The 246,958-nt window shown below is 44.8% G+C and overlaps 1 protein-coding gene, 1 long non-coding RNA gene and 1 other non-coding gene across 15 annotated transcripts; 2 read left to right on the forward strand and 1 right to left on the reverse strand.

The window, feature by feature from the left end:
* Positions 1-55,002: 55,002 nt before the first annotated feature.
* Positions 55,003-235,358, reverse strand: DISP1 (dispatched RND transporter family member 1). Of its 12 annotated transcripts, none has more exons than XM_045010597.1 (10): positions 235,285-235,358; positions 210,310-210,431; positions 145,504-145,650; positions 109,789-110,328; positions 76,760-76,789; positions 70,660-70,783; positions 69,103-69,230; positions 68,539-68,636; positions 65,364-65,461; positions 55,004-59,596 (listed from the first exon to the last, which is right to left on the reverse strand). In XM_045010597.1, exons 3-10 carry the CDS (start codon positions 145,566-145,568, stop codon positions 55,988-55,990), a joined length of 4,692 nt encoding a protein of 1,563 aa, XP_044866532.1. In that variant the 5' UTR covers positions 145,569-145,650; positions 210,310-210,431; positions 235,285-235,358; the 3' UTR covers positions 55,004-55,987. The 12 variants fall into 12 exon arrangements, with proteins under 12 accessions (XP_044866538.1, XP_044866532.1, XP_044866537.1 ...); XM_045010602.1 differs by lacking the exon at positions 235,285-235,358 and adding an exon at positions 233,299-233,314; XM_045010598.1 differs by lacking the exon at positions 235,285-235,358 and adding an exon at positions 232,671-232,791 and having other exon boundaries at positions 145,504-145,646.
* On the forward strand, positions 139,611-151,736 carry LOC123366820. Of its 2 annotated transcripts, XR_006578195.1 has the most exons (5): positions 139,611-139,886; positions 140,547-140,708; positions 140,884-140,953; positions 142,735-143,010; positions 151,478-151,736. It is a non-coding gene; the product is annotated as an uncharacterized LOC123366820 (long non-coding RNA). The 2 variants fall into 2 exon arrangements; XR_006578194.1 differs by lacking the exon at positions 140,884-140,953 and having other exon boundaries at positions 139,635-139,886.
* Positions 142,816-142,976, forward strand: LOC123367699. Its single transcript, XR_006578598.1, has one exon. It is a non-coding gene; the product is annotated as a U1 spliceosomal RNA (small nuclear RNA).
* Positions 235,359-246,958: the final 11,600 nt, after the last annotated feature.

Consider the following 246,958-nt stretch of genomic DNA (forward strand, 5'->3'; position numbering starts at 1 on the left):
GTTAAGTCTCCTTCAGCAGAGCCATTTTCAATTGATGGCCTCTACCAGGTCTACTATGGCTGTTCCAGAGGGCTAGACTTGTAAATCTCAATGCCTCAGTCACCTCCTATATTCAAACACACCTCAGAGTGTGCAAAAGAGCCTGTCCATGTGTGCACAAGAGCTGTTTGCATATGCAGTTACTAACGCTTTGCTTACCTGCACAAAAAGATGTTTTGCCCCTTGTAAGGATGCCCTGAACAGCTGGGTTTTCAAAGTTGTGTCTCTGCTGCCCCCTAGTGTGATCCTACAGGACATCTGAAGAAGTGTTTTTTTTACCCACAAAAGCTTATGCCCAAATAAATCTGTTAGTCTTTAAGGTGCCACCGGACTCCTCGGTGTTCTTGTGGATACAGACTAACACGGCTACCCCTGATACTTGACAGCAAGGATAGAACTCTGCTCATTCTAATCCACAAACATGGGCCCACTGAGCTAAAACAGAATGACTTGTAGCTGTTGAGTATTAAGGAATATCAGCGGAGATATTCTGATTCCTCTCAGCTGTGCGGTGATGCACAAAAACACCAGTCCATAAAGTACACTGCGTTAAATTTCGTGGGCACACCTTAGGCACCACAGTTTTAACATATAGCATAAAGTCATACTTTTACCAAAGTTAAGAGCTGGCACCAGGACATGGTCAAGCCTTTCCCTTTGTACAGAAATTGACAAAAGGGGCATTTCCCCATCTTACAATCCCTTTGTTTTTTGTATTGCACATGCCTAGTGTGTTGCATGCTAAAAATAAGTCTTTCCTGTCCCAATATGCAGAAGTCACTGCAGGTATGACATGAGTTATTTTATAGTGCAAAGTTTGACTATCTAGTCATAGCAAAGCCCATTTGTTTTAGAGGTAGTCTTTTCCTTCCTTCCAGCTAGCCTATTGTTTGCCTTTTCCATTTGTATTAAAAATAAAATCTTTGAAAACTGCAAGTAAGAAAAAAATGTATTCCTTCTGAAACTAGCAATTCTCCAAACAGGAAGGTTAGCTCTTTCCTGTTTAGACATTATGTCCAAAGAAAGGAAATTGGGATTTTAAATTGAAATAATAATTACATAAAGCAGTGCTATGTAAACACTAATAAGTATCAAAGAGGGTTGCACTGTTTATTTAGTGCGTGCTGAATGGTATTGCTTTGTTTCGAGCTTTGGTCTGTTGGCCAGTTCATGGGCGTTACACACAGATGTAAATTCGTGAGCAATCATTCCTCTAGTTTGATCACCTGTATGCCTCACCCAGGCTCTCACAGTATGAGGGGGGCAATATGAGGCTGCCTCAGATCTGTATGAATTACAGCATAGAGGGCAAATGTATGTCCTCTGCAATGGAGCCAATAGGGAATATCGTTAGAAAATGACACTGATGCGGCAGTGGCTTTCAGAACACAGAAGAATGCGACTGGGCTTCACAAAATTTGAATGCTGACAAAAGGCTGAGTATTTCAGTCCACATTTGTCATCACTGTTCATAACAATGCGCTGGCAACTGAATTTTAGTACTGAGATATGGTGTGGTATTAGTCAAATATTTAGCACCAATGTGGCACTTCTTATCAATAGAAGTACATCATGGTACATTTTAAAGGTGAGTGCATTTTATTATCCTTCATTTTACAGATGGGGGAACTCAGGCACAGGGAAGGGAGGTGACCTGTCTGAGGTTACACCCAGCGAATTACTGGCAGAGGTGGGACTAGAACTCAGCTTTCATTTCCCAGTCCACTCCCCTATTCAGAGGATCATGCTGCCTCCCTTAGACAGTGAGAGAGAGAGAGAGAGAGAGAGAGAGAGAGAGAGAGTCAACCACCAAGGGGAAGAAACAGAAACTCCCCTGAGATGCTAGTACTATTTATTCTATCTTGTAAGATTTTTTCAAAGTGCATTTCGATCACCAGGGAGACTGCAGTCCTCTACTTATCCACAGAATTAAAGCACTTCAGCAACAGAGTGAATTCTCCACACACTGCCCCACCAATTTGCCTTAGCCTGGCCTGCAAGGACAATTTTCTAGGGATGAGAAGGTAGTTAAGGCTTGGTGCTTACTAAAGCTGGCACCCAGGATGCCAATAGCTTTGACATGATGTGAACACCCGTCCACTAGGCACTTGATTGGGACTACCAGTACCAACTCACTTCATGCAGCCATTAAACACTCAAGAGCTGGTTGGGTCACTACCCGTCTGAATGAGATTTGAACCAGTGACAAATATTCACTGGGTATGGCTTCCAGCTGACACTGCCAGCTTTCCTGAGGCAATCCGGTGTGAGAAAGGGCTTTGAAGAGAGAAACTGAAACGGGTGAAGGCCTTGCTGATGGAAGCATCTCAGAGCACCCATCTTATAAAATGTGACAAGAATCTTCATCATTGCCTACCTCCCAGCTGATTGCAGGGTTTGGAAATGTTTCCCTGTGGATGCCTGGGACTGGGAGGTTAAGCTGCAAGGGAGTAAAAAGAGGAGTAGTGAAAATGAGGAGAAGGACCTAGGACCTAATTCAAAGCAGCAGATCCTAGGCCTGTTTGAGGCTCAATCCTGCTTGAGAGCTCCTTTTGAAGAGTTGAGGGTAGAGGAGTGTCAGTCTTATTCCCCTCCAAACTTCTCACTGGAGAGCTCAAGGATGTTAAGAATGCAACAGCAATCAAAGAGCTACTTTGAAATGAGGCCATTTTTTCCAAAACAATAAAAATACCAATCAGAGAATTAAATGGAGTGAGAGTGACAGCATAATGGGGAAGTCATATCAAACTACAGAAAAGAGAAAATAAGAGAACAGGCAAATATCTGGAACAAAGCTGAGCCTTCTTATAGTATCTTTTGTCTCAAGGTTCATTAATTAGCTCTCACAGTGACCCTTCTGAAAGCCAAACTTTGGGGCCCGCACTGCCACAGCTGCTGTGACATACCAGGGCACAAACCAGACTAGTCAGGGAATGTGTTACCCCTGCCATGTGACCTTGGGTGTCTTACAGTGCCTTGCTGTAGTAGCTCCCACCTGGGGCACTCACAAACAGCCTTCCAGCACGCAAGCCACACCCTGAATGTCTGTGTGTAACCGCAGTCTGCCAACTATCAGGGGCAGCTCCAGGCACCAGCACGCCAAGCGCGTGCCTGAGGTGGCAAGCCACGGGGGGGGGGGGCGCTCTGCTGGTCTCTGCGAGGGCAGCAGGCAGGTTGCCTTTGGTGGCATGCCTGCGGAGGGTCCGCTGGTCCCGCAGCTTCGGCGGACCTCCTGCAGGCGTTCCGCTGAATCCGCGGGACTGGGGACCTCCCACAGGCAAGCCGCCGAAGGCAGCCTGCCTGCCGTGCTTGGGGCGGCAAAATATCTAGAGCTGCCCCTGCCAGCTATACTGTATCTCGCCAGCCTGGGTTATACCGCAGGGTGACCCCAACGGAACTCCAGTCCCAGATCTTCCCCCAGAAATGTATGACCTGTACTGCCCTGCACGCTTCTGGACAGTACAAATATATTAAGTCATTTATTCCTTTAAGGGAATAATATGCCAGTTTATTGCTTTAAACGGAGTTGCCCAGACACTTCAACTTAAACACACTGGATTAGATAAAACAGTAGCACAAGTTTATTAACTACAAAGAGAGAGATTTTAAGTGAGTATAAGTAATGAGGCATAACAGTCAGAAATGGTTACAAGAAAAATAAAGATAAAACACTTACTAGTATCTACTTAAGAAACTATCTTAGTTGCAAAGCAAACTTTCTCACCACATGCTCCAGCAGATTACTGACCAAATTTTCAGGCCAGGAGCCCTCCCCCAGAGTCCAATGGCTCTTTCATTTTGTCTTCTCAAGCGCAGAGAATGAGGTGGTCAGGGAGAGAGAGGGGGTGTGCCTTAGAGTGTTTGTCCCTCATTTTTATAGTTTCAGTCCTCTTCTTGAAAAACATTTTCAGCTGAAACCCAGGAGACAAAGAGTCTATGTGGAAGGATGTTCTCTGTTGGGTTTTTTTTCCCCCACACCTGTTTGAACTTCCTTTGTTTTCCCTCCCTCATCATAGAATATCAGGGTTGGAAGGTCATCTAGTCCAACCCCCTGCTCAAAGCAGGACCAACCCCAGACAGATTTTTGCCCCAAATTGCCCCCTCAAGGGCTGAACTCACAACCCTAGGTTTAGCAAGCCAATGCTCAAACCACTGAGCTATCCCTCCCCCCAGTAATAATGATGTCTCTCTGTACTGCTTAAATGCAAATTAAGAAAAGCATACATTCCTTCCTTTGTTTAGGACAGACCTGACTTCTGCCTGGGTCGGGCTGTGGGGTTTGGAACATGTGTTAATATCATATAGAGGAATCTGATAACATCACATACAATATTGACACTCATATTTTACCAGGTCGATACTGACCGGCAAATTATACCTTACTAGGCATACTATGTACAAAGATTATTTAAAAAGTGTGTGTTGAGTGTAACTATTGAGGGGTATATTCTGTCACAGCTGCAAACTGATCTGGGGTCCTCCCCAAAATCAAGGCATCCTTGGCCATTGTTTTCAATTTGTTTTCTAGTTTGAAGGCTATAGTTGCAAGGAAAGGAGCAAGAAACTTAGGGCCTGATTTTCAGAAGTGCTGAGCACTCACAATGTCATCTGAAGTCACTGCAGGCCACAGGTACTAGCAACTTCGAAAAACAGGCCATTGCTTTTTTAAAATGAAAGAGTAGCCCTGACATTTCTAGTGGATCTGATGGCACTAGGTTACATGCGAGTTCCAGCCAGATACCTGCCCAGAGCATTCAGAGGGCCTGGGGTCTTTGACGGCGGGGGGCCCCCGCTTCAGCAGTAATTCGGCAGCGGGGGGGGTCCTTCTGCTCCAGGACCCACCGCCGAAGTGCCCCGAAGACCCACAGCGGGGGCCCCCCGCCGCCGAATTACCGCTGAAGACCCGGCACTTCGGCGGTGGGTCCCACTTCGGCAGTAATTCGGCGGCAGGGGGTCCTTCCACCCCGGGGCAGAAGGACCCCCTGCCACCGAAGACCCGAAGTGGAAGAAGCTCCAGGGGCCAGGGCCCCATGAGAGTTTTCCAGGGCCTCCGGAGCAAGTGAAGGACCCCACTCCAGGGCCTCCAAAGAACTCTCATGGGGGCCCCTGCGGGGCCCGGGGTGTAGGGCAAATTGCCCCACTTACCCCTCCACGGGCAGCCCTGGATACCTGTAGCTGAGCCAGCTCCTCTGCTGAGCAGAAGCCAACGGGGGAGGAGGGTGCCCAACACTTCCAAGAAGGTGCTTGGCACTTTGTAGGGACACATCTAGAGAGATGAGATGATTAAGATATAGATCAATACAAAGCTAACTAGAGTGACAATATTCACTAGCCTGTATCTTCAAAATTCAATTCAAGAATAATTTGGAATCTGACTTGCTGGAGAACAGCCTCTAGTGAGGCACAGTAGAGCCAGTTTAGTTTAAATAGAATTGGAGTTCCTTCCTCTCAGTTCCTGAACCTTCACCCAGGTGTCACAGTCATGAACCCAAGCTGAACTTTTTCTAACATTAGAAAAAAATCAATTAGCTTTCCTCCCTCTTCCCCCCATTGTTTCTGTGTGTGTGCAGTTCTCCTCTCCCAGATTCTGACTGAGAATGGAAGTAACAAATCACATGAGAAGAATTTGCCTCCATACAATCTCCAGTCCTGTGTTAGACTGAAGAGATTCTGAACATTTGAGATCCACCCCTCAGTTGCCAGAAGAATATCCTCAGTGTTAAAGCCTACAGTAAAAAAAAAAGAACAAAGTGGTAACATTAGTGATAACTGAAGCTTCATCTTCCAGTGCTGGTCCCTATGTGTACTCTACACATGGGTACCATATGTGCTATGTGCCTGAAGCTGGAAGTTTTTCCAAGCAGTGTTCATTGACCCACACATGGGCAGTATCTCCCCCATGCTCCCAACCAAGTTTAGAAGGGGCGGTGTGAGTTGACATCTCTCCAGTTCCCTCTCACTGCCACATAGTCTGAGTGGAAACCTGTCCTCCTTCGCTCTTCTAATCTCTAATAGTATATATTTGCTATTTAGATATCTTTGTTGTATACATAGTCTAGTATAGTGTAAGAATATCCCCCACCTCCAGTTGGGGGGAAACCCTCTTTACCCCAGGGACCATGCCCAGGGTCCCAGGCTTCAAGAGCTGTGTCTCCTGCTCTCACTCCTTTTCCATTAGTGACGAACATCAATGGGGCCTCTTCTGTCTGGGTGAGGTGCACATCTCTGTGAAGTGCATCATCTGCAAGTCCTTCCCATCCAGAACCAGAGAAGCCTGAGAGCTCAGGCTGAGGGAGCACCTGATGAGGCCCTGCTCTGATCCTGGTCAGGAAGACCCCTTGTACATAGGCCTCAGCTGGCCAGCAGTGCCCCTCCAAGCATGAGCCATGGAGCGCAGCCACTGTCCCAAAGCCCAAGGACTAAGAACACAGGGCTCCCCATGAGAGTAAGAAACATTCTCATGAGCATGAGGGCAGATCCCCACAGTGGACTGCCCACAAGAAGCACATTCCCTCCCAAGCTGTGTCAGGTTGGGTGAAATGTCATGTATGGATACCATGGAACTGATGCCAAAGGCTCCCCCAACTGGAAGGGAAGGTGAAGAAGAGGAATCAGACAGTGACCATGCTACCAGGGCACACAAACAGGCCAATCCCATCCACAGTCCAGATCTACCACAGGTACCGCTTTGGCAATATGGAGACCAGCTAGCTATGGCAGTCGAACGGGGTTCCTTCCATGTCTCGATGGGAACCCTGCAGACTCCAGCCCGTATGGAGACTTTTCTGACACTGAAGGAGGTCTTCCTCCCCTATCCACAGTTTCCACTTCTGTCGGACCCAATGGTTCTCAGGGAGGTTCCTACCCCAGAGGAGGAACCACTGCTACAGTTTCAGGAGAGACTCCCCTTATCTATCCATCAGAGGGGGCCTCCGGGAACCAACAGCACCATCCTCAGGCTTAGAGAAGATAGTCCCACCAATGTCTCCAGCCTGGTTCAGGAGCTCAGAGCCTCGGTAACCCTCTCCACCTGGCTATGACCCCATCCCCAGGCTGGGACTCCTGGTATCACTTCCCAAGGGGAGAAATAGATCTCCCCTCTGACCATACCGGGGCCCCAGAGACCCTTATAGCAGACATCCAGCACCATCGCAGGAGTCCTACTGCTCTTCCTCCTTTTGTCTGCTGGTTCTGTTGGTGTATGAGGAGGATGATGATGAGCTGGTACCACCAGTTCTGACTGGAGCCTCCTCATCACCAGATGACACTGTCATCCCATTGCCACCCTCTCCGCCAGATGACCACCAACAATATCAAGATCTGCTCCAATGGGTGATGACTGACTTGCAAATCCCACTGGAGTTGGTCCAGGACCCCCAGCACTGTCTCCTGGACATCTTACAGCCACAGGGACCATCCATGGTGGCCCTTCCTAAAACAGGCCATACTGGAACCAGCCAGAATTGTCTGGCACACACCAGCATCATGTGTCCCCACCCCAGAGTGAGCCAAGAGATGTTATTTTGTGCTGGCCAAAGGAGCTGATTTCCAATTTACACACCCTACCCCTAATTCACTGGTAGTGCACGCAGCTGTGGAAAGGGCTTGGCAGTACCTGCAGAAATCCGGTGCCAGATAAAGGGTCGAAGAGGCTGGGCAGGATTGTCTCCTCCTCCTCAGGCCTTCAGTTTCGTATAGCCAACTACCAGGTTGGCTAAATATGACTAATACTTATACCAGGCTGGCAGAGTTCAAAGACAAACTCTCTGTGGAAGATCAGGCCCAGTTCCGGTCCATGGTGGATGAGGAGAGGCTAGTGGCAAAGACAGCTCTCTGGGCCGCAGTGGCTGTGGTTGATACTGCATCCCAGGCCTTGGCCACAGGGCTGATAATGTGTACAGACTGTTAGCTCCAATCATTGCGCTTCCCAAGGCAGGTCCAAAATACTATACAGGACCTTCCTTTCGACTACATCAATCTTTTCAGTGAAAAGACGGATGAGTCTCTGCATTCCCTGAAGGACTCAGGATCCACTCTGAGGTCCCTGGGGACCTACATTCCAGCCTCAGGAGAAAACATCAAAACCAGCCCTTCAGACCACAGCCACCTTCCTCCTGTCTCTTCGACTACCAACATCCACCTGAATCTTTTTGAAGTGACCGAGATCCCAGCCCCAACCACTACCACATCATCCACTTACTCCCAACCATGGGCCAAAGGCCATTTTTGACATACGGGTCAAGACCCATGCACCACCATCAATGCTGCCCACTTTGCCACCCATCATCTTTGGGGAGACTCACCTTCGCCCACATTTGGAACAAGATCACCATGGATGGTTTAGTTCTGGAGATTATCCATCATGGATACTCCATGGAGTTCCTTTCCCTCCCTCCTCACAAGCCTCCCACGCGGCTCCCCTGGAGAACCCTTCCCACCAATTGATCATTCAACACGAGGCAGACTCCTTACTCCACCACGGAGCAATAGAGAGCAACCTGCTCCAATACCAGAGAAGAGGGTTCTTCTCCCCATATTTCCTTGACCCCAAGGAAGGTGGAGGGCATAGACCCATCCTGGACCTTCGACAGCTCAATATTTTCATCAGGAAGCTGAAATTCAGGATGATTACAGTGGCATCAATAATCCCTGCCCTCCAGAAGGGGCTTGTAGTGAGGTGGCCTGGCCCACGGGGGCCCCAGAGGGCGAAGAGCCCAGCCGGAGGCCGGACTGGGCGGAGCCACGGGGTTCCGGGCCCGCCCCAGAAAGGGTCAAGCCCCGACCTGGAAGTATAAAGGCGGGCCCTCCAGGCTCAGTGAGGGGCCGGCGGTCACGACAGAAGGCAGCAGCCGACCCAGCCTCCCCCTCGCCCGCTACCCAGAGGAGGACTGGCCAAGCCTGCCCCGCTCCCGATACCCCGAGGAGTCGTCGAGCCGGACCGTGGCCACCAACCCCGAGGATCCGCTGCACCCACCTGTGCACCCGTACCCCGAGGAGCCGATGGTGGTCGACCCCCCTGCCGAAGCCATGACGACTCAGGTATCCGAGGAGGGGGGAACTGGAAGTAGCCTGGGGGTAGCCGACCCCAGTCAGGCTGCAGACACACCCGAATCCATGTCAGTGTGTTGCGGCCTGGATCCCCACTGACAGCAGCGAGTCTTTGCGCTGCTAGGGCCACGGGCTGGGATGCAGTGGAGTGGGAGGGCCTGCGTCCCCCCTGCCACCCACTCCTTGGGTGGCAGACTCCCCCCTCCCCTTGGCCTGAGTGGGCTTTATAGACTTGAACTGCTGCTCAGCCCTGCCTGAGGGGCTGAGCCCTGCACCTGTGTTTGTCACCCACCCTGAGCTAGGGCTTGGGCTTTGTGGGCTCCTGGACTGTACTACCCGTGTGTAGTGGGGCGGCCTGGTCCCCAGGCGCCCAGCGGGCGAAGAGCGACCCCTCACCCGACAGGGGGACGCTTACACGTGGCACCTGACCAGGGATCCTTTGCCCAGATATGTGGGCGCGGGCCCTCGACCCCTCTGAGAGGGGATCTGGGCGGGAGCGACCCCCCCCCCGAGACATGGATCTGTCTCAGCTCTTCGCCTTCCTGTCCGAAAGCCAGGAGCACCAGCAGGCGGCCCAGCTCCAGCAAAAGCAAGAGCAGCAAGCCGCCCAGCACCAGCAACAGCAACAACTGGTTGAACAGCTAGGAGCTCAGCAGCACCAGTTGGTGCAAGATCTGGCCACGCAGCATCAGGATTTCCAGAGAGAATGCCTCCAAAAGCTTGCCGTGGCACTGCCCCGGCCCGTGGAGACCCAGCCGGGGGGCTCCGAGGGGGCACCGCGACCGAACCCACCAATCCGGCTGACCAAGATGAGTCCCAGTGACGACCCGGAAGCCTTCCTGGTGACGTTTGAGCGGGTCGCCGTCGTCGTGGGGTGGGCCCCGCACCAGTGGGCTTCCCGCTTGGCCCCGTACTTGACGAGGACCACCCAGACAGTCTATCGGGGCCTGTCTACGGATGCCGCCCAAGATTACCACCAAGTAAAGGCGGCAATTCTGGACGCCCTGGACGTGAGCCCGGAGACCTTCCGCCAGCGGTTTAGGGGCCTGACTTACCCCACCGGGGCCCGGCCCCGGATGGTGGCCCAGGAACTAAGAGAGACGTGTAAGCGGTGGCTGCGGCCCGAGACCCGAAAGCCGGAGGAACTCATGGAGCAAATCGTATTGGAACAATTCCTCCATATACTCCCGCCACGGGGAAGAGCCTGGGTCCTCCGTCATTGGCCCTCGACGCTGGCGGCTGCCGTCACCTTAATGGAGAACTTTCTGGCGGTGGAGGCGTCCGTGGCCCCGACCCCTCGGGCCGTGGCCCCGACCCCTCGAGTCGCCAACCCCGGGGTGGGTCGCCCCAACCCCGAGAGGAGGCCCCCCTGCCCCAGACGGACTCTCGAGGGCCCCCCCGGGAGCCCGAGGCCGACCCACGGAGGCTGCGGGGCGACCAGCACCCACCTCGCCCCCCGTAAGGCAGGGGGCTGCCTGGGGCTCTCCCGAGAGGGCCGCAGGAATACGTCCCCAGCCAGGTCGAGCTGATCTGGGACCCTGCTTCTCCTGCGGGGAGTATGGACACCTATGCCAGGACTGCCTGACGATGGAGTGCCACTTCGGCCAGGTTTACTCCGGGGAAGGCCGCGCCCGACGTCCCCCTGCCGCTAAAATCACGGTGCCCATGGTCCTGGAGGGGTCCCCAATGGTGGCTCTCATCAGACGCTGGTCCGCCAGGGCTTGGGGCCCCAGGCCAACCCCCACCTGGGGACGATCAGGCTGCAGTGCATCCACGGGGATATTCGGCCGTACCCCAGTGCTCAGGCCCAGCTAACGGTAGAAGGAGTCACCCGACTGATGGTAGTGGGCCTTGCACCGCGCCTGGCGTACCCGGTGATCCTGGGCTGTGACTGGCCTGAGTTTTCGGAAGTCCTCCACTGCCGCACTGGGGAACGCCCGAGGATCACTCCGGCCTGGGGGGGAGAACCCCCGGAGGCCGGAGCAGGCCAGGAAGAACTGTCTGACCCCCCCGAGCAGCTGGATGAGTCAGGGGACTCCCCCTCAGAGACATTGGAGGGCCCCCCCGCTTCAGACGGACTTCTGCCGCAACCAGCGGGCTGACCCCAGTCTCAAGCGGGCGTATGAACAGGTGGCCGTCGTCGACGGCGCCGTCATAGATTCTCACCAGGCCACCCAATGGCCCCACTTCGAGTTACGGCAGGAACACCTGTACCGGGTCGAGAAGGACCCCCGGACAGGGGAGCTTCAGACCCAGCTCCTCGTTCCTCAGTGTCATCGACGAGCCGTCATGAAGCTAGCCCATGACGTCCCGACGGCTGGACACCTCGGCCATGAAAAGATGTTGTCCCGGATTCTAACACGCTTCTTTTGGCCCGGTGTACATCAGGAGGTGCGGACTTACTGCCAGTCCTGCCCCGACTGCCAGTTGGCTGCGCCGGCCCAGACCCCTAGGACGCCTTGGGTTCCCATGCCATTAATCAAGACCCCCTTCGAGCGGGTGGCTATGGACCTGGTGGGCCTGCTCCCCAAAAGCACGGCTGGCTTCCAGTATATTCTGGTCCTGCTGGACTACGCTACCCGGTTTCCCGAGGCCATACCCCTCCGGACTATCACGGCCCGTAGCATCGCTGGCGAGCTCGTGAAAATCTTTGCCCGCGTCAGTTTGCCCCGAGAAATTCTTAGGGACCAGGGCACCAACTTCACCGCTCGGCTGTTACGGCAGGTGTGTGAAATCTTGGGGATTAAGCAGCTGCGTACGTCCGTTTACCATCCTCAGACCGATGGGCTGGTCGAACGCTTTAATTGGACCCTTAAGAGCATGCTACGGAAGTTTCCCCCAGACGACCTCCGACGCTGGGACCAGCTACTGCCACCACTGCTCCTGGCAATCTGGTAGGTCCCGCAGTCTTCCACAAAATTCTCCCCCTTTGAGTTACTATATGGCCGACGACCCCGAGGCCTCCTGGACCTGATGCGAGAGACATGGGAGCAAGCCCCGTCCCCTGCCCAGGGCCTCTTGAAATACGTACTGCAGCTTCAGGAGCGCCTGGCACAGGCAGGGGCCCTGGCCCATGAGAATTTGAAAGACGCCCAGGAGTTTCAGGCGCAGGCCTACAATCGCGGGGCGCAGACTCGCGATTTCCAACCCGGGGACCGGGTTCTACTCCTCCTCCCGTCTAGCGAGTCAAAGATCCTGGCCCGGTGGCAAGGACCGTACGAGGTGATCCGGCAGGTCGGGCCTGTCACGTACAAGATCTACCAGCCCGATCGGCGTAAAAAGAAACAGCGCTACCACGTGAACCTTCTGAAACCGTGGCGAGAGCGAGAGGGGCTGTTAATTAACCCCTACCCGCCGGATCCTGAGCTGGGGCCCCAGGTGACAGAGCCAGTGGACCAGCCCAATCGGCGTAAAAAGAAACAGCGCTACCACGTGAACCTTCTGAAACCGTGGCGAGAGCGAGAGGGGCTGTTAATTAACCCCTACCCGCCGGATCCTGAGCTGGGGCCCCAGGTGACAGAGCCAGTGGACCCCAAAGGCCCCCAGCTCGGACCAACTCTGACGGTGGAACAACTCAAACAGATCCAGTCTCTCCTATTGGCATTCCCCCGCACCTTCACAACCCATCCGGGGTGTACCACCCTCGTCCAGCACACTATTCAGACAGAGCTGGGTATGGTGGTCCGAGGGGCCACCCGGCCTTTGCCCTACCACATGCGGCAGGCTGTCAACGAAGAGGTACGGGCCATGCTGGACTTAGGGGTCATCGAAGCAGCACAGAGTGAATGGCGCAGCCCAATAGTCCTAGTACCCAAACCGGATGGCAGCAGACAGTTTTGCATCGTCGTCAGATGCATCAACACTATCTCGAAATTCGACGCATACCCGATGCCCCGAGTAGATGAGTTGCTCGGCCGGTTGGGAGAGGCCTGGTACATCACTACTCTTGATCTGAGCAAGGGGTATTGGCAGATCCCCCTCGAACCGGCCTCCAGGGAGAAGACCGCCTTCGCCACCCCTACGGGCCTGTATCAGTTCACTCGAATGCCCTTCGGCCTCCATGGGGCCCCGGCTACGTTTCAGCAGCTGATGGACCACCTCCTCCAGCCCCATCAGGACTACGCTGCCACATACCTGGACGACGTGGTCGTTTATAGCCGTCACTGGGAGGACCACCTCAACCGGGTAGCCGCGGTCCTCAGGTCCCTGCGGGCTGCCAGGTTGACCGCCAACCCAAAGAAGTGCCGTATTGGGTGGCAAGAAACAACCTATCTGGGGTATACCATCGGGAATGGGCTGGTAAAACCCCTCGTGGGGAAGGTTCAGGCTATTGCAACCTACCCCCCGCCAACTACGAAGCGCCAGGTACGCCAGTTCCTGGGGCTGGCCGGCTATTATCGGCGGCTCATCCCTCAGTTCGCGACCATCACGGCCCCCTTGACGGGATTACTGGCCAAGGACAGCCCACGACAGATACGGTGGACCCAAGAGTGTGACGCAGCATTCCAGACCCTCAAGGCAAGCCTCTGCCGCGAACCCGTCCTCCGCAGCCCTGATTTTGACCGGGCCTTCATCCTCCAGACGGACGCCTCGGAGGCGGGACTCGGCGTGGTCCTCTCTCAAGAAATCGATGGGGCCGAACACCCGGTCATCTATATCAGCAGGAAGCTGTTCCCCAGGGAGAAGAACTACGCGGTGGTGGAGAAAGAGGCCCTCGCTATAAAATGGACGTGTGACGCCTTACGGTATTATCTCCTCGGAGCCCCTTTCACGCTGGTCACAGACCACGCCGCGCACCAGTGGTTGGCCCGAATGAAAGACCACAACATGTGACTGCAGAGGCGGTACCTAGCGCTACAGCCTTACGCCTTTACGGTCCTCCATCGGGCCGGGAAAGAACATGCAAATGCGGACTTTCTTTCCCGGCTGGGAGGCATGGACGGGTCCGGCCCTGCCGCACAGGAGCCAGACTTGCGTGGGGGGGGGCGAGGGTGTAGTGAGGTGGCCTGGCCCACAGGGACCCCAGAGGGCGATGAGCCCAGCCGGAGGCCAGACTGGGCGGAGCCACGGGGTTCTGGGCCCACCCCGGAAAGGGTCAAGCCCCGACCCGGAAGTATAAAGGCGGGCTCTCCGGGCTCAGTGAGGGGCCGACGGTCAGCGAGGCCGGACGTCCACGACCGAGCTCCCGCTGGGGAGGCCGCAGAAGGCAGCAGCCGACCCAGCCTCCCCCTCGCCCGCTACCCAGAGGAGGACTGGCCAAGCCTACCCCGCTCCCGCTACCCAGAGGAGGAGTCGAACCGGACCATGGCCACCAACCCCGAGGATCCGCTGCACCCACCCGTGCACCCGTACCCCGAGGAGCCGATGGTGGTCGACCCCCCTGCTGAAGCCACGACGACTCAGGTATCCGAGGAGGGGGGAACTGGAAGTAGCCTGGGGGTAGCCGACCCCAGTCAGGCTGCAGACACACCCGAACCCATGTCAGTGTGTTGCGGCCTGGATCCCCACTGACAGCAGAGAGTCTTTGCGCTGCTAGGGCCATGGGTTGGGACGCAGTGGAGTGGGAGGGCCTGCGTCCCCCCCTGCCGCCCCACTCCTTGGGTGGCAGACTCCCCCCTCCCCTTGGCCTGAGTGGGCTTTATAGACTTGAACTGCTCCTCAGCCCTGCCTGAGGGTCTAAGCCCTGCACCTGTGTTTGTTGCCCGCCCTGAGCTAGGGCTTGGGCTTTGTGGGCTCCTGGACTGTACTACCCGTGTGTAGTGGGGCAGCCTGGTCCCCAGGTGCCCAGCGGGCGAAGAGCGACCCCTCACCCGACAGGGGGACCCTTACAGGGCTGTGGTTCACAGCTCTCAACATGAAGGACTCATTTCTATGTGGACATTCACCCATCACACAAGAAATTCCTATGATTCAGGATTGGACAGCAATGCCACTAGTTTTGCAACCTCCCATTTGGTCTTGTGACAGCACCAAGGGTCTTCATGAAAGTGTTCTCAGTAGTAGTGGCCCAGATGTGTCACCTGGGATATATGATGTTCCCATACCTAGATGACTGGCTTCTGGTGGGACATTCCCGACAAGAAATTGTCTTTGCAACAGAGACTCTTTGATGCCTCCTTGCCTCTTTAGGGATCTGCATAAACGAAGACAAGTCTGTTTTGTCACCCACACAGATGTTACATTTCATAGGAGCAAGGCTGGACTCGGTCTTGGCACAAACGTTCCTTCCTACAGACAAATTTTATGCAATGAGCAGCCTGATCATTTGCATTACCCACAATCCCTGCACAATGGTGCATCGGGGAGGGATAGCTCAGTGGTTTGAACATTGGCCTGCTAAACCCAGAGTTGTGAGTTCAGTCCTTGCAGGGGGCCACTTAGGGATCTGGGGCAAAATCAGTACTTGGTCCTGCGAGTGAAGGCAGGGGGCTGGACTCAATGACCTTTCAGGTCCCTTCCAGTTGTATGAGATAGGTATATCTCCATATATTAATTATTATTAATGCCTCTCCCTATTGAGCCATATAGCTGCATGCACCTATGTGACACCTTTGCCAGGCTTCACTTGCAGTACCTATAAGCCTGGCTCCACTCAACCTACTGGCTGACTAGGGACCTCATTGACTCCACCATTCCCTCAGGAGCTCTCACCTCTCTTGCTTGGTGGTCCAGACTGACCAAGATCATGGTGGGGACCCCCTTCGGCCCTCCCATAACAAGGGCCACCATCATGATGGATGCCTCCCTGACAGGATGGGGTGCTTATCTGGACTGCCATGCAGCCCAAGGTAGGGGGATATCACAGGAAGCCAAGCTGCATATAAACTTGCTGGAACTCAGAACAGTCCACCTAGCCTGCAAGGCCTTCCTTCCCCTCATATATTCCCTCCATGTTAAAATCCTATCGAAAAATATCACTGCGGTGGTCTATATAAACAAACAGGGAGGAGTGAGATCTTATCTCCTCCTGCCTGGAGGCAGTCAGGCTGTGTAGCTGGTGTGTCACAAATCAGGTTACCATATAGGCCACATACCTCCCGGGTGTTCAGAACTCCCTAGCAGACAGACTAAGCAGACGTCTCTACATACACCACAAATGGGAAATACACTATACAGTTCTGACCAACATCTTTGCACAGTGGGGTACTCCTCTCTTTGCATCCCAGACTAACAGAAAGTTTCCCATGTACTGCTCCAGGGGGGCTATAGGCAGTGACTCACAGGACGATGCTTTCCTGCTTCCCTGGATGGGTGACCTCCAATACGCCTTCCCCGTTATTCCCCTCATACCACAAGTTCTCCAGAAGATTCACAGAGACGCAGCTACCATCATCCTTCTAGCATCCTATTGGCCCAGTTCTGGTTCACTGATCTAAAACTGTCCACACCCCCACCCATCAGGATTTGCCTATTGCCAGATCTCCTGACATAAGACCACGACAGGCTCAGATACCCGAGCCCAAGCTCACTCCACCTCCCAAGCCTGGTGTTTGGATAGGTGTCGGACCTAGCAAACTCATGCTCGGCCAGGAGAGCCTTAACCAAAGCAAGAAAGAGTCAACCAGAACATGCTACTGGTCTAAATGGTGCCGCTTCTCAGTTTGGGTGCGCCGCCACCACCATTCCCTCTCGCCACAGTGGGCATGCCAGTTATCCTCGACTATCTCCTTACCCTGAAAACATCAGGTTTAGCCCTTAGCTCGCAGTATGTACATTAGCAGTGATTAGCACTTTCCTTCCCCCTGTGGAGAGACACTCTATCTTCACGCACCCTACAACAGTATGCTTTATGAAAGACTTGAGCTGAACCTTCCCTGCAGTCATCAAACCATGCCCCAGTGGGACCTTAACCTTGTCCTGTCAACTCTCCCAGGGCCACCCTTTGAGCCTCTGGCAACCTGTGCCATGACCCACCTCTCCATGAAAGTGGAATTCTTGGTAGTCATCACTTTGGCCAGAAGGGTCAGAGAGCTAGTGGCCATGATGACAGACCCTCCTTTTTCCTCCCCAAGATTGTGTCCAAATTCCATATCAACTAATTAATTCCCTTACCTGTATTTTTTCAAAAACCTCATGCCTCTCCTGAGGACAAGAAACTGCACTACCTTGACATCAGATACACCCTGGCATTCTACCTGCAGAGAAGCAAGCCCATTACAAAGTCTCTGAGTCTCTTTGTCACCATAGCAGAAAAATCAAGAGGCCAATCCATATCCTCACAGAGCATTTCTATGCAAATCTCAGGATGCATATTAGAATGCTACAGGATAGCAAACATCCCCCTGCTGGGAGTGTTCCAGCTCACTCCACAGGAGCACAAGCAACCTCCACGGCATCCTTATCGGATGTCCCATTGCAGGACATTTGGCGATCTTTCCACACATTTACTGCACAGTATGCCCTGACTCAAGCAACAGCTGCAGATGCAGGAATAAGAAGGGCTGTATTACAAACAGCTCTGCCACCAGCCTTCTCACACCCACCTCCACACCAATCACACATATGTGGAATTCACATAGGCACCAGCATTCAAAGAAGAAGAGGAGATTACTTACTGTGACTGGAGGTTCTTCGAGATGTGTGGTCCCTATCTGTATTCCACCACGTGCTCTCCTTCCCCTCTGCTTCAGACTTGATTACAGTAAGAGGGAACTGGAGAGGTGTCGACCTGTACCGCCCCTTATGCCCTCAGTTGGGAGCACGAGGGGAGATACCACGCATGTACGAGTCAACGGACACTGCTTGGAGAAACTTTCGGGCTCAGGTACATGGCGTGCATGCGCACTCACGTGTAGAATAAAGATAGGGACGTCACAATCGTGCCAGGGCCCCGCGCCTTTTTAATTTTTTTTTTTAAACTCACCCGGCGGCGGTCCGCTCTGGGGGTCTTCGGCGGTAGTTCGGTGGCGGGGGGTCCTTTGGTGCTATGGAAGACCCGGAGTGGACCCCCTGCCACCGAAGTGTCGCCAAAGCCCCAGACCACCGCGGAGTATTTGAATCGGGCACCGCAGTTAATAAAGCCGGCCCTGATGAGATACAAGTGCTTCACTGACAGCAGATTTTACCATCACTCAAGTTCACATTAAGAAGAACATTCACCCAAGACAAACACTACCTATTTCAGTGTTCTGCTAAAACTGGAAAATCTTTCCTATTTACCAGCAACGTAAAAAGAAAATAATACTGGTCAATAGGAAATGGGACCCAGCTCCCTCTGTGTTTTCCTTTCAGAGTATTTTCTCATATTTCTGTGGTCATTTGTACTAACAGTGTCCTTTTCATCAGTGTTCTTCTCTGAAGAGGCTCATTCATAATATTCTTGTTCGAGTATATACACATGCGCCTTCTTGATACTTAAAAAAAAAATCTACAACTTCATTCATACACCAACACACACACATCAGAGAGCTGTTGAAAAAACAGGAAATTTGCTCACAGCCATGGTCTATTTTCAGACAGACTGGGTTTGGGAATTTTACAATATTGAGAGGACTTGGCAGTATGACTGTATTTCCTCACCAGGACATGTGTGCAGCCAGAACAACATGTACTGTACACCTTGTGGGGAAGGAACAGGCTACCCTTCAGACTAGGGGATAGAGATCAATGTTTATTCCATGTTCAATTGGTGACCGGAAAACAGCTCCAATAAGCCACTAGAATCTCCATGACGAGGTAGGCGATTAGGGGTGGAGTCAGCCATTTCAGTGTACAAACAACAGGCCTGTCTGCTGCCCCCTGACTGCATTGTACTGCATAATGAGTAAGGGCCTGGCTATACAGACATTTTTATTGTGTTAGAGGATGGGTTTGTTACTAGCTGTATGGGTGGCATGGGACCAAACTGCGTTTTGTTGATGGTGCAGCCCTGTAAAGTTCATGGTTAAAGCAGTTTGGTTCCTTCTCTGTATGACCAAATCATGGTAGAATAAATTCAGGAGATTATCCTGATAGACTATGGTCCTAAAAACTGCCGTGTAGATGCCGGGGCTGCAGTTAGATTGTGTAGTAATAAGAGGTTTAAGGAAGAACAACGAACCAGCCAGCAGCCAGGGAATTATAATTTTTCTACCATGCTTTAGTGTAGATCCTATGGCACCTGAGGAATGCACCACAATCCTTTTAACTGACACACCCCAGGGATAGCCTGTTATGCTGATAAAGTGGCTGTACTGGGTAAGGTGAAGCCACTTAAAAGTTTAGCGATTTTAAACAACAAACTACTGGATTGTATAAAAACTCAAGTCTAAAAGGGACACTGGCCACATTTCCATTTTCTTTAGTCCTTATTCTTCTCTAATCAACCAGTAGGCCACAGTTTAGGGTTTCACCCATAACACTGGGTCAAACACCACTAACTACTTTGGGAAGCACTCAAACAACGCAATGAACGCTGGCCTGATTAAGCAGCAGCCATTGCCATTCATGGATAAGCTAAATTAGTCCCCTGTAGCCTAAGTCTACAGTTTAGGTAGGGCCCTGTAACTTACCTTAGCTCTCCATGTGCTCAGGCCCTCAGGGCCGCTAGGGAAGTACCCCTCAGTGCTGCATCACAGGGGCCTCGCTGGAGCATTTGGGGCCCTTCCCTCCACCTGGATCCTTCACAGAAGAGATATTTGGTTACAACAGACAGCTGTGAATAGCATCTAAGGCTGCATTGAAGGTGGATTTATTTTACTCTGATTTTATTTTAATTTTTTCTGCGTGGGGCAGCACCTCCGATGCCCCAAGGTAGGCCCTCCACAGGCCCATACTCAATATGCATTAGAGACAGTGGTGAGGAGGAGCCTTGCTGAAGACCCCTGGGTTTTATTCAGAGCCCAGCTACAGTTCTTGTGTACAAAGATTGCACTTTCTGGCCTCGTACATGGATGCTCTTGCTTTGGTTTGTTTTTCCTAAATGAGCCTCATTGTGGTTTTCAGCCAAGCTCAGAATTCACCAAGTTCTTCATTCAAGAAAATGCAACTCTCCAAACTTTGGCTTCCTCATTTTCCTCCATGATTCTGCAACAAGAAGATGGGGAGGAGCGTGGCTGGAGAGGTGTGAGCTCAACTCCATGTGCTGGAGAAGCAGCTTCTCTTTCTCTGTGACCCTCCTGAGGCCCTTAGACTCCTGTTGGAGTTCTCCCCCCTCCTGCCGACGGTCTGTCACTGGCACGACAACTTAGGGTAGCACATCTTGTTTGAACCCAGGAACCTTTGGCTGGGTCCCTCACCTTCCGAGCTCCAGGATATACAAACTAATGGGGCCTGATGACCATGTTTGATTGGGCTACACACTAAAGTTGGGCTTCCCTTTGGAAAAAAGATGCTAGGGCCTAGAGTCTTGCACCTTAACTCCTAGCTCTGCTGTGCTCTGCCACAGGAATATCAGTCATGGTGAAGACAGCAGAGTGCATGCAGCACGACATGTGAACAGCAACACTTGGTTTTATTCAGGCTGAAAATAAAGGCTGGAGATGTGCCCCAAGTCTCAGTATTTACACTGGGATTTTGAACCACCACAAACCTTGGGAGTTTTTGCACCTATGTGCTTGATTCAGGCTTCTCTGTAACAGAGACTCGATAGCTGTCTAGATCAATTTTGTCAATCTTTGCAGGTTAGTGACCCTTTATTCTAAGTCAAAAACATTTTGTGAGACCCCCCCTTACATTTACTGTAAAAGAGTAAAAAACTACATCAATGATAACAATAAGCCTAGATAATATATTTGTGTGGGTTTTTTGAGATGCTGACAGAGGCTAATTGACCTTGAAGGACAAAGGTGTGTGGGGAGTGGGGGAGCAAGATCATCTTTGCTTTAGATTGTAATAACATTTTCAATGCCTCAGATCCCCCGCCCCCAATTTCCTTTTGTGACCAATTGAGAAACACTGGTCTAGATGGTTGCCAAACAGCCTGCAATGCAGCCAGTGCCTTAGTGTAGAATGGGAAGAATGATCTCCCATTTACAATCATTTCTTTTCCCTGTAATAATACACACGCTAGAAACAAACCCAGTTGACAAGGTAGTGTCTGGTGATTTAAAAACTTTGATTCACAAGTATTTAGGCTTTGCCTCTGCTTAGATGCCAGAGGACAGAAAATGCAATACTCCTTTCCTTATCAGAATATTTCTGATTCGTCTGTTTAGTATCTTTATTTCCCTTCTCATGAAGTCTCCAGAAAGTAAGTCTGTCAGCAATTCATGACTGCTTCCCTTCTCACCGCCTAGCCCCTGATCACCAGAAAGAAATTAGTGCAATTTATGATTCATGCCTTGCCTTGCCAGAACAACATGCAATCTGATTACATCTGGAGACTCTGAAGAAGTGGTGGGCTTTAATGCATTGACTTGTAATTCATGTTCAGTCCAGAGATCCCACCCCAACAAAACCCTATGGTGAAGTGCTACCACAAGTCCCCAGATGGATTTCCAGAATGAGCTCTCCCCTGAAACCATAGCCACCTTCTTCTAGTCACTGCAGAGAAGCAATGGATGTTTCCTATGCACTGGCAAGCTCTATTAGGCTATGATTTGTCAGCTCACCAAGAAAGTTAGAGCCTACATCTAAAAAGAGGCATATGAGTGCTGTGATGTACAAGTGATGAAGGGGACACCTCAAAAGAGGGACCTTCAAGAATAATGTTTCATGGTTGAATAATATTTCACTGTGTTACACCTCTATTTAAAGAAGTCCAGGCTGGTATTACAGGAGGGGAGCTGTTCTTCAGAACAGAAAGGAAAAAACATAGAGGGTGATACTGAAGTTAAGAGAAACAGCCCAGATTCCTCCATTTATAGTGGTAACCATCTGTTGGATAGGAGAAACTGCGTGTTTTGCCTACCATTCTAGTAACCGTCAGTGAAACAGACACTTTTCCGCCAAAGATCTCCATGTTTCACAACAGTAAGCAAATATCCCTATTGTTAGGAAAATTGAGGCATTGACAAATTATGTAGCTGTCCTAAGGTCACAAAAGCAAGACAGTGGTAGCACTGGGAATAATACCTGGATCTCCCCTGCTTGCATCCCCTTGGGCTGCTCTGCCAAAGGGAAGAAGACGCTGCATTCCACACACACACCCATGCTGCAGTTTCACAAAGTACATTCACTCCCGGAAGGCCATGCTCCCAGACAAGATCTAGCCCAGCACACTGTTTGGTAGGGTTGCGCGCTTTCCCCAAGCAACATAGTACGCCGATCCAGGACTTGCTTGTCACCATCATTAAAATGAATTGTGAGGAGACCCATTTTGTGTAAGTGAGACAGGGCGGCAGAAAGGAATGAAGGGTTGAAGGCAAGAGGCCTTCACTGGGAAACTGTCTCATGACTGAAAATGACCACCTTAGTCCCTTCCCCAGCCATCGCTGCTGCATGTTCCACTGAGGAAACTCAGACCTTCATTCTGAACTCTAAGCTAGAAGATTGGGAAGTTTCCTAAGAGGCCTGTGGAAATGGTTCCTTTGTGGCTGTGGGTAGTGCGGATGCTTCAATTAGTACAGTGCTGGGAAAATGAAAACCAATATCGAGGGTCTATTTAGGTTGTTTGTAGAACTCCTGCAAGAGATCAGTGTGACCACAGAACTGACCCCTTGCAGTGCTAAACACAAAACTCATTTCTCTGACTTAGATTCATCTCCATTTCTTCACACAGCCACACACACACACACTCACACATACAGACCCTACAAACTAACTGTGCCTATTTCTCTTACAGGCTGGGAAAGGAGAGAGATGCTTATTGTGATATCTGTTTTCCAATACTTGGGAGGTGCACAGATATTGTAGTGATGAGGGCTATAGAAATACCTAGATGGGTAGGAAGCAGGGAGAGCTGCCAGGAGATTGTTTGGGAGACAGACTGGCACATGTTGTGTTGAGAGAGAAGAGAATCAGGCACAGGGGACTAACAGCTTTTTTAAAACAATAATCTGAATGGGATCTGACCCAACTCCTACTGAAATCAATGGAAAGATTAATCAGGAGTTCAGACAGGCCCTCAGTCAAACAAATCCATTCTCATTTCATTCTGAGCAGTTCCATTTTACAGCAAAAATACAAACTTTGTTTTCCAAACTCTTAACGCTTTTTGAAAAGTTCTGTGTTATGCTAGCTCCTAGTGGGGTGGACCAGGTGGGCCTCAGTCCTTGACAGCTCAGGCTGGTAGACTTTGCCCCACAGCATAAAGGATGACCACAATGGCTTCTTCTGCAGGTGTGGTTTTAGGTGCAAAGTAAGTTAGGCAGCTGCCTAGGACACCACATCCAAGGGAGGATGCTGTTGGAAAAGCACTGGGACCACTCGGGTGACTCACCAGTCTTAAATCTCTCTTCTCTGGCTGCAACATTTCGGCCTGTCTGGTGTCCCCACCCCTTCCCCAGAGAGCATCTGTTTCTGTTGAGTCATGGTTTTCCTAATGTGCTCCAGAATCCTGCCCTTGCAGCACCATGTTTATAGCAGGAGAGTGTCCAACAGCACAGATCATTGGGTGGAGCATGTGGGAAATAGAATGCCTGGTGCACATGGCTGCAGGGGCGGCAGAGCCTTCCCAAAAGTGGGGGGGCTGGGACCCAGGGCAGGTGGAGGGACCCAGGCTCCCCACAGCTGCCCGCACAGTGGCTTTTACCCCAACCGCCCATGGCAAGAACTGCGCAGGCAGCTGTAAGGAGCCACGGCGCGGACCTTCCACTTGCCTGGGCGGAGGACCCAGGCTGGGAGCTGCTCTCAGCGCCCCCTGCACCACGGACAGGTGGAGGGTCCACAACTGTCCGGGATCCCCAGCCAGGCTCCACCAGCTGCTGGCCTGGATGGGGAGTGGGGCCTGGCGGGAGAGCAGGGGGGGAAGAGGGGCAGGGTCCACCCTGGCAAAAAGTGGGAGGGCCTTGGCCTCCCATTCCGGCACCACTGCATGGCTGACTAGTACATGGCATGTAATTCTGGAAAGGGGCCTTTCGTATGGATTTGGTTCGGTAGCTGCGTGGGAGGGATGGAGGAGGGCAGAGAAATCATCACTTTGCCTAGTGTGCTAAAGCAGCCGGGACTGGCACAGATAGGCTGCACTCTCTGGGTTTTCCTTACAACAGCCATGCATGCACTTCCACCGTAGCAGCAGGAAATGAGTTTCCTAAAAGCAGCTCTTCTGCATTTACTTTAAATCACTTCCATCATTCTAATGCCTTCAGAAATCTCACCCTCAGGGACATTAGGAAATGGGTATTTCCCGCTATCAGTGCATCACACGCAGTTCAGGAAAACTAGCTGTCCAGAAAATATTTTCCCCACAAGATGCCTGGCCTGGTAAACCAGCTTCTCTGCTAGGCTTCTGAAATTAGATACAACTCTAGGAGAAGAGGAATGTGCAGATACGTTGTCAGCAGCGTGAGACATAAATGGCACTTTAATAACTCACTTGACAGTAATGAAACAGAAACAGCCATTTATCCTAATTGGAGGGACAGTGATTATATAGGAAAGTGCTGGACCCACGGACAGCACAGTGCAAATAGCATATATTCCAACTTAATGATTAGGTGAACTCTCCTGACAGACTTTGTCCATGTGCATCTTCAGTGCATTCCCCCAAACAGAAAAATCAGCCTGTTGGAAGCTGGTATCAGCGAACGTTTGAAAATGGAGGGTTAATTCTGGTTGCTGAATATATGTGGCTTGAATAAATGAGAGAGGCCTATAGACAAGGGATGGATCCCATATAGAAATCCTCCCTTAGAAAGGACTGAAAGCACCTGAGGTGCATCTGGAATACAAGAAGGGAAACATCCAGTCTGGCAGTTACCTCTGATTGTTACTGGAAAAGTGAAGAACTTGCAGGCTTCCTCCCTGTGAAGATAGGTGAATTGAAGTCATGACTGGCTTGGAATAAAGCCTTTGATGATACTTATCACCTCTGTGTAAGCTTGAAAGCTTGTCCCTTTCACCAACAGAAGTTGGTCTGATAAAAGATATTACCTCACCCACCTTGTCTCTCTAATATCCTGGGACCTATACAGGGCCGCCCGGGGGGGGGGGGGGAAGTGGGGCAATTTGCCCCAGGCCCCGGTCCCCACAGGGGCCCCCATGAGAGTTTTTCAGGGCCCCTGGAGCGGGGTCCTTCACTCGCTTCGGGGGCCCCGGAAAACTCTCGCGGGGCCCGGGCCACCGGAGCTTCTTCGCTCCCAGTCTTTGCTAGCCAGGGGTCCTTCCTCTCCAGGGCAGAAGGATCCCCCGCTTCCGAATTACCGCCGAAGCGGGACCCGCCGCCGGAGTGCAGCCGAGTCTTCGGCAGTGGGGGGTCCTTCCGTTCCGGGACCCGCTGCCGAAGTGCCCCGAAGACCCGCGGTGGGGGCTGCACTTCAGCGGTGGGTCCCGCTTTGGCGGTAATTCGGTGGCGGGGGGTCCCTGCCGTGGGTCTTCGGGGCACTTTGGCGGCGGGTCCCGGAACCAAAGGACCCCCCGCCGCCGACTTACTGCCGAAGTGGGGCCCCCCGCCGCCAAAGACCCCGGGCCCCCAGAATCCTCTGGGCGGCCCTGGACCTATAGGGCTACAACAACTTCATACTTATCACCTTTGATAGTCACCTCTCTCATTCTGGTAAATCTCATGCTGGAATTTCTTTGTCTTATCTCTAAATGGTTCCCACTGATATGCTTGATAGGCTTCTGACAAGGCTCTGTACTGTCTTTTGGCGGACAAGACTCCTTCCTAGTATTCTCCCAAACCACCAGACTGGAGTTTTGCAGAAGGAATGCAGGCAGCTCCTCGCGTGATGTGAGTGCCTCATATCATTCTGCACAGCAGCAGCTCCTGAGGCCAGTGAAGAAGCATCTGTGCCAGACTTTGAATGCAGCCCCATTCAGGAGAGTGGTTGTGACACAAGGTCGTGAGGGTTTGGAAGGGATGTAAAACAGGGAACAAATAAAGGGATCTAGAGGAGCCCATAACAGACTCCAGCAACACACTGGAATAGGAGATTTCCAGTGCTGGAGGGAGGCAAGCATAGACCCTTGGCCTCAGCTATCACATGAATAAATTACCAGTTTGTACAAACATGCAACAGGCTTTTAATTTTCTGTTAATTGACCGGATCCTTGAGCCCTACGGAAAAAGAATAAAAACTTTGCCACCTATTAAAAAAATACAATAGGAAAGACAGTGAATTAACAAAACATCCTCTGCCAGCAAAGGAAGCCATCAAAATTTGCTCCTGAGCAACGTGTGACATTAGAATCAGAAAACATTTACACTAAAGCCACATTAGTCAGAGCATTAAGATATTAGCAGAATTGGCTGCATGGAAGCCGCGGTTTTATGTGCTGAAGATGCTGGATAAATACACAAGTACTGACCAAACAAGTACAGTGCTGGCAGCTTGGCTAAAAAACCCATCAGAGATGCTGTAAAACACCAAGCACAATGTGCTCCCACACAAAAACCGAAACAACCCCCCAACAACCTGGGATAAAAAGACATTCACGGCCTCTGAATACTTAGCAAGATTAGACATAAAAGCCTCTTAGACTTATTCTGAATTGTACTTTCCTAATGTCAAAGGGTTCCCTTGCCTCAGAGAGATGTTTATACCCTCATGTGGGAAGCCAGAGGCTTTCAGATAAGATAGTGTCTTTGGAAGAGCAGATCTTTAAAGGCTCAGGAAGATAGCAATTATCATCAGTCAACTCTCTGTTCAGGATGGAGAGATTCCTGTTTGAGTTGGCTGCAGTCTCATGCCTCAAGTCCCTGCCCAGGCCATTAAAATAGAACATCGCCCTGCAGCTGAAAAAAGGCTAAGAGCGGAACGTGTAAATAGCAATTTTCAAAAAATCTTGTTAATTAAAAGATACTCTGTGCTCTCCTCCCTGTAGGTGAGTTCTGCAGCCTGAATAGTCAAACCTGCCACACGAAATATAGTGAGAATTAAAGGCAACTTTTCCAGAATTACTTTCTGACTGGGGATGACAACATGGTCGCTGCTGCTATCTCTGCTTTTATTTTTGTATTAAAGGCAGTGTTTCCTAATGGAGAGAGCTGGGACTCAGGCATCCAGGGTTCTATTCCCAGATCTGCCACTGACCAACTGGGTGACCTTGGGAAGTTACTGTGCCACTCTTGCCTCAGTTTCCCCACCTGTAAGATGGGGATAATATTACTGACCTCTTTGTAAAGTGCTTCGAGAACTACTGAGGAAAAATACTACACTAAGAGCTAGATATTCTAATGTATTGTCATCTTTGTCAGTAACCGCTCCACCTGGGATGATGGACTAGATATGGGGCAGGCAAACTTTTTGGCCAGAGGGCCAGTAAGGGGAGGCTGTGATGCCCCAAACAGCCAGGCATGGGCCAGCTAATGCCCCCTCTCTGACTTCCCCCCCCTTCTCACCCTCTAACAGCCCCCCCCCCCGGGACTCATGCACCATCCAACCCACCCTGTCCCCTGACGGTCCCCCTGGGACTCCTGCCCCATCCATCCTTCCAATCCCCCCTGCTCCCTGCCCCCTTACCGTGCTGCCCAGAGCACCTGGACAGGCAGCCACGCCACCACGCAGCACAGAGCACTGGGTCAGGCCAGGCTCTGCAGCTGCGCTGCCCCAGGAGCTCGCAGCCCACTGCCCAGAGCATTGTGCTGGCGGAGGGAGCGTGCTGAGGCTGCAGGGGAGGGACTGGGGGTGAGCCTCCCGGGTTAGGAGCCGGGCAGGAGGGTCTCGCGGCCGGATGTGGCCTGCAGGCCGTAGTTTGCTCACCTCTGGACTAGATGGAGAGGGAACATAGCCAAGGGAATTGAACGTGGGTTTGGGAGCCAAGAATCACAGTTTCAGGGTTAACTGCACCTTTGAACTCCCCTCTGCCTTGGTCTTCCTTGAGGGCACCCACATAAGGTTTCAGGCTCCCAGCTGTAACCTCTCTTAGCTGGAGACCTGCATCCCTCTCCCTCCAGACCATGGTTTTAGGCTTGCAGTTCCTTTGTATCTCACTGTGATTGCTCCAGCAGGCTGACCAGTGTCCAACATATGCGGTTAACTCTTTCTCCAGGGTACACCAGTTACCAACCAGCCTTCACAAAGCATGGTACATTTATTCTAAGGGCAAGTGTATTACAAAGAAAACAATAAAGGAACCTAGATACATGCTAAAAGCTTAGCGGAGGTCACCCCCTTGACTCCAAACAGGGCTCTGGGCAGTGTCAGTCTTTCAATCCCCTCAACTGGGTTTGCTCTCCAGGTTACCAATTCATGGCAGGTTTCAGATCAAGAACCAGAACCACTTTGGGACAGTTCAAATGTTTAACACAGTTTGGGCCTTAGATCTTTGGCCTCCTGTGACAGGTAATCACCAGCCAATGGCCCTCTCTTCAGGGCGAAGCTTCAAAAGGCTGGGTTCTTGCCTAACAGGTGTAAAGGAATTTGCATTAATCAGCCCCTAGTGATTCCAGATTCTGCAGGAAACCCCACCATACACACCGCCTACATTGATACAAAGGGCTATGAATATTCCACAGCTCATATTGTTGGCCCAGCCAATATAATGGCTTTTCATGCTTTCAATTAAAATACCACATGGTTCCCAAAGATACTTCATGGGGTTGCAATATCTGTCACTCAAAGAACTGCAGAGCTCCTTTCCTGACTGCCACTGACCCGCTGTATGATCTCAGGAAAGTCACTTAGGGACAGGGGTTTTTTTTTTAAAGGTATTTAGGTGCCTAAAGATGCAAATAGGCACCTAGTGCAATTTTGATTTCAATGGGAATTAGGCACTCAAAGGCTTTTGAAAATCTCACCAGGTGCCTAGCTACATCTTTAGGTATCTCAAAGCCTTTCAAAATCTGGCCCTTGAGGCCCAAGTTTGAAAGGAGCTGAGCGCCCCCAGCTCCTATTTACTTCACTGGGTGTCCCAGGCCCTTAATGTCCCTGGGCCACACTTTTCTACTCTGTTAAATGGTTATAAATCAGCCCCTATTGCTCTCTCTGTGTGCCCTCCCCCCCACCCACGTGTTGCCTTGGGAAGACGCGGCACCAGGTACCAGGAGAGGCGGGTCCATCCTGGGGGCCCAGCCCAGCATGGAGGGCAGAGAGCACCAGACAGGGAGGGAGGGTCAGGTCGGTTGGTCACCTCCCCACATGAGAGAGGTGTATGGAAGCGTGTGCGTCACCTCTCCCCATACGGGGAGGTAGGGGTGTGTGTGACCCCTCCCCATGTGAACCCTAAAGCCTTAAAGATAAGAAGGTAAATAAAAAGAATTCAGCTACGCAGTATTTCTTTGTAACAGGGGCTCAGTCAACTTGATGTTAATTTGAATGTTTGTACTGCATAGTTCTGACTGATTGCCGTTGAATTCACTTGACTACAAGTAATTTTACCAGGTGTCCTGTATTCAGCATAGGGAAATACGGTCACCCTACTCTCACATGGCTTTGATCAACACAAAGCGCTTTGAGATGATCGGGCGATGGGTGCTCTCTGAATGCAAAATAACGTGATTCCATCTTTGAGAGAAAAAGAACAGGAGTACTTGTGGCACCTTAGAGACTAACAAATATATTTGAGCACAAGCTTGCGTTTGAGAGGAATCTAACATCACAGACAGAAAAGCTGTTCTTAGAACATAAGGGATGGGGTATTCAGGGGGGAAGAGTTTAAAGGTGAAATTCTTCTCGTTCCGAGTGCCGGATTCTGCCTTTGATCACATGCTCATGACTTCCACTTACTTCAACAGCAACTGCACCCAACTAACATAGAACAAAACTGTCCTCAACAGCTACTTACACATGCAACTAAGCACAGGTAAAACGGACTCCAATGGGGGTTATGTGCACGTATCTAGAGGCAGAATTAGGCTGTAGGAGGGTTCTCAGCATCTTTCCTCTCTATTCAGATGGCATTAGAATGGTCTGGAAAGGCCCAGACCCCAGCACAAGGCAAACCCTGACTCCCAGGATGCTCTTTGAACTAGGGGAGCTCGTGTCTGCTGATTTTTAAAAATAGAACCATTTTGAATAAGGAGCTCAGAGAGAGTGTGAGCAGCTACCGTCTATGGTAAATGAAAGGGCCTCATACTGCAGCCTAGTAACAAAGAGATTGGGGGATTGATGTAGAGAAATCCCTAATACTCCCAGGCACACACCTCAGCTGTAGTTAAGGCGGCCAACAGGACGTTGGGTTGAGTTTGTGCCCAAACAGAAGATAAATAAAGACTATTTCATATTGTAAAAGATATTAGCTAGACGCCTCCTGAGCCCAGCTTCCTCTGGAACCAGAGCCCTGAAGGATAAAGGCGGGGGGCGCAGTCTGGTTTACATTTGCTGTTCATCTCCCTTCCTTCATGACCCCTGCCCCATCTGCCCTAGGAAGGGAAGAGATTTTGGGGGGTTTGTTTGGTATGCCTTTGGAATGCTGGGTACATCAGCTGAGTAGAGGCAGGTTTAACATGTATGGCTGGAATAATACAGCAATTTATGCCTACGCAGCACTTTACTAATATTCCCTGCAGTTGGGTATTGTCAATCCTATTGCACAGCTGTAGAAGCTGAGGCACACAGTATAAGCGACTGGCCTTAAATCACACAGTAAGTCAGTGCCTGGATTGGAACTTTAAGGGTACGTCTACACAGCGAGTGGCAGTGAATCTCAGAGCCCAGGTCAACAGACACAGACTTGCCAGGTTTAGGCTACTGTGCTAAAAATGGCTCAGGCTCTGACGCCCATGAAGTGGGCCTGAGCTCCAGCCTAAACCACAGCTTCTACATAGCTATTTTTAGCAGATAGCCTGAGCCTCGCAATCCCAAGCCTGGGACTCACTGCAACGGGCTGCCGCATGCTGCGGAGGCGTACCCTTAGTTTCCTGCTCAAACCACTAGACAATGCTCTCTGGACATCCAAATAAAAAGGATCTTATGAGTGAGTAAATGAATATCCTGATTTGCCTGGGACAGTCATAGGGTTTGTTGGCCAAGTTCTGAGCGAACTCACTGAAGGCACAAACATCTCCGCTGGGAAGGCAGGTTCCTTTCCACTGTGAGGTCCTGTTGGCAGGCCTCAATTCAGATCCCACAGGCCTTGCCTCTCTAAGGAGAGGAGCAGTTTGTTTAGCCAAGGAAGGTCAGCGAGTTGTCCTGATATGTTTATAAATCCATCTCGTTTCCAAGTGTTCATTGCCAAAGTAAAATGTCCTTAACTGAAGAGCTCTTTGTGCGAAAGGTGGAAATGAGCAAAACAGCAGAACTAGATGCCGTTTGGGTTAGACTAATTCAGGAGTGGAATAGAAGGATGCTGCAGATCAGGACTGAGGTGTATTACAAAGAAAGCTGGTACATCACCCCATGTACAACTTCCATGAGAGAAAAGTGCACCTCAAGTAACCCCATGGAAACTGCAGATTGATCTTGGCTTCCTACTGAGCATTCATTTGACTGGCAGGCTGTAGAGTGCCAGCAATCTCCAAAAAGAGTGCACCCTTCTTTCATGGAGAGGAAAGAAGGAAATGAGGTTAAGGGACTGTAGAGATGTTGCAGGTATCTCCAAATACAGTGAAGCTCACTGACTGATATTTGGGTAGGGTGGACCTTTTGGGTGAAATCCTGACTCCATTGAAGCCAATGGGTGTTATGCCATTGACTTCAGCGGAGCCAGCAGTTCACCCATGGTTTCTGTTTATGTCCCTGTGATGAAAGGTCATTCATAGAATGACCACTGCCTGCAGAAGGCGGAGCTAACAAATATGGGCCCATTAAGTTAGCTGGATGTGAGTCAATGCATGATTTGATCCCCTTTACTTTGAAGTGATGGAGATAAACCAGATACTTTTCAACACTGTCACACAGACACAACTTAATTTCAGTGCATGCCACACTGCGGTGAAGGCTACGCAGACAATTTGCCAGATGGATGCCTGACATTCTTCCCAAATTGGAGTGAAGAAACAGACTGTAGTTTATGTGAAGAGAAGCCAAAGATGAGCAGAGGCCAGAGATAGGAGAACCTCAAAAGCATCATGGGGCTCTATAAAGCTAATTGAAATTACTTGAGTATTTTTAAATTGAAAAATGGCATTTTTCAAAAGTAGAAATTTTAACTCCCCCCCCCCATTTTTTCCTGAGTTGTCTTCTTTTAATTTTTTTTAATGAATCCCCAAACTACAGCATTTTCAGTGTTCATTTCTTGGGTTTTCCTCCATGTTTTTCCTTTCCTCCTGCTCCCTTTAAAGTGGCAAAATGGAAAAAAAAAAGAAAAAGAAAAGAAAAGAAACGAAACAATGGGAAAGAATGGCGGTTAGGGTGGAGGTGGGGGGAAAGGTGAAAGGAAGAGAAAGGGGAGAAACTTGAAAATCCAACCCCCCAAAAATGAAAAACTGGATGTTTTCCATACAAATTTTGGCAAAATGTTTTGAACAAACAAGATTATCATTCTGTAGAATGAAAAGGTTTTAAAAGTGTTTATGAACATTCTTGACCTTTTTTGTACTATAATTAGTTTGATTTGTCATTTTACGACCACTAAAAAATGCTCCAGAGGGTTTACAAAACCCTTGTGACATTTCAAGAGTTTTCAAGCTAAAACTAAATGCAAAAACCCTTGTTGCTTTGAGTCTACAGATTCAAATATGATTCTTAGTCTCAGCTCTAACGAAAAGTGGGTGACTTTGCACGGTAATGTGCCTGTTCTGTGTTTTCAGTTGATCTTTTTAAGATGAACATTGACAAGCCTTGTAAAATCCTCGCCACAAAATCCAGTACTGAGCAGAACCCCGTACTAGCTTGGCATTTGCAAGTACAACTCTGGGGCTGAGTACTCTGGCAAGGTGCCAACAGGGAATAATTTCTAGAAATGGTCTTTTTTCCAGTGAAAATGTGATCAAATTAAAACATTTTTACTTTACTTGAAAGTTTTTGTCAGATTCTTGGGATTTGGGAGTTTTCAGCAACAACACTGCAGTGCAGGACTTTGATTCTATCAATTGCCCCTAGTTTGGAGGCAAGAGAAGGTGGGATGGGGAGAGCTGGGAAGTAGAACTTAGATTAGTCTTTGTTGCGGCTACTGTCTGAAAAGAACATCACAGTGAGGTCTTAAAGGTTCCATAAGGATTCTGGTTAATTCCATGATTTGCTTTCTTAGACAAGATGTTTCCTGGGTAGTATTTGGAACAAATTCCTAAACCACAATGGTCTGGGGAAGGTTTTGACTTCCTACCTCGCTTGAACTGGAATTGTTTGATATATATTTTGGGTGAACACCACTTTTATTTATTTATTTGGAGGGGGGCAGCAACACACAATTTCCTCACGCTGTGTCAATATTTTGCAGTTTTAAAGCCCTAATTTCTCATAACACTAATTATTGTTACGTGCACATAAAACATTAAGGGATTATTCCAAATCCTCATTAACTTACCAGCCAAAGGAACAGGAAACTGCAGCAGGAAAAGCCGGTAATTACCACTGTGCATTCCCTGTAACATCAGTCACACAGCATCGGGACACTGTCTGGCTTGTTCTCCGTTTCTCTTCAGCTCGGATATCCTTTGTGCAGAGCCAGCTCAGAGAACACAAAGATGGATTAGACATTTGTCTGAATAAGAATAGCATCTGATGTTACGTTAGCTAGGTAAAAATTAAAAGGGAATATCAACTGTCATGCTTCAAGGGGATAAGCTGATCACCGGCTGGGGTCAGGAAAAAACACGTCCCCCTCCACCCCCCCCCCCGGAACAGGACAAAACAATGACAATAGGTGCAGAATGAGGTTTTAAACCTTCCTTTGAAACTAGAGACATTGGGAAGCAGGATCCCTGATCAGACATTTCATTCCTCTGGAAAATTCCTATGATGCTACCAAAAGTCTGGGCAAGATACAACTTGTCATGTTGGGCCAGATAAAGGTAACATACAAGGATTTTGTCCCCTCCCTTCCTAATGTCCCTTTTCTGGCAGGTTTTATAAGACGAAGCATGTGGATCTGTTTTCTGCGATTTGCATGTACAAACGAGAGCTGCACCATTCTGTCAAGATGGTAAAAACACTGCTTAGCATTTTATCTGCCTTGCTTACTTTTTCCTCCAGGACCAAAATGATAGCTGCAGGCGTTTTCTGAACAGGCTGTTTAAATGATTTATGACAATTGTCCATACTTGCAAGAGCCCGCTCCTTTATTACGCCTGGTTTGCTATCTCAGTTCTAAAGCATTGCTGTGTCCATATACAACCCTATTCACAGTGCCAGTAACGACATGCTGAGTTGAATTCTGCTGTCAGAACTCATGCAACTCGACTTCAGGGAGAGGCATGTGTAGGAGAGAGCAAAACCTGACCCCCCCCTGCACTTACATCCCTTCTAGAACTTATTCTGTGTTGTTTCAGCTTCTCTCTTCAGAGTGGCTGAGCTTTGAAATGACACTGCAGGGATCTACACTTGCTCGTTTTACCAGTCAATGTTGCAGGCCCCACTTGGGATCTCAGAATCAAGCCAGAGCCTTTCTGCATTTCACATAATTTCTACTAAGAAAAATCCTTAAACTAACATTGGGAGCCAGCAGCAGGATGGTAGCACAGGGGCCTGATGTGCTCCTAGCAGCCTGAGCCACAGAGAATGCAGGCAGCCATGCTCTGTAGTAGATGGATGTGCATCAGCTTCAGGTATGACATGGTACAGCAATCCAGGCTGGAAGTGACCCATGCCTGGCTCATTGGGGCCAGGGCCTCCCCCAGGGGAAGGGATGAAGTTCCCTGACAAGCAGGAAGTGGAAGAAAAAACAGTTACCTACCTTTTGTAACTGTTGTTCTGTGAGATGTGTTGCTCATGTCCATTCCATTCTTGGTCTGTGCACGTGGGCGTGCACACGCCTAGAATGGAATCGACATGAGCAAGCACTTGAAGAAAAAACCATTTCTGGAAACGGATACAAACGTGAACTTTAGTCAGTAAAATGAGCCAGTGTGACTCAGAGACCCATAGGGAGCAGACTCATTGAATAAGAACAGGATGGTTTTAACAGTGTCACTTTTATGACAATAACAAACCTTTAAAAGCAGATGTTGCTGTCTCAGCTATACTGCTGGAGCTAGCTGTGTTTCAGTGAAAAACAGATCCCCCTGAGAACCACCCTCACTCTCTCCTCCTTGTTACAAGAAAGGTCTGTACAGGGCACACAGAGAAATTATTAAAAACCTGAACCAGATCCTACAGGATGTACATAATTTTCAGTTGCCCAGCTGTGAGCACAGCAAACTTCCTGTCCAGCTCTGCTCTGGAGGAGCGAGGAGCCATCATTCGCACGGCCTTAGCCTCTAGATTTTCATGCTGGCAAACTCTGAACTGAAGCTCCAGCTTTTAACTTGGAGAAAAGATGTAAAAATGAAGGCTCTGACTAATACAATTGCAGGACACAAAGGAAATAAGACCAATGGTACTGGCTGAGTTTTGCACTGATGCCACAATCCTTACTCAGTCCTGAGCAGCTTTTCCTGTTAAGAGCCACACAAACAAACAAACAAACAAACAAACAAACAAACAGCAGATTAGTCAATTGAATTAGGCTTTCCAGGCCTGTGTGTAGCAGCTGGAAGAGCTCTGAGCCCAGAAGATGAGCTGGCTTTAAAGCAGCAGCAGCAACAGCAGGGAAGACAAGAGCCAGGCTCAGAGCCAGGGGCCTGATCAAAATGCTGATGGGTGCATCCTGAAACAGACTACCAGCTCGTCCTGGGAAATGAGGATTGTTATTAAAGAACCTTACAGAAGAAGAATGCTAGTCTGAGGCCAGGTCTACACTACTGACTCACACTCGTATAACTACATTGCTCAGGGATGTGAAAAATTCTCCCCGACCTAGCTACGGCCTCTTGGGGAGCTGGATTAAGTACGCCGACGGGAGAAACACAGTAGCATCTTCACTAATGTACTAACGCACTGAAGCTCTGTATGTGAAGACAAGCCCTGGTAGGATAGAATGAGAGTTTCTGTGACCCTCTGGTGCCAATAAAGTCTGCACAGAGACTGTATCTTAAATAAGTTGAGCTCACCTACTATATTGAATCCCATTGAAAAGCTGTTTTAGAGCTCCCCTTCTCGCACATACACAATGATTGCATAGAGAGGAAGGAGGGTCTTGTGCTTAAGGCACTGGGCTGGGATTCGGGAGATCTGGATTCAGTCACGGCTCTGCTCCAGACTTAACAGGTGATCATGGGCAAGTCACTGAATTTCTCAGTGCCCCATCTGTAAAATGGGGCTAATACAACTTCTGCTCTGCCTCCTCTACTAGGGCAAGGGTTACATCTCTACAAACACAGAGCAAGAGCCTAGCACAATGGGGCCCCAGTCTCAGCTGGAGCCCCAGCTATTGTAATAAAAACCATAGTTTATTATAGGGTATAAATTGATAGTAATCCCAGAACCTGAGAGCAGTTCATTGCAATATGAACTAGATACTGAACTGAGTGCTCAGAGCACCCGAAGCTCATTCCTATCATGACGATTTCCTTATGCTTGCTAGGAGGGGACGCTGCTGGGATGAAGGGAGTGTAGCCCTGCCTTCTTTCCAACCCCAGACCCCTTATGGTAGCTGCACCTGTGGCTCAGAAGAGCAGAATGCTTTCCCATCCTCAGAGGCCATCAGCTTCTCTCTCTGCGCTGGGCGCTACATACACATTGCTCCTGCAGCACTCCCAAGCTTGCTAGTTCAGAGAGAAAGGGAGGCAAGGTGAGCTGTCCATGTGCTAGTCCTGCTCTCCCATCTTAGTACGGGAGATTAGGACTATACTGGCTTCATAGCCACCAAAACACTTCAGCCCCTGAAAAAACACAGAGTGCAAGGCCCACAATTCACAGCTCCTTCTTGTCCTGCCTGTCCCTCAGGTCATTCTCTGCAACGTCAACTGAGGAGCTGCAGGGGACCTAGGACGCATTGCCACCTCCTGCTCCCTGGGTCCAGCCCTGGCAGCACTCTGCTGCATGCCATGGCACCTACTACGCACTGACTCCGTGCCTGCAGATTGAGGCCTGGAACTCAGAGCCACTTCATCCTTCCAGATGTTCAAAAGAGTCCAGCTTGAAGTAGATGCTTTATATACAGATACGGCATCAGGAGGATTTATCTATCTGTTTCCCTTAGTGACCGCTGCTGAGATGCACCACAACAGCTGCTGCCTTGCAGAACTGAGGGGCAAGAGACTGAGAACAAGACTCTCGAGCCAATCCAAACCCATCTTCCCCATGTCCCTCGCTCTCTAGAAAAGGGCACACACCCAAGAGTCTAGTCCACACTAGCCTACTAGTTTCCACTTCAAGGTCCTTTAAAGCAAAACATGCCAATCTGAAGGCTGTGGTAGCTTGGAGGAAATTGCTAAGGCACATCCCAAAGTAGCAAACACGAAGAGGCTGCGGCTTCCTTGCTGTCTGGGTTTCCTAAGGAAGGGCGGACTCCTCTGCAGAGAGAAGGGCAAAGGGAGGGGGTGCAGGGTTGGGGAGGAAAGCGCTAACATCAACAACATCTGATAGAAATCTCTGTTCTCTTAATCCTAAATCACAACAGCGTGAAACCAGAGCAAGTGTGAGAGCTGAGGACTCCAGCTGGTTTTCACATCAGTCCCTCTTCTTTAATGTTACAGAGTATTAAAGAACTGGGGGCCGGGGAGGGAGAGGGGGAGGGGGGGAGGAAGCAAGCGTGAGTTTGGTCATTAGATGCCAGGGCTGTTTCCAACCCCACGCATAATCAGACCAGCAACTCTGCAGACACACAGTCCATCCTGAAGTGCACACTGTCCATTCTCTGCTCCAGCCATGGCAGAGCACGCCACCATTAATACAGACAAGGGCTATGTTCGGGGGGGGACACTATTACAAATGTGAAAGCAACCAGCTCTCCTGTGCGCTAACAAATGGGCCATGTCAATGCTGTGCATGAGCAGTTTGGGACGCAAACCAGGGGGCTGGCTTGATGGACAGGGGCAACTGCTGGTGAACTGGAGGCTTGAGGGTGGTACTGGCGCAGAAAGGGTCATTTTTGTAATGAGTCACTGTGATGATTGATACAGTCTATCAGTGTCTGAAGAGAACAAGCACTCAGGAGGGAGAGGTCTTGCAAAGGGGAAGAACAACTAGCAAAGTAACAATGAGCAAAAGGAAAATTTTAGACCGAATCTCAGGCAGATAAATTGCTTAGAGTTCCATTAGACTGAAGAATAATCCTCCAAGAGATTACTTGGCCCACTGCTCCCCAGTGTGTGGGGTGTCACACCTGCTCAACTACATGAGATCAATCACCGGTCAGTGGCTGGGCGACTGCAGTGGCCATTCTAACACTAGGACTCGATTACCTAATGGGTCTTTTCCAGGATGTGTCTCTGGGGAGAGGGAGGATAAAGGCAGGGCACACAAAGCCCATAACTGCAATACTATGGGTCCCCCAAAACTGATTTTGAATCCATTCAGTGGGATCTCCAGCCATGTCCCCTTAGGCCATTCAGGCAGCAAAGCAAACAGGAGTTGGGGCTGAGCAAGAGAAGGGAGGACGTGGAAGAGGGAGAGATGGAGGCAGATCATGGAGGGAAGGTTGTGTGGAGGACAAGATGGCAATGGGAGATGTGGGAAGAAGGGGCACTGGCAGCTGAGTGTATTTAGGCGTTTGTGTAACTGTTATGCATCAAAAAAAATTTCCCACTTGTTTCCAACCAGTTTTACAGCCAACTGAAAACTGGCCTGAAGGGATAAACACAGTCAGGCAAGTGGCTGAAGCCCAGCATTTAGATTTTGTTTTTAAACAGGCATTTTACAAAACATTGTGGCAAGAGCCAATCACGAAATACTGAAAATGAAGTCACTGTGCCACTCTAGTGCTAGGCCCCTGGTAGAAATACTGGAGTAATGGTTACAAATGTACAAGGAGCTGACAGTAACAGGAGTGCAGTGTTTGGGGCTGTTACTGTAGGATGTATAGAAGGACAAATTAAAAACACAACAAAATTGTATTTCTTCAAGACATCCAGAAAATGAAACTGACCATTCCACTGCTCCTGTTCAGGCTGAGCAAGGTGCAAAATTAAACAGCTAGCTCATATGGCAACAAGTCACTTTTTGGGTGAAATAACCCAAGTATTTAGCCAGAGCAGGTAAATAATTTTAAGCAATGAAGCCAGACATCTATTGTCCATATCAGACTCCCACAGAAAGGTTCCAGTTGCCTTTTGAACTTTCAGATTGCCTGGCTGGGCAAAGTCAGCTGAGTTTTTCTTTAAGGAGCAGGGAGCAGTAACCGACTTGAGACTCTCCCATTGCCCAGCCAGTCACAGTCAGGCAAAAGAGGAACAAGATTCCTTATTTCCTGTCCCAAGGCTGACCTCAACTCTGAGCCATCCATTCTAGAAACAAGAGGCAGTTCAATCTCTAGCTGAAGTCCCAAGCAGTGACAGCCAAATGTGCTGGATTGTGCCTGGTGTGGACTCTGTCCGCTCAGTACCCTGTTGCCAACGTTACAGAACTTAAAGCTTCAAATTGTTTCTATCAACTAAGTTACTGCACCCCAGTGCTTGCACCTCATTCTGACCAAATCCTGATGCTCTCTACAGGTTGATATTGTTCTTTTAAATGTGTCATATTTAAATACTGGTAAATGTTAAACACTTGGAACGCTGACGTCCCTACATAAACTACAGTGCTCTTTTCCATGGCCCTGGGCTTGCTAAGGGTATGTCTACACTACAGGAGTAGTTCGATTTAACTTAGGTCGAATTTGTGGATTCGACCTGAAGAATTCGAATTTGTGTATCCACACCAAGGACACTAATTCGACTTTGTGAGTCCACACTAACGGGGCAAGCGTCGACATTGGAAGCAGTGCATTCTGGGCAGCTATCCCACAGTTCCCACAGTCCCCGCTTCCCATTGGAATGCTGGGTAGAGCCCCCAATGCCTTCTGGGGGAAAAATGTGTAGAGGGTGGTTTTGGGTAACTGTCATCATTCAACCGTCACTCCCGCCCTCTCTCCTTGAAAGCGCCGGCGGGAACTCTGTTCGCGCACTTTTCTGGTCAGTGACAGCGCGGACGCCACAGCACTGCGAGCATGGAGCCCGCTGCGATCATCGCTGCACTTATGGCCGTTGTCAACTCCTCGCACCTTATCGAACACCTCTTCCACAGTCAGCTGCTGAGAAATCAGGCGAGGAGGCTCCGGCAGCGCGGTGAGGACGTGAAGTGTCAGAGTGGCACAGACCTCTCACAAAGCACGGTACGCCGCGCTGTGGAGATTATGGTGGCAATGGGTCACGTTCATGCTATGGGACGGCGATTCTGGGCCCGGGAAACAAGCACGGACTGGTGGGACCGCATAGTGCTGCAGGTCTGGGATGAATCACAGTGGCTGCGAAACTTCAGGATGCGTAAGGGCACTTTCCTTGAACTGTGTGACTTGCTGGCCCCTGCCCTGAAGCGCCAGGACACCCGTATGCGAGCAGCCCTGAGTGTGCAGAAGCGAGTGGCCATAGCCCTCTGGAAACTTGCAAGGCCAGACAGCTACCGGTCAGTAGCGAACCACTTTGGCGTGGGCAAATCTACCGTGGGGGTTGCTGTGATGCAAGTAGCCCACGCAATTGTTGACCTACTGCTCTCAAAGGTGGTGACCCTGGGAAACGTCCAGGTCGTCCTAGATGGCTTCGCCGCGATGGGATTCCCAAACTGCGGTGGGCTATAGATGGCACTCACATCCCTATCCTGGGACCGGCCCACCAGGCCAGCCAGTATATTAACCGAAAGGGCTACTTTTCAATGGTGCTGCAAGCACTGGTGGACCATGAGGGACGTTTTACCAACATCTACGTCGGGTGGCTGGGCAAGGTTCATGACGCGCGTGTGTTCAGGAACTCTGGTCTGTTTAGACGCCTGCAGGAAGGTAGTTTCTTCCCAGACCACAAAGTAAGTGTTGGGGATGTGGAGATGCCTACAGTGATCCTCGGGGACCCATCCTACCCGCTAATGCCCTGGCTCATGAAGCCCTATACAGGCGCCCTGGACAGTGACAAGGAGCTCTTCAACTACCGGCTGAGCAAGTGCAGAATGGTGGTGGAGTGTGCTTTCGGACGTCTCAAGGGGAGATGGAGGAGCTTACTCACTCGCTCGGATCTCAGCGAAACCAATATCCCCATTGTTATTGCAGCTTGCTGTGTGCTCCACAATCTCTGTGAGAGCAAGGGGGAGACCTTTATGGCGGGATGGGAGGTTGAGGCAAATCGCCTGGCTGCTGATTACGCTCAGCCAGACACCCGTGCGATTAGAAGAGCCCAGCGGGAAGCGCTGTGCATCCGGGAGGCTTTGAAAGCTAGGTTCCTCAGAGAGCAGGGTAACCTATGACTGTCCAGTCTCTTTTCAGAGAAGCTGAACCTGCCCTTTTTCAGTTACTATTGACTTTTTTCAGCGGTTACATACCCCGTTCACCAGGTTTCCCCCCTTCCAACAGACGTTTAAAAATAAAGTTATTGGAACATTTTTAATTAACAAAGTTTTCTTTACTAACGAATTCTCGTTCAAGGGTTCCAACAGGGACGCAGACTGTGGTGGGTACGGTGTGCAGTGATGTACAGACCGCTTCTACACTCGAGGACTGACAGGCTCCTGCTCCTACAGCGGTCTCTGGGGGGAGGACGGTTACCGGAGGGTGTGCAGGAAGGGGTGGGTTTGCAGGAAGGGGTGAGGGGTGTGTGGGAAGGGTGAGTAGGTGTGGGTGGATGATGGCTCTGGCTGGGGCTCAGGGCATCGGAGAGGTTCATGGCTAGGGTGGAAGGGCATGGTAAGGGCAGCCTGCCTTGCCATTTGTGGATGGCAGGCGCTCGGACCCTGGGGCAACATACACCTCCCAGACTGACCTGGGGCAGCAGACACCTCGCAGAGTGACCCGGGTGCCTACTGACTGCACTCTGTGTGTGACCTGCTGTTGATCCTGCCCCCATGTCTGTACCCTGTTAATGGTGGCTGTCCTATGCAATTAACAAACCCCTCCCCCCCCCCTTCACACAAAGTCTTCTGCAAAGAAACATGACGGAAACAGTAATGAATAGCAAACTATTTTTAATACTCAACTACACAGTTGGGGGATGAAACTGGGATTTGGGATCGGGTGAGCCAGGAAGGCAAGCAATTCTCATACTTTAGGGAATGAGAGCTGTTTGGTACATGAGCGCTCTGCTGGGGTGGAGTGACAGTTTTCACGGCCCCTAGCGCCCCTCCTTCTTGTGATTTTGGGTGAGGGGGGGACAGGACTTTGTTGCGGGGGAGGGCGGTTGCAGATACAGTTCAGGGGGGCTCTCTGCTCCTGCCTGCGGTCCTGCAGAACATCCACAAGGCGCCGGAGCGTGTCCGTTTGCTCCCTCATTAGTCCAAGCAGCGTTTGAGTCGCCTGCTGGTCTTCCTGCCGCCACCTGTCCTCCCGTTCGCTGTGTGAGCGCTGCTGCTGAGAGAAGGTCTCCCTCCACTGGCTCTGCTGGGCCGCCTCGGCTCTGGAGCTGGCCATCAGTTCAGAGAACATGTCGTCCCTAGTCTTTTTCTTTCGCCGCCTAATCTGCGCCAGCCTCTGTGAGGGGGATGCCGGGGCAGTTCAGGAAAGAGCCGCAACTGTGTGATGGGAAAAAGGAAGTGATTTCCTTCCAAATATACATGTTTGCGAACACTGAACACAGTCTACTCAGTTTCTGTGAACAAGACCATACAGGGCACCTAATCTCATGTGCTCTCAGGACAAGTTCGAATTTTCGGCATTTGCTTTCATTGCCTGGGGTCTTGCACTGGAGATCGGACAAGCGGGGCAGGACAGCAGAATCCGTGTAGCAGCCAGGCCTGGTAAGCCGGAAACTTTAGGCTGCTTAACAGTTAATGGATAGCAGGGCCCTCCTGCTGCAGGCAATCTGGAAAGCATAAAGTCTGACCCTGTTCCAGCCCCTCGCGGCTGTCCCCGGGAAAGATCCCTGTATGCTTTTCCTCTGCAGCCTACAACACGTGGCTGTTAAACGACGGTCATTGTTATGCAAAGGAAAAGTCAAGCATTCACAATAGTAACATTAAAGTAATTCCCCTAATTAGATGCAGCAGTCGCCGAGCGAGATCACCCTGAGGCGGGTCTCCAGGACAAACAGAGAGCGAATGCTGCATGAATCCCTGCACAGACCAGGGCCCTATGCTGCCATGCTGGTCGAGGCAATGCTACCATTATACCTCCTGATGGCCTGGCGCGGAAGAGTGTGCTTCCACGGAGCACCCAACAAGGCACCTCTCCCCAGGAACCTCCTAAGAAGGCTTTTCGAGTACCTCTCAGAGAGCTTCGTTGAACTGTCCCAAGAGGATTTTTGTTCTATACCTATATGCATTGACCTTCTTTTTATATAGTTTTTATTCCTGTTTTGTTAAGAAATAAATGTTTACATGTTTATAGCACTAACCGACTGATCCTTCCCCTGATTCGGAGTCCGGGTTAACGGCCGGGGAGGGTTGGTAGGGGATCTCTGTGAGGGTGATGAAGAGATCCTGGCTGTCGGGGAAAGCAGTATTGTAACCGCTGTCGTCTGCCTCGTCCTCCACAAACCCTTCCTCATCTTCCCCATCGGCGAACATCGCCGAGAAACTGCCCTTCGACACTATCCCATCCTCAGAGTCCACGGTCACTGGTGGGGCAGTGGTGGCAGACCCACTGAGAATGGCATGCAGTGCCTCGTAGAAGCGGCATGTCTGGGGCTGGGCTCCGGAGCGTCCGTTTGCCGCTTTGATTTTTTGGTAGCCTTGTCTCAGGTCCTTGATTTTCACGTGGCACTGCGTTGCATCCCGGCTGTATCCTCTGAGTGCCATGTCTTTGGAGACCTTCTCGTAGGTCTTTGCATTCCGTTTTTTGGAGCGCAGCTCTGAAAGCACAGACTCATCGCCCCACACAGCGATCAGATCCAAGACTTCCCGGTCAGTCCATGCTGGGGCCCTTTTTCTACTCTGAGATTGCATGGACTCCTCTGCTGGAGAGCTCTGCATCGCTGCCAGTGCTGCTGAGCTCGCCACGACGTCCACACAGGAAATGAGATTCAAACTGGCCAGACAGGAAAAGGAATTCAAATTTTCCTGGGGCTTTTCCTGTATGGCTGATCAGAACATCCGAGCTCGGACTGCTGTCCAGAGCGTCAACAGAGTGGTGCACTGTGGGATAGCTCCCGGAGCTAGTAAGTTCGATTTGCATCCACACCTAGCCTAATTCGACATAGCCATGTTGAATTTAGCGCTACTCCCCTCGTCGGGGTGGAGTACCGAATTCGAACTAAAGAGCCCTCTAGGTCAAATTAAATGGCTTCCTGGTGTGGACGGGTGCACGGTTAATTCGAATTAACGCTGCTAAATTCGAATTAAAGTCCTAGTGTGGACCAGGCCTAACACTTGTTACCATTGCGTACAGTTCTTACTGCTCTGAAGAGTTCCATACAAACCAACCCCCAAACCTCATGCAAGTTCTTATTATAGTTGTCCTTTTCCCAACTCAGGGATCTTAAACGCTGTGGTTCACAGACGCTTCCCAAGCCAGTGGAAAAGTTAGCATATTTTAAACATTAAACTCCATCTGTATCCTGTTCAAGTGTTCAATATAAATATAGCTTTGGGGTACTGCTTTTTTTTTTTTTACTGGACTAATTGAGGGCTATACATCTAAATTGTCCAGCGCACCCACTGAGCTGTCTCAAATTCTTGCTTAGGGGCTTAAGTATCTTGCAGTTAAAATATTTCAGTTCAAGTCCCATATTGATTTTCAGCTGCAAATGATGAAAGTGCCAGGATAGAGTAACACTTGAGTGATTGTCTTCATTAAGACACCTTCTTTCGGTAAGGTATCATCTTTCCTTAGTGCTGTTCAAATTATGTAATTTATTCAAACTTCTTTGGAAAGCGATACCATCTAAAGATGCCTGCAGACAACCTACTGAATTCTCATTCTGTAATAGAGGATTGTATGCTTTTCGCCTGGGACGTATTCATTTTTCTAGATAGTTCAAAAGTCTTTTTAGAACCTAGTAAGTACCAAGTGCCCCACCTGGCAAATCATCTTAATCCTAATATTTTTTTCCATTTTCTCGGGCTTACTATTTCCTATTTAAAAAAAACCCCATTCTTTCTTTGCTAGTTATTTAACCATACACTATATACAACGCTACACAAACATAAATACCATTTACATATGATACAAGGAGGAATATTTAGATCATAAACTCTTCAGAATAGGGACTTTGCCTATGTCTTTGTGAAGCTTATTTTATATAATATGCAAAGAATACAATTCTAACTCATGTAACTACAGGCTGGTGCAAATCTTCAATGTAATGTCAGCCTATGCTATACTTTCTGCCCTACGCTGTGGTGTAATCTTGCTGTAAATTATGAACGTTCCATCCCAGAAGTGGTTGAAATCAGTCCTGTGCAAAGTTTTGAGATCCATTTGTTAAATGCTCTGAGATCCGTCAAAAAGAAAACACTCAAGATCCTTCAAGAAGAAAAGAGTTATCTCAACTGCGTGTGACTATCAAGAGACAAGCAAAGAGAAATCAAGAAGCTCCAGATTGTGAACAGTTTTATCTGAAAAGGAAAGTGCCCCCAAATCTCCCAGCTATAAGTTAGATTTTGACAACTACAGTCAGGTGGGAGAAAAGCCACAGGATGCATAATTATTAACTGAACAGACCCATAAAGTCTCCTGCCTGGTATGAAAATAGATGTAGGTAAATGAATCAAGGGGTTTGACCTGCCATCTGACCAGCAATATTGCAGGAGTAAAAATATTTACTATGGAGAAATATTAACATGCAGAGTACTACAGAGCAAGCTGCTTGGGGCAGGGACCATCTTTTTGTTCTTTCTTTGTACAGCACCTAGCACATGGTCCTGGTCCATGGATCGGGCTCTTATTCATTACTGCAATACCCATTGATAACCACCACCAACAGTGACCAATCGAAGCAGCAGAATGAGGAGCTCTAGGACCCTACAGAATGAAGGCAAGAAGAAAAATGCTAGAGATGAATGGAAGTATGAGCTCTAGAAAGGCTATGGTATTCAAGTTTCAGTGGTAGCCGTGTTAGTCTGTATCAGCAAAAAAAAAAGAGAGGTCCTTGTGGCACCTTAGAGACTAACAAATGTATTTGAACATAAGCTTTCGTGGGCTAGAACCCACTTCATCAAATATAAGAAGTGGGAAATACAGGAGCACGTATAAATACATGAAAAGATGGGGGATGCTTTACCAAGTGTGAGGTCAGTCTAACGAGATAAACCAATTAACAGCAGGATACCAAGGGAGGAAAAATAACTTTTGAAGTGGTAAGAGAGTGGCCCATTACAGACAGTTGACAAGAAGGTGTGAGTAACAGTAGGGAGAAATTAGTATTGGGGAAATTAAGTTTAGGTTTTGTAATGACTCAACCACCCCCAGTCTTTAGTCAGGCCTAATCTGATGGTATCCAGCTTGCAAATTAATTCCAGTTCTGCAGCTTCACGTTGGAGTCTGTTTTTGAAGTTTTTTTGTTGAAGAATTGCCACTTTGAGGTCTGTTATTCAGTGACAAGAGAGATTGAAGTGTTCTCCTACTGGTTTTTGAATGTTATGATTCCTGATGTCAGATCTGTGTCCATTTATTCTTTTGTGTAGAGACTGTCCGGTTTGGCCAATGTATATGGCAGAGGGGCATTGCTGGCACATGATGGCATGTATCACATTGGTAGATGTGTAGGTGAACGAGCCCCGGATGGTACTCAAGACATTTTTCAAGACCCCAAGGGGGCAAAGAAAGCAACAGAATGGTCTTTAAGCAATGACAAATGTAACGTATGGATAAATGAAGTACATGGAAGATTAAATAGCCAGCCTCAGTGTTCAGAGTAAGGGAGAATTGTCAAAATGAGATACATTTGCCAAAGCAGACAGACTTAAAGGATTCAGGATCATGTCAGAACAGACAAGTCAAGCAGTTAGGACATCGGAAAACTGACAACATTCCAAGGCCAGATGAGATGCATGCCAGAATTGAGAGGAATGCAGCATGGGAGAATGGATCTTGGCAGTTTCTGCTCTGGAAAGGACTTAAATAGCAGTTTCACATCAGGATCGAGGAGCTGGGCAGACAGAAAAATGTGGTTTGAAGACAAGGATTGGCACTGGTCAGCACCATGATTCTTTCCAACTTGAGAACACTAATGTCTCCATCACTTGGAAAAGGTTCCTGCAATTCTAGAAATTCCTTAAAAAATGAGGAATTTTATTGTAGCCAAAATGAGAGTGGGAATGTACCTAGCTGTGCACATATTGCAATCTGCAGAAAGGCACCCGCCTTTCCTAAATCTACTCTGAAAGTATAATGCAGCCCTTAAGTACTCATGCCACATACCCTAGTTAACTAGGAACACCCTGTTCTGCTCATTGTAGCACTCTGGACTCCTTGGTCATTGATGGGTTGTGGCTTTACACACATAATCTCCCTTTACAAATGGGTTTAAGGCCAAGCATTAAAGTGAAACAGGAATTTTTATGACAACCAAAAAGAAAAGGGCTGCGTTTCTCCTCTTGAAACACCAGGGTAAGTCCGTTCATTTTAACAAAATTACTCCTCACTTACACCATTGTGAGAGGGGAATCAGATCTCTGGAATGACATTTGTATAAGATTATCCTATAACCAAGTGTGTGTGTGTGTGGGGGGGGAGAGATTGTCATCTATTGCTGGACTAATATAGTGTGTATGTGATTAACCTATATTGAAGTCTGTGTGTTTGTACATATATAAGTATATGAAGCGTATGTCTGTGTGATATATATGTATGAGATATTGAAGAGTGTATGTGTGTACACACACATACTTCATTGTAAGTTAATCACATATATCTACTATATGTGTCCAGAAATAAATCTGTGCATCATTCATCTAAAAGTCTTAAACCATAATATGTCACTTCATTGAAAACTCTTTGAAATAGTTATCAGAAGAAGATATTAAGGGTAGATGTCAGATTCCTGAGTGTCATTTTTAGGTTTTAATTCAAATATACCTAAAGGGTTGGGATATCAAAACGTGGCTCTAATGTGATTGTAATTAAGTGTCAGCTAAAAATTTGATCCCTTTTTAAATAGAGAAGTTTCCCAGAAGTGGCACTGAGAGAAGATGGACATATTTTGGTAAATACTTTTTTCTAGTGTTTAAGAAAGTTGGTTTAGACCCCAAAGGAAAAAAACATCCATCTGCTTTAAAGAGTCCTGGTGGGAGGATTGGAGCTCTAACAGTACAATCATTGTGGCTAGCCTGAAGCAAGAGAACAAATGTTAGTCCTGCTGCTTGTAAGACGACAAATCAGCACCAGCTTTAATTAACTTTAATGGTTTGGAAACTAGACCAGACAAACTTGTTTAACTAGCAGAATTTAAATACTAGCAAGAACCAGCTGCTGTCCCTGTTTCTTCCCTGGAACGTGTTTATTCATTCACAGGTAAAGTGACATTTATATCATTTATGCCTTTTTATACTACTTTGCCATTTTAAACATTGTGCAGGATACATTTGTCAAAACCTCTCTGGAATCCACAAAAAATGAGCTGTTTCTACAAAGTACCTGGGTCTATGGATCTTTGTAAACTGGAGAGGATAGCACAGGATGTACCCTGTGCAAAGACAACTCTTCCCCCCAACACAGGAAGTGAGCAAAGCCAGAGCTCTCCATTTAAAGTTGCTTATTAATAACTAGTTGCATTACAATAGCAGCTAAAGACTCCAATTGAGATTGAGGCCCTCTGGTGCTACACACTGTCCATCCCCACACTAGGACACTATCCTCACCCTAAAGAGCTTACACTCTAAGGGCACAGCTCATTGCAGCTGGAGCTATAATTTCCAGCTCAGGCAGACATACATGTGCTAGCTTGGGTCCAGCTAGTGAACTGAAAATAGCAGCATCGCCATGGTAGCACGGGCAGCAGCTCGGGGTAGCCGCCCGAGTCCAGTGCCATCAGAGATCCTAGATGTGTACTCGGGCGGCTAGCCCAAGCTGCCACCAGCAAACATCAAGGCTACCCTGCTATTTTTAGCACGCTAGCGTGATCAGAGCTCGCGCATGTACATCTACCTGAACTGGAAATTACACTCCCAGTGGCAGAGTAGATGTTTGCTGAGTAGACAATGCAGACGAAGTGTGGGAGGGGAAAGAGAGGTACAGAGAGGTGAAGTAATTGGCTCAACGTCACAGAGCATGTCAGTGGCAGAGCCAGCAAGAGAAACGAGGTCTCATGAGGGCAAGCCCGTGGCCCTATCCACTAGACAGGACCATGCTGCCTCCTTCCTATCTGACATAAGGGCTTCTTAGGAGGACAACAGCTCCTCCCATATTTTAAGCAAGAGCCATAGCCCTGGGCCAGCAAGCAGCTTGAAATGAATGTCTCCAGTGAATGAGCAGACTAGGCAGAGTCCTTCCTGGCAGTGCTGGTTTCTCAGTTCATATTGTCTTTTCTTCAGTCTTCAAGGATCTCAAAGAACCACCACCACCATAGTACAGCAACCAAATATATATGCTGCTGAAAGCCTGAGTAGAAAGCATTGCCACTTCCTATATTACTATCCTTGAAAAGAATAATTAGCCCTTTTTGTCTTGGAAGCACTTCTCAACATTAGCTCTCACAATATCCATGTGAGGTAATGTAGGTGTTATCCCCATTTTACAAATGGGAAAACTGAGGCCTGGGTAAAGTAATTAACTTGCCTGAGGTGAAAGACAGAGTCTCTCTGAACTGGGATTGGAATGCAGGAGTTCCTGTTCCTCCGTCCTGTGCCTCTTACCACAAGTGTATTTCCTTACTAAACTATCAGACAAGGTTTATGCTCACTCTTTGCCACTGCCAGAGCGGAGTCTTAGAAGATAAAGGGCCTACTTCTGATCTTATTTACATCAGTGTAAATCAGGGATAACTCCATTGAAGTCAATGGAATTTGTAAGAATGCTGTGGGAGCAGAGTCAGGCCCATATTATATGGAAGCACATGTTTTCAGGGCTCTTTTTGTTTTTATTATTAAATCATGGTTAACTGTCTGTTTAGCTTACTCTGCTGAAGAGCATTTGAACGATACACTATGCCTGCACTAGAAACTTTTGCTAGTACAGCAATGTCAGTTAGGGGGTTGATTTTGGGGGCAAAAAAGCCCCTAGTATAAATACAATTATTGTGGCATATAAGTGCTTTTGATGGTATAGTTTATTTTGCTCACTGAACTGTATATAAGCTATACCAGCAAAAGCCCTTTTTTGCTGGTACAAGTTGCATCTACTCTAGTAGGTTGTTGGCAATAGCAATACTAGGAAACCTTTAAAGGTAGACAAGGCCTTAAACTTGTAAATGTAAAGATAAAAATACATTTTAAAATAAAAAGGAAAAATTATGTACAAATACAGTATCTTAGGAATCAGCAAGTGAAGGGTAATGAAATAAAAAAGCACAGAGAGGAAGGATGGTCTTGTGATTAAGGCACTAGATTGGAATTCAGGAGAGCTAGATTCAATTCTGGTGCTTCCTCAATGACCTTGAGTAAGTCCACTTCCTTTGCTTTGCCTATACCAGTGGTCCCCAAACTTTTCGTCTGGCGCTCACCAGATGAAGGACCGTGGTGGCGGTGGAGCATCCGCCGAAATGCTGCCGAATTTCTGTCGGTGGCAAGTGGTGTCATCGAGAGGCATCGCCGCCGAATTTCTGTGGCATTTCGGCAGCGACGCCTCTCGATGACACCACTTGCTGCCAACAAGAGACGTCATCGAGGGGCGTTGGCGCCGAAACGCCGCAGAAATTCGGTGGCATTTCGGCAGATGCTCCATCGCCGGCCAGGACACGGGCGCATTTAGATGCCCCCGTGGGCGCCATGGCACCCGCAGGCACCGCGTTGGGGACCCCTGGCCTATACAGAGTGTGAACTCCTTAATGCAGTCATGGTCTCCCGATGAGTGTCTTGTCTATACAGTACCTAGCACAATGGTGCCCCGTTCTTGCTACTGTAATTCAAATATTATTACTGATACTTTACATGCTGTTGCTACAAATGAAGTTTAATATCGTTTGCCAGCTTTTGGCAAAAATATAAAGGTCAATTTCAATTAAATCAATGGGAGTGTTATCTGAGTAAGCCTTGAGCAGAAGCATCCCTCAATTTTTTGAAACCATCCGCTACTTACATGAAGTAGTGTAAGATTTTCTATTAAAATAAAATGCATTCGCATTTCATCACTTTGGACATTTCTTACAGAGTTAAAATCTTGTGACAGGTTAACCTATATACGTTTTGATTTCTCTTGGATTGACTGCCCAGCTTCCATTTGGCAAAACCAGAGGTCTTCCAAATCCAAGGCACTTTCAAGGGAGTTTTCCCATTTTGCCAAAATACAGAACCAGTTACAGCTGATGCCAGATGATCACTAAAGGAGTGTGTTTTCATTTGCAGGAATACAAGCTAAGAAAGCCTTAAAAATGTGGCTCGTTTTCTTGTATTTTATGAGACTACTGGCTGCTCCTCCCAACCATGAAGGAGTTGTGCTAAATGTACAATGCTTGCATATTGGGTGTGGCAAGATATTTTAAAGGGTTTAGCATAATCTTCCTAGTATATTGTTTTTGTTAAATACATTATTTTTATTAGAATGATGTTACTTACCATCCAGTACAAACACATGGGAAGACACTGTCTCTAGCTCAAAGATCACACTATCTAAATAGACATGACAGACAACACATGAAAGCAAAATGTCATCTATATGTTAGATCTTGGTTTGTTGTTGTGGTTTTTTCCTTCCTCCCCACCTCTGGATCATCTTTTCCTATTATCCTGCCCTCTTGTACTGGTAGTCCAACCAACCTGCTCTGTTATGGCTGCCCCAATGTACCCTCCCCTTCTACCATACCAAGCCCTTGCCACGTGTAACAAACTCCCATCATGAGGCATCTGCAAGGACAGAGCTCAGCACCTTAAACACCAAAACACAGGACTTGATCACATGAGCTCAAGGAATAACTGTTAGCTGCTAGCAGTAGAGGGATCTTATCCACTATGCAGACTGGCCCTAGGGAACACACCACACTTAGTTGGTGTCTTACATATAGATTCAAGCGTAGGAGAGACAGCCAGAGAGACTCTGCCCATGGTCAAAGTTAGCTGCAGTCTCCTGTGGGCAGGTGCTTCACTTACCTCCATGTAGTCACTGGCAATTCTTGCTTTTTACACCCTATGTATGTTTGGGGCTGGTGCAGTATTGTGGGATGGGGAAAGATCCCACATTCTCTCATTTGCTCCTAGCAGTCACTGGCAACTTCCCCGAGGGGGGTGGATTACTGTTATTCGATTATTCCTTGGGGAGGATCCCTGGGGGAAGAGTCCCGCGTGGCCTCACCTGCCTCCAGCAGTCACTGAGAGCTCCTCTTTTCTTCTCTCCCTCCCACTACGTGGGGTGGGTTGGAGCTGGAATGTCTGCCTTGTGTGGATATGCGCTGTACTGTATACATGTGCGTTTACACAAATGAAACACACACGCACACATCTGTTATAAAGAAACGCCGTCAACGCAAACAATGAACTCATTCTCCTTTAGATATTTCTGATTGCTACTTGTCCAGCTAAGTTTGACTTGGCAGGAATAAAGATGTCAGCAGGGGTGTAATCAGAGTACAAAGTCACAAATGGTAAATGCTATTGTTCATCAGCCAAGTACCTTAGCTAATTTTAATCTTTTGTAAGTACACATTACTTCACAACTCCTTATCTACCCAGATAGTTTTGCTATATCAGCCCTTCTTAAGAACATACACATCGCTATTTTAAAATATTGGGTTGCTCCTTTATCGCTTACCTCCCCTATTATAAAAACATTTACTAATAACCTGTAGGACAGGGTTTCCTTAGGCAAAGAGCCTCCATGAAAATGTTATTTAGTAACTAGCTGCCAAACATACCAATACATCTCTGTAGAGTGCCCCAGCACTACAGCTGTCTGGACCAGGGACTTCCAAACGGTCCATGGATTTCAGTGGCATGATGATGGATGACAACACGTGTGGTGAAAGCAGCACAAGCATTACACTGTACTTTGGGAGACTAGAGTGAAGGCAGCCTAAACTAGCATCAACATCTTTCCCCTTTTATTTCACACCTTATTGTCTCATAGCTCTAATGGGCCTTACATAGCAACTCCACCACCACAGGTGCTCTAGGAAGCATTATGGAGAAACCTTCCACTGTAAGAAAGCACACCTACTGGGCCCCTGCCCTTTAAGAAAGTGCAGTGTAGCCTCCCGTCCATGACTGGTCAGCTGTGTTAGTTGATGCCATTGGGGCTCTCTTACCTCCCCCATTCCCTTTGAGAGTTGCTAGCACTGCTAGCCTCACACAGTTATTTACTGAGCCAGAAAATGTGTCCAATGTCTAGCCCCTGTTTGGTGGGGAGATTCTTTGGGTGGCCCTCCCCTTTATGCTTCTGCATAAGGGGGTGGGCATGATTTGGCCCTGAATTTAGTGAAGATTTGTAAGCCAGAGAAATCTGAGTTTTATTTGTAGATCTAGGGAAGTCAATTATTCTACGCAAAGCTCTTATGCTACTCTAGTCTATTCTATAATCTTCAGGTTCTTACGCTGAGCCCATCTTTGTGGTATCTGAGCATGCTGGGGCTCCCAGCTAAAAGAGAAGTGGTTTGTCACCTGACACTGATTTGTCACGTCCCTTGGACATGAAAAATAGAACAGGAAAAATTTACTCTCCTCTTTCACTGATTCATAGTGTGCTTAATATTGGACAACACCCCATTCCATTAAATGAGTCTTTTACAATTATATTATCTTTAAAAAATTCAGCAAAATAACATTTGCTGTAACAGCTCAATTACTGGGCGCAATATTAAACACTAATATTCAGTTAAGATACTCTATAAAATTTCATTTCTGAAATCTGCTTTGGCAAACCACTGATACCTGCAGCTCTATATAAGACAAATCTATATCTGACATCTGAGAAAACTCTGCAGTTATGTGAATATAAAATACTTGAAATCCAATGTCTTGGTTATGTGACTTGGACCAATATTTGTAATTATGTCAGGGTTTGGAACTCCTTTGGGTAAGCAAACCTCAATGTGAAATTAAACCCTAATTGTTTAAAGCCTTTTTGACTTGATCTCCTCCAGCCTACCATCAACAAGACTATAGCATAGTTATCAACCGTGCGTCATCTGCAGGGGTTTCACTTCCCACTTGTACAGTACTCAGTGAAAAATACTACATTGGAAGACCTCTCACTCCTGATTTTAATATTAAATTACATATACGATTTGTCTGCTATTGTCATTAAAAAGTAGGCATTTTCCAGTTACCATCTGAATTAAGGTTACCACTGTTAACCTATGTCCTTAAGAGGTCTCTATATAGTAACTATTGTAGTAAGAGGAGGCCCTAAGATATAAACCTTGGTATCAGAGGCCTGAGGCCTAAACTAAAGTAATGGTCAAGACTTTGCTAACATAAAGCAAAGTTAAGCTGTGAGCCAGAGGCAGGCCCTGCTCACAGAAGCTGGCAAGGAAAGGGCTGATGCTGCAAGAAAATACGTACCTAAAAGGTACTGAACAGTAGATATCAGAACATTCACATACTTGCACATTCCACACAGATAAAGAACAGGCTGGCCCATCCCAATGACAGGGGCAAAAGGGTAATATGATGGACAGAGTTGTTTTGACCGAACCAACATGTACAAGGTGAGAGGCGGCATCTTACTACGTAAAGGGGTTGTACCTTGCTACGTAGAGGGGTTGTACCTCATACGTCAGGAGTGATGTGTAACTTGTTTGTACCTGTGTATAAGAATGCATCTCTGGGGCGGTGTCTTTGTCCAACCAAGCGGGCAGTGGAAAGTCCCGCCACTGACTGAGACGGGTCCATTGCCAAGAGGCACTTTCTCGTAGTATGCCCTGAATTAGGCTAAGAAACCTACAGGGAACTGCAATTGTGTCCGAGGTTGTGTCCGAGGTTGCAATAAACCTAGCCAACGTGGCTTTGCATCTTACTGGACTTTGTGGTTATTGGGGGTTCTCGTCGGGTCTGCTGTGCCAGCTATCTGCAGAGCTGGGGCAGCACACAGAGGGAACACACGCACGCAGCCAAGTGATATCAACATTGGAGAAAGCAAAGCACCACACCGGTATTAACTCTGACAACACTTCTGACAACAACTATCACTAATGGCCAGTTTTAAATGGGTTCTACTGTACAGCAAATATATCTAGTAATGACATCCAGTGCATCTCTCTCTCTGTTGACCTCCAAAGGGGCTGCTTTTCTTATTTCATTATATCACATTAACAATTAAACATACTCCCAACTGAACACTCTGAGAACATGGGCTACAGGAGATCTTGATTCAAAACAACCATGGCAACTCCTGCTCTTTCAGGTGCCAGCATTGTGTTCAGCAGAAGGGCTGATTAGATTTGAATCATTCATAACTCCTGTAAACCTCCTAAGAGAGCAAAGGAATAGAGTAGGGAGTATACTTGGACAATATGGCAGCATCCCCTTCCCTCAAAATTTTACCAAATCTCCTAAATCGTGGTCTGAGAAAGTGGACAGTCTCTTTGGAATGCTTTATTTTTCAGCATGGTGGGAAAAGGAGAACTCAGACTCAAATATCTGGGACAAAAACTAAATTAAGTGTAAGTCCTCTTACTACTTACAGAAAGTCATTCTCAACAACATCAGGTTTCATTACACAGTAATGGTTTTTTTAACTAATTTTAACAAATGTTCATTGTTCGGTAAAATATATATTCCATTTCAAAATGGTGCTATAATATAAATTTGTTTTATCCATAGTGTTGTTTTTTAATTAAATTAATTTTAAAAGAGAGACATAGGATTGCCAAATGTAAGATTTATTATAGCGTTCTTATTAACAAACTTTCATTGGAAAGTTCTGGATGCATTAACAGAGCAGGCACATTGGCTTCAATGTTTGGCATTTGACCGTCAACAGAATTGCACTTCACTGTTATAGTTCTGTTACAATATTGTGTATTTTCAGGGCAAGACTCATACCCAGCCTCTCTCACTGTACTGTTCAGTATGCGTTTCTGATCATTTTGGTCAGCCTTCAAAAGTTGGCCAGTTTGTGATGGATTCGGATCTATCTTGATTTCAGTTATCTTCTTCTGCTTTGATACTGAAGTTCTCTTATCTTCATTCCCACTTACTTCTGTACCCCTTAAATCACACTTGTCTCTGATTTTACAGAGTCCCTTTTGGTTACTTGATACATTATTCTCAGCTTCAGAACAAGGTTTTATAAGAGAACCAGCACTTCTGCAGATAAATGGTGAGGAGCTTGTCACCTTTGGAAGAGTTCTTATGCTCTCCTCTGTATTCTGAAGACTAGGTGTATCTCTCCTGTTTATTCTTGCATGTGTTTGAAACTGCTGTACTGAATGCAGAAAAAAATTTCTAGGCAGAGAGTTCTGCATCGTGGGTCTTTTCAGTCTCCCCTGAAGACAACTGCAATGGAGCACATGTTGGACTGGGGGAACATAGCTTTCAACAGCTTGCTGTAAAACATTTACAGGCGGCACAGAGTTTTGGATCTGCACAACATTACCAGATGATGGAGCACAATGGTAGCACAAAGTGTCACTTAACTGCCTATATGCATCTGGACAGCTGCACTGCCTGTTCTGAGAGGAGAGTGGGCACACAGGATGCTGGTCGACGCATGGCTGTACCATGGTTGAGCCGGCTTCATTTTTGTTGCTTTTATTCAATTCACTGTTATATGCTGAATGCACAGGCATGCATGCATTTGGGGGTCTGCCATTGAAAAGTTCTGAGCAGATGTGGGTTTCTTCATAACTTACTTTCTCCGATGAATTACAATTACTGGTATGTGATGCCAGAGGCTCTAACTCATAATGCTCCTGCTCCATTTCTGGTTTTTGCCCTCCAGAATCCAACTGAACTGTGTTGACAGGATGTGCTTTGTTTTGTCCCTGGTCTCCTTGGCTTCCTGACAAACCTTGGGAGAAGACATTGCATTGCAATTTTTTTGGCAGAGGAATCTGGCCACAAGTGCCTTGAGGTCCAAGGCAACGGCACATGCATTGGAAAAAGAAGGTTGCAAAAGCCCAACTAATGCACATTATAAGCATCATGAAAGTGCCAAGTTGGGTGTATGCTAAAACCGTGGAAGGCATCATCATTGCTCCAGCCACAAATGTGGTCAACGCAGCCATTGCAATTGCAGAGCCCATGCGGCTTAGAGAGAAGATGACTTTTCCTTCTCGGTCTGGATCAGGAGCTAAGCGGTAAGCAACTCCGTAGTGAACAGCGAAGTCCACAGATAAGCCAACAGCTACAGAAATAGTGACAGACTCTAACACATTTAGCTCCCATCCGAGAAGAACCAGAGAGCCAACAGTGACAAATATAGTTCCAGCTATAGAAACTATTGCATAAAGGCTTATAATTATATTCCAAGTTGTAAGCAACATTACACTAAATGCAACAGCAACTGAAAGACCCATAGCAATCAGAGTACCATCAGAAAGACTGTCCTGCAGGTCATAGAACTCTAAATTACTCACAAACCATCCATTGCCAAGACCCTCAGGAGCAGAACTAAGCTCATTTGAAATCCATGAATCCACCTCTCTGTAAAACTGATGCATTTTCTCATAAGCCAGTGTGAAGAGATAGGTGCTCTGGAACTCCAGTACCACAGCCCTGATGGTATCGTTTATGTCAAAGCGAGGCCCTGGGGTTTTGCTGTACAAATGGTACCCAGTGCTTCTTTCTAACTCCATGATGGCTCTCTTGATGCATAACTCAAAAACTTCTTGTTTGTATGGAAATCTCCAATGGCTACAGCAGGGATAAAGAGCTGGCTCATCACAGTCCTGATTTTCCATCCACTGCTTAAATGTCTCAATAAAGCAGCTAGCAAAGTCTTGTTCTTCAGTTTGGTAATAAAACGTTTGATTTCTTAACTTCTGGCAAAAATGTAAAATCCAGACCTGTGAAGCTGGGCTTGCAATATTAAAACTGCTGTCTAGTTTCAGCTTTCCTTTACTTTTAGGATTTAGAGGATCTCCATTATCTTCAGGAGAGACGCCCCAGATTACTGTAATTGGCATGTGGAGTTCCTCTCCATGGTGGACACGTTCAAACATAAAAAGCTTTTTGTACTCTGCATCATAGCGTTCAAAAGGGTGAGAAGACCTAAACACCTGAAACTCAGAGAGCTCCAGTGATGGTAATTTCATTTTTGGATTAACACATACAATATATGCTCCACCTACAGTTAAAGCAAGGAACCAGAACAGCCAAATATATCGAAACTTGATAACGATGCATGGCAAGACTTTTTCAAAAAATATCCTGGATGCTTCTGAGACTGCAAAAATAATCTTGTGGCACACTTGGCACAACACTGTGCAGCAGCCTTTGTTGCTATATACCCTTTGCTGAGGTTTTTTGAAGCAAGTGAATATATTGAGAAGATACCGTTCATGTAACACAACTACTGCTGGTAACCATGTTACCATTAAAACATAATTCACCAATATGGCAGTGCCAGCGTAAACACCAAAACATCGGATTGCTGTAATATTGCTGACATAATTAGCATAGAAGGCAGCTGCGGTGGTAAAACTGGTTACAAACATGGAAAGAGCAGCATGTTGCAAGGTGATGCTGACCGTCTCAGAAGTATCAGCGTGAGATTTATCAAATTTTGTGTAGTTCCAAACATCACACAGGACAAAAGCATCATCTGCACCGATTCCAACAAGAATAATTAATGCAGTGAGGTTCATAAAAGGGAAAAACTCAAAATTAAATACTACCCGATAAAGAAAGTAAGATACAATCAAGGAACTAATTATTGCAAACATGGTCATCAGCGTGATAAACATGGACTTTGTGTACACACACATGACTAAGAGAACAATGACAATGGCTATGGCAGGATACACAGTATCCATTAATAGGTAATCTTGAAATAAACTATGTTTTATTCCAAACTCAATCCCTGTGATGGTCGTTATACCATCAGAAGAGTTCCAGTTCTCAAAATTATCCAGGTAAATGTTCATCATGCTTTCTCCTTTTTCTGTTGGAGAGAAGAGCATACTGTACTTTAAAGCTGGCAAGACATAGTCAGCAGTCTTTGGGCTTAGAAAATCTTTGTCCACTAGATAGTGCAGAATCTGGTAAACAGCATTGTACTTTGTACATTTACGAGGCACATTTGTACATTTGAGCTGGTCCTTCCTTTTGGCTGCCACATCCCAGCAATCTGGCCCCAGGGTTCCGTTATAGTAGTATTTGGCACATGTACGAAGCAGCTTTAGGGTGTGAGAAACATCTCGTTCTACAATTTTTTGACATGATGATCTGTTGTTTAGAATGGCAATATAGTTGCCCAGCGTCCAGCTGGGACAGCATGAAGCAGCAGTGGTCCTCTGGCAGAGATCACCAAATTGGGAATGAGATCTTATCTGTGAAGAGACAGACACTGAGTTATAACATTAGGGCAAGAGGCATTTAAACAGGGTGCTTTGCATTTAATTTTTAAATTTCAAATAATTCACAGACAGGTTCATCGAGGAGGGATGAAAGTTACTTATGGAATTCTGTGCCAATATTTGTAATTCTTAAGCACACATACACACAGGCCCTGATCCTTCTCCCAAATACATCAAGGTAAATCAGGAGACCCTCCACAGAAGTTCATAGAGTCCTAACAGTGTAAAAACTAGTATAAGTGATAGGACAATCAGACCCATATGCTCAGAAATTTTAAGAATATTGTACGTTAGCAACTACAGTCTAGTATATAAGAACACAGGACTGGAAGGAACCTTCTGGTTATTGAGTCCAGTCTCCTGCTGTCACAGGCAACCCTGTCATATAATCCCATTCATAAATTCATTAAGATCCATCTTAAACCCAATTAGATTGCCCCCACTATTCCTACTGGAAGGCTGTTCCAGAACCTCACTCTTCTCATGATTAGAAGCCTTCTTCTACTTCTGCTTGAAGACGCAGCAACTGAGGTGCACTCTTTCCCTCTAATGCTCCCCAACGTTTATTTTTCTAAACTAATCAGTTGCCCAGAGAGTTGGTTGCGATTTGTTCCTCACCCCTCCTGAGACCACACAAAGATGATCCTAGAAGCTGTAGGTACTTCTTCTGGCAGCTCTAGCACAAGCGGATGGGATAGCTCAGGACAAGGAGCTACGTAACCTAAGCTCCCTTCTACAGCCCCCTTTGTACATGAGACATTTTTGTCTTTCTGCATCTGGCTGACTTTCCTCTGAATGACTCTAAAGCCTTGTCTACGTATGAAAATTATACCCATTTAACTCCTTAGATTGAGAAACTGATTTAGTTAAATCAGTTAAATTAGCTCCATCGGTGTAGGAACTCTTATTTCAGCATAAAAAGTGCCTAATTCTGATTTAACTAAAATGGGTAAGGAACCGACTTAAGCTAAATCAATATGAAGCACTCCAAAGTAAGGGTGTTCAAAAAGAGGGTTGTACTGATTTAACTACATCAGTTTCTTACCTAATATAGTTACATCAGTAAAATTTTCTCAAGTAGACAAAGCCTAAAGGCTAAATAAGGGCTCGAAGAATTTAAGACCCCCAGATTCCATGCACACACTGCGAGTCCAAACTCCTGGCTTGGAAAGAACAATGAATTGGAACCAATCTTGCAAACACTCCAGCATGGGCATAACTTCACTCACTTTAATGTGAAGTTACACATGTGCCTAAGTGTTTACAGGAGTGAGCCCTGAAACCTTTATCCATGCAGATTTCAGATCAGCTAAATAAGTGACATACGACTTCTTATTTATACTGAAATTACACTGGGTTATCATCAGTGATCACTTTTTAACACACACAAAACCCACAATTTGGGGATTGTCATGATGGTTATAAAAAGCTTTAATATGGACTTAATTTTGTCAAACAATTCCTGAACAAGAATGACCTGACATTCCATAAAAACAGGATAATTCACATTTGATTGTTTCCAGATAAATACACTCACATATGCAAACTCAGGAAAAAATGAACAACCTAATAAATAAAAGGAAGCACTGGAATAGCATATCTGTATTTTTCATGGCACATCTCCAGATTTATCCTATGAGGATATAATATGCAAGTTCTGGGTCAGCCAAGCGAACTGGGAGGAAAGGATTGCATTGTTCTCTCTACATAGTCAAGTTCAAGATGGGACAATGAGGCTTATATGTTATTCTTCAATACTCGCTGTAAGCTATAAACATTTGCTGGTAAAGTAACTGTTGCCAAAGATCAAGTAACACAAGCTGGCAGCTGAAACTTGGAAAGAAAAAACAAAATTTAGTCTGGAATAACTTTTTAAAGCATTATGTAAAAACATTATTTACAAAACATTAGCATTGCAGGATTAGGCCCTACTTTGTTGACTGATCAAAAGATATTGCCAAGGTTAGTTGGAGGGCCAGCGCCAGGCACCAGCTCAGCAAGCAGGTGCTTGGGGCGGCCAAGGGGAAGGGACGGCACGTCGGGCTCTTTGGTGGCAGGTCCCTTGGTCCCTCTCGGAGGGAAGGACCTGCTGCCGAAGAAGAAAGCGGCGCGGTGGAGCTGCTGCCGATTGCAATCGCGATCACCTTTTTTTCCCCCCCTCTCTCTTTCTGCTTGGGGTGGAAAAACCCTGGAGCTGGCCCTGGTTAGTTGGTACTTGCCAGGTCAGCTGTGTCACTGGCAACATCTCCATTTGTTACTGGGATATCTAAAGACGTGAAGGTGTGCATTCTGCATGTATGCTACCTACAAGGGCACGTCAGCTTGGCAAATGGATCTGCCTGGTGATGTAGGCTTGTGCTCCTATATTTGGAATCTTTGAAGTTTATGAAAAATAGAAGCATACGGATAGTAAGGGAAGCTTCCTGTAATTGATGTGGGAAGGAAAGGACTTCTCTAATTCTAGTAATTTAAAAATTAGGGGCCGGATCCTGTAGCCAGTCTGCATGTGGAATTTCCATTGAAGATTATGGGAATGCCATGTGCTGAGCAGTTGCAGGACGGCGCCCTAAGTATTAGTAAATCAGATGGTTAAAGTTGTTATAATATACCCAGGATAGTTTCTGTGTTTAAATGTTAAGCAGCTGGAAATAAGATTTTAGAGATCCCTTCTTCTATTGATGTGTAGGAGATTTATACAGATAGCTCATATTATTGCAAATAATAGTTTGGCACAGAAATCCTACATATCAAGAGTAAAATATATGAAACCTTTAAGTTTGCACTCAACTTAACTTGCAAAATTCCAGAAAATGTACTGCCTAGTTTTGCTACCATTGAATTTAATGAAAGTTTTGCCACTGATTTCAATGAAAGCAGAACTGAGGCCCTTAATCAGGCATGAATTTAATAAGTGAACTGTAGCCAACAGAAGAGAGTGTCTAACAAAGACTAAAAGTCAAAAAACACACCAATTTCTTGAGACTAGTTAGAGTGGACACTGACTTGTGCAGTAAGAGGTCAAATACCGGCAAAAGAACATAGCAATTGAAAGCAGGGCACATCTAAGCACCTCATGAGATCCAGGAGGTGCTTGAAAAGGAATTACATTTCTGTATGGCTTAAGCAATGTCACGAGCCATTTAGAAGCAATATTTTTATGAAAACAAGTTTTCGTCCAGATTGTCTAAGCAACTGGCATCTAGTTTAACTAATTTTTAATTAAAAGTACTGTGCATATAGACAGGTAATAATTATAACATCCATTCTTATCAAGTTATAAATCCAACTAACTAGCTAGCCACGCCACCACCTTGCTACATGCAATTGTGCTCTCCAACTCACTGCTTGATGATTAAATGCTTAACTACAAATCGAGGTTACAAGAAAAAGATCTCTTGTCCAAAATGTTTGATCTGCTACAAATATCCTATAGAAAATATCTACAGACACTGCTAAAGCTTCCATAATCCTAGTACTTAAGTGGTAGTTTGTTTGTTTTTTAAGGGAGAGACGTTTTCATGGCTTACTATATGGTGCTTTTTCTTCGAAGTAGCTTCCTCTTATTCTCCCTTGCAAAGGGTTGACTACTTTTTGGCAATCAGGACTTTTAAATAAGTAGTATTGAGATAATAAATTCTAAAAGTTCAAGGTATATTTAGAATAAAAGGGTAAATTTTTCAGTAACAATACAAGCTCCACAAAATTATCCTTCAGATGTAGCAAGCTGTCTTCATTTAGTTATCCAAAAATATGTTTCCTTTTTATTTATGACACAAATATGCTGTGCCCTGGACTGATCAATGATGAGTGGCATTTATTTGAAACAGCTGTCTATGTGGACATTCACAGACTAGCACTTCTTAGATAGCATTTAGAATTAGTCCTTTATATTTAAGTGTCACATACAAATAAAATATAACTTGATATCTTAACTTCAGAGTCACTGCCATGACTCCAGAAATCCTACAAAAATTGGGAGTGACTATAGGAAACCACCGTCGTCTTGATTTTGTTAATCTAAATTTCAGCAAGATTAATTTCTTGGCACCACTGGCTGTAACATATTTCACTGCTTATATTGGGAAACTCAGAATCCTAGGCAAGGAAATATAAGCTAAAAAAAAGGGGGAGGAAATTGGCTCTCTTAAGGTGACTGCCTGACGACACTGATAAATCAACTCTTGATCAAATATCACAATCTAAAAATACATGTCTGGTTAAATGCCTATGTCTTGTTTGTTAGGTTAATTGGTGATGGGAATTTTGTTTGGTGAGGGGGAAAGATAATGGAAATCAACTGATCATTACTAAGGCCATATATTTTTCATTTTATCTAAGTTAATTTCTACACCAGGTCTCTGAGTTTACAAAAAATTACAGTTGCATTGCAATTTAAAGCATTGTGTTTTCAGCGAGTGAGAAGCTTATACTTTTCAGATGTCTTATTCAAATACATTATGCCTTTTAGTTCGGAATGGACTTTGTAACTGTCAGTTAACGTCCATTATTAGTTGAAACCAGACATCAATCTCAACTACGTGCACAGTTAACTTCTAACACATGCAAGACCAACTATTAAATTCCCTAGGGCTGGCTGTTGCTCCCATCCTGTAAAGAGTCAAAATGATAAAGGCAAGGCCCTATTGACACTGACCATGGAAAAAATATCTACTAGTCCGGGTTGACAGGGACAAAGTGTCTTCTTTCATTCTCTCATGTTCTAAGGTAGAAGTAAATGTTTATTTCAGAACTATGCAATCTGGACTGGATTACTTTTGCTGTTTGCCTAGAAACTGTATTTATGTCCCTCTGATGTCTCTGATGCCAAGCTATTCTCTTTTGAGTTCATAGGGCTAAGTGACCAGGGCCGGCTCCAGAGCCCAGCGTGGCAAGCACCCGCCTGGGGCGGCCCTTTCCCGGGGGGGCGGCAGGCTGGGCCGGCGGACCTGCCGCAGTCATGCCTGCGGGAGGTCCGCCGGAGCCCCGGGAGCAGCGGACCTGCCGCAGGCATGACTGCGGAGGGGACGCTCGGCCGGCGGCTCCAGCGGACCTCCCGCAGGCATGACTGCGGACGGTTCGCTGGTCCCGCGGCTCAGCTGGACCTCCCGCAGGCATGCCTGCGGCAGCTCAACCGGAGCCGCCGGACCAGCGAACCGCCCGCAGCTGCGGGAGGTCCAGCCGAGCCGCGCGACCAGCGGACCCTCCGCAGTCATGCCCGCGGGAGGTCCGCTGCTCCCGCGGCTCGGGGGCGCCTCCCGGGCATGACTGCTTGGGGCGGCCAAATTTGTAGAGCCGCCCCTGTAAGTGACCCACTGACAGCAAGAGATGTGTACAGAACAGAACAAAGATGCTGACAGACTGTTTTAAGGGAAATAAAAGTAATGGGCAAAAATGAAATCCTTGCCTTCTTTGGGAAACAAAATGGTTGGTGTATTATTATGAAAGGAAATACACTGCAAAAGAATAAAATGTACCCTTCAGTACAGAAAGTGTTGGAGCACGGAAATAGGCTTTATCTTTAGTGAAGATCACTTGAGGTGCAAAACCAGAAATTCTGATCTGTAATCTGGCAAAATTGTTTTTGAACTAGTGCCTGCCCATGGATTGCTTACTCTGCAGTAAGAAAACAACTTGAAATGCTTTCATCTAGTGGTTAGCTATAACGGACAAGGAGTTTCAAATATACATTTTCATCTGGATTAAGCAGAGTAAAGGTTTTTTGTTTTTTTTTTTTACTTACCCTCAAATTATCTACATTGCACATTGATTTAATTGCATGCAAGTTCCACAAGTTCTCTCCTTCTGTGGAAGTAAATACCACTCGTGAGTATCGATCACCTGGAAATATAGTAAGAGGGTTTATGAATTTATCAGGTATGTCTGATATAAGAGACTAAAACAGATTCCCATCATTCAAAAAGTAGATAATTATTTTAACTGTAAGTCTTCAGAACATTTGTCTGAAGATGGGAAACTACCTTTTTTCAAGAGAGGAGATGGTCTCTTTATCTGAAAGACTTGATTCCTATAAGAGCTTCAATCTCCCTCAACATCTTAAAGCTGAAAGAATTCTCTAAACTTCAGTCTCCTATCTTATTCAATTTTATACAGTTCAGAAATCTTAATAAATTTCTAGCCACGCTTATTGTCTGTCCTCTGAAATCTGACAAGAAAGAAGGAAAGGTCTCAGCAGCAAACTATTATAGGCCTATCTTAATTCACAGCATATTGGTAGTGGATACATGATATAATCAGAGGCTGCCTTAGTGAAACAATACACTTGGGGATATCATTAATAATTACAAGGACATTTATAAAATGATTTCTTTGCTTTAGGGGCTGGTGACTTCAGTTGAAGTTTCTGGGAAGTCCTTGGGGCCTTTTTTAAAAAAATAAATAAATTTGTATTCTGGAAGTTATATAGGTCTAATGCACACAAATTCCACCGTAAGAGAAGCTTAATTTATTAGTTAAAAATATTAAGTTACTTTTATTTGAAACAGCTTTCAGTAACAGAGAATAATGTCTTAGTGGCTACCAGAACTTTATACTTAGCTAACCAGGAATGCATATTACACACACACAAATCTTAAGTACCTTGGAGTACAATATGGTACTTTGGGCTTCGTATTGCCTGATTTTGTGCAATTTGGGGACAGACATAGAAGAGGTCCAATAATTCACAATAATGCACTGTAAGTACAACAGGTAGAACAGATGAAGATACTAAAGCCAGAACAGCGAAAGCCAGACATGCCTTTGTAATTCTAAAGCAGATCTCAAGAAAAAAAATCTTGTCTTCCAAACTAAAATTTGAATATTTAACATCTTTGTAAAGTCAGTCTTACTATATGGCATGGAAACTTGTAGACTTAGTAAGGTCTTAATAACTAACCCCCAAGTTTTTTATAAACAACTGCTTTGGACAAATCCTCAGTATCAAATGGCCATCCCTCCCCACCCCCCCACCCCCCACACATCACAAATGAACTCTGGAGGAAGATGCAACAGAAACCTACAGGACAGGAAACTATAGAACAAAAATGGAGATGACTAGAACATACATGGAGGAAAGACTCAAATAACACAACAAAGCTGGTATTGGACTGGAACTCCCAGGGCAGGAGGCAATGAGGAGGCCAAGGATAACATGGCAATGCACAACAGAAGCAAAACTGAAAGCTATCTAAATGACATGGGAGGAAGTTAAGAGCAAGAGATCATCAAAGATGGGAGGCAGTGGTGAAGGCCCTACGTTCCACATAGTTTTGTAGTTGAACTTTAAAACATGCACTATTATGAAAAATTATTTCAATAGTCATCAGATTAAAAATCTTATTTTAACAAAAGAAAATAGCCAGATCTTCCCCTGTCAATGAGTAGAGGAGACCAAAAAAACCCAGCATGAGGTGCACCATACAGAATTGCCACGGAAGATGGGACAGGCTTTTCTAAGGCCTGGTCTACACGGGGGGCGGGGGGAATCAATCTAAGTTACGTAACTTCAGCTACATGAATAACGTAGCTGAAGTCAACGTACTTAGATCAACTTACTGTGGTGTCTTCACCATGGTGCGTTGACTGCTGCCGCTCCCCCATCGACTCTGCTTGTGCCTCTCGCCAAGCTGGAGTACAGGAGTCGATGGGAGAGTGCTCGGCGGTCGATTTATCGCATCTAGACTAGACACCATAAATTGACCCCGACTGGATCGATCACTGCCCGCGGATCCAGCGGGTAGTGAAGACATAGCCTAAGTGTTTTAGGAGTAGTGAGCCGTAGCCTCCCAAATCCTGGTGATCCTGAGGGCACACAGGGAGAGAAGTCAAGGAACAAAGAAGGCAAAGAGGTCCAAGATGAGAGAGCTACCTTGTTGCCATTGCCTGAGTCCCCTGGGATGGTGTAAATGCTATCATGGATGGGACTGTAGGAGTTAATGCTGCTTCAAGCAGTATTAACTCACAAGTGGATTTCAAGATAGATCGTCCCACATTTGCCCTTGCTCAGGAGAGATCTGCTTGGTCTCAATTATCTCCACTCATGGAAAGAGAAAGGATGATCTGGGCCAAATTTTCTTACTTTTGTTCGAAGACAGACCTTATTATTAAAAAAGAGAATTTTATAAAATCTACTTTGGTATTTACTTTGCCTCTCTCTCATTTTGACAATAGAAACAAATTAGTCACTTTCTAGTCAATTTCACATCCATGTTCTCATGCAGTGTTATTAACATTTATACTGCAGTAGGCTCCAGATCAAGACTGGGACCCATGGGTAAGTACTGTGTACACACATACCAAGACATGGTTCCTGTCCAAAAAGTGCTTACTATCACAAAGCTGAAATATGTGGCTGGTTAAATATGAAGAGGAATGTTTATTTGTTTTAAATGGCCTTCCCCTTGGGTATTTTAAATTTCATGGAAATGTTTCCATTGGTCTTAGGTTTTATAAAGGCTTGATTTTATAAAACCTAAATTTTGGGCCAGATTTGACCTCACAGATATCCTTTAAAAATAGTGTTGCAAGAAGAATATATAAGGAAAAGTGAATTTCTGTTTTTAGATTTAAGCTGAAGTACAGATAATGCATTACTAATGTCTTAATGTATATTAAGTGCTACTTCTGTACTAATGTATTTTAAGGTACTAACATTTAGGATTGTCAACAACTAAAACCAAAACCTTTTCAAGAAATGCTCTATAAGAAAAGATGAGGTGTAGTGCTTGGTGGGAACTGCTGATGGGAGTTTAAAATGTGATTTAGTCTAAATTTCTCAGAGCCTTATGCAAAGAGGAAGAAGGTGCATATCATAAATATAGGGAGCAAGACCTCTTTTTTCTAATAGCGAGACATTTCCTGTGAATATTCAATATTCCCACAGTATTCAGATTTACTATTAACACCATTCCACTCACTTGGAATATCGCAGAAAAAGCTGTCTTTGTGGAAATTCCAATCTGCTTGCCTTTTCTCTCTCTCATAGTGATCATCTGACCATCTGTCATCCTGATGACTAAAATGGAGGAAACATTTTTATCTTATTTGAACACAGAATATAAGATTCTTAAAAGGAGTTTCCTAACAACTTACATATTTTACTAGGTTTGGCCAGAGAAAATAGATACAAGTGCTCATATGACTTCAACATTCAATAACTCAAATATTCATGACACTTTTATCCTACTAGGGACCTTAAAGCATATTATCTTTATCTTAACACTGAAAAATTCTTGTAGTTCAAAGTGAAAGACACAAGACATTTTAAATGGTTACACTATATCATAGGGTAAGTTTTATCAAACCCTCTCTTCAGTCTAGTTCCATACATGAGGCCTAAGGAATATTTGGGGGGAGGAAGAGGGTTTGTCTGATCCAATGTCCCTTCAAGCCCATGGGAGTGTACTCATTGACTTCAGGGGGTGTTGGAGCAGGCTCTATTTCAGCAAGCTGAGACAATAAGATGATTAAAAAATTCTTACCTTTTAGCCTGTTCATCTGCATATTTAAAAGGATAATTTGCCAATGTTGCTTTGTACCCTGTGTTTTTCACCATATTATTCCATGTGACCAATCTCTGGCCTATTGCAGTCCCTCTTGGCTCGAAACCCTAAGGCAGAACATTACAGAATTTTATTAGTACATTTCATTCCGTTGCTTTAAAAGAAGAATGAAAAACATGAACATCAAAGTGACGGACAACTATAATTAGAAAGTTCAGTTACTCCAGACATCTAGTTTAGAGGTGGATTGCTTTATAACAGGATGTTTTGACACAATAATGACCAATTGCATACGTCTTACAGGGTGGTTATAAATTCTGATTTATGTTACACACCGTCAGTCAGAAATAGTGATTGTCTATATTGCCTAACCAATCAGTAAACTGGCTCTTGATATTTTCAGCGGATAACCGGTTTGAGCTAGCTTATCTCAATTACAGAATATTTTGTAGCTTGAGTAATTATCTCTGTTGTTATCTCTGCATGTCTCTTGTCTTTTCTCCATTCCCAGAAGAATAACTCAAAGCCTAAGAACCATTTAAAAGAAAAAAATGTCTTGACTAATGCAATTTAAAGGACTGCTAACTGTTTCAAGAAATACTAGTTTACTGAATTCCATTTTTTTTGTACAGCGGAATGGTATTATAGTATCAATATAACAGGAACTTTAGAATAGTCAAGTAAAACTCTTTCCATGACATTTCTAAATACATGGTTGAGCTGGTTCAGAACAAATAAGAACTGAACCGCAGTCTTTATCAGAATCAGATAAAGATTCCTTTCAGACCTTCAATATGGATAGGACTCCATCACTCAAAGGTTCTTAGGTTCCCTCTTCCTTTAATAGATCCAGGCACCCCACTCCGAAACCTAATTTAGAATGCATGATCTCCAGGATGGAGAACCTGTCTTCTGTTACTATGTTTTAATGCATGGAGTAAATTCACAACAATATTAAATGCATAGAAATTAATTTGTGGAACATGTATAAGTTTTAGATAGCTGTCTGCTGGGTACTGGAATTCAAATCTAGTGCATAACAGACACTGATGTGCAACCACCTCTTTGTATCCCTCTTAACTCTTTTGGTGTCTTGATCTACAAGGACATTTGCATTAGAAGAAATACCAGGAACTCTATGATCTACTACTCTCGTCCATAGGATTCATTAGATAAGTCTCACATCTGTTAGCCTTGCTAATACAAGAACTTCTCTCTTAAAATATACTCAGAACAACCCAAATAGATTTATGTTGACAGAAAACTGTCATTTTTACGAACAAAATCTGAAAAATTCAGCAGCTCTTCAGCTCTTGTGAAAATATAGCTGGGTCTGGACTGCAAAGTTCATAACCAAATGTCCTACAAGCTCAGGTGTGCTCAGATTTGGGGTTTTGGTTTGGGCACATCTGTATTGGAAAGCAATGTAACAAGTTCTCTAAATACTACTTACGTTACCTGTTTACTGTTATTGTTGGGGGAAATAGTAAAGCAGAGAAAATTATCTGACAGTACAGGAAACAGTTGCTAACTTACCAGCAAAGGATCAGAGAAGTCTGGAAGATCTGGAACTAATATGCCAACCAATGCGCACACCACTATTAATACAGTACACATGCCTAGAACCACCACAGGCCAGTCAGCTATCAGGGCTGCATAACTATAAGGAAAGAAAAAAAAAATCTTAGCAAGGAAAGAGGAATTTGAAAACAAAAGAAGGCAAGAACAGAATTATTTCACACCTCTTTCCTTATGGAATAAGACCCATCTAAAGCATGGTACTATTTTTTTATTACACCTAAATGGAGGCTTCAGACCTTTGCCAGGTATTTATGCGAGATCCAGTTTAATCTCATTTTCATCAAAAAAGATGATGTTAATCTCCAGCAAATCCCTCTCCTCTTGAAACTTCATTTGGGTTCTTGTTAGAAAAAGTCTTTTTCACCAGTCCATTGGTATTTCTTTCAAGATTGTTATAAAAATATAGATTTCAGTTTAGCATTTTTTGTGTGCTGCTACTGCCTCTAAGATGATTATTTCTGATTTACTCAAAAATAGATTTCTTTGGTTCACAGCTCAGGTAATAATTGCTACTTTTACTCAATCTATTCTAGCAACCATGGATAAAGCACAATTAACATCATTTTATGTCAAATTGCTTCATAAGACCAAGTATGCATTATTGATTTGTATACTACTTCCTCTACTTTATAGTTCTGGTTTGGTCAGAATGGTTTCCCTGATCCATACTACACAAGAAAATAAGTGATTTGCATAAGCCAAAAGAACCATTTGCTATGTAACTTAAATCTACAATTTAAAAAAGGTTACTCAGAGCCTATTATGGTAGTCCACAGAATTTGCTGCAAGTTCAAGGGTGAAAATAAACTGCAATACCCACACACATACTCAGATTTCAGTATATATCATATCTTGCTAATAAATTCTTGGAGCAAAGAAGCTTTTATATGCATAATTAAATATTTATCTCAATAAGAGGTTCTTGTTAAATTGACAAAAAGTGTGCAATAAAAAAAAGCAAGAAAATGAAACCCAGAAGTACGAAGTTCACTACAATTAGTCTTACATCAGTCACTTGAAATCAAGGTCCTGGAGTTCCAAGGACAACTTTACAGAAAGGTTATGCTGTCTAATCTTCAGAACAGAGGGGACAAAGTCCGGTGAGGTTTGTGATGCATTTTGAAAAAAACATTTGAGTATGAATCATAGCATATTGATAGTAGTTGTACACATGTAAATATTGATCAGGACAATTTATATTCCACTTCCTCCTCAATCTCCATGCAGACTAAAATAAAGGCTAGTTTATATTACAGCTCTCTCTACACCTACTTTCACTACCCTCAGAGACTTTTGTTCTTTTGAAAATCAGACCAGCACTACATCTGTATGTTCTTACCTGGACCCAGTTACCCTCTGTCCAGAGATTTTCTGTCCTATTGCTAAAACAAGATCTAATTCCCCTTTTTATCTAAAGGCAACAGGACAGCCACTCTGGCAGCAGTTTACCATTTCTCTATAATAAAACCAACAATATTCAACAATGCTGTTACTGACTGCCCTGGGAGTCCTCTGCAGTGTGCCTCAGCCTGAAAAATCTTCACTTCAGCAATGAGAAAGGGGTATGTTCTACAGGGTTCAGCACAGATTTGGGAAGATTCAAGTGCTATTGTGGCTTTGCCTCAGTTTCTCCATAGATAAATGTGGGATAATTTTTACCACTCTCACACAGGGATTCTCAAGCTTAATTAGTGAAAGTTTCTAAATCTGTTTGAAGTGCAAATTGTTATTAAATAAACATAAATGTACAATTTGCCCAAGTGTCCAACTGCGCAAAGTTTAAGGGAGAGGGAGTAGATGACTTAACATTTTTCTATTTACAGGATTCAATATTTCTATATACACCGGATTCTACATTGACTAGTTAAATGTTTGTCGAGAGCTCTGAAGACTTGAAAGTTATTTTTCACCATTGTGTTGCTACTGCAAGAATGATCCCTTTACCCTGTTGTGTGTATGATTCCATTTCCTGCTGAGCAGCTTGCTCTCATCTCAGTTGAGCAGAACTCTTCAATCAATAACTAACACTAAAGAAAGTTGTGGCCTATTTGACCTGTTTGAGGACTTTAATAAACCTTATATAGGAAACATTATCAGGTCTTTACTCTTGTAAATTGTCCTATTTTTTTTATGTCACTGTAGTGGGAAGATCTGATGACCGGCAAGCCTAGTGGATAGGTCTTGGCCTTATGGTTTCTGCTGGCCTAAGCATCCCAGAGGGGGCCCCAGTTGTGGTCTCAATCACCCCCTGCTCTGATTGGTCCCCCACTTGAGGAGCAGGAGAAAGGGTGCAAAGTAGGGGACCGAGGCCCACCTACTTCACTGGGTCCCAAACCAGGGCCCTAGAGCTTATCCAAGTGTCCAGCCCAGTTACTGAACTACCCCAAATTATGTGTTCTCTGAGCTCGCTTCCTAACATCTGGAGCTCCTTAGTTTGGGGCATGATCATAGGCTAGGCAGACTTTCCTCAGTCTCTTACTGTCCTGTTCAGTTAGTTAATCTCTCTTAGAGCTTTCAACTCCCAAAGAAAGGGGGTGAATCCAAGTCCCTGCTGCTAGAGCAGCCTTCACAAAGCTGTTGCTACTCTTGACACAACTCTCAGCATCAGCCTGGCTTCCTGGTGTCACATGCAGGGCCGCCCAGAGGATTCAAGGGGCCTGGGGCAAAGCAATTTCGGGGGGCCCTTGCATAAAAAAAGTTGCAATGCTATAGAATACTATATTCTCATGGGGGGCTTGCCCCACTTGCCCCCCTCTCTGGGTGGCCCTGGTCACATGCACTCATTTCCCCCTTCTCCTAGCAGTAGTGTCCTTTAAAAACTGTTCCTGGACTGAAAACATGCTATGCAAGTTGCACTTGTTAAGGGGCCGGGGCCTCCCTAGCCCAGCATTGCTCCATTCCCCACCCTGGTTCAGTGTTGGTCCCATCACAGTCATACACTGGATATTTGTATCAGCAATGATCACTGCAGCCAGAATAGCAAAAGCATCCATTTGAACTATGTGGCAACATTTGTTTCTATATGTAAGCAGAGTCAGGATGAGCTCTACCTTGACATCTGGTGGTGAATTATGGGAGTGTGGAAAGGAATTTCAGGTGTTTGCATTGGCACACCCACCCTGCCTAGCATAGCCCACGGCAGCCTGGGATGGTTATTTTGACAGCTCTGGGATTCCCAATTTCTTTGTTATTGGGGCAGGAGGAATAAAGTGTTGTCACCCTGATTATGTGAATGAGGAACTATGAGACTGCTTTATGACAGAGAGTCTCACCATCAATTAAGTAGCACTCGCTAGACAAGGGACATGGGTGCCAAAACCCAGTGAATTGGGAGAGGTTGGGGACTGGTGTGTGTACCTGATGGTATGGGCCCCTTTTGAGGGCCTGGAACACCAATTGCACCTCTGCCTCTCTCCACTGTTCAAGAGCAGAGCTAATTTTGATTCCATTAGGAGTCCATCTAGAGGCTGCTGAGCTGAATTCACTTTGGGCCAATGATGCACCAGCACTGGGGCTCCCCTACTACAAGCTGAAATCACTAAGAGCTGAAATCACTAAAAGAGCTAAACTTACTGAGCTGAGATCACTGAGTGCTGTGTTAACTAGTGGGGGAGCCTGAAGATCTATCGCTAAGCGGCTGGCAGAGTAGAGCAGTTTGCAGAACGGTTGGAGCAGCCCACGGAACAGCGAGCAGAGCAGAGTGGAGCGGTTTGCGGGGACAGCTGGAGGAGCAGCACAGAGTGAGTGGAGCCGGTCGTGGTGAAGGCTGCAGCAGAACTCCACGGAGAGGCAGAGCAGTCGGCCCCGGCCCACATAAGGTGCCCCTTAACACCCAGTGTGCCCCCCCACATTTCCACCCAGGCTGGGGGGGTAAAACTCTGCAGATAAACTTTTGAACTCTGGGGCGGCACTGACCAGGGACAGAGACTTTTGGGTTGTTGGACTTTGGGGTGATTGGATTTAAGACCCTAAGAGGAAAAGGACATTGCCAAAACTTACTTGGTGGGTCTTTTGCTCATGGTTTACGTTATGAATCCTGTTTGTGGTGTTTCCCCAATATGATGCCACATTGTTTCCCTCCTTTATTAAAAGGATTTTGCTACACTCAGACTCTGTGCTTGCGAGAGGGGAAGTATTGCCTCCTAGAGGCGCCCGGGGGGGTGGTATGTAATTGTCCCAGGTCACTGGGTGGGGCTCAAGCCGGTTTTGCATTGCGTTATTGAAACGGAACCCCTGGATACTGAACCCGGCCCTTGTTGCTGCCAACTCAGAGGGGCAGAAGGGTTACATATATAATTTGTAATCCTTGTTGTTTTCAACACTATGATGCATTTTGTTTATTAGCCTGTTATGTGCTTTTTAGTACCTAGAGCGTGCAAACAATTTCACAGCTCACTGAAAATGCAAAAAAAAGGCATGAGTATGTGTATCAAGTAGATTCACAATAATTTTAAGTAGCCTCTGACAAATCTGGAAATATCATTCCCTTTCCAGCCAGTACACATTTTTGAGATACAGTAACTAATTCTCTTTTCTCAACTTCAAATTTTCAGATTTTGTTTGTCTGAGCTTCATTTGGTACCACTAATGACACTGGTGTAAAGCAAGAAATCTCTCCAAGTGATTTGTCCACAAACAACTGAGATCCTAAGTTGTTATCCAAAAGGAAAAGTTGGTCTCTCCACTTCTACTTATTTTGTAGCCATTGTGTGGGAGGTGGGAGTTTTAAAATTAAATTGTAGTACTTCCCCTAAAAGGCAAGGTGTGGATTTGACCTGAATTTTAAAAATGTGGGTGCATTGACCTGAAGATGAAAGTGACTGGCCTCAGACCTCTGCCCCCAATTCAGAAAAGCAATTAAGCATCTGCTTAAATCCACCCCTATTCAAGAAAGAACTCAAATTTTAAAAAGGCATGCTTAAAGTTAAAGACGTGTTTAAGAGCTTTCCTGGCTCAAGGCCTCAGTTTCCTGCTTTATACTAGCTGATTAAACCCACCAATACATTGGTGCAACTGGCTGAGAAGAGTCAGAGGACTGGGCCAGACTGGTAAGCAAGTCATTTCTTCGGCCATTCAGTAGTCCGAATCAAGTGGAAGTTCCCACTAGCCACAAAATTCATAGCTGCCTGAAATTTATTTTATGCCAAAACATCTGCTGCATTCAGTCTAGTCTGTAGTACGTTAACATTTCCTACACTGCTTTGTGGTATGGTGCCACATTTTCCTAATCTACCCAATCTATATATTTGTGATTCTTTACTTGCCTCACTGCACTTCTAATGAGCTGGGAAATCATGTCTGCGTACTAAGCAATAAAATAATGCTTAGGAGTTCCCCTTTGTGAATCTGTATCTCCGTGTATAATAAGAAAAACCTGGTTCATCACAATCTGGTTGCACACAAAAAGATATATACAACTTTTCAAAACGTCTAGTTGGTGTATATTTAAGAGGTTTTCATTGTTTCATGTACAGTGGAAATGTATTTGATTGGATTTATATGCAGTATATTCACTGAACAGACCTATTATTTACTGAGGGAAATTCCTGCACGTGGATTATTCCTTTAACATGTGTTCATTTGAAATGGTATCTAATATTTCAGGTGCAAGCACAATTTTGGGTAGGCCATTCTACTTTCTTCCATTAAATGTACAGAGCCTGTAACCATGCTGAATTTGTGTTTAAGGATAGGAAAGATTATTGCAATGCCCTCTCCTGAGCTTTTTAAATCAAAGTGTTTTATAATTATTGGTGTTGGACCAGGGAGTTTCTGGGGGTACACTCAGGAGCAGGACTGTGGTCAGCTGTGTGTGTGTGTGTGTGCGTGCACACACACACTATTTGTAAAGAAAATAAAATTAAAAAAGAATCAGAAGACAACACGGGATATTTGTCCAATTAGTATTATTCTTTCCATCTGTTTCTAGAAGGAAACCTAGTCATATGCACAACAGCTAATTTTACAATACACTAACACCTGTGCATGAGACATGGTTTTCTTAACACATGAAAGAACATGCACAAGATTTGTAAGTGCTTATACGGTGCCTTACCTTTTTGGTAATTTGAATGGTCTGGCAGGTCTGGAAAAAAAAAAAAGAATTATCAAACATAGACAAAATGCACTAATACTTGTGCACTAATATTTTTTCCCTGTGCAGTTCCAGGGAAGAAAATATTTTAAATTGGCATATTCTGGCCTGGCATTATCCAAAAAAATGGAACCCCAAAAGGTTCCCAAATAAAACCTATTTCAACTGCTAATGTTGTTGCTTCTTTACTAGAAATCTAGCTCTACCAAAGTTATTCTGAATAGCAAGAGAGAACAGGCACAAATGTATTGTTGCTAATACTTGCTCTTCTTCAAATGGATCTTATTTCATGGAGTAATAATCTTCAGTATACACTTCATATTTTAAAAAATTGTAATTAAGATGACCAAAAAGCGGTCTCTGGGGGGAAAACCATAAATCTACTTAAAGACTCAATATCTATGGATATGATAAACAGATGTTCCGAAGATGTAACTTAAACCACAGTTTCAGGTAAAGCATGAACTTGGTTTACTTTCAATAGTCATCTTTAATATTGTTTCTATATTCCGCAGATAGAAGACACTAACTAAGAGACCATTTTTCACAAAAAATTCTCAGTTCTCTGAAAGAGTACAGATTTGCTAATTCCCACACCACTGCATTAATGGCTCAAAATTTATGAGGGCTTCTGAGATTGTTCCAGAAGCAACTAAAAAAATCAATTTGTCTAAAAATAAGATACATTGTCCCTGCAAAAGATACGGAGTGAAATCCTGGCTCAGGGGAATGAACTGTACCATTTTAAACATCTTTGTACAGGTATAACTGTGTCCACACTAGGGTGTTGTACTGCTTTAACTACATATGTTACTAAACCAAAATAGTTATGGTGACAAAAAACAAAGAAACAAAAACCACCCATGTATAAAACAGCCCCTAAAAAGTTAGGACTCTTTTAGGCAAAGCAGAAAGCACCATCTTATGTAGAATAACAACATACCACTTTACACATATGCTGACCAGCACAGCTGTGATAAGAAAGGAATAATCAAAAATATGTTTTTCAAGCAATACTCTAATTCAAAGCATCAAATAAGCTACACATTAGCATACCTATTACTGAGCATCATCAATGACACACTCCTTACATCAGCTGTGAAGATGAAAGAACAGATAAGGCTAGACAAACTAAACCTAGTTTCTAATCCATCTTTTAAGCATCATGGCTAAGTGCTTGTCGTCTGTGTCAAATGATACAGAGAATAACTACAACTCTTAACTACTTAATTCCTGATAAATAGATAAATATAAAGATAAATTAAAACGACATAGCATTTTTAATGTAACTGTACTTTAGAAATACAAAGGAATCACAAGAAAACAAACATCTTCAGTTTATAACCAAAATAGGATGAAAAGGCATAAGTCCTTAAAAAACAAAACTAAACCTAGTAGACAATTATGTTTTACTGTAGGTTGCCCTCAGCTTTTAGAATATTAAATAAAGCATTTATTTTCCTACTGTTATGCTATAGAAGCTGATATTTTGATTAAACCCAAACTGATGACTTCAAGAAGTTGAACACATATTTGTAAATAATCATGGAACTCATCACTATTGATGGAGCAGGTGCTCGTAATTTCCAGAATTTATAGGGAAAACAGAAAGTCTCATTGCATTTGGTGCTGAACAAATTGGGAAACTTGAGGTAATGGAGGACTTGAAAAATCCATCTGCCACTGGAGAGTAAGCAGCTTTTCCTGATGCATAGAAGAACCTATGCCAAATTCTGCAGAATTTTAGTTTTCCTTTGACTTAATTAAACAAAGAGTTTCTATCCCTTGTTCTTGCGAAGATTAAATGCATTTCACATTTGGAAGGTTAACAATGCAGTGTTGTCTTGCTGGGTCTGGAGAGAGATAGAGGACTGTAATACCCCTCTGCTGCTGCTGGTCCTGCTCCTCAGAGTTCTCCTATGATTTAACAGAGTGAAAACAGACTTGATAGTTGTTAGTTTTTACTGCTGCTATTCTGAAAACTGTGGGCAACCATCAAACTGACATCCCATCAATTGTACTACTGCTTGAGAAAGCTATGAGCAGCAGTGGAAACAGACATCAGAGCTATTAACTGGGATATAAATGGGGGGAATATAGATTAGCCAACATTGCTCTGTGTTAGCCGCCAGGAAGCTGGAGGGAAGTGGTAGAATGGCAGAATGCCCAGCTACAACAGCCAGGAAGCTGAGGAGGCATTGTGGAGCCCCTTACCTATGCAGGAGATAGGAGGCTTTGGGATGGGAAGAAGAGAGAGAATGCGCCTTCCCTCCAACAGCCAAAGGAGGCTGGTAACTGGCATATTTGAAACCTTCCTTTTAGCTGGAGGGTGATATGAAAGATGGAATCTCTTAAGTGGGATCTAGGAATCCTTAAGCAAGATCTAGTAGGAATCTCATCACCCTTCCCCATTTCTAGGAGTAGAGGGACTGGACTTCTCACCATGGTACTACCTCTGGACAGTGGGGCCTTCCCATCTTTCACAATGGACTCTGGAAAGTAGATTAAGTTCTCTGGCAAATAGGTGCCTGCAAAAAAATTTTAAGCCTTGATGTAACAACCTTGATCTAGATTCAAAACTCCCAGCCTATATGGTAAACTCTGTCAGGCAATCATTTGCCCTTTATTGTCTCTGAAAAGCATGACACGCTTATAAATCTCTATATAAATGTTAAAAGAAAAAAACATCTCCATGGAAGAAGTTAAGATAGGGTAATCATTTTTCCACCTACATTAGAGACCTATTTAGAACATCAATTTTATTTATAGGTTTCTTTGTCGTGTTCATCATTGTAGCATGTAAGCATCACACAAACAGTAAACCTGCACTTATTCTCACAACATCCATAGGGAAGGATTATAATTCCCTATTTACAGATCAGAAACTCAAACAGAGATTAAGGTCAAAATTATCACATGGTCCACTAACTTTGAGTGTCCAGTGTGAGAAACTTAAAACAGAGATGCTGAAAAGTCTCAACTTCAGATGAGGTCAATGCAGTTACCTCTGAAAAAACAATCAAATTAGAAAGCCAAAATTTGTAGCATCCAAAACTATTGGACTCTCTCAAAATGTTATGCCTAAGTGACTTGCCCAAGATCACACAGGAATTCTGTTGCAGAGTTAGGAACAGATCCCAGATCTACTCATTCCCAGTATAAGACCATCCTTCCTCTTTCAGCCCAATTGGCAGATAGCTGGTTTTTAGAAGTCAGTGTGGCTGAGTGCTCTGAATGTGGTAAGGACAAAGTTCTGCAGACCACTCTCAAGGTATCACCAATATATGGAGAGGTTTCTACCCAAAATTATTTGAATCAGCGTTGAGTAGCAATAAGACCATGTATGAAAAGAAATGTTCACATAAACCAACAAGCTTTTGGATTACCTCAAAGCCAAAAGGCTTATAAACAAGAATAAACAAAGGACAAATTAGCTAGAAAGCTATAATTAAGTGCTCAAGAATTTTTCAGAATGACAGCCACTCTCAATTTAAGGTATCATTCCATATAACTATACAAATTATGAACCTCAACCTTCATTCATGTAATAAAAAAGGTCAAAGCTCTGGTGGCATGATCAACTCTTTTGAGTAGAGGGCTGAGGGAAGAAAACAAAGGAAAGATTGTACACTCAGGTTGAAGTACAAGGGAGAGGTGGATATCTACACTCTTAGCTTTAGTACATTGACCCAATGACCAACCAATTTCTAGCCTTTAGAAATAAAAGATTTGCATTCCAATGCACGTTCTTTCACCTGTGAAAATGAATTTCATTCTCTAATCTGGACATTACTACAAATAACTCAACTGCCACACTATTTGGCACGTGGCAGCATATAACCCAGAGAGATCGGTCTGGTACTGGAATGGTATGGGCTGTTGCAAGCAGATTTGTGATGTGTTGGCAGGGTTATGTAGAGAAGTTTGCCAAGCACATGCCTGACTCGCATCAATTCCAATAGCCTTCACTTTAATCAGTAGATAATTAAACCATAAAAACGAAAGATTAAGTAAGTGGCTGCTCTATAGAGACAAATACTCTCCTCTCCACAAAACTGGCTTTCCACTGAGGTGCTCCAGAGACCAGAACACTCCCCTTTCCCCAACCCCTCCATTCACCTCAGGCTGCAGAGCCGCTGCAGTAGTTTCCATGGCAGCTATCCCCTCTTCTCAACCCTTAACTGGTTCATCTGGGTATCACAGCCACACACCTCTACCCCTGTCCCCAAAATACCCCCAGAAGGTGGTCTGGTTGGAACAATGTATTTCTGAAGTATGCTGTGACACCTTCCCAGCAAAACCGCAACAGCATCTGCTGCCTGTTCAGTCAGACAAGGCTGGATAGGGAACTGTGTTCATTTTGCATCTGTCTCATAATTAGGGCTCACTGAATATTTCCATTAAAAGTCTATAATGAGGAGTCTTTGTACAAAATATTTTTCCTAGGCAAAAACCTCATTTTCTTTTATACGGAATAAAACAAAACCAAACCTCCCCCCCACAACTTTAATATCTTTGTGAAAACAAAACCCCTCAAACCCACATTTCCCTTCTGTTTCCTCTCTGCACAAAGTATATTCAGTGCTGAACAAATGAGGATGATTAAGTTCTTCAAGTCTGGGAAGGTTAAAGGTCACACCTGCTATCAAACTTTTTTTTTTTCCCAAAAGGCACGCATAAAAAAAATTCTGTGTACACCAGAATGAATTCCAACAGTGTAACCAATACCTTGCAGCTGTTATAATATCTTTATTACACTGGTCAGTAGGAAAAGTTATCCTCCCAAACTTCACTAACAAATTCTTTCGTTATGCCCTAAAATACAGAAATGCATAGCAAAATGGATCTTTCCTTCTTAATTAATTAATCCTACTGTGTGTGGTTTTTAAAACACTGTACAGTGTTTACATAACTCTATTAAACTCTAAAGAAAGTTTTGGTGAAGAAAAAGATTGTTCATCAGTCTTCATGAGAAAGGAACTGTAGGTTTTGCAAGAACTTCACTGAACACACTAACAATGTACGTAAGTTACCCATATAAGAAACCTAGCTGGAGAAGATTCAAATTCAACTCAAAGCTAAAATACCTCTGTGCTTAGCACAACAGGGGTAATGCTGAAAAGTGATATGGAAAGGATTTAAGGTGGGACAATGCAGGATTGAATTGCTGCATCACAGCACTAGTACAATTTCAGTAAATGCTATGGAAAAGACTGAAGAGGGGACCTTGTGGTGGATCTGAACTCATCCGCAATTTACTATGAGCCCTCCACCATGATAGTTGCAGCCCTCATACCCCATTCCATCCTTCCCTAATGGTTCATCCAGAGGCACAGAAGACCATACACAGAGCTGTTTTAGGTTGTGTGCAGACTCAGCAAAAGCACAATGCGTCAGTTCACATTAGAAAGATTCCCTCTGCAACCTCGACTAGCAATTTAGTTTTAAACAGCAAGGAGCACAGTGTTCTGCCATATTCTGTCTCCAATGCTCTACATTGGAGCCCAAGTCTGTTCTTAGTAACACCCAGGTATTCCCATAGACATCAATAGAGTTGCACAGCTGTAACAGAGGGGACAGTTTGGCCCCAAACTCTTATGCTTTGGCTATAACAAAATTATTATTAATTCACATCAGGTCTCTAACTTTCACCTGGACATCTCCTTGCATAAAGCAATGTTACATTAGCATGTGCCTCGCTACAGAATCATAAAAATGTAGGGCTGGCAGTGACCTCAAAAGGTCATCTAGTCCACGCCTTGTGCTGAGGCAGTATCAAGTATATCCAGACTATCCCTCACAGGTGCTGGTCAAAACTATTCTTAAAAACCTCCAATGGTGGAGATTCTCCATCTGGACCCAGGAAGGACCCCACTAGCTATGCCCTCCCGGTTTGGCAGTGAACCATTGATAACTACTCCGAGTACTGTCAGACAGTTATGCACCCACCTCATAGTAATTTCATCTAGACCACATTTGCCTAATTTGTTCATAAGAATGTCATTTGGGACTGTGTCAAAAGCCTTACTAAAAGCAAGATGGATCAATATGGAACTGTGCTAATTGAATTTAATGCTCATCAATAAAAGTTATGCATGGTCTGGTGCTTTTAGCAATCTCTTTGGTTCTTTGACCTAAAGTGCGTTAGAGGAAAACAATTTGCAAGAAACCCAAACATGTTTAAGGACAAGTGGTGCTCTTTAAAATTACATAGAGCTTTTTTCTCAGCCTTCCCATTGCACTTCTAGGTTGGGAGAAAAAAACGGTTACTCACCTTCTTGTAACTGTTCTTCGAGATGTGTTGCTCATATCTATTCCAGTTAGGTGTGTGCGCGCGCCGCGTGCATGGATGTCGGAAACGTTTACCCTAGAAACTACCCGTCGGGCCGGCTGGGGAGCCCCCTGGAGTGGCGTCAAAATGGCGATCTATATAAGCCCCTGCCGGCCCGACCCCCCTTCAGTTCCTTCTTGCCGGCTACTCCGACAGAGGGCAAGGTGTGTGTGTGGGGGGGGGAATGGAATAGATATGAGCAACACATCTTGAAGAACAACAGTTACAAGAAGGTGAGTAACCGTTTTTTCTTCTTCGAGTGATTACTCATATCAATTCCAGTTAGGTGACTTCCAAGCCTTACCTCAGAGGTGGGGTCGGAGTCAGTGAACCGCAGAGTGAAGGACCGCCCTGCCAAAGGCTGTATCATCCCTAGAGTGCTGGACAATGGCATAGTGGGACGTGAAGGTATGAACAGAGGACCACGTGGCAACTCTGCAAATTTCCTGGAGACGAATGTGCACCAGGAAGACGGCTGACGACGCCTGAGCTCTCGTGGAGTGAACCGTGACAACAGGCGGAGGGACATTTGCCAGGTTGTAGCAAGCGCGAATACACCCGATGATCCACGACGATATTCGTTGAGAGGAGACAGGAGTGCCTTTCATCCACTCCGCAATGGCGACAAACAACCTTACAAAAGGGCTTTGTCCGGTTAAGTGCCCTTAAAAGGCAAGTGCCCTTCTGATGTCGAGAGAATGGAGACGCTGTTCGCGTAGGTCAGAGTGCAATTTCGTATAGAAAACAGGCAAAAAGATATCCTGGCTCACGTGGAAGCAGGACACCACTTTTGGAGGGAAGGCAGGGTGGGGTCTTAGTTGCACTTTGTCTTTGTGAAAAATGGTATATGGCAGATCACAGGTGAGAGCCCGTAGTTCGGAGACCCGGTGTGCCACCAGGAAGGAGACCTTCCAGGAGAGGTAGAGAAGAAAGCAGGTGGCCAGCGGTTTGAAGGGGGGACCAAGTTGAAGTCCCACGCAGGCACAGGCGGCTTCACTGGAGGGTGGATTTTCTCTAGACCTTTGAGGAAACGCCGCATGACCAGATGGGAGAACACGGAGCGCCCCATCATGCCTGGGTGAAACGCAGAAATGGCTGCAAGGTGGACCTTAAGGCATCCGAAGGTTAGGCGCTGGTCTTTTAGGGACCTCAGATTGTCCAAAATACAGGAAATGGAAGCTCAGAGCGGGTGCACCTGCCGCTGAGCGTACCAGATGGAAACCTCTTCCATTTCGCCTCGTAGGTACGCCTGGTCGATGGCTTGCGGCTTTCTAGAAGGACCTGCCATACCAAGGCAGAACAGGCTCATTCAGTCTGGTTCAGCCACTGATCCTCCAGGCCGTGAGATGGAGTGACTGGAGGTCCGGGTGGAGGAGTCAACCGTGATTCTGGGATATGAGGTCGGGATCGAGAGGCAGGCATATGGGAGCCTGTATGGACAAGTCCAGGAGAGTCAGGAACCAACATTGTTGTGGTCAGGCTGGGGCTACCAGTATCACATCCCCCTTGTCCCGTCGGATCTTGAGGACCTTGTGAACCAGCGGGAATAGTGGGAAGGCATACAGCAATTGGCCCGACCACATGATCTGGAAGGTGTCCGCTAATGAGCCCGGGCCGTGATTCCAAAAGGAGCAGAAGGCTGGACAGTTTCTGTTGGTCCGCGAAGTGAATGGGTCAATTCAGGGAAAGCCCCAGGTGCGGAAGACAGAATGGATTATATCTGGATGAATGGACCATTCGTGAGTCAGAAAATGCCTGCTCCAAGTGTCCGCCAGGACGTTCTGGGCACCCGGAAGGTATGAGGCCTGAAGGTTGATGGAGTGGGCTAAGCAGAAGTCCCACAGAGAGAGGGCTTCTTGGCATAGCAGTGATGACCGGGCTCCGCCTTGTCTGTTCAGGTCAACATGGCCGTGGTGTTGTCCGTTAGGATCGCTACGCAGTGACCACGTAGGTGAGGAAGAAAAGCTTGGCAGGCAAGACGGATTGCCCTGAGCTCTCTGATGTTGATGTGCAACGACAGCTCGCTCTCGAGCCATAAGCCCTGCATCGTCAGGCCGCCGAGGTGGGCCCCCCATCCCAATTCAGACGCATCTGTAACTAGAGTCAGAGTGGGCTGGGGGGGATGAAAGGGGACCCTGGCCCCACCATCTGAGGGTCCAGCCACCATTGGAGGGATTCAAGTATGCGCTTTGGGATCGTGATGCCCATGTCTAGACTGTCGCGTCCTGGTCAGTAGGTTGACGCCAGCCACACCTGAAGAGGCCTGAGTCTGAGCCTGGCGAGTTGTACAACGTATGTGCAGGATGCCATGTGGCCCAGCAGTCTGAGACACTGCCTTGCCATAGAGCTTGGAAACCTGCCGAGGTTGGTAATTATGTCTGCTGTGGCCAGACGCCGTGCCTCGGGAAGGAAGGCTCTGTCCCGGTCTGCGTCCAGGACCGCTCCTATAAATTCTATTACTTGAGTAGGGGCGAGGATTGACTTGCTGAGGTTTAGCAGGATGCCTAAGCAAGTGAATGTGTCCAGTAGTAGGCGCACATGCGACTGTACTTGGTGGCAAAATCGGCCCCGTATAAGCCAATCGTCCAGGTACAGGAAGACGTGTACGTGATGGCGGCGGAGGAAAGCAGCCACGACTGTCATGCACTTGGTAAAGACGCGGGGGGCTGTGCACAAGCCGAATGGAAGGGCTGTGAATTGATAGTGCGTCTTGCCCACTACAAAGTGGAGGAACTGTCTGTGGGGTGAGACAGGCAATGTGGAAATATGTGTCTTTCATATCGAGGGTGGCATACCAGTCTCAAGTGAGGGGATGATGGTGGCTAGCGAGACCATGCGGAACCCGAGGTTGACGATGTACTTGTTGAGTTCCCTGAGATCTAGACTACGTCTTAGGCCTCCCATTGCCTTGGGCACAAGGAAGTAGTGGGAGTAGAGCCCCTTGCCCCTGAGCTCCTGAGGGACTTCTCCCACTGCCTCTAGGACGAGGAGGGATTGAATCTCCTGCATTAGGAGTTGCTTGTGAGAAGGGTCCCTGAAGAGGGACAGGGGTTGAGGGGGGCGGGGGAATGGAATGGAACTGGATAGAATATCCCATTTTCACCGTGCGGAGGACCCAACAGTCCGAGGTAATATGGAACCAGGCATGGTAGAAACGTGATAGCCGGTCCAGAAAGGGACGACTCTCCTGGGTGAGAACTGGTAGTCCGTCCTCCGGCATACCTTCAAAAAACGGGCGCTTAGGGCCCGGAGGCAGCTTAGACTGTCCTTGACCTTGAACAGAGGGAGTGTGAGACGACCTACGTCGGGAATATCTGTTTCTCTGACAAGAGGGGTCCTGTTGCAGCCTCAGTTGGAAAGGGCGTTGTTGATTGGTCTGCGGTCTAAAGGGCTTCCTTTGGGTGGCCGGGGTATGCATACCTAGGGACTTAATAGTGGTTCTGGTGTTCTTTAAGGTATGTAGACGGGAGTCAGTCTGATCTGCAAACAAGCCCTGGCCATCGAAAAGGAGGTCCTGGATAGTATGCTGGACCTCAAGTGGAAGACTGGAGGATTGAAGCCAGGCGCTCCGCCGCATGGTGACTCCCGAAGCCAGGGTGCGCGCAGCTGCGTCCGCCGCATCAAGAGAGCCCTGGAGGGAGGTCCTAGCAACGAGTTTACCCACCTCAGCAATGGCACCCAGTTCTGTATTAGCCTCTGCTGGTAGAAGATCTTGGAACTTTAGGACTGCAGACCAAGAATTAAAATTGTACCTGCTGAGGATCGCCAACTGGTTAGCGATCTGCAGCGAGAGACCCCTGGTGGAATAAACCTTTCTCCCAAAAAGGTCCATTCGCTTCGCTTCTTTCGACTTGGGAGCGGGCCCCTGCTGGCCTTGCCTCTCCCTGGCATTCACTGCATCTACTACAGGGAACATGGGGCAGGGTGGGTAAACAGGTATTTGTGACCCTTGGTAGGGACGAAGTATTTTCGCTCCACTCCCTTAGCCATAGGGGAAATGGAGGCCAGAGTTTGTCAGAGGGCTTTTGCGTTGTTTTGAATAGTTTTGTTCATGGGAAGGGCCACCCTGGAGGGCCCTTCTGGGCCTAGACTGTCCACCATTGGGTCCTCATCCTCCACGACCTCCTCAACTTGTAGGTTCATATTGAGGGCCATACGCCTCAACAGCTCCTGGAGGACCCTAAAGTCCATGGGGGGGGGGGGTCCAGAGGAGGATGTGCCAGCCACAGCCTCGTCAGGCGAGGATGAAGATGATTCCACCAGCAGGATGGGAGGAGGTGGAACAACATGATCAGAGGTGGCTGGTTCCTCCTGGGGAGCCAAAGTAGCCTGCGGTGCAGGTGCTGGATTAACAGTCTGGTCCATGTCTTGGGGAGGGCGACTAAGTGCAGTCTCAGGAGGTCTGCTGGTAGGAAGAGACAGCGGCCAGACAAGTGGGGGAGTGCCCTGGGCTTGATGGTATGCCCAGGGCATCCAAAATTGCCATTGGGGTTGCCAGTGGGTCGCTGGGGGAACTTGAGCCAGGCTTCCTGGAGCAGAGTGTGGAATGTCCGAGACCCCAGATGCCCTCTCTGACCTGCCCGAAGGAGATCTAGACTGCGACGGCCATGGTGGGGCGGTGCGGGAGTGGGCTAAGGCATGCACCGAGTCACTTGGCCGGTTCGGGTCGCGGTGCCCAGCTGGAGAGCGGTGCTGAGCTGGAGAACGGTGCCGGTGTGGGGAGTGGTGCCAGGATGTGGAGCAGTGCCAAGCTGGGGATCGCTGACCCGGAGATCGGGAATCTGCAGCACGTTGGGCAAGGTCACAGATCGAGATCTGGACCTCGAGTGGGACCAGGAGTGGGCAGTCAAAAACAACCCTGAGCTGTGATTGGCTCTGAGGTTCGAGACCACTGGACCAGCGCCGCGAGTCATACCGGTGCCGTGAGTCAGACCGAGACCTGTGGTGGTGCCAGGACTCAGAAGGATGCTGGGACTCCAAGCGGGGCTGAGGTGCCAGATCTGGGGCTGGCGGCCAAAGCATCGCCAGCTTGCCCTTAGATGGGACCGGGACCGAGTTGAGGCTCCTGCCGGGGTTGGAGGTACGGGGGCTGTCATCTCAATGAGACCCCTTGCCGCCTCGAAGGTATCCGGTGTAGAAAGGAGGATGATCTCTTCCACCTGTGTCATCTCGTGAGGAGCAGTGGACGTATTAGGAATTAGTCCATGGGCCTGTGACCTCTGTCTCGAGTCTACGAGATGGCCCCGCCAGAGGCTGCCTCTTGGCAGCAACCGGGGAATGGGATCGGTGCTGAGGTGGACGTTTTTGCAGCCCGGGAGAGCGTCGATCCTGAGAAGAGCGTGGGATCTTCCGTGGCGCCGGGGCTGGTACCGCCCAGGGAGCGCTCCGCACTGAGTCACTTGGGCCCACATCCTGACAGGGCCGCAAAGCAGACTCCATGAGGAGTTGTCGAAGGCGAAACTCCCTCTCCTTGCACGTTCAGGGTTTGAACACCTTACAAATCCTGCACCTATCAGCTTGATGTCCCTCCCCAAGACACCTGAGACAGGAATCGTGGGGGTCGCCCATGGGCATGGGCTTGCCACAGGACTTGCAAGGTTTGAAGCCCTGGGTCAGCATGCCCCAGGGCTCCACAGGGACGGTCATTGACAAGACCGACCTCTAACAACTAACTACACTTAACATTATAAGAGAACAATTAACACTTACTAACTACTAACTATTTGCAACAAGAGATAACGCTAGGGACAAGTGGAACACTTGAAAAAACAAGAGACCACTGTTCCAACAACCATCACAAGAGGTAAGAAGGAACTGAAGGGGGGTCGGGCCAGCAGGGGCTTATATAGATCGCCATTTCAGCGCCACTCCAGGGGGCTCCCCAGCCGGCCCGACAGGTAGCTGCTAGGGTAAAAGTTTCCAACATCCGTGCACACAGCGTGCACACACACCTAACTGGAATTGATATGAGCAATCACTCGAAGAAGAACTCTATTTACTCCATGGATAGGAACTGTCACACTGGATCATTACTAGATACTCCAGGAGGTGCTAGAAACGCTATCGAAGGCCAGTATGGATTAACCAAGACAAAAGGCCATGGGAAAACTAGCAAAATAAGCTGTGGTTTGAAACATGTTTAACCAACAAATTTTCACTTTAAAAAGGACTTTCCACAGTGTAGACAGTGCAAATTGTGTTTAAAAATGTGTTAGCTGGGTTGACAAATGACCGGTCAGCATTTTTTTTTTTTTACAGCATGACTTGCCTTTTGTACGCTAATGTTTAAAAACCGTTAGCTAAACACATTTCAAAACACAACCTACTATAGGCATAGCCAGTTCCTTCCAAAACTTTAAAAAAAAATTCTATTATAACTATAGATATTCTTGTTTCCCACGTAAGTGTTCAAACCTTCTCCAAATCCTGCTAAGTTCCTGACCTTTTCAAATGTTACCTTGTGATAATTTAATTCAATGTCCCCTCATTAATGTATTATTAGAAAGAGTGAACAGAAGTTCCTGACCCACATTCTCTATACCATTCATTAATTTGTATGCTTTTATTAGATTCTCTCTCAACTGTCTACTCTTCAAGATAAACAGTTCCAGTTTATTCTATTTCTCTTCAAGAGAATTTTTCCATGACTAACTATTCTTGTCACTCATTTCTGAACCTCCTCTATTTCTGCTATGTCCTTTTTGAGATGGGATGACAAGAAATGAACCCAGGATTCCAAAAGGGGAGATATTGATTTATAACACATTTTATTTTAGCACTATTCTTAATCATACTCCTTATACAGCCTAACGTTCTGTCCCCACCGCTTTTTTGTTTGTTTGTTTTTTGTTAACGGCTGCCCCACAACCACCCAAGGAGTTCATTAAGCTCTTAACTGTGATGGTCAGGTCCTTTTGTCCAAGTTGTTACAGCTAACTTGGAACTCAGTACGGTACATGAGTAATTCACATTATTCCTTTATATGTGCATTGCTTTGCATTTGTCAGCATTTACTTTAACTACAGTCATGTTTCTCATTTAGCTAGCATGGTTAGATCTCTCTTAAGGTCCCCCAGTCTTGACTACTCTAAACAGCTGTACGTCATCTGCTAATTTTGACATTTCATTCTTCACTCCTTTCCTCTGATCACTAAACACCAGCCTTAGCATGAAATCTTGTGGCACCCCACCCTTATCATTTCACCAGGAGAACTGACCATTTAAGCTTGTTTTCTCTCTCTTAGCCAGTTTATGATCCAGTCCATTATTTTGCCTCTCACTCTTAGTTTTCCACGCTTCGAAAAGGTGCTAAAACAATACTACTTTATACTTTTGCCATAGAAGTCACACACATATAGAGAACTGGCATCTAGTTATTCCTGGCAGATCTTATAGATGGTAGGACAAGAATATGGGTTCTGTTATATTTGTGTACAGTCCCTTAGTACAATAGGGGTCTGTCCCATGATTAGGACTCTTATGTACTACTGCACAAAATATAAACAAACAACAATTAAAGGAATTTACATACCCAAAAAGGCTTAGTTTACAAAATTAGCCTCAAAGTAATTTTAGCTACTAACAAAGAAATGTCAAGAGCCCCTCTGTTCCCACATCACGTAACTAAGGTAAAACAATTGTTTAAACTTTTGTTCAAGCTGTGCTGAGCACATATCTGTCTATCTAGGATCCCAAATGCCCCCCTATCATTGAAATAGCTTAAGCATCTCCCAAATATTTATGGATTTCTCCTTAAAATATTTGTTAAACCAGAAAGTGTTAGTTCTATTTTACCAATGGGGAACTCAGACAGAGACAAGTAAAGTGATTCACCTAAGTTCAAATAAGACGACTACTGGAGAGTAAGGAATGAAATCCCCTCTCCTTCCTAACATGAAACTCAAATAAATCTTTATCTGTGCAGGCCTAATAGTAACAATTGGATCCTAAGCACCTCATCACTTGAGACACTTAAAATAAATCTAGACAAAACACTAGATATCATATTGAACGGGACAATCCTGTACTGGCAGGATAGTGACTAGACCAATCACTTCCAATCTGTAATTCACAGAGAGTTGGCTGCTCAAAGTGCTGGCTGTTCTCCTTGGATTCAGCTACTAGGTTACGCTAAAAGTTGAAAATACATTAAATATTTTCCACATAAACAACTGCTGCAATTGCAACAAGGATATTAAGTTATCACCAGTGAGATGGTCCACCTGATAACAAATAGCTGAGAAAGTGGTCCATGAGAATCACTCTAATGAGATGTAGTCCACTGTCAGTGACAGTTTAAGAACCCAGAAGTTAGACAATTTAATAGGTCTTCTCCAGCTCCAATTTCTGTGATTAAGGTCAAAGACCATTTATACTTTACTGAGCAAGTCCCTCACTCCATCTTCCTACTGCAACAACTTGCATCACTGCATTTCACTTTGCTCTGAAGTTCACTCTTAAGAGAGTCAAAATATTAAGTTACAAAGAGCTATACTTACTGAAAGACTTATCAATAGAAAGACTCCTCTGTTCAAGGATTATGAAGTAGTTAACACTGGCATTTTATTTTGCCCAAGGGAAGTTCTTCCCTTTGTTGGTAGATCTGGTTACAAGTAATGATAAAACATAGCTTTTTATCATCTACTACACTGAGGGATAAGCTAAAACCCTGCAAGACAGAACTAGATCTGCATCACATTGCTCATCTTCCATCAGAACTTACAACAGAAGCTAAATCCCTACCAGGAAAATAACTCTGCTTTCATCATACTGTTCACCATCAGAACCACTTCAATCATTTTTAAATGTTTTTTTTGTAATTAAACTGGAAACAACATCTGATAATTTAAACTATCAGTTTAAGAGGCTGAGCAACAACTCAACCAACAAATCCAGATGATTAGATCAAGTTACCCTAAAACGTTTAACAAACTCTACTGATTTAATTTTCTGTTATGTTGTATGACACCTTTCCAGTCACAGACTGGCTCCTGAAACAGTTTAACCACGTGGTGTTTGCACCTTGATTTGTGCTTAGCTTTGCTTATTGAGACCTAGAAAACTGGGAGTCTTAGACAACACACAGCAGAACATTGCACCAATGTTCTACAAGTTCTAAAGATGCCGAATTCTTCATTTGATAACTCCTTTTGTTTTCCCCTTAGCGGAAAGCAGTAAGAAAGGTGCAGAGAAGCTTCTGATCAACTTAAATGTACATTTACAAGCAGTAATTCAGAATGCTTTTGTTTCTCTCTCTCTCATGTTGTTAGGATGATATGGGTCTTAAAATAATACTAACTAAAGGTTCATCATATCACAGTCTAAGGCGGTGATCTTGCAAAGACTTACACGTGTGCTAACCCTTATGCATATGAATTACTACTTCAATGAGATAGTTCACATGCATTAATTGATGCATGGATGCAAGTCTTTGCAGTACAGAGGCCAAAAATCAAATTTCATTACAACGGTGACTAAAATATACATAGCATGCATGTCATATTTTTACAACTGAGACAGCCAGACTTCAGAGGTCTCATGTTTTGCTTGTATTCTATCCCGCTCCTCATGTTATTTGGGACATCTTGCCCTACACTCATAGTAAATGTGAGAAACTAAAATTGCCTGTTTCTGCAAGGGAAGGAAGTGGAATTAAGAGAATCAACAAAAAAGCTACACTCTCTAAATGCTGCTTGTTACCACTAATGACTTTGCCAAGGAAACTTCTGCTCTGGTGAGTTAGTGTAGCAAATGTATTGGGAGAAATCCTGGCCCTATTGAAGTCCATGGCAAAACTCCACAAATGTCTTTCTGGTAGTAAACCTACATTAAATCCATTTGGCAGTTAACTGATCCACTTTTGAAAAAGCAAAACCACTTTAGACATCTACTGATCATGAGCTTTCAGTTGATGGCATGACATGCAGATCGGTTCAGCAGGAAAATGGGTTCTGATGGGCAACAGAAGTGTGAACAGTTTTGTACATATGTAATTTGAGTTGGATATTTTTATTTTGATATTTAATGTCAGAGTATAATTATATACTATTTTAAAAATTAAAGCTTATATAATGTTCAGAAATATATACCCCATAGATAACTTTGAAATCTAATTTTCACAAAAATGCTCCAAACTTTCTTTCATGCTGCCCCATATGGAAAGAACATCCTTCCTGAACTTATTTGTAAGGCCTCCGACTCTGTATTTAAGCTCCTCCAGGAGACTCATTTTTGCCATTCTGCCATCTGATTTATACTGTGATCCCTAAACACATTAACCTTTCCACACTTCCCCTCCATGTTCCCTAAGAATAGACCAAGTATCACCTCATCCATTCTGTTTGCTGGTTGTGCCCCTTCCCCTAGTTTATAGTCTGTTTGCCTGCCTTTAGACGGTGAGCGTGTTGGGACAGAAACCATGCCTTTTCTGTCTGGAGGCCACTCAGCACATTATGGGTGCTAATACACAAAACCCTACACACTAAGGATTTTATTTTCCCTCCATCTCCCTTTCACTATAGAACCTAGCTCTCTCAAGTTATGTTCTGAGATAATAATATATCACATTAAATGTACTCCAAACAGCTGCTCTCCAAACAGGGCAACCACTTTTAAGGACAATTCTGATATACACAACAAATAAGAATATTGCCAACAACACGCTTAAAATGTCTCATCACAGTTAACCATATCTGTAATATTCTCAATGACAGAATTTATAAATTTAGCACAAAGTAATTTCTTCTTCCTAAGACCTAAATGAAGTTTATATATTCTTTTCAAATGGCACTAAAAGCAAAGCTACATAATGCTTTGCAAGTTAAACAAAAGTTTTGAACTATTCAGGAAGACAATAAAAAGGCTTTTTATAATACCACCATGAATCACTATTTGAAAACTAGCCAATAACTAATTTGGAGCAGACTAAAATTATTTCAAGATCCTTCATAAGTCAGAAGACATTTGTCTTATTGCCTTTCTTTATAATTACAGTGAAATTAACAGATCTGTTCTGGGACTTAAATGATTACTGGAGTACTTTTCAGCAGCTTTTTTGGCACAAAGCTACTTCCTTACAAAATGTTATTTATGTAAATATACATATTAAAAAACTAAGCTGTTGTTATACTTCCCAGTTTAATGTAGTAATGCAAGGTCATGGTCCCATCTTGTAGGTCTCTGATGGACAGGAAATGAACATGACGTAACAAAACACGATATACGTATGTACACTAAAAACAAACCAACAAACCAAAACCTATCAAATGACACCAAAGAGGACAAAACGGATGTATGTGAGCACATATTTTAATACATGTATTTCTAAACAGAAGGTTTTTCACTATTTTATTACAAGCCAAATTAACTCAAATGAAGCATGTACAAGTTTGACTCTGGAATCAGGAGGCTACAGATTTTCCATGTATTAGCACTTCAGCTGGTACATGCTTCAGTCTTCCTTCCTGTGCAGATGCAAGGACTTGTGAATGTAAGTTGCCAAAGGGTCCACTTCTACTTATTGCACAGTCCTGCAGGTGTGGTAAACTTTGATCTAAATCTTTTTGAAGATAAGCAACAATCTATTAGAGTTACTTCCAAAGTGCTAAATCGTCTAGACACATTATGGGGATGGGAAACATTACCTTTTACCTTTCTGTATCATTAAATCTTCTTTAAAAACACTCAGGCTTTACTTCAACAATTTTGTCCCTAGTTCAATGAAGTGCTCTGCTTAATCAGAATGGACTTAAGCATGTGCTTTAATGTTTTGCCAAATCAGGGCCTTTAAGGTCACATTCTGACATAAATACACGAGCATAGCTCCCACTGAAGTGTATCGTATTTACATGCGAATATTTGAGGGGAAAATTTCACCATATGGACTTTATAACCCTATGTATATGTCTACTCATGAGACTATGCACTGAAGGCAAACTCATACCAGTCTGCCCAGGAAGCCATCTTGCACTCAAAATCACTCACATGAGCAATATTAGCTACAATGCAAATGTAACCCACGCTTTGTGCTGGATCCAGAGGATGATAGTCATTTAGAGCCCAACTACAGAGCCTAGATCTTTATCTCAAGCTGTTGAAACTTGTGCTTTTTAAGCACAGAAGTTCTCTGGTTCAATCCCTACTGTCAGTCAAAATGGTGGTTATGAGCATTTGCATGAACATTTAAATATAAATTCACATCCATTTAATGAAAATAAATCTTTGAAAGCCATTTTGGATTCTCCACAATATAAAACAAGTTTGAGATATAGTCATGTAACCATTAATATGTAAATATGCATACAGACAAATTTGTACAGGAAGTCAATAATTCAGTGGACAGTTTAACCTAACTAAACTGCATTTCTGCTTAGGATTTTCCAGAGTCATACCACAGAGCTATTCTGATATTAGAATTTTTAGAGCCACAATTACATTAATTTTTTTAAATAGCAGCATATAACAATGCATATTCAACAGCAGTACTAAAATATTAAAGTGACTTAATATACACATTATTTTATTTTTAAAAAAAAGAGGCTTCTCTAATCCACTGCTGACTTTGCCTATTAAATTCACTCATCTTGTTCAGACATCATCTACTTTATTTCCTGAGAAGAAATTCATTATTTGAATTTAGTTTACTTAAGAAGCAATTGAGAAAAAATTCAGGACTTGGTGAAAACGTCAGTGGTTCAGTATTTTATTTATGGAAAATAATAAAAACCGTACTAGATTACTGGATAAATTAAAGAAAACAGGATTAATGTAATCGGTGTTTGTCAGCATAAAAAAAGTTATGAGAATAAAAAGTCAGCATAAAACCATCCGTCAATGGAATCAACTAGATATACAATGAACTTTTAAATTATAACATAAGAATTCTGCAGAAGTATTTTCTTAGAGGATATGACAGTGAATACTGGAAATGTGAGGAAAAAATAATTTGCTTATTGTTTCTAATGATCCTTTTCTGAACATTCATGAAATCTTTGCAGTTTGCTTAAAAGGCAAACAGAAGCCTGCAGACTCCAATCACACATAATTCAAATTAGATTCCATGGTCTAGTCACCAAAATTTTGTTTTCCAGTCTGCAAAATTCCATAATGCCGCTAAGAGTTGGCATTCACTAAATCACTATTCTGTGGTCTGCTAGTTAGTATATGGGACTGGGAGTAGGAAAAACCAGGTTCTGTTCATAGCTCTGCTACTGATTTTCCATGTAAAATTGGGGAATTAATTCAGGACAGATCATGATATCCTTACTCACAGTGAATAGTACCTTACACTAGGAGTAGTCTCTCTGGAATCAATAGGAATACTTGAGAAGGTACTGAACATGAGTAGAGGTTTCACAATCTAGCTCTCAGTCTCGGATTTCCAAAGGTATTTAGGCTCCTAGCTTCCACTGAAATCAATGAAGTTTGCAGCCTAAACACCTTTCAGGATCTGGGTCTTAGTGCCTCAAGTTTACTTATCTTAATGTTTACAGGTAGGTAATTACCTAAACAGGTGTGCTGTAAGGTGTAAATGGTTTGTAAAGAACTTTGAGGTGCTACAGTAAAAGACACTACAGATTTTTATTATTGTCCTTCAAACTTTCCAGTTTGCGATCCTTTTATAGTTCTGTTAATAACTACCATTTTCCCAGGGCAAAAATAGGTCTTAAAATTGTTTGCATATTTTTCATCTTTCTTTAATCATAGATGCCTGAGACAGAGAATTGCTTGTATGATAGCTGTGAGGAAGGCAGACAAACTGTGCAATAAAACAGGCACCACAGTGGAAAAAACTACAGATTAAAAGGATTCTATATTTTTAGATTTTCCAAGGTTTTCACACTGAAAGAACCAAAGACTGAAAAACTGCTTCCATGAGGAACAATCAACAGTTTCTTCCTTTAGCCGATACAAGGATGAAAAGAGTGAGCATTCATAGTATAAGCGACCAGATACCTATGTCTCAAATTAATGTCAAATCTTTTGTCATCTCGCTTAATTGTCGTAATGAGCAACTTATTAGAATTCCCATAGAATGCCTACAATTTGTTAACACACATTGCACCTCTGAATTAGAAACAAAATAAAGTTCAGTTTCCAGTGTAATTCATATTTGTAAATACTCAGCTCAGTAAATCATGTCATGCGTGCTCTCAGAAAAATGTTTCAACCACTCAATATATAGTCTTCTCTTCCTCTTATTCACTCCCAGTGGAGCATAAGGCGTCAACCATTCTCCTCCATTCATTTTGTTCTTGAGCGAGGCAGCAAATTTCATCCCACTTCATTCCCATGCCTTTCATTTCCTCTTCAATGGTCCTTCGCCACGTCCCCAATGGTCTACCTCTCCTCCTCCTTCCTTGTGGTGTCCATCGTAGGGCAATATGAGGGTGTCTATCAGCACCCATTCTCAACACATGCCCCAACCATCTCCATCTTCGTTGTTTGGCTTCATCCACTATGTTGTTAATGCCCATTAATCGGCTCACTTCAACATTGGTGATATGCTGCGGCCAGTGTATGTTAAGAATTCGCCTAAGACACCTTCCTTCAAAACCCCGAAGCCGACTTTCTATCTTCTTGTTGGTCCTCCATGTTTCCGCCGCATAAAGCAACACAGAGCCGACGTTCGACCTGTAGATCTCTACCTTGGTTTTCATTTGCAAGATGGCCGACCTCCAAATGTTCTGAAGTCTATAGAATGCAGTTGCTGCAAGACCGATTCTGGTAGATATCTCCTTCTGAATATTACCATCAGCCGATATGTAACTACCAAGATATTTAAAATCGTTCACCTCCTCCAAATCTACGTCACATACTACTGTCGTCGTCGAGCTGGCTGTTTTTACTTTTATTGTTTTGCTCTTACCGGCGTGGATATTAAATCCCACGCACCTTGCTGCTATACCTACTCTATCAGTCGTCTCTTGGAGGTCCATCTGAGAGCTTGAAATCAGGGCGATGTCATCCGCAAAGTCACAATCTTCAATATGACCAGAGGGTCCCCATGCGATCCCTCTTGGCCTATCTTCGGTGGCTTTCCGCATCACCCAGTCTATAACCACAAGAAATAGGATGGGCGAAATAACACATCCTTGTCTAACTCCCGTTCTCACATGGAACCACTCGCTCCGCTGTCCTTCATGGCAAACACAACACTTATTATCGGCATACATATCTTTGAGGATGTTAATAACTTTTGGAGGGAATCCATATGTTTTTAGGATATTCCAGAGAGATGGATGGTGGACGCTATCAAATGCCTTCTCGAAATCAAGGTAGTTAATGAACAGTGGCGAGTTCCATTCAAGGGATTGTTCCATTATCATACGTAATACAAATATCTGATCAACGCATCCTCTCCCACTCCTAAATCCTGTTTGTTCTTCCCTCAGGACCTCTTCTACTGCTTGTCTTATTCTCTGTAACAGGACTCTGCAGAAAACCTTCCCGAGCACTGATAACAGGTTTATACCTCTCCAATTATCACACAAAGACAAATCACCCTTCTTTGGTAATTTCATAATGATACCTTTCTTCCATGCTTCAGGTACTTTCTCTTCTTCCCATGCCTTGTTGAATAGCTCCTCTAGAATCCCGGCACTCATATTCAGGTCGGCTTTTAGCATTTCTGCGGTTATTCTATCTTCGCCTGGTGCCCTATTTTCTTTTGTCTGTCTAATGGCCTCTTCTATCTCTCGCTCTGTGATAGGCCCTTGTTCTACCTCTAATTAATTGATGGGCAGAGCATTTTAGAGAGACTCTAAATAGACCAAATCCTGAAGAGGTAGTTGAAATAGAGGAAACGAGTTTTCAGATGGAGGTAGAACAATATATAGTACATGCTTTTATATAACGGTACAGTCATCTCCTCTCATTTACACAAGAGCAATGGCAATACTATTTCAAAACTAGTTGTATTTCTGTACAGCAGTGGTTCCCAAAGTTGTTCCGCTGCTTGTGTAGGGAAAGCCCCTGGCGGTCCGGTGCCGGTTTGTGTGCCTGCCATGTCCGCAGGTTCGACTGATTGCAGTTCCGACTGGCCGCAGTTCGCTGCTCCAGGCCAATGGGAGCTGATGGCCTGGAGCACTGAACCGCGGCCAGTGGGAGCCGCGATTGGCCGAACCTGCGGACACGGCAGGTACATAAATCGGCCCCGACCGCCAGGGGTTTTCCCTGCACAAACGGCGGAACAAGTTTGGGAACCACTGCTGTAGAGTATGTTTAAATACATTCTATAATGTCAATGAATGATTACTAAGATTCCAGTAAACCCAGGATTTCTACATGTAAAAAACATGTATATTGTTCCACTAGTGCAACTGGACAACTTGTAGAATAAACATCAATGCAATATTGATAAAGATTTATTTATTTAGCAAGGGTGGTGGGGAGAAATCTCATACTGCTGTTATTGTTGTAACAAAATGAATGTCAATTACACTCAGGAGGCTCACAATTTGGTCTGGGTCTACATCTTAAATCTGGGTTGCCATAGCAATGTCGTACAGTGTGTGAAAAATCCACATCCCTGATCAATTTAGTTATGCCAACCTGACATCAGTGTAGCCGCAACTAGGTTAACGGAAGAATGCTTCCCTCAGCCTAGCTACCATTGCTCATGGAGATGGAGTTCCTATATTGATGGAAAAACCTCCACACAGGCTACATTCTGCACTATGGGATTATGGTGGCACAGCTACAGTGCTGTAACTATGCTGGTAAAATCTCTGTAGTGTAGAAATAGTTATGCTGTTTTCTCTCACACATTTATTCTCCCTTCTCTGTTCAAGTACTTTTGCTTCACTGAGAAATGTGTGTGTCAACTATTAAATTACTTGCTGCTAGATGAAGGTGGAATTATGAAATGCTGCCACAGGGGAGGAAGGACAAATTGTAGGAAAGGGCTAGATATAGAGAATTGTGGTTATTTACAAGCTGCTTTTTGAAGCCCATCTTCTTCATCCCCCACATAGAAAAAAGCCTCAGTATACTAGGAATATACCCAGCCCTACATACAGCTTCTCCATGAGAATACTGAAAAGCAGAGAGACAGTCTTGTTGAGTCTAGTTTCTCTCTCCATCCCCAAAATGTCTAGTGTTGTCTTGTTTTGAAACTGAACCTTGTTATTAGCCTACTATAAAATGTCTGGAGAATGAAAACAGACAATATATTTGGCCAAAAATAAAACAAAAAAAACCCCACCACACTTCTTTTTAAACTGCCTGTTTTCTTGCTCTGCATGTACTTTCACAAACAAGCTTTATGTAATTGATGCAAATTTTAAAAGTTGTCCCACCCACAAAACCAGACCATCCTCTTAAAGGGGAGCACAGTTGATGCTATTTTTCCAGCCAATTTAGTAAACAAGGAAGGACTTGTTATGTTGTTTGCCACTTCTCTTATATTATCTGTTAATTTCTCTCTTCTGAAGACTACAGTTCAAAGGCCTAGCAGATCACTAGTTAAGTACTAACTATTCTGTTGTTCACAGAAAGGTGAGGGATCCAGGGCATGGGAAATTCATTTTCAAACACACTTGGTCTCTGCCACTTACAAGCACCAGGTTCTAAAGGTCAAAAGACTGTAAGACTCTGGTACTCTGCAGCACACAGACCAAAGCAAGAATTTTAGAAGTTCTTTTTGCTATTGCATAGACACTTAGCTCAAAGCAATCTGAAGTCTAGACAGACAGCAGTGCTTAATTAGTATGATTAAAAAGCCTGAAAAAGTCATTAGATTGCTTAATGAATAAGTTGTTTAAGACCATTTAGTTTTGACCTGCACAGACTATTTTAATTTTGTCAAGCATTTAATTATGAACTGCCTTTTTTTTTTGCACTATGGTTTCTGCATGTTATCCCATTGCCTGAAGCTTCTGTGCAAGTGTCTAATGAAAAATACAGAATATTGTTTTCATAAGCAACGTATGTACAATAGTCATCGTCATGGGATCTAAGAATACCTATTAATTAAGCCAGAACAAGCCCATTAAATTAAGACTGAGTAGGACTAATTTATAAAAGGGAAGTTGGACTGAAGACTAAAAACTTAGGCTGACAAACTGACACTCGAAGATCAGTCAGTTTGGGGGAAGAAAACAGAGCCAACCTGAAATTTCAGTCAGAGGGACAATTCTTTCCCTTCACTTGCACAAGAGGACAGAACCCAGATTTGGCAAACCTGGCTGGTATCACAAAAGGGATGCATCAGTTTGCTTCACTAACCCTTCCCTTCGCTGGCCCATGGAAGTCCCCATTATAGGTATCCCATGGAGCAACGTGTTTCGTGGGTAGGGAAAGGAGCTGGCTAAATTGGAGCCTCTGCTCTCCCTAGCATTGTACTTCCAGCCGCCATGGGAACTCAGAGTAAAATAATTCCTCAAGAGTGTGTGAAGCAGACCTTCGCGCCCCCCTCTCCCCGCATGAGAATAAAGAGATGGATGGGATTGGGAATGCTTTATTGTCACCATGTAGATTACCACCACGCAGCAACTGCTGGCACATACTGTGAAATTTTAGTGCATTTATGGGTGGACATCAATCCACTACGTACTAGAAGCAAAGTAACTGAACAACAGAAACTGCCATTCAGCTGTTTGAATGTTGATTAAACAGATCAGAACCATCCCCTCAGGGGTGACCTGAATAAGTGATTACTTTTGGAAACGTGTATTATTTTAGTTTTATAACAAGGTTTATTGAGATAAGTCTCTGTCTTACAGATGTTTATTATGGTTTATGCACATACACTGTACACAAAAAGTAATTTATACCTCAACATAAAAATTAAAACAAAGGAGCCTTTAAATTTAACCTTTAAATGTGTGAAATACATTGTAAACTAAATATGTTTATATTGAAAAGTGTTTGAAAGTATGCAAAATCTTTTATTTTTAAATGAGATTCAGTATAGAAGTATTTTTAGAACAGTTTTTAAATATTTCTGAAGTGAGAAATAACCTCCTAAAACGTTAAAGTCAGTAATTTCTTCTTCAATATAATATATAGCAGCTCTGCAAGCACTTGAGGAATGTACTAGATAACAAATATCCTTTTCCTGGAATTGAGGAGGGAGCTGTTTCATAACAAAGTCATGTTATTACGACTTGGTATTTGGCAAACCTTTCCACTCTTTTTAAAAAAGGCTTTTTAAAAACAAGAGCTTTTTATTTCTTTCTGGTTCTCAGCTGTCTGCCAAGTAACTAGCAGCAAACTGTAAAATGGATAGGAGGCAGCTAAAAAAAATTCCATCCCCAGTTCACAACTTTTCAGCCACGCATTTTTATAAAACACTTTTTTTTTTTAAAGGCACTCATTAAAAGGACAACTGTATTAAAGCATTTGGAAAATGCAGTTTAGACAAGTGTGTGACACCAAACTCTGAGATACAGCAGACCCTAGAATCCCAGAACTCAAGACATAAATTAGTGACCTCACAATAGTTTTTTTTAAAAGTGGACTTAAATTGACTGAAAGTTACATTTGCAACAGAAGATGAATGATAGGTCTGAAAACATGAGCGCTTTCTTAGCACTTTATGTCTCTATGTAAAGTAGCGTATTTTTGTCTTATGTAAAATGTGAACAGTTTTGCCACTGATAAAACTGAATTCTGCAGTTTTATCTCCTCTCATAAAATGTGATGTTGTTATTGAAGCTTCAGCTCCTGAAATCATGTGACAAGACGAGAAGCTCAGCTTTCATTTAAAAAGTAAATTTTTAGCACTCATGGTTGCTGAGAAAAAGATGTAAAGCTAAAGGCTAAAAAAACAAGGAAAATAAAGCCAAATTTATTATTTTTAGAAGTATCAATTTTAAGTCAATATAAAGATTTTTTGTGTGGTTTGACTCATTTTTGAATGCTTCAGGTTGACAACACTGTAGTGTGACCTTACAGCAGTGGTGGGCAACCTGCGGCCCATTAGGGTAATCTGCTGGTGGGTCGCGAGACAGTGTTTTACATTAACCATCCAAAGGCATGGCCGCCCGCAGCTTCCAGTGGCCACAGTTTGCCATTCCCGGCCAATGGGAGCAGTGGGAAGTGGCACAGGCCATAGGGACATGCTGGCTGCTGCTTCCCGCAGCTCCCATTTGCCGGGAACAGTGAACCGCAGCCACTGGGAGCTGTGGGGGGCCGTGCCCACGGACAGTCAATGTAAACACTGTCTCGCGGCCCGCCAGCGGATTACCCTGACGGGCCTCAGGTTGCCCACCACTGCCTTAGAGAAACCACCATCTACTTGTGTCAGTTTACCAATCTGTAAAATGGGGATACCATCTTCTTTCTTTGCAGAGAGTTGTAAGGCTCAATTGTTTGTATAGTATTTTGTATATGTGAAACACCATGAATTAGTATTGTACTTTTAATTTTCTTTAATGCAGTGTTTTGTTCCATTTGAAAAATTAATCACATTGACTTTTGTTCTCTCTCTCTCCCCCTATATGCTGGGCTGCATAGTGTCCATCTTCCCTGGCAGCTCCAGTCCCACCAGTACTTCTGGTTGTGAAGATGGGTCATACTACCTCTCCTCCTCCTTTTGGAGGACAGGAGACTCTAATAATGGTTTTGTTGATTCCTCCCCCCTTGTCTCCATCTGCTTCTTTGTGGTGAGTACCCTGGATGGCTATAGAAGTAGCTGAAAACAAAGGTACAGCAGAATAAGACCAATGTGACCTGCCAGCGTTCTAAACACTACAGTTTGAGAATTGCCAATGTGCCCAAGCTCCGCCTCTCTCAGCCTCAGTGGGGGTCATTGGGATGTGGGGGCATTTGAAAAGGGGGAGGAGGTAGAAAGCCCTCCAAAAATTAACTAAACAACCCTCTCTATGAAAAATAAAATTCAGAAAACATTGGTTTGAAAGCAACATTTAATGTCTGGGTAATTTAATTCTATAGTTTGGGCAGACAGTTGGGATTTCACAGATGCTAAACCATTTTACAGTGAGATATTTTGCTCATGGCAAGAGTGTTAATTCAAATGTTTTCTTAACCATGTCCCAAGTGTTAAGTTAATTCAGGACATTTGCCATCTCTTGCCCAAGATTTTCAAATCTCAGAGGTTTGATTTGTTAAAAGGACATCGTCAGTGTTATTAGGCCCAACATTTGATCTATTTTATCTACTTTTATATGCATGGACTTTGCAAACAATTCTTCTATGTACTATACCCACCACCACAAAACTCAGCCCACTCCTAACATGTTGCAACGTTTCCCCCATCCCCATTGTAAAATAAAATAGCAACAGCTCAGGTCCCCCCCCGAGCAACCTTTCATACACAGGTAACTAGTTCTTCCCACATAAACACAAATATTTAGTGAATGAAAGAGATTTAAGTCTTAAAGCTGTAAAAGGTTATAAAAACTGAGTAAAATGAGATTTTAAAAGTTATTCAAAAATATATTAACTTGATGGTATTAATTTGAACAGTTCTTGTTAGATGTAGAATTTTTATTGCAAATGTAGTCAAACTACAAAATTTCAAGTTGAACACATTATAAACCCTGCAATCCCGCTCAATTTAAAAGGCGAGCACAAATGTGCATTACTTCAGTCTCTCTTCTTTATACTCTTTAATCCACAGGGATATACCAGCCCTTAATTCTTTTAAGATTAGGTCACTGACAAATGTTATGCTTTAGGTTTGAAAAATTTGACAAAACCAGCCATGCTGAAATAATTGGTTACTTTCCTATAAGCTTTAAATTTTAGTGAAAAGATTTGTGCAAAGTTTCTTTCCATATAATGTACCTTCTTCTCCAACTCCGCAATTATAACCAATACCTGAATATATATTATACAATTGAAGAATAGCAATGAAAGCTAGCTTGATTATACACTAAATTTAACTAAACTTAGGAAAACTTGCATTTAAAAATACTTTTGTCAAAACACACAAATGATTTCCAAATTAGTGCATGTATGAAGAAACATCTCTGGAAAAGGAAACTAATCAGTCTAATTTTTGAAGTTTAAAGTATGGTTAAGTGAGTATGTAAAAATGGCACTAACTCAACAGATCCATACCTTTTGTGTATTCAGTGTTATCTGATTTATTTAGCAACAAAAATACAGTTTTACTGTTTTATACTCTTTTTTTTTTAACATTGCAAAGCCCACAAACAGTAAATTGGACAACTGTCCTCCCCTTCAAGCGCCTTTACAAGCAAGGTCACAGGGATCAATCCCCACCCTTCAATAGCTCTGAGACCATTTGTAGTGGAGGTAGTGAAACACCAGTTCTGTTGCCAAAAGCATAATTGAGGACACTCTGTTGTACCCTTTTTTCTGTGAATGCAACCATCCCCACCACATCACAATACATACCAGAGATCACACCTAGATCAGGGATCGGCAACCTTTGGCACCTGGCCCATCAGGGTAAGCCCCTGGCGGGCTGGGCCGGTTTGTTTGCTGCAATGTCCGCAGGTTCGGCTGATCACAGCTTCCACTGGCTGCGGTTCGCCGCTCCAGGCCAATGGGGGCTGCGGGAAGCGGTATGGGCCGAGGGATATGCTGGCTGCCCTTCCCACAGCCTCCACTGGCCTGGAACAGCGAACCGCAGCCAATGGAGCTGCGATCGGCCGAACCTGCAGACGCTGCAGGTAAACAAACTGGCCTGACCCACCAGGGGCTTTCCCTGATGGGCCGGGTGCCAAAGGTTGTCGATCCCTGAGTCTGACCTAGATGTACAGCAGCTAGCTCAACCCAAGCAAAACCAAAATGACCCTGATCAGAAAGGGGGGAGGGGGATGTTGCACTTCAAATTATAATGAGAGCATACTCTCCTCACATATAAGGTATCTCCCCTCAGTTCTCAGCATGGCACCCAGCCTCAGATTCCTGGTCACCTCATTAAACCTAAATGACAAGGTGAAGATTATCAAAGACATTTGGCTAGGGGAATGAGCTGTCGGAAGAAGTGAGACAAATTCAGAGTCTGACCACCTATTAGCAGTGCTGCAAAATCTCCTCTGAGAAAACATGCTCACTATAAAAGGAATGAAACGTGGGGGGAAGAATGTCCCGAACGTTTTCGTATAATGATGGATAGAGAACCCCAACACTAATAGTTAATAGTAGCAGATGCTACATAAAGTTCTAATTGCAGGGTCAAATTCTGTCCTAACGTGCAGCAACGCAACCCTATTGCTGACACAGGGATTACATAAGTGTAGTAATTTACTCCGAAATTTACCCCAAATAACTTTTATTACTGGTGATGAGGTGCAGTGAGGAAAAAATGCAGCTTGCCTCAAGATCCCTGATGTAGCTATTAGAAAAAACATCTTTTTATTTTTAAATTGAGCAAATTTGACTTGAAAATCAATGCATCAAATATATATGGAAACTCATGATGCCCATTTCAGACAGTAAGTTGTCTTCAGCAGCATTGAACTGCCTGATTCATGAGACCATCTTTTCTCTTCCTGCAGGATCCCTCCCTTGTTATTCTATAGACAACAGCCTCCTTCACAAACCTGATTCATTCCCTGAACAGTATCCATCCTGTGCACTAAGACTATATCATACAAACACATAAAGAGGACAAATCAAGGTTGAACCAGGCTACCTTAATTTTGGTATTTCTTAGACGTGCAGTGATTGAATTTGAACCTTAACATTAAAATAATGTAGGAGGTTTTTTTGTATGTGATTTTGTAAGCTTAAAACAAACAAACAGAAAACAAATTCATTAGGTGGAATTATACTGGCTGCCACTTGGGTCAACAGCAAATTTGGGCCCCCTGACTTCTACCAGTTGAGCTAACAGAATTAAGTGGTAAAGCAGGTGAAAAACTCGTTATTTTATGCATGAAAATTTGAAAAAAAAATGTTTTTTTCCCTCTTGGAAATTTATCACAAAATTGATGAAAAACCATATCAACTTGGGTTTTGAAAATAATTTTTTATTTTAAAAAGTTTCTGGGACTCAGAAATCCTAGATTCTGTTCTAGAGAGGGAATGTTCTGCCCTGGTCTCCACACCCCTTCTATTCCACCAGAAACTTCCTCCTGGCTTCTACATCTGGGCTCCAACAAGGGCTAGCACTGAGAGCATAAGAAAGATGGTCTCCTTGCTGTCAGTTTTTTTGCCCAGTGACAGTGGACCCCGGCAACCGGAAGGAGCAATTGCAAGGAAAATCCTTTTTAGCCGTGCAACAAGATCACCCACAATCCAGATGGAATCCCCTAAAAATCTAGCTGCCAGACTCTAACAAGCCTCTACTGAGCACAGACACAAGGTAATTCCCTCCCCCTCCCACCGCCAAGTATTAGAGCTGAGCCAAATTGAATGGCTTTTCACAGGGACAAGAAAAGCCACCTCTCTGACCCTAGGGTGAACCCATCTGGTAAATTGCAAGTGCCAGCTCTAAAGCATGGAGATGCTTGTCAAATAGTTGTAAGAATTTAATGTTGGTGAAACATTTTTTCCCCCCAAACCTCACTGGCAGAAATGGCCAAACCATTTTTGTTGAAACTTCTCAAAAACAAAAGCAAACAAACAAAAAAATTCAGGTATCAGAGGGGTAGCCGTGTTAGTCTGGATCTGTAAAAGCAACAAAGAATCCTGTGGCACCTTATAGACTAACAGACTAACAGAAAAAATTCAGCCAGAGGCAGACACCAAACATTGAGAATTTCAAGCTGAATAGTCTGACAATGTTATTTAAAAACTGAAAATAGGGTCTTATAATGGAAACTATTAGGTAACTAACTATGGGAGTCTTTGCCAGGTCTGCCTATAATAAATATAATAAATTTCATTGCTGGAGCTATTTATATTCGCAAAGTTTTCTTCACATCCAGGTAGGCTGGATAGTTTTTCACCACCCCAAGAAAACAGTTTTTAATCAAGGTTGGGAACCACTGATATACAGTGAGATTCAGGAAATTAAAGTGCTAAACTGGGTTCCCTAAATCCTGTAGTCTTCACCCAACGCAGCAATCCTTCATCTGTGTCTGTGGCGCTCTATAGCTATGAAGGAACGAATACAATTTGCTCCATAATGTGTGATTCTACTATGAAAACAGGCTTCTATCCCTCACTCTACAAAGTTCCTCTGTGATGATTTGCTAGTAACTTCACCTGTGAAAAGTTTGGCTTTTCCTCATTTTCAGGGTGTCCAATTTGAGACAGGCGGAGCCTGATTCACAAAACTGCTGATTACTGACAGTTGTAACTGACAGCAGCAGGAGCTGTGCTTTGAAGAAAAAGAGCCCTGAAGAGACTGCTTTAATTTTAATAACCACTATCTAGATAAAGTGTAACAAACCTCTAATTGATTGAATTGGGAGGCTTAGGGCTTGTCTATACTGGCAAGTTTTGTTGCCAAAAAACTGCCTTTTGGCGACAAAACAGTAAGAGTGTACACACCATAATGGGACTTTTGTTGCAAAAAACGCCCAGTTTTGGCGACAAAAAACTTCCACACCTATGAGAGATGTTTGTCTTTTCCCTTCCCTTTATTGTCGACAAGGAGCCAGTGTAGACACTGCTGATTGTTTTGTCGACAGAACTGGCTTCCACCAATATCCCACAATGCCTGCCCTGATTGCTCTGCTCAGTGTTTTGATCTCTGCTGCCCTGCAGGCATGCGCCCCCCCTCCTTTCAAAGCTCCGGGAAAATATTTGTGTGCTGCTCCGTTTGGGGAACAAAGAGCAAATCACTGGAATGCTCCTGTTCTGCCCTGCACTAGGAACACAACAGCAGGCAGACTGCTGCTGCAGGGGGACGGGGACAGACTGCTTTCCTGCTTTGCCATTCCTCAGCACGGAGAGCTCACGGAGCTACTCATGATGCTGCTCTCCGTGGGCTGTGGGAGAACTCGGCGAGAATCCCAAGATACACAGAGATCAGCTCTTCCTTCCCACAACACTGCACTATGAGATACATACCCACGGTGCATTGCTCACCCTGTCGATGATGGTGTCCTCAATGTGGACATGATCTGTCGACAGAGGGAGCAAGTGTGAACACCCTTTGGCGATTTTTGTTTTGTGGACTTTTGTGTGTCGACATAAGTTTTGTCAGCAAAACTTGGTACTGCAGACAAGCCCTAAGCGTCTGGTAGATGAATGAGTCTCACTTTCGGATCCAAAAGATCAGATAACAGAAATACTGAATGAAAGATTGCAGCCCATTTGCTATCTGTGATCTTCTCAACTGGTTGCATAATTCTAACAATTCAGCTAAAACTATCACTATTTGCTCTCCTAGAAGCCCAAGAGCTGACTAGCAATGAGAAGTAGCTTTTATCATGGAGTTTTGAAAGCTGTAAGTGACAACTGATTAACAAGAAGAACTGCATGACTTCCAGATGACCCAAAGAACTCCAAGGAGGGTACGTCTTTGTGGGAAGAAAAAAGGGAAGCTTTCCTACACTACATAACTGTTCCTGACATGAATTAGTTCCCCCTGAACAGTAAACCCTCAAATTCAAATAGTGAAATTATTAAGATAAAGTATATCATCCACACAGTTTGCATGCATTTAAGTGGGGTGTGCCTCAGATTTTATTATTGTCTGCAAAACAGTACGTATAAAAGGTTTAACACAATCATCTTTTTGACCTTTTCTTATTTTTGTAAAAAGGAAAATGGAATACATGCAGAACTAGTTGCATATTGAACACCATTGAAAATTCATTCCACTCACCTTACACTGGCTACATGTTGTTGAACAGACTGATGTTGAAAATGGTCAGGCCATTGATGATGAAGGCAGAATGATGGGGAGTGTTGAAGGCAGCAAGTGGTCTGATACATAGGTGTATGTTTTTGGCAGATAGATGTTGAATATTCAGTATGTGGCTGCAGGCAGCAGGAAGTCATAGGAGATGGTGCTGTGCTCCCAGCCAGTGAATGACATTCTTGCTGCTTATTATGGCTACTTATAGGATGATGGTATGGGCAAGGGTGGCAGCAATGTGTCAACATCTGTTGAGTTCTTTGGTTGTCTAAAGGCAGAAAGGATGGTTTGATTGTACCATTAAGTTGCAGGCATCCATTTGGACTCACTTTTGCTCTTGGTGCTTCCTTGGAGGGGAGATGTTGGGCTGCAATGCCTCCATCAGTAGCTGAAAGGATGCTGGGACTGGTAGCACTGGAGAGGATGCTGCCATTACTCAGGACCACAAAATCATTATTGCCATTGTTCATAGCCATACTCCGATTGCTAGATGGATCTGCAGTATTTCTAGAGAAAATTAAATAAACCAAATTTAGCAGGCGGCATAATTTTTTTCCAGTGTTCAAAAATTTGAAACAGTTTACATTGAAAACGGTAAGACCCTAGTCCTGAAACTAGATCTCCATATAGCCCCCAATCCATACAACTAGATCCAAGGTAGGTGGACCCTTGCCTACATTAAACAGCATGGGCTTTCTGCAGGTATAAGGGCCTGCCAGTGGATCTAACTGTATTGTTGAGGCTTAAAGCCCCGATTTAGCAAAGTACTTCAGTACATGCTTTTGTTTCTCCATGCAGAGTACATCATTGCTGTACATTTCTTCAATGGAAAAATAAGCTTCTCTCCAAGAATCAAGGACAACCTCTCTGAAAAGGAGATCTTATATTTTAAAAAATATGATTATTACATCAGTGGAAATGATTAAGTTGGATACCAGAAGAATCCTGTGGCACCTTATAGACTAACAGACATTTTGGAGCATGAGCTTTCGTGGGTGAATACCCACTTCCGACGAAGTGGGTATTCACTCACGAAAGCTCATGCTCTAAAACGTCTGTTAGTCTATAAGGTGCCACAGAATTCTTTGCTGCTTTTACAGATCCAGACTAACACGGCTACCCCTCTGATACTTGGATACCAGAATAAATGAGACAAAAAGTTAAAGCCTGATAATAAGATAACAATAAATATCACATAAGAGATGGGTGGGTTTTTTTATAGTAATGATTAAAAATTCATCGGATTTTAAAAAGCTAAAGTGCGACATAATCACCTTTTGGGAGCTTAGTCAACAGGATAGTTGGGTTCTAAAGTTGATTTTATCCAACTTCCACTCTTCACTAAATAAGAAAACAACTGTCTTCAAAGTGGTATGTAGAAACCACAGGCACAAAGCCTCAGGCAATTCAGCAGGAAACAGCTCAAACCATCAGCCTCTTAGCTAGGAGCCACTAGGTTAAAGTTTTCTAAAGCAAAAGGTGAAGATTGAATCCTTTTTGCAAGTGAGCTCTTAGGGATGTCGTAGTCTCTACGGCTGGCTTCATGGAAGGCCACGTTCTGTGGATCTGTGCAGTCTTCTTACTGCCAGCCCCAACATGCCTTCCAAATATCCCTGCAGATGAGTGCACAGATAGCCCTTCGAGAGCTGGGCTCCCCAAATCCTGCCTCCCATTCAGGGAGCTACATTGCATATAGAAAAGAGGCAGAGAGCAGGATGAACTCCCTCTTAAAAAAAAAAGGGCATCAGCAGGAATGGAATGAGCCATAGGCAGCTGTCTCTCTGTTTCAAAGGCCCTTTACTTGTTCAACCAAAACCCAAAGTTAAAAGTGACACCAGTCCAAAATACATAATTCAAACGAACACACTCTGTTGGCTGCCTCTGGTTTACAGCCAGCTTGTGGTTGAGAAGCAGTGGTGCACCCTAGAGCTGGCTGGAAAAAGTTCACTTCGGTCAGTATAAAGACTAACTGAAAGTACTATTTATAAAAACAGACTTCAATGTAAACTAAAAGTAACCATCAAAACCGTCCACTGCAGTTTGCCGACACCTTTTTAACAGTTAGTGAGAGAGACAGGGCTGCACGGCAGCCAGCATTTAGCAGTAATCAACGTGGTGGTTACAGTTTTTGCCCTCCCCTCACATCAACCACTAGGCATTGAAAACCAAGCTTATAAATATTTTGAAGAGATTCTTTTTAAAGGCTATTTTAAGAAATCAAAACACTTTAGTTTGCCACCTAGAAGTCTCTGTAGATTTTGAGATAATGCATAATAGCAGCACAAACCATACGGTTAGACTAGGAATACCTAGCACAACCAACATGCTTTCCAAAACTTCAATTTAAAAAAATTAAAGTATGACAAAATCCCAGGCTTAAGTTATTTTCCACTGAGCCAATTGAGGAACTCACCCTTCTTAGTAGCAGCAATCCTGAAGACAATTAGGATGTGCACTGTGGTGGAAGCATTAGCTTAAACAGTGAAGAAAGGTATTAAAGACAAAGTTTTTCTTACAGATGATTTTGTTCTGTGTACACACTGTAAATAGGTCATAGTTACGTACATTGGAGCAGTGATTGAGAGAGGGTGGCTGAAAGCCAATGAGAGGCTAAGGTGCCAGCAACAGCTAATCTGCCTCTCTTTTTAACTATAATTTTGTTTTAAGATTTGAAAGAAGGCATGAGAAGATTATTTGGATAATTTTAAAAAACAAAACAAAAAGGTCTTCAAATACCACACCTAGCCAGGATAGGAATTTGTTTCACAAGTTACCTTTGTAGATTATTGGGGGGCGGGGGGAAGAAGGGTGAGAATAAGATACTGTTAAAAATAATTCCCTCATACTTTTAAAAATAAGTTAAATCAGGTCATTAAAACCACTTTAGCTATCTTAATTGATTAAATGCAACATTAAAATTTAGGATTAGCAGTCTGACAGGTGTTAAGTGCAAGTGGTAACTTACTGGTCTGAGGCCATGTCTACACTACCACTATGTCAGCAAAATTTATGTCACTCAGGGGTTGTGAAAAAAACACCTCCCTGAGTGACGCAAGTTTCACCAGCATAAGTGATAGAGTGAACAGCACCATGTCAGCGGGAGAGCGTCTCCCACTGACACAGCTACCACCGCTTGTTGGAGATGGTTTAATTATGTTGACAGGCATGGGAGGCCGGTGAACTGGCCGTTAGGGGAGACTAGTCCCCAGCCCCTCTCCTTCTGCCTGAGGCCACGTCCCTCTCCTATCTTCCTCCCCTGCAGGAGCCCAGAGCACCCCCACTGCGGCCCCCAGTCCCAGCCCTGGACGGCGTGGCCACAGGACCCCCAGCGGCGGGTAGCGCGGTCCAAGCCACTCTGAGTCCCAGCAGCAGGCAGACCAACCCACCCCAGCCCCAGCCAGCCTGGGCCACGGAAGAGCACTGGGAACTGCAGGAGGGCGTTTGGGGGTGGAGCATTGGCAGGGTCATGCCATGCTGTGTAGGGAGGCACAGCCTCCCTGAGCCTATGATACCCGCTGCCCATGTCGATGGGAGAGCTGTTTCCCGTTGGCACAGAGTGACTACGCGAGAGATGCAGCTGCATGGTATAGCTGTGCTGCTCTAAGGTCTCTAGTGTAGACATAGCCTTAGACGTGGCAGGAAGACACAACACACAGATAAAGAATGAAAGACAAGCAAGAAAGTTTAACTCATTTTCTTCTCCTATACTGCCACTGAGCCTTCAGAGGGCTAAGAATGTTCAGCCAGCTGAGCTATTCAATTGGTTGAACAACTAATATCAAGCAAAAAAAAACAGGAGTACTTGTGGCACCTTAAAGACTAACAAATTTATTGTAGCATGAGCTTTCGTGAGCTAAAGCTCACTTCTTCGGATGCATAGAATGGAACACACAGACAGGAGATATTTATACATACAGAGAACATGAAAAGGTGGAAGTATGCATACCAACAGGCAGAGTCTAATCAATTGAGAGTCTAATCAGAGACTCTCAATTGATTAGACTCTGCCTGTTGGTATGCATACTTCCACCTTTTCATGTTCTCTGTATGTATAAATATCTCCTGTCTGTGTGTTCCATTCTATGCATCCGAAGAAGTGAGCTTTAGCTCACGAAAGCTCATGCTACAATAAATTTGTTAGTCTTTAAGGTGCCACAAGTACTCCTGTTTTTTTTTGCGGATACAGACTAACACGGCTGCTACTCTGAAAATAATATCAAGCAGAAAGTGCTTTTGCACAATGGAATGCTGCCCATGGCAACCCCTGGTCCTGCGTCTCAGATGTTATCCTTCCCAATCCTCAACTTCTAAAACTAAAGGAAAATCTAACCTCTGATAATGCACCCAATGCTATTTGTTATGGATCATATGCAGAGCCAGATTCTTTGTGAAGTTAACTCTAAATAGTAACTAGTCAGAATATCAGAGGGGTCAGAATATGACAACCAACACATTTGCTAAACAGGAGTATTTTCTCAACAGTCCAATTCCTCAAATTCTTTCTGAATATTCCCTCCCCTGCTCTGAACAAGTCAAGCCTTTTAAAAAACTTTTCACCAAGCATAGAAGAGTAAATTCAAGTGGCTGTTAAAGCTTGTCTCAGTGTGAAAAGACATTAGTTATATGAAACACTGTTGTGTTTAAACAGCCTGGTTTTCTCCTGAGCTGCATGGTAGCTTCAAAAAGAGGCTGCTAAAGGGGACATAGCTCAACATCCAGAAAAAGAAAGCTCTTATTGAGTTGTCTGGCTGCATTTTAGGAATTTTTGTCTGCTTATATTTGCTCATTCATGGATAGGATTGATATGCTGCAGGATGACATTGATAATTAGTTCTGAACAGGAAATTACAGTGCATCTGTATCACTGCTTGAGGAAATTGTACCTTTGATTGGCTTACAGGAGTTCTAAAGTATTTACTAGTGCTATCAATAATACAACAAAGTGTGCAAGAATACCAGATGCCTACACACTTCAGCAGGATGAAAGCGGTTGGTTTTTGGTCTTAAAGTGCAACACATTTGTAGCATATATCAATGAATGTAACAACACTTCTTGGAGAACTGTGATCTTGTGTGGTACGTTTTGTAGCAGTTAAGTACCACTACATCTATAATCATACTGGATAACCAGTTCATGTAGAATTTTAGTCAGCATCATGGTCATTTTAAATCAAGTCTGAAAAAATGAAGAAATAAGTCTTTATGTGATGTCACTAATAACTATTCCAGATGAATGGCTATGAAAATACATTCAAAGTGGGTTGGAAGTTGGTCTCTATAGGAAATATTACATAATGGCTGCTCTATATTATTAAGGAAGAATCACATTGTTTAAAAGCATGTAAATCCCATGGATTTAGTACAGAACTGGAATGCAAGAGGCCTAAGCTAATTTCTTCTACTAATTCACTGTGTACCCTTGGGCAAGCCATTTGAGCTTTGTGACTCAGTTTCCCTATTTGTAGAAAAATTGGGATGATGTTTACTTGATTGTAAAGCAATTTGAAATATACAGATAAAAAGCACCATGCAAGTGCTTAAATATTTGCTAAAATTATACTATTTTAATAAATCATATTTCAAAATGTTTTAAGAAGAAACTGTTAAATGTATATACACAATGCGTACTGGTAAATGGAATGACTACTGTATATACAGTAGTCCATACATAGTCTTGGAAATTAGGTCCTCTGTTAAGGGAACGCCAGCTTTGGACATCACATTTATCCACTACTCCTACTACTGGGCAATGCCCAGTGAATCTTCAGCCTCAACTAAAAACATGCAAAGGGGTATCAGTTTAACATCTCCTGTGAAGACCAGATGAAATGGTATTCTAAATAGATGCTGTCTCTGCTTGGCTGTTAGAAATCTCTTCATGGGGAAATTCAGAGACAATCTTCACAAAGAGTTGTTTAGAAGCTGTTTGATTTGGGTCAGGTCACATCACATTACAGACTGCCATCTTCCACAAGGTGGTATATAAGATTTGATGCAGCTCAGTATTTGTTCAAGCACCTCTCTTAGTGACCAGACTACTTGTGAACTATTTCAAGAGATGAGGATTCTGACAGATGAAGCTGATATATTCTTTCCTTTAAGGCACCAGAAACTTTAGTTTTGTCAGTTTTCATGGAGTCTTCCAGCAATGCAGTTAAGCGCCTGCTTATCTTGAAGCATATTAGCCTCATTCAAGTAAATGGGACCAACTACCTCACAAGCCTAAGTGCTTTGCTGGATCAGAACTGGAGAGAGGTCAATGTAATATAAGGGTCATAAAGCAAAATAAGAGTTTGGTTTGTTTCTATTCATTAGGTTTGATGAGATAGCTTTTATATAAACTAAAAAGCACTTGTCAAAAGAGTACCAACAAGAAGTTTGAATTTTGTTTCAATTAGCTCATTACACAGAGTCTAACTGAAAACTTCACTGAACTATTCTGTTCTTTATTCAAATTTCATTAGGTTTTTAAAAGTACAGGAAGTTACATAGCAAGTAGAAGGTAAGAATAATGTATTACAGTATCCAATTCCATCGTGTCAGACTCTAGTGCATACACAGATTGATATTAAAAGGCAACGAGTCAAATTCTTTTCAAGATTTTGGTATCATAAAGGCTTAAAAATTGAAAATTATGATTAAGACTAAAAATAAGATTCAGTAAAATCTTTCAGCATATTCAACAGTTAACGACTCATTTCACTGCTGTATATCACCAGAATTTAGTTTTATTCAGATTTACAAATGAAAGTTTTGAAGTGATGGATGGAAACTCTAGACAGATATTGAGGCTATGGCTACTGCAGGTCACATATACCCAGCTCTAGTTACTCTTAAAGAGTAAATTTAGTCCTATCTGAATATTTAATATAATACACACACAAATCCACCCACTGGTCTGGCTGGCTGAATGGCCAGCATTTTGAAGGTTAATGTCCATCTAGAAATGATGCCAGTTGGATTACCACCAAAAGGAAGATGGAATTGCCTTTAACTATTGTATACTTGAAAATTGCTGAGAGAAGGTACTTCAATGATACAGTCAAGGCCAATAGTTTGGAGCACTGTCATATCTGGAAGCTACTACACCATATGAAGGCAATGTTATATAACAACAGTTTTACGAGTGATCCCTCTATTATTTGGAGAGTTAACACTGAACACTGCTTACCCAGCAGACCTCTCTGCCGTTTAGGTTGCAAAGCCTTCAGAAAGTACCCAATACCTAAAGATGTTAAAAATGTAGGATTTGGTGTTCCTTAACTTCCATGTTCTTTTAAAACTTGGATTAAGTTCACCTGTTACTTTGGCTGCAACTGAAAGAATTTTCATGGCTTTAAAGTTTGTTAAAAAAACCCATAGGCTTAAAAAAAACATTAGTTCAAGAAATACCATCTGGACTAATAATGCTTGCAGCTGAGAATGACAGAAGTGCAAATTCAAATACAAATGACGTAGTGGAAATTTGGTAGAAGCAGCTATATAGCATAGATAATTTATGGATCTTAAAAGAAGTTAGGAACATAAAAACAGCCATATTGGGCCAGATCAATGGTCCGTCTAGCCCAGTATCCTTTCTTCTGACAGTGGCTGGGGCCAGATTCTTCATAGGGGGAATGAATAGAACAGGACAAGTATCAAGTGACCCATCCCCTAGTCCCAGCTTCTGGCAGTCAGGATTTTAGGGACATCCAGAGCATGGGGTCGCATCCCTATCTTGGTTAATAGCCATTGATGGACCTATCCTACATGAATTTATTTAATTCTTTTTTAACTGAACCCAGTCATACTTTTGCCCTTCATTACACTCCCTGACAACAAGTTTCAAGAGTTGACTGTGTGAAGAAGTACTTCCTTATGTTTGTTTTAAACCTGCTGCCTATTAATTTCATTGGGTGACCCCTGGTTCTTCTATTATGGGAAGGTGTAACTTCCTTATTCACTTTCTCCACACCACTCATGATTTTATAGACTTCTATCAGATTCCCCTTTAGTCGCCTCTCTTCTAAAATGAACAATCCCAGTCTTTTTAATCTCTCCTCACAGGGAAACTGTTCCATATCCCTAATCATTTTTGTTGCCCTTCTCTGTACCTGTTCCAATTCCAGTGCATCTTTTTTGAGATGGGGCAATCAGAACTGCACATGATATTCAAGGTTTGGGCATACCATGGATTTATATAGTGGCACTATGATATTTTCCGTCTTCTTATCTATCCCTTTCCTAATGGTTCCTAACATTGTTAGCTTTTTTGACTGCTGCGGCAAATTGAGCAGATGTTTTCAGAGAACTATCCACAATGACTCCAAGATCTCTTTCTTGAGTGGTAACAGCTAATGTAGAACCCCATCATTTTGGATGTATAATTGGGATTATGTTTTCCAACATTCATTACTTTGCACTTATCAACATTGAATTTCATCTACCATTTTGTTGCCCAGTCACCCAGTTTTGAGAGATCCCTTTACAACTCTTCTCAGGCAGCTTTGGATTTAACTATCCTGATGGATTTTGTATCATCTGCAAACTTTGCTACCTCACTGTTTACCTCTTTTCCCAGATGATTTATGAATATATTGAACAGCACTAGTCCCAGGACAGATTCTTGGGGGAATCCTGCTATTTACCTGGTACTGAAGTTAGGCTTACTGGCCTGTAATTGCCAGGATTGTCTCTGGAGCCTTTTTTAAAAATTGGCGTTACATTAGCTATCCTCCAGTCATGTGGTACAGAGACTGATTTACGTGATAGTTAGGAAACAACTAATTAGTTTATTTAACCATTTAAGAAAGTGTATCTCTCAAATCTGTGTCTTGCACCAAAATATAACCCCCCAAAACTGGTTTATAATAGTTCGCTCCTTTTAAATTTAGGGCAGGATACAGCTCAGACTGCATTTTAAAGTATCTAAAACATTCCAGATCAGGAGCTGCAGACATCCTCCAGACAAACAGCCTATTAAAACTGGTTTTTTAATTTGTTTTGTTTTTTTAAGATAACATGATAGTCCTGATAATAAGCATGATACTTGTTGTGATGAAAATATCTCCCCATGCCAAAAGTTTGTCTGAAACAATTTAATCCTAAGTGTTGCAAGAAGAGACACATTCTTAAACTGAGCAATATTTAACAATCTTAGCTATCCATTAGTCTCTTTCCAGAAGACACAGTATAATGGATTCAAATCCCATAACACTACAGATTTTTAGTACACAAGTGTGTACCTTGTTCTCAGTTCTATAAACTCAGATAAATCCTTCCAAGACTCCATTTACTATACCATTAATTCACTGCACAACCATTCTGAAAAGGCCTTTCTCCCCTTTCACTTCACCAAAATTATTTTTGCCATTGCTTTTCCCCACCAAAGTTCACAAAAGTAACAGGTGGCGCCTAGTCTTTCATACTGTCTTTCATAGGAGAGCTTCTCTATCAAGGCAGTATTTGTTCAGAAGAAACTTTTAAATGCTTTATGATTGCTGATCTCTGTTTTTGGCTCTCAGATGGACATTCTTAAAATTCTCTAGCATCTAATTTTTGTGTGTTCACAATATGTGGGAGTTGGTTTCTCTCAATTTCCTGATTCTTGCTTTTTATTTTGGTTGTAAACCGCTAGTTCGTCCTTGAAAAGCTTTCATTATTTAGTTAAGGAAAACTACCACAAGATAACAAAAAGCAAAGGTCTGTCCTTTCCACATGTAGAACACTTTTCATTTACTTAGTTTATGTCTACTTTAAAATTTATCGTCTGTGTAAGAAGAGACATCTTTTCAGTTTTTATTCAGTAGCACTTGTTTATAAGAAATTCTTAGAAACCTTTAAAACACTAACTTTTAAACATGTTACAGTCTTTTTAACATGTTGAGTATACCAGTGTTAAACATTTATGAATGCTACCACTACATTTTGGATCTTTGATGGTACTGAACTTATATATTTCCTATTTGTCTGGGATTTTTGCATTTTTTTCACTGTACAGCAACTAGGTGGACCATAATCATAATACTCTCACTTTTGAATATATTCATGCCTTTCTTTGCTGATAAATAGCTTTTCAGTAATCTAAATATTTGTGACATAAAGTAATGGTTAGGGTACAACCATAATAAAGCATGTAGTTGTTGCTACCTACCCAAGCCATACGAAAGAAGAAGAAAGCATCAAATTTACAGAATAAAAAAATATTCTTCTTCTCTTGCCACATTCAGTATCTATATTAAGCTATTTTTCCTCCATCCCCTTCAACGGCTTGATATGCTAACAAACTGGCCTGTCTTAAACCTGGGACACCATGATTTCATTTCCTGCATTGCAGGCTAGGTCAGGAATTGCAATTCCTGTGACAGGGAGTTTCCAGATGTCACCAAGCCAGGATTGTAGATCATGCTGCAAATGGGCACCTAGTGAATTGATTTCATTCAGCTGGCACACTAAGTAACCCATCAACAGCTAGGAGGTGAAGGAGTGGGGATTGTGGAAAAGAGCCAAGGGTGGGGAAGACAATATTTTTAAGACCTTCATAAATATCTTATTAACCAGAAGTTAACTTGTTTAGCACAAGCTATGAAAAACAGATTATTATTGGAACCGTCTGTGGTGCTTTGACAAGCCCTTTTTTCTGAGAGTGTGTATCTCTCTCTCTCTCTCTCTCTCTCTCTCTCTCTCTATATATATATATATAAATTATCTTTTATATATATAAAAGATAATTTAGTAATTTTGTATGCTCATACAAAAACTACCCGAACAGGATTTACCAGTTTATTGCAGTTTGTTTTTAATACCATCACATTTGCGGTTTAACAAAAAACTAAATGCACAGGGAAGAAAAAAAGGAATTATAATATGTCACTGCAAGAATTACTGTTTTGAAAAAAGGCATATAGCCTAGAGACAAGTGTAATCACTACACAACGTTTTCTTTATATCTATTTATCTCAGTATTAGTAGAAATAGCTCAGCAAAATGTAAGAGCATGGAAAGCAGTAAAAACTCATTGCCTGCAACGGAAGTACTGTCCTTACACTTAATCTTATTCAGAGTTTAGTGACTTTCTATTACCATATAAAGGGTACTTAAGTTTTCATAATCACTAATACTCTTATCCAAAATAACCCTACTCCATGTACACTCAAAAATCAGAATTGCTTTCTTTAAAAGGAGTTACTTTTACTAAAAGATTCAAAGGGATTTAGTAAATTGTATAATGGGGTTCCCATATAAATATACCTGCAGAATGTCACCAAAAAGAAACTCCCTGCTATGGTACAATTACTGCTATAACAAACCACCACAATGCCAATTTGAAGGGTATGTTATATAACAGGTTAAAAACCTGTATATTTTACAGATTCATTACACAAGAGTGTGTTGCACTAACAAACTCTGTACCTAAAAAAATTCTATTTATCTCTTGATTATACCATGCCCACTGATCTATAATTATGATATAAACTGGTAAATTTTATGCTGAAATTCTTTGTACACATCCAAATTTCAAAATAAAATTATATTTGGAGATCCTTATAAAAATCCATTACTAATTTTAATTATTTTCTCTTAAAATGAGAAAAATTATGTGTATTAAATATGCAACCAGTGATAAATATGCATGTCAATACACATCAAGCAGAGATATTATAGCCACTGTATCAGTTTACTTGCTAATAAAAATAAAATGCATTATCCATAAGTAGTTGCAGATACTTTACTAAAGCCATTGTATGTGCAAAAACAGATTAAAAAGAACATTCATCTCACTTCAGCAATATTTTTCTTATCAAGCTAAACATCCTTATAATAATTTTTTGCAATATACTTTTCAATGTACTTCATCCCTGCATTAAATTAAAAAACAGTTATTTAATCTCACATTAGTTAATTTAGACTCTGAAAAACAAGTGAGAAACTACATATAATAATGCTATAACAAAAGATCAAACCTACTATAGTAACAATGGATATTTGTATTAGCACTGTTCTGTTCCAGGCGCTCAAATGTTTCTGAACAGCTGTAACCTTTTACAAGAAAGGAGTCTTCTTGTTACAGTCAGGGTAACATTTTAGTGCAAATAAAGTGAACATACATGAAAGTCTTAAATCTACATTTGTAATAATTTCTAAAATATCAAATAGTTTAATCTCTAGCCTAAAATTTATTACAGAAAAAATGGTTGGATTTTTAATACATTTCCATGTAAAATACTTTCCATGCTTCCTAAACACAAATAAAACAGATTAGCAGTTATAAAAAAGAAATGCTACCTTGAAATTGACTAACAGTATCTCCAAGGTACGACAATCGTCTTTTATGAAATCGTCTGGAAGCAGAGTGTGATTTGTGAACTGCTCAAACAGCAGCAACACAACAGAAACAAACAAGCTGGTTGGAGCTGCCCTACAATACTGCAGAGACAAGCCTGAATGACAAGCATACGCAGATTGCCTTGAATTGGGCATGTTAGGGGCTGGAACTTTCAGTGTTTGCTCTCCTATAGACAGCTGAGTTTCTCTCCTACTTAACCCTTGGGGGCAAGATCTTAATGGTTACAGCTGGTATGGTGAGGGCTTGATCTCAACACAAGGTCAGGAAGCCAGGATATGAAGGTGACATGTAATTTCTAGCTTTTTCCTGCCTCTACAGGAGTATTCCACCAAATGCTGCTGTTAGTTATAACTTTCTTTGATCTTTTTGATTTAGGTTAGTAGATTAAAGCCTGTTGGATGATGTTGTTTGATGCTTAGACTTATTTTAAGTTTTAGAGATTCAGCTTTCTAGCACATCAGTTTTATCACTTAAGTTTATATGATCAGTTATTAAATCTGTGTATATTTCTATGTATTTTGCAGACCAAACTCCCTTACCTTTACATTCTAAGGGGGAAAATATAAATGGATGCAACTTGCTCCAAAAACAAGTTATTTATTTTTGACAGGAGAGGAGAGTAATTTATGGAAAATGGGATACCAAAGATAGAACTGGTTACAATATGCTCCTTTCAAATTCACTCTGGTCCTTTCTTATCTCCTATACCACAACTCTCAAAAAGCCCAACAAATCTGACAAACCATGCAGAACAAGTGTGTTGTTTACAGATGACACAGGAAACTACCGTACCTCACCTTTCCTAAACAAGTAAAATCTAAAAACTCCAACACCTTAAAAAGCAAAAAGTAAAACTCTTCCAGAAAAACTGATCGACTAATAATTGAAAAATGTTGTCTCTAAAACGAAAGCAATTGTGGGTGGGGCAGACAGAGATTCTCATGCATATACGCCATATCAGTGCTTTGCCTTGTGCTGCTTTTTAAATTTGTGAAATGTTTTTTTGTTACATGACTATTAAAAAACAAGGATGCTCAACAAGCTAAGTTATCAGACTTGGTACTACTATAGTTTTCAGAACTCCATAGGTCTTATTCTTAAGTATTTTAGCAAAACAACAGCCAGAAGAACTTTTGTCTTTAGTCTTGGCTCCCCATTAGGCTACAACATAGCCAGCTAACATGACTTCATCATCATTAGACTCTCATCAGACCCAGTCTACACCTAAAACTTAGGTCAACCTAGCTACAATGTTCAGGGCTGTGAAAAATTTCACACCCTGCGTCATGTAGTTTGGTTGACCTAACCCCAACCACTGAAGCATCTAGGTTGATGTAAGAATTCTTTCGTCAACCTAGCTACCCCCTCTGAAAGGTGAGTTACAGAAAAAAACTCTTTGCCATTGTAGCGTAGACATACCCTCATCATGCCTGCTTCCATTCCATCTTTGATGCTTAGGAAAAGACTTCCCCATCCAGCAGGCTGAACTGCCATCAGCTCTTAAAAAATTCCTTAACACATTTCTTCCTCAAAGTCTTTCAACAACAAATAAATAGGCACATTCTAATGATAGGTTATTAGACCACTTTGAGATCAGAACTTCTGATCATCTTTGTCACCTAGTGTACAGTGGCTGAATTATGATCTGTCCGATGCAGACAAATCTCTTTTGGGGCATGAGATGTGTCTTCTGTAATTTGGACCATGCTTTGAATGATGACAATGCTCAATAACTTTGTTTATTTTTAATGTTTTGTTTATTTCTTCAAACTTCTTTAAAGCACCTTTCCCAACAGTTCTAGGCACTTTTATCGATATTTAAAATATAAGAGAAGGCATACTACTTGCTAATGTAAAATAGTAAAGACAAATTGATATCTTCCCTCATCTATTATGAATTAATGAGCTGTTGTCTCAGCACTACCAGCTAAAGCAGCACTGCAGTGCCAATTTTTCATTTTAGGAACACAAACAGAAAATTATTTTATTCAATAGTGTTTCTTTTGGAACTACAAAACACTTAAAATATTGCCAGAGTACAAAGACTGCACATATAGATTGAAACACTTGTTAGAAGCTACAGCATACCTGATAACCATACAAAATTATCTTTTTAGAAGATTACATAAAAACCACACATCCATTCCTGATGTATGACATTTCAAAACATACAACCTTAAAACGTTTAAGCCAAGGTGGATCTGAGTACTACTAACTCTGACTTGGAAGGGTCTTTTTTCAATGAATACACAAATCTCTGCTTGTGTCCTGGAGCTTCCACACCTTCTTAAGAAAAGCATGGAGTGTGCTGGGCTCCTATCTCACAGGGATTTAAGAGTTGTGAAGATAGCATGCTCTTTCAATGCGAGTAATCACCTTCACACACTTGAGATACTGGATATGTTGGTCCAAAAATGAACTGGGCAAAATCCATTTTCTACTAAATGCTAGAAAACGAACATGCCGTTCAAAATCCCAAAACTCACATTAATAACTAAATTAAGAATAAAAATCTAAATTAATTTACTTAACTTTCTAAAAAACAAGAGAGCCCAGTTGCTTAGAGACATTCCCCTCAGCATCAACCTGGTTATAGGAGCGCTGGTTTCCATGCTACACCCTTCAGGCCCAGATTGTGGCAGTAAAGAAGTGAACACTGGTTTAGCAAAGGAATTTTTTAGCCATAAACACAAACTCTTCAAAAACCAAAACACAAACAAAATACCCCACACAGCACAAGAGAGTTACAGATCTTAGGAAAACAATTAACTCCTGAAAGCAACACCTCTCTCTTACTATGACCTCCCCAACTGTATAAATCCTTGGTTTAGTCTAAGTCCTTAGACCAGGCAGCTCTTCTGCTGGTGGAAATGAAATGACCTCTTTTCATAGAGAAGCACTAACAGCACCTTTTAAAAACACAGTTTCACACCTTTCTTGCCCATGCACTTCTGCTGGGGAATTTCAGGCCTCCCACAGCTGCCAGGTAGAGTTGTTCAAAATCAATGGCCCTGCGAGTAGAAAACCCATTGTTCCACCAGACTGGAGCCATGCAGTGTTGATGGCCTTTAGCTGCTCTGTCCTAGCTTCCCGGACATAATCTCTCCACTAGGGCAAGGACTACACTACAGTTTAAGTCGACAAGTTATGTTGCTCAGTGGTGTGAATTAGTCAACCCCCTGGAGCGACAAAACTTATGCTGACTTAAGCGCAGATGTGGACAGTGCTATTTTGACAGAAAAACGTCTCCCACCAACATAGCTACCACCGCTCGCAGGGGCTGAAGTAACTAAGCCAACGAGAGAGCTCTGTAAACCGTCGGCTTAGAGAGGCTCCACTAGAGACCGTGCAGCTGCACTGCAGTAAACTCTCTAATGTAGCCATAGCTTAGATGTCAAGTCCCAACTACAAAGTGGATGCTCTAACTCACACTAATGATTACATTCAAAATGGAGTTAAACACAACATAACATTCACAAAACACAATGGAATGCATAATTTGACACAGATACATTCCCCAAATCGCCACAAACAGAATGTAAGAAAGCTAATCTCAGTCACAGAAAGTTAATTCACCAGATATTTTTGCAAAAGCTACCTAACTTACTTATAAAATACCATCTCTGTTTGTGGTCATTAAGGATCATATACACCGCTACCCCGATACAACGCTGTCCTCGGGAGCCAAAAAATCTTACTGCATTATAGGTGAAACTGCATTATAGAATCATAGACTCATAGACTTTAAGGTCAGAAGGGACCATTATGATCATCTAGTCTGACCTCCTGCACAATGCAGGCCACGGAATCTCACCCACCCACTCCTGTATCAAACCTGTGTCTGAGCCACTGAAGTCCTCAAATCATGGTTTAAAGACTTCAAGGTGCAGAGAATCTTTCAGCAAGTGACCCGTGCCCCACACTACAGAGGAAGGCGAAAAACCCCCAGGGCTTCTGCCAATCTGCTCTGGAGGAAAATTCCTTCCTGACTCCAAATATGGCGATCAGCTAAACCCTGAGCATGTGGGCAAGACTCACCAGCCAGACACTCAGGAAAGAATTCTCTGTAGTAACTCAGATCCCACCCCATCTGACATCCCATCACAAGACATTGGTATATCGAACTTGCTTTGATCCTCCAGAGTGCGCAGCCCTGCCCTGCCTCCCCCCGGAGCACTGCTTTACCATGTTATATTCGAATGTATGTTATATTGGGTCGCATTATATCGGGGTAGAGGTGTACCGCTTTTATAAAGTCAAGATGTTAGCCACAATGTTCTGGCTAACAACATAATGCCAACTGCATAAAACCAGTTCTTCAGATATTTTACAGTTTCATCTGGATACAATGTTATTCTACACTTCCTGTCATAAACTGTTGTAAATGTTGCTGTACACTTCCATACAGATGCTGTATTTCACCTCTGGGGTGGGTCAAGTGATTCACTTCCATACATATTTGTTAACTATCTCCCGGAGTGAAGAGAGGCTTAATATTTGTAAAGCACTTTGATATCTTAGAGGAAAAGCACTACAAAAATCCAGAGCATGACAATCTATTAAAATGCTCCAACACTACATGCACTGTTCAAACCAATGTTACTATATCTTGGCTCATGTACAAACAATAGCCAGATTGTTTCCCAGGATGATATTAAAATGAAAGTATAATACATATTTATGGATTATGATTAATAAGCTTTCTATATACATTAGTTTTAAACACTATATCATAAATTTCCAAGTCAGTAACTGCCTGAGTATTACTCAGCAGCATCAGTGGTTGCCCAAAGGTGCAGGGCAAGGGGCCTCCCCAAGCCCCCTCCCAACAGAAAGAGGACCGCACTTTTGCAGCCCAGGAGGCCCAAGTACATCAGCAGCTCCAGCCAGTACAGCCAACTCCAAGCATTTTTTAAAACATGGGATCATCTTAAAAATGATATATTTTTTTCAAAACCCGGGGGTTCATTTATTTGCTTTCTGATACCTAAGCCTTTAGAATACACTCAAGTCAAGTTTTCAAGTTTTTCTTCTATGAATGAGGGCTAGAAACTTACTTTAAAAAAAAAAGTAAAGCAAACTTTCACCAAATCACATGCTTCCAGCACCTGGAGCTTTAAGAAGAGTACCAACTTTTGCAAGAATTGCAATAATAAAATTGAGAGAGTTGGCAACACTAAGAATCTAAGCTATTATTTGGGATTGGTGGACTGGCTGTTGGGAGGGATAAAGTATGGTAACAGGCCCCTCTCTGCAAGGGTGAAAGTAAAGTGGTATGGGCCAGTACGGCACACCGGTAAAAAGTGTCCGCCAGTACTGGCCTGTACCTAGCTGACTTTAAAGCGCTGCCGTGGCAGTGCTTTAAGGACCCTGCTTAAACTGCTGCTGCAGCAGTGCTTTATGTCATTGCCCCTTTAGGCCCCTCCCCCAGACACCAATGGGGGGAGAGCAAAAGGAGCAGCTGCCCCGGGGCTGACGATTTAAAAGGGCCCGGGGCTCTGGCCGCCACTGGGGCAGTGGCCAGAGCCCTGGGCCCTTTAAATCACCACTGGAGCCCTGGGTGGCGCAGGCCAGGCAGCCTGGAAGGGCTGGCTGGGGGACACTGACCCCTAGCCCTGCCCCTCCCGCCTGAGGCCCTGCCCTGCCTCTTCCGGGGCCAGAGCTGGCCCCCGTACCGGTAAGTCTTTGGCTTTACCCCCGCCTCTCTGGCATCTTCACACCATTGGACTACTGGAAAAATCAGACTATATGCTTTACAAGTGATCAGTTACTCTGTCCTCTTACGCTTGCAGGGACCAATCCCCTGAACCGCGCAGAGAGAATCGCCTAGCAGACTAATATCTAAGTGAGTCAGGCATTGTGGGGGATCTCCCTTCCCCCTAGGAAATAATAAAATGCTAGGTCCAAGGGAAGTTGTGAATAGCCTCAATGGATGGGAGGCAGGGAAAATGTACAATAGGCTGAAAGCCTAATGTCTCTTTTTCTAGTATATTGGAAGATGGGGTAAAAGTTTTAATGGAAACAGGGACTCACGGTTGGACAGGGAACTTTTAAAATGAAAAATTAAAAACTGAAAATATTGTAAATTATCATCAAGTTCAACACATTGTTAGCCTACATAAACCACACTATGTGATTTTTGGTAACCTCATCTTTCTGTCCTATTTGTTACTCACTCTGGTCGCATCTTCTACTAGTTTGACCGAAAAAAATCTATAGAACAGAGATCATGTGTACCTGTGCTTGTAAAGTGCCTACCACAATGAGGTCCCAACCTGACCAGAGCCTTACCAAGAGACTCGAGTAATAAATTACTAATCCACTATAACAACCTATTAAGTACTGTTTTTTGATCACATGAAACTGAAAAATCTCTTGGAAGGTACAAAGAATCTACAAAATTTAACTTATTAGTCTTATTTTGGCAGTGTTTCAACACATGTAAGATAAACATACTGCAGCTGAATAGCTCCATTGCTAAGCATCTCATTATGATCAGTCAAGTGCCAGTGTGCTCAGGGCTGTACAAAACACAAATAAAGATTGTCCCAAAATAACTTAATATTTTCTTATAAATTAAGTGAGGTTAAAAGAATTAGAATGAGAACAATTCAGTTACAGAATTATTTGTTAGTCTAGTTGCTTTGTAGAGCAGAGAAATCTCCAGCAAAATATGAGGCCTACATCAACCAACTGTAGAACTGGGGATTAAAATGTATACCTGTTAAGTATGGTGGAGTGGTCTTAAACTGAGATAAAGAAAATAATGAAATATTCATGGAAACTGCACTTCATATACTCCAAAAATTATGGCACTGAAGTATGGTTCCAGAAACTTGTTTCAAATATTTAAGTAAAACCCCTATATCTCTGTGATGTTCTTGAAAGGCAAAGAATAAGGTTATAATCGGGTTTCAAATCCCGAAAAATTTAGGAGCAAGAGAGCTGGAAATGTGAATTTGAGTTTTAAAAACAAAACAAACAAAAACTAACTATGGAAAACGTTGCACCATAAGGAAGCTTAAAATTGTAATATTTGCTATAAAATGTTTGTTTCTATTTCTTCAGTGTGGACTCTATTTGATAGCAATTTAATACTGCTAATGTAGCATTAACTTGTAACAAATTTGATCTAAAATTTTTAAAATTATTTAAATTTAAAAATTTAAAAATTATTTTCAATTATTTTCCTAAGAGAACTCATCTGTGTATAACACATAAAAAAGCACAAATGTAGTAGCTACAGGAAGGAGGTGGTTGATAAACAGATGCTGTTTGATGTCCCTTTGCTTCACTAACATGTTGAAAAACCCTCAGAAGTTTGGAGAGAAAGCTATCATGATTTTTAATAATTTACGGTGAGATTTTCAAAGCTGTTTGCATTTGCCTAACTGTGCTCCCATTGGCTTGAATGAAAGCAGAGTAAGTTCAAAAGCTAAGCGCTTTTGAAAGTCCCAACCACTGGGCCACCTGAATAACTGCTATAATTTATTAATATCTCTTAGCCCTGGTCTACACTACATGGTTAGGTCAAATTTAGCTGCGTTAGGTCGTTTTTAAAATGAATGCGTCTACACAACCAACCCTGTTCCATCAACCTAAAGGGCTCTTAAAATCGACTTCTGTACTCCTCCCCTTGCTGGGTCGAATTTGGGGTAGTGCAGATGCAATTCGACGACATTGGCCTCCGGGAGCTATCCCAGAGTGCTCCAATGTGACCACTCTGGCCAGCACTTTGAACTCTGATGCACTAGCCAGGTACACAGGAAAAGCCCCGGGAAATTTTGAATTTCATTTCCTGTTTGGTCAGTGTGGCGAGCTCAGCAGCACAGGAGACCATACTGTCCCCCCAGAATCGCAAACCAGCTCCAGCATGGACTGAAAGGGAGACACTGGATCTGACTGCTGTATGGGGAGAAGAAATTGTGCAGGCTGAACTCCGATCAAAGAGAAGAAATGCTAATATATATGCCAAAAATCGCACAGGGCATGGTGGATAGAGGCTACAACAGGGACACACAGCAGAGTCGTGTGAAAGTTAAGGAGCTCAGCCAAGCCTACCAAAAGACAAAGGAGGCAAATGGTCGCTCCGTATCAGAGCCCCATACATGCCACTTCTATGATCAGTTGCATGGCATTCTGGGGGGGGGACCCTACCACTACCCCACCACTGTCCGTGGACACCTGTCGGGGGGAGTCTCACGCAACAGGGAGGAGGATTTTGTGAATGAGGAGGAGGAGGAGAATGCGCAGCAGGCAAGTGGTGAATCCGTTCTCCCTGGCAGCCAGGACCTTTTCATTACCCTGAAGCCAGTACCCTCCCAAGGAGGGATCCCCAACCCAGAAGCCGGAGAAGGCACCTCTGGTGAGTGCACATTTGTAACTACAGTACAGGGTTTAAATGCAATTGTGTTTAATGTCTGATTTGCCCTGAAGAATTGGGATGCATTCGTGGCCAGTATAACTACTGGAAAAGTCTGTTAACGTGTCTGGGGATGGAGCGGGAATCCTCCAGGGACATCTCCATGAAGCTCTCCTGGAGGTACTCTGAAAGCCTTTGCAAAAGGTTTATGGGGAGGGCTGCCTTATTTCATCCTCCATGGTAGGACACTTTACCATGCCAAGCCAGTAGCAAGTAGTCTGGAGTCATTGCAGCACAAAACATGGCAGTGAATGGTCCTGGGTGTTGGTCGCATTCAAGCAACATTCAGTTTATATCTTTCTGTGTTAGCCTCAGGAGTGATATCGTACATGGTCACCTGGTTGAAATAGGGGAATTTTAGTAAGGGAACAGTAAAAAGACCCTGTTCATGCTGGGCTGTTTGGCTTGGCTAAAAGGGATCATCCAGGAGAATAGCCATGTGATTGGAGGAGGGGTGAAGGGCTCATCCCAGAGAATAGCCACACAGTGAGGTGGGGGGAAGGTGTGTGCTGCACATCCACCTGAAAACTGCAGCCCCTCCTTTTAAATGACAAACCCAACCGCATTGCTTGCTATGGGAAATGAGGGCGCTGCAGTTTGAAACCATTCCCACATGTTATGAAGGCGTAAGAAGCAAATCCCGCATACCCTTTGGCTTACCATGGCCACCTGGAAAGTGAATTCTGTTGCCCAGCCGTATGTGATGTGTCACCAATACGGCAGGCGCTCAAAATAAAAGGCAAAATACGACCTTGTACCTGGTCTAGCATGTGCTGTCTGCTGTGAATTGCTTGATTCATTATGGAAGAGTCTCCCTTTTCTTCTCAGAAATGTATCATCTTAAATTTTACTCTCCCCTTTTATTCCCCCGTAGGTGCAAATGTTTCTATGATCCCCCTATCATCTCTGTCCCTGAGGTTATCGCAGATTAGAAGACGAAAAAACCCGCACTCATGATGACATGTTTTCTGAGCTCATGCAGTCCTCCCGCACTGATAGAGCACAGCTTAATAAATGGAGGCATTCAGTGGCAGAGGCCAGGAAAGCATTAAGTGAGCACAACGAGCAGAGGCAGGAGGCGATGCTGAGGGTAAGGGGGGAGCAAACGGACATGATGAGGTGTCTGGTGGAGCTGCAGGAAAGTCAACAAGTGCACAGACCCACCCTGCATCCACTGTATAACCACCTGACCTCCTCCCCAAGTTCCAGATCTTCTTCATCCAGATGCCCAAGAACACGAGGGGAAGGCTCCGGGCACCCAGCCACTCCACTCCAAAGGATGGCCCAAGTAACAGAAGGCTGTTATTCAAACAATTTTGATTTGTACTGTGGCTACAATAAGCAATGTGGCCTTGTCCTTCCTTCCTCCCCCACCCCACCTCACCCGGGCTACCTGGTCAGTTATCTCACTTTTTTTTTTAAATTAATAAAGAAAGAATGCATGGTTTCAAAACAAATAGTTACTTTATTTCCTTTGCCAGCTGTGATCAAAGGGGGGAGGGTGGTTGGCTTACAGGGAATTAAAATCAACAAAGGGGGCGGGTTTGTATCAAGGAGAAACACATACAACTGTCACACCGTAGCCTGGCCAGACATGAAACTGGTTTTCAAAGTCTCTCTGATGTGCAGAGTGCCTCGCTGTGCTCTTCTAATCGCCCCAGTGTCTGGCTGCTCAAAATTGGCCACCAGGCAATTTGCCTCAACCTCCCACCCCACCATAAACGTCTCCTCCTTACTGTCACAGATATTATGGAGCACACAGCAAGCAGCAATAACGATGGGAATGTTGGTTACACTAAGGTCTAACCCCGTCAGCAAACAGCTCCAGCAAGCTTTTAAACGTCCAAAGGCACATTCTACCACCATTCTGCACTTGCTCAGCCTATAGTTGAACTGCTCCTTACTACTGTCCAGGCTGCCTGTGTACGGCTTCATGAGCCATGGGAGCAAGGAGTAGGCTGGGTCCCCAAGGATAACTATTGGCATTTCAACATCCCCAACAGTAATTTTCTGGTCTGGGAAGTAAGTCCCTTCTTGCAGCTGCTCGAACAGCCCGGAGTTCCTAAAACCTTTCCTGGCCATCCCATGTTGATGTCGGGGAAAGGTCCCTTGTGATCCACCAGTGCTTGCAGCACCATTGAGAAGCACCCCTTGCGGTTTACCTACTGGTTGGCAAGGTGGTCAGGTGCCAAGATAGGGATATGAGTTCTGTCTATCACCCCACCACAGTTAGGGAACCTCATTGCACCAAAGCCACCCAGTATGACCTGCACATTTCCCAGAGTCACTACCCTTGATAACAGAACATCATTGATTGCACTGGCTTCTTGGATCACAGCAGTCCCCATAGTCCCACCGGTAGCAGTCAGGCGTTGCAAGCTTCCACAGGGCTATCGCCACTCGCTTCTCAACTGTCAGGGCAGCTCTCATCTTGGTATTCCTGCGCTTCAGGGCGGGGGGGGAAAGCAAGTCTCAAAGTTCAAGGAAAGTGGCCTTACGTATGCAAAAGTTTCACAGCCACTGTGAATCATCCCATACCTGCAACACTATGCAGTCCCACCAGTCTGTGCTTGTTTGCCGGGCCCAGAATTGGCGTTCCACTGTATCAACCAGCCCCACTGCCACCATGATGTCCAACTGCCACAGCCCGTGCTTTCAGGAATGTCTGCGTTCATGTCCTCATCACAATCGTCCTTGTGCTGGGGTCTCTTAGCCAGGTTCTGCACATACTGCAGGATAATGCGTGAGGTGTTTACAATGCTCACAACAGCAGCGGTGAGCTGAGTGGGCTCCATGCTTGCTGTGCTATGGTGTCTGCATGGGTAATCCAGGAAAAAAGGCACGAAACAACTGCTTTCACGGAGGGAGGGGAGACTGACGACATGTACCCAAAACCACCCACGACAATGTTTTTGCCCTATCAGGCATTGGGAGCATAACCCAGGATTCCAATGGGCAGCGGAGTCTGCAGGAACTGTGGGATAGCTACCCACAGTGCACTGCTCCATGAGTCGATGCTAGCCACGGTATTGAGGACACACTCTACTGACTTAATGCGCTTAGTGAGGGCGTACACAATCGACTGTATAAAATCGATTTCTAAAGATTGACTTCTACAAAATCAGCCTAATTTCGTAGTGTACACATACCCGTAGTCACTTACCAAACAACCTATGACCCTATTTTTCACCTTCTTCGTATTACTTCCACATCTACCACCTACACTTCCTCTCTCCACTTTCAACATCAAACTCAGAGCAAGTACAGTAGTTAGAAATGGATGTCTAAGCTTTCAGACCACTGAAGCAGATAGCTAGTATGAATGGTATACACTTTTAGTTGATAGCTATACTTAAATGTGCTACATTTGAAATGGTTACCACTCTTTCACTGGTAACCCAGGGTAGGCCAGAAGGTAGTGAAGACGTTCAGGGACATAGCAACAGGGTTTGGGAGCTGGAGCAGATACTGTTTGTAAGATATGAGGGTCCCTGAGCTGGAACCTGGAGTACAGTGGGAGCCTGGGTTCCCCTACCAGCCACTGGGGAAGGGTCTTTCTTTAGAAAGAAAGACTTCCTGAGACAGATAGTTTTGAGAGACTTTGATACCTCAGAATGGAAAAACTATAATTACCTAGCGAAACCAGACATAGGGGGAGAACCCTGGGTTACGGAGAGGGATAAAGGTAATAATTGGAGGTATACCAATCTCCTAGAACTGGAAGGGACCTCAAAGGGTCATCGAGTCCAGCCCCCTGCCTTCACTAGCAGGACCAATTTTTGCCCCAGATCCCTAAGTAGCCTCCTCAAGGATTGAACTCACAACCCTGGGTTTACCAGGCCAATGCTCAAACCACTGAGCTATCCCTCCTCAATCGAGTCCAAATAGAGAGGAGGAGAGACATAGTGTGAGGAACTAAAGGAAGGGGCATCAGACTGGTCAAAAGCTAATCCCCAGCCACATGGAGGCATCACAGCAGTGAGTAGAAGCAGCAAAGAATCCTGTGGCACCTTATAGACTAACAGACGTTTTGCAGCATGAGCTTTTGTGGGTGAATACCCACTTCTTCGGATGCAAGTAGTGGAAATTTCCAGGGGCAGGTTTATATATGCAAGCAAGAAGCAAGCTAGAGATAACGAGGTTAGTTCAATCAGGGAGGATGAGGCCCTGTTCTAGCAGTTGAGTGAAAACCAAGGGAGGAGAAACTGGTTCTGTAGTTGGCAAGCCATTCACAGTCTTTGTTTAATCCTGAGCTGATGGTGTCAAATTTGCAGATGAACTGGAGCTCAGCAGTTTCTCTTTGAAGTCTGGTCCTGAAGTTTTTTTGCTGCAGGATGGCCACCTTAAGATCTGCTATTGTGTGGCCAGGGAGGTTGAAGTGTTCTCCTACAGGTTTTTGTATATTGCCATACCTAATATCTGATTTGTGTCCATTTATCCTTTTCCTTAGAGACTGTCCAGTTTGGCCAATGTACATAGCAGAGGGGCATTGCTGGCATATGATGGCATATATTACATTGGTGGACGTGCAGGTGAATGAACCGATGATGGTGTGGCTGATCTGGTTAGGTCCTGTGATGGTGTCGCTGGTGTAGATATGTGGGCAGAGTTGGCATCGAGGTTTGTTGCATGGATTGGTTCCTGAGTTAGAGTTACTATGGTGCGGTGTGCAGTTACTGGTGAGAATATGCTTCAGGTTGGCAGGTTGTCTGTGGGCGAGGACTGGCCTGCCACCCAAGGCCTGTGAAAGTGTGGGATCATTGTCCAGGATGGGTTGTAGTTCCCTGATGATGCGCTGGAGGGGTTTTAGCTGGGGACTGTATGTGATGGCCAGTGGAGTCCTGTTGGTTTCTTTCTTGGATTTGTCTTGCAGTAGGAGGCTTCTGGGTACACGTCTGGCTCTGTTGATCTGTTTCCTTATTTCCTCGTGCAGGTACTGTAGTTTTGAGAATGCTTGGTGGAGATTTTGTATAATAAGACAGGAGATCTACATTATTTTCTAAAAGAAGACAGGAGATCTACATTACTCACTTCACCTCTCTACAAAGGAAAAAGGACTGTAAGCTGCCTAAACTCCTACCTGCTACATGGGGCCACAACTGTGGTACCCCTAACCCACCCAGCAATATTGTCAATCTATCCAACCACACGCTCAGCCCAGAAGAAACATCTGTCCTATCTCGGGGACTCTCTTTCTGCCCTGCCACCCCCACCAACATGATACAGTTCTGCGGCGATCTGGAAGCCTACTTTCGCCGTCTCCGACTCAAAGAATACTTTCAGGACAACACTGAACAGCGCACTGATACACAGTTATCCTCCCACCAACAGCACAAAAAGAAGAACTCCACATGGACTCCTCCTGAGGGTCGAAATGACAGTCTGGACCTATACATTGAATGCTTCCGCCGACGTGCACAGGCAGAAATAGTGGAAAAACAACATTGCTTGCCTCATAACCTAAGTCGTGCAGAACGCAATGCCATCCACAGCCTCAGAAACCATCCTGACATTATAATCAAAGAGGCTGATAAAGGAGGTGCTATTGTCATCATGAACAGGTCTGACTACCAAAAGGAGGCCGCCAGACAACTCTCCAACACCAAATTCCACAGGCCACTTCCCTCAGATCCCACTGAGGAATACACTAAGAAACTGCACCATCTACTCAGGACACTCCCTACACCAACACCGGAACAAATCAACATACCCTTAGAGCCCCGACCAGGGCTATTCTATCTACTGCCCAAAATCCACAAACCTGGAAATCCTGGACGTCCCATCATCTCGGGCATTGGCACTCTCACTGAAGGACTGTCTGGATATGTGGACTCTCTACTCAGACCCTATGCCACCAGCACTCCCAGCTATCTCCGTGACACCACTGATTTCCTGAGGAAACTACAATGCATTGGTGACCTTCCACAAAACACCATCCTGGCCACCATGGATGTAGAGGCTCTCTACACAAACATCCCACACACTGATGGAATACAAGCTGTCAGGAACAGTATCCCTGATGATGCCACAGCACAACTGGTTGCTGAGCTCTGTTCCTTTATCCTCACACACAACTATTTCAAATTTGATGACAATATATATCTCCAGATCAGTGGCACCGCTATGGGCACCCGCATGGCCCCACAATATGCCAATATTTTTATGGCTGACCTGGAACAACGCTTCCTCAGCTCCCGTCCACTCACGCCCCTTCTCTACCTACGCTACATTGATGACATCTTCATCATCTGGACCCATGGGAAGGAGACTCTGGAAAAATTCCACCACGATTTCAACAGCTTCCACCCCACCATCAACCTCAGCCTTGACCAATCTACACGGGAGGTCCACTTCCTAGACACTACGGTGCAAATAATTGATGGTCACATTAACACCACCCTATACCGAAAACCTACCGACCGCTATGCCTACCTTCATGCCTCCAGCTTCCATCCCGGGCACACTACAAGATCCATTGTCTACAGCCAAGCACTGAGGTACAACCGCATCTGCTCTAACCCCACAGACAGAGACCAACACCTACAAAATCTCCACCAAGCATTCTCAAAACTACAGTACCCGCACGAGGAAATAAGGAAACAGATCAACAGAGCCAGACGTGTACCCAGAAGCCTCCTACTGCAAGACAAATCCAAGAAAGAAACCAACAGGACTCCACTGGCCATCACATACAGTCCCCAGCTAAAACCCCTCCAGCGCATCATCAGGGAACTACAACCCATCCTGGACAATGATCCCACACTTTCACAGGCCTTGGGTGGCAGGCCAGTACTCGCCCACAGACAACTTGCCAACCTGAAGCATATTCTCACCAGTAACTGCACACCGCACCATAGTAACTCTAACTCAGGAACCAATCCATGCAACAAACCTCGATGCCAACTCTGCCCACATATCTACACCAGCGACACCATCACAGGACCTAACCAGATCAGCCACACCATCACCGGTTCATTCACCTGCACGTCCACCAATGTAATATATGCCATCATATGCCAGCAATGCCCCTCTGCTATGTACATCAGCCAAACTGGACAGTCTCTAAGGAAAAGGATAAATGGACACAAATCAGATATTAGGAATGGCAATATACAAAAACCTGTAGGAGAACACTTCAACCTCCCTGGCCACACAATAGCAGATCTTAAGGTGGCCATCCTGCAGCAAAAAGACTTCAGGACCAGACTTCAAAGAGAAACTGCTGAGCTCCAGTTCATCTGCAAATTTGACACCATCAGCTCAGGATTAAACAAAGACTGTGAATGGCTTGCCAACTACAGAACCAGTTTCTCCTCCCTTGGTTTTCACTCAACTGCTAGAACAGGGCCTCATCCTCCCTGATTGAACTAACCTCGTTATCTCTAGCTTGCTTCTTGCTTGCATATATAAACCTGCCCCTGGAAATTTCCACTACTTGCATCCGAAGAAGTGGGTATTCACCCACGAAAGCTCATGCTGCAAAACGTCTGTTAGTCTATAAAGTGCCACAGGATTCTTTGCTGCTTCTACAGAACCAGACTAACACGGCTACCCCTCTGAGCAGTGAGTAGTAAACCCAATGACAGGGTCACTTCCAGGATACTGGTCACAGGTGGGGCATTGACCAGACCATGTGACTGACACCTTTCCAACATGGCAGCAGCTCCTGCCTACACCTTCTTTGCTGGCTGCCTCCTCGCCCTTCTCTATGCCTAGTACGCCTATGGGAGAAGCATTACAGATACCCTTTGTCACAGCAATGTCTTCTGAAGGAAGAAAACTACCCACAAAAAGGGGGGTGAAGGACTTTGCTGGTACTGGATGCTAAGAGGAAAGCTAAAGGTCTTTGTGGGAGCTCTGCACACTTCTATAGCCCTTCAGGTTTACTCTGCAGCGAGAGAGGAGTTCAGGTGCTTTGGGAATGCTGTGGGAAGGAGACAGGGTGGGTGAGGTAATATTTTTTATTGGACCAACTTCTGTTGGTGAGAGAGACAAGCTTTTAAGCTTACACAGAGCTCTTCTTTGGGGGGAGGAGGGAGCTAATGGGCTTTACAGGACACTGTAGGAATGCTGTCAGGATGTTACAAGAGGCTGAAGGACTGGGGAGAAATAAGAGAGTGGTGGATTAGAGAGGAGAGATTTATAGAGAAAAGAGGAAAAAAGTTAATCAAAGGTTAAAATGGCCAAGATAGACTGTTGTTCCATATGAGACAGACAATACTGTGCAAGTATTTTAAACATCTTTACTTTTTTAAAAAAAAAATAATTCCTATCTCTCTACTAGAGTTTACTCATGGTATTTTTCTTGGGTAGAATATACTTATTGCAACTTTGATGCCAATATAAAATACAGAGTCAGCAATGAAGCTAATCTTATTTACAAAAAAAGGGACAGGGGACAAAAGAAAAAGCAAAATTTGGCTGTGAACAGTGTTCCCTCTAAGTTTTCCCCATGTATGGAGTAAACTTTGTTACATGCACCAATATGGAAGTGATGTGTGACACATCACCTCCATATCATGACTTCCATACTGGTGCATGTAACAAAATTCATGTGGCAGGGGTGGGGCCGAGGGGTTTGGAGTGTGGGAGGGGGCTCAGGGCTGGAGCAGAGGGTTGGGGTACAGGGGGTGAGGGCTCTGGCTGGGGGTGTGGGCTTTGGGATGGGGCCAGGGATGAGGGGCTCAGGGCTGGAGCCAGAGGTAAGGGCTCTGGCTGGGGGTGTGGGTTCCAGGCTGGGGCCAGAAATTAAGGGTTCAGGGTACGGGAGGGGGCTGGGACAGGGGGTTGAGGTTAAGGGGGGGGGCTGAGAGCTCCGGCTAGGGATGCAGACTCTGCAATGGGGCTGGGGATGAGGGCTTTGGGGTACAGTCTTCCCTGGGCCTACGGCGGGGAGAGAGGACTCCCCCCAGCAGCACCTGGGCTGGGGGGAGAGGCGCTCTCACTGCCATGGCAGCTCTGGGACACCTCTCCTGTGGCAGGACTGGGCTGGGGGAGGGGCGCCTCTCCCACGGCAGGTCTGGGGCAGCCGTGCAGTTTAGAGGGAACTTAGGCTGTGAATCCAATCAAGATCCATGCATATTAGTTATCTGTTAAATGGAAAAGGTGCCAGATTCAAAAAGCAAAGGCATTCCATTTCTGTTGGGTGGGGAAATGATGGACTGTTCATTTTCACATATATGTTATATGCCACTAAGTACTCTTGGCTGCTTATCCAATTCCTTTGGGTCAAGGACAGAGTAGAAACTGAGGCTCTCTGAAAAAAATAAAACAGGAGAGGGTAATGGTACTAGGGACGTTAGATATGACAAGAAGCAGGTAAACGATCTTTTGTATCCTTTCATTTCAATTGTTCATGGTATAAAATAGGTAGGTTAATCAGATCCAAGCCCTTTATTTCAAAAGGGGCAGTGCAGTCACAAACATGGTTTCAAAGGAGCCACAAAGGCTGCTGCTAAGTACACTCTACTCCTGTACAATCACCTGAGATGAAATGCTAGCCCCACTGAAATTAATGGGTGGGTTTTGCCATGAACTTCAAAGGGATCAGGATTTCACTCCTGGTCTTAGGCAGGAAAGTCCAAGGTTTTGGTGGATTCAGGCTCCATTTAGGCTTTATCCATTGCATATACTATGTAGTAGACTGAAACTTTTAGCACAGCATGGTGTAAACTGCATAAATAAGAAAACAACATACTAAAACATGAAGTGGAGTGGTTTGGTGCTTTATCCAGGATGTGATTAGTTAAGGCCACAATACATGGACGGGACTGAAAGAAAAGGCTGGAGTGGTGGGAATGGTAGGTCCCTTAGTCACCAATCCTGCAAACACTTATACACATGTAGTTTTACTCAGGTGAATAGTTACACGTTTCCAGTATGTAAGCCTTAGAAGTTAAACTATAGATAAAGTTTTGACTTGCTTCAGCTGCTTAATATTTACTGTGTTTTATGTGAATTTAATTTTCCTCATCTCAGGATGCAACAATCCAGAGGGCAAGGATCCCTTTAGTCCATGTCCCACTAAGGAAGGTGTGCTTACCCAACCATCTCTCATCATTTAAGCTACCACTTATGTGGCAGCTGTAAAAAGGGACTATTCAAAGCCTGACGAAGACTGTATCATCCCATGGCAAGGGGGTAAGAATAATTACAAGTAAAGCATGTACCTTTGTACTATCTAGACTTTTAGAAGCTGGGGGAAAATGTAATTAAATACAAATTGTGAAAACTATTTCCTTGTATATTGGAGGAAACACTGATGGAGCAGTAGCCACTTATGTTTTCCCCTTTTTTATATAAAAAAAAATAAAAGCACAACTGAGCAACTCAAGCTGCCTTATCCTAAGGGACTGGAACGGGAGAAGGAAAACAAAACTACAAAGGTACTGAAGAATGTACATATGTACTTCTGTGTAAATAAATGTGTGTTTTTGTCATATTTGTGGATTAGGGGAAAGAGCTAAGAGGTATGGTGGGAGAGAAGGGAATGGATGGAAAGGATCCAAGAGATTTAAAATGGTTGCTGCTTTATACTGGCATTCATCTAAATATCCTTTCTTTTCAGCAAAGTTTATACAAATACAGGTCTAACAAGACCGCCAGATACATATGCAAATCACTTCCAACATAGGGAATCATCATATCCCTAGGAATTAAGTACTGAGCCTTTCAGCTTTAGGCTGCCAGTTTGAAATCTCCCCAGTTTAGTGATGGCCAAAGATTACTGCTATCTGATAGATCCTCAGTAGATGTGATGTAAATTGGTTGTCCCAATCCAGTTCCCACTCAACTTTATCACAAAATTTTTCACAACAGGCACCCTAAAGAAATTGAGCTTGGGGAGAATGGAGTGTAGAGAATGCCCTAACACTTAAGCCCCAAGAAGCAGTCCTTCTAGCTCCAGGCAGAAATGCATTGTGGAGAGGGGAGTAGGAAGGGAAAACGTTAGGGTTCGATACTGCCCATGCTGTAACTTGGTCAATGCATAAACAGATGCTTTCAAGCTCTTAATCTAGAACATTTTGGAAGCAGGAAATCCACCAAACACTAAGAATCTATTAAACAGAACTAGACACCTTTGATGATTTGTTTGTTTAAACACAGTGAAAAGGAAATATTTGAAGTTGCATCATCTTAAGTGATACTGAAGGCTAAGTAGGGCAGACTGAAGGTGTCTAGTTCAAAGAGTGTTGTAACAAAATAAGAGTTGAACTTCTTAGGGCAAGACAGTGTTACTCGTCTATGCAGTGCCCAGTACAATGTGGTTCCAATGCTGACTGGAGTAGACACTCAAATCACTATGGGCATGGCTACACTTGCACATGTAGAGCGCTTTGAGTTAAACCAGCCTTCATAGAGCACAGTAGGGAAAGTGCTGTAGTCTGTCCACATGGACAGCTGCAAGTGCACTGGCGTGGCCACATTAGCAGCTCTTGCAACGACCACAGAGAGCAGTTCATTGTGGTAGCTATCCCAGCATGCAAGTGGCTGCAATGTGCTTTTCAAATGAGGGGAGTGGAGTGTGACAGGGAGTGTGTTGTGTGTATGCAGGGGGAGAGAGAGAGTGGGTTTTTGGGGGGCTGAGAGCATGTCAGCATGCTGTCTTGTAAATTCAGACAGCAGCAAACGCCCTCTCCCCACTCCCGCCTCTATCTCTCTCACATACAGCATTCCACAGTAACGGTTGCTTTGTCTCGGAGCAGATAACCATGCCAACTGTCAGAAACAGAGCTTTCAAAGGGTGTGCCTGCATGCCTGCAGTGATTCCAAAACAATGACAAGAGTGGCCACTTGACTTAAGGGGATTATGGGAAGTTTCCAGAAGCTGATCAGAGTGCAGTAATGCAACACCTCGTTCGTTACAGCCAATGCGCCCCAAGTGTTAATCTTCTCGCTGAGGTGGAGTACCAGGAGCGCTCTAGCCCTGGAGTCAGAGCGCTCTACATACCTTGCCAGTGTGGACGGGTAGTGAGTTAGAGCACCTGGGGCTACTTTAATGCACTCTAACTCGCAAGTGTAGCCAAGCCCTTAGGTTCTGCCAACAAATACAGTAGGGTAGAAATAGTGGTTACTTATTTATTAAATATTTTAAGCCATTCCAAGTATGACAATCATGTTTTCCTAGTCTTTATATAAAATGGTAACAAGCCATTCTCTCCTGCAGGGATTCTCGGACTTGAGTATTTGAGAAGAACTTGGCTGTACCACATATCCCAGCTGTGCCTATAGCTGTATCTTACCACATAGGCATTAGCAGGGGAGATAGCATGATCATGAAAGTGGTTTTCCCTGGGTGAGGCTCATCCATTCCACTGCGGGTGTGCTGACCCCTGCGATTTCTCCAAATGCGGGAAACTTGACTGCATAATCTGTGGTAGTGGGGGACTGCATTTGCGCTTTCCCCTGGCACTTGGTCAAAGACAGAGAAATAAACACATAGGTATTGTATCCTACTGCTTAATTTGTTTCGCACTGCCTATAGGAGTAGAAAAACTACAGTATCAGTTAACTTCAATGTAGATCAAATGGAGATAAATGTTTTACTGACAAAGTCCTTGCATTAATATTGACATAATTGGAAGTAGCCCTACATTGCGCCACAAAAACCACAGAGTCCTAGCTCCCACAGAATTATTCACCACTAACAAACCAGCACTTTCCCCCTCACCCCCATACATGGGATTGGGAGCCAACAGTTACACTTTTAAGATAAAAAAAATCCAAGTAATTTATTAAGCAGAAAGTATCACAAGCAGCAAATTCAGACTGAATATATTCTTGTGCGAATAATGTGGACTATGCAAAAATGCCTTCATAAATAAGGCAAAGCATGTAGGTTAAGACACAAGGTGTTAATACCTAATTTTCAAGTGATGAAATGAGCGCATCTTGTTCAAAGCAAAGCCTATTTGAAGAGGAAAATTGATTGGTTTCATTAGCTACCTGCTAGTAATGGTACCTAATTTTTCAAAGCAAAGTTTAATAGTTCTGTTATTAACCAAAATGCATTGCATGATTCTGTAAACAGAGAACAAGTTACATTCAAGTGCAGCTGTAAAAATATATTTACACACACTTACATACCACAAATGTACATTTTCTACTGTGAACTAGAACTAATATGAATCTTACTTAAATATGCATTCACAGAATATCAAACTAGGGTGTTTTATAAACTACCATGGAGGGAAAGCTATAAAGCAGTGCTTTATCTATATACCCAAAAAAACAAATGATGCAAATAGCGATATGTAATAAGCCATCCTTTGTACAACATTAATATTCTAACCACTTAATAGCATTATCTGATGCTACAGTAAAACTGTTTGCACTTGGGAGTCTACAGCAAATATCACGTATATTTCTGACTAGCGCAATTAATCATGCAAACAACATGAAAGTGTGCTTTCTCCTAGCATTTGGAAAAATTTAGGCAACAACAGTAGTACAAAAAAAAAAAAAGCAACTGCCACTATACCAAGTTAATGTAATCACATTGTCCAAATTCACATTCCTATTTCAGATAATAAAAATGCCTACCATGTTTGTATTAATTCAAGTATTAAGCATACTGATTTTTAAAAGGTACAGAACACTTGTTGTCTTTAAGCATCAAAAGCACTAAACTTAGAATCAGAATTTACTATGACCACAAAAATATTAATAATACAGATAATACATACACTGTGGAGTTCAGAATTATTCTTTTTTGTTATTCTCCTTCATGGATGAAGGCAGAAAGTTGGAAGTGTTCAATTAAGAGCAAATTAGGCAACCTTTGTAGCTCTCAAAAATTTCTTCTACCGAATGAAGAGTTCAGACTTCAACCTGGGAGGTTACTGCTTAGTCCAAAAAAAAACCAAAACCTGCTATGCCAAGCACTCTAATCACTTGTTTTTTCAAGGGATTTCCAAAAAGCAATGTCCAAATCTTCAAAGAATGCACGAGCTGCTCCCCCCATCCCACATTTTGTTCAGCAGCAACAGTTTATCCACACCTTTCTTGATTAGGGGAATGAAATAAGCACCAGACTACTTTTCTTATTCACAAAAAAGCTCCAAGTGGTTTGAGTAAACGGACACTGCTACAGCTCATACAGAAGGCTTTATTTGATTTTGGCTTTGCTGACACACTAATGAAGGCCCAAGCAGACAAGGCAACAGAAAATGTTATTTGAGCACAAATTTAATGTTTATTCACTAGACTGCTTGCCTTTGAGAGGGTTGCCCAAACATAGCTCTTGCAATGCAGAGTCAATCTTTTCTAGTTGTCTCTTAGCAAACATATGGGAGCCTGGGAATTTCTCATGCATTCAGATAAATCAAGAACCAGACCTTTCAGACCACTAACATTTAGTACCTACAGAAGGAGATGTCAGATTTCTCTGGGACTCTCTAACTTTACATTGTTTAGATTACACCAAAGCCACCACTTGTGAAAATCAAAACAAAATTATTTCATATTCAATGGGGACTTCATTTCAAAGGCAGTTCTCTAAAACAAATCTGAGACAAACATGTTTTTACATTTACTACTGTAGGTCTCAAACCTTATAACAGACAAACCTAAACTATTAAATATATGCATCATATCTGACTCTTAAAATGTACTGCAGCTTCTCTATTTGTCTGCATAATTTTTCAAATGCCACATCTAGCCTTTTTGTATCACGCTTCTTACACATATTCAAAAATCATGCCTTAAAAAACTTGGTCCAGTGTTTTCAGCAAAGCAGCCACGCTCATCAATTACCTGAAGCCAAACCACTTTGGGTTATATCCTTGTTGGAGCTCCTGAACTATGCATGACTAGTCACTACTTTGATAGGAGTCTCAAAACTCCTAGGAAAAAACACCGGTGCTGCAGGAAGTTGTATTGCAATATAGCCAAACACTTAAAACTCCCACCAAATTATTTTAAAAATCATACATACTTTTTTGCTTGGGACCAGTTCAACACACTCCACATATTATCCTGAAAGTTAGGTCTTTCCAGCATGGCCACTTGTCCACATTTTAAGGCTTGCAAAACCTTAAGTATATCTGAGATTTGGGCTTGGTATGTTCAATGGGACATCTGGCTAAGAAAAAAAGTTCAGAGTCAGGCTGAATTCTGACTATTTTGGCTATAATTTTTCAGTTAAAAACAGATCTCTGCTTGTACAATTACTAGGTAGATAAACAAGGCTACCTGTTTTGAGCTATACTTATTTGTATGAGCTATATCTATTTTTAGGTGACAGTTAATTTAATATTACATTTCCATTTACCACTGGAGAAATTTCTTTTTAAATAGATAAGATGTAACAACTCAATTCGCTTAATACTTCCCAAACAGGAATTAAACCATCTGAAAGGGATCTAAACCTCAAACAGTTTAACTACAGAAAAAGAACTGTACTTAAGATAAAACTTTCTTTAAATACCCTCCTCTTCCTGCGCTCCCTCCCTCCCCCTCCACTCCCTGCCAGGCCTTGGGAACCCTGAAAGCACCAAAACAGTTGTAGTTCCCCTGTGTAAGAAGAGAGGATTTAGGAAGGCTGAACAAGGGTTTTATAGCACCCTGCACATCACATAGTACAGCCCTGTGGGGGATCATTGTACTCCAGCACAGAAGGGAGCTTGGGCATGGACCAGTGGATCCACCCAGTACAGACTCAGTGACAAAATACCATTCTCACCCTGGACAAAACATTAGGTGAGAAGTACACAGCAGCTTCAGAGATTATTGTAGCCCTAAGGGCTTGGCTACACTTGCAAGTTAGAGTGCATTAAAGCAGCTCCAGGTGCCCTAACTCACAATCCATCCACACTGGCAAGGCACTTAGAGCACTCTGACTCCATGGCTAGAGCGCTCCTAGTAATTCACCTCGGGGAGAAGCATAACGCTTGTTGTGCCTTGGGTGAAACGCCTGGGTGCCAGTGTGAACGAGGCGTTGCATTACTGCACTCTGATCAGCCTCCGGAAGCGTCCCATAATCCCCTTAAGTCAAGTGGCCACTCTTGTCATTGTTTTGGAATCGCTGCAGGAATGAGGATATGAAAGCAAACCATTACTGTGGAATGCTGTGTGAGAGAGAGAGAGGCGGGTGGGGGAGAGGGGGGGATCTGCTGCTATCTGAACTTACAAGACAGCATGCTGACATGCTCTCAGCCCCCCAAAAACCCACTCTCCCCCCCCACATACACACAACACACTCCGTCACACTCCTCCCCCCACCCCATTTGAAAAACACGTTGCAGCCACTTGCATGCTGGGATAGCTACCACAATGAACTGCTCTCTGTGGCCGCTGCAAGTGCCGCAAATGTGGCCATGCCAGTGTGCTTGCAGCTGTCAGTGTGGACAGACTGCAGCGCTTTCCCTACTGCAGTCTACGAAGGCTGGTTTAACTCAAAGCGCTTTATGTTTGTAAGTGTAGCCATGCCCTAAGACAGCAGCAGATGCAGAGCAGTTCCACAGCCTGAAGAAAAAAACCTGTTCTTCTCTTAACAACTCCCCCTTCAGCCCACTTAGTTGGGCTATGTACTGCATTCAGGATTTGGGCATTAGTAATCTTAGGCCTGGTCTATACCTAAAATGTAGGTCGAACAGGTTGTGTTGCTCAGGGATGTGAAATGTCTCCCCAGGAGAGAGACAGTTAAGTCGATCTAACCCTAGCATACACAGTGCTAGGGGTTGACAAAAGAATTCTTCTGTCAGCCGAGCTACTGCCTCTCAGAAATGTGGATTTACTATAGTGACAGAAGAACCCCTTCTGTCACTGCGGTAAGTGTCCACACTATAGTACTACAGTAGTGCAGTTGCAGCTGTGCTGCTGTAATATTTCTAGTGTAGATATAGCCGTAGTTAAGCTGACTTAAGCCCTCCTGTAGACAGTGCTAGGTCAACAGAAGAATTTACTCCTGGGGGGATTCTGTGTCACTGCGCATGCGCAGAATTTATGTTCCCCGCCAATTTCTTTGCTTCCCCACAGAAAAATGACTTTCTGACAGGGAAGCAAAGGGAAGCCACAAGAGCAGTCATGCAACCCTCTCCAGCAGTATGTTTTGGGTGCCCAGAGCAGCCGGCAGAGAGGTAAATCACTGTGGGGCAGGTGGCGGGACTGGTGAAGACCCAGCTGGTGGCTCCTACCCGACGCTGGGCTCAGCTGGTAGTCACAGCTTGGCTGGGGAGGATGGGACTTCCTCTTCTCCTGCACAGCATCCGGGCCCAGGTCAGTCCCACCCCCAGATTTCTCCCCTGGCTGCAGGAAGCTCTGCAAACTCCCCCCCGTACTCCGCCCCTGCTTCCTGCACCAATTGCTCCTCAGCTGCAGTGGGAGGGATCCCAGTACAGGGAGCTGCTCCCCCATCTACCCAACCCCATGCATCCAGACCCTCCCACCAAGCCTCACTCCCCCATACTCAGAACTCCCCCGATGAGTCCCACTCCCCCTGCACCTGGACCAGCGAGCCACCCGCACCTGGATTCCCACCATACCAAGCCCCAACTAGCTGCACCTGGATCCCTACCCCACTGAGCCCCACTCCCCCAGCATCTGGACCCCCCACTAAACCCCTCACACCCAGATCCCCCTGCCAAGCTCTATCCCCCCCACATCCAGACACCTCCTGCGCTGAGCCCCAACCACCTTCTCCTTGACTTCCCTGCAGAGAGTCCCATTACTGTTGCACTCAGAACCCCCCAACAAGCCCCTGTGCATCCAGATCCCCCCCACACCTGGATCCCGCACTGAGCTGCCCACACCCAGATTGCCCCACACAGAACCCTCTCAACCCACACCTGGTTCCCCCCACATTAAGCCCCTCCACACTTGGATCCTGCCTTGCTGACCCTGCCTGCCCACACAGAGGTGCAGGGCCCTGGGATGTTTCTGGGCCTGGCCAGGTCCTTACGCTGTGTCAGGGTTGGGTGCAGCCTCACCGTTGAGTCCATGTCCCGGAGTGGAGCTGCACAGTGATCTCCCACCTCTGTGCAGCTAGTGGCCTGTGCTCCCCAATGCCATGCTGGAGCCTCCACATTTATTTGATGAATAAAATTTGCAGAATTTTGCAGAATTTTAAAATATTGTATGCAGAATTTTTAATTTTTTGGCACAGAATTTAATTTTTTTTGGTGCAGAATGCCCTCAGGAGTAAGAATTCTTCAGTTGACCTAACTACTTCTTCTGGAGAGGGTATATTTACTACAGCAAGGGAAAAAGTCTTCTGTCGCTATAGCAAGCATCTACAGTACAGTACTGCAGCTGTGTCACTCTAGCATTTGTAATGTGGACATACCCTTAATAAAGCTACGAAGTAGCAAGCTGTTGAACAAAAAGCAGTGTTCTAATATAAAACATGAAGACTTTTTTATATTAAATCTTACTTAATAGAACAGTCATGTGTAGTCTACAGTATTCAACATGCTTCAGCCAGATATTACTACACTGTACCTGTCACCACAGTAATATTGACCCTTTCCAGCAGCAATACAATTCTCAAATATTTATGTGGTACAAAAGTCATTGACTGGTAAAAGGAGCCACAACTTTGGATTTTATACAATTTACTAAAAAGCCCATTCATAGATTTACAGTATCTGGAACTTTTGCATGCTGGAAAATTACATACTCCTTAGTTCTGTTAACTAATGTACACACAGTAAATTTCTATTCAAATTACAGGAGTTGGGTCTGTGTGTGTTATTTCACACACACACACCCCAAAAAACTACAATATTAAAAAAAAATGACTACACGGTGTTCTTCAGATTTTAAGTTCAAAACATTCCAGTCATAAGGAAAGTTTCATGAGCAATTTTCTTGGGTAGACATTTTTCTCAGTCCTGAGTCCTTTACCCGTCTGTATTTTTCTTACAGTAAGCAAAAGGGTTATTGCAGTGGGTATCAAATTTTTTTTACTGGCAACCCCTTTCAGATTGCAACCCTCTAAGTGTGATCCCCCTAATAAATTAAACACACTGTTTAATATATTTAACACCATTATAAATGCTGGAGGCAAGTGGGGTTTGGGGTGGAGGTTGACAGCTCGCGACCCCCCATATAATGACCTCATGACCCCCTGGGAGGTCCCAACCCCCAGTTTGAGAACCCCTGAGTTATTGTGTGTTTCTAGTCACAACACTTCTTTATAAAAACGCAAAAAAGTTTCCAATTGTAAAAAACATACTGTGATGATGAGCTTTATTTAGTTTATGGTTATTTAGAAAGACTGACAGATTTCTTCAAAGTTTTAAACTGGTATGGGGCTGGATGACTCAGAACATCAGTGATTAAATTCAAAGTTTTTCACCTCCACCCCACTAATTCAAAGCTGACCCAAGTTGGCCAAAATTGGTAGATTACCACAAGTTAGTTTGTCTAGTTCCTAGTCTTTGCCTGTAGTACTCACCGGATCCACCACAAGTTGCATTCTGCTGAACTGAGCAACCCTCCTATCACTAGCAGTGGTCTCTGCGGGTCAGAATTAAGACATTGGTGGGACACCTGCACTGCTTCTGTTGAGGCCACACCCACTGTGAATAACTAAAGGACTTCATTTCCAGAACTGAATCTAAATTTCTATTTTTTATTTTTACCCAAATTACTGTACTCCTCTTTCAGCATAGACATTTGTAACTGTTCAGCCAGAGAGCCTAATTATCTTTATCATGTATACAGTAGCCTTCATAACATTGGTAAGTTTTTCGGTTTCTGTAAACAATGGTCAGAAAGTAAACATCCATACTTTCAGAAGAATATACAGATCATAAATAAAATGGTTGGGCTTCTCATTAAAGAGCCTGTTTTAAGAATATAGTGTGTCATGAGTTAGCTTGCAAACCACCAGAATAAGAGGAACAAATGACAGCAAAAAAAGTTGTACTGCTGACTATGTACACTGACACGTTTTGTTAAACATGTCGTCATCTTATTAGAATTCTGATGGAAGAATATTTCAAGAAAAACTGACTTACCCTGTATATTGTTGAGGTTTGTACAGGGCTTAGAGAAAGTCCCTATATCTTCTCAAAATACAAGAACAGCTAACTCCAGTTAAATTTACTACACATACCCCCATATATTTCAACAAAGAAAAATTCTTCCCCAAGGGAATGTCTCAATTTCTGGATTAAACCCAGTATTATTAGCTGCAGAATTAAATTATTAGTGACAGGTTCATTGAACTACTTCTTACAGGCGGTCACTAGAGCTTCCTCTAAACCAAAAACTGCCACTGTAAATTTAACTAATGACAAATGATTTTTAAACTGTCAAAATTAGAGGTAAACATCATAAAAATTGTTTTATCACAGTGATTTAAATTATTGCACTTTCATTAAAGTACAAGTTATGTTTTTGTTTTCTTCACTTCAAAGTTATAAATTGAGAAATAGCCTGACTTATTGCATCCCCAAATATTACACTGTAAATTAAATTCTATATCCACAGTTGTGAATACTTCGTGTTAGCATTTCCAGTTATTTGAGATGTAAAATTTCCCTCCTAAAAATAAAAGAAAAAACCTGAATTTAGAAAATGAGATTAAAAATCATTTTCCCAAGAATTTCACAAGTTGATTCCTGGTCATCACATTAAAAGAATCCCCAAAGAGAAGGCATTTTCCAAGAGGGAAAGTCCCCCTACCATTAATTAGTAAAACATTCATTCATAGGAGAAATGCAACAACACTGCAATCTTAAATTCAAAAAGGTAACCAATCTGCAGATTTCACACATGGGTTATTCTAGGTCTTGTCATTTGAAAGTTTCAGTAATAAAACTATTGTTAATTACTTTTTTCATACATGCCAAATCTTTATCACATAGAAGTTACTTAAAATACCTAGCCTTATTTAAGAGTTTGTTCTTTTCTCCAAGGGAAATTTGTAATCAGGCTAACAAACTTCACATTTTCCTTTACAGGTATGCTCCAAAGTCATCCTTATTACTGAAGTGTCATTGGGCCCAAACTCACTTAATCCAACTACTGTTCTGTGCTAAAAATGAATGGAAGACATAACATGTAAACGGAGGTGCTGCTCCTTTTCAGCATAGTACTTAAATTCTATGATAAGCGTAGCAGAAATACAGATAAGAGAAATACAATAAGAGAAATCCATCTGGTAATATACTTAGCAAAGATGTCTAGTGGACTCACTGAATATGGGTAAATCCAGCTGTTTAGTTAAGGTGTGCAAAGCAAAATGAACTCCAATAAACTTCAGTCACTTTAATGGACCACATTTTCAGCATTCCAGTTATCTCACTCAAAATCACTTTAATACAAGACTGCCCAGTGATGAAAGCACATTTTAATGCAAGATTTAGCATAACCCCAAATAGAGCATGATGAAATGAAAAGATATACAAGACCCAGGGAGCATCAATGAAGTGTTTTGCATTTTTCTAGATAAATTAATTGTAGCCTTTTACTGCGCAGGACAGTCACAGCATACAAAAAAGAAACTGTCACTTTGAGTTTAAATACATGCACATCATTAAAAGCAGAGTCATTTTCCTCTACCAATCCACAAAGGGAAAAAATCCAACTAAAGGAGAGGATTTACAGGCACTGAATTATTGGTCACAGTGGAAACGGAACTTAAAAAAAGGGGCACTGTAAAGTTATCTAAAACATAATTTGAACAATATTTTTCACCCATTTCATTGCCAAGCCTACAATTTCTTTAGATATTCTCCCTCTGTCTTCCTTCATCTGTAAGCAAGTACTTAAATACTTTTAAAAAATATTTTAGTTTATTAGTGATGACAGATGCAGATAGTCCTGCTTGGAAACATGCATTTTCCTTTTGTCAACATAAACAGGTACAGTATGGGTAACAGTAGTACCAACTTTCCTCCCCACTTCAGTGACTTGCCAGCATGCCTTGCCTGACCTGAACAGCGACAGAAAATAAACATAGTTCAGACTTGGCCTCTTCACTTCATACTAACAAGGAGCGCAACCATGCCGCCTTTGATGTAGGTACCTGGTAATGACAGCCCCCCCTCTCCCCCGAGCATAGGTGCTGCTGCAGAGAAAGAGAACTGGGGGGAGTACCCTCTCCCCACTGTAGCCCCAGAACACCCTCCTGCACCCCCAAACCCCACATCCCCAGCCCCACCCCAGAGCCTGCACCCCCAGCCAAAGCCATCCCCCCCAGCCTACAACTATACTCCATCCCTGAGCCCCTCATCCCTGGCCCTCATATCCCTGCACCCCAACCCTCTGCCCCAGCCCTGAGCTCCCTCCCACACTCCAAACCCCTCGGTCCCACCCCCACCATATGAATTTTGTTATGTGCACCAATATGAAGGTGATATGTCAGACATCACCTCCATATTGGTGCACATAACAAAATTCATTCCACACATGGGTGGGAAAAATTAGAGGAAACACTGCTAAGAGACACTTTTCAGCAAATCTATTAGTGAGTTTCCCCTCTCACGGAGGTGACAATTTCCACTGCACTGTATTTCTTTCCTCTCATGCCACAGTCACTATCCAGCTAGAATCTTCTCCATGGTTGCTCCAAACTGTGGTGGGAAAAGTCAGTCAGTCCACTGCCCCCAAATATCCTGTATTTTTATAGACACCTGTTAAGATAAGTACAGTAATTGATAAAGGAATATAAAAAAAATTAAGTGAATATAAAGCCCTCTTCACAAGACAGGCTATAATCCATCAGTAACACACAACAGGGTGTGTTATTGGCTCATGAGTGCATTCCAGTGTGCATTGTGGGGCCTTTAATTTTTACTTGGAAAAAACTAGAGATGGGGAAAGGAAGAAGGCAGTTGCTAAATTATGTTTTTCAGCCAATGATACAAGTGTCACAAGCCATACTTTTAGCAAAACCAGAAGAGAAGTTTTATAGGTGGGGCTCTGTGTACCAAAACCATTTCACACAGCACTGCTTGTCTACCAACAGCCGTCTCTCCCCACCCTCCAAAACATGGCACCATCTTCCTCACTCTTTCCTTCTTCTGCTTTTCTTTCCCCTATCCCTGATCACTTATTTCCATTCCTCCTTACTTTCCCTAGTGCCTTTGGATCATACCACTTTCTGAGTCAGACTGGCAGTTCAAAAGGATTATTTCATGCTGTGGGCAGGTTTTCTAGAAGCAGCAGTTTCTTACATTATCTTTCAAAATAAGGGAGGAGAAATCCCTGTATCCGCCCTCATAGGCAGGCTCAGTATACAGTAAATCTAGCAGGATAAACACTATTTATCATTTCATAATGTTTAGAATCAGGAGACAGTTCTAACAAATCACTAAAATATTTCCGTTTGCATGCTGATTCCACATAACCACCATCCCCTTCACCAGTTTCACCTTTTAATCATTATAGTGAGCTTCACTGCACTTGTATTCGCTACAACACTGAAATGTCAGCCACCATACAGCTCATTTATGAGATATATGTCAAGTTCTCCATGTTTAGGCTATAACAGTCACAAAGCAATCTAAGATCATGGCTACACTACCCCTTATGTCAGCAAAACTTATGTTGCTCACGGGTGTGGAAAAAAACCACACCCCTGGGCAACATACATTTCGCTGGCATAAGCGCTCATGGGCACAGCGCTATGTTGGCGGGAGAGACACTTTCTCACCGACAAAGCTGCCTCTGCTCATTTAGGTGGTTTTATTACGTCAACGGGAGAGCTCTCTCCCGTCAGCACAGAGGGGCTACACAAGCAATCTTACTTGGTACAGCTTTGCCGCTGTAAGCTTGCTAGCGTAGACATGGCCTAAACTGGTAAGAAGAAGGAGAAACAGAAAATAGAAATTTTGCTGTGCTTTAAATTAGTGGTTCTCAAACGTATTTGATTGCACCCCCCTTCTTTGTGTCTGTAGTAGTTTACACCCTCCCTCCTGCCACACAAGTACATATACCAATAAAAAAAAAATCAGCATGCAGCTCTCACTAAATATTAAAAACAGTAAGGCATTGATTCAAAACAGAGCCATTTAAGTATATAGTAAGTGAGATACTGCTTAGTGGCATCACACTGTTGTTACTAGTATGATGGATGCGCCTGTTTTCTGGAGCGGAGCAATTCCACAAATTCCACGAATGAGCCACTGTAATAAGAGTAAAAGAAGAAGAACTGTGATTGTGGTCAAATACTTACAATTAAACATGCATACTGCGTCATAGCAAACGGATTAATGTATAGATGGCAACACCTTTTTGTAATACTATGCAAGCTTAACAGAAACCCATAACGCACAGCGCCAGCTAGAGTCAAATGCATAGTGCCATATGAGGACCTGATATGTCTGGAGGAATCCGCTTTGCTCCAGAAGTCTGTTAGTCTATAAGGTGCCACAGGACTCTGTTGCTTTTTACAGCTTTATTTGTTATTCATTGTGGTGGGTAAAGTGTGTGCATTTTCCTTCCCTAAAGCATCTCACGCCCTTCACCGAATACATTCTGCACCCCTCAGTTTGAGAATCTCTGCTTTAAATGACTATATCAGTGACAAACTAACTTTTAAAGGAGGCATTAAACAAGTGTCTATTGTTTTACAAATGTGACCATCATGAAAATATATTAGTCAGATCTTTCAAAATGTGGGGTGGTAGATTACAGCTAAGAGGGTGTGGTCGGAGGGTTTTCCCTCCAATATTGAAGCTGGTTTTCTTGGGGTATTTGCGTGGCTTGTTCCATAATGTGATCTACTTCCCTGGTGGAGTGTCCTTGCTTGGTAAAGGTGATTTTAAGTGTGGTGAAGTGTGTATCCCAGCCTTTCTCCTTGGACCATATTCTATTGTATCTGAGTGCCTGGCTGTAGATAACAGATTTCTTGGTGTGTTTGAAGTAATTACTCGATCTGTGAGGGTAAGTGTGGTGATATGTGGGCTTCCCGTATCTAGTAGTCCATATGGTCACATTGTTGAAACTGACTGTGGTGTCCAGGAAGTTGATGCTGGTGCGAGTTCTAGAGAGAGTTTGATGGATGGGTAATGGTTGTTGAAGTTGTCGTGGAAATTATGAGGGAGTTTAGGTTGTCTGTCCAGAGGAGGAAAATAATATCCATGCATCTCACGTATATCATTGGTTTTGTAGTGTATTTGTCCAGAAATTCTTCCTTGAGGTGGACCATAAAGAGCTTGGCATATTGGGGAGCCATCTCAGTACCCATATCTGTTCCCATGGTTTGGATAAAACTATTGTTGAATGTAAAACTGTTATGGTTGAGGATGAAATGGATGAGTTTGGTGATATGTTTCTGGTGAATTTATGAGCATTGTCCATTGTCTTGTAGATATTTGAGGCAGGCATTGATGCCATCATTTTGAGGAATGTTAGTGTATAGGGAAGTGACATCCATGGTGGCAAAGATGGTGTTCTGAGGGAGGTGATTAATGTTGGGGTCTTTCTGAAGGAGGTCAGTTGTGCCCTGGAGGACGCTGGTCCTTTGTATAGTGAGTGATTTGAGGATGGTTTCTGAGTCCCAATATTCCTTCAGTAAGGGTTAATGGAAGATGAGGTTGAGACTCTCTCTTGGAGCTGTTTGGGAAAGGATTTGAGGATATTCTTAAATTCCTGGGTGAACTGTGTTGTGGGATCTTTGAGTTCTTTATAGTGGGTAGTGTCAAAGTTGTAATCATCACAGTTGAGAACTACGATGGGACTCCCCTTTATCTGCTGGTTTGACCACTATCTGGTGGTTGGATTTCAGAGACTGTATAGCTGTTCTTGTGGCGGATGTGATTAAGCATTTCACAGTCAATTTTTTCCCCTGAAGCAATTAATGTAATGATCAAGTGTGTGATTTTGCCTAGTGTGGGGTGTCTAGTCAGATGATTCTTTTTTCTTACAATTATTGGTGGGGAGGTGTCATTGTTGTGAAAGAATTCTTCTAGTTCTCCACATTTTAGTATGGTATCAGGTTCCGTGGTGGGGCAGAAGTTTGGTCCTTTGGAAAGAACACATAATTCAGCACCAGTGATGGGTAGTTTTGATAAATTGATGATGTTGGAGTGTCTGGAAGTGGGTCTTGGAGCCATGGTTTCTCCCTGAGGTAGTGTTCTCTGGGTTGTCGAGTTTGTTCCACTTTTTGTTTTTGTGCTGGATAACTGTCATCAGGTTTTTTTGATAGTAGTTTGGGTTTCATGTATGATTTCCAGGTAGGTTTCCTGTTTTTTTTTCTTCTTCCAGTGAGCAAGAGTATGTGATGATTTTTTGTCTGAGGTGATCCCTTCCAATAATATGCCAGATATTCTCATCCTCTGGACAGACAACTTAAACTCCTTCATAGATTTCCACCACAACTTCAACCCGCACCAACCATCTATCAAACTCTCTCCAGAACACCCCCGTATCAGCATCAACTTCATGGACACTACAATTAGCTTCAACAATGGAACCCTACAAACAACTGCATACAAGAAACCCATGAATCACACTTACCTTCACAGATCCAGAAACGACCCCAACAAACCAAGAAATCTGTTATCTTCAGCTAGACACCACAGAACATGCTCCAAGGAGACTATCCGGGGTAGACACCCCACTATAATTAAAATCGCTTTTACCAAACAAACAATAACATTCCACCAGGGAAGAAGATTGCATCATGGAACAGGGCACACTAATACCCTGAGAGAACCAGCTTCAATGTGGGGACTGCATACTCCTAGCTGTCACCTACCATCCCATACTAGAACCCATACGGGGTATCAAACAATTACAACTCATACTCAATGGGGACAGCATCTTGAAAAAAATATTTCCTGAACCCGCTCATTTGGCCTTCAAAAAAAACCCAACAAAACAACCCAACTTTGCCAAGCTCATCATCAGAATCAAGCTCCCCACAGACCACAACCCACCAACTCCAAGCACCACGCAGACTCTGCCAGAACAGATGCAAAACCTGAAGACATATCTCCACTGCTATGATGATCAACAACCCCCACAACACACCTTTCAAGATCCATGGGTTCTACATATGCCTATTACAACATGTGGGTATACCTCATCCAGTGCATTAACTGCACCAACAACTATGCGGGTGAAACCAAATGATCACTACACTCTTGAATGAACTCAAAGAAAAATGATTTTTAAAAAAACAACCACCCTACCATATCACCTATAGTTGAACACTTTCCACAAACAATTGCTTTATATCTGCCCTCTCAGTCCTTATCCTCAAAAGAAACTTGCACAACACCTTCAAACGATGAACGTGGGAGCATAAGTTTGCTAGACACTAAAAATCATGCTCTTATTAAAGACACTTGATTTAAAGCTTATTACAACAATCTGTAACCTGATAACCCCCCTTTTTTGTCCTATGACTGCAAAGGTGTTAACAGGCCACTTCACTTTGAATGGTCTCTTACAATAAGCGTTAACTACTTGTACCAAACAATCTGTTCCATCTTGTATTTGGCTGTGACACTCTTGAGTACCTTTCGCAGACCTGAAGAGTCCTGTGCAGCTCGTTTCTTTCAGAAATTGGTCCAATAAAAGATATTACCTCACTCATCTAGTCTCACTAATATCCTGGGAGCAACATGGCTACAACAATGCCAACAATATGGAATAGAAATGGTTACAGCCCTAAATCAGTTTCAAACCAGACCAGTTAATTACACAAAACTGTTAAAAGAGCTAAGTTGCTGAGTAAACCTCATCTGTTAATTATCCAAGCCCCTGCCTTAGCTTAAATGCCTGAAATAGGTTTCTAATATTTAAGCCCTTTTCACATAGAAGTTTAAAAATATTAAGACAGGTGGTGTGAGGTTTTTTAGTTGCTATGGAACTATTTCAGAAGCTCATTTGTCTTGTTTAAAGCACCTCTCTTTAGTACTAGATAAAGCTTTAAAAAAAAGTTACAGGTTCAATTTGATGTTCCTACTGTTAGTCATTAAAATTCAAACGTGATAAAAAAAGGCTTAGAAGTCTTTTCTATTTTCCATCACAAATGGGCCCTACAGTAACCAACTTGTTTCACTTCAGCTATTTCATCTTCCTTGGTCTCAGATGCATGAAACTTATCAGCTTCTTTAAAAGAATACACAAATTTGAAGACTTGGGCAGTTTGACTGCTTTGCTTTCAATTTTACCTACACTCCTTAAGGACCCCTAAAGGCACATCATTTCCCTTCATTTAAATGCCACCTTCAGTGTCTTTATCCCAGTTACCCTGAGTGTTCAGAGTATTAGCCACAAGGATGGTATGTCTACATTGCAATTAAAAACTCATGTCTGGCCCATGCTAGCTGATTCAGGCTCACGGGGCTATTTAATTGTGGTGTAGACATTCAGGCTGGAGATGGAGCCTGGGTTCTAAGACCCTGGAAGGTGGGAAGGTACAAGATCTCGTTCTGCAACCTGAGCCCAAATGAACTTCTGAACCACAGTTAAACAGCCGGAGCCTTCCAAGCCCAAGTCAGCTGGCATGGGCCAGCCACAGGTTTTTAATTGTACTATAGCTATACCCTCAGAGGGGTTCTTCAATTAACATAAGGTATTCTCTTGCTGCTGCCCCAGAGTTGAGCCCATTGATTCTGCAGGACTCCCAACCTCTGTGCATGCACCCGGATACATTAAAAAAATATTTATAGTTTGTAAATGCTACAGAATTTAGTGATTGACAGCCTAAAAATACTTTAGATAAGAAACAGCAATTACCCAAACTGCAATTTTCCAGGAATTGCTTTGCAAGAAAGCTAAACCAAAATGTGCCATATGCCATTTAACTTCCATTGGCCTTCTGTATAATCTGAAAATACTTCACTTGCGAGTGAAACCAGGTCTCCAATAGTAGTTTGGAAACTAGAAAAGCTAGAGAACCCAAGCTCCACAGGAATTATCACAAGTATGGTCATTAGTTTACACCATATTCCATGACAGAGACAGAAAACAGAATATACAGTACGCCAGATATTTATAAACATCCTTTAGAAAAGGCAACATTGGCAGACATACATGTATGAGAAAATACCAACTCTATGAATAGAGCCTTGCAAATCCGCAGGTATCCACTTTATATCTGTGGACCATATTTGCGGATCACAGCTCGGATGCAGATTCAAATTTTATAACCACACAGGGCTCTACAGCACAGACTCACCAGAATAGAGCAGATGTCATGCAGCCCACAGGCTCCAGCTCGGCTCTCTGAATCACGCAGCAGCAGAGATAGCCTTCTGAGCATTCTGGAGTTGTAGTCCTCAGCTTGCTTGGATAGAGGAGGTAAACTACAACTCCCAGAAGGGAGTGAGCCAAGCACCATTTTGAAAGAGTTGTGGTTATAATTTAAACTAGCGGGCGGCAAGGGCACATGCTATGAAGCGAGTAGTTGTCACTGCTGTCTGTGCAGGCCGGGTCTGCATGCATTACAACCACTGCAGCTACATAGGGGTGTCTGAGCTGCCCGCCCTTCCCCCCAGGAGGGCGGTGCTGCACACGAGGGCCCAGGATTGTAGCCCTTCTACTGGGAGTGGGGAAGGAGGTACGGCAAGGATGGAGCAGGTGGTGGGGCAGGGGGTCTCTGGGGAGAAGTGAGGAGCAGTTGGGTGTCGGGGGCTTGGCACAGCCCTGCGTCAATGCTGCATGGTGACCTGTGGAGCTGTTTAGAACCCTGCAAATCTGCAGACATTTTTTGCGGATTGTGGATCAGATGCGGATACACATTTTTTTAATCAATGCAGGGCTCTATGAACCCTGGTGGAGTACAGCCATGATAGAAACTTGAGCTGTATCTCACTTGTGTTAAGACTAGAACAGACTTATTGCCAGCATTTTAATCACTGCGTTGTCAATCCTGCTCAGAGCAGGTCTAGAACTCCAGAGGTCATAGCCAGATTCTAGTGGTTCTTCTGTGGAGCTGCCTCACCAAGAGTACTACAGAATGCAATTTAAAGAAAAATGCTCACGTATACGAGGCCCTAGAGAACATCTTTTATCCAAGGATCTGAAAGTGCCTTACAAAGATGGGTAAGCAACCTCATTTTACAGACAGCAAAACTGGGGAACCAAAAGTTGAACGCTGCCAAAGGCCACACAGTGTAGCTGAGTAAGTAATAGGCCTCCTGCCTCCCACTCCCTCTAAGCAACACTGTTTGCCTTGCAGAAAAGATCCTTGAAATTTGGAAGGATGATGTTAAGGTTGTCTTTCAGCTCACGAAAAAGTAGAAAGTAGCTGAAGACAAGTTACTAGACAGACAAAGCTTGACCATTAATTTCTTCTAGTTTAAGAACCATATCTGTGCTACCCTCTCTTGTCAAAACTACTTGCGGATAACAATTATGCTTTTTTTATTAAGATGTTTAGAATTTGTGACCTTTCTAAAGTAATAAATAGTGTTTAAAATCTTCAGGTCATTGTGTATTCATTCTATTATAACTTTCCAAGGCTGTGCAGTGCCTCAGGTGCTGGTGAGATTTTACAATGGAGGCTGATCAAAGGGAAAGATTTCCAAAATTAAAATTTTACCGCAATACTATTATCTGCTTGTTTGATGTATTAGCTAACACAGCTGTTGGCTTGGAATGGAACTTCAAAACCAGTGAGTAAAACAAAACAAAGAAGATAAAGAAAATATATCAAAGTTAACTTTCGATTATATTTTAAATGCAGGAACCAAAGGCTCACGTACAACTGAAGTCTGAATCAGTTTTCTTAGAAACCTTTGTTTTACCAAATAAGTTACAAGCTTTCCCATTCATCTTATTGAAGCGCTTCACTGCTGAAAGACGGGCTTTGTCCTAGACAGACTAAAAGTCTGACTGAGACCCTAAAACTGTACAGGGAACATCCTTATTCCTTAGCAGCTAACAGATATGGAAGACTAAAACACATATCCACATTAGGCGATGAAGTGAGCTAAAGAAACATGGTTAAGCAAGTTTGCAATACGGAATAGCAAGTCAGCGTGCCTACGTAAGTTAAAAACAGTAGTTTAAAAAGCCACAGAACAGCCCATCCACATGGACTGGTCAAATTGCATTAGAAATTAGTTTAAACTAAGAATGTGTTTAAACAAATATTAGCCTTGTATATACTATTAAAAAAAATCAAGTCAAGGGACCTGGCCACATGAGAACATATATATGTGCTTCTATAATGCTCTTTATGCTGTGGTGCTTCATGGCACTTCAGGGAATTTTGTCCAGTCCTGCTCAGTTGGTATGATGTTAATTGCAAGATAGGACAGAGGCAACAGGGAGTAAGAGAATGAGGTAAAAGCAGACCCTAATGGGTGTAATGAAAATAAGTAAAATGGTTCCAAAAAGGATGCCACCACATTGAAGGCTGCTATATAAAGACACAGACAAGTTGGATCCACACTTTAATTCTTCCCTCTCTAAGAAATATTATTTTTTTTAATTGTTATTGAGGAAAATTTAAAAAAAACATTTCATACGCTACAGTTCAAGAAAAGAAAAGTTTAAAAACTCTAAAGACAACATGGCTTATCTTTTTGCAGCTTGTCTTTTACATTCGTCAGCACAGACTAGACTGAGGGATTTGAATTTCAGACATTTTGTGAAGATTATGGATGTTTATTGGGTTACTACTGGGGGAGGGATAGCTCAGTGGTTTGAGCATTGGCCTGCTAAATCCAGGGTTGTGAGCTCAATCCTTGAGGGGGCCACTTAGGGATCTAGAGCAAAAATCAGTACTTGGTGCTGCTAGTGAAGGCAGGGGGGCTGGACTTGATGACCTTTCAAGGTCTCTTCCAGTTCTATGAGATAGGTAAATCTCCATAAATTATAATGCCTAGAAAAGCTGACATTAGGGCTATGTCTACACTAGCACTTTTGTCGGTCACAGCTGTGAAAAAACACCCCAACTGACAGAAGTTTCACCAACAAAAGCATGGTGTGGAGAGCGCTATATCGGCGGAAGAACATCTCCCAGTAGGGTGACCAAACAAGTGTGAAAAATCGGGACAGGGGTTGGGGGGTAATAGGAGCCTATATAAGAAAAAGACCCCAAAATCAGGACTGTCTCTCTAAAAATCGGGACATCTGGCCACCCTATCTCCCACTGACATAGCTACCGCCACTCATTGGGAGTGATTTAATTATGCCAGCAGGAGAGCTCCCTCCTACCAGCATAGAGCAGCTATACAGGAGACCTCACAGTGGTACAGCCTAGTTCAGTACTAACTACCTAAGCAAATAGCTAAGAAAATGGCCAAGCAGGAAAGAAACTGACAACACAAGTAAACCATGGTTGTTCACTTGTCAGACAGCTTTGTAAAGCAATTTTATCTGAGTAAAAAAATATATATATATTCCCCCAATCCTGTCTGACTTAACTGATAGCGTGACTGATGAGAAAAAACTGACTTCAGAACAGCATACCAAACAGGCTTCCAGAAACAGGGACATATTGAATTAGGGTCTAAAGAAAGAGTTATTGCCAGCTTTAACTGCATAAAAAGAAAAACAAGAACACATTTCCTGGGAGTTTTTTAATTGAACTTCAAGAGCTATTGTTACTAATGGCTGCTCCAAGTTGTAAAAATTGCAACCTCTGAAGGCAAAGGGCAAAGCAATCTCACTGAGTTTTCCCTGATTACTCACACCATTAAGATCATTTGGGAACCAGCCTTAAGTTTATCAGAAGTTTCTAGTCACTTGCCCATAATATATTTTGCAGCATTTCTGCATCTTAATGATCAGCAGCAGTGAAGCAGAAATCCTTTTACCTAATAGGTGGTATTGGAAGGTAATTTGGATAACTGTGTATATTTCACATCTCCAAGTGCAAAATCAGAGAAATGAAGTGGACAATAATTTAGAAACTTGTTCACTGAACTAAAGTTTTATAATGATCTTAAAATGTTTCTATGGAAATCTGTTAATCACAAAAACAGTTTCTGTGCTAGTACTTGCATGTAATACTACAATGAGAAAAATACACACATACATACAAATAAACATTAAACACTGTCTTAAAATGACATATCTTTTTAGAGAGACAAAGTTAGTAAGTTTCCAAGACCTGAAGAAGAGCTCTGTGTAAGCTCAAAAGCTTGTCTCTCTCTCTCTCTCAAAAGATATTACCTCACCCACCTTGTCTCTCTAGTATCACAGGACCAATCTGGCTACAACAACATTGATATATTTTTGATTATTTGCAGAGAATAAAGTTTCATGTAGGCAGAGATAATAGAAACAGAAAGAACAAACTATGTAAATTAATTACATTAGAAGTTGCTGCTTTGACTAATTCTGGGGGAATTCTGCGCCATTGCACGCAGGCAGAATTCATGTCCTCCACAGATTTCTTAGCTTCCCCACCAAAAAAAAGTGACTTTCTGGTGGAGAAGCAAAGGGAAGCCACAAAGCGATCACATGCCCCTCCCCAAAAATGCAGGCACGTTGTTCCATGATCTCAGAGCTGCGGGCAGAAAGATAAATCACTGCAGGAGGAGGGAGTGGGGCTGGGGACACCCCAGCCAGTGGCTCCTACCCTGGGTTGGGCTGAGCAGGACGGGACTTACTCTTCACCTGCAAGAAATGGCTGGGGCCAGGTCAGATCCACCGGTTGCAGCAAGCTCCTCATTCCCCACCACCCCTGCATCCAGACCACCACCCACTGAGCCTCCCACACTCAAACCCCCACCTCAATGAGCCCCATCCACCCTGCACCTGGACCACTCAGACAAGCCCCCCACACCGGACCCAGTCCCCACTGAGCCCCAACCAGCTGCACCCGGACCTGGCCAGGTCCTTACGCTGTGTGAGGGTCGGGTGCAGCCTCACTGCCAAGTCCCTGTCCCAGGAGGGAAAGGGGGCTGCAGGGCGATCTCCCACTTCCGTGCAGCCAGTGGCCTGTGCTCCCCACTGCCATGCTATTGCCTCCACATTTATTTATTGACAAATAAAATTAGCGGAATTTTAAAATATTGTACACAGAATTTTTATTTTTTTGGCGCTGAATTCCCTTGGGAGTATTTGACAAAGGCTGGAAGTGCTGCAGAAGTCTTCAGGAAGGAGGGGCAGGAGATAACCTTATGTTGTGAAACCCAGGCCCTAAAGTAGCCTCTAACCTGCCTGCTCTGCAGCATGGACACAGGCTAAATCGCAAGTTAGAAAACTCAGGCTCCAATAGTCCTCCAATACCTTCCCACAATTCTAAGGACTCTACTTTGCTGCCCTTCTACCTACTCACTTCCTTTGAACCAGCAGTCACTTGCCAGTTTACATACACTTAGTTGACATTTGAGTGCTCCATATGCGCTCAGCATTCAGATGCTCGGGAGACCGTTGTCCCAGTGGGAGGCTAGCTGGCAGAGGCTCACACCAGTGTTCTGGTGGACTACTGATATGAGGTCTGTAGGATCCACAATTTGGAGTGATGTACCTTACTGGTCTGGGTGATCCACCAAACCTCACAGTGCCTGAAATCACCACCTGTATGACATCACCACCAACAGCCTGTCAAAGGAAGAGATTAAGCTGATGGTGATTCAGTAGAGGGAGAGAAAAAACTTGAAATCCACATACCACAAGACAAAAGACATCAACAGTAAGTCTGGAAACTCACTGTCAACCTGCTCCTGCTACAAGGAGTAGGACCAGGTGCTCAGCACCACCCCAACCACACAACTCACTGTTGTGCCTGACAGGCTTTGGAGACTGAAGATGTTTATTTTTGGACTGCAGCCAGAGACCCTTGGCAGCAGATGGGCATCCTCTGCCTGGAATCCACAGACCTGGTTTGCGGAAGGGGCCAGGGAACAGACCAGCAAAGAAGCAGCAGCATAGCCACAGCTGGGTAAGAGGCCACTACCATCTTTGCTATTGTTTGGGGGGAAATACAACACATGTGGGAAGGTTTTGCTGTGCTACGACCAATGCAATTATTGTTATGGAAGATATTATGTGCCGCAGGACACCCTTTACTTCAATTGAGCACTTGTTTGGACCCAGGCCTCAACCAGTAGAAGAAAAGAAAAAGGATCAGGGACAATCAACTGCAGGACATGCAGAAGGACGCTGACTGCAGGTTGGACCAGCACCTAGAGATTCAGAGTCAAATGATGGAACACAGGAAGAGGGAGGCGATAATGGTGGCAGAGTACTTCAAGCACAACAGGGTGTTGCGGGAGCAGAACTGACAGCAGCAGAGGGAACTACGCAGCTCTGTTAGCCAGAAGGCGACAGACCCCCAGCACCTGAACGTATGGACTCTCCTCTATGCTACCATGTTTTGCAGCCAGCACAGTCAATGGACAATTCTGGAGGAGATGTCTGGAATGAGCCAATTAATGCATTAGTGGAATGGAAGTGTACCTGGGCAGATGTACCCTGTTCACTCTACCTGACATGCAACCGCAGAGGAAAGAGAACAGCTACACTGGGGTTTGCAATTCTATTACCAGTGACACTGCACTGACTGGTGCTACTGTTGGTTTAATTTGCATGCTGTGCTCTTCATTTTTATTAACATTTACACTACATAGTGGCAGCTGAGATGCTTGTGTTTTTAATTATTTATTTGCACAATTAATCAGTGTGCGAGTGCTTGGGAAACAAAAGAAAGAGACAGGAAATATCCTTTCTATGAAGTCTCAAATAACTGATATGTATAGCGAATCACCTTGCTCCACATTTCCCCATGGAAAGCCAGGAGGTGGTCACACAGCGTAACCCTTGCTCTTCTAGACCAGCCCAATTACCAGAAGTGCACTTTCTGGTTGCTTGTACCATACTTGTAAACCAGCACTGTCTTCCACCCAGTCCTGATAAAAGTTCTCCCCCTTATTTAAACATACACTGTGCAGTGCACTGCACACCCCAACATGAATGGCACCGGACACACTGACATCTAAACAGATCTGCAGGCAGTGCCTTCTTGTCCAAACAGGTGATTACCTGATCTTCTGAGCACCCTAGTGTCATACATTCTGTAAGTGCATCCCCTTTTGGGGTTCATGAACCTCCCTCTATGGTCGTCCAATGAGTGAGTGTACTATTGGGTTATCCGGGAGAGGGGGCGGGCGGAGGCCCACCCCATGCTAAAGGATCCCCCCCCCCCAGACTAAGGGGAGGATCCACAGGGCCACGGAAACCCACTAAGTGCGGGGGACAACTAATAAAAGAACAGGGACAGGAGTGAGGTCAAAGGGTCATAAGGAGGGAGCCTGATGGGGACACCGAGCAGAGAACCCCGCACAGCGCCCACTGCTCCTCGAAGGCGTCAAGGGAGCCAGCGGACGCCGCCCAGAGGAACTCCGCCTGGAGACGTGAGCGGATGAGGGACCGGAAACAAGCCCCACAGTCGCAGGAGTCTCCGTCGGCCAACCTCCCCTCCCTGGTCGCGTGGATGGCCTTTTTAGCCAAGGCGAGGAGGAGGTTGACCAGGAGGTCCCGCGACTTTGTGGGGCCACGGATAGGGAGTGCATGGATAAGGAGGTGAGGGGAAAAGTGCAGCCAGAAACGTAACAGGATGTCGGTGAGGAGCCGGTATAGGGGCTGCAACCTGGCGCACTCTAGGTAAACATGCGCCAGGGTCTCCCTCACGCCACAGAAGGGGCAGGTGTCCGGGACAGGGGTGAACCGCGCCAAGTACACGCCCGTGCTCACGGCCCCGTGAAGGAGCCACCAGCTGATATCCCCGGCGGGCCTCGGGACCAGGGTGGAGTATAGGCTGGCCCACCGGGGCTCCTCACCCTCCACAGGTGGCAAGAGGTCCCGTCACTTGGTGTCGGGGCGGGACACGAGGGTGAGGAAGTGAACGGTATGGAGCACGAGCGCGTAGAGTTGTTTCCTTGGCGCGGTTTGGAAACGGACCGGCTGCAGATCGTGCAGCCGGCTGGCGGAGAAGGGGCGGGGGGGCCGGTCGGGTCCACAGGGCAGGGGCCCGATGAAGAGGTCCGGAGGGCTTGGGGTGGGGGGTGGGCGGGGTGTGCCCTCACGCAGGACCCGGTCGAGGTAAGCCCGAGCAGCGGGCGGCAAAGCGGCCTTCACCTCCTGTAGTACGCGCCGGGGAGTACAAGGTCTGGAGAGCCCCATCCGCCGAGCGAGCGTCAGGGGATCCAGCCAGTCTCCCCGGTCGTAGTCCAGGAGGTCTCCGACCCTGGTGGCTTCTGCCAGGACCAACCTCTGGCGCACCGCGGGGGACTCCGCCACCTGCACACGGAGCTGAGGGTTGTGTAGCAGGGGCTCCGCGAGGAGGTCTGCCCCCTCGGTGGCCGCCACGGACCTGGTCGCAGAGAACAGCTTCCAGGTCCGGAGGAGGTCCTGGTAGAAGACCGGCAGCCCGGAGAGGTCTCGCGGAAGGCCCCTCGGGTCGAGATAAAGGAGCTGCCGGTCGTATCGGAGCCCTCGGAAGCGGCGCAGGAAGGCGTGCGCCAGGGCTCTCCATGCCGGACTACCCGCACCATAAAGGAGCCTCTGCAGTGCCTGGAGGCGGAAGACGTGGACCTGAGTGCGGAGGCACTTCAGGCCCTGCCCTCCCTCCTCCAGGGGCAGGTGGAGCACCCCTGCAGGGACCCAGTGCAGTCCTGGCCAAAAGAACTCCAGCACCACCGTCCGGAGGTCAGTCAGGAACACCGGGGCTGGGACCAGGGTGTTGAGCCGGTACCAGAGCATGGACAGGACCAGTTGATTGAGCACCAGTGCCCTCCCTCGGAGGGAAAGGCACCGGAGGAGTCCTGTCCATTTCCGGAGCCGCTCCACCACCCTGCCCTGCAAACCGTGCCAGTTCTCCGGCGGAGAGGGATGCGTGGCAGAAAGGTAAACGCCGAGATAGAGCAGCGGACCCGCGCTCCACCGGATGGCCTGAAGCGCGGGTGGGAGGGAGCTCGCCTGCCACCCGTCCCCTACCACCAGGCCAGAGCTCTTGACCCAGTTGACCCGGGCGGAGGAGGCCGCCGAGTACACGGCCTGGCAGGCCTCCACCCGTGCCAAGTCGCCCGGGTCCTGGACCATGAGGAGCACATCGTCGGCGTATGCCGACAGGACCAGCCGCAGCTCCGGCTCCCGAAGCACCAACCCCGTCAACCTCCTGCGGAGGAGACAGAGGAAGGGCTCGATCGCCAGGGCGTACAGCTGGCCCGAGAGGGGGCACCCCTGCCGCACTCCCCGCCCGAAGCTGACCGGCTCGGTCAGGGTCCAGTTGAGCCTGACCAGACACTCCGCGGAAGCGTACAGCACCCGGAGAAACCCCACAAACTGGGATCCGAAGCCTAACGCCTGCAGAGTGCCCAGGAGATACCCGTGGTCCACCCTGTCGAACGCCTTCTCCTGATCCAGGGACAGGAGGGCGAACGACAGACCATCCCTGCACCCAAGCTCCAAGAGATCCCGGACCAGATACAGGTTATCGAAGATGCTACGGCCCGGGACGGTGTAGGTCTGGTCTGGGTGGATCACGTCCTCCAGCACGAACCCTAGCCGAATCGAAATGGCCTTCGCAACGATTTTATAGTCCGTGCTGAGGAGCGAGATGGGACGCCAATTCCGTAAATCGCGGAGGTCCCCCCTCTTCGGCAATAAAGCGAGCACGGCTCGCCTGCACGAGAGAGGGAGGACCCCGCTCCGCAAGGACTCGGCCCAGACGGTGACTAGGTCTGGGCCGAGGACGTCCCAGAACACGCGGTAGAACTCCACGGTCAGCCCGTCCATGCCCGGGGATTTATTGGTGGGCATGCGACGGAGGGCTTCCGAGAACTCGGCCAGAGTGAGAGGCAGCTCTAGCCGGTCCCGGTCGCCCACGCTGACCGTCGGGAGCCCGTCCCAGAGCACTTTGCAAGCGGCAGGATCGGTCGGATCCGGGGAGAAAAGGCGTGCGTAGAAGGTCCGGGCCCTCTCGCACATCTCTGCCGGATCCGTGAGGGGGGAGCCGTCCTCCGCCAGGAGGCAGGTGACGTGCTTCTTGGCCCCCCTCCGTTTCTCCAGGGCGTAGAAGAAGCGGGAGCCGCGATCCATCTCCCGAAGGAGGCGGATGCGGGATCGAACAAAGGCGCCCCGGGCCCGATGGTCCTCGAGGACCCGGAGCTCCTCCTGCTTCTCCCGGCACGCTCCGCAAAAGGATGGATCCTCGGGGCTGGCGGCCAGACGCCTCTCCAGCTCTAAGACCTCCCGCTCCAACTGCCCTATCGCCGCATCCCTCCGTCGGCTGGCGCCCCGGGTGTAGTCACGGCAGAAGAGCCGGGCGCGCACCTTCCCCACATCCCACCACCGCCGCGCCGAGGGAAAGGCGCGCCGCTGCCCTCGCCAGGCCAGCCAGAACTCCCGGAAGGACGCCACGAAGCCCCCATCCTCCAGCAAGCTGTTGTTGAAGTGCCAATAGGCCGGCCCCGGCCTCTCCGCGCAGAGAGAGGCCGTCACGGTGACGAGGTGGTGGTCCGAAAAAGGGGCCGGCCGGATGCTGGAGGACTGGGCCCGTGAGAGATGGATGCGGTCCAACCGGGAGTGGCACGACCGATGGGCTTCCACCCGGACATAGGTGTACGTGGAGGCGTCGTCCGGGTGGTGGTCGCGCCAGACGTCCACCAGGGAGTGATGGGCGACGATCTCCCTGAGGACGTCCGCGGCGGCCGGGCTCTGCTCGGTCCCCGAGCGGTCCTGCTCCTCGAGGACGGTGTTAAAGTCCCCGCCCAGGACCAGGCACTCGCGAGGATCCAGTGAGCCGAGGAAGGCGGACGCCTGCCGATAGAACCGCAGCCGCTCCAGGGCAAATGCTGGGGCATAGATGTTGATGAGGTTGACCACAAGCCCCGCCATGCGGACCCGGAGGTGCAGCAGGCGGCCCGGCACAGCCTCGGCGACCCCCAGCACCTCTGGCCGTAGGTCGGGGGAGAACAGGGTAGCCACTCCAGCCTGATGGGTGGTGAGATGGCTGAAGTAGACCCCGTCCCCCCACTCCAGCCGCCAGTTAGCTTCGGCGGCCGGATCCGTGTGGGTCTCCTGCAGGAAAACCACGGAGTACCCCCCCTCCCGAAGGAAGGAGAGCACCTGGCTCCTGCGGAAACCCACCCTACAGCTCCGGGTGTTTAGTGTGGCAAAGGTGATGACTGCCATGAGGAGGGCTGGGGGGGATCCACGTCAGCAGGGGCGCTCACGGCCCCCGTTGGGCCGCGCAGCAAACCGTGGCCCACCCCGAAGGCGAGCAGGGAGTCACGGAAGCCGCGCGCCCGGTGGTAAGCCGCGACATTCTGCTTCCCGGTCCCCTTGCCCTCCCCTATGAGGGCCCACGTGGCCAGGAGGATCCGGTGGAAGTCCCCCCAGCGCTGGAGAGCAAGCACGACCTTGTTGCGGGAGCCCCGGACGTCCTCCAAGAACTCCTGCAACTCCTCTTGCAGCGTATGGGGGGGCGGGGTCGCTGGCCTCTGGGGGTTCACCGGTGGGGCCTCTGGCGCAGCCCCGTGGCCCGCTGGGATGGGTAAACAAGGGGCGGACCCGCGACGTGGCGCCCGATGGACCGGCGCCACCTGGTCCGCCCCGGACCTTGGCTCAATGGGGGGGGGCGGAGGGAAGAGCGCAGCCCCTAGTGGGTCGGGACTGTGGAAACCAAAGGCCGCTCCCTGGGAGTCATCCTCCGGGAAAGGGAAGGAGACAGCCCCAGGGGCGGCAATAACAGTACAGGAGGTGGAGGGGGCAGGGCTGGGGTCAGGAGCAGTGTTGGGGGGAGGGACAGAGATGGGACCCTGGGCCGCAGGAGCAGGACCATCGGTAAGTGGCTCCTCGCGGCCAGGCACGGGGGTTTGAGGGGTAGGGAGGGGGTCCCCAGTGACACCGGGCTCGGGCTTAATGGCAGGCAGAGCAGCCTCGGCACGGGGAGATGTGGAACCCTCAGGGGGGCCCCCACCCGGGAAGGGACTTGATTGCTCCGCACCACCGAGGGACACCCCCGGTAGCCCATCTCCCTGCCACGAGGCACCGGCCGTCGCCTCAACAGGCTCGGCGGCCAGCAGCAGGGTGCCATCCGCAGCCGGGCAGGTCGAGGAGGCCAGGGGACCCGCAGAGGCGGGAGCGGACGTAGCAGGAGGGATGGTGGAGCAAGGGGAGGGGGGAGCTGGGGTGAGGTCGGCCAGGTCGAGGCCCGTTGGCAGAGGGTCGTCTTCCCCCGGGGTGACCGGGGTCAGACCCAGGGCCTCGATCTCCGCGAAGATGGAGGGGAGCTCACCTTCCACCACCCCGGGGTCCTCCCCACTCGCACCCGAGGCGACGCTCACCTCGGGTATTGCGGGGGGCGCAGGTGGCAAGGGAACAGGAGGGGCTGCATCGGGGGCCTCCGCAGGGAGGGACTGCGGAGGAGGGATGGTGGTACCCTCCGGCGCTGCCACGTCTTCCCTAGCCGTCATCGGCAGATGGGTTGTCCCCTTGGGCATGGCGGAAGGCCCGGTGCCTGCAGCCCCCCGTCTGGTCTTACGGGGGGCTTCCGCCTCAGGTGGCACGGGCGGAGCCCGAGCCTTCCGCTTACCCCGCTTACCCTCCACCCGGGTCCAGCCCTCCATGGCATCGCCTGCGGGCTGGTCAATAAGGATTGGGTCAGGGGGCAGAGAAGACAGTTCGGGGGCTGGGAGAGGCACTGGTGGAACAACAGGAGGGAGGGATGAATCCCCCTGGGGAGAGCCCTCTCCCACGCCCGGCAGTACCCCTGCCGCACCCTCCTCCACAGGCCCCGCCAGAGTGCAGGCAGTGGAGGCGGGGCTCTCCCGCCCATCTGGGCGCCCCGGAGAACGTACCCCTGAGGCCCGAGCGGGAGCAGCGATGGACCGAGGGGGAGGAGGGGCGGCTCTGGGTACCGGGCGGTCAGGGGCACCGGCGATGGCGGGGCCGGCGCCCTGCCGGGGCTCGGGGGTCCCGAGAGCTCCTCCGAGCCGGGCCATGGGGCAGTCCCTCCGGACGTGCCCCGTCGCCCGGCAGAGGTAGCACCGGGCCTCCCCCGTGGAGTAGTGCACCCGGTACTGGGCCCCCTGATAGGGGACCAGGAAAGACCCCTCGAGCGCCTCTCCGCCACGCGCCGCCGGCGGCAGTTGAAGCTGCACCTGCCGGCGGAACGAGAGGACGTGACGGAGGGCGGGGTCTTTGCAGCCCAAGGGGAGAGGGCTCACCACGGAGATGGGCTTCCCCAAAGTAGAGAGGGCGGGTAACAGGGCGACATTGGGCAGGAAGGGAGGGACGGAGGTCAGGACCACTCGGACACCCAGGTCCTCCAGCGGTTCCAGGGGGACGAACACGCCCCCCACCGCCAGGCCCTTCTCCACCGCCTCCTGGGCGGCGGCCTCCGAGGCAAGGAAGAAGACCGCCTTGCCGTACATTTTGGAGGCCGCCACGATGGCCGTGGGCCCCACCACCCTCGCCAACGCCCGCACATAGGTCTCCACGTGGGGCGAGGCGGGCACCAGGAGGCAACGGACGCCGTGCTTCCGGGTCAAGGTGGGGAAGGGGCCCCGGCCGCTGTAGATGGTAGCGGAGGCGGTGGTCGGGGGAGATGACGTAGCGGCGGGTGGGGGGGCCGCCGCCACCTGGGCATACGCTCTGGGGGCCGAGGGAGGGACACCCGCAGAGCTGGTGGAGGGAACAGCGGGGAGGGACGCCGCGGCCGGTGGCGGGGCCGCGGCAGCAGTGGCAGGCTCCGCCATGGAGGGCTTTGTCTTCCTAGCGGGGCCCTTTCCCTTCTTTTTGCCCTGGCCCTTTCCGCCGGCCGGGGGGGCTCCCCCAGAGGCGGAGGGGGCGAGGGACGTGGCAGCAGCAGAGGGCACCCCGTCGGTCGCCGCTGCCGGCGCCTCAGCGGGAGCGGTGGCAGGTGGTCCGGCAGCGGCGGGTGAGGTCGAGACCGGGGGGCGTTTGGGGGGAGCAGGTGAGGGAGGGGGGACAGACGTCGTCCCGGGAATCCCACCCGCCGCGCCTCCCGCCATGCTGAATGGGGAGGGAGGGCAAACACCGGAGAAAGGGGGTGGGGGTAAGGGACAGGTCACCCACTCCTCCCTGCTAGGCTGTGGGCAGGGAGGGGGGTGCCAACAATAGAGAGGGGGGGCAGATACGGGGACTATCGAGGACTTCGGGGGGGGGGGGGTTAGTCACCGACAGAGGATTGAAATCCGGCTCCTCTAGCTGCACTAGGGGAGGGGAGGGGAAACAAGAGCAATGGGGGGTGCAGTGCAAGAGGGGCAACTTAAACAGGGGAGAGGCACAAGCGCACTGATGGAGCTATGGGTGCACGAGGGGAGGGGCTAATCAGGGCAAGGGGCCGCGGAGGGAGGGGAGCAACCAGGCTGGGAGTGGGGCAGAGGAACCAAGGGGCTGGCTTCAGGGCCGGGGCAGGACCAACAAAGCTGCAAAGGGAGACGGGCGGGGCTGGCAAACAAACTGAAGCTGGGCGGAGGGGGAGGAGGCTACAAGGGGCAAATGGAGCAGGCAACAAGGGGCAAAGCTAGGGGGCCTGTTGCAGAGGGGAAGGGGTCAGTCCAGGGGAAGGGGGGGGTGCGTGCACCCACAAGCACTTGTGCAAAGTCAATGGCTGGCTGGCTGCTGCCGGAGGCCCAAACGGTGGCAATAGGGCGTGGCAGGCCAGGCGAGCAGCTGAGTCCCAGAGGCAGGAACCGAGGCAGATGGTAAGGGGCCTGCAGGGGTGGTGGAGGGGGCAGCGGTGGTGGTGGAGGTTGCGGGGGGGGACACAGATGGACCAGGGGGCAGGCTCCACGCCACACCCCCTGTGCCCCCACAAACACAGTCTAAACCCCCACCACTAGAGCACAGTTAGAGAGTTACTCAGTCTTTGAAGGCCCCCTCCACAGTGGTCTTCAGAGTCCTGTGCACTTCCCAGCAGCCGGTGGTCTTCTCAGTCCTCCTCCAGGCTCCAGCAGCTCCCCAGGACAAACAAAGCTCCAACAGCAGCAGCAGCCTCTCCTCCTCCAGCAGCCCTGGTGGCCAGGCAGGAAGGACCCCCTCAGGTGGTAGCTGTAGTGGTGGGGTCCTGGCTTCTCCCTCCAGAGGTGGGGGAGTGGGGGCTGGCCAGCAAGGCCCCCCCCACCCCTCACTCACCCACTCAGCAGCAGTTGCAGCAGGAGCAGCAGTCCTGGGAAGAAGCACTCCAGCCAGCAGCAGCAGCCCAGGAAAGGAGAGGGGCTCCAGCCAGCAAGGTAGCCAGAGAAGGGGGAACACTCCAGCCAGCAGGGCAGGCAAAGCACTCCCTGGAGCAGGGTAGACCCTGCTCCTGCCCAAAGGGGTTTAAAAAGTGACCTGACAGGGCTCCAGAGCGGTGGCTCTCAAGGCTGGGCTGAGTGGGGAAGTAGCTGCAGCTGGGCCACACCCCAATCAGGCCACATCTGGCCCCTATAAGAAGGCAGGGAAGCCAGGAGCCAGACAGTCTCTCTCTGCCTTCAGAGAGGGATGAGCCTGGCTGCTTAGCTTGAGGCTGAATACCTGAGTGCAGCAGGGCTGGGGAAGGCTGAGGAGCTGGGGAGCTCCAGCCTGGAAAGCCCCAGGCTGCGGCCTAGCAGTGGGCCAAAGGTACTGGGGGTCGCAGAGGGCAGCCCAGGGGTAGGACAAAGCAGCAGGTCCAAACCCTCCTTGCCAGGGATGAGTTGGCTGAGACTGCAGTCTGCCCCAGAGTGTGGGGCTAGACCATGACTGGCAGTAGCCAAATACTGAGGCAAGGTGGGGATAGAGGGTGGAGGTTCCCTGAGAGAGAAAGGGAAACCCAGAGAGAAAGGGGTTGCTGCTAGGGGGCAGCGCCCCATGTAGAAGGGCACCGGGTCCAGGGAGGGACATGGGGGGCCTACGAACAGGTGGATCACCAGCCTGCAGAGGGTGCTCCAGGGCTGGACGGAGCTAAATTTGCAGAGCAACCAGTAGGAGGCGCCGCAGGGGTGAGTCCAACCTGTTACAGTGAGTAGCATCTTTTCTGGATGACATATTCATGTGCACTTGTGGGGTGAAGTGACAGGGACACAGACAATGGCCACGTGTCATTAATGGCCAGCACAGTTCAGGAACCCCATCTCCCAAAGCCAGCTATTATTTTGGGGGCATTAGCAATTGTCATCACACATTGGTAGGGCCCTATCAAATTCATGGCCATGAAAAACGTGCCATGGACCGTGAAATCTGGTCTCCCCCTGTGATATCTTTTGTGTGCTTTTACCCTATACAATACAGATATGACGGGGAAGACCAGTATTTCTCAAATTGGGGGTCCTTACCCAAAAGGGAATTGCGGGGGGGGGGTCACAAGGTTATTTTAGGAGTGTTATTTTGTCATCCTTACTTCTGTGCTGCTGCCTTCAGAGCTGGACAGACAAAGAGCAGTGGCTGTTGGCCAGGCGCCCAGCTCTGAAGGCAGTGCCCCACCAGCAGCACACAGAAGTAAGAGTGGCAATACCATACCGTGCCACCTTTACTTCTGCACTGTTGCTGGCAGAGGCTCTGCCTTCAGAGCTGGGCTCCTAGCCAGCAGCCACCACTCTCCAGCTGCCCAGCTCTGAAGGCAGCACTGTCACCTGCTGCAGTGCATAAGTAAGGGTAGCAGTACCATAACCTGCCCATACAATAACCTTGTGCAGTGGTGAATTTAGAGTTAGTGGGGCCCTGCGCACAGCTTCATTTTCGGGAGACCCCTTCCGCAAGACCCAGCCAAGAAAAAGAACATTCTCTCTTATCTACCCCCCTGTTTTTCATTCTTTTTTTTCTTCATCCTCCTCCTATAAGTAAAAGGAAGTAAATGAAAATAAAATGAGGAACCTTGATTGGGGCAGGGAGTTGGGGTACAGGAGACTGTGCGGGGGTCAGCCTCTGGGAGGAAGTTTGGGTGCGGGCTCTGGGCTGGGGCAGGGGGTTGGGGTGTGATGCTTACCTTGGGCGGTGCAGCTCCCAAAGCAACCGGCACACCCCTCTGGCAGCAGCTCCTAGGCAAGGAGGGGGGCAGGGGGTCTCTGTGCACCGCTGCCCGCAGGTGCCGCCCCCACCGCTCCTATTGGCTGCAGTTCCCAGCCAATGGGAGCTGCGGAGTCAGTGCTTGGGGCGGGGGCAATGCGCAGACACACACACAAACACCCCAGGGGCTGCAGGGACATGTTGGCCACTTCCGGGAGTGGCACGGCTCGGAGGGAGGGAGGCAGCATAGGCAGGGAGCAGCCGCCTTAGCCCTACTGTGCTGCTACTGGCACATCTCTGTGCACCCCTTGGTGGGAGGGGGGCAGCAGATCTCTGTTTACTGCCTGGGGCAGGGGCAACACATGGAGCCACCTCCCGCCACACAGAGACATGCCAGCAGCCAGCTGCTTCCGGGAGCAGCGCAGGGCCCCCGGCCACGGAATGCAGCCAGTCTGCCTGCCTCAGCCCTACTGCGATGCCGCCCGGGACTCAGGGGCAGGTTGTCAGATTAGATTGGCCTTGCATTTTGGGGGCCCCGTGCCACTGCACTGTTTCATGGTAAATCCGCCTCTGACCTTGTGACCACCCCACGACTCCTTTTTGAATCTGGATCCCTACAATTACAACACTGTGAAATTTCAGATTTAAACAGCTTAAATCATTAAATTTACAATTTTACAATTTACAATTTAAAAATCCCATGACTGAAATTGACCAAAATAGACTGTGAAATTGGTAGGGCCCTACATATGGGCAAACCACAACAATAGCTGCCACCCAAACCTCAACCATCACAGCACCTACAGCTGACTTGACAACACTGAACTGGTTAGTCACTGACTGAGAGCAGTCTGGGGTAGCAAGCTTCCAGATGGCAATAGCAGCCCACTTCTGGCCTGGCATGGCCTCCCTCATCAATGTGTCCTGGTGCTGGAAGATCAGGGCAAGCCCCTCACATAAGACCCTGAAGCTCTCCTTCCTCATGCAGTAGTTCTGGAGCCAGTGCTGGTCATCCCAGGGCTGCAGGATGATGCAATCACACTACTCTGTGCTCGTGGCCCTGCTTCAGACCAACTGGTCAGCAAAGAGGAGATTCCACAGCTATTACAACCTGAATCAGCTGTCTCCACTCCATCACATTTTCATGCAGCCCTCCTCATCAAGCACGTCACCCTCAGAAGTAGTGACAATATGCTGCCAAAATGTCATCTATTGTGTCTCAAACACTCTGCTTCTACTTGTAGAAATGGGCATTGCATTAACTACGCCAAAAGTCCTGAGCTGGATCCATGCCTTGGCACCATCTAGAATGGAGGTTGCAGGCAGAAATGAGAAGTGTGCCAAGCCAGAAGTGCAGTAGTTAACAGTGTTGATAAGCTAAGATCATTTCAGTACAAGGGCCCAGGAAGAACAGACAATACTGTGAAACAATTCATAGAGCAGTATAGCTTATTGCAGTGCTCAGAAGCATGGAACATGCCCCCTGAAACCCTAGCACCTAACCCAGGCTACTGCAGTAGCAGTGTGGATGCTGCTCCATGGGTATGACTTGAGTGTGGCTTTGCAGCACACATACTCGCAGCTGGGCTTGGTTAGCCCAGGTTCCCAGGGCAGCGATTTATATGCAGGGCTGGCTCCAGGCACCAGCTTGGGGCGGCAGATTCTACGGGGGCGGCATTCCACCCAATCCTAGGGCAGCACGGACTTTTTTTTTTTTTTTTGGTTTGCCGATCCGGCCGCCCTGTGGGGGCGCCGGCATGAAGGAGGGGAGCACCGTGCTGGGAGTGGGCTGTGTGCTCCGTCTGCCCCAGCCCGGCAGCCCGCGTTCTTCCCTCCCCGCCGACCGGAACGGCGTGGAGTCTGCCCGGCAGGCGGCGTGGCGGTCAGGGCCATGTGGCGAGGGCCCCGCTGAAGCCCTGGCCGCTCCCCTTCTCTCTCTCTCCTCCCCGCTCCCTCCCCCCCATCCGCTAGCCGGGGCACGTCTGCAGTGCAGGAGTCCCCCAGCACCCTGGCTCTGGCCACCCCGCAAGTTTGTTTTTTTCCCCCTGCTTTGCCACTCCGGCCGCGCTGCAGGTTTCCTCCCCCCCTCCCCCCTGCTTTGCCACTCCGGCCATGCCGCAGGTTTTTTTTTTCCCTGCTTTGCTGCTCCGGCTGCACCGCAGGTTTTTTTTCCCCCCTGCTTTGCCGCTCCGGCCACGCCACAGGTTTTTTGTTTTTGTTTTTGCTTGGGGCGGCAAAAAAGCCAGAGCCAGCCCTGGTTATATGGGCCCGTGGTGCCTGTGAGCCAGCAAATTCGGGCCTGGGGGCCCGGCTCCACCGATGTTCGGGGCTGGGTCTCTCCCCCAGCCCTGCTGCTGCCACTGTGTGCCTGCCCCAGAGCGTCCCTGCCTGCCCTGGGCAGCGGGCAGAGAGTCACCACCTGCGGAGGGAGGTGGTACACACGTGATGGCAGCCCCCCGGTATCCACCACAGGGGAGGTGAGGGGGCTTCCTGGACCTGAAAGCAGCCTGGCCCCTAAAAGCACATGCAGTGACTGTGCCAGGTGAGTGTGCTGCCGGGGGGGGAGGGGGAGAGGAGAGGAAGAGTGGGGCCCCTCTCCTGGAGCTCGCTGCAGCCGATGGGGAGAGGGTTGGGGGTGGGGACTGTGGAGTTGTCCTCTCTGGCCCCAGCACTGGGGCAGCCTGTCTGTGCCCCAAACTCATCACAGCCCCATCCCACCCCAAAGCCTGCACCCCCAGCCAGAGCCCTCACCCCCCCACGCCCCAACACTCTGCCTAGCCCTGAGCCCCTCCCACATCCCAAACCCCTCATCCCCAGCCAGCCAGAGCCCTCACCCCCCAGCCCACATTGTGCAATATAGGGAAACTGTGAAACACTTACTGTTTCCAGTCCATTTTTACATTATTTTAAAATATATATATCAACTTACAAGGCAGGGGGGGGGGGGGAGACTTGAACCTGTTCTGGGCACCACCAAAAATTATACAAACCTGCCGCCCCTGCAGGTTCCCACACCCAGGTAAATTCTGCAGTTAAGATATATCCTAAATAAATCAGACCAACCGTCCTTCCAGCTGATAGATGGAGTGTGATGAAGAATCTCAAAGTGTTAGATGTGTGAAGTAGAGAAAAATACAATATGATGGTGACCAGGAATATTTGGGAAACAAAACAAAATGATGAAAAAAAGATAACTACCACAGAATGCCCTTTAGAGGCACAGTAGCTGCACATGCCAAGAAAGCTCATAAAAGGTGCATTAGTGGAGCCACTCTCCTTAAACCTATTGTTAGTAGAGACTGCTACTCATACAAGGACTAAGTTTTCTCCTCAACTACTAGGACAAAACTAATCCATTTAAAAAAGGTCTAATTAGCAATTAACTTCTCTCTCTGCCAGTTAATGTGACCTGACCTGTGTTGGACACGTGACTAGATCTAACAGCATCAGTCTTTTACAGGTGATGTTTTGGCACAAAGAAAGTTTTTGTCTGAGCTGCCTCCATGCCTTGGTGATCCATCCTATTCAATAATTTTTTCCTTCCTCACTGTAGATTAATTGCAAATGAGAACCAAAATATATTTAAGACATTACTGCCCCCAAAATGTAGATTTTGTAAAATAAGGTTTTACAAAGCACAATATTAAAATAAATGTTATTAGGCTTTAAAAAATTCCATTGAATACAGTTGGTTTGGATTTATTCATGCCTCTGCAGCATTTACAACCCAAAAAAGTGCAGGATTTCTAGGGCATAAGAACCAGAAAATGAAGGCGGCCAGTCTGTTTACTTCTTTTTTGCCTACATTATTTTGCTTAGTTCAGGCATTAAAGAGCAAAACTGGCCAGAAGTGAAATAATAAAACGTTTATAATCTCAGGAGCTGTAAATGAGACTGGTGAGGATTTTTTTTTTAATTTTATCCTGACAGTTCTTTTTAACTGAATATAAACATTGAGAACCAGTAAGATACCAGAACACTAATTTCAATTCCTTGCATGCTGAATGGTCCGGAAAATAACTAAGTAGTACAGGGATTAGCAATGGCATATAAAGTTTTTTAGCTCTAAACCACTAGTTTATGTCTAGCACAGGTCAATAAGGATCAAAAATAATCAAACCGTTTTTTAGTTGCTTATGTAAAATGAATCTGATCTCTATTTACAGTACAATTGTTAGTCTTTGCAAAAAGGTTGAATTAATTCTTGGGCAACCATCAAGCTTTTTCCTCACTACTGGTAAAGTTTAGGGTGATGGCTGTTTAAAAATAAATAAATAAATCAAAATAACCTCATCTCTCCAAAGCAAAAAGATTTCTTCTCCTTAGAGGAATGCCTGAGAAAACAGATAAATCTTGCTTTGCAGAGTACCCTGAAGACTGAACTTGAGCTCCACCGGACTCAGGGTGGATGTGGAACATGCAGATTTTAGAGTCAAGGACACTCTGAGCAGCATACCCTGCATTAAGAACCTAGATGTACAATTCTGTAGTCTGTTAACTCCATTGCCCTGCTAATCTCATCTACCATATGAACAGAAAATTTCCCCAGCCATCTTCAAAAATGTAACTAAATTTATTATCTTAAACAATAAAAGAAGATGCAAGTATATTAATGTGTTTTAGTGGCAGACCTCTAGTATTCTTAAAAACTGATTTATGTCAGGAATATAATCTCAAATTTACAGATTCTTTACTGGAAGTGGTGAATATAATTCAGCTGTAAGCACATTTTTGCTTGTTACCCAAGACCACACCTTTTTTGCACAGAACATTTTATGAAGCTCCCTCCAGACAAAAGTTTTTAATTAGAAGTGTGTCAGAAAACTCTGCCTCAAGCTGTCTGAAATTTTGGAGCATCACTCTTTGGCTCTCAAGGTACAAACTTGAAATTTGGAAAAAGAACATTAAAAGAAGTACCTGTACCTGGATTAGTAACGACAGAAACACAGCCTGCAATTATGAGTTTCATCGGGCAGGAAGGAATCTCAGTGCAGAAATTTCTAGCTGGAGCTGTCTTCTGGGAGTTTTCAACAATTAAACATGCCCCACTACAAAGTGTGGGACGTCTGTGCTGATCACTGCAACATAGTATTCAGGAGTGGAAAAGCTGTATCAGTGCTGCAAACAGAGCATTTGAATAAAATATGGATTTTTTTAAAAACGTGTAGGGTATAAACACTCTAGTACTAGATGTGTGAAGTAGAGGAAAATACAATAGGATGGTGATCAGGAATATTTGGGAAACAAAACAAAATGACTGAAAAAAAGATTACTACCACAGAATCCCCTTTAGAGGCACAGTAGCTACACATGCCGAGAGAGCTTATAAAAGGTGCATTAGTCGATCCACTCTCCTTAAATCTATTAGCAGTAGAGACTGCTACTCATACAAGGACTAAAAACTCTAGTACCAAAGACTACGCAAAAGTAGTTGGAGTGTCCTGATTTTAATCCATGAAACTTAATTTTCAAGCTGGAAATCTCAAATCTCTGAAAACAGCATGTCTTTACAAATTAAACAACTTTATTACTATATGGAAATATTTCCCCACTAATTTAAGTCTGTTTTTAAAATTTAGCTCTCATAACCTAGGCAGCTGCCTGCTTTTTTTAAACTGGCAACTGATAAACTAGGACAGGACAGGAATATGAAAAGAAACGCTGATTTGGTGATTAGGTGAGTAGCTAAGCCCTTTTACTGTACATCTGCCATCTCCCTGCCATCTCAAGATATATGCATAACAGAGTATTTCCAGCAAGTATTTTTCCTGTTTTACTTCTGAGCATGAAAGTAAAAAATGCTACTGTGAAATAATCTATCATTTAACTTTACAGAAATTACGAACTACTTCTCTTCAGACCTTGCACTTCAAATATCAAAGCAAGGCAGTTAACTGCAAGGAACAATACAAATTCAAATCAGAGCACTAACAAATCTAAAAATTTCTGCAAACATTGAAAGAAATACATTTACTAACATTGCAATGATCACAGCTCATAAAACTTGTAAACATTACTTCTGATTCAGAATGTTTTGTTTGGAGTTTGTGACCATTTAACTGTAAGGTTGCATTCATATTCAGGTGTCTAAACAGGATGGATAATTAGTTTACCCTGGAGACTCTTCTCCCATTAACAAGCTAAGCATTTATAGGCATAACTCTTGTCAGCATTATATGCAGTTAAAACCCACACACGTTGATGGGACAACAAACCCCTTTGTCTACAAAGGTCTCTATCTGCCACAGAAATACATCAGAGGTGCTGCAAAGGCCTAGATTTTCTACACACATATCCAGTACAATTCCTTGTAAACACGCCATGTGATGCAAATGTAACTAAAAATGTTAACATAAACAATATTGTGCTAAATGCTTACAACAGGGTAATAAGGCCAATGAGCTGATTTTCTGATTAAACAAAAACTACAGTTAAAGTGAAAAATAAATAAATAAAATACAGGTAAAGTGATACAATTGTATATTTGCAAATTAGATACAATTAACTTAGGTTTAAACAGAGACTGGGATGGTTGGGTCATTACACTAATTGAATCTATTTCCCTATGTTAAGTTCTCCTCACACCTTCTATGGGTCATCTCAATTATCACTTCAAAGGTTTTTTTTTTCTCCTGCTGAGGACAGCTCATCTCAATTGATTGGACTCTTCCAGTTGGTATGCATACTTCCACCTTTTCATGTTCTCTGTATGTATAAATATCTCCTGTCTGTGTGTTCCATTCTATGCATCCGAAGAAGTGAGCTGTAGCCCACGAAAGCTTATGCTGAAATAAATTTGTTAATCTCTAAGGTGCAGCAAATACTCCTGTTCTTTTAACTGTATATTTGGGTCCCTCCCCCCAGGTTAAAAGTCTTCTTTAAAATTTGAATTCTAGTTTTATGTAAAATAATATAATTTCTCAAGGCCATGTCTACACTAGCACTTATGTCAGCGAAACTTTTGTCGCTCAGGAGTGTGAAAAGCAAAAAAACCACCCCTGAGCAATGCAAGTTTTGCCGCCATTAGCGCTGTGTGCACAACACTATGTCGGCAGGAGACGCTTGTTGAGCTGGTTTTATGTTGTTGATGGGAAAGCTCTCTCCCATCGGCATAAAAGCTACAAGAGTGCTCTTAAAGCAGCACAGCTAGATCGGCACACCTGTGCTACTCTAAGCTTATAAGTATAGACATGGTCTGACATGTCTTGTAAACACAAGAGAAAGGTGGCTCTAGAAGTTCATCTCTGCCAGTGCTAACTGAACGGTGCCAGCAGTTTTGGTGGTGGAGCCACATGGCTAGTGAAAATCTTTGCCTGAAAAGGTGTTATAAATAGCGCTGGGGTAAAATTGGCCAATGGTGCAACATAATCAGCAAGCTGTCCAGATAAGATGGCAGCTAGCCACTTATTTTAGTGACTGGGGGTTTGTTGGCATTAACTTTGATTATGAAAACTGGATTTTTTTGTGGGGGAAGGGATGGGAAGAGAGAGGTGGAAATCCATATTATAAGGACTAACTCTAAAAACAGAGTCCCTAGTACTCTACATTTATAACAACTATCAGAGGAATGTGGAATTTTATAAACATTAACTCTCAGTGTCCACATCAAATGGACAACAGTACAACATTTTGCAGCCTGGCAATTCACTTTACTTCTCTGCACCTCAGTTTACCCAAGGCCAAATGCAAGTCAGAGGCAGGGCTGGGACTAGAAACCAGGGGTCCTGACAGGTTGGACTGTGCCTATTGCTTACCTGCAGAAGGATAGCACAGCCTGCACAGGCTGGGAGGGGAATGCTTATGTTGCCCATGGCTGGTGGAGTTGAGGAGCATCAAACTAGCGTAAATGTTAAATATTATTTATATTAATACCTAATCCTGATTTGAATCTTAAATTCTCTGCCTCAGTACTACCTTGTGGCAGTCAGTTCTGCAGCTTAGTTGTGTACTGTGTAAAAAAGTATGTCAATTTTTAAAGAAATGCTATCAGTTTGAAATCTAATATCTTTTAGAAAATGAGTTTAAAAGTATCTTCAGTTATAAATGGAGACCCGCTACAGTGGAACTCTGCAAGTACAGAGCCTCAGGGTGTATTCCAATAGAACCCAATGCAGGACTGGAGACTAAGGGCCAGGTTTTTAAAAGGTATTTAGGTGCTAAATGATTATATAGGGGGAAAGCAATGAAAGCATCCCTCTGTATATAGTTAATTAAATATACAAAGTAAAAAAAAACTGAAGAGAAAAAATAAATCGAGTTTTTAGGTATTATAATCTTGGATATTACTTGGATAGAACTGTGATTAAGACGATGTTCCTTAAAATGTGTTTTCTTTTAATTTGTGTGTCTTCTTGATAACACTGACATTTCTGCAGACTCACCATTTTGTTGCAATTTCTACACATTGTATTTGCCAAGACTAAAGACAAGCAGTTATTTCTGATTTTTAAAAAAACCACAGGATTAAGGGCTGTGAAATGCAGCCAGACATCTGATTCCTATATAGTCTGCACCTGTGACATGATCATGATTAAATGGTTGAAATTAAGCACCACCATGACAGGGACACACAGCATTGAAGCAATATATACTTTTCTACACTTCCCTGATTTACCATCATGTGAAAAATGCCAGTTACTGCACACTTGAGAAGGCTGAAGTTACTTGTGAACTTGGGATGCAAAAAAACTCACCAAGCTTCCTCAACCAAACCCACGCTGAGATGCAATGGACTAACATACTAACAGATGTAACAAACTCTTAACAATCAATGTAATTACAAATTGTATTTGAAAAAATGAACACACACATTAAGATTTCAAAGAGAAGCTCTCAAAGCTAGGAAATGAAGAACTGAGGTTGTCCATGCAACCTTAATTTGAGCCTCCTTTGCATGTGCATTATGATCCAGTCTTTAGTTAAATGATCACTAGCATGTTTTCCACAGGACCCTTGCCTCATTCATTTCACAGGATGGACAGTGCTCGATGAATGGGTTGCTATCTAATATTTATTTTTATCTTTATCATTCAATGTGCACCCTCTTGTCAGATTTACTGCACTCTCTTCAGACTCAGCTCTAAACACTGAACTGCTAATTTCCTCATGGGCTTATTTATGGTGTGAAACACTCAGATCCTATGGTGAACAAACACTAATGAATTTAGCTTCACAATTCCCCCATGAGGTATTGTGGTATTAATATCCCCATTTTAAGGATGGGTAACCGAGGCAGAGAGAGACTAAGATAAAAAATGAGCTTTAATTTTGGGTGTCTGACGTGAGTGTCCAGTAGCTGGAATGCATCTACCAATCAGACTTATGCCCTGAGTCTTCACGATATTTAGCAGTTGGCACTTTTTAGGTTCAGAGCACAGATCCCATTGACTTCAGTTACCCTTATGAGTGTTCAGCACTTCTGAAAACCAGCCCCAAGCATCTGAAGGTGAGCACCCAGACAGAAAAAAAACATGTAATTAGTAGCCACTTGTTTAAAAAAAAAAAAAAAAAAAAAGTTTGGTTTCAGTGACTTTCCTAGAATCATACACAACCCTGATTCATTCCCTGAGCACTATCCATCCTGTGTACTGAATAAGGTAGAGTGCCAGGGGTGTGGGGGAGGGAGCATATCTCATACTGCATATGCACAAGGGGGTGAATCTTAATTAATCCCCTTGTGTATATGCATAAGGGGATGCAGTCTTAATTCTAGCACTTCCTGGTTTGAGTTCTTGATTTTGCAACAGTAACGTTCTTTGAACATCCTGATCCCTACGTCAGTCATCAGCCCAGTTGGAACCTTTAGATCTATACCACAGATCTCTGCCTCTTGTGCCAACAGAGCAATTGATGGCAGCAGGTTCCCATCTTGTATGTGGGATGAGGGCCACCCACTAAAGCAAGATCACATTTTGCTGGGGAGTTTCACAGCTATTTCCTGACAGCTAGGGACTGTTGAGAATGTAAAAGGAAAAATATCCTACTAAATAAAAAAAATGGAGCATATTGCAGAGGAAAGATTAAGGATTATCAAGTATACATTTGTTAAAATCTTTTACTATTTGGCAAGTTTTATTCAATTAAACTAGTTGTGAACAGTCAGACAAGTATATGGGCCCAGCCTTCCTCTGTTCAAGGAGAGGTTACCGCAGTACAGTTCTTAAGAAGGCGCTGATGTAAATCAAAGTGCCCTGTTGGCAAACACAAGCACTTTCTTCTATGAAGAAGTGCAATGAGTGCCACAGGATATCAAACTAATTTAGTTTCTACTTCAGAATTTCTCCTCATTTGGCGAAAGTAGGAATCTACAATAGAAGTTTTCTTGGAATGCTTCATGAGGCAAATTTTATCTTTTTTCTGCAGTCCCATTTCTGTAGGTCTCACTACACTTAAAATGCCTTTGAAGAATTAACTGTAGCTACTGCCAGGTAGTGACAGAAGGAAAGCGCTATTCAAGCTAGGTCCAGAGCAAAAATACCCATATTCTTGGCATGCCTATGGATTAAGATCCCTAGCAGACCATATTTATTGAAAGTTTTACTGCTGTGCTCCTGGACTTGAAAGATAATATTTAGGTATGTATCATTTACAACCTACATAATTTATACAATGCACTTATGAGTAAACCTAGCAGAAGGCCAAATCCCAGTCAAACTAAGAGTTGCCCTATTTCACTAAAATGACTATGAGAAGTGTTCAGAAGAAGAGATTAGAGAACAGAGACTATAAAAGTAAAAGTTTATTTTCCATATGATCCCGATAACCAAGGGAAAAGAAAGGACCTTGAAGGAGTGATATAGGTCTTTCTGCACTAAGGAATCCACTGCAACATGTGCTTTTTGCACGTATCCTATATTAAGAATGTGTTTTCTAAAACCGCACATCAGGAGATTTTAAGGATGATGGGTGGGGGCAGGGGGAAAATCAGAGAATTCTCTTGTTTTGCAATTACTACATGTGCTATTTGTCAAAACTGTTTCAATGCAACTCTCATGACTGCATGCTTTGGCTGTTTTTACTATTAATGCCACAAATGCTCATTATCAGATCTTATTCTTAGTTTTCTGATCTGTTTTATTATCTGCTGGGATATTCTATTTTCTGATCAAATAGGTAGACATCTATTTTAGCGTCTAGGCCAACTGGCAAGAGCGCTTTACAACAAAATGTATCTGAGTGACAGCCCACTGTTCTCAGTTCCCCATCCAGAGGGGAAGGGCTTCTCCAAATGCTAGCTCACAAGGGGGCCACAGGACGGGAGAGGAGCTCTGACCACCACTCCCCCTCCCCAGGACAAAGCCCCCTCCTCCCCGCCAGATCTCATGAGAGGGGCATGGAAATCAGAAACCCCCAGAACAGTAACCCTTCCCCAGATCCTGGTTCCCACATAGGGCAGAACAGAGACGGGGGGCAGACCACCCAAGCATAGGGCCTCCCAACCCCACTCACATGAGGGGGACAGGGAGAAGGACTCACACACCTCCAGGGCCTCCCCTCCCCCAGATCCCAGTACACCTATGGGAGGAGAGAACGTGGGGTTGACAGGTGGCCCCCGTTCCAATCCCTCCCACTGACCCTGACACCTCCGCCCCCCATGTCAACCCCCAGTGCCCCTCTGTTCCCACTCCCTTAATCCCCACCACCTCTGCCAGGCTAACCCCCGCCCCTCAGACTTCCCCACTAACACCCTTTTATTCCCCCCCCCGCTGCCCCAAATTCTTTTCTCCCTATTCCCCGATTCCTCTGCTCCCTAATTCCCACTCCCCTCCCAGTAAGAACAAGCATGTTATTTTTTCCCTTTTTCAAAAAGAAGTGGAGCGCCTTCTGAACTTTCTGCTATACTCAGATTATATTTCCCCAAAGTAAAATAAAACACCCTACAACAGAGGCAGATTGTAGCAAGATGCCTCCTTTTTTTACTTCAGATTTCTACCATGGGTTGGATTTGAATTCTCAGTGCCTAGGTGGTGCACAGATTTGATGACTATAGCATTCCCTCAGAGCTACGTAAAGTCCTGTGACTCACAGAATCATAGAATATCAGGGCTGGAAGGGACTTCAGGAGGTCATCTAGTCCAACCCCCTGCTCAAAGCAGGACCAATCCCCAGACAGATTTTTGCCCCAAATCCCTAAATGGCCCCCTTAAGGATTGAACTCACAACCCTGGGTTTAGAAAGCCAATGCTCAAACCAGCACTGAGGGTGTGAGCAGAGCCCAAGGGTGATGAAAGGCACTTATATTGGCTTCCAAGCATTAGGTTATGTATGAAGCTACATTCTCGTTTGAATGCCATTTTCAGTTTTGGTCAAGTCACTCCAAATTCGAATTGCTAACCCTACACTGCATCTCCTTGAGGCACAGCAAATTTCAAAAATCAATCCCAATGACTACGTGGGAACTTGGAGCATTTAGAAGAATCTACCTTTAAACAAAAAGCTGTTCTTAACCTCTGCTATATACTGTGCCAACTATTTAGGCCAATGTATGGAATAAGTGGAACTCTGGCTCCTAGCCCTGTGTGCATTCCTCTAGATCACATGACGTCTAGGCGAGCACTATCTCCCCACTTTATGTATTTTAATTAGGCCATGTCTACACTAACGAGCTTACAATGGCATAGCTGTACCGATGCAGGTGTGCCACTGTAAGATTGCTCATGTAGCCACTATGCGAACAGGAGAGAGCTCTCTCGTTGACATCATAAAACCACTTCCACAAACAGCAGCAGCTATGTCAGTTTGAGAAGCTCTCCCGCCGACAATGTGCTGTCCACACCGGCACATCTGTCAGTGTAATTTATGTCACTCAGGGGGGTGTTTTTTCACACCCCTGAGCGAACTAAGTTATACTGACAAAAGTTGTAATCTAGACATGGCCTTAGTCTGTACCCACGTGAGAGCAGACTGAATCGCCATAATGCACATCTCAGTGCCATGTACAAGTTGGGCACTTTGTATACCACAGCAGTTTCAAGAGCTTTCTAAGGCATGCAAAGCAGCTGCTTTGCATGTGGAGACCCTCAGGTGTGCACAATACCATCGTACATTTCTGGACTCTCACATCCAGCTAGTGCTGATTTCTTAAGATAGCTTGTGACACTAAGAATTTCACAGGGATCATAACATACACAAGTTGGTTTAATATCCAAATTCCAATAGGAAAACATTCAAAAGTAGTCAAGGATACCAATCTTCTCCAAGATAGATTAAAACAAACAGAGGTTTTCAAGGCCAAGCTGCTTGGGAGCTACAATAAATCAAAACACACCAAACAATTAAAATTATCTCCCAAACGCGGTCAGAGTTGCCTCAAAGTCTCCAGAAAAATTCTACCATGGTTTAAAAAAAAGTTTGATATTTTAGGTAGACTGGTTTAGCTTTGGCAAAACTAGAGCATCTAAAAATCAGATTTATACTTATAATGGAAAACAATTTTCTCCGACTAGACACAGAGGATCAGAGATGTTCTACATTTACAAAAGATAAGTTGTAAATACTGTTCTAGAGTGAAGAAAGCTTGTAGTGGGGAAGGAACTCAAGATCAAAATATTTTATGCTTGTGTAACTCAAAGCAAGCTTACAAGTGTGTAGAGAAAAGCATCTAGAAATAAATTGTACATTTTAAATTACTAACCAATTAAGATCATTTGTCTCAGATCATTTGCAATTCCTGACAAATCTGGGTTTGCTGACAACATCAGACTATGAATCATATATCCCACAAGGCTAGGGTGAAGGAAAGCCAGAGACCTATTGTGGTGATGAGATATGTAACCTACAAGGTTAGAACTGCTTGTTAGGAAATTGTTTACAGACCCTTGAATTGTGATCACTGAAGGCATTTCCTCAATTCACAGGATTTCTTAGATGAAAGAATCACTTTGTAGAAAACGTGGCTTCATGTATACTAAAAGGAGAGATTCAGCACCATTGTGGAGGATTTGAAGGGTATCAGAATTACGTATGCTCTGTTAGTCAAAGAAATAGACCTGTTTCAATGGCATAGTATGCTAGTTCAGAGACCACATCTTAGTTAAGACAGAGTTTTTCCTTATTTGGTCCAAGTTGTTCCCTTTTTAATTCCAGATGCAAGTTCCTACTGGGTCAAGCCCCAGGCAACATTCACTCTTTAAGTTTAAATCAAAGAGCAAATCAATTTAAGGAAGAAACCAACCATTACAGTAATAAACAGAAATAATCCATGGCCTGTGTACATTTCCCAAAACACTATCTGGGTCTATCTAAGTATAAATATAGCCTCTAATGGAATGTCTACACTGCCATTAAAACCTTGCGGCAGGCCAGCTGACTTGGGCTCACAGAGCTTGGGTTAAGGGACTATTTAACTGCGGCCTAGACGTTCAAGCTCATGCCCAGAGTTCATGCTGCAGCATAAGCCTGAATGTCTACCCCGCTATTAAACTGTCCGGGCCAGCCACAGGTGTCTAATTACAGTGTAGACATACCAGAGCCACTGCCTTCCCAGTCTGCATATCCTCTCCATCCGTGCTCTTTAAGCAGGGCAAACACCAACTAGCCAGCAGTGGAGAAAGAGCCACACCCATTAAACTTTCACCACTATGGATGGCTTGGTCTACACTATCACTTTTGTTGGTCGGGGGGGCGGGGGGGGAGAGTGTTTTTCCACATACAACTTAAGTTTCACTGACAAAAGTGCTGGTATGGACAATGCTATGTCAGGAGGAGAGGCTCTCCTGCCAGAGGCTCTCCTGCCAACATAGCTAACATCGCTCAGAGGGGGTGGTTTAATTATATATTATAAAGAGCGGCTACACAGGAGAGCTTACAGTGGTACAGCTGTGCCACTGTAAAGTCTGTAGTGTAGATATAGCCTAGGTCATGCCTTCAGTTGTCTGCTCTGTACTTAGATGGTTGTCGGTCATCATTACCTCACTCACCCTCACCCAAGTGGTTTGTACCCTATCAGCTGCCTGACTGATTAAGAGCAGGTTCAAATATCAACAATCAATTGATTCTCTCTGCTAAAATTATTATTTATCATATTTAATCTGGCCCAACTTTTTTTGCTTAGTTGTTTGACCAGCTCTTAACCAACTGATTACCTTGCTAATTAACCAAATTACTTGCCATTTCATTGACTTTGCTACTTGATTTGTTTCCTCTCTGCATTTTTAGCTTTGTACCTGTTCTCCGCACACTATCCCTCTGTGCTTGCATAGGAAGAGGGAAGCCCTTACACCAGGCATCCTCACTTCCCTCCTCAGAACGTATTTCTTTCACCCTGCCTTCCGCTATTAACTTCCATTCCCGTGCTGTCAACTCCTCCACTCTTTCCCTACCTCAAACTCTACCTAAACTATCAGAAGGTTTAATATTCTTTTCCTATAGTAAATAACTCAATCTTGTTTTAGTATTTATTTCCTTTACTAAACCCCTTTAGCTTCAGGCCCTATGGTGATCTAATTTTGACTGTAAGCTTCTTGGGGCAGTAACCATGTCTTTTTAGAATATCTTTGTTAAGTGCCATGCAAAATGATGGTGCTACAAAAAAGTAATACTTACATTTCTTCAGCTGTTCAACTCCACAGCCATACAAAGTTTTACTTTCTTTTACAAAGAGATTGCTATCTAGCAAAAACTGCTGAATGTTCAACTAGGGTTAAATAGGACAAATCAATTAAATCTAACTGAACTTGTTTCAAACAGCATATTAGAAGAACACATTCTACATACCAGAAAAGTTTAAAGATCATGATCCAGAGGTGAATTTTTGCACTGAACTACTTTCTGTTTGACACAGTGCTCTAATGTTCTACTGACTGTGGGAATACCACATACATGGTATTAATATAAAACCTTCAGTAAAGGAAGAGTACCTTCATTTGGACACTGTAGTTAGTTGACTTATGTGAAATTGAGGATAAAAAAAATTAGAATAAAAACCATCCCAACTATATTTAACTTTACAACATAAATGAAGAGTGATTATATTTTCAACTAGAAGGTAAATACTAAAATAACTATGTATTTTAATCTAATTCTTCCAAATTAAGGATGTGGAGGCATTAGTATGCAATGTTTGTCAGTTCATACATTTAATAGGGGATATTGACTTTTTTCACAGATTCATAGATTCCAAGGCCAAAAGGGACCATTCTGATCATCTACTCTGACCTCCTGTACAACACGAGCCATAAAACTTCCCTAAAATAATTCCTAGACCATAGCTTCTAGAAAAACATCCAATCTTGATTTAAAAATTGTCAGTGATGGAAAACCATCACAGCCCTTGGTAAATTATTTCAGTGGTTAATTACTCTCACTGTGAAAAATTTACACCTTATTTCTAGGGTGAATTTGTCACTAGCTTCAACTTCCAGTCACTGGATTATGTTATACCTTTTTCTGCTAGATTGAAAAGCCCATTATTAAACGTTTGTTCCCTGTGTAGATTCTTATATACTGTAATTAAGTCACCCCTTAACCTTCTCTTTGTTAAACTAAATAGAATGAGCTTCTTGAGCTTAATCCATGTTGATTGCAGAATTTTGATGCACTCTCCACAGGCTTTATGAGACGCTATAAAAATCAGTTCACAATAACCAGTGATAACACAGACACAACCATTTTGCCAAGGGAGAGCAAGTTTGGATTCTCCTTAATTAACAAACTCTTGGGACTAGATTAGTTTTGGATTATTTCACATTCTTAGGAACCCTTAATTCAAACATTTAAAGAAATAAAAACACTTTTCTTATATGCAGAAAACCACTTTGAACTATATGAATGAATACCACATTTCTATATTTTTCTGTACATAACTGCATATTCCCCTTAAAAAGAGAGAAAGTTACACAGCCTTTACAAACTGGGTATATGAGAAACAAAGAGTATAATACAATTCAAAGACACCAGGAAAAGAAACAATGGTTCAACCATGTATAAAGGTTGCAAAATGGTCATGCAGTATAACTTAGGGCTTGTCAAACCTAAAATGCTATAGTGGCACAGCTGCGCTGCTGCACCGCTGCACTGTACCTATACCGATGGGAGGGATTCTCCTGTCGGTATAGGTAATTCATCTCCCCAAGAGGCTGTAGCTATGTTGACAGAAGAATTCCTCTGTCAACCTAGTGCGGTCTACTCTACACCAGCGTGTAGCTACACCAGCGAGCAGTGTGTGGATTTTTCATGCTCCTGAGAGATGTAGCTATATAAATGTAGACCAGGCCCAACTGTAGATCAGTTTGGCAGCAGCCATCCTCATATAACAAAGCATGATGAACACTTAAAAAAAATCATATAAATTGTGAACGCGCCATGAAGATTTCCTGAGCTATCCAGACCTTCAACCATACTAATGTTACTATTATTTAGTCATACCATATGGGTTTCTGAAAGAGCTTTTTTGTGTTTAGTCAGAAGCAGGGTTACATCATTTTATCAGTTTCATCACTTTATAGCTCAAAACGTTCACAAGTCCACTTATAATCCAAATAAATGACAATATAGTATTTAGTAATTCCACGTAGATAAGGGAAAACTGCTGTGTTTCATTTTAATACCTTAGGGTTACATTTTCCTTTACAGTGCATATTACTGGCTATTCCGCTCCCCCGGCTTGTGTCAAAATCCCTCAGTGAGTTCATCAAGAGTTGGATGAACACAGGAAGAGTCGAACAGATACCAGGAAAAGCACTGCATGCATTAGAGAAAGAATTTAGCCCTTAGATTGCTAAGGAGGAAGTCTGGATGGTTCACATTAAGAGAATGTGGAGCTTTTTGACTCCAGAACAATCAGTATCCAGTCCCAATCTGTAGTGACTCATAGTTACTACCCTCTTAATGGCCTATAAGAAGCTAGTTCATTCCAGTTTTTAGTGGACCTATATCCATATTAGAACACACACACAAAAGCCATAAACTTCACATCATTACCCTAATAAGTTAAAGGTAATAATTGGAGATATACCAATCTCCTAGAACTGGAAGGGACCTCGAAAGGTCATTGAGTCCAGCCCCCTGCCTTCACTAGCAGGACCAATTTTTGCCCCAGATCCCTAGGTGGCCTCCTCAAGGATTGAACTCACAACCCTGGGTTTAGCAGACCAATGCTCAAACCACTGAGCTATCCCCCCTCAAGTTCCCTTAGTAACAATTTCAGCACAGAAACCAAGGATTGAGAAAGCATAAAACTGAACTAACTTTTGCCACTGGCGCTCTAGGTCAGGGCTGACCAGCTGGAGCAGTCATGCTTCTACTACTGTACCTGCAGAAAACCTATGGCTATCAATCCAAAATCTGTCTGAAATCTGACAATCATGATTTTCAAAATGGTTTCTACAAATACAGAGACACCAGACAGTAACGTGTAACAGTGAACGCTGGTCCTGTCTCAGGGCTTGTCTACACTTAAAACGCTACAGTGGCTCAGCTGTACCACAGTAGACACTACCTATGCCGGTGGGAGGGTTTCTCGCATTGGCATAGGTAATCTACCTCCCTGAAAGGCAATCTAGCACTGTCTACACGGGGACTTAGATTGGCTTAACAATGCCACTAGGGGTATGGATTTTTCACATCTCTGACAGACATAGTTAAACCAACCTAATTTTCTAGTGTAGACCAGGCCACGCACTCCACTACCATTTTACTGCTTTTCCCAGCACCAGACTAGTCTGCAGTGCTAACAGTTTTGGATGAAATGCTTCTCAGCATTTGAGAATGAATAAGAAAGAGCTGAAGCTTCATCTACTTTAAGTTAAGTTCTAGAAAGATTTGCAGAGAAAATAGATACTGTTCATGTTATGCCCTATTAAAATAGAATTTGCCCTACAACAGCTTTGAAAAATCTCCTGCTTCTCCTGTGCATATTCAGCAGCTGAATATTTCCTTAGTCATAGAGCAAATATAACTCCCTGGTTCATTAGCCATTTTTATTTTATTCATTTTTTTCCAAATCCATTTACATTTTTCATAATATAAATAATAAATATTAAAATAAAGTAGCTTATCTTCTTTATAAGCAAGTTCAGCAAATCCTATCTTTTATCAGCTTCATTTGTTAAGTCTTAAAATGCTTTCCAATTTTGGGGCAGCTTAAAGTTTTGGGAGCCTTTATACAACTATCCAAAAAACACCTCATAAGAAGTGTAATGTCCCTTTAAAAGACTTATTTGTATTACAGCATGATTATGTCACTGTCTGTTTTGTGGATAATTTATTCTTTCACTTTATAAATGCAAGTGTTATTGTAATTGTTTTCCTCTGTTCCTCCCCTCCCAAATCTCTACATATCATAACACTACACAACGTAATCTTTTGCACTTTAAACATCCAACATCTTGCTTGGAAACAGCTTTGAAAAGTTGGCATCTAGCCGACTTGCAACTGATACTACAGTTTAAATACCTTCCCAGCAAAGTTGCACATTAACTTCAAAATACTCTGGGATCAGCCATTAAAATGTTTTTGTTTCAGTTACAACGCTAATGAAAACCAAATGTCTGAATATATTTTAAGCTGGTCTAATGCACTAGGGATTTCACTTAAAAGAGAAAGGTCTGAATCAACTTCCATTTACCCAAATGAACACAGATTAGTCAGTACTACACTATGCAGATGTATGGCCAACACTTGGAGTAAGATTAAATAATTATAAAGAACATTTCAACCACAGATTAAATGAAGAAAGTCTGAGTAATTGGCTGAATTTGATTCTTCTCCTAAATCTTTTAGTTACAGTCCGCTAAAGCTACTGAGCTGCAAGCTTACAAAATCCCATTTACAGGTGGATTCAGGACCCTAAACCTCTGCTTTGCTAATGTCTAAGCCAGTGGTTCCCAAACTTGTTCTGCCGCTTGTGCAGGGAAAGCCCCTGGCAGGTCGGGCCAGTTTGTTTACCTGTCGTGTCCGCAGATTCAGCGGCGGCGGTCAGTACGTCCCTCGGCCCGCACCGCTTCCAGCAGCTCCCATTGGCTTGGAGCAGCGAACCATGGCCACTGGGAGCTGCGATCGGCCAAACCTGTGGATATGGCAGGTAAACAAACCAGCCCGGCCCACCAGGGGCTTTCCCTGCACAAGTGGCGGAACAGGTTCAGGAACCACTGATCTAAGCCATTGCAAAATACAGATTTTCACTTATCCATGGTAAGGCACATCAACTGATCTTGCTCTGTAAGTTTAAGCACACCCTAAATATTTGCTTGCACAACAAAGACCTAATAGCTTTGAAGGAACCTATACATCCTACCAGAAAAAAGAGTTTGTCTAAGCTGACCCTTTATGGGAATTTTAAGAGGTCAGACAGCGAGGACAACCAGAAAAACAGGCTATACCCCTAGAAGAGTGATTTTATGTACTGGATTGTGACCCAGTAAAAGGAAAAGAAACAATTTTAACTTTAGGATTCTGGACTTGTGAGTTTCTACCAGAACTTCTTCAAAATAATTATTTTGACAAGTTCCTATTAAGTGTTTAAAGGGTAGAGGGTAGTCTTGTGATTAAGGTATAGGACTGGATTTAGGAGATTCATTTCCTTGCTTTGCCAGTGACTTCCTGATACCTTGGCATATCACTTTATATCCAAAACTCAGTACTCTGTGTGTAAAATAAAGTTAATTCTTCCCTACTTCAGAAGGGTTTTATGAGGATTAATGTTTAAGAATCTCAGATATCATGGTGAAGAGGGCTTCGTAAACAAATTACCCAATTTACTTAAGGCCATACCCATATTTCTGAATATCAGTTCTCTCAGGCTACAGCAGAATTTCTCATTGTTGTCCAAATTACTTCCAATCTAATTCTACCTTTGAATTTTCACTTTAAAATTAATGTATTTGTTGCATTCATTTCTTCAAGGTCATTCCCCGCAGCCAAAAGAGAACTGTTTAATTGTCCAGTGATTGTTGTTATTGCAGTCTTGTGGCTAATTAAAGAGAGCTTTAGACTCAGAATACAGAGGTAGCTTCTAGCATGTTCATCATATTTTGATGTGCCACACCTTTATCGAAGCCTCAGGAGTTACCAGGTTTGAAGAGACATTTTAAATAACAATTAAATTAAACATAAGCTTTAGGAATAAAGAAGAAAAATTCAGTCCTGAGTAACACTACAGTAGGTCACACGCATAAAAGAATTATTTCTTTCTATAGCAAAATGAACTGCTCTGTTGTTGAAACTAATCTAAAAAAACAGAACTTTAAAAAGTCAACTAATTAATGAACTACATTTCCATTAACTTCTTAAAAAAATTAATAGTCAAGTAATTTAAAAAAGAAGAGTACTTCTCACCATTGTATCAATGCATCTCCAAAAGTCAACCTAAAACTTGCATTCCGTAAACAATGAATACTTTGTGTAGGAGATATAGTGCAACCTATGAAATGCAAGTTACAAAATAGCTTTTTTAGCCAAGAATCAAGACAACCTGTTGACAATTTATTTCTTTAACAATTAAATTAGAAATTCTAACCTATTTCAATGAAAGCTATAATGATAATTGGATATGAATCATAAAGCAAATTTTTTCCCCTGAAGAAATACATTGTAGAAAACCCCGCAGGTACCTTTCCATAGCAAATACTTTACACTTCTCTGAAAGAACCAAAAACTCAGCACAAGCTATCCCAGGACTTATACCGATATCTAATTTTTCATGACATGCTCTGACAACTTTGTTGACTATGGTCCATATTTCAAAAGTTTAGAACATAGACCACCTGTTTCCGACTAGCATTCAAACTGTTTCTATTGTACAATCAACAACAGCTGCTGAAGGGTCTAAAATATCAAGGATTAGAAACGGACAATTATTAATGGCTATATTATACTAAGACAGGTCAAAAACTTTCTGCTAAAGATGTATATATTTCATATATGTACATTTCACACTGCTTTCTTCATTTTGTTCTTAAGACCATTTATTGTAATTCAAACTTTAGGGTTGTTTTACCTGCAAGAACAGCGAATAGTTGTGCCACTCTGGTTGTGCTAGGGACGGCAGAGGAGGTGAGCTGTGCAGAACCCTGCATGTAAGCTTCCAGATCACTGCATGGTTAAGAAGTTCTTTACAGGGGATTTTCAAATTCTCGTGTGTGTAAATTAATACTGGTTATTCATCCAAGAGGCTGTACAATATCTGACTGTTAGAACATTTTTGTGGAGAGATTAAAAAGTCTGCAGCGACAACAGGAACTGTCTCACCCAAGCAGAGATGCTAAGCATGCACATTCCAAGCCAAGAAGGAAACCAAAGATGCAGGCAAGTGAAAGTTGACAATTTAATCAAGTAAAATCTGGAAAGTAGCATCTGGCAAGAATTAAAGCAAGAATTTTGATGTCATTTATCAAGTGGTTAATTGTTTAAAAATAAAGTTTAAGACCCAACTAGTGCTTTGCTTAAAACGCAAAGCATATTTATAAACTGATATATTCCCATCAGACTTTCAGAAGTGTGATGAACCATAAGGGCTTGTCTCCAGGTCAAATTTGTTGTGGATCAGCTTGAAATGTTTCTCATTAAAACATCTTACAGCCATATGCAAAATGTTTTGTTACAAATCTTGCTCTTTAATGGATGTTATAAAACCCACTTTGGAGGTGGGTTTACTTAGATGCAGGAGGAGCTTATCCACAGCAAAATATATTTGGATACATCTGCATCCTGTACCACATGATGCACATCTATCAAGTCTTCTCACCAGTATCCCATACTGCTTTGCTGTCTATCTTAGTCTCCTATATACCTCATTTTGCTCTGGGGTCATTCTGACCGGATGTCACCTCACTGTTTAAAAGGTCATCCTCAGCCAGGTGCCGTCCTTTGTGATTCCATCATGAGGAGTTCACACATAGCAGTGTTATACTTGTGATAACTCTCTAGTAATGCTTCATACTGCTGTTTTGTGATCCCTATGATTCTGGCTTTTTAGACCTCTTGGGATAAGAGCTTTATCTAGCCTGGCTGGCTGGCAGTAAACCGATATGCAAGTATCATGGCAATTGTTCAGTAAGGGGCACAACCAGAACACTTTCCAGTGCTGCAGTATAACAGAGGAGCTCCAGCTGAGACTATGGACATTCAGAGTACAATTTGTCTGAATAGAGAAGTAGCACAGTCTGATCTTACTATGCGGACTTTGACTGTTCATTGCTCCACGTGTCACCATTGTACCAGTGTTTGTAGTGAACAGTCTACTGATCCACAATGACCGAGGTGAACCCTGTGCCACTCAGTCATGAGGGTCCCACCACCTCTATTCAGAGCAGAAGGATAAGTCTGAACCACAAACAGAGACCCATACTGTGGATAGCATCAATTCCTGGAAATATTAAAATGATATCTCAAAATACAACACAACAAGAGGGCAGGCTACATACGTTGGATACTATAAGGATGTCTCCATGTTGGCAGAACTTTTCACTGATTCATTTTAAACTCCACCCCCAATGCTTAACGCAAAGGTGGCACTGGAGACTGCACAAACTCATTTATAGTAATAAAATACCCACAGAAACACTGTGTAACCTTCTTATGTCCTGTCCCATACCCCCATCGCAGTACTTATTAGTCTTTCCCCCTCCACACAGTCACCTCCCCTTCCTTCACAAAAACAATGGAATTGCATAGCTTAACAAGAAAGAAGATTCTTACTGAAAATGATTTTTTTTATTCTTTTTTTTCAGCATGTCAGCAGGATCAGGAAGAGAAGAAAAAGACAGAAGCACATTGGACTATGGAAAGGCATACGATGTTCCTAGAGCAGATGGCCTACTAACTTTGCACAGCAGTGTAGCAGCTCAATAAAATTTTAAAATGCTTATAAAGTTCATCTTTATTTATTATTTGTATTGTTTACAAAAATAATTTGAAAATGTGTTTTCATTTATGTTTGAATCTTAGACCTTCCTTTCTATTGCAAAGCATCCAGTTAAAACCACCTTACTGGTACAATAATTCCATCAAAACAAGTACTATATTAAAAGCATTGCTTTACAAACTATACATACAATGCATTAAGAATAAAGAAATATATATAGTAATGTTATTACATGCCTTACACAACATACACATTTCTCATGAGTAGGAGCACAACATATCCATCACAATTATTCTACACATAGGCCTCCTCCCTCGCTGTTCAAAATGTTCACCATGTGTGCACATCCCACTCCCATCATGTGCAATGCTCTCCCTTGCTCTCACAAAGGTTGTACAAAACACAGCAACCAGATATAATCAGAAGATGTCCCTCATCAGCATCCAGACTTGACATCAGGATTCTCCATCTACCTTTCAGTCTTCCAAATGCACATTCCACAGTCTTTCTGTAACTACTCAGGGTATAACTAACCAGTTCCTTTTGCCTCTCCAGTGACAGGCTTCCTAGGCCAGGAGAGCAGAGAGTAAACTATCTCCTAGAATGACTGGAGGAATGGCAATGTCATTAATGTTCATATAGACCATCAGTGCAAAAGTTCCATTTGTCATTACATGAAAGTGTCCAAACCTTCTAAAAATCATGGTGTCATGGTGTTCCAGACCACCCCACATAAATATCAGTGAACGTTCCACACTGATCAACCAAGCCATGCAGCACCACAGAGAAATAATCCTTTCTGTTGATGAACCTTGAAGCCTGATGTGGGAGGCAAAGAATGGGCACATGGGTCCCATCAACATCCCCTATAAATTAAGAAACCCCAATCATGCAAAGACATTAATAGCTCCCTGCACATTGCCTAGAATTATGACCTAGAAGGACAGCACCTTCTTGATTGTGGTGCACACCTCCATTGCAACAGCCTGATGTTTGATCTACCAACACCAAACTGGCTACTAACTGATCAGTAGCAGCCAGGGGTGAAAAGTTTCCAGATGGCAATAGCCACATGCTTCTCCATGCTGAGGGAAGCTCTCATGTACATGGTCTACCACTGCAGCTCCAGGGGCAAGCTCTGCACAAAGTTCTAGGAAAGTGGCTTTTGACATCTTGAAGTTATGCCACCACTGCTGGTCATCTCAGGTCTGCACCACTATCCTGTCCCACCAGTCAGTACTACATTGCAAAGCCAAAAAGCAGTGTTCTGAGTGAGTCCGTTCCAGTAAAAGCCGAGGAAGTATGATTGTTTTCAGACTCCTCCTTCTCAGGGTCCCTTATTATTCTAGTTGTACAACCATTGCACAACTTGATATTATACCAGCAGTCTTTATATGTATGACAACAAGGATTGCAGTGCTCAACAACACTTCCTTCGTGCTGTCTGACAGTGCTTTAATCGTGGCACTGGATCACAGAAACAAGGAGGCTGATGGGGTGAAACAAGATGAAACATAAAAGTTATTCTGTTTGACCACAAACCCCAGAATTCCGTTGCTTTCTGGCACAAAAAACTCAAAATGTAGAGTGCAAAAAAAAAAAAAAAATCCCAGAAGGCATGCAGCAGTATGGCAGAACAATGATGCGATGTCTGACCAAAATGCTGAGTGCTCATTGCAAAACAGTGCTGTAATGGATGGCCACAAAGATATGAAGCAACATTAACTATTTACTCCTGGGGGGATTCTGTGCCAAAAAGTTAAAAATTCTGCCAAATTCTGCATATTTTGTCAAAATAACACTATATAATCATGCCAGTTTCAATTATTTTGGTAATTTTTTTCAAAATACCTGTCAACAAATATGTCTGTAACAAAACAGGCACACAAAACCTCCCCCAGGAGTAGTGCGTTAAAGAAACCCCTATGACAACCCAGTACCTATTTCTCTGCCCCCTGTCCCCCCCCCAGAGCCCAGCTGTGCCCCCCCCAGCCCAGACACCTACACCCCTCCCCCCCCAGAGCCCAGCCATGGGGCACCCTCCCAGCCCAGACACTCTCATCACTCTCCCACAGAGTCCAGGGATCAAGAGGGAGAAACAGCCTGATACTAGGTCCCGGGCTTGCGTGGAGTTTCCTGCATGCTGCTTTTCTTCCTTCAGGGCAAGCCAGGAACTGCAGCTGCCAGGAACCCTCCAGCTCTCTCTACCTTCCCGAGGCAGCGTCTTTGATTTGCAAGCTGGGCTCTGCTGCCCATTTCGGGGGGAGGGAGGAAGGGAATTCGGCATGCACATTAATTTCTGTGCAAATTCTGCATGTGCAGTGGCGCAGAATTCCCCCAAGAGTAATTTAACTTGATTGCAGGATAACAATGCAGGGTGTAGAAATTAATTGTGCAACAGTTGTTGCGCATCACTTAACATGGATAAACAAAACCTGCACCAAGTTAAAAATGTAGACATACTCTCAGTTGCTTTCTCTTTTCTGTAGCCCTCCTGCATTCTAAACATAGTTGGAAACTGCAATAGTCATAACAAAAGGCCATTTTTGTTTTTTTCAGAAGGTTATAGGTCACATTTACTAAAAATCTAGAAGTTATCTTTGCACTTACTGCTAACAGTTGTCACTGTGCTCACAACAATCCAATCAATTTAATTTGTTTGTATAGTTTAGCTTTTCTCCTCCATCAAAGCCAGAAGATAGAATTTCAATATTGAACTTAACGTAAAAACATTTAGCAGCTGTTTTATCTCTCAAAGGGAGCAAAAGGAGAAAGACAGTGAACAGGTGAAACTCTCTAGTGTTGGTATATGTGAACACCTTGTCACATCTTACAAAGAACAATTTGTGCTGCAAGAACATTGAAAACCTTTTACAGTGTCAGACACATTAAGAAGTTGAGCCTGAGTTATTGTGACCTTTTAGCTAGATGCCAACCATCTCTACCCTCACTACAGACACCTGCTAAAGGAACTCTCTACTTCAAACTTCTAGCTAAATTTCTACCAATAGAAGCAGCAAACGTCATTAAGAAGCTAAGTTGGTTGCAGCATGAGACTAGTACTCATCCATCCCAAACATGTCACCTCTAAAACACATTTACTGTCCGCCACTCTAGGGAAAGGAAGACCCAATAAATTTCTTAACTGTGTGATAAGTTTGAACACTAACTACAAGACAATAAAAGCCACCGAGACTCAATGTACTGTAGTATGATTCGACAACTACCCCACCTCCCCCCCTCAAAAAAAAAAGATTTTGTGCACCCAAAACCATTACAAAAGTCACTTCTAAGTTTCAGTTCTCTGAAAACCTGAAGACATACTTACAAAATACTCAGTTTTAACTAGACAAAAGGTCCTTGATTAATGATCCCACTCCACTGCATGAATGTCTTCAATTCCCATTAAGGAAGTTTAACTGCGCTTCATATGCCAACACTTAACATTTAGAATGGGACTGGGAAAATACTTATTTTGTGCATTCCCTGTAGGATGCCAATACAAAGCATTTTGGATTAAATGAATAGTCTTCCCAAAGGTCAGTCTAGTTAAATAGGTCACTGCACTGACTCGGGGGCAGGGGGGAGAAAACAGAACTAAGAACAGCCATACTGGGTCAGACCAATGGTCCATCTAGCCCAGTATCCTGTCTTCCAACAGTTGCCAGTGCCAAATGCTTCAGAGAGAATGAACAAAACAGGGCAACTTTCAAGTGATCCATCCCCTGTTGTCCAGTACCAGCTTCTGGCAGTTAGATATCCCTAAGCCTCTAAGGACAAGAGGTTGCATTCCCAGACCATCCTGACTATTAGCCTCTTATGGACCTATACTCCATTAATGTTTCTAATTCTTTTTTGAAACAAGCCCAGGCATACTTTTAGCATTCACAGAAGCCCTGGCAATGAGTTCCACAGGTTGGCTGTGTGTTGTGTGAAGAAGTATTTCCTTATGTTTGTTTTAAAAGTGCTCCCTATTAATGTCACAGGGTAACCCCTGGTTCTTTTGTTGTGTGAAAGGGTAAATAACACTTCCTTATTAACTTTCTCTACACCAGTCAACATTTTATAGACCTCTGTCATATTCCCCTTAGTGGTCTCTTTTCTAAACTTAAACAGTCACAGTCTCTCTCTCTCCCCTCACAGGGAAGCTGTTCCATACCCTTATTCATTTTTGTTGCCCTTCTCTATACCTGTTTCAATTCTAATATATATTTTTTGAGATACGGCAACCAGAAATGAACACAGTATTTAAGGTGTGGGCGTACCATGGATTTATATAGTGGTACTGTGATATTTTCTGCCTTCTTATCTATCCCTTTCCTAATGGTTCCTAACATTCTGTTGGCTTTTTTGACTGCTGCCGTAGTTTGAACAGATGTTTTCAGAGAACTATCCTTAATGACTCCAAGATCTCTTTCTTGAGTGGTAACAGCTAATTTAGAACCATCATTTTGTATGTATAGCTCGGATGATGTTTTCCAATGTTCATTACTTTGAATTTTCAACAATGAATTTCATCTGCCCTTTTGTTGCCTAAGTCACCCAGTTCTCCGAGATCCCTTTGTAATTCTTCTTAGGCAGCTTTAGACTTAACTGTCTTGAATAATTTTGTATCATCTGCAAACTTTGCCACCTCACTGTTCACCCCCCTTTCCAGATCATTTATGAGAATGTTAAATGGCATTGGTGCCAGGACAGATCCTTGAGAGACCCTGCTATTTACCCCTCTCCACTGTGAGAACTGACCATTTATTCCTACCTTTTGTTTCCTACCTTTTAACCAGTTACTGAGCCACGAAAGAAGCTTCCCTCTTATCCCACGACTGTTTACTTTGCTTAAGAGCCTTTGGTGAAGGACCCTATCAAACGCTTTCTGAAAGCATATTTCTCCAAAGTATGCACAAAACCAGTCAGAATCTACAGGTATACAGTGACTCAAGTTTCATATTTGAATTCATTCACAACTCTTGGCTGAATACCGTCTGGTCCTGGCGACTTATTACAGTTTAATATATCAAGCTGTTTCAAAACCTCCTCTACTGACACCTCAATCTGGGACAGTTCCTCAGATCTGTCACTTTAAAATGGTTCAGGTGTGAGAATCTCCCTCACATCCTCTGCAGTGAAAACTGATATATAGAATTTGTTTAGCTTTTCCACAGTGGTCTTGTCTTCCTTGAGCACTCTTTTAGCACTTCTTCATCCAGTGATCCCCACTAATTGTTTGGCAGGCTTTCTGCTTTTGATAGAATTAAAACATTTTGCTGTTAAGTTTCTGGTTTTTTTGCTAGTTGCTCTTCACATTTTTTTTGGCCTGCCTAATTATATTTTTATACTTGACTTGCCAGAGTTTATGCTCCTTTTTACTTTCTTCAGTAGGATTTGACTACCAGTTTTTAAAGGATGTCTTTTTGCCTTTAACTGCCTCTTTTACTTTGTTGGTGAGCCATGGTGGCTTTTTTAAAAAAAAATTGGGATATACATTTAGCTTGAAGGCAATTCATTCTTGTGACTGTTTCTTTTAATTTATGTTTAACTAGCATCATTTTTGTGTAATTCGCCTTTCTGAAGTTGAATGCTATTGTGGTGAGTTTCATTAGCATTTTCCCCCTACAAGGGGGAATTTAATTATGTGATGGTCACTTTTAATTAGCAGTTCAGCTACAGTCACCTCTTGGACCAGATCCTGTGCTGCACTTAGGACTCTCCCCTTGTGGGTTCCAGGAGTGACTGCTCTAAGAAGCAGTAATTAACGATGTCTAGAAATTTTATTTAGTGTCCTTCTATCTTGCATCTCTTCCTCAGGTGACATATATCCAATTAATATGGGGATAGTTGAAATCCTGCATTACTGTTGGGGTTTCTGTTTCTGTAGCCTGTCTAATCTCCCTGAGCATTTCACAATCACCATACCGGTCAGGTGGTCAGTAGTATATTCCTACCGCTATATTCTAATTATTTAAGTATGGAATTTCTATCCACAGAGATTCAATGATATAGTTTGATTAATTTAAGATTTTTACTATGTTTGACTCTATGATTTCTTTCACAGAGGCCACTCCTCCCCCTCCCCCAGCATGATCTATTCTGTCATTCCCACATATTTTGTATCCTGGAATCATCATGTCCCATTGACTATCATCATTTCACCAAGTTTCTGTGATGCTTATTATATCAATACTCTCATTCACAACCAGGCACTCAAGTTTACCTATCTTAGTATTTAGACTTCTAGCATTTGTGAATAACCACTTATAAAATTTGTCAATATTTACTTGTCTGCCTTCATGTGATGTAATTGAAGGAGATTCTTTCGTTTGACTGTTTCGCTTCATTTCCCATCTGTACTTTATCAGTTTCTATTCTCTCTTCTTTACTAGGATCTAGAGTATTCCCTTTAATAAATCCTCCCTTAAGGGATGTCTTTGTCCAAACAGTGTGCTCCTCCACGCCTGCTTTCCCCCAGCCCTTAGTTTAAAAAGTGCTCTACAAACTTTTTAATTTTACATGCCAGCAACCTGATTCCATTTTGGTTTAGGTGGAGGCAACCCTTCCTGTACAGGCGCCTTCTTTTCCAAAAGGTTCCCCAGTTCCTGATAAACTTAAATCCCTCCTCTGAATACCACTGTCTTATCCACACATTGAGACCCTGCAGTTGTGTCTGTCTGTCTAACTGGCCCTGCAGGTTGAACTGGGAGCATTGCAGAAAACACTACAATGGAGGTCCTGGACTTTAATCTCTTACCTAGAAGACTAAATTTGGCCTCCAGCACCTCTTTCCTATTTTTCCCTATGTCACTGGTACCTACATGTACCACAACCATTGGCTTCTCTCCAGCATTGCCCATAAGCCTATATAGATGTCTCAAGAGGTCTGCACCTGCCAGACAAGTCACCATGTGGCTCTCCTCGTCATCACAAACCCAACTATCTATATTTCTAATAATTTAATCCCCCATGATTATTAACTGTCTCTTCCTAATAACTGGGGTTCCTTCCTCTAGATGGGTATCCTCAGTGCAAGAAGATACCATGACATCTGGAAGGAGGGTCCCAACTATGCGATCATTTCCCTCCACTCCAGATTCATGTTCTCCTTCCCTAACACTGTCATCCTCAACTGTGTCCCTGAAAGTTTCATCTATGTACGTCTGTCTCCCTTAGCTCCTCCAGCTTAGCTACTCTGGTCTCAAGAGCCTGTACTCAGTCTCTGAGGTCCATAAGCTGATTGCACCAAATGTACATATTTACCATCTGCCCACAGGCAGGTAATCGATCATAAATGCTGCATTCAATGCAAGAAACTAGATAGCCCCCAGTCTGCTGCTGGACTTCTGCCTCCGTTTTTACTCTTGCAGGGGGTTTTGTTTGTTTGTGCTATGATTTTTTTGTTTGTTTGTTTGTTTTGGGGGGGCATCACTGGCCTAAGTTTAGAGTATGTTTGTTAGGTTTATCTGGCTCTCACACGCCTTCTCTAAACTCCCGTTTCCTAGCTCCTCTGGTTGCTTAGAAGCTGGTTTTTTCAACTCCTGTTCTCCCTGAGTTAGCCCCGCCCCCTCATCAAGGGATCCTAAAGAGGTTAGGAATCCAAGGATAGCAGGCTAGAGCCTCATTAGGAAGCTTTCAGCCTAGCCTAGCAGGAATCTAGGCTCAGCACACAGCCCCCAAGAGAGACCATACTATAAAATTGAATCAAGCAGGCACATGGCAAGCAGGCACATGACAAAATACTAAGACAACAAACTCACTTCAAGGATCACATAATTGCTCCTCTTTCACCTGGAGTACTCCTTCACAGAACTCCCATTTGCTGCTCCTATTTGCTAGCGAACTGTCATGTATTGCTTCCAGCCTAATCAGGCAGTGCATGGGTGCAGAACCTGGACTTTCGAAAGCCCTATTTTTTCCTCAACTGAGAGTATGAAGACATCTGCAGCCAACTACATTATTCCAAATACTCAAATATGGGCTTATTCCTTTCACTCAAAAGGTGCCCCTGAAAAAAGGGAGGCAGCTACAGAAAAGTCAGATTAATAATACAAATTAAAAATTCCTCCAAAATATTGGATCTGTGCCCTAGCTGGCTACTGAAGCAGTTTATCTGGTTTACTGGCTTAGATAAGGAGTCACTATGGGAACTATAAAATGAAGAGGGACTAAAAGGGGCAAGTGAAATTTATAAAGCAACAATGAAATTCTCTTCAGCGTAACAGACTGATTTGAATTTTTTTTCATTTCTATAAAAGCTCTGTCACTTAAACAATCTGATAGATCCACAGGAATTGTGTTACAGGAACCACAAGAGCCCCCGCACAACCATTTTCCTATTATCAGTTGCTCCAAGCAGGATTTGTTCAATTAACTAACAACACTATGGGGTAGGGGGAAGCAGATTTGAATGCAAGCCACAGTGGAAGTCTATATTTAAAAACATCTGGACAAAGAAAGCTACATAGACAGTAACAGGCATGCTTGAATTTGAAAACGAGGACTTCCTGCCCCTTTCAGGACCCTGCAGACACTGCATTCTACCCATGGAAGTTCAGCACTAAGACCTTGTCTACCTGGAAAAGTTTGACCAGTTATATTGGTAAAACCACCACCCCGTCCACCCCAGACACTCTTATTACAGTATACGAGTGGCTTTTTTTTTTTCAATTTAGCTTAAGTCCCTACCCAAACAACATGAGCTAAACCGAAAAAAGCAACTATTACACAGGGGTTATACCAATACAACTATATCAGCTTAAATACACATCCTAGCTTATACTGGTATGAATCTCCCATGTAGACAAGCCCTAAATGTGACAGAACTGTAGCTCTTCAAATATTCTGTTGCAAGCTTTGCATAGATTTTTTTATATATTGCCACAGTCAGCCAACTGAAAACATGCACTGCATTTGCAGAAGTTTTCAAAGTAACAAGAGTAATACCCTGGAGCAATTTTTTTTATCATCATTTAAAAAAAACAAAAACAGGTAAAGATAATTAGAAAACTTGTGCCATCATGGTAAATGTTACAACTGTAGTGGGTTTTAGCTAGCAAAATCTTAACTACCGGTACTCATTCTCTGCAGCTAAAAAGCCAAAGAAGGAAGTCTCAAATATGCTTAGTCAGTCTCAAGTGAAGGGCTCTGGTCTTCACTATGTTAGATAGTAATTCATTTTTTCTGCATAAAAAGGTTTGTTGGGGGACTTCTAATCTTTAAAGAGCTGGACAAAATTAATTCTCACAGCACCCATCTGAGGCATTAGCCACATTCTATAGGAGGAGAAGAGAAGCAGATTAGATTTCAGGGGGTTCTGTCTCCCAGGCCTAGTCTCCCTCCAGTGATCCATATTGTCTCTTATTTTTGCATCTTTTACTTTTAATTGTTAGTTCAAAAGAAAAAGACCAGCATTTGCAAATTAAGAGATTGAGATATGAAATATAACAACTCCAATTAGAGCAATAAGTAAATCAGACTGAAACCTTGAAATGAGACATATTGTACCCAACATAATTTGATAAGAGATGTGATTTTTCAGCTCTGGGGGTAAACTTGCTCTGAGGGGCTGCAGTGCAGCAGCAATGTGTACCTCACTGATTGACCCCAAGATCTCATTTGTTTGTATAAAGCAGCAGTGTAGCAACAGTTTCAGTAGAAGGTTCTTGTCCTGCCCTCCTAGCTGGAGGAAAGATGCAGTAGTTGTCTTTGAGAAGGAGGGAGTAGGAATACCAGATATATAATAAAGATGTGACACTTACTCAGATACCCAAGGCCCATCATCATCACAAGAGAAGAAAATGCATGATGAAGACCTGAGATTAACAACCACCATTGTATCCTTTTTATTTATATTTGTTGCAATGAGCTGTATTTTGATTCTATGTACAGTGAAATAGAAGAAAAGCCTTGCACTCAAAGAGTGCATAATGTGCCCACTGAAATTCAGATATAGTGAACCTGGATTTAGAAAGAAGTTGGCTGGGGAAAAAAGAAAAGTGATTTCAAGACAAAAGAGTCACTGAACTTGAGATGTCTATTAAATACCTGTTTTATTGCATAATGAATTCCAGTATACAATATTTAAACCAGACCAAGATTGAACCTTGAATTTTCTGAAGAATGGAACTTTCAGAATTCTGCGTGACCTACCTTTAGATCAATGTCACAGCTCCGATCTCAGCTGAAATTGCAATTTCCAATGTCGTAAAACTCACCCTCTAAGACAGTTAAGAGTATAAAGCCAAGATCCTGTGCCAATTGCTTTTAGATACCTAAAAGAGAAAACAGTATACATTTAGTCATACAATTGTACACAAGAAGCCCTTGATTGTTATTACTTATAGTACTAAAAAATTATATCTGAAGTTTTTTTTTCCACTCCAAAGTATGCACAAAACCAGTCAGAATCTACAGGTATACAGTGACTCAAGTTGTGTGGGAAATGATTTTGCCATCCTGGGAAATTTTTTAATATTGCAAAAAGTTTTCCCTTTCCAAACTGGGACAAGATCAAAATCTTGAAAAATTTCAAACTGAAACTAAAAAAAAAACAAAAAAAAAAAACAAAAAAAAACAGTTTGTTCAAACATTATTTCATTTAAATACTTTTGAAATGTTTTGTTTGACTTTTATTATTTAAATTGCACAATAAATTAAATTTCAAAACAAAGGTATTTCAAACCAAAAGATGGAACTTCTGCTTTGAAAGTGCCAAAACAGAACATAACACCGAAAATTAAAAATTTTTTGACATGGAAATGTTTAGTTGAAGAATTCCCAGCCAGGTCTACTTATGACAACGGTTGATCTGGTCATCTGAATCGTAGTAAACTAAGTACTCAACAGCATGCAGTCTTCATATGCGACCAGTCAGTCTACTTTGGTACAAGGAACTTGTTAAATAAAGCTGCTAAAAATATTTGGCCTTGCCTGAATACTGTAATAGTACATTTCTGTTCTACAAACTCATACTAACTAAAGGACTGAGTTTAGGTTACGTCACTAAACTGAACAGCATTGGTGTCAGTTTCTAAATAAGTACCAGCATCCTGGGCAGGAGGAAGCATGTGCAGTCAGACTATAATATGGAAACATTATTATTAATTAATAAATAATAATAGCTAAAATTACTTGATTTAACTGACTGAAGATTTATGAATTAATAACCAATACAGATTCAAATACACAAAGAAGGGCAAGGGGATGAGAAGTGGAAGAGTTAAAACTACAGAAAGGGAAAAAATTGCCGCATAATTTTTCTATTGAGTGAAACAGTGCAAGCAATACTGATACATGTTAGTCTTTTCCCATGTGTGTTAATTAAACATGAAACCAAAGCTCTTTCTCCCACCCCCCAACTGGGACAATCTCAAATAAGGCAACTTCAAAGTAATTAGTGCCCAGTAAGACACAGTTACCTTTAGTTTCACAACTAAGATCACATTGTAACAAAACACAGTTTTCTTTTGCATAATTTTATTATTGATACAACACTTGTCATACGAGCCCACAATAATACAAGAAAAAAAATTTGTCACACAAGTATGAAATATAGGAAGACCTACACACAGTCAGCCTTGGTATTAACTCTAGCTGGAGACCTTAGCAAAGCCACATAACCTTCTTGGTGACATAGTTCAGCCTTAGAAGAACTAGTCAACATTAGCACCATTATCAGTTAATATTGTGAACTACTGAGGCAGCTGTTCACATAACCCTGCTTACAAAAAAGAAAGAACACTGCAAGACAGAGTGGACAGGCAGGAACTTTGTTGGTCAAGCTTATATACTGTTAAACATCACTGGACTCCCAGAGCAGAGAGATGTCTTAGGTCTTTCAACACTTTAAATGCTAGAGCAGCACAGCTGCACCACTACAGTTGCTATGCTTCAGTTGTAGACACCGCTTACACTGACAAGAGGATTCTCCTGTTGGTGTAGGTAATCCACGTCCATGAGAGGCAGTAGCTAGGTCAACGGAAGAATTCTTCCATTTACTCAGCTCTATCTACATGGGGATTTAGGTCAGCTTAACAATGTCCCTGACCAACATAGTTAAACTGACCTAATTTTCTAGTGCAGACCAGGCTTTAGTCTTGTCATCCCATCATCATAGCTTTAGCCTGGGCTTCTTACAGCACAAGAAGTCAAAGTCACAATTGCACCAGGAAGCTCTAGACAAACAATATAGCCAGACCATCTCTCTTTAGGGCTAGTGGGAAAGAAGATCAAGATAATTCCAAAAAGAAACACTGAGATCACAAGCTCACAAATGCTATGTTACTTGTACATACTTGAATGATAGCCCAATACCAGACCCACTGTTGAATTTTTCTGAAACTCAACCTATTATCTTTGTTGGATGTACTGTTGTTAAGTGTGCTGATCGGAAAAGTCAATATAAAAAGCATTATGGAAATTTCTGCATTTCTGGTTTTTAAAAGATAAAATGATACGGCTGAGAAAATACCAACAACTTTCTTTTCATTTTACTGACCACACACACGCCCCACTATAAGCAAAAGAACCCTTTAAAACAGCTGCTTAATTTCTTGGTCAAGATATATGGTTTGTAGAACTTGAAGGTATTCAAGGCAAAGATAAAACACAGTCACATCATCTCCTTCTGGAAAGGCCATGGAAAAGTCTATGTTCGGATGTATGTTGGCTGGACAAATGAACATACTTAATCATTATTCACCACCACCACTCACAAAGCAAGTACCGGTAATTGTTTCCTCAAATTGTTTCCACAGTCTCTATCGCTTTTAACAGAAAACAAAATTACCAAGGTACCAAATTTAACCTTTAACTGGCAATGTCCACTACTAACACTAAATTAATGCAAAAAGCTGTGTTAATGCAACAGTTAAGTATCTACATCAGAAAATGTCTAGCTAAAGTTGTATGTTCAGCCTTAATACAACTTCCTTGTGCACATGCATGATGATAACCTAATTACATGATAACATACTATTTCTCAAGTACAATATGTATTATTTTCTAGACTCAGACACAATAGTAGCATCTTGTAATTTTTTCTTCATTCTTGAATGCTTACATTACTTTTTTTGTCATAATTGACCATTATCTCTTTGTTGACTTAGGCCTACATGGAGCAACTTGTAGGATCAGGGTCTCGGTCTTCTTATATGATCAGGAACATCTCTAAACTAGGTATTTTAATAACTTTATCAGACTACCACAGAAACACAATGAGCTGTACTAAAAATGTTAGTAACTAAAAATAAAAAAAATAATTAATAAAACTAAAATTTATGATTTTTGTTTTACCATGTTACTTGTGTAAAATGGTCATGATGTATACATCATGTACCCTAGTTTCAAAGAGTCTTAATAAAATTAAAATATTGCATTCTCCTAGTGTTTGATCCATTGACTTTATTGCTGCTAGTTTCTATAATAAGTGAGAATGAGTGTACAGGGTTAGAATGAAATCTGTTCTGAATGGCAGAAATTCTCCTGGTACTTTTTCACAATGGTTTAGCATACTGTGCGTAAGAGAGATAGTTATTTTAGTTCACATGCAAAGTTATCTGTAATTTTCCAAGTAAATCATAACAGTAGCAGCCTTAATTGAATTGCCTTACTTCTATTTGTCTCAAAACCTATACCAAAAAAAAAAATTAAAAAAATTGGTCCCTGAGTGCTCCTATTATAAGCACCTACATGCTAAGTAGGTCCAGTGGTTAGGGTTCTAACCTAGGACTTTGGGAAACCTGGGTTCAAGTCGCACAGATTTCCTGTGGGAGTTTAACTAAGGGCTAGCCTACACTAGAAGCGCTGTAGCGCATCTCATGAAGACGTTCTATGCCGACGGCATAATAAATCCATCTGTGTGAGAGGTGGTAGCAGCTCGCCCACAGACATAGCACTGTCCATACCAGTGCTTAGGTCGGTGTAATTTATGTTGCTTGGAAGGGTGGCTTATTCACACCCCTGAGCAACACAAGTTATAATAAAATTAAATGGTAGCGTAGACCTAGCCTTACAATGCTCTCTATGCCATGGTTCCCCATCTGTAAAACAGGGATGATACTTCTGTACCTCACAGGTGTCCTTTAAAGATAAATACACTGAAGATTGTGAGGTGCTCAAATATTATCATAATGAAAGCCATATAAGTATCTTAGATTAAAAAAAAATCTGTATTAGATACATTTTTAAATTTGAGACATAAAATCTATCCAAAAGTTTATTTCAAGTCTAGAAACTTCTTCACTCCCTGAAACCCGAGGTGTCAGAGAACCCACCATACCTATTACAGTTGACAGTAATTTATGGCTGTGAAAGTAATAAAAGACTTGAATGGCGATTTTTAAAATCACATCTTCAATTTCAGCCCTGCCCTTCAGCACAGTTGTAATTTGAGATATACTATACCCCTCACATTCCAGGTGAATTATGTGAACAGTTCCCATACTTAATCTGCTTTGTCTAGTCTCACTGTTGATATTCCATCCCCTAACTAGAAATTTAATCAGGTACAAACATTTAACTATCAAATGATTTAAAGATACAGACAAATGTGGACTTTCCACATTTTCCAGTCCAGAAAAAATATTTTATGGCAAAAATAAATTAAAGTTTTTGATACAGTAAAGAAATGCAAAGTTAAAATGTAACATTACCATGGAAGCCCTAGAGAAGTTTTTAAGGGTGAAAAGGATCTTTTAATTATGTCGGTGTCATGAGATTCTATGTACCTTGGATTTATAGCTTGAGTACACACAATTCTAAATGCAAAGAGGTTCAAATAGCTACATGTCCATCTTTCTGAAAGTACTGTTTTTTAAAGTCCACTTATTGTTGGGAGAAGTATGAGTAATAGGAAGATGATGGTACTGCGGGTACAGTTAGATGCCCTTGATCTTAGACAAGACACTTACCAATATTCCAGTCAAACTCATCTGAGTGGTGAGCTTCCTACTTTGGGAATAGGGAGTGACAAGCATAACACTAGCTGTGGCACCCGGTACTTTAGAAATATGCCCCATACTACAATCAATAACAGTGCATCCGTCTAATCTCGAGGTGCAAATGGCATAGAGGACTATTATGAAGTCCACATTAGAAGTGTGTTTGCAACCCCCTTGCCAATCTTAGATCAAGAATAAAAGCACTGGAGATCTATTGATTCTTGACAATCCAGGAGCAGCAATGACCTTGATTTCATAAATGTTATTTATGGCTAAAGATAAGAAAGCTCCCTTTGCCTTGAATGCATGCTTAGCTAGGAATATAAATATTTTCCGATGCAAGCGAGTAGAACTCAAGTCTCATTCCATTGGGGCCAAAACTTCCTTCCCTACCATTTCACCTGCACATAGTGACCACTGACAAAAGTTATGAGAATAGAGGCAAGATGCATCCAGGTACTAAGAATTACAGCAAAAATTAGCGAGTGTTCTGATTAATTGGTGCTCTACAATATTCAAGTCATACTTGCATATTGTATGTGCTGATTCTGTGTAAGACATAATTATGATCAAACCTGTTTTCACTATTGTGTTGAGTTAGTCTGTTTTTATGGAAAACAATTTCCATCAATATTCTTTAGAGCAGCAGACCATGAGTAAACAGCTCTTATTTGGGCATGAAAGACAGACAAAGACACACAGCTATACCTGGGTATCTTTGTGTGTATTAGAAACATTTCACTTTCTATATGTGCCTATGTTTTCTAACCACACAAGATTATAGGATATCTGACGTGCGGCAAGACCTGTGCCCAGCTTGTAAACTCAGTAGAGCGGAGGGCTAATTTACTTCCATTTTCAGCCTCAGGATGAACATGCCAGTCTACCATTGCATTCAGCATTTTTAAATTTAGATTAGTCACTTTTCCAGCAGACAGTAACCTAGTGGATCAATATTTCTGCTAACCTGGGCACATTGTGCCCATGATGGGCTCCTTCCATCCCTCCATTCCCCTCTTGGGCACAGTGTGCTCAGGCTACCACTGCTCTCCATTCTGCCCCCCACCCCGGAGGACAATCTGTGTGGCTCCTCCATTTCCCCCTTCCCATCTCTCTTACCCCTCCTCCCCCGGCCGCATATCAGGGTCACTGTGTACCACCCATTTTCATCTCATTTCACCCACCTCTGGTTCCATGCTATTCCTGGGACCCTGCTTTTCTCTATCCATCTCCACTTCCCACCCCCTTCATCTGCACCTCCCCCAACTCCAGCTCTCCACTACCATGTCTGCCTACCCATCCACCCCTGAGGTGCCCGCTTTCTTCATCATCACTATTCCTCATGCTCTCACTCTTTTGCAGGTTCCAGCTCTGCCCCCTTTGGGATCCTGCTTCCACTGACAACACTTGCCTCCTCCGGATCCCTGCTCATGTTACTCTCCCCCCACCCCAGTAAGGCTCTCCTATTTCTGTTAAGAGTCTAGGCTACGGACAATATCTCCACACAGGAAGTTAAGCTGCTGCCTCTGGTATGTGTAGGCAGCAGCAGGAGGCAGCAGAAAGATTCCTCTGCTTGCAGCACAAGGCAGCCTGTCAATCAGGCTTTTCTGTGTTCAGATTTGCACGAAAAATCAATAAGGTTATGCCCATTGATGCCTAGAAATTTCCCTGACATTTCTGAATTGGTCGGACGCAGCATGACAGGCAAACCAGGCAAACAGGAGTCAGTGAGTTGAGTGTTAGACCACGCTTCACCTGGCCAATAATTAAATTTCACTTGCCCAGGTCAGATTTCTGTAGCCTAGGGCTGCGTGGAAATTTTTTTTTTCCCTAACTTGACCCTATCTTGTGGCTAATAGAAACTTACTCTTCTCACATGGAATGTTTATCATTACCACCTACATTTCTGATGACAATCACCATAGTTTTGGCTACTTAGTCATTCATTTTACCTACACATAAGATCAAAACAGACATCTCACTGGCCAAGCTTGCAAAAGCCTAATATTCAATTCAATGGCATTTCAGTGTTTGTCTGCCTGTAATGCTGCATCTTTTGAACGCCGCAGCCAATCAGTTCCCAAATTTCAGGCAATGTTACAGGCATCAATGAGCAGAACCCTATTGATTTGGGGGAAAATGGGAGACACATGGAGTCATTGACACCGGATTAGTACAGCCAAGGCCTCAAGCACCTCTGCAGTTGTCTACAGAATAAACAACTGGTTGATGACCCCCATGACTTCCCACATAACAATATTCCTATATCATCTCGCTCTGCCTAGTCTCCCAAAGTGGACACCCTGAATGATTTCTTCCCTGGACAGAAAATATAATAATGGGGTGGAGGAATGCACACAGCCTCTGGTATGGTGGAGAATAGGGGACCCTGCTATAGTCGGGGGGGGAGAGGATAATGGGGAGCACACAAACCATGGGAGGAGGAAAGCATGAAGGGGAAAGGGGAGAATATGGGCGCACAAAGACCCCCTGCCATGTAGGGGGAGAACGGGGAATCCTGGAATGGATGTGGGGGGAATGGAGGACACTCAGAACCCTGATGGAGGGGAGACTGGGGGAACCTGGTAGAGGGGATACGGGACACATCACCTGCCCTGGGAAGAAGGTGGTGACATAGGGGTGCTAGTATGGGGGAGAGTTGTGGACCTCTGTACGGGAGGAAAGGGTAATGAGGGGGACACACAGAGCCACAGACAGAGGTGAGATTGAGGGTAGTTGCGGGGAGTCCCTAGAAAAAGGGCAGAGGGGGAATGAGAAATTGGCTGACATTGTGGGGTAGAACGGAAGAATACAAAGAGCCCATCCTATGTGTAATAAGATCAGTCTACCCAACTCATGAAGCACTCAAACCTGTGACCCTAACAGCACCCATGAAGCATGCAAACCTGTGACCCTAAGAGCACCCCAGTGCCAACTAGTACATTGTTGTCATGATATATACCCAAAAGGTCACATGTAATAAATCACTGCTGGAAAACTAATCATTCACTGATCATTAATATTCTTGCATGATGTATGAACAGGAAACTCACAAAGGGTGTTATAGAGATGTGCTGCAAATAGGTTATTAAAACGTATTTACCAAGCTGTGCCTACCCCTGTTCCAAACAAAAGAATGTGGTTCTGCCTGCTTGAATGCATCTCGGATGTAAATTAAGCAAGATGTGACCAAAGAGAAAGAAAAGCGTATTTACATGCAAACTCAATAAAGTCATCAAGAAAGCAAGTGGGGAAAAATGATTAACTATCTTGACGGGGGAGGGAGACTGCATCTTCCAGAAGCCTTCCTGCCTCTTGAAGTAGGGCCATTGAACTTTGGGAAGATATAAGGAGAGAGAAAAAGCCATTTTGGCATCCATCGCTTGAGGGACTAAAGGGGCCAGAGCTCTTCAAGGGTATGGCTACACTGGCGAGTTGCAGCGCTGGAAAGCCTCCACCAGCGCTGCAATTAGTAAGTGGCCACACCTGCAGGGCACTTCCAGCGCTGCAACTCCCTGGCTGCAGCGCTGGCCGTACACCTCACTCAGCATGGGGAATAAGGATTGCAGCGCTGGTGCTGCAGCGCTGGTCATCAAGTGTGGCCACACACCAGCGCTGTGATTGGCCTCCAGGGTATAAGGATGTATCCCAGAATGCTTTTATAAATTACTCTCTTTGTTTTGTTATGCAGCCTCTCTTTGTTTTGTTGTGAACTCCGATCGGAGCTCCATTGAACTGCTTATCTAAAAAAACAAACACTGATCACAGCAAACAGGAGCTATCTGTACCTGGCTGTGAACGAGCAAATGAGAGGCAGGGAGTGAATGTTTGCTTGACAGAGAAACAGCGTTGGATGCAGGCTGTTTGCAATTAGGACTAAGGGTTCGCGAACATTTTGTGATTTTTCAATCCAGGAAGCTAACACACAGTGTTGGCTGCAAAAATCCACTCTCTCTATCTTCCCCGCTCCCTGTCACAGTACACCACCCTCCACCCCACTCTTTTGAAAAGCACGTTGTTGCCACTTGAATGCTGGGATAGCTGCCCATAATGCAGCACTCCCAACAGCACTGCAAATGTGGCCCCACACCAGCGCTGGTAGCTGTGAGTGTGGCCACACACCAGCGCTGCTCCTACACAGCTGGATGACCAGCGCTGCAAACTACCAGCGCTGCAAACCGTAAGTGTAGCCATACCCCAAGTCACAGAACGATTGATCCTTCAACTAAGGGGACTGAATATAGATGAGAAACCTGTTTAGGCAAGGATTGTAACTTGCTGAAATTCAGTTTTAGTGTTAAATGCATATTTTTGCTTTTGTTTGTAATCTTTTCTATCCTTATTCCTTATACTTGGTGTCACTTAAACCTACAACATTTTGTTGAATAAACTTGTTTTATTGTCAGACAGTTCAGTACTTTGATCGAAATAAGAGCACTTGACAAACCCCAGCTAAATTAATGAGTTGCTGTTTACTGTCTCTTTAAAGGAGCAGCGAATTTAACTTCTAGGAGTGTTCCAGGAGAGGGCTGGACACAACAGGGCAGATGGTTTTGGGGAAACTCCGGACTGGGGGATGGGGTCATGCTGCAAAAAGTAATTGGATGGTGGATGCCAGGATGTGACCTACATGCTTGTAAGGCTGACAGTTGGTGTCCAGGCTGTGAGCCACAGCAGCATAGCATTTAAGGTATCTGGAATTGCAGGGCAGGTGGTGAAAACCCCTTAATGGTCTGGGTTGAACCCCAAAGCATCACAGACCCTCTCTCTAAATTTGAATAGAGGATGTTAATCTTGGGGTTTTTAGCATATCGTTATGAAATTAATACTTTCTCTAGTCTTAAGAAAGATTGAGGGCCTTCCCTGTTGCCCTTCTATAGGACAGATGGGAAGGGTTAAACAGTAAGGTGTGAAGTAGCACTTAATATATTACAAGCTGTTCAGGATGTACATGTACATCTTATCTAAGTAGCCTCTTTCCCTAAGAGTGAAATTTACTATATGTCATCAATGACTGAAGTGTAACTCAGATATTTTTCAGATCTTCATTATTATAAAAGCTATTTCACTTTAATCAGTTTGACTAAAATCTATGAGATATTTTGTAGAAATAATAAAGTTAACTCACTCCTCAGATATTTAACCATTCATTTTGCATAATTCCATGTCATTTCTAAGCTGTGTCAGAGATAGCATACTAAAATAAAAATAGTATTAACTGTCTTCCCAACTAGCATCTACAGTCACATCCTTTTCAGGTTACTATAACCACAAAATTCAGAATGTGCATCCATAAAATTCGGTTCCAATTCTAGCCAAGAGACAATGTTAAAATATAAGCGACAAAGGAATTATTAATTTACAGACTTCACAAGAAAGATCATTTAAGAGGGCAAACTGTTAGACTCGAGAAGCCTCCAAAGCTTAAAAATAAGTTATGAAATATTTTACTTACTGCTGAAGAGGGATTCTGTCACACAACTTTTTGATAATAAGCACTTAACATCTTCAAAGTGTTACATATGCAGTAATATGCTTAGTTCTGAAATGCCTACAAAATTATCATCATCTTGTTGGAAATAGCCTTCTTAATCTACTCTTATGGTGCAAACTGAAAATTATCTGTTTATATAGTACTTAGCCAAAAAAGTAATTTTACTCCCGCTTATAGGTGCGGCAAAAGTTAAATACTATTACCAAAGAACAGTTGACATTATAAAAACTGGTCACAGGCAAGCAAGTCACGCTAAATGTTAGAAATCCCATATGGTCATTGAACTAAAGAATAATAGCAGTTGCTAAACCAAATGAATGCTATTGATCAATTTGAAGAGAGATCTCTGTACTTCGTTATTTTTGCATTTTATTGAAATGACCACTACATTTAATGTTCAACAATATTAACAACTCAGATGTCTGATTAACTCTACAACCTTATCACAGTTTTAAGGGTTTGGCGGAAAAGAAATGCACACTACTAAGACCTACAGTTAACATATGAGAAACATTACTGAGAGTCATTCAGCCGCCTCCTCATGGGAAAGGGTAACATTATGAGAACTGTAAGTGTTTGCATATGTTGTTTTACCTTTGTTCTTTTATTGTCTTATTTCTCACCTCTTACATGTTAAGACTTTTGGGAGTTACTAATTTGACTGCCTTCTCTTTCTTCCTGGGGCCCTCTGGGATCACCTCCTTCATTTCACTCTCTTTTGTTCCTGCTACAGTGACCCTCCCACCAGCCAAGGAGAGTTAGACATGCCATTTTCTGGGGACACTGGTGGCTACCAAAGAGCTGGTCATGGCATGGTCTCAAATCTACAGATAAGAAACCCTGGCATCTTATTCTCCATATAGAAATAATATTTTCATCCCATCTATCAGAAAGTAGAAAAATTTCAATTTCTCTCCATTTCCCTCCCCACACCATTATATGGCTCCCATATTTCACACTCTTATTGTAGCTCAGTGGAGCAGAAGCATAACCTTGATATTGAACTCGCATTTTTTTGTATTACGTAGAGCTGGCCACAATTTAGGGGTTTTTATTTGCAGTAGATTTTGCTACTTACAAATTTGCTTTCCTTCTGATTTAGAAGGAAAGCAAATTTACCTGTCCCAGTATATCATCAAAACCAAAGAGTCCCAACCTAAATGTTACGTAGAGGTGATTATTATCCATTTCATCCTCCATAAGCACAGCAAAGCCAGACCAGGAACATAATTTCCAACTCCATCCCTGCCCCAGCCACACAGCATATGAAGCACAGACAACAAACCCACAGCACACACCATTTACCCAGTCTCGGGGAATCCTCGGGATGGAAGAATCTCAAGGAGGTAAAGGCAGAAATGCATCTAAAAAAAAGTTATCAGAGCCCTCCTAGACTAGGAACAATAGCTGCTTTTTTTTTTTTTTTTAAATACCCGCACATCAATGACACCTGCATGGGACAGACTCAAGGACAGGGCCCTTATCAACAGCAGAATGGCTGGCAAACCTGAGGGGGAGAAAGCTTATGATAAAATGTTTGTGGCATCAATACAGAGGCCCCCCCAAAAAAGCCCAAAATGCAGAGAGTTGGAAGCAGTATCTGAGCACTGAGAGATTGATGCAGTGGCAAAGGACAGTATGGCCATTGCCAGGGAAAGCATTGCCATGTCCAAAAACAGCATACAAAGAGGTTTCAGAGTAGCAAGAAGGAGATGCAGAGGCAACTCCTGGACGCAATACAAAGCCAAAATGCCCTACTGCAGTGCTTCCAGCCATTCCCCTCTCAGACCTAAGCTGAGGGCACTGAAAACAATGGCAATTGGGATCCCAGCTCATTTGAGCCCTCTATTGCCCATTGTAACTTCAAACCTCAGCATGCCACACCAGAAGGCCCACAAACCAGAAGAGGTTGAGCAAAGACATATACTCGCCTGTAAATTTAAACTTGCCCCTTTGTGTTGTGCCGGCATTGCACTGTTGCACTTGACTGTTTTGTTTCACTGGTAATATAATGAAAGGGTTCTTTGTAGTGAGATAATAGATTGCTGTTTAATATAGTGTGTCATAATTTAAAGCTGTTTTTCAGCTTTGTTTCAGTTGAATGTTCACTTCTGCTTGTTACCTTCATATGGAGTTGACGACAGTTCATTTTACACAGAAAATTATGTTGGCATTAATTGATAGGGCTTTATAAACAAATGTAGGCAAAGACAGTAGGTGCAATAGGGGCTGCTGGCTCTGTTGCACTTCCACCACCCATAAACTACACTGAACTGAACAAAAGACTTCAAACCCCCCTCCCCCTCCAGGAATTAGTAGCTGGATGTACCACTGCACAATCCAGGCCCGAGCCTCCAAATAAGAGCAACAGGCATCCCTGATAATACTGTCCCGGCTGTTTGCATTTTGTATTGGATGCTTTGCTGGTTGCTCAAATCATGGAGCAAGTCTCTGCACCTCAGCCTCCCACTCATCACTAAGGCTTTCTCCTTTACTCTCACAAATATTGTACAAAATACAACATGATGCTATAATCACTGATGTGTTTTTCTGTGGCTTCCAATCTATTCAACAAATAGCACCAACTCCCTTTGAAACAATTAGAGCCTACAAGTCCACTCAGTTCTACTTCTTGTTAAGCCACTGAGGCAAACACATTTGTTTACATTTCCAGAATATAGAAGAGACGGTTACTCACCTGTAGTAACTGTTGTTCTTCGAGATGTGTTGCTCCAATCCATTCCAGTTAGGTGTGCGCGCCGCGCGTGCACGGCTTCTCCGGAACTTTTTTACCCTAGCTACTCCGGCAGGCCGGCTGGCGCCCCCTGGAGTGGCGCCGCTATGGCGCCAGTTATATACCCCAGCCGGCCCGTCCGCTCCTCAGTTCCTTCTTGCCGGCTACTCCGACAGTGGGGAAGGAGGGCGGGTCTGGAATGGATTGGAGCAACACATCTCGAAGAACAACAGTTACTACAGGTGAGTAACCGTCTCTTCTTCTTCGAGTGATTGCTCCAATGCATTCCAGTTAGGTGATTCCCAAGCCTTACCTAGGCGGTGGGGTCGGAGTGAGACGTGGCGGAGTGTAATACCGCAGAGCCAAAGGCTGCGTCGTCTCTAGACTGCTGCACCAACGCGTAGTGGGAGGCGAAGGTGTGGACCGAAGACCAGGTGGCCGCTCTGCAGATGTCCTGGATAGGGACATGGGCCAGGAAGGCGGTAGACGAGGCGTGCGCTCTCGTGGAGTGAGCGGTGAGGCGGCACGGTGTCACGTGAGCCAGCTCGTAGCATGTCCGGATGCATTGCGTTACCCAGGAGGAGATGCGCTGGGAAGAGACCGGCTCGCCTTTCATGCGATCGGCGACTGCTACGAAGAGCTGTGTGGAACGCCGGAAGGGCTTCATCCGCTCGATGTAAAAAGCAAGCGCTCGACGGACGTCGAGGGTGTGGAGCTGTTGTTCCCGAGGCGTGGTATGGGGCTTCGGGAAGAAGACCGGAAGAAAGATGTCTTGATTAAGGTGGAAAGCCGAGACCACCTTTGGCAGGAAGGCCGGGTGAGGACGAAGCTGCACCTTATCTGCGTGGAAGACGGTGTAGGGCGGGCCCACCGTCAACGCTCGGAGCTCCGATACTCATCTTGCCGATGTTATGGCAACCAGGAAGGCCGTCTTCCAGGAGAGGTAAAGGAGAGAGCATGTGGCCATAGGCTCGAATGGTGGACACATGAGTCTGGCCAGGACGAGGTTCAAGTCCCAGGTCGGGGCAGGACGTCGAACCGGCGGGTATAAGCGGTCGAGGCCTTTCAGGAAGCGGGAGACCATCGGATTGGAAAAGACGGAGCGACTCTCCACCGACGGACGAAAGGCGGCCACTGCTGCGAGGTGGACCCTCAAGGAGGAAACCGCCAAACCTTGCTCCTTAAGATAGCAGAGGTAGTCCAGGATGGTACGGACCGGTACCACGAATGGGTTGAGCCCCTGTTGGTCACACCAGAGTGCGAACCTCTTCCATTTCGCCAGGTAGGTGGAACGAGTGGAAGGCTTTCTGCTTTCCAACAGGACTTGCTGCACGGCCGCCGAACAATCCCTCTCTGCGTGGGTCAACCACGCAGGTACCAGGCTGTAAGATGGAGGGACTGCAGGTTCGGATGGTGGAGCCTGCCGAAGTCCTGCGTGATGAGGTCCGGCCACAACGGGAGCGGGATGGGATCCCGAACGGAGAGCTCGAGGAGCAGGGTGTACCAATGCTGCCTCGGCCAGGCCGGAGCCACGAGTATGACGGTGGCTCGATCCCTCCGAAGCTTCTGGAGCACTCTGTGTACGAGCGGGAACGGAGGGAAGGCGTAGAGGAGGTGAGTCTCCCAGGGATACAGGAAGGCGTCCGACAGAGAGCCCGGCGAGTGACCCGGAACGAGCAGAACTGGAGACACTTCCTGTTCGCCTTGGAGGCGAATAGGTCGACCCGGGGAAACCCCCACCTCTGGAAGATCGTGTGTGCAACGTCGGGACGAAGGGACCACTCGTGGGAGAGAAACGACCTGCTGAGATGGTCGGCCAGCGTGTTCTGCACTCCCGGAAGAAAAGACGCTTCCAGGTGAATGGAGTGGGTCACGCAGAAGTCCCACAGGAGGATCGCTTCCTTGCAGAGGGGGGACGAGCGGGCTCCGCCCTGCTTGTTCACGTAGAACATTGCTGTTGTATTGTCCGTGAACACTGTCACACAGCGGCCGTGCAGGTTGGACCGAAAGGTGTGACATGCGAAGCGGATCGCTCGGAGCTCGCGGACATTGATGTGGAGTGCGAGCTCGTGCGCTGACCAGAGGCCTTGAGTGTGAAGGTCCCCCAGGTGAGCCCCCCATCCGAGCGCAGAGGCGTCCGTGGTCAACGTTGCAGATGGCCGAGGAGGGTGGAACGGGACTCCGGTGCACACGACCTCCGGGTCGAGCCACCAGCGGAGGGAGTCGAGGGTCGTCCTGTTGACCGTGACCACCATGTCGATGGAGTCGCGACACGGGCGGTACACCGTCGCGAGCCAGGACTGGAACGGATGGAGGTGGAGCCGCACATACGCGGTGACATACGTACATGATGCCATGTGGCCTAGGAGGCGAAGGCATGACCGCACCGTCGTAGTCGGGAAATTGACGAGGTCCCGGATGAGGGAGACCATTGTCTGGTGCCGAGCTCGAGGGAGAGAGGCTCTGGCCACCGTGGAGTCGAGGACCGCGCCGATGAATTCGACGCGCTGTGTCGGAATCAAAGTGGACTTGTCGATGTTGATGAGAAGGCCGAGCCGCCGAAAGAGAGCCAGGATCTCTGTCAGCTGATTCCCCACCAGTTGTCGGGACTGACCTCGAATCAGCCAGTCGTCCAGATACGGGTAAACATGTATCTGACTCCGTCGTAGGGCTGCGGCGACGACCGCCATGCATTTGGTGAACACTCTGGGGGCGGTCGACAGGCCGAACGGCAACACGGCGAACTGGTAGTGGGCGTCGTTGACCACAAACCGAAGGTAGCGCCGATGAGGGGGGTAGATAGCGACATGGAAGTAGGCGTCCTTCATGTCGAGGGCAGCAAACCAGTCTCCCGGATCCAGGGAGGGAATGATGGTCCCCAAGGTGACCATGCGGAACTTGGGCTTGAGCAGGTATCTGTTCAGCCCGCGAAGGTCCAGGATAGGACGTAGCCCGCCTTTCGCCTTGGGGATGAGGAAATACCTGGAGTAAAATCCCCTGCCCCGCCTGGAGGGAGGCACCTCCTCGATGGCACCCACGCTCAACAGAGTCTGGACCTCTTGTATGAGGACTTGCTCGTGAGAGGGGTCCCTGAAGAGGGACAGGGAAGGTGGGTGGGAAGGAGGGGGTGAAACAAACTGGAGACGGTATCCCGAGTGGACCGTGCTGAGTACCCAGCTGTCCGACGTCACACGGGACCACGCCGAGAAGAAGCGGGAGAGGCGGTCGTGAAATAAACGGGAAGGATCCGGAGGGGAGAGTGATGTGCAGCCCTCGTGCATCCCATCAAAAGGGTTGCTTGGCCGCGTGCGGGGCTTTGGAAGCGGCCTGGCCCTGGTTTCGGCGGTTGCCCGATGGGCGACGGCGATTTTGGGCCGGTCGCCGAGCCGGGTAGGGTCGGTACCGCGACTGATACCGGGAAGACTGTGGGCGGAATGGCCTGCGCTGCGTCACCGGCGTATGCATACCGCAGACGTGGAGCGACTCGGTGCCGGCGGTGTGTCCTGCACGGGAGGAGGCCGCGGGACCGGTGCGGGCGGTGCCGCTGGTTGAAGAGACGCCTCCATGAGGATCTGCTTTAGGCGGGTATCTCGATCCTTGCGGGTCCGCGGTTTGAACTTCGAGCAGATCGGGCACTTGTCTGTTCGGTGCCCTTCGCCCAAGCAGCGGAGACAGGCGTCGTGCGGGTCTCCCACGGGCATCGGTCTCTGGCACACCGTGCAGGGTTTAAAGCCCAGTGCTTTGGGCATGAGCCCGCACCGGCTAAGGCAAAAAAGGGGAAAAAAACCCTTTTTACCTTATCTATCTAACACTAACTATACTAACTAAATAACTACAACTAACTATGGTAACTATATACAACGATGAAGAAGAGAGAAAGCTAGGGACTTGGAGAACTGTTTAGCACTCCACAGTTCCAACTGCCGTCACGGGCGGTAAGAAGGAACTGAGGAGCGGACGGGCCGGCTGGGGTATATAACCGGCGCCATAGCGGCGCCACTCCAGGGGGCGCCAGCCGGCCCGCCGGAGTAGCTAGGGTAAAAAAGTTCCGGAGAAGCCGTGCACGCGCGGCGCGCACACCTAACTGGAATGCATTGGAGCAATCACTCGAAGAAGAATAGGGGTTGGCAACCTATGGCACGTGTGCCAAAGACGGCACGCGAGCCAATTTTTAATGGCACGCTGGAGCCTGCCGTGACTCCAGCATGCCATTAAAAATCCTGCCCAGCCCAACCCGCTCTCCTCTGCCCTCTGCTCCCGCCGCAGGGGCAGGGAGCAAAAGCATAGCCGTGCACACGGGGTGGGCAAATGGCCCCACTCTCCCGGCACAGCAAGCCGCGGGGTCCGCGCTTCCGGGCCGGAGCGCCAGGCCAAGCGCAGCAAACTGATGGCCCCTCTCCCGCCTTCTCCCCTCCCCTGGAGCCCTGCTGCCATGCGCAGCACTCTGGGGGTTGGGGCTGTGCGCTCCCGCGGGGCAGCATTTGGCTCCACGGGGAGGCAGACACGCTCCCTGCTCAACTGGAGCTCTTCCGCCGCCGTGCGCAGCGCTCTGAGGGCCAGAGCTGTGCTCTCCCACGGGGCAGCGTGTCTGGCTCTGCATGGAGCCTCAAGGTAAAGGGCCCAGGGCTGGGGGGGTTGGATAAGGGGTGGGGGCAGTCAGGGGACAGGGAGCAGGGTGGGTTGGATGGGGGGGGCTAGGTGCAGGGGTCTCTGGAGGAGGCAGTCAGGGAGCAGGGGGGGTTGGATGGGGCATGGGAGTCCTGGGGTTTGTGAGGGGGTAGGGGGTGGATAGGGGTCAGGGCGGTCAGGGGACCGGGAGAAAGAAGGGTCCTGGGGGGGGGCCGTTAGGATGGGGGGGGTCTCTGGAGGGGTTGGTCAGGGGACAAGGAGCTGGGGGGGGTTGTATGTGTTGGGAGTTCTGGGGGTCCTGTCAGAAGGCAGGGGTGAGGGGGGTTGGATGGGTCGGGAGTTCTGGGGGTCCTGTCAGGGGGCGGGGAGAGGTTGGATGGGGCATGGGAGTCCTGGGGGTCTGTTTGGGGATGGGGGTGTGGATAAGGGTCGGGGTAGTCAGGGGACAGGTAGGGGGTAGGGTCCAGTCCAGGGACAAGGAACAGGGAGGTTTAGATAGGGCATGGGGTCCTGGGGGGCAGTTGGGGGCAGGGGTCCCAGAAGGGGGTAGTCAGGGGACAAGGAGCAGCGGTGTTGGGAGTTCTTAGGGGGGCAGTCACCGAGCCCTGACCCCCCCACCCCCCACACACACACCACACCCTCTGCCCTGAGCCCCGCACACCCCCCAGGCCCCTGCCCTGAGCCCTGTACCTCCCTCATACACACCCAGCCCTCTGCTTGACTCCTTCATCCCCTCCCCCCCACAACCCTAGCCCTGACTCTGGCACCCCCACCCATACCTAGCCCCCCCTCTGCCCTGACTCCAGCCCGCCCCCAGCCCTCTGGGTCCTGGCTGCCGGCCCCACACAGCCCGCTGCTGGTCTGGGGTTCTGGCTGACGGACCCTTGCCAGCCGGGGTCCCGGCCGCAGGCCTCGCTCAGCTCGCTGCCGGCCTAGGTGAACAGAACCCCAGACCAGCAGCAGGTTGAGCGGGCCGGCAGCGTAAGATCAACATTTTAATTTCATTTTAAATGAAGCTTCTTAAACATTTTGAAAACCTTGTTTATCTTACAATACAACCTAGTTTAGTTATATAATATATAGACTTATAGAGAGAGACCTTCTAAAAAACATTAAAATGTATTACCGGCACGCGAAACCTTAAATTAGAGTGAATAAATGGAGACTCGGCACACCGCTTCTGAAAGGTTGCCGACCCCTGATATAGAATCATAGAATATTAGGGTTGGAAGGGACCTCAGGAGGTCATCTAGTCCAACCCCCTGCTCAAAGCAGGATCAATCCCCAGACAGATTTTTACCCCAATTCCCTAAATAGCCCCCTCAAGGATTGAACTCACAACATTGGGTTTAGCAGGCCAATGCTCAAACCACTGAGCTATACCTCCCAACATAATGCTGCCTGCTTCTTGTTTACAATGTCACCCGAACGTGAGAACAGGCATTCGCATGGCACTGTTGTAGCCGGCGTCACAAGATATTTACATGCCAGATATACTACAGATTCATATGTCCCTTGATGCTTCAACCACCATTCCATAGGACATGTCCATGCTGATGACAGGTTCTGCTCGATAACCATCCAAAGCAGTGCGGACCATTGCATGTTCATTTTCATCATCGGAGTCAGATGCCACCAGCAGAAGGTTGATTTTCTTTTTTATTGGTGACTTGGGTTCTGTAGTTTCCACATCAGAGTTTTACTCTTTTAAGACTTCCGAAAGCATGTTCCACACCTCACCCCTCTCAGATTTTGGAAGGCACTTCAAATTCTTAAGTCTTGGGTCAAGTGCTGTAGCGATCTTTAAAAATTTCACATTGGTATCTTCTTTGCATTTTGTCAAATTTGCAGTGAAAATGTTCTTAAAACGAACAACATGCTAGGTCATCACCCGAGACTGCTATATCATGAAATATATGGCAGAATGTGGGTAAAACAGAGCAGGAGACATACAATTCTCCCCCAAGGAGTTCAGTCACAAATTTAATTAACACATTTTTTAACGAGTGTCATCAGCATGGAAGCATATTCTCTGGAATGATGGCCAAAGCATGAAGAGGTATCTGGCACGTAAATATCTTGCAACACCAGCTATAACAGTGCCATGTGAATGTCTGTTCTCACTTTCAGGTGCACTGTAATTAAGAAGTGGGCAGTATTATCTCCCATAAATATAAACAAGCTTGTTTCTCTTAGTGATTGGCTGAACAAGAAGTAGGACTGAGTGGACTTGTAGACTAAAGTTTTACACTGTTTTGTTTTTGAGTGGAGTTACATAATAAAAAAAACCCTACATTTGTAAGTTGCGCTTTCATGATAAAGAGATTGCACTACAGTACTTGTATGAGGTGAACTGAAAAATACTATCTTTTGTTTACAAATATTTGCACTGTAAAAACGATAAAAAAATAACACAAGTGAGCCCTGTACACTTTGTATTCTGTGTTGTAATTGAAATCGATTATATTTGAAAATGTAGAAAAACATCCCAAAATATTTAATAAATTTCAATTGGTATTCTATTGTTTAACAGTGTGATCAATCACAATTATTTTTTTTAATTGTTTTGAGTTAATCAAGTGAGTTAACTGTGATTAATTGACAGCCCTAATTTAAAGTGAAGCATGTGTGAGAGTACTGTAGGTCCATTGACAGCCCAGGTGCTTAGCATGTTGGCATTTGCTGGTCTAGTGCTTGTAGCAGTATTTTTGCCATAACTAAAGATGTTAACCTGCTTTACAACTTGTATCTAGAACAGTAGTGCAGTGTTTCAGAGAAAAATTACTTATATACCTAACGGCTAATATAAGATTCCCCTCCATCCCTGCCAACAGTCCAGGAACAATAGGAATCCCAGCACCCTTTCCCTTCCTCTTCTCAGCAGAAGAAGGGCAGGAGAACAGGTTGTTATTTTCATCAGGACATCATCCTTTAACAGTGCCCCTACTCCATCTTTCATGTTTGCTCCTAACTAGCAGGTGCCTGAAGTTTTTAAGCCCTGCTTTTACACATCAGAAGGATGTCATGAGAAACTATTACACAAGAGAAGAGATATGATGTGTCTCTAAATGAAGCAGCCTGCCAAATTATACACAGTTTCTAATTCCTTCATGCAGCCTCAGAACCACATCATGTCCTAGAATATAAACTGGGGGAAAGGATCAGGAGGTAGCCATGTTAGTCTATATCCACAACTTGTTTTGGGGGGAAAGGAGAATAACTTTTCAAAATATAACCAGCATCCAAGAGCATGTTCAAGTCTCATCAGATTTCAGTACTATCCATGTTAATATGAATGCTAAAGACTAAATTCTTAATGTACACACATATTTAGGAATGAATGCAAAGATCAAGTCACTTCTTATGCATGGCTTTTTAGATAAGGGACAGAAGAACGAACCAAGGCTATTCATTTAGCACCGCTTTAAATATAGTAATATTTGCTGTGTCCTATCTCAGGCCCAGGTGGTTGTCAGGTAAGTCATCCCCCCCATCGCCTGACAAGCACTAAGTATTCAGTACTTTGCAAATACACTAGAGGTCTCCATCGCTCCCATCAGTGACTAACTTCATCCTAGAATCACTGCAAAGATAGAAATACTACTTTTCCTACAATGAGTTTTCCTACAGCAGTGACAGTCCCAGATAAAGTATCAGTAGGGTGACCAGACAGCAAATGTGAAAAATCAGGAGAGGGGGTAGGGGGGTAATAGCAGCCTATATAAGAAAAAGACCAAAAAAATCAGGACTGTTCCTGTAAAATCGGGACATCTGGTCACCCTAAGTATCAGAGGCATTGCTAATCTCTTCCCAAGCTAGAATTTCAACCTATTTGGGAAGAAGGTTACAAAAGGACGAGGAGACTAGGCAAATGATTGGAAAATCTTAACAATGGGATACTATCCACGGAAAATCTCTCTCACAAGTACTTCTAAATCCATGACAAACCCAAGTACCCTAGTATTATTACCGGTACTGAGATGGGGGAGAAAGGGAGAAGAGATCTGATAAGCCCAAGGCCACCCCTATTGCTACCCCAAGTCTGGAGGCACTTGCACCTACACATGAAACAGATGCTCCCGCACACACAGTGAAGGAGCCATGAAGCCAACAAGCCACCACATATGCCGGTTTCAAGACACATCCCCACAGGCTGCTTACACGCCGTTGCTACAAGAAACGCCTGGGGTTGTGTCCGGGTTCCCGGCCCGGGAACAGCGCGGGGGGCCGCTCTCAAGCCCAGCTCGGAGCCGAACTCGCTGTCACGGCACAGCCACCTCCCTCCCCTCGGCCCGGCGGCCCCCACGCAAGGACCGGAGCGGGGCACATCCCACACCGGGCAGCGAGTCACGCGCGGCGGAATAACCCCACCCACCCCCGTGCGCACGAAACAGGAGCCGGGGGAACCGGGCGGCTCGGCCAGGCCTACGCCGGGCAGGGCTCAGGGCCAGCCCGCCCCCGACCCGCCACAGCGGGGCAGCCGGCTCGGGCAGCCCAGGTCCCATCACACCGAGGCGGCTCGGGCAGCCCGGCGAGACCCCCCCCATCCCTCCCGAGAGGAGCCCCCGGGGTGCGAGTGGTGATTCCCTCCCCGCGGGCAATGCAGCCGGGGGGCGTCTCACCCGCAGCCCCCCGGGCGGGGGCGGGGTGCACCTGGCTTCTGCCCGGCGCGGGGCCCTCCGGGGGGGGCGGGGCCCGCCTTTCTCTCTCTTACCCCCGCCCCACGCCGCGGTTGTCTCTGTGCGGCAGGAAGCGGGTGAGCGGCCCCGGTAGCGTCCCCAGCGCAGCGCAGTTACCATGGGACGGGCGCCCTCTCTCTCTCCGGAAGTCACTGCCGGGAACGGGGAGGGAGAGATGCGCGGCGAGCCGCCATCTTGAGTGTGGCGCGGCGGGGCCTCTCGCCCCTGGGCTCCGGCCCGGCCCGCCTCGCCTCGCCTCGGGCGTGAAGGGATTTGATGCCGCAGCCCGCCCGCCGGTCCTGCCCTGTGCTCGGGAAGGGGCCGTGAAGCAGCCCCGAGGGCCCAGCGGACTAGCGGTGTTCGGGCTGTGAGCTACAGCAGCAGCAGCGCGTTCATGGCACCCAGGGATCCAGGCAGTAACACAAGCCCTCACTGGTGTGGCTTGCACCCCGCAGCGTGACCGTACATAGCCCTGCACCAGAGCCCCCGGCAACAAGAGCGTTTTGTCAGAGTATTTTAATTGTTAGTTACTCTCCGGGCGCTTCCTTGTTTGCTTTTCCAGTTTGGGCGCTAGCAGAGAAGGGGATTAGGGTTATCTGAAGGACAGCAGGGTAGTCTGCTGGGTAGAAAAGATGAGGAATCAGGACTCTTGGGTTCATTTACTGTGATCCTAGGGAAGTCAAATAAACTCTTTATGCTTCTGTTTCACAAACAGTCACATAAGGCCTCAAGGAAATCCTGTGAGAATTAATACATTCAACAAGCAGGTTTGCAAGGCTCTTCGAGATCCTTCGACGAAGGGTGCTACATAGAGTATTGGTGATCAGGCCCACTGCCTCCCAACCCTCCCCTGGCCTGGGGTCACCCTACAGCCAGCCTGTCTCATTTCCCTCACCTTCCCCTAAAGGGCTTCTTAACAATTTCCACACCCTTTTGTCCACCCACAACATCCCTTCTGGAGGTCTGGGTTTATTCAGATAAAATATACTCAAAATTCAAAACTACTGAAACACAATCCATTCATTTTAGCTTCTTATCAGATCACTCCCCAGCCTTTTCCCCCTGTAGCCTCAATCAGGGCCGGCTTTAGGAAGTGCGGGGCCCAATTCGAACATTTTCGGCGGGGCCCCGGCAGGGATGACTAAAAAAAAAAAAAAAACGTAAAAAAAAGCCTTTCATTTCTTAGCAACCGGTTCCCTGTAAAAAGTTCTGCTTTAAGGGATGTGCCACAGTATGTATTTTTTGTACCAATAGGGTTACCATACGTCCGTATTTTTAAAAATTCCTCCCGGATGGCGATTTAAGAAGCAAAAAGCTGGACATGTCTGGGAAAATACGGATGTACGTTAACCCTACCTAAAGTTCTTTTTTAAAAAGATGAGCCTGAACTAGAAATGAGCTCTGTTTCACATGTGTGGGTCCCCACCACTCCCTGGGGGTGTGCTAGGGTGACCAGATGTCCAGATTTTATAGGGACAGTCCCGATTTGGGGGTCTTTTTCTTATATAGGATCCTACTATCCAATTTTTCACACTTGCTGTCTGGTCACCCTAGGGTGTGCACAGGTGTGGGTCCAAGCTGTTCCCTGCCCCTCTCATTGAAGCAGGTGTGCAGGATTACTGCCCTGGGAACTGCAGGGCACCAGTGGACATGGGGCTGGCTGGAGGTAGGGTCTGGCTGCAAGCAGGGCAAGGGGTGTGGGGCTGGCTGGAGACGGGGATGTGGGGTGGGCTGGCTGGCTTCAGGCAGGGCCGCAGGGGGGTGCGGCAAGGGTTGGCAGGCCTGGAGACAGAGGAGTGCTGGACTGGCTGGCTTCAGGCAGGGGGGTGCAGCAGGGGTTGTCTGGAGACAGGGCAGGAGGTGCGGGGCTGGTGCGGGCAGGGGCGGGCTGCAGGCAGGGCAGGGAGTGCAGGGCTGGCTGCAGGCAGGGGGTGTGGGTACAGGGGGTACAGCCCACCCTGTACGGTGAGTGCCTCCTCCTCCTCCCTCCCCCACCTGGGTAGCTGCAGCAGCCCGGGGCTTGGGGGCTATTTAAAGGGCCCGTGGCTCCCCTGCTTCCACCGCCCCAGCCCTTTAAATAGCCATGGGAACCCTGGGGAAACGGCAGGGCTCCGGGGGCTATTTAAAGGACCGGGGCAGCAGAGGCAGCTGGAGCCCCCCGCTACCCCAGGACTCTGGGGGTTATTTAAAGGGCCTGGGGCTCCCCTGCTTCTACCACCCCGGCCCTTTAAATAGCCACAGGAGCCCTGGGGAAGCGGCGGGGTTCCAGGGGCTATTTAAAGGGCCGGGTCTGTAGAAGCAAGGGGAGCCCCAGACTTTTTAAATAGCCCCCAGGGCTCCAGCAGTGGGGCTCTGGTGGCAATTTAAAGGGCCTGAGACTCCAGTCCCTACTGGGAGCCCCAGGCCCTTTAAATTGCCCCTGGGGAAGCTGGGCCACCCCGGGTACAGCGCACTGGCAGGGTTTGGGTGCGGGGCCCTCTTAGGCGCGGGGCCCGATTCGGGGGAATTGGTTGAATTGGCCTAAAGCCGGCCCTGGCCTCAATCCCCCACACCCCAGGACTCTATGCTGGAGACTGATCAGTCCTAGCAGTCTCTGATCATTGTGCTCCCAGGCCTTCCCTGCTTTAGTAGGCTACTCCCAGACCCTACCTGGCTGAGTTCAGCTTCCTGGCCTAAACCTAGTCAGGGTTTCCCACTGGAGCCTCGTACTCACTAGGTTCTAGCCTCAAAACTCTACTGACATCAGGATCTTTGCTACAGTAGCCTTTCTCTTTCTTTGTAATTTTCTGCTGATTGAAAAAGGAAACCACCTGATCCAACCCAGGTGTGCCTTTTGACTGAGTAATCAGTACCTCCAGCCTTTAAGAGTCAAGCTACCCTGTTGCTCAATGGTATTGTTGGCTTTGCTGATGGTGTTTCTTATTTTTGCTTACTGACATACTACTGGTCAGTTATTTCAAGACTGCATGTACCTGAGATATTTCAGTCTGGGTAACAAGTTTTTCATAGTACTCACACTTACTGTAAAGATAGCAAATAGCACTGGATGTATGTTGCCATGTCAGATTATAAACAGCAGTTGACTTTGAGGGGTTTTAGACATTTCAAGTGCAAACAGTGAAATGGGAAGAGGAGTGTGGGGCTCTGTTCTTTAATGGCTTTTGGAGTCTGTTAATCAAGTTGCTCTTCAAGAAAGTCTCTTTAGTTAAACAGCATCCCAGCAACATTTACAGAAGTAATAATACTAGTTTCTAAACCAAGATTGGGCCTTAACCTACAGAAAGTGTAAGTAGGATACCTAGGAATACACTTTTTTAGACTTGTTTCATTGATCTAAACTGGTGATTTATGGGCTTAAATGGGTGAATAAACCAGAAGAAACCATCTCTATAATTTTCTGCAATAGACACTCAAGTGCAGTGCAGTCCAAACTACATCTTTCAAAAAGTAAGGTATGCAGGACATGATTTGTATGTTGACAACGTAATTGACATTTTATGTCGTTTAATCTTAGGAGCAATTGCTGTAACCAGATGCCACAGTTCAGTCACTTATTGGTTATATTCATGTAATTGTCTGACAGCTATACAAACAAAGATCTGGAAAAAGGTTTGTTTCTTTAGCTTCTGGACTGCAAGTCTGAAACAAGAGCTGAAGTTTCCTTGGCCAAGAGGCCAGTGTAAATCCAAAAATATTGTCAATTTATATTTTGAGATGCTGGAAAGAGAGATGGTGCAATTATGCAGCCTGTAGAATACACAGAAGTGGATACTGTTTTCTTTAACTCTATAAATTACAAGTATTTCTGAGATACATGTTAGAGATAAACAGACATTTATAGCAATGTGTGGAATTAAAGGGGGGAATTAGAGTCACATAAACAGAAGTTATACCACATCTGGTATTAAAATGACTGTTTTCAATTTAAAGATATTTTTAAAGTACAGCTATGTTTTAAAAAGAAAATATCTGAGGGGTGAGGGGGAGGCTCTGCCCTGGGAACGGTAGGGAGCTGTTAGAGGAGTTGTTGCAAGGGTGGTGGTAGGGGGAGAGAAATAGGCTGGGCTCCCCATAACCACTCCACCAACAACCACGCTGGAATGGTTCATGGCCCCAGTGGTCTAACCACATGGGGCAGGAACTACTCCATCCTAGGGGGCTGAGGAAACAGCAGGAAGAGAGAGAACCATACTGGGCTCCCTCAAGTCACCCCTCTTGACCATTGTACATGGCTCCAGCAGCCCATCCCTCCAACTGGGGCACCACATGGGGTAGATACCCCACCTTCCTGGAAGGGGGGAGAAAGAGAGACAGGTCAGTCTCCCCCATCCACCTCTGGACCCAGTACACAGTCTCTGGGCTAACAGCCTTCTCTTGCTGCCTGCTAATGTGAGTTCTGAAGCTAAACTTGTTCTGCAATACTGACGATTCAGTGTGCATTATGTGGGGGTTGTTTAATTGTACAGAATAGAAGTTGTTTTAAAACTTTTTCCTTTTTTTAATTAAAAAATACATAAACTTACACACAAAAACTACACTAGAAGAACATGACTTAGACTGCAAAGTCAAACACTACAAATGTTAAGCAATGCCAGATTTGCAGTTGTCCATGCAATCTTAGTTCAGCCTCCTTGTACGTATGCCTTATGACAAAGTCTTTAATTACATGGTCACATACTGTTTTTTCCGTAGGACCCCTCCTTCATTCAGTGCACACAATGGTCACACAAGAGGGCAGAGCTTAGATTGCACTGACCTCTATAAATCCGACTACGTTTCCCAGACCTGAAGAAGAGCTCAGTGTAAGCTCAAAAGCTTGTCTCTCGCTCACCAACCGAAATTGGTCCAATAAAAGGTATTGCCTCACCCACCTTGTCTCTCTAATATCCATAAATCTGGCATTTCCAAATTAAGTGCTTGACTTTATAACTTAAAGTTCTTTTGACATATTTTTGTGTGTTATATATTAATAGACGGTATGAAGTGTTGTAGCCATGTCAGTCCCAGGATATTAGAGAGATAAGGTGGGTGAGGTAATATCTTTTATTGGGCCAGCTTCTGTTGGTGAGAGAGAGAAGCTTTCGAGCTACACAGAACTCTTCTTCAGGTCTGGGAAAGGTACTAAGGCCATGTCTACACTAGCGAGCTTACAGTGGCACAGCTGTGATGCAGCTGCGCTGTTGTAAGATCACTGTGTAGCTGCTCTATGCTGATGGGAGAGAGCTTCTCCTATTGATATAGCGCTATGCACACTACCACTTATGCTGGCGAAACTTTGTTTTTTTCATACCCTGGAGTGACATAAATTTTGCCAACATAAGTGGTAGTGTAGACATAATCCAAGAGTGGCATGCTAAACTATCTGTTCCATCTTGTATTTGGCTGTAAGTAGTTAGCACATATTCTAAGGGACCATTCAAGGTGAAGCGGCCCGTTAACATATGACTACAGGGGGTTTAATGGGCCGCTTCGCCTTGAATGATCCCTTAGATTATACACTATCTGTTTCATCTTGTGTTTTAGCGGTGGGCATGGCTACACTAGAGAGTTTACAGTATCATGCAGCTGTGCCACTGTAAGCTCTCTGTAACTGTTCTAAGCCAATGGGAGAGAGCTCTCCCATTGGCTTAATTAATCCACCCCCAACAAGAGGCAGTAGCTATGTCAGCGGGAGAAGCTCTCACACCACCATGGTGCTGTCCACACCGGGGCTTAGGTTGGTGTAACATATGTCACTCGGGTTGGTTTATTCACACCCCTAAGTGATATAAGTTATGCCGACATAAGCTGTAGTGTAAATATAACGTCAGTATCTTTCCCAGACCTGAAGAATGGCTCTGTGGAGCTCAAAAGCTTGTCTCTCTCACCAACAGAAGTTGGTCCAATAAAATATATTAACTCACTAACCTTGCCTCATATATTCACAGAGTTTAAGGCCAGAAGGGACCACCAGATCATCTAGCCTGACCTTCTGTATATAATAGGCTTTAAATTTCACTCTGTTGCACCTGTTGTTGAGCCCAGTAACTTGTGTTTGACATACTAGTCATTAAGTTAAGCAAATAAGACTTTGAATACATCCAGGAAGTAGAATTGCTGCAGAAGAAAGTTACATTTTAATGTAGTCACTTTTTGGGGAGTGAAGAGTGTGGAGGTAAATTAGAAAAAGCAAGTGAATTTAGAAAGTCATAATTCAATTAATTTGAGGTGAATAAGGAGAATTCCAGTTTTGTCTGGTTCTACAGAAACTTTGCCCACCAAAGCTTCTCAGAAGGATAACCAGTTACATCATGAGAACAATGTTTCACTGGCTAATTACAGCCAGAGGGTGGGATGCTGTTACTCTCAGATCTTCCTAGATGTCTCCAGCTTTTCTTACAGATTGGAGTTTGTTTCCCCCTACCTATCACAATATTTTAATAGATTATGTAATTCTCATTGCCTTTTCACTAAACTCAATTAAGTGTATCTAGTGAAAATAACTTGGGCTTCAGTGTCTTTCTGTTGCTAACTCTTTGTGGCAGAACACGTCACATTTTTGGAAATTTAAAATAGTCTATTAAGAAATATCTATCTCCTATCAGACAGTGCCATCTAGTGACTAGATGTAGAAACGGATATAAGTATATTGTAACTAATGGAGCTTCTTGTCAGATAAATAAGTAATTTCAGGATAAATAAGTAACATTTTGGAAATTAATGAGTTTTACAAATTGAGTTTATCATTGTAAGTTAATAGCATTTTGGCACACCCAAAAATGTTATGCTTATGCATACAGTATGTTGCTCATATGGGGATCATCAATAGTTGGTAACATTTACTTATTTAGATTTTTATGGCACTAATTGCTGACACTGACACTTTGCAATATTTGAAATCCATTCTAGTAATGTATCAAATGTGTGTATCAATAATTTGCTTCTGGCTCCACCATTATCAGTAATTAAGCAACCTTTTCCATAGCAGAGGCAACAATCACAAAAGAAACCCACCACCTCAAGCCTGTCACCAAACTTCACCCTGAAGCCCCTGAAAAGATTGGGGTCATCAAGGTCAAAGGCCCAACCCAAGGCTTTATTGCACATATAGGCCCTAAACTAGTCTAGAATAAGTAGATTATACATGTTAATGTCTTCATAATTATCTAATTTCAGCTGGCCATGCTCTGCCAATCCCTCCTTCTGCACTACTTCTATTGTTGTGCCACACTCCTGGCTGCCCTTTTATGTCTGACACAAAATGCTGCCATTCTCTCTTCATTCAAATCCCTCCATAAAATACAATTCTTCCTCCATTCCCACCCTGAGTTAGCACACCTAACTTGTATGTGCTGCTACACACACAATACCAGGAGTTCTCAAACTGGAGGTTGTGACCCCTCAAGGGGTCATGAGGCTATTACATGGGGGGGTCACGAGCTGTCAGCCTTCACCCCAAACCCCGCTTTGCCTCCAGCATTTACAATGGTGTTAAATATATTAAAAAGTGTTTTTAATTTATAAGGGGGGGGTCACACTCAGAGGCTTGCTATGTGAAAGGGGTCACCAGTACAAACGTTTGAGAACCACCGCACAATACTTTTTATTTTCTAGTTAAACCACTCTGATAAAATTCCACTGGTGATTCAAGGGATTGTATCCAATTGTATTGTTCTGCTTATCCATTTAGATTCTGATCTCCATAGGTAGGGACAGTGTCTTCCCACATGGAATAAGAATTTAACAAATAATAATATGTATTTAAAAGCGACAATAAAGGGACATTATTTATCCTGTACTTGATGGTTGCATTCAGCATTAATCAATGGGAAAAGATGCTCCCCTTTAGGCCCAAAGCTATTTCTGCTCTTTTGCCCCATATTTCTTCCCCATGTTCCTTTCTTGTTAGCCTCAGCTAAGGTGCAGAGAGAATGTCTACACTACCACCTATGTCGGTATAACTTATGTCGCTCAGGGATATGAATAAGCCACCCCCTGAGCGATATAAGTTACACTGACCAAAGCGCCAGCGTGGGCAGCGCTATGTCAGTGAGAGAGCTTCTCCCGCGGACATAGCTACTGCCGCTCATTGGGGGTGGATTAATTAAGTTGACGGAAGAGAGCTCTCCCATCAGCCTAGAGTGGCTACACTTGAGAGCTTGCAGCGGCACAGCTGCATCAGTGCAGCCATTGTGCTGTTGTGGTGCTTCAGTATAGCCACTCACTGCAGAGATGGGAGGGGTCCTCCCATTGTTCTAGTTAATCCACCTCCCCACAAATCAGTAGCTAGGTTGACAGAAGAATTCTCCCGATGACCTAGTGCTGTCTACACCAGGGGGGGTAGGGTGGGGGAGGTTAGATCAGCTTAACTACGTCGCTCAGGGGTGTGGTTTTGTCACACCCCTAAGCGACGTAGATGGGTATACTTAACTTTTTATTGTAGTCCCCTGGCCTTAGTTTTCTCTATTTCCTTCCCTGCAGCAACTCCCAGCTCCTGTCCCCATCCCCAGTCCTATTTCATCCACTAAATGACCAGCAATGAAATAGTTCATGCTTACATGAAAGTGTCCTTGTTGGACCTTAGCATTAACACTTCATCGAGATTACTTGGTGGGGAGAATCTGAAGATGTTCATACCTCCCAGCCTCATTATTTCAAGCTGGCTGCAGACTCAGGAAGACAACACTACTTTGTTTACCCTTGGTTATATTTAGAAAGAAGGTTCTCTCTCTGACCACAAGGCCTAGTAACTTCTTTTTTGTTTTATTTAAATCTTAAATTCCAAACATTATATGGGTCCTATGTAGCCTGCACACCAAGTGTTTGACACCACTGACACAGAGGGAGAGTCCCTACCCTGAAGAGTTGATTAAGATATAAAACATGAATGTAATAAATAAATGAAGAGAAAGAGAGGATGAAGGTAAAAGTGAAAGGAACACTTGGCTCCATCAGTAGCTTTGTGAATAATTAGATCATCTCCATGCAAAAAAATTAATTATAAGAAATAAAAACCAAAATAGATTTCACTAATGGCTGCTGGCCCCCTGCCTAGCCATGGAAGAAAAAGTCATTATCATTTGAGTTACTCTGGTTACAAAAAATAGACCACAAGGTGCACAGCTACTCTCATTCCAGTGGGAATTTAATTTAATTAGTGTCTAATTTCAGATCACACTTCTGGCAGCTGTGTTTATTGCACATTCTTTAAAGCCAGAAATTAGCATGCATTGAAGTTACCATCAAAGCTCATTTATCCATATGTCTACATCCTGCCGGCTTGTAGCAATCTGGGCTTGTGTGTTTATTTAGCACTTTATTAAAGTTACAGTAAATAAGATTTAGTAGATATTCTGGGTTTGTCACAGTATTTAGTATGGACTAGTTACACTGTCATGTTACAGCCTTCATTGGAAGTTTGATCAGAGAATTGCTGTTCACTATAGTAGATGGTATATTAATATGGTGGCATATTGGCAACAAGAATATGCTTTGATCTTGATAACAGCGTGCTCGCTCTCTCACACACACTCCTCTCCTGCTCTCTCATTAACAATCAAAGCTCTAGTTGATCTTTCACTCCTAAAGCTACTGAAAACGTTATGAAACTGTAAGTTGATCACGTTGTTGGTCTTTTTAACTTCTTATAGGTTTAGGAGGGAGATCTGCTCTGTAGTGAACTCAGCAGTCCCTGTCATAGCTGCTTGGTCTATATGCCAGCACTTGCAGAGGCACTATCTGATGAAACAAGGCAGTGTGATAGACAAGGAATTGATATATATGAATTTATGAATATTGATATGGAATAACAGTTTGAATATTGTAAATGACCTAGCCAATCAGATAAAATTATTGTATAACTATGTTGGGTTATTAGAATTACCTGTATGGATCTAACTTAATGGGGGTAGTGGGAAAAGCAAACAAGAAAGCAACACAATATACCTAGATAAGAACACACCAGCACACATTTTCAACTCTGCGACAAACTATCATATCCAAGGATGCTGTTTCCATCAAGTTGCAAGCCTTTTTTTGCCAAAGCTAGGAGCCTTGAAATGAAATAAACACTAAAGAGTTTTAAAGCACTTCTCAAGGGAAGAAAGGACATAGCAGCAGCTGTTTAGGAAGACAGGCAGAGAGAGAAAGATGCTGTAGAGGGAGCCTAAAGAAGTTTCCCTTCCCAGATCCAGGGAATGGTAAGACTTAGGCAAAAGCCAGAAATGCTTTCAGTATATTTGTTGTTTTAAGACCCATTTTCTCTTAAATGCTTTTGTTCAAAATAAATAATACTCTGCTATAAGGAGGCTGTCCACTCCCAGTCACTGCTGTCATTGTTCGTGGAGAGAACAAAACTGCAGAGTCTGAGCCTAACCTGCTGAGGTCCGGTTAGTGCCTGGGCACTGCAGCCAAGGCCCAGTCTCGGAGTGGGAGAATTGCATGACTCTACTCAAAGCCAGGTGACAGCCAGAGGCCTAAAAGCATGAAGGGGATGCACTCGACAAGACCAGAGTTCGCGGATGCAGTTTGCCTGGGAACTGTGACAGACAGCATAAGCTGTATTAGGCTAGCAGGGTTAGGGAGAAATACGGCTTTCTGTCTGCTGTATACAGTAATCTTCATTGAGGTAGTAAAGAACTCCCCATAGCTTCATTACAGCTGAGCCTTGTTTCTTCTTTTACACAAGAGATGCTCCAGGCCCAAATGGAAACACCAAATTCAGTTCTCCTTGAATCTTGAGGAAGTCCCAGTTTGGGTCTACATCTGAAAATAACTGTTCTAGCCAGGAATGGAGCTAATGGAGGAACATGAGGGTGTCCAGCAACCCAATCCCAAATATGTATCTGTAGGGGGATGTGACAGGGAGGCATCACACCCTCCACATTATAAAGTTTGTTGACACATCAGTGATTGTGTTGGTACACAAAGAAATCCTCCAGAGGGAAACAAAATCAGTTACCAGTATTGTGCATTCCAGATTTTTGTATAGATTACTATTTGTTGTATTGTCCAGAACCACTGTTCTACAAACAAGGCTCAGGACCTTGTGTTTATTTGTGACCTGCTCCTTTCCACATAGTAGGCCCCTGTTGACACACAAACTTTCCAGTGGAAAGAGAGGGGGAAATGAAGATGTTCTGTGTTATCAAGAGGCTTATAAAGGGGATGGGTGGAGAAGAGGAAATCAGAACTTTTACAGATGAAGTCTGTATCTGACCCACTAACCTCCTGTCTCACCACACTCAGCACCTTGTTTAACTTGCAATCCTGGATTAAGCTCTTACTCTCTGTAACACACTGCTGGGGATACACCGAACTGTGAGTTACTATGTTACACCTCTGCCTCAGCAAGAATGAGTTTTGCTGGCAACTAGAGTGTGTGTCAGCTCCCTGCCACACCAGCCTGTCTTCCCAAGTAGCAAACTCCTCAAGGTTCTCCTAGCCCAGACCTTGCCTAGCACGTAACGATCAGTGAACTCCAGCCCTCCAAGCTCCTCAAAGATGTTTCTCTGCAATGCACAGCTCCTACCACTGTTCATTCACAGGAGAGATTGTTTGCTGCTCTGTTAAAGAGTCAGTATGTCACAGCTTATTAATTTAACTGAGGTAAATACTCCCTTCCCTTCAAACACAGCACTGAATTGGTTTATAGTAAAAGTGAAAAGTTTATTAACAGAAGAGCATGGATTAAGTGATATCAAGTAAAAGAGATAAAGGTAGAAATGGTTACAAGCAAATAAAAGTGAAAACACGCATCTAAAAGTCAAAAACTTAATCTAGCAAGATACAGTCTTTGTTCAAGATAGTTTATCTTACCCCCAGTCTGCTTTTTTACTGGCTGACCTGGCCAGGACCCATCACAGAGATCAAATCGCTTGGTTTCATTGTCTCCTTAAGGTGCAGGATCAAGATGGAGAGTCTCTCTGTTCTTTCTGTTTCCAAAGGAATGTTTTCATTTTACAGGTCAGAAAGGTGTCCTGGGGACTCAGTCACCTGTGTCCCTCTGGGGTGCAAGAGCCAGGTTAATTCTCTCTTTCAAGTTCAGGCTCAAGATAAGCCCCACTGCTTTAGCTTGATAGTTTTGTTTATAGTTAATATGTAAAAACTGAGATAAACCCAACATTCATTTGTCCAGGATGCACCTGTTTATCACCTTTACCTAGGCTAACCTGTCTTTGTCTTAAACTTCTAGTAACATTATACAGATGGAATTCTAACTTCGCACAAAGTTAACACACGCATTTTACAATGAAATTGATAACCAGTGTGGCTTTAGCTTTCAGATGAGATCTCACAAGGCATATTTTGTTCAAATATTATTGCAGTAGTGTGTAGGGTGAATACAGGGTGCCTTTGCTCACACTCCCCATTGCTGAACTCCCTTGTCTGATAACACATTGTCTCTGGTATTGCTCACTTGCTCTTTCTTTCTCCTCTAACCATCCAGTCCTTCTGTGATTTCTAGTCCACCAGTGTCCATGACTTCTCCTCTGCTCTTCCCTCCTTCCTGCACTATTGCCAGTTCTCACATTTTATCATGAATCTGGCAATATTTGGTGTTTGTCTTAAAGCTTCAGCTCCTGGAGTCAGGTGATTAGTACCTCAGCTTTCTAGCCTTCATGGCTGTGGGAAAAAATCTGAAAGCTTAAAGGCTCAAAAACCAGAAGACAAATAAAAACAAGATTTTATTTTTTTACCATTTCAAGATTTTAATGCATGGGATTGGTAATAGAGCTGGCCACTCGTCTCCATTGTCTGTCATTGACCCTCTCTCCCATGGCAAGGTCTTCCACATCCCCAGCTCCCCCCTCCCCCCATCCCTTGCTTATTTACATGAACATGAATGTTTCACTGGTACCATGTGTCACAGTTCAGGGCAACTGCACCTATGTTTCTCTTCAGTGGTCTAGCACAACACCAACCCTTGGCTTTCAGCTCCCCAGCTGTTGTCTCTCTTGGGTGTAGACCAGTGTCTTTTTCCCTTCTGACCAGGGGATTTCCAGACTACACAATTCCTTGCCTTCAGAGGTTGCCCAAGGACACCTGCTTGCTTCCTCTTTAGAGACCATTAATAGATGTAATGGCTAGTTATAGATACCACACGATTCTTTCTATGTAAGCCTACTTTATATCTTGGGTTTCGTAAAGTAAAAAGCACTACAGAGAAAACATATTAAAAATAATAAAGAATCTACATGCATGCTATTAAGCCTACCAAAATTAACCTCATTCCTAATATGGATTCTGGCTGGCCCAGTCCTTCCAACCATACTCTAAAGCTTGGGGCCCTCCATGGATCAGGGGTCCTGTCCACTTGCTGGATCAGAAAGAAGGCCCCGAGCCAGTTTAAAACCAGGCTATTTATCCAAAAACCCTTTCTTTGTCTGTTGGTCCTTGGACTAATAAATGTGCCACCTATCTAGGGGGGTAGTTTCTCTGGAGATGTTACAACCTGAGTGAATTTGCCTAATCAACCCCTGCTGTTCTCCTACCCTTCCCAGGGAAATACATACAATTCCAAAACAACACATACACAGTTGCATTTTTAATACAATGAACTCCAGAGAAGTTAAAACTAATTCAATAGGTTTAACTTAATTTAGTAAAGTTTATTCAGGATATAATTGTCAATCTGTCACACCTTGTCCTCTGCCTCTTCATTTGTTTGCTGTGTGTACTTGTTTTTCATCATATGGTAAGATGTAAACTCTTTGAAGCAGGGACTGCCTTTTTAAATGACATGTGTAACAGTATCTAGCACAACTGGGGCATTATTCTTCAGAAAGGTCCCAATAATTCAGCCTGGAGTAAGTCTGACATAATTAGATGCAGTTCTCATGAGTCTTCAGGTCAAATTCAGCAGTGACAGAAGTGGTGCCTTTAGCACTAAATAGAGGCTTAAAGATGAGGTATAGGATAAAGCCACTATTTACATCACTGTTTGCTCTACACAGGATAGAGTCCTGTGCATACCAGGAAGAAGTACCTTGTAAGGGCAGCAGAGCCTCTCTGCAGGGAGACAGATCTAATCACAGCCACAGCAGACTTTCCTTTTTACTTCCTTGCAAGTCTCCAGGGAGGAATGTAGGAAGCCCCCCAGTACTAATAAAACACCTACTGCTTGAGGGCTGAATGGTGTGGAAAATAAGCTGCTTTGTGTAAAAGAGTTCCACACTCCTGTTGAGGTTTCCTGTTCAATCTACTACTTCTCCAATTCTCTACCCACAGACAAAGCAGTGCCAAACCCATTCTGTGTTCTGCTATTCCCATCCTTCATTCACTCCCAGTGGGCCGAGACACACCCCTTCCTGCGGACATGGCATTGGAGCGTGGGTCTCACAGG

The sequence above is a fragment of the Mauremys mutica genome, chromosome 3 (genome assembly GCF_020497125.1).
Source record: "Mauremys mutica isolate MM-2020 ecotype Southern chromosome 3, ASM2049712v1, whole genome shotgun sequence".
Taxonomy (NCBI): domain Eukaryota; kingdom Metazoa; phylum Chordata; order Testudines; family Geoemydidae; genus Mauremys; species Mauremys mutica.

Excerpts from the sequence above, each read along its gene's own strand:
- DISP1 (XM_045010597.1), bottom strand. The coding sequence starts at position 145,568 with ATGCTGGAAAGACCTAACTTTCAGGATAATATGTGGAGTGTGTTGAAC. Across the intron at positions 76,790-109,788 it reads CAACATGTAGCCAGTGTAAG|ACCTGCCAGACCATTCAAAT; the intron begins GTGAGTGGAATG and ends TTTTTTTTCCAG. Across the intron at positions 68,637-69,102 it reads GCAGATGAACAGGCTAAAAG|TCATCAGGATGACAGATGGT; the intron begins GTAAGAATTTTT and ends CCTCCATTTTAG.